General features: G+C 43.7%; 1 protein-coding gene across 1 annotated transcript; it reads left to right on the top strand.

The window, feature by feature from the left end:
• Positions 1 to 66,616: 66,616 nt before the first annotated feature.
• On the top strand, positions 66,617 to 284,212 carry SLC6A19 (solute carrier family 6 member 19). The gene is made up of 12 exons (XM_075828515.1): positions 66,617 to 66,818; positions 113,609 to 113,749; positions 129,947 to 130,084; positions 136,178 to 136,359; positions 137,320 to 137,430; positions 169,159 to 169,271; positions 219,735 to 219,863; positions 233,273 to 233,429; positions 240,781 to 240,985; positions 250,136 to 250,295; positions 281,943 to 282,105; positions 283,806 to 284,212. Exons 1-12 carry the CDS (start codon positions 66,617 to 66,619, stop codon positions 284,013 to 284,015), a joined length of 1,911 nt encoding a protein of 636 aa, XP_075684630.1. The 3' UTR covers positions 284,016 to 284,212.
• Positions 284,213 to 288,358: the final 4,146 nt, after the last annotated feature.

The raw sequence follows: 288,358 nt of genomic DNA, 5'->3' as shown, positions 1-288,358 counted from the left end.
TAAAAAATGTTTCATAGAGCAGTGTTTTGTTTTTCAAATGATTATTCTGTTAATCATGAATCATAGATAACAAAAGGCCCAAAATCTGCTATAGGCTTTTAGGGTGTGTTCACACCACATGTGTGAAGCAGAAAAATACGAAGCTGATTTTAAGAGAAAACATCCTCTGAATCCATGCGCTTTTGGAGCTGATTTTCAAAGCGTTTATGTTTGCAAGCGCATTTTGAAGCGTTATTTGTGCGCATTTTGAAGCGTTATTTGTAAGATCAATGAAAAATCATCTTTCAAGAAGTGACATGTCATTTCTTTTTTACGAAGCATATTTTCTCAACTCACCCTCCATGACAGCACCACAGGAGGTTAAATCTCATCCCCTAATAGGGACAGGAACATAAGCAAGAGGTTAAAAGCCCCTGTCCACCTCCCCTACTCAGTGTTTTTCCTGTCCCTAGTTGGGAGACGTGCAAGAGAAGCCTGCTGTGGGCTGGTGACAGGGTATGGCTTAAGGAGTACTCACCAGGCAACCGGGTTAAATACTTGGTTTTGTCCCTCATGGTGGATCCTGCTTTCCCAGGGCCAAATACCGCCCCTCCTGCGCCTTTGGTAATGCTGGGGTGGTTGTGGCAGGCTCCGGTCCTCTTTGAAGCTTTCCGGCCTTGCCGCTTCGCCTTCAGGAGGAGTTGCGATCTACCGGCTTCAGCGCACGTTCCACGCTGGGGTGTTTAGCGCCTGCGTCACTTCTGGTGTATGAGAGTGCACTTCCGGTCGCGTGATGAACTTCAAGGAGGAGGTGACGTGGGGGCGCTTCTGGTCCCTGTTGGAATGGGAGTAAGGGCGCGCACTGAGGATCCCAGCTGAGGTGGGCGGATCTCGCCTCCTCCATCCCGTTGCCCGGCAGTCGGAAGTCCCTTGTTGCTAGGGTCGGGTTATTAATTTCCCCTCCCTATGTTATATCTTTCCGACGGACAAGGATACTCCTAAACCTAAAAAAGATCCCTCTGTCCATAAATGTGCTATTTGCAATAAAAAATTACCCTCTTCTGAGAAAAAAACCTCTGTCAGTTACGTACTGAAGAAGTGGTCAGAAAAGCTCAACCTTCTCTCATGGAAGATATCATCGGGATGGTGAGACAGGAGATTCAATCATCCGTGGCATCATTTGCTCAAAATCTTAAAGAATGTAATTGAGGGGAAATGGAAATATTCAGAGAAACATCTGTCTCTCCCATCAGAATTTAACCATTTTGTCACTGGGCTAAAGTGGGGAAGAAAACAACTCTACCATTTGAGGATTCATCCCAGTTGAAGGAGCCACTGGACAGAAAGGCTGACAGTCTCCTGAAGAAACTATGGGAAACGTCTTCCACATCAATGCAAGTGAACATTGGAGCTACTAGTCCTTCTCAATGAATTATATCATCAAAAAGTGAATTTATTTCAGTAATTCAATTAAAAAAATGAAACTCATATATTATACAGATTCATTACACACAGAGTGATCTATTTCCAACATTTTTTCTTTTAATGTTGACGATTATGGTGAACAGTTAATGAAAAAAGGTTTCCATACGTCATAGCCAAGTAGGGGATGTATGGAACGGGCTCACGGAGTGAACCCGCTCCATACGATGCGGGTATCGGCTGTATGTTGCAGCCGACACTTCACAATAATGAGCGGGATCACGCTCGAGCGCGATCCCGCTCGTTTAACCCGTTAAATGCCGCAGGCAATAGCGACCGCATCATTTAAATCATTGGAAAGAGGGGGACGACCCCCTCTAGCAGCTCATCGCGCCCCCCGCAATGAAATCGAGAGGTGGCGATGGTTCCTATGGCAGTCTGGGGGCCTAATGAAGGCTAGCATGTCCGCCATCTTTGTGCACCTATTAAGCCTGTCAGAAAGACGATATACTGCAAAAAAAATAAAATATTAAAAGTTCCAAAAAAAAACCTTTTCCCATTTTTCCCTTAGAACATTGTAAAAAAATAAAATACATAAAGATAATTGGTATTGCCGCATCCGTAAAAGTCTGATCTATTACAATATATCATTATTTAACCCGCATGGTGTACGCTGTAAAAAAAAATGTAAACGCCAGAATCGCTATATTTTGGTCACCTCATCTCCCACAAAATATTTAATAAAAAGTGATCAAAACCTCGCATGTACCCCAAAATGGTATAATTAAAAACGACAGCTTATCCTGCAAAAAATAAGCCCTCATACCACTTAATCGATGGAAAAATATAAAAGTTATGGCTCTCAGAATTGGGCGACAGAAAAATAAATACAATTTTTTACACTTCGTTTTTTCCTTGTAAAAGTAGTAAAATATAGAAAAAACAATATATATTTGGTATTGCCGTAATCATACTGACCCGCAGAATAAAGTTAACATATTGTTTTAATTGTGCAGTGAATTATGTAAAATCGAAGCGCAAAAAACAAGGAAGGAATCGCTGTTTTTTTCATTTTCTACACCACAAATAATTTTTTTCCCGTTTCCTAGTACATTATATGGCACAATAAATGGAGCTTCGAAAAACTACAACTCGTCCCGCAAAAATCAAGCCCTCATAGGACTATATAGACAGAAAAATGTAAAAGTTATGAGGTGGGGAGGAAAAATGAAAATGGTCCAACAGTCTGGTTCAGTAGGCTACACAATCTTGGGGAAGACTGCTGACTTGACAGTTGTCCAGAAGACAGTCATTGACACCCTCCACAATGAGGGTAAGCCACAAAAGGACTAAAGAAGCTGGCTGTTCACAGAGTGCTGTATCCAAGCACATTAATGGAGAATTGAGAGGAAGGCAAAAGTGCGGTAGAAAAATTTGCACAAGCAACAGGGATAGCCGCAGCCTTGAAAGGATTATCAAGAGAATGCCATTCAAGGGTTCTGAGGGAAATTCACAGGAAGTGGACTGTGGCTGGATTCAGTGCTTCAAGAGCCACCACAAACAGACGTATCCGGGACATGGGCTACAATTGTCACATTCCTTGAGACAACGTCAGAAGCTCTGGGCTAAAGCGAAAAAGGACTGGTCTGGTGCTCAGTGGTCCAAAGTCCTGTTTTCAGATGAAAGTAAATTTTGCATTTCATTTGGAAATCAAGGTCCCAGAGTCTGGAGGAGGATTGAAGAGGCACTTAATCCAAGTTGCTTGCGGTCCAATGTAAAGTTTCCACAGTCAATGATGGTTTGGAGAGCCATGACATCTGCTGGTGTTGGTCCACTGTATTATATCAAGTCCAGAGTCAATGCAGCTGTCTACCAGTAAATACCAAAAATAGATATTTGGATGCACTCCTCAATCTATTAGCGTGGTGCTAGTAAGGTAGGGACGAGAATCCCACAATATTGGAAATATATAACCCCAGCACACACAGAGGTACACAAGAGATCCAGATGCAAACAAATGTAAGTTTTATTGCAACAAAAGTTGGTAAAGTTGAGGTAGTAAGCGACTTGGTAAGACGTTTCGGCCGACCCTCGGCCTTTGTCACTGTCGCTGTTCGTCGATATCGCTGGTATGGGATGTCCGCCGGATCTTCCCTGTGTGACCAAGTCGCTTACTACCTCAACTTTACCAACTTTTGTTGCAATACAACTTAAATTTGTTTGCATCTGGATCTCTTGTGCACCTCTGTGTGTGCTGGGGTTATATATTACCAGTAAATACCAATACCTGGCTTAATAACTACCGTATCACTGTGCTTGATTGGCCAGCATCGTCTGACCTAAACCCCATAGAGAATCTATAGGGTATTGTCAAGAGGAAGATGAGAGACACCAGACCCAACAATGCAGACGAGATGAATGCCGCTATCAAAGCAACCTGGGCTTCCATAACACCTCAGCAGTGCCCCAGGCTGATCGCCTCCATGCCACGCCGCATTGATGCAGTAATTCATGCAAAAGGAACCTCGATCAAGTATTGAGTGCATATACAGTACATACTTTTCAGTAGGCCAACATTTCGGTTTTAAAAATCATTTTTGAAATTGGGCTTATATAATATTCTAATTTTCTGAAAGACTAAATTTTGGGTTTTCATTAACTGTTAGCCATAATCATCATCATTAAAAGAAAAAAATGCTGGAAATAGATCACTCTGTGTGTAATGAATCTATATGATATGAGTTTCACATTTTGAATTGAATTACTGAAATAAATTAACTTTTTGATGATATTCCTATTCATTGAGAAGGACTAGTACATTTGTAGCAAGGTCCATGTATCGATGCCTGGGACAGCTGGAGTTCCATATTAAAGAAGGTAGGAAGGATATACTAACGTCCATACCTTTACTACAGAAGGCAACAGGGTTCTTGGCTGATGCATCAGCCGAATCAGTGAGAATTGCCTCTGGGGCGGCAGTAATCTCTAATACTACCAGAAAAGCCCTCCGATTAAAGATGTGGACTGGTGACTCCATCTCCAAGGCCAGACTATGTAACCTTCCCTTCCAGGTAGAATACTTTTTTGACCCTGACCTTGATACTATATTAGAAAAACATAATGACAAAAAGAAGACACTTCCTGAACCCAGAGTGATTAAAAAGAAACAATCCTTTCGGCCCTTTCATCAAACCCAGAACTACAGAGGTAAAGGTAAATCTGGGAGATGGAGTTACCCGAAAGGTGGTAACAAAATAAACATTTTCTTTAATCAGAATCGGGGGTGAGACAAACAATGACGCCTGATGTGTAGGAGGAAGAATATTGAAATTCCTTCACTACTGGCAGAAGATTACAAAAAAATCAGTGAATACTGAAAACAATATCTGAAGGCTACAAGATAGAATTTACATCTTATCCCCCCTACAGGTTTTTCCCAATAAATCTTCCCTCAATAACTTTTCAAATAGCCTTGAAAGAAGTTCTTCAGAAGCTGTTAAAGATGGAAGCGATTTCATCTGTTCCCATAATGAAACAAAAACAGGGTCATTATTCTCGACTCTTCCTGGTAAGAAAGCCAAACGGAACATACAGAATAATAATAAATTTAAAGCCTCTGAACAAATATGTGAAATATCGTTATTTCAAAATGGAGTCAGTACAATAACCATTCCTCTGATAGATCACAATTTTCTTATAGCAACCATAGTGTAACGTCTATGGCCACGGCTCATCGTTCTGACTTAAACCTCGACGGCCGTGGCCATGGACATCTTTTCTCTGCGCAGCGTCGTCCTCCTGTGAGGCGCCGGCACTCACTTTCGGACTTCGGGACTGTCTCCAGAGGGCGCGTGCGCGTGCCCAGTCCTAAAGAGCCAGTGAACGCATTTTGCAGTAAGTCTGCAATCTAGCCCAGGATGCCCTGGGCTATAAAAGGGGCTCTGCCCCCTTGCTCTTTGCCAGAGCGTTGTTTGTTACCCATAGTTTCTCGTGCTAATGGTCTCCCAGTGTCTTCCAGTTTCCCAGTGTACCTTGTTCCTGTAGCCCGTATCCTTTTTCCGTGCTATCCTGTTCTAGAGCCGTGCTAAGCTGTTGCCGTGCCGTGCTGTGCTACATTCTACGCTTGCTTTGCTACGCCTCACCTGATGTCTTCCTGCCGCCTGGTCCTGGACGTGCCTGCCTCACTACTGTCTACATTGCATCAGGTATGCTCACTGAACTATTGTTCTGCCATCCCGCTACGCGGTACGGCCCAGTGGGTCTACACCCCGCTCCGTGACACATAGACCTTCAGGACACGTATTATCACGTCTCAATCCATCCCATGTACAAAAATTTTCTGAGGTTTGCATTAATCCAAGTGGACAGCATCCTCCATAATAAGTTCAACGCACCGCATTTGGGATATCATCTGCTCCAAGAATTTTCCAAGAAGTGATAGCATACCTCAGAACACAGGACATTTACATCATTCCATATCTAGACGACCTGTTGATAGTATATCAAACTGTTCAGACTTGCCAATTCCTGGAGAACCTAGGGTGGATAGTCAACAAACAAAAGTCCAACCTTTCCCCCTCTTGCAGAAGTATTTTCCTGGGAACTACTCTGGACTCTCGAGTCCAAAAGTATTTTCTTCCAATAGACAAAAAGAAAAATTTAATGGCAAAAAATTGTTTCCTTCTAGAGAAAGACAACAGTATCCTTAAGAGAAGCCATTTCCATTCTAGGATCCATGATATCATGCATACAGTCAGTAATGTGGGTACAGGCTCACTGCAGATGTCTTCAATCCGAGGTTCTCAGCAGATGGGACAGGTCCCCTCGATCTTTGGAGAAAATAATAATTTTACCCCAAAAAGTAAAGATGTCTCTCTCCTGGTGGCGGAATCACAAAAATCTGGAAAAAGGAATTCCCTGGCACCCTGCTCCAGTAATTTGGGTAACCTTGGATGCCAGCAAAAGAGGCTGGGGAGCTATGGTACTCCAAGTTGTTCCATGGCCCGAAAACTTGAAACATCTACGTTCAAATTTTCTAGAGTTAAGGGCGGTGTGGGAGACACTAAAAGCTACTCATCATCTGATCAAAAACTCCCACATAAAAGTCTGCTCGAACAACATGACCACTGTAGCATTTCTCCACCATCAGGGAGGTGCAAGGGGAAAAAACCTTCAGACATTATCTGACCAAATTTTTTTTGGGCCAGAGAAACATCTCCTATCCCTCACAGCTCTTCATCTAAAAGGATTCACCAATGTTCAGGAGGACTTCCTGAGCAGAAGAGACTTAGATCCAGGGAAACTGTGCCTACAAGACAAAATCTTTATATTGATCACTCAAAAATGTGGATTACTAGTGGTGGATTTATTTGCCACTCAGGGAAACGCAAAAGTTCCCCTCTTCTATTCTCTCAATCCAAAAGAACCAAGCTTAGGAATAGCATTAGCACACAGATGGAACTTTCCCCTAGCATATGCATTTCCTCCTATTCCTCTTCTCCCCATAATTCGCCAGAAAGTCTGCCAAGAACCAGTCAGACTGATCTTAATAGCTCCGTTTTGGCCAAAAAGGGGTTGGTTCGGTCTTCTAAACAGACTAAAAATAGCAGATCCTCTGCCTCTACCGGTTTCTCAGGATCTTCTATATCAGAGGCCGATCATACATCCAGTACTCCAGAAGTTCCAGTTAGCTTCCTAGATTCTGAAAGCTTCATCCTAAAGTCTCAGACGCTGTTATTGAGACTCTAAGGAACAGCAGGAAAGAAAATACTAATGGAATTCATAACAAGTTATGTAAAAAAAAATTTTTGGGGTCAGAATCAGATATCCCATATATTCATCATCCTAACATTGTAATAATATTGGAGTTTCTACAAGCAGGGTTAGAGAAAGTCTTAAAACCCAGCACTTTAAAAGTTCAAAATTAATCCCTAAGTTCCTTCTTTGATGCTGATTTAGCCAATCATAGTTGCATAAGAAGGTTCTTTAAAGCAGCTTATAGGCTTTCTCCTGCAGTATCCAATGTATCCCTGGTATGGGATCTTAATGTAGTTCTACAAGGGTTTACTGCCCCCATTTGTACCTCTTACTCTGATCGACATAAAAAATCTTTACTGGAAAGCGGTTATTCTAGTTGCAATAACCTCTGCCGGTAGGGTTAGTCAAATACAGGCCATCTCCATCAGAGAACAATAGCTAAGAATTTTAAAGAATAGAGTTATTCTTCGTCCTGATCCTGCTTTTCTTGTTGTATCAGATTTCCGTCTAACTCAGGATATAATATTGCCGTGTTTTTATCAATAGCCTTCTAGTGGAACAGAGAAACAATTTCATACCTTAGACGTCCGTATAATCATTCTACAATATCTAAAAATTACACAAAGTTGGAGACAAGACCCAAATATCTTTATACAATTTTGGGGGCCGAATAAAGGCAAAAAGCTTTTAAAAAATACAATTGCCAACTGGATCAAGAGAACCATATGTAAAACTTACTAAATCCAAGATTTTACAGCTCCAGAGAAATGTAGAGCTTATTCCACTAGAGCCATGGCTGCATCATCGGCCGAAAAAGGGAATGCGTCTGTGCAGCAGATCTGCAAGGCCGCAACATGGTTCCCTATCCACACATTTACTAAACATTATAGACTGAACTTATTCTTCAGTGGTAACCTTTGTTTTGGTAGAAACGGCCTCCATACTGTAATCCCTCCCTAATAAGTTGTTATTTGGCATTCCTCCTGTGGTGCTGTCATGGAGGGAGAGTTGAGAAAGTAAAATAAATACTTACCGTTAATTGGGTTTCTACGAAACCCCCATGACAGCACCCTTATTATCTTCACTAAAAAAGTTTTTCGTTATATGTATGTTAGAATTATGTATATTTATATATGTCAAGTAAATAAAATGTAAGCATTTAATCCTTGTGGTTAATTGCAATACATTTGTAATACACTGAGCAGGGGAGGTGGGCAGGGGCTTTTACACCTCTTGCGTGTGTTCCTGTCCCTATTAGAGGAGGAGATTCAACCTCCTGTGTTGCTGTCATGGAGGGTTTCGTAGAAACCGAATTAATGACAAGTATTTAAAATTCAGCAGTGTAAAAATACGCCTCATATAAACTACTTTTGTATTGAAATCAATGTGAAGCTGTTTACAGGTGTATTTAAGAGTATAATACGAGCATTTTACGCTTTGAAATATGCCTGAAAATAAGCCATGTGAACTAAAGCTGATTTTGCCCTAATTTGCCCTAAAGCTGATTTTGCATTGATACTACAAAAAAGGCTTAAAAAATTCACCGCAAAATATGCTTAAAAAATGCAACGCTTTGAAAATCAGCGCCAAAAATGCCTGGATTCAGAGGCTGTTTTCTGTTGAAAATAGCCCGTATTTTTCCATCTCAAACATTCACTATATCGATAAAAGTATTGGACACACTTCTTAATCATTGAATACTGTTATTTCATTTGAACACATTGCCAGAGGTGTATAAAATCCAGTACCTAGTCATGCAGTTGCCTTTATAAACATTTGTGAATGAATAAGTCATTCTAAAGAACTCACTGAATTGGAATGTGGTATTATAATAGAGTGCCACCATTGCAACAAGTCAGTTCATGACATTTCTTACCTCCTAGATAATCCAAGATCAATTGTGAGTGGTATATTTGCAAAGTGGAAGGCTTTAGGATCCGCAGAAACTCAGCCACAAAGTGGCAGACCACATACAGTTAAAGACAGGCCTGTATTTTGCCACTAGGCACTGGGGGTGCAGTGCATAGGGCGTCCAGTAGAGGGGGTGGATACGGGAGCGTTTTATTTATTTTTTCCCTAAAACATAATATAATTAACTCTGACCTAACTGGCAGTCAGGGCACTATTGGGAGAGGAAGGAATGGAGTCCTGGGGGAGAGCATCTAGTAGCGCTGACCTATGCAAGGATCCCGTTTCGGCACTTCATAGGCAGCAGGACTGAGGAGGCTGTGGTGCTGCGTTCATTGCGGGAACAGGTCTAGGCAAGTTTTTTTGTAATTGTTTAGGGGGCACCCGGGTACTATCTACAGGGGTGCTGTGTGTCACTATCTCCAAGGATCGCTGTGTGGCCCTATCTACAAGGAGGCTGTGTGGCACTATCTACAGGGGCAGTGTTGGGCACCATCTAAAATGGCCACTGAGTGTGGCACTATCTACGCTGGTTTTTACGCTCCCAATAATTGTCATCATTGTGGTTGTCTATGTTGGTTGTGCAATCCTATTCAACGCTTTTTAAGGGGTTTTACACTTTCCAATTATCGTGCAGACAAGTGTTCGTATAACGCTCTTTGCCGATAATTGCCTTGTGTAAACAGGGTAGCGATCAGCAGATGAACGAGCAAGCGCTCGATCATCTTCTGATCGTATTGTTTTAAAAATAGAAATATTATCGTAGTCGGCAGAGCATCTCCCTGTGTAAACAGGGACATGATGATAATGTATGGGGACGAGCGACTAAAGTTACGACCGCTCGTCCCCATCCGTAGCTCTGTGTGACAGGAGCAAACGAGTGTCTCGTTGTTCCGCGTTCGCTGCACCAGCCAATTGTAAATCGGTGTAAAAGGCCCTTTACACCATCTACAGATTCTGTGTTTGAAGCATCAATTGCATTGTTTGTATCTTCGTCATTGTCCTCTATGACTAACTAAAGATTGCATTATCTAATCTGGTACACATTTAATTTCCTCTAGATTTGAAGGTATAGACTTGTCAAGTGACTGTGCCGAAGACTGTTAATAGTTACAATGCTTTGTTCTTTTGAATAAATGATACATACTCTCTTAATTGTTTTGTTGGAGCAATAAACATAAAGTTGGTCAAAGTACATGTATTCGCTCCCTTTTGAAGGAGGGGAACCACTGCGTTGAGTCATTGATTATTCATTGTGAAAACGGTCGCTTATTGACCTCCAACGCTTATGGACATTAAATTCTGCCAAGAAACACATGAAGCAAAACCCGGCTGTTACTGACATGTACATTACACAAAGAATACAAAATACACAAAAAAAATACCAATCACCCCTGCGACTTCGCTCATCCCAATTGGAATACAATTTTATGCACACATTTGTCCAGGAATCAGACCCAGCACGATGCTCAGAATATCCCTCTGCAGTGCAATCCCACAACCTGGGTTCAACCTAATACATTTCATAAATATTGGAAAAAAAAATGTGTTAACCACAAATGTCAGTAGCGGGAAAGAAAATAACGAAATCCACGCAACTCACATTAAAAATAATGTACAAAGTAGGCAAAGAGCTCCCACTGTTGAACAGATACTTTTAAAAATCAGAGGTGGAGCTTTGCAAAGTAAATTCAGATTGCAAAAAAAAGGAAACAATAAATTACGACCCACCAAAAAACATTCATAATATGAGCTACACATCAGTATTACTAATGGATCATGGTGGGTGGGGACCCTGAAAAAAAAATTTAGCATTGGGGCACAGGAGCATAATAAAGCAACATATTTAGGAGCATTATAAAAAAAAAAGACATTTTACCAAAATAGAGTTGAGAAATGCTTTGCTTCATTTGAAAATGTGTAAAAACCAATAAATACAATATAAAGTAAACCCACTTGCTGAATCAACTTTGAAACATTTACAGTCATCCTTTGTTTGCTGGTCATTTATCCAAAAAATTATCCTTGTTCCCAATATAGAAAGCTATATAAGATAGCTGAACATACACTTCCTCTTCCTGTTTTAGTCACATGATTATTTATGGCTAAAATGCCATAAAAAAACGCCACAAAAAACGCATTACAAAATAACACAATGCGTTTTCAAACTCAGGATTAAAAACCTATTGAGGTCTAGGGAATGAAAACGCCTTAAAAAACGCCATACCCAGAGCATGCTGCGTTTGGAAAAAAAACGCCACTGACTTCAAAACTGCATTAAAAACATCACAAACCAAAACACAGTTCTGTGTAGTGCATTTGATATTTTACTACAGACTTTACAAACTATGTAAACCTTTGAAGACTTCTTTTTTTTTTTTTACTAAAACAATGTATTATAGTGTTTAATGCAACTTTGTAATTGGTTTTTATCAAAAAAAAATTGCAACTTTTTGAGATACAGCTTCTATGTGTCCTGGATACATAAAAGCTGTATCTTGCATTGAAGCCTGTATCCGTCAGGTCAGCTGGACTGACGGCTTCTGTGGCAGCGGGTCCTGCATGTCTCTGACATGCTGTGCTATTGTTTCCAGTGATTTCTGCCAGATCTGCGATCCCCTAATGGAACGTCCAACGCAGATGTGAACAGCCCATAACAGGTGGAATGCAACAAATGTTTTGTATGCTTTACCCTTAGGGTATGTGCACACGGTAGCAGGCTTTTACGTCTGAAATGACAGACTGTTTTCAGGAGAAAACAGCTGCCTCGTTTCAGACGTAATTGCTCCTCCTCGCATTTTGCGAGGCTTCTCTGACAGCCGTAAATTTTGAGATGTGCTTCATTGAGTTCAATGAAGAACGGCTCAAATTACGTCTGAAAGAAGTGTCCTGCACTTCTTTTGACGAGGCTGTATTTTTACGCGTCGTCGATTGACAGCTGTCAAACGACGACGCGTAAATGACCGGTTGTCTGCACAGTACGTCGGCAAACCCATTCAAATAAATGGGCAGATGTTTGCCGACGTATTGTAGCCTTATTTTCAGACGTAAAACGAGGCATAATACGCCTCGTTTACGTCTGAAAATAGGTCGTGTGAACCCAGCCTTAGGCTGCGTTTACTTAACATGTGTTGGGGAACATTCTGGTATAAAAAATGATCAGGCTTTCATGTCCAAGTGGCAGGTTTCACTCTTGCTAGTGTACATGTTCCTCCTGTAACCTCGGAAAGCCATCTATAGGCATTAATGCCACATACTATATAAAAATTCCTTTTGGGAGTTGAAATTTTCTCTTGGTGATTAATGCATCAACTAAGGAATCTAAAAGAGTAGTGTCGTAATATAGACACCAAGAGTCAGGATCATCAGTGGTTGACAGTTTATAATATGCAGTGTTTTCTTTATTTGTAGGGACATTAATTCTGCACCATGTCGCTCTATCCCAGCTTCATCACCCCCTTCTTCAATTGTATGAAAAGCATCTATGGATCTACAGTATTCCCTATTTTCAGGTGGAACTTTACCAGCATTGGGCCAACTGGAATTAGGAATTTCCTCAAAAGAAAATAAATTTAGCTTCCTCGTTTTCTGCTCTTCCACGTGCTTGATCTCAGTGGCCTTAAGACACCTCCTGGTGCCTTTCCTGTCTTTTCATAATTTGTTTGCAAATTCGAATTTGCAACGCACCATGAATTTTGATCTTTGAAGAGACCCATTTTCATTATGAGCTCATTAACATTTGCACCCGTTATCGGTGAGAAAATGGAGCCCATCCCTAAACTGTTTGATAAAGAGTACTGAGATTCTCCCCCTGTTCTCAGCTGTTTATAGTGCGGATAAAGGGATTCAGTGGGTTCGTTACAAAACCCACAAATGGCACATTCCCATCTAAACTGAGGGGTTGGGGAACTGAAATTATCTGAGATAGTAGTCCTTGGCCCGGAAGGGTACATTGCTGGGGTTAGACTAGTGTAGTCCGGAGGAGAACTACAACCAAAGGGATTGGTAAGTGGAGGCGTAGTGGGTTACATAATTGTCGTGCTAATTTACGTATTATTGGCGTAAGATTATCAAACGTGGCGTTTGTGTAGATCTTATGTGATATTTCTGTCAGACTGTTCACTGGGGGTAGTAGGGGAGGACTGGCCACTGGGGTAATCAAGGGAGACACAAGAGGGGAGCCATAGTCTGGGGAGGACAAGGAGTGCGTGCTTGGGGTCTAGTGCTTGAGGGTGAGGACACAGTTAAAGGCTGATCAGTAAATGAGACCTGCAGTTGCTGCCTCTATCTCCCTCTCCTCCTTGTTCTTTTTAGTTCAATATCTTCCTCCTCCTGGTCGGCACAATTATTAAGGGGATCATGTCTCTCTGAAGCTTTTATCCAGGCTGCCACCTGTGCTTCATATTCATGCTATTCTATCCATTTATCATTTTTCCGACTGAACTGTCTCCACCTCTCAGCCTCTAGGCAACAAGTTGTCATGCCCATGGCCGTCAGGTTCACTCACCTCCTGACGCCCGCAGTCATGGAACTGTGAGAGCTGGTCCCTATCTCCTCCTCAGGAGACACCAGCGCTCACGTCCGCTTCTCCCGGCCAGGTCCCGTAGGGTGCGTGCGCACGCTCGTGCCCCCTCTTACAGGGCCAGAGCGCACACCTGAAGTTAATGTCAAAATTAGCCCATGACAACCCTGGACTATAAGAAGAGCTCAGCCCCTTCCTCCCATGCCTGAGCGTTGTTGTCGTATCCAAAGTTTGTCTAAGCAAATGGTCTCCTAGTGTTTCCCAGTTCCCAGTGTCCCCCGTTCCTGTACCTGTTCTTGTATCCTGTGCTATCCTGATTTAGTGCCGTGCTGAGCTGAAGTCATGCTGTGCTGTATACCATGCCTGTCCTGCTACACCACGCCTGACGTCTGCTTGTTGCCTAGTCCCAGTCGAGCCTGTCTCACTACTGTCCAAGCTGCCACAGGTACACTATACGAACTATAGACTGTGACCTGCGTTCTGTTGGCTAGCTGCATTACGGTCAAGGCGGTACGGCCCAGTGGGTCCACGTACCCAACGTGACACCAGTCTTTGGCATGCATGCCTTTTTGAGAATTGTCGTTGCAATTTTAATTGCCCGGTCTAAATGTTTTAGTTTCAATAAATCCTTCACGGTTATCTTAGGGTTCCAACCTGGCCTTGGTTCTGATATAGCTCCCATAGCAACTGTCAAGGGTAGCAATCCCTGTCTTCAGTTCCTGCTATGTATAATCTTTTGAATCTTAAGCTGTGTGTGATTTACTCATCCACAGCAGTTTCTTCCTGGGCAATGAGTTGCAACTCTATTCTCTGTTGATTTCTTACTTTTTGGTACTCTTGATAAACGAGATAGAATTATACAAACAATGCCAAGAATACGCCAAATGTTATAGCTATATATTCTTCATACATTTACTCTGCTTTTGTTAAAACCTCCACAGAGAGATTATCAATTATAGGATCAGGAGAGTATTTTAATATTCCCTACTCACTGTGGCAAAGGGAGATGTGATGATTGGAACAACTCACTATACAATATAAGCCCTTATTTTGTCTTAATCCACAGTACCCAGATAGAGGTAGGTATGAATGATTGTTAATCAGTGTTAGTATTTTACTGGACAAACAACAGACTGACTCCTGGCCCATTGCCTCCTTTCGGGTTGCAGACCGGGAACTGCAAGAATCCTAATTCCACTGACTTGGATAATTGAATGCCACTTCGGTAGACCCACAGTGTTCGTTGCTACTGCAATTCCCTCCATCACCCTTTTCAGTGTTCAGGTCTTCACATGAGCAGAACGAGAACAGAGTCTCTACCTAGCCAGGTTGGACATAACCCACACTCACATTCATACGTCTTGTTTAATAATAGCAAGCAATTAGTAATATCGTTGCATGAAAACAGAAACAAAACATTAATTGCTATAACAAGATAAAACAAAAAAAATCTTGAACTGATCTACCTGAGACCCTTGTTTCTTCCGTCGGACTGACAACCAAGGCTTCTCCCCCAGGAAAAAGGGAAAAGAGCTTACTTACCCAGGTTTGATGTTTCCCTCCTCGCTGGAGGTGTGATGCCTCTCCCCGTTCAGTCTGGGTGAAGTACTTTACACATGATCTAGCTGTGGGCCTCCAAATGATAACGTAATTCCCAAAACAGGTAGATTGACACCAATGTGGCCGGAGACAACAGAACAGACATGGATCTGTTATCTGTAGAGGTCTGAGCTAAACCCTGCCCCTATGGCTTATTTTATACTTGTTCTGTATCCATGCAAAATAATAAGACAACAAATAATATAAAACAGTACTTTGGCATATATGTAGTAAGATTACATACACTTGGCAGCAATCAATCTTTCACATTTAGTCCAATTCTTGAAACAAAACATGTTGCTCTCCCTTCCTACTACTCCTCCATGTTCTTAAAGAATCTCTGTCACCACATTATAAGTGCCCTATATAAGGAGATCTGCGCTATAATGTAGGTGACAGTAATGCTTTTTATTTAGAAAAACTATCTATTTTAAACCACTTTATTAGCGATTTTTAGCTTTATGCTAATGAGTTTCTTAATGCCCAAGTGGGCGTGTTTTTACTTTCGACCAAGTGGGCGTTGTACAGAGTGTATGACGCTGACCAATCAGTGACCAGTCAGCGTCATACACTCCTCTCCATTCATTTACACAGCATCATCGCGTTCTTCCTAGAACGCGATGTGCAGCCACATACACAGACATTACCGTTAATCAAGTGTCCTGATAATGAATATACATGACCTGCAGCCTGGACGTCATGTGTATTCAGAATCCTGACACTTCTGAATCTTTTCTGTGAGATTCCAGCAAGCCACGCGTAATCTCGCGAGATTACGAGGTAAACGAGATTTCGTTTCCCTTGCTGGAAATCTCACAGAAAAGATTCAGAAGTGTCAGGATTCTGAATACACATGACGTCCTGGCTGGAGGTCATGTATATTCATTATCAGGACAATTGATTAACGTTAATGTCTGTGTATGTGGCTGCACATCGCGTTCTAGTAAGAACGTGATGCTGCTGTGTAAATGAATGGAGAGGAGTGCATGACGCTGATTGGTCAGCGTCATACACTCCTCTGAACAATGCCCACTTGGTCGAAAGTAAAAACACGCCCACTTGGGCATTAAGAAACTCATTAGCATACACCAAAATCGCTAATAAAGTGGTAAAAATAGATCGTTTTTTGAAAATAAAAAGCATTACTGTCACCTACACTATAGCGCCGATCTCCTTATGTAGGAGATAGGGCACTTGTAATGTGGTGACAGAGCCTCTTTAACCTTTGTAGGTAAAAAATGCTTGCAAAATCATAACCAACTCCCCATCCCTTCAAGTATATACAAAAAAACTGATGTTTACTGATTTAACTCTTACACTAAAAATTACTTTAACAGTATGTTTACACAGCATACACGTTAAGGACAAAAGAATTAGAACAAGTACACATTACAGCTACAGGAGCTTTTATGACATCCCATTTTACATCCATAGACATTAATATGCAGTTGGTCCCCCCTTTACAGCTAAAACTGTTTCCACCATTCTGGGAAGGCTTACTACAAGATTTTGTAGTGTGTCTGTGGACATTTTTGCCCATTCATACAGAAGAGCATTTATGAGGTCAGACACTGATGTTGGAGGAGAGGGCCTGCCTCACAATCTCAACTCTAGTTCATTCCAAAGGTGTTAGATTTCGGGTTGAAGTTAGGGCTCTGTGTGGGCCAGTCAAGATCTTCTACACCAAGCTCACCCAACCATATTATTATGGACCTTGCTTTGTGCACTGGAGCAAGGTATGCTGTAACAAAACGGCTCCTTCCCCAAACTGTTACCACAAAGTTGGTAGTATACAATAGTCCAAAATGTCTTGGTAAGCTGAAACCCTAAGATTTCCCTTCACTGGAACTGGGGGGGCTTAGGCCAACCCCGTAAAAACAACACCATAATATTATCCTTCCACCACCAAACTTTACAGTTGGCACAATGCAGTCAGACAGGTAACATTCTCCTGGCATTCGCCAAACTCAGACTGCCAGATAGAGAACAGTGGTATGTCACTCAACAAAACACGTTTCCACTGCTCCAGAGTCCAGTAGTGACATGCTTTACACCACTCCATCCGATGCTTGGCATTGTGCTTGGTGATGTAAGGCTTGCATGCAGCTACTCGGCCATAAAAACCAATGCCACAAAGCTCCTGCCGCACAGTTTTTGTGTGGATTTTAATGCCAGAGGAGGTTTGAAACGCTGCAGTCATTGAGTGAGCAGAGCGTTGATTTTGCGTTGATTTTGCGTGAGCAGAGCGTTGATATTATGCACTATGCGCTTCAGCATTTGAAGACCTCGCTCTTTAACCAGGGCCATATTTAATGTTGATACTGCCATAGGCACTTTTAGCGCTGATGCCCTCTATAAATCCCGAAGTTACGGAAACAGTGTAGCTCACTGACATTGTGGCTCCATCGCTAGACCCGGGAAAGGTAAGTTTAATATTTGCTTTGCTTTTATATGTGTTACACATTTTTTTTCTGTGTTTGTGTTTTTCTACGGGTCTGGTTGTTGGGCAACTTTGGACTCGAGGACTACTTCGATGGCGGCATTTTTTTTATTCTCAATAAAACGGTTAACAAGGGTTGTGTGGAGTTTTATATTTTAATAAAATATTATTTCTTTGACGCTGTGTTTTTTTTAAACTTTATTACTACTGCCTTAGTAATGGCCGCTGTCTTATTGACAGCATCCTTTACTAAGACGCGGCCTAGTGTTAGCCGGTGAAAAGGCTAACAGAATGCTGCGCTATTGTTTTTGATATTTTTGGTGAAGCTTCCAACGCAGGTGGGAATTAGGCCTAACACGGGAGCCTATGGGTGACGGATGCCACTCGTCACAGGTATACATTAAACATATACCTCCGGGAGCTCCCAACATCGCTGTCCATATATGAACAGTGTAGTCAAGAGCCGTGCTGGAGTCCCCGGGCAGAGCACTAGTAGAGGCTCTGCCCCGGGACTCCAGTCCAGGGAAAGCTTCTGACGTCACTGTCCATATATGGACAGTGATGTTAGCAGAGGCTTCCCCAGAGTCAGAATCTCCATGCAGAACGCTAATAGAGGCTCTGCCCTGGGTTTCAAGCCCTGGGAAGGCTCTTGACGTGACTGTCCATTTATGGACAGTAACATTAGGAGAATTGCTGGAGTCCTCGGGCAGAGCGCTAGCTGATGCGCTGCTAAGGGACTGCAGCGATAGTAGACTCCTGATGTCACTGTCCATATATGGACAGTAACGTCAGAAGCAGTACTGCATATCTGAAGGCTCATGGGCCCCGGTGCAAAGTCCTTCTTGGGCCCCACTAACTTCTCTTTATTGCCAGCGGACATGTGTGATACTGTCTGCTGGGCCCTATATCTAAGAAAACCACATGGCAGGCTTAGATACAGGGCGCCAGCACACAGTATTCTTATACTTACCCTCTTTGCTCCTGAGCCGGGTTCTTTTCGGCTCCGGGCGCAGTACGGGTCCTGACGCCATTCAGTGTCACAACGTCACACATCACATTGTGATGCCGTGATGCTGAAAGGTGTCAGGATCTGTGCTGTGCCAGAACCTAACTCATGAGCAAGGTCGGTAAGCACAGTATACTGTCAGGGGCAAATTGCAGGATTTTTAAAAGGGGGTTTGCAAACACATACTTTTCGAACCAAGTTATTATCATAACTATCCTCTGTAACTGCTACCCTCTGTTTATTACGCTACGCATGTTGGCCTGCACGTATCCACCAGCCCAGCCCTTTATTTTACAAGTTCTAATGAAAATCGGGCTTGGCGATATGTGCTGACCACTACTGGTAGCGTAAAAACCAGCGTAGTGCCATACTCAGTGCCCATTGTAAATAGTGCCCAACACTGCCCATGTAGATAGTGCCACACACAGCCTAAGTAGATCCTGCCACAGTGCCCCCAGTGGATAGTGCAACACACTGCCCCATGTAGATAGTGCCACACAGCCCCTGTAGATAGGGCCATAAAAACCCCTGTAGATGGGGCCACACACATCCCCTTTTATGTAGTGCCACACAGCCCCCTGTAGATAGTGCCACACAAGCCCCCCTTGTAGATAGTGCCAAACTCCCCCTTTGTAGATAGTGTCACACAGCCCCCTGTAGATGGTGCCACACACAGTCCCCCTTGTACATAGTGCCACACAGCCCCCTTTATATACAGTGCCATACTCGCCCCTTTGCAGATAGTGCCCCACACCCCTGTAAATTGTTTGGGGGGCACCCAGGCACTATTAAAAAATAACGTATACTCGCCTAGACCGTCCCGGGAAAGAACGGAGCTCTCCAGTCTCCTCAATCCTATTATGCGCTGAAATGGGATCCTTGCGTAGGCCGGTGCAATTCAGTTCCAGGTTCTTATAGGCTGCAATCCTAGTGAATTCCATAGCAGGGAGCAGGCTCCCTGCTCTTCCATAGTATTTGATTGAATGTGGCAGTCGCCCAGGGCACCTGGGTGGAGTGCTAGTAGATGCTCTACACCTGGACTCTATTTCCCCCCTCCCCCGCTAGTGATATGCCTATCAGGTCACAGTTCATTTTTTTTTTTCGGAAAAAAAAAACGCTCCTGCAGCCGCCCCCATCTACTGGATGCCCTAGCACTGCACTCCCAGTGCCTAGTGGCAAATACAGGCCTGATTATTAATCAGAGCAGACAATCTTCATCACTGCCATCTGCCAGTCAAATAGTGTGTATTCCTTTAGTACAGTACGAAAATAATAACCCTTCTACTAGGGCAGAAACAACTACACATCCTATAATGGGTTCTCAGGCACTTCTACAATCCACTGTCAGATCATCAAAGATGGTTTAATGCGACACAGGGCACAATTAGAGTAAGATGTCAACAATGAGCTTTTTGCCCTGGTTCATCAACAAAGAGTTGCAGATGACAATCATTTCTTTGGAATCACTGTTGCTTACGTGGTATGTCTGAGCTAGAGTGTACTAGACGTATAACTTTTATTTTTGGACAGTATGATATTTTTTCAAAAAGCTTTTCAAAACCCATCCATTTCATTGTTAACCAGTATGATTGATGATGCATTCTCATCATTAAACTCATCTGGTGAATCCAATAAACAAAGGCCTCCAAGCATACAAACCTTGCTTATGGGAAGACCATCTAACCAATTATATTATTATTCACCTATGGCAGAGAATAAATATTAACAAAATCCAGGACCAAACTATTCCAGGCAAACAGGTTACCCACACTTCAACTATGGTCCCCAAGTGGGACATTACTATTCTCCTCCACATAGATCTTCTTCACATTCTTCTCCTTATTCATATTCTGCTTGTCACGTAGGGTTCGTGGACCCACTGGGCCGTAGCGCCTTGGTGGTATGGCAGCTGGCCAACAAGTCACAGTCTGTAGTTCATATAGGGTACCTGTGGCAGCTCGGACAGTAGCAAGGCAGGCTCGGCTGGGACTAGGCAGCGGGTAGACATCAGGCATGGAGTAACAGGACAGGTGTAGATACAGCACAGAATGACTATAGCACAGCACGGCACTTGACCAGGATAGCACGGGATACAGGATACAGGAACAGGGAACACTGGAACTGGAAAACACTAGGAGACCATTTGCTTAGACAAGCTAGGATATGACAAACAACGCTCAAGCACTGCAGGAAGAGGCTGGGCCCCTCTTATAGTCCAGGGTGCTCATGGGCTAATTTAACATTAAAGTCTGGTGTACGTGCTGCCCCTTTAAGAACGCGCGCACCCTACGGGAAACGGCCAAGGGGAGTGGAAGTGAGTGCTGGCATCTCCTGAGGAGGAGACTGGGGCCAGCGCTCGCCGACCCATGGCTGTGGTCGTCAGGAGGTAAGTGAACCTGATGGCCTGCAGCCATGGACATGACAGTATCCCCCCCTATTACGCCCCCTCTTCTTGGGGCTAGAGTGAGAGAGAAACTTCTTCAGAAGGATAGGAGCATTGAGGTTCTCCTCTGGCTCCCAGGACCTCTCTTCAGGACCAAACCCCTTCCAATCCACCAAATATAAAGTCTTTCCTCTCACTCTCTTGGTGTCTAAGATCTCCTTAACCTCGAAGGTGTCTGAAGGGCCGCTGGAGGCAACCGCAGGGCTAGGAGTCTTGGTAAAGCGGTTCAGAACCACCAGTTTTAGGAGAGAGACATGGAAGGAGTTGGGGATCCTGAAGGTAGGAGGCAGCCGAAGCTTGTAGGTGACAGGGTTGATCTGCTGCAGGATCTTGAAGGATCGGGCACAGGCAATGACTGTAAGCAGGCCAGCAGGTCTGGAGTGAGCGACCTTGTTAGCTGCACACACTGAGCAAGAAGAAACAAAGTCCATAATGTCCTTGGGCAGCGTGGGCCACCAGAAAGGACGGTCAATCAGATCCCGGGTCTTACAGGTCCCCGCGTGACCTGCCAGTCTAGAGGAGTGTCCCCAGCGGAGGATTCTCCCTCTATCAGTCAGGTGCACAAAAGTCCTCCCTGAAGGAATGTCCCCAACTTGCAGGAGATTGACAGAGACAATGGAAGATGGATCAATAATGTTCTGTGGAATTCCCATGGTGTCTTCTGTCTCGAAAGACCTGGACAAGGCATCGGTCCTCACATTCTTGTTGGCCAGACGATAATGGAGCTCATACTGGAAACTGGTAAAGAACAGTGACCACCTGGCCTGACTAGGGTTCAGCCGTTGGGCCGTCTGAAGATAGGTGAGGTTCTTGTGGTCTGTAAAAATCAGGATGGGATGAGCTGCGCCCTCTAGTAGATGTCTCCACTCTTCCAGAGCCAATTTGATGACCAGTAACTCCCGAATCCCAGAAAGCGCTGTATGGCCCTCATGCCTTGAGGGCGTGGCCATTCCAGGACAGACTTTACCTTTTCAGGATCCATCTTGAGACCTCCATTCGAGACAATGTAGTCCAGGAAGGGTAGGGCATCTTTTTCAAACACGCACTTCTCCAACTTAGCGTACAGATGATTTTCCCTTAACCGCAGCAAAACTTGACAGACATGTCTCTGATGCGTCATAGGATCTGGAGAAAAAAATCAAGATGTCATGAAGATAGACCACAACACAAACATGAAGGAGGTTACGGAAAATGTCATTAACGAATTCCTGGAAGACCGCGGGAGCATTACACATTCCATTTGTTACCCTGGCGAATCCAGATTAGGTTGTAAGCCCCACACAGGTCTAGTTTGGAAAAATCTTGGCACCGTGTATACGATCAAACAGTTATGAGATCCGTGGCAACGGGTACTTATTTTTCACCGTGATCTGGTTGAGACCCCGGTAGTCAATACAAGGACACTGGGAGTCATCCTTCTTTTTGACAAAGAAGAACATGACTCCTCTTGGGGAGGAAGACATCCATATGAAGCCCCTCTCCAAGTTCTTTTTAACATAGGTGTACATGGACAGAGTCTCCGGCAAGCATAGAGGATATACCCTACCAAGGGGAAGGCATGGAATCAGCTGGATAGGGCAGTCATACGCCCGGTGCCGGGGCAGCGTCTCCGCCTCCATCTTGCTGAAGACATCCATATGCAGCATAATAACCAGACAATCCTGTCAATGACCGAGGCAGAGGAGGCTGAGCCAAACGAATCTGCACCAGGCAACAGCTGTGACACTCGGGGCCCCACTGGAGAACCTCTACAGAGTTCTAGTCCAGGACTGGGGCATGTAGTCGGAGCCAAGGCAGGTCCAGCAGCACGGGGTTAATGCCTTGGACAGGACATAGAATGATAGAAGCTCGGAGTGGAGAGCCCCTACTTGGAGCCTCAGCGGCTTGGTCAAAGCTATAACTGGGTCTGGCAGAGGTAGTCCATTTACCGATGCTACCATCTACGGTCCCTCCAGAGGGGTAGTGGGTAATTGAAGAATATCCACCAGGTCTCTACAAATGAAATTAGCAGCGGATCCAGAGTCCAGATATGCAGAGACCTGATGCGTTTCCTCACCGGACACTATTGTCACCAGTATGGACAATTTAGATGGGAGTCCTTCTTTGGCCAAGGTTGTCTCTCCTACCAAACATATTCTTTGGGGTTTTTGGGTACACAGACGCACAGGATGGCCTCCGAGGCCGCAATATAGACAGTCCCGAAGTGCATCTGCATTGTCTCTCCTGGGTAGATAGCTTACATTGGTCCATCCTCACAGACTCTTTAGGAGGATCGGCACCTGAGGACAGCAGAGGTTGCTGCAAGGTAGAGACCGGACTAGGGAGGCCTCCCTTCCGACGAGTCTCTTGGAGCCGTTCTCGGAGCCTTCTATCTAGCCACCATGTCCTCATTGTTCCACAATAGTTCTCCCGCCAGGGTGCGGAAGTGGATGGCGTAATTGCCCAGAGAGATGTCATTTTGGCGTAGGTTCAGCAAGGAAGCCGCTGCAGAGGAGACTCTTCCAGGCTCCTCAAACGCCGTGCAAAATTTCCGGAGGTACCCCTGGAAGTCACGGGTCTCTGGTCCTTGTCTCTCCCAGATAGGGTTCTTGCCAGTGAGGAGAGAAATTATGAAAGCGACCCTTGCGCCATCAGACGAATATGCCCTTGAATACAGGTTTAAGTGGATCTGGCACTGGTTCAAAAATCCACGGCAGGTACCTGCGTCTCCATTATAGCGGTCAGGAAGTGGCAAAGAAAAACGAGGATCAACACTGCCAGGAGGTGTAGTCTGAGGAAGAGTACTGCCAGGAGGTGTAGTAGGAGGAACGGCAGCTTGTGCCTCCTGCCGACGTGAGAGAATGTTCAAGGCCTGGAGGAGTTGGTCCTGTCGAGACCGGAGATCTAGCATATCCGCCTGCATCTCTTGTGACGTCGTCATGGTCTTGGATCGACCAGCAGGGTCCATGGCCTGAGCGTACTGTCACGTAGGGTTCGTGGACCCACTGGGCCATACCGCCTTTGCGGTATGGTAGCTGGCCAACAGGGCGCAGGTCACAGTCCATAGTTGCACGGACAAGGCATGAGGGGCAATGTCTTTTGCTCACCCTTCTCCTGCTCCTGCCTCCCTCACCAGACACCAACAGCCCTCTTGTTCCTGACTGACCAACCTAGGACCACATGCACTGATAAGTATCCTCCCCCTCTCTGTTTTCTCTCCCTCTCTCTCTCCCCCTATCCTACCCTTCTCCCCATCAGCCCCTACCTGAATAGAAGCTGGATTAAACCAAAGCAGGCCTGCTGAACTCCCCTTATTGTGTAGTTACAGGGATAGTTAGAGCCAGGTGGGGGAGGGTCTCATATATAGTGAGTGAGTGCATTGTATTGTATATGTAAGTTTAGTTAAGTGGGAGGGTGCTAGTTTGGTATTGTAATATATTGTACTGGTACTGTGGCACGTGTAGTATTAGTGTACTTAGTACATATTAAGTTATTAGATGTACTGGGATACACTGATACTATACTGTGAATATTTATTGTGTTTGGTGTATTTTATATCTAAGTGTGATTACTGTGTGGATTAATAAAGATTACCTTTATTTACTTGCAATTGCATTCCCTTAGTAGCAAAGTAATTAGATTGATGTTAATATAAGAAAGGTAGGGGAAACTAGGCATAACACTAGTTACCCTAATATAAAGGAGGTAGTAATAGGGGGCGACACTAGCCGGTGAACCTTGCTATTACTACGCTCCCTTTTACAGTGGCACTGCCTACAAGGGGACCATGTGGCAATACCTACAATGGGGCTGTGTGGCACTACCTTCAAGGGTCTGCGTGTGGCACTATCTACAGGGGGCTGTGTGGCACAATTTACAGGGGGCATCTGTGAGTGGCGGGCGGATGGTCATTTTAATGAGAGTGGTGGGCTGATTGTCATTTAACTGTGAGTGGGGGGGCTGAGGGTCTTCAAGTGGTTTCCCCCTCTGACCTCCAATTGAAATGAATAGGAGGCAGTACATACCTGCGGCGCTCATTTGGAGTGTTATTTTTGCCTGCGTCTTTGGAATGAGCTTTTAACGGCTTAAAAATAAATCGCAAAAAAAAACCCCATTAAATGATGCTGTCAATTCAAAACCCTGAAGGAAGTTTGGGGGCACTGTCTACAAGGGTGAGATGGAGCTGTATGGCACTGTCTTCAAGGAGGAGGTGGGGGATTATGGCACTGTCTAAAGGGGGCACTTTCTACAGGGGGGGCTGTGTGTGGCAGCCAGGGGAGGGAGGCATTATACTGTGTGGATGCCACTAAGTGGACATTATACTGTGTAGGGGCACTACAGAGGGCAATATACTGTGTGTGCCACATAGGCGGCATAATACTGTGTGGGCACAATTAGAGGACAAAATACTGTGTCCTTGAAAGGGTTATAATAAATTATATTATTAAATATTATTATTATTGCACTGTATGGGGTGCACTAAAGGGGCATTATACTGTGTGGGGGCACTATATAGGGCATTATACTGTGGGGGGCATTATACTTTTTATGGGGCATTTTTTTTATGATGGGGTGGGGCGCCAGAAGATAATTTCGCATGGGACGGCATCTGTCCTAAGGCCGACCCTGCACGCACACACACACACACACACACGCCTTACCTGCTGCTTTGGTACCGGTCTTCAACAAAATGGCGCCGGCTTTCCCCCTACAAACCAGCTTTTATGCAGGCCGCTGTGAACTGCGCATGCACTCTTCAGTCAGAACGGCAAAGCTTCCGACCCTACGCTCCCATGCTCTGTAGCTACCAGATTGTATCTGTGTATGTGTCGTGATGAGATACACAGATCAGGATATGACCAAACTCATGGGCAATGGTGATGAACCCTCACCCTTGGTGCCAGTTGGAGTTATTCCCTCCTGGCACGCAAATCATTTAGTGGAGACCTTAGCACTTTGGTCTAAGCTCCTCAATTTTCCTCTGAAGGAACTGTACGCCGAGAGGAGAGAGAGGGGAGAGAGACAGACATCTCTAAATTGCTAACAGGAGAAAAGTTTAAATAACTGACGTTCTTTCATAAGTTATCATTTAGACAGTTGTTCAGGAGATTTCAGAGATGTGTGGCTTCACCTCTTAGGGAATTGAATTGGATGGAATGACTCCTCACTACCTCTACGCCTAAAGCGAAAACAATTTCACATATTTACACATTACTGCAATCTTCTGTCGCTAAAGCACATTATGTGAGTGGGAAACTGAACTCGATAAACAGTTTACTGAGTTAGAAGTTAAGCCTGTCATAGCTAGCTCCCAGGGTGTCAAAATACAGGAGAATTTGTTTAAATTACTCACCCGCTGGTATAAAACACCGGTATTTTTTTTAACAAAATTGGGCTATGTGACTCAGATCTCTGCTGGAGATGTTTTACTGCACCAGGCATGCTCTCACATATTTGGGTGGGATGTCCGCTGATATAACCATTTTGGGATAAGGTCAAGAAGGAGATTTATAAAATTTGTGGAGTGAAATTATCCCTTAATTTTTTCAACAAGTTCTCCTCTGGGTGCCATCTCATGATTTTAATCCATCCAAACATTGTTTAATCACCTGGTTAATTCAGGCAGCTAAACTACTTATCCCCGTGTATTGGAGGGATCCTGAACCCCCTCCCCCCGATCCAACACTGGAGAGAAAAGGTACACCATTTATATCGCTTTGAGGAACTCATGGGATGGGAGCTAGATCGTAGAGAAAGATTTCTTCGTACTTGGGATAAGTGAATTGTTTATAAGAATAAGCGTAGAGACACTCCGCATGACACATGATTTGTTGCTTTGATTACCTGATGCTAGAGGGCTATCGGGACCTCCTTCCATAATTTTGAAACATAACGCCTACACCTTGACTAGGGTTCGATAAACGCTTTTTGGTTCTTTCTAAGCTGCTACGCATTAATTCAAAGATAGAAAAAAATAGAAAAAAGGGGGACCACAATAGCGCTGCTAGTATTAAGAACAAAAGTTCATGTTTAATAAGAGCTAGAATTGATATATAAGCGCTACGCATTTCAACGCCGGACTGGCGTCTACATCAGGCGAAGAAAATGCAAACACTAGGCAGGGTTATATATATATGTGCAAAGCACATTACAATTAACCTAATTTAGAAAACACCAAAAAGAACCGCCAAAGAAGACGGGTCAAAGATCAAAAATCAGTTGTTACGTCAACAAAACCCGCAACGGCCGTACAACATCAAAGTTAACAAAGATCGAGGAAATATAAATACAAATGTTATCATAGATTAACATAAGTGAATAAAATATAACATGATAATAGTAATTGTACAAATTCCGGCAATGCTGAGAATAAAAATGAACAAAGTAATAAAAGGGACGGTAATTAAAACACACATTAAATTGTAGCAAATATATCCAATTGATTACTAATAAGGTTAAAATTGAAAAAAACTCACCAATAGAAGAAAGGTAATAGGCATTAAAGAAAGCAAAATCCTAATGAAAGGGTAGTGTCACTGGTGTCAAGGATACCGCTGACACTACGGTGGCCGAGGGAGACCAGAAAGAAAACATGGAACGCAAAATGACATGCAAAGGAGAAAACTCACGTGCATAGGGAGAATGTAAAGGAGAGCAGAACCGATGAAGGAACAGATGAAAGAAACAACAAAAGAGTAAGTAATTATGGTAGAATAATGAATTGAGAATAGTATAATCAGAACTATTGGTGAGTTTTTTTCAAAAACCGATCTTTGATCTTTGACCCGTCTTCTTTGGCGGTTCTTTTTGGTGTTTTCTAAATTGGGTTAATTGTAATGTGCTGTGCACATATATTCATAACCCTGCCTAGTGTTTGTATTTTTTTCACCTGTTGAAGACGCCCATGTCCGGCGTTGAAACGCGTAGCATTATATATATATGTTCTATCTCTTATTAAACATGAACTTTTGTTCTTAATACTAGCAGCGCCATTGTGGTCCCCCTTTTTTCTATTTTTTTTTTTTCTATCTATTTATCACTGGCAAACCCTCTGGGTTGTTGCGTATGGGACCAGGCAGCAGCTGTTCTTGTTCCACATTGTACCTCCACAGCAATAGTGTTGTACCTGCTAGTACAGACACTTATAAGGTGAGCACGAATTTGGTTTTCTTGCTCCCTTATATTATTATGTTAATCTGCACTATGTGGCGCCGAAACATGAGAAAACTCATAATTGGCTACCCTTCACTCTAATACCATGAAACTTCATTACTCTCATACTACTTGATTTTCTATCTATCTATTTTTGGTCTGGTCTTGACTCTAATTTGTTATATGTCATATGTATGTCTTGATAGTTCTTATTGCTTTAGAACAACTATAATTTGTGTTATTGTTTTTATTAATTAATTTCATTTACATCTTTTTCTTATTTCTCTTTCTGCATCCAATATTGACTCCACTATAAGAATGTATTTTACTGCAGGCATTGTGATATCTCTATTGCATCAGAGACCTTGTTATCCTGCCTTTGTATATGACTTTTGATTTTAAGTTTTCTTTGTTGTACTAAATGTATGTTTTTTGAAAAACATAGTAAAAACAGAATTGAAAAAAAGAGACACATACACAGATGCAATAAAAAATGGCAGCCCCTATAAAAATGAAAAAGTGTCAACAACATTTTTTTTTTACGTGAAAAAATGTATTATTAAATATAATATTTAAAGAAATAAAAACACATAAAAAAAAACCTTTCCTTTAAGTTTATGTTCTGGCCTGTCCCTCAAACGTCAGAAAAGACCTTTGGGGGACTTTATTGTCTTTTTCTTTCTTTTACACCTTATTTATTGCACAGCAGCCCCAGTTACAGGAGAAATCAGCCCTTTAAGGCCTTTCTTTATATATATATATATATATATATATATATATATATACATATTTCTTCTGTTTAGGTACTGTTCCTGGTTTTGGCTTAAAAAACGCATGCACTGTGGGAACCCAACCTTATAGTGACTATTGTCTAGTTAGATCCAGCAGCAGTCTCATACTACTGGCATCCCAGCGATCATGTGAGCAGTCACATGATCACCGGGACTAATAGAGGCTGCCGCTGCCTCTATTCTATACACAGCGCTCATTGAGCTATAAGAGGATCTTTTCCTCAGTGTCCCCGTCAGTCACTGACTGCCGGAGACCCGACATTTAGATGCCTGATTGCTCGGGCAGCCAGCTAAAACCCACTCCGTAAATACATTATGGCGCGGGCTCGCTGGACGTGCATATACAACCGGCGGTTTGGAACCGTTTAATTGTTATGGCTTTGAAATTTCATCACACTCATTAGTTAGTCCTTTAGACCAGGGCTAACCTAGAGTTTTTATAGTACTACTGATTGATTTTAACTCTTGAGTGACTGCTGCAGTCCAAGATTGGATGCAACTCAATGTACTCATTTGAACTTCAGCTGTAGTTAAAATAAATCATAAGCAGTACAAAAATTCTAGGTGTAATCCTGTCCTAAACATTTATGCCAGCCATTAAAGGGAATGTGTTGCCAGAAAAACATGTTTTTTTTTTTTTAATTAAACATTTAGTGTGTAGGTGATTAAACATTGTTCAATTTTTTTTAATTTTTTTCACGAGTCAGGAAATATTATAAATTAGATTCTAATTTATAATATTTCCCATTGCTGGTCACTAGATGGAGCTATTCCCAAAATTGCAGCATTGCAAAATTGGGTAAAAAGCCCTCGCTCTAGTGAGCTCTCAGCATCCCCCCCTCCTTTATCCTGGCTAGTGCCGGGATAAACGAGGGGTTTGAACGGTCTATCCTCCTACACTGTGTGTCGCCATTTTTTGAGCTAACACACAGTGCAGTAGGTTTACATACAGTAGTAAACGTACACAAACACGAACATACATTGAAATCTCTTACCTGCTCCTGCCGCCGCGGCTCCCTCCGGACCGTCCGCTCCGTCTGCTGCCGCTGGTCCAAGTGCACAAGTCCGGAAGCCGCGACCGGAAGTAGTAATCTTACTGTCCGGCCGCGACTTCCGGTCCACAGGAAAATGGCGCCGGACGGCGCCAATTTCAAATTGGACTGTGTGGGAGCGGTGCATGCGCAGTTCCCACACAGACGGCGTACACAGAAGTGGATGGGACGGGAGCCGTTCGCAGTCCCTATGGGACTGTGGCTGCCGTATTCCATGTCTGTATGTGTCGTTAATTGACACATACAGAAATGGAACAAAAAATGGCAGCCCCCATAGGGAAGAAAAAGTGTAAAAATAAGAAAAAGTAAAACACAAACACACAAATAAATATAAACGTTTTTAATAAAGCACTAACATCTTTAACATATGAAAAAAAAATTTGTGATGACACTGTTCCTTTAAATATCTATTTACAGTTGAAGTCCACAAGATTGCACATCACTGAATGGCTTACTCTGCCCTGCAGGTATAGTTTGAAACTTACAAACAATCTGGATTGATATAAAACAGTGTCTGTGTAGACCATGACCTTAAACTTATGACATAATTTGAAATCTGAAAGACAATAATGAAAGTAAAAAACAAAGCAAAAGTATCATTACTCATTAGTAGTTAACGTGTTATTTAAACTCCTAAGGTTTAATGTTGCAATGGTTTGGCGTAATGTATTTGAAAAAACTAAAAAACAATTACATATTTATAATTCTGATTTTTTTACTCACATTGAACAAATTACCTTCGCAGATCATGGTAAAGAAGTGCAAAATTCTCTTGGCTCTCCCTCTGCTAGAGAATGGGATGAAACCAATATCTTCTTCTTTTTATACCTGTGTTCTTTAAGAAAGAGTTTTTACACACTAGCTTTGAAATTATGCAATTTAAATGAAAAATAATTTTCTTCTTACCAAAAGCAATAATATGCAGTCAACCCCATAATAAGGGGGCAATCTGCCTTCTCTGGCTGCCACATTAGGATTCACAACTGACCGGAAAGAGTAGTCATAGAAAAATGAGTTTGCAGGGGTGAATTTTAAATACACATCTACAAAGGAAGTGACATCACCTAATTTCCCTTTGGAAAACGCAGCCAAAAAAGGCCTTAGTCCTCTTTCACACACAGAATTGTTCTGGCAATTTAAACTGTTTCAAAATGCCTCTAAAATTGCTAGTGTTATTAAAATGTAACATGCGTTTTTTTTTTTTTTGCATTTTTAATGGCGTTTTTTGCTGGCGTTTTCATTTACTGTCATTTTGTACATGCTTTTCTCTGCCATTTTTGAAGTCCTATAGGGAAGCCTATGGGAAAAACACCATACCAGAGCCACTGACCACAAAATTGCCTCAAAAAGGTCACAAACCCAAACGCAGTTGTGTGTTGTGCATTTGATATTTTACTATAGACTTTAATGTAACATCTGGCCGCACTAAAAAACACATTATAAACCACTGCAAAAAATGCTATTAAAAATGCCACAAATATGCAGCAAAACTTTGAGTGTGAATACAGCCTTAGGCCAGAATCACACACACAGTTTTGATGCAATTTATGGTTTCGTTTTTGGCTCATTTTTTTTTAGCCAAAGCCAGGAGGATCCAAAAGGAAGAAATGGTATAAAGAAAAGACTGATGCATCTCCCGGGTATGACAAAAAAAAAACTGCACCAAAACCTGAATCAAAACTGTGTGTGTTATGCAGTCATATGCAGCAGATTTTGTTCCAGAAATTCTCTGCACTGAAAATCCGTTCTGAATGGGGTTCTAAAGATTGGTGCGGGTCCCAGAGGTGGGACCCGCATCTATCTGACATTTATTATATATCCCGTGGGGGGGATTATATTGCAAGGGGAGGTCAGATTTTCTGACTGACTGCTGGGGGCTCTATAGGGGAGTCTGAGTGTTTGACTCTGACGTCTCTCCACCTCGAAAAGAGACTATAGCAGTTAGTCGCTTAGACCCCCCTATAGTGCCCCCAGAAGTCAATCAGACAATCTGACATCCCCTTGCAATATATTAGTAACTACTAAGGGCTCTATTGGAGGGGGGGATTATACTGAAAGGGGGAGGGGGCCTTTCGATATAAGAGACTGCAGAGGACTATATAAAGGGGGGAATAATCCCCCATAGAGCCCTCAGTATTTATTATACAGCACGGGGAGAGTTGAGCGTCTGACTGTTGAGTGCTCTATGGGGGGAAATTATTATCCCACATAGAGCCCTCTGCAGTGAGTTAGATGGGCCTCCCTTGCTGTATAATTAATCCCTCCCTAGCGTTGGCTTATCAGTTTAAAGCTGGCTGGGGCAGGAGGCGATTACCACACTAACCTCACCGCATGACCACCGCATTGCTTTCCTGTTCCTCTCTGGCGGTGCATGCATCGTCAGAGAGGCGTGTACTAACTTCTACTAAAAGCAGACATGCCTATCGTTACACACGTCTGCTAGCCCTATCCTGCCCCTGGAAATGATGTCCGTCCTCCAGGGCCGATTCTAGATTTTCAGCTGCCTGATGCGAAAATTGAAATGGCGCCCCCCAGATTTTGATTGACATTCCTCTGACTGTTCTACATCACTATCAGCGTCCTTCAACTATTCCAGATGCGCCTTTGTCTTGTACAGGCATGCACTGCATATGCCAGTACAAGTACTCAGATGGGCAAAGTACACCTCACTACATGATGCATGCCCGAGTAGTACAAGGCAATGGCGCATCCGAGTAAGTTGGAGGAGACTGGCAGTGATGTATAACAGCCAGGGGGATGTCAGTCAAACATGGAAGGGTGGGTTTGGAGGCAGGACTATGTAACTCTTCAAGATAGCGGCACTGCCTCATTACCCTTTAATGAGTAATTAGCATATAGAGTGCGCCGTTTTAAAAGTTGATTTTATAGATTTTTCTGCTTCTGAAAAAAACATGATGTTTGGAAATATTGTCAGGTCATGTATTACTGCATGGTGGCGGTTCAAGGGGTTAAAACTACCAGACAGGTTCCCATTAAATTTACAGTGAATTGAAAACAATTCCATCTGCCCTGAAATTCTGTTATTATAAATATAGCCTATATAACTACAGCATTAGAACCAAGCTCTGACATATACGGCTCCAGAACCAAGCTCAGTACCTATATCCAGCACCAGACCCGAACCTCAGTACATATATACAGCCCCAGAACCAAGCTCAGTACATATATACAGCAACAGAACAAAGCTCTGACATATACGGCTCCAAAACCAAGCTCATACATATATACAGCCCCAGAACTAAGCTCAGTACATATATACAGTACCAGAACAAAGATCATACATATATACAACATCAGAACAAAGCTCAGTACATATATACACAACACTAGACCCAATCTCAGTACAAATATACAGCACCAGAACAAAGCTTATACATATATACAGCACTAGAACAAAGCTCAGTACATAAATACAGCACCAGAACCAAGCTCAGTACATATATACACAGCACCAGAACCAAACTCATACATATGTCCAACACCAGTACCAAACTCAGTACGTATATACAGCTCTAGAACCAAGCTCAGTACATATATACAGCACCAGAACCAAGATCATTACATAAATACAGCACACAAACCAAGCTCAGTACATATATACAGCTCCAGAACCAAGCTCTGTACATATATACAGCATCAGAACAAAGCTCAGCAAATAAATACAACACCAGCACAAATACAGCTCAATTTATTGCAACTCCTGCCGCATAGGTTTGTACAGCATAAAACTACAGCTCCCAGCATGACCTGAACAATGGTAAGGATATGCTGGGAATTGCTGTTTCACGAAAAAATTATACCTCCCATCATCTCGCTGCAGATCATACAGTAACTACAGTACTGATTAGAGGCAGAATAAACATTTACATTAAGTGACTCACCGGTGAAGTCTTTTCAGATTCTAGTTATTTTTCTCTTTTCTTCTCCATCCGGTCCAGACCCCATGACGACTTCTGGCCACAGCCCATTTCTGCAGTTTGCCACTCAGATGTCTTCAGCTTCTCACTTTTCAAAAATTTCTGCACCTATAAACGAAGATAAAATTCTCATGGTGAAATACACTGCACCTCTAATTATTATAGAGCCATACACTGTGTCCCTGATTATAATAGCACAATACACTGTGTCCCTGATTATAATAGCACAATACACTGTGTCCCTGATTATAATAGCACAGTACACTGTGTCCCTGATTATAATAGTATCATACACTGTGTCCCCACCCCACACACAGTACTCCCTGTAGATAGTGCCCCCATAGAGCCCGCTGTAGATAGTGCCCCCCATAGAGCTCCCTGTAGATAGTGCTCCCCATAGATCCCTCTGTAGATAGTGCCCTACATACAGCCGCCTGTAGATAGTACCCCACATATAGCCCCCCTGTAGATAGTGCCCCACATAAAGCCCCCTGTAGATAGTGCCCCACATATTGCCCCCCTGTAGATAGTGTCCCACATATAGCATCCTCTATATAGTGTCCCACATATAGCCCCCCTGTAGATTGTGCCCCACATAAAGCCCCCTGTAGATAATGGCCCACATATGGCCCCCTGTATATAGTGCCCCACAAATAGCCCCCTTGTAAATAGTGCCATACATATAGCTCCCCCTGGATATACTGTCCCACAAATAGACCCCATGCATATAGTGTCCCACATATAGCCTCCCCTGTAGATTGTGCGCCACATATAACTCCCCCCTGTAGATAATGCCACTCCCACTTTTAAATAAAAACAACAACTTTGCATACTCACCTTGATCCTGTCCTTGCGCAGTCCTGTGTCAATGCAGGCCTGCTCTCTTCTGAGCAGGTCTGCTGGGGCTCAATGACGCAAGTGGTGCAATGATGTCATCGCGCCGCTAGTGTCGTTGAAAGATGGTGATTGGCAGGGCAGGATGACTTGCCACGTCAATCAGCGCCCTTCAACAACGTAAGCGGCGCGATGAATTCATCGCACCGCTAGCGTTGTTGAAAGGCGCTGATTGGGAGGGCAAGTCATTCTGCCCTGCCAATCATCATCTTTCAACGACGCTAGTGGCGCAATGACGTCATCACGCCGCTTGCATCGTTCAGCCCCAGCAGAACTGCTCAGAAGAATGCAGGCCTGCATTTACACAGGATGGCGCGAGGACATGATGGGCAGGGCAGAATGACTTGCCCTGCCAATCAGCGCCTTTCAACAGTAGAAGCGACGCTAGCCTAGTTGAAAGACGCTGAATAGCGGGGCAAGTCATTCTGACCTGCCAATCAGCATCATTGTAAGGTACAGAATGGTTCAATAGATGCTCATACAATTACTGCAGGAGGGGATGGCAGCAGCGGCTGGTTTCAGTTGCGCTAGTGCCCCCCCCCCCCCTCAGAGAGGCAGCAGGCCGGACGGTGTGGTCCATGCCCTCTGCATCAGCAGTGGCCCTATTCCGTCCCAGCCTGCCCCAGCTATTGTTCTCCCTACCCCTCCTCCCCATCAGCAACGGCTTGCGGCGCTGGCGCGCTGCAATAGTGATCTTTAAAATGACGTGAGGTTCGGGCGGCCATCGACGCCCTGGGAGCCTCGGGCCCAGGCGACTGCCCAAAACGCCCATATGATGATCCGCCACTGGTCCTCACTGGGAACCACTGTACACTTGAACAGCTTTGAGATGGCAACATCTACTTTGGGAGGTTCTCCTCATTCCTTGCTTAGTTCTTCATCAATGATGAACATTGTTTTGAACCTTTTATTTAAAATAGGTCCTGTGTCTGGTGACTTCCATTCACTAATCATTCGGTTTTTAGTGATGGTGTCAACCTTAAATGTCCTAACCCTCTTGGGCAAGCCATGTTCTCCAATGCCATCATACTGCAGACGTTCATTTGAACGTGTTTGCCTTAAGCAGTCTGGACATCTTCTCTATAGGAAAGAGATTGATTTACTGGTCATCATCGCTTTCAGATGGAGAAGTATTAACTTCATCAATTACTCTAAACCCATCAACCACGTCTGATTCCCTTGGGGATGACATCGATTCTCTCATTGGCCTGGACCTGCGGACCTGGGCTTGAGAAGATTCTCCAGATTTCTCTTTCTCACAAGAAAAAGTTTCTTTAAGTTTGGAAATGGATTCACGAACGAAGTCCTTCATCCATAACAACATTTCCTTCTTGGACATAGTTTGATCTTCTATGGGGAAATGATTAGATCTGCAGTCAGAGCAAAAATAATATTCTCTACCATCTGGCAGCGGAATATCGCATGCTCTACATGACAGATGTTTGCCTGCAGACTTTCTTCCGGATTCCCTATCCCTAGAGCCTTGACTAGACATCTGTGGATAGAGAATATAGAAGTCAGACTTTTTGTGTATAATGACTTTTATAACTTCGCTAGTTTATTAAATGAAGAGGATACATGTACCTTGCCTGTGAGGAGGAATATCCAGATCAGCCAGAACGAGCAGGACTAATCAACAGTTTCTGACTGATTTAAAAAAAATCCCTTCTCAACTTATTACTATGCACTGATTGGAAAGTGCATTGGTGTTTACACTATCAGTGGCCGCTAATTCGCGCATGCACGATGGACGCTAGTTTACGTGTGCTTGGCCCCCCTAACACGGCCAGAGAAACTACAATAAAATGGCCATGGGCACGTGACAACGTCATGCGCCTATACAGCGCGCATGCTCAGTTGCTCTCAATTTTGTGCCAGCCGGAGGATGCCACCTATGTAAGTACACAGTGTACCAAAAAAAAAAAAACAACGTAATATCCAGCATAATCTTCTAGAAAGTAGAGATATAAAGAACAAGAGGTAGAATCGGACTCTGTTAGCCCGTAACTGCAAAAATGGAAACAATCATCACAAGACTGTACACATAGGCTGTACACAAGGCTGCATACATACATACATCAGTCTAGGGCTGCGCAATTATGACCTAAATCAAAATCATGTTTAACAGACAAAACAGATAAAAACAAGGACATTTATTCAAAAACACCGAAAAAGGCCATACTTACAAATGGACACAGCCAGGTCTGAAACGCTGATGAAGGCGAGTGAGCAGGTGCTTTAAATAATAATAGCCACTCCCACTAGTCTTGAGGGGAGTGGTATGTGGTGCATGGGATGTGTAGTAAGAAATAATAAATGAATAGTGTATGTGCAAGTGTAATAATGTGAGTGAAATATAGGGGGCAGTAATGAGTGAAGTGCCTAAAAAATAAATAAATGAATAATGGGATGCAAGTGTGTGAAACATGGAGGAATAGTGTGTAAGTCATGAGGCGCAACGTGACTAGCCAGGTAGAAGCCTATTTGTGACGCCTTGATAATTCATAGAGCGGGCTACCCTGCTTGCTAGGCCAAACAACAACACACCATGCTCTCCCAGCATCAAAGACCTGGCTGTGTCCAAAAGAAGCGAATATAAGTAATAATGAAAAATACCTGGGGTATTAGTGATCATTTTGGCCAAAAGGACGCAAGCTCGCAATCCACGACAAGGATCCCCAGACTTGCGAGTCCCTAACTGGAGCGAAAAGCTCCTGATGTACAGACAAAACAGATAAAAACAAGGACATTTATTCAAAAACACCGAAAAAGGCCATACTTACAAATGGACACAGCCAGGTCTGAAACGCTGATGAAGGCGAGTGAGCAGGTGCTTTAAATAATAATAGCCACTCCCACTAGTCTTGAGGGGAGTGGTATGTGGTGCATGGGATGTGTAGTAAGAAATAATAAATGAATAGTGTATGTGCAAGTGTAATAATGTGAGTGAAATATAGGGGGCAGTAATGAGTGAAGTGCCTAAAAAATAAATAAATGAATAATGGGATGCAAGTGTGTGAAACATGGAGGAATAGTGTGTAAGTCATGAGGCGCAACGTGACTAGCCAGGTAGAAGCCTATTTGTGACGCCTTGATAATTCATAGAGCGGGCTACCCTGCTTGCTAGGCCAAACAACAACACACCATGCTCTCCCAGCATCAAAGACCTGGCTGTGTCCAAAAGAAGCGAATATAAGTAATAATGAAAAATACCTGGGGTATTAGTGATCATTTTGGCCAAAAGGACGCAAGCTCGCAATCCACGACAAGGATCCCCAGACTTGCGAGTCCCTAACTGGAGCGAAAAGCTCCTGATGTACAGACAAAACAGATAAAAACAAGGACATTTATTCAAAAACACCGAAAAAGGCCATACTTACAAATGGACACAGCCAGGTCTGAAACGCTGATGAAGGCGAGTGAGCAGGTGCTTTAAATAATAATAGCCACTCCCACTAGTCTTGAGGGGAGTGGTATGTGGTGCATGGGATGTGTAGTAAGAAATAATAAATGAATAGTGTATGTGCAAGTGTAATAATGTGAGTGAAATATAGGGGGCAGTAATGAGTGAAGTGCCTAAAAAATAAATAAATGAATAATGGGATGCAAGTGTGTGAAACATGGAGGAATAGTGTGTAAGTCATGAGGCGCAACGTGACTAGCCAGGTAGAAGCCTATTTGTGACGCCTTGATAATTCATAGAGCGGGCTACCCTGCTTGCTAGGCCAAACAACAACACACCATGCTCTCCCAGCATCAAAGACCTGGCTGTGTCCAAAAGAAGCGAATATAAGTAATAATGAAAAATACCTGGGGTATTAGTGATCATTTTGGCCAAAAGGACGCAAGCTCGCAATCCACGACAAGGATCCCCAGACTTGCGAGTCCCTAACTGGAGCGAAAAGCTCCTGATGTACAGACAAAACAGATAAAAACAAGGACATTTATTCAAAAACACCGAAAAAGGCCATACTTACAAATGGACACAGCCAGGTCTGAAACGCTGATGAAGGCGAGTGAGCAGGTGCTTTAAATAATAATAGCCACTCCCACTAGTCTTGAGGGGAGTGGTATGTGGTGCATGGGATGTGTAGTAAGAAATAATAAATGAATAGTGTATGTGCAAGTGTAATAATGTGAGTGAAATATAGGGGGCAGTAATGAGTGAAGTGCCTAAAAAATAAATAAATGAATAATGGGATGCAAGTGTGTGAAACATGGAGGAATAGTGTGTAAGTCATGAGGCGCAACGTGACTAGCCAGGTAGAAGCCTATTTGTGACGCCTTGATAATTCATAGAGCGGGCTACCCTGCTTGCTAGGCCAAACAACAACACACCATGCTCTCCCAGCATCAAAGACCTGGCTGTGTCCAAAAGAAGCGAATATAAGTAATAATGAAAAATACCTGGGGTATTAGTGATCATTTTGGCCAAAAGGACGCAAGCTCGCAATCCACGACAAGGATCCCCAGACTTGCGAGTCCCTAACTGGAGCGAAAAGCTCCTGATGTACAGACAAAACAGATAAAAACAAGGACATTTATTCAAAAACACCGAAAAAGGCCATACTTACAAATGGACACAGCCAGGTCTGAAACGCTGATGAAGGCGAGTGAGCAGGTGCTTTAAATAATAATAGCCACTCCCACTAGTCTTGAGGGGAGTGGTATGTGGTGCATGGGATGTGTAGTAAGAAATAATAAATGAATAGTGTATGTGCAAGTGTAATAATGTGAGTGAAATATAGGGGGCAGTAATGAGTGAAGTGCCTAAAAAATAAATAAATGAATAATGGGATGCAAGTGTGTGAAACATGGAGGAATAGTGTGTAAGTCATGAGGCGCAACGTGACTAGCCAGGTAGAAGCCTATTTGTGACGCCTTGATAATTCATAGAGCGGGCTACCCTGCTTGCTAGGCCAAACAACAACACACCATGCTCTCCCAGCATCAAAGACCTGGCTGTGTCCAAAAGAAGCGAATATAAGTAATAATGAAAAATACCTGGGGTATTAGTGATCATTTTGGCCAAAAGGACGCAAGCTCGCAATCCACGACAAGGATCCCCAGACTTGCGAGTCCCTAACTGGAGCGAAAAGCTCCTGATGTACAGACAAAACAGATAAAAACAAGGACATTTATTCAAAAACACCGAAAAAGGCCATACTTACAAATGGACACAGCCAGGTCTGAAACGCTGATGAAGGCGAGTGAGCAGGTGCTTTAAATAATAATAGCCACTCCCACTAGTCTTGAGGGGAGTGGTATGTGGTGCATGGGATGTGTAGTAAGAAATAATAAATGAATAGTGTATGTGCAAGTGTAATAATGTGAGTGAAATATAGGGGGCAGTAATGAGTGAAGTGCCTAAAAAATAAATAAATGAATAATGGGATGCAAGTGTGTGAAACATGGAGGAATAGTGTGTAAGTCATGAGGCGCAACGTGACTAGCCAGGTAGAAGCCTATTTGTGACGCCTTGATAATTCATAGAGCGGGCTACCCTGCTTGCTAGGCCAAACAACAACACACCATGCTCTCCCAGCATCAAAGACCTGGCTGTGTCCAAAAGAAGCGAATATAAGTAATAATGAAAAATACCTGGGGTATTAGTGATCATTTTGGCCAAAAGGACGCAAGCTCGCAATCCACGACAAGGATCCCCAGACTTGCGAGTCCCTAACTGGAGCGAAAAGCTCCTGATGTACAGACAAAACAGATAAAAACAAGGACATTTATTCAAAAACACCGAAAAAGGCCATACTTACAAATGGACACAGCCAGGTCTGAAACGCTGATGAAGGCGAGTGAGCAGGTGCTTTAAATAATAATAGCCACTCCCACTAGTCTTGAGGGGAGTGGTATGTGGTGCATGGGATGTGTAGTAAGAAATAATAAATGAATAGTGTATGTGCAAGTGTAATAATGTGAGTGAAATATAGGGGGCAGTAATGAGTGAAGTGCCTAAAAAATAAATAAATGAATAATGGGATGCAAGTGTGTGAAACATGTTGATTGAACATTAATTGAACCTCGATTACGATTATTGAATGGTTATATAGGCCACATCCCTTTTTGCATACCATACCCCCTATTTGCATGGTACGCCATTGAATTAATATTTACCCACTGAGCCTGCTGTATATAATATACCCCCTGACACTGCCCCCACACAGTATAATGCCCCTATAGTTGCCCCCACACTGTATAATGCCCCTATATTGGCCTCCACACAGTATAATGCCCCTTATAGCTGCCACCACACAGTATAATGACCCTATAACTGACTTCCACACAGTATAATGCCCCTATAGCTGCCCTCACAGAGAATAATGAGCCCATAACTGCCCCCATATATGCTATATATGCACCCCACACAGTATAAAGTCCACCACAGCTGCCCCCAAGAGTGCCCGATAAAAATAGTAATATACATGCTCACCTAGCCCCGTTCCAATGACGAGTGGAGGAGATCCGATTTTTTCAATTTTTGCTAATCTGTCAGATTTCAATGATCATGCAACTAATTTTAACTGATTCAGGACCGGGCTATTTTGAGCATTCAGGACAAGACACTGTTTAGCCATTTTTAGAACGTGTTAGTTAAAAGGCTATCATTTTTATATTTGTATACGTTTTTTTCGTAGACAATGCAGGTTTCTTTTTTTTTTATAATTTTTAAATGCATCCTTTTTGCTATTTTATAATTTTCAGGTTTATAGTTTGAAAATAATAGTGAAATATGCTTTTTTACATTTTATCTAATTATTTCTGGTCATAATATAGTTTTACCCTAAAATAGACCTTTTATTTCTGATCGTCATTGTCTAAAGTAAATTTTGACATATTACATGTCTATTTTAGGATAATTGGGTTAGGGCTAGCGTTACTACAATGATTGGTGTGGGGAAAATTAATTTTTTTGGGTGGGTATTTTTATGTGTATTTATTATTTTGTTTATTTGCACTTTATTTTACTTTTATGTTTTTATTATTAGGGTATGTGCACACGTAGTGACCAAAAACGTCTGAAAATCCAGAGCTGTTTTGAAGGGAAAACAGACCCTGCTTTTCAGACGTTTTTTGACCAACTCGCATTTTTCGCTGCGTTTTTCGCACCGTTTTCGCTGCGTTTTTTACGTCCGTTTTTGGAGCTGTTTTTATTGGAGTCTATGAGAAAACAGCTCCAAAAACGTCCAAAGAAGTGTCCTGCACTTCTTTTGACGAGGCTGTATTTTTACGCGTCGTCGTTTGACAGCTGTCAAACGACGACGCGTAAATAACAGGTCGTCTGCACAGTACGTCGGCAAACCCATTCAAATGAATGGGCAGATGTTTGCCGACGTATTGTAGCCCTATTTTCAGACGTAAAACGAGGCATAATACGCCTCGTTTACGTCTGAAAATAGGTCGTGTGAACCCAGCCAAAGGGTATGTTCACACGTAGTCAACAAAAACGTCTGAAAATCCAGAGCTGTTTTCAAGGGAAAACAGACCCTGCTTTTCAGACGTTTTTTTACCAACTCGCATTTTTCGCGGCGTTTTCACGCCGTTTTCGCGGCGTTTTTTACGTCCGTTTTTGGAGCTGTTTTCATTGGAGTCTATGAGAAAACAGCTCCAAAAACGTCCAAAGAAGTGTCCTGCACTTCTTTTGACGAGGCTGTATTTTTACGCGTTGTCGTTTGACAGCTGTCAAACGACGACGCGTAAATAACAGGTCGTCTGCACAGTACGTCGGCAAACCCAAAAACCCAAATAGGGCTACAATACGTCGGCAAACATCTACCCATTCATTTGAATGGGCAGATGTTTGCCGACGTATTGTAGCCCTATTTTCAGACGTAAAACGAGGCATAATACGCCTCGTTTACGTCTGAAAATAGGCCGTGTGAACATACCCTTATGGTCTGTTCCTCAAAGGTCAGAAAAGACACCTTGTTTTTCCACTGTAACTGGAGCTGCACAGCAGCCCGTGTTACAGGGGAAATCAGTCCTCTTATAGTGACTATTTTCACTACTAGGGCTGTGCTGGGTCTAGTTAGACCCAGCAGCAACCTCTCACTAATGGCATCCTGGTGATCATGTGACCAGTCACATGATCACCAGGACCAATAGAGGCAGCGGTGCCGCCGCTACCTCTAGTCTATACACAGCACTCATTGAGTGCTGTGTACAAGCGATCTGAGAAGTCAGAAGCAGTGAAAACTGCTTCTATCTTCTCTTCAGGGTCAGTGACTGCCGGGCACCCGTCATTCAGCTGCACCAGCTAAAACCCGTGCCGTAAATACAATATGACACAGATTTTAAGGACCTCGACCACCAGCCATTTATATACAGGCAGTCGTGAACCAGTTAATACTCAGCCCCTCCAAAACCGTAATTTTGTTTCTTTTGAGCACTTAAGGGTATGTGCACACACACTAATTACGTCCGTAATGGACGGACGTATTTCGGCCGCAAGTCCCGGACCGAACACAGTGCAGGGAGCCGGGCTCCTAGCATCATACTTATGTACGATGCTAGGAGTCCCTGCCTCGCTGCAGGACAACTGTCCCGTACTGTAATCATGTTTTCAGTACGGGACAGTAATTCCACGGAGAGGCAGGGACTCCTAGCATCGTACATAAGTATGATGCTAGGAGCCCGGCTCCCTGCACTGTGTTCGGTCCACTACTTGCGGCCGAAATACGTCCGTCAATTACGGACGTAATTAGTGTGTGTGCACATACCCTAACAGTGCTTGTATGCTTCAAATTATTGTCCTGCTGCATAAACACACTGCAGTGTTAGCATTATGCCAGATGTAACAAAAACCATGTCTTCCAAAAAGTTCCACCTTTGACTCATGAGTGCATAAATTATTATCCCAAAAGTCTTGGGGGTCATCTAGATGTTCTTTGGAAAATGCGAAACGAGCCTTTGTGTTCTTTTTGGTCAACAGTGGTTTGCGCCTTGCAACTCTTTTATGGATGCCATTATTGCGCAGCTCTGGCCTGTTGAGGCATGGACTCTACAAGACTTCTGTGTATCCTGTGTTATCTGGCACCAAGAGGTTAGCAGCAGATCCTTTAGGTTCTGTAAGTTGCCATATGGGCTTTCATTGATAGGACTAGTTTTTACATCACATCCCACAGTTGTCCGATCCGATTGAGATCTGCGGAATTTGAAGGCCTAACTTGGGCTCTTTGTCATGTTCTTTAAAGGACGAGTGTCGCGAATTTTATTTTTTTAAAATCAATTTGCTTTTAGTGTTTTATTAAAAACATTTTTATATATTTGTGTGTTTGTGTTTTACTTCTTTTTATTTTTTCACTTTTTCTTGTCCATGGGGGCTGCCATTTTTTTTCCATCTCTGTATGTGTCGATTAACGACACATACAGACATGGAATACGGCACATACAGTCCCATAGTGAATGCGAACGGGGCCCGTTCCATCCACTATGCTGTACGCCGTCTGTGTGGGAACGGCGCATGCGCCACTCCCACACAGTCCAAATTGAAGGTCTTCGGCCGAGCGACGTCCGGCACCATTTTCTTGTGGACCGGAAGCCGCGGCCGGACAGTAAGATTACTACTTCCGGTCGCGGCTTCTCGACTTGTGCACTTGGAGCGGAGGTAGCAGACGGAGCGGACGGACCGGAGGGAGCGGCGGCGGCAGGAGCAGGTAAGTTAGGTCTGTGTATGTATGTGTTTTACTGTGTGTTTACTACTGTATGTAACCCTACTACACTGTGTGTTAGCTCAAAAAATGGCGACACACAGTGTAGGAGGTTTGACCGTTCAATCCCCTCCTTTCTCCTGGCACTAACCAGGATAAAGGAGAGGGGATTCTGTGAGCTCACTAGAATCGAGTGAGTATTCTCAAATTTTGCAGCATAAAGCAATGTGGTTGCTTTACCACATGCCAATGCTGCAATTTGGGAATTGCTCCCTCTAGTGACCATCACTGGGAAATGTTATAAATTAGAATCTAATTTATAATATTTCATGACTCGTGAAAAAATTAAAAAAATTAGAACAATGTTTAATCACTTATACCCTGAGGCTGGGTTCACACGAGCACATTAACGTCCGTAATGGACGGACGTATTTCGGCCGGAAGTCCCGGACCGAACTCAGTGCAGGGAGCCGGGGTCCTAGCATCGTAGTTATGTACAACACTAAGGAGTCCCTGCCTCTCCGTGGAACTACTGTCCCGTACTGAAAACATGATTACAGTACAGGACAGTTGTCCTGCAGAGAGGCAGGGACTCCTAGCATCGTACATAACTATGATGCTAGGAGCCGGCTCCCTGCACTGAGTTCGGTCCGGGACTTCCGGCCGAAATACGTCCGTCCATTACGGACGTTAATGTGCTCGTGTGAACCCAGCCTTACTGTTTAACTAAAAAAAAAAACTATTTCTACAGTGTGGCAGGGCGTTTTATCCTGCTGAAAGAGGACACTGTCATTAGAGAATACCATTTCCATGAAGGGGTGTACTTGGTCTGCAACAATATTTAGGTGGGAGGTATGTGTCAAAGTAACATCCACATTAATGCCAGGACTCAAGGTTTCCCAGCAGAACATTGTGCAGAGCACCTTCTTCATTGCTCCATGGTCCAGTTCTGATGTTCATGTGTAGGCGCTTACAGTTGTGGACAGGGATCAGCATGGACACTCTGATCGGTCAGCGACTACGCCAATCCCAATTGCATCAAGCTGCATTGAGCTGTGTGTTCTGATACCTTGATTAACTTGTATAAATATATGAATGACCCATACAAGAAATGTAGTGAAAACCTGTTCCATGTAAAACCCCCTCAAAAGACAAGGGGGCACTCCCTCCATCTTTTTTTAAAAAAAAGTTTCAATCTGCGGAGGCGACAAGCCTTCTTTACTGTGAGAACTGCGAATCTATGGAATAATCACCGCAGGAGCTGGTCACAGCAGGGACAGTAGATGGCTTTTCAAAAGGCTTAGATAATTTCCTAGAACTAAAAAATGTTAGCTCCTATGTGGATGTGTAGAATTCTTGTTTCATCCCTCCCCTTACATATGTCTTTTTTCAACCGTATTAACTATGTAACTATGTAACCTTTCTCTCATATGCAGCATTAAAGTTTTGAGCCATTTGTGCTACAGCAGTTTTTCTGTAGGAATACACCAGACAGCTAGCCTTTGCTCCTCTCGTGCAACAATGAACCTTCATTGTCCTTCTTTGGGCCACTTTTAATAGATATTAACCATTGCATATCGTAAACGTTCCATAATATCTGCCACTTTGGATGTACTCTGACCCAGTTAGCTAGCCATCATTATTTGTCCCTTGTCAAAGTTGCTCAAGATCTTTACAATTAACTATTTTTCCTGCCTGCAACACGCCAACTTCAAGAACCCACTGTTCACTTGCTGCCTAGTATATGCCACCCCTTGAAGTGTGGGAGCACATTCATACGTTTGATCGCACATTCAGGAAGCTTCCCTAGTAACAACAGGGATTGGAGAATTACATTTCACTGTTTAACCCATTGAACACCACATTCAAAACTGATAATTGTGTTATTAAAAGAAAGGGAAACCCTTACATGTAAATAATTGGAACACTGGTGACATGAACACCTGGGTTTCTGTATTCATACAGCCAGACTGGGTCTTTCGAAAATATATTTATTATTTTAAACAAAAAGTACATTTATATAATATTTTATCCATTGTAGACAAGGAATGGGTAATAAAATATTGTGAAATATTGGAGATACCAAGGTACAACTTAGCAACAAACGTTAATAATTCTGCTGTGACCAATTAGTAAGACAGTAATGTCGAAAAAAAAAACATCTGGTTCAATGTATTGTTCTACAGCGATAAAAAAACGATTGGAAAATCAAAATGATAATGATAAAGATAATAATAAATATCTATAGCTGAGTATGCAACTAAAATAATCATATCTACAGTCATAATAATGAGCACAATTACTTCCAGCTTTAAAACAATCATGGAGGCATCTATTTAATATTACGGACAATGGGCAAAACTCCCTTATTTTCACGGATTGGCTGTGAAAAGCGACAACCTCGCTTTAATTCAGCAATTTCTGTTTGATGCGTGACTAATCAGGGTAAAGTTTAGGCTAGCTTCACACTACTATTAAAATTCTGTTCCGTTGGATGGTTGGAAATGGCACTATATGTATTCCCCAGATAAATGCAACTTTTTGCCTATATAATTAACATAAGTCTCACAGGACAGGTTACTGGCTAGGTGATATTAACATAGTATTAACCACCTCCACAAATTAAAAAAAGAGTACAAGAATAGAGACTCCAAGATATCATATATTAAACACTGAGAAAAAGGAGTCAGACACTATAAAAATTGAAAATAGAAAAATATCAATTTTATTATACTCATAAGACAATGAAGAATTGTAAAAACTACAGAGGATCTAAAAACAGAATCTGTATATGGACCACATTCATGGTAGCATTAGCACCACACTAGTTACAAAATAATGAGTACATATATGCATAGTGCAAAATACATGATATTATGGGGCAGGCATTGCCAGAGCTAAAGGTACATACATGTTTGCCACAAGGAACATATTGCATACCTAATTTACTAAATGAATAACCACCCTATGAATTCATAGGAGTAGATCATCGACATGTGGCAAAGGTATAGTCACAGTCAAAAAGGCTGTAACCCAAGAAAAGTTATTGGAAAGTACCTAACCTAATGGACTAATATGTACCAAATGTCCGATGAGAAGTTGAAAAGTTAAGATAAATTGTCAGAAAAAATGCCTTACCCATAACCCATCACACGGTTCCTGCATCATTCCCCTAGTGACGTGTCCTGGGAGCTGCGCATGCGCAGTAGAGTCGTGACAACTGGTGGCGGTGTTCTCGCGCTCTCAGCAAAATCGAGCGCATGCGGCGTTGAACAGTCTCCTTACTTGTCGTAATCACAACATCTGATCACTTCTGTCCACTATTTAAACCGGGCACGAACATACTATCTGCACCCCTTGAGAAAGCTGTATTGGTGAAACGCACGTCGGGGCACTACCTCCCTATTTGGGCCACTTGACTACACTTCATATTTATGGATGAGGCATTTTTTTCTGACAATTTATCTTAAGGGGGTTATCCAGGCACTATAAAACGTACAAAAAAACCACAAATATGTGTAATCAACATTACACATTGCTAAATTATCTCTGCCTGCAAGCAATAATTTTTTTATATATATATGTCACCGCACTCCAGTGTAGCGATGTTGCCGCTCTGAACCTTCCTTGTTTTGGGCGGGACTTGCAGTTTTCCTTCAGCTCCTGAAGGCACGCCCACCCGCTGCTCTGCACATGTCCCGCTTTGCTGTTGTCATTGCTCCTGGCACTATATGAACAATCCGCATGCACAGGGAATCAAGACGGCGCTGTGAGAGAAGGGGGCTGGCTAACTTTCTCAACATCCTCGCAGTGCCAGTCCCCTTACGGTCACATGCATCAATGATGCGCCGACACAGGGGAGGAGAGAGAGCTATCTCGATCACGTGGGCTGGTGTCGGTGCATCATCAATACGGCAAGAAGTACTGAACTTCCGGGACCATGTCACTAATCTTTATACTTGAAATTGGTGCACAACAAGAACATGAAGTACATTAGTAAGTCACCTTATTTTAGGTTTGTTTATTATTGTAATAACATTTTATGGCACTGGATAACCCCTTTAACTTTTCAACTTTTCATCAGCGATTTGGTACATATTAGTCCATTAGGTTAGGTGCTTTCCAATAACGTTTCTTGGGTTACACCCTCTGCCACATGTCAATGATCTACTCCTATGAATCCATAGGGTGGTTATTCACTTAGTAAATTAGGTATGCAACACGTTCCTTGTGGCAAATATGTATGTACCTTTAGCTCTGGAAACGCCTACCCCATAATATAATGTATTTTGCACTATGCATGTATGTACTCATTATTTTGTAACTAGTGTTGTGCTAATGCTACCATGAATGTGGTCCATATACAGATTCTGTTTTTAGATCCCCTGTAGTTTTTAAATGTCTTCATTGTCTTATGAGTATAATAAAATTTATATTTTTCTATTTTCAATATTTATAGTGTCTGACTCCTTTTTATCAGCCTTTAATATGTTTGCCTATATAGATGCATAATTTGCCAATGCCCTACATTTAAAAAAAAGTATACTTTGATTTATAGCTTTTTTGGGGGGATACAGTTAAAAACTTATATTTAACTCCTCTTTTCAATATAGTTGAAGTAAAAGAATACAGATATATTCACCCAACATATGCCAAAGGAACTTATAATTGAAGTCAAGAGCAAAAGTATCAAAACATCAAAGCATCCCCTTTTTTTTTTTTTTGCAGTATACAGTTCAAAACTAATAGCCACTTAAAACTTAAAAGCATGCTTTGCTTGGCACTACTGTACATATGATCGTCTACACAACCCTCAGATAGCACGTTCTTATTAGCTTTGTGTCAATGTTTTTCCTTTTTTTCTTACATGAATATATATCCAGTATATCATCAAAATCTGGGCCCTATTCATTAGTCATGTGCTTACTCTTGCTTAATGTTATATTCATTTGATTTCCTTAATAAGCAATAAAGCAATAAAAGTTAGTAATCTATAACAGAATTACCTTATAATGATTTTTTGATCAGCAATGAATACAAACTGGCACATGGCCTTAAGAAATAAATCAAATGATAAGACTGAATTAAATCTTATTTCCTCCGGTTGATATGACTTCTAGTTAGCCATGACATAATGCAGGTCTATAATGTGCGTGATCAATATAATTCACGTCATATACATAATAAACTAAATTTTTTAGTAGATAAATCAATATTTGTGTCAAGAGATTTCCATTATAATAATGTTTAAGATACAGCTATATTATAATAGGGCTTCTATAGAGGTGCATAAAGCTTCTAATGTACCTCTGTATGCCACCATCGTAAACCATTTATATGGAAGTATTCTTCCCTAGTAGCATTGCTTCTAGTGGAGAATATCTTCATACACAGTGAGTCTGACGCACTGCCTGGAGGCTGTATGGCTCCATACTAAGGACCGTACAGGCTCCATGCATTGCCATACAGGCTTCATGCCAGTGTGCATGAGCCGTTAATAACTGGCCTCTACATTTCCACATATTCTGATTTCTGTCTTCTAGTTATACCCAGCATCGGACTGGCCCACAGGAGGACCTGAGGATTCTCTGGTGGGCCCAGGCAGCGAGCTGCCTTTATCCAGCAGCGGAGCAGAGAGACATTGTCTCCCTGCCCCGCTGCTTACTCTTGTAGGCAGGGCCGGCGGGAAAACATAACATTTATGGGCTGGGTGGCACAGGCCCCCTCATGCCCGGTGGCATCGAGAAGGCGTCAGGGAAATATGGGCCGGATGAAGAAGAAAAGAAAAAGTGATTGACTCCAATCTGAGAAGATGTCACCGGTGAGTCACTGGATATCAATATATTATATTAAAGGAGTTTTTCCATCTTAGACATTTATGGCATATCCATAGGAAATGCCAAAAATGTTTGATAGATGAGGGTCCCAGCTCGCAACCTATATCAAGAACTGACCACAGAATCCAGGCAGAGACTAGTGGAGAGTGGGTCGTGCAGCTCTCTCTATTCTGTTGTATGTTTGTTATGGAAACAGCCGAGCAGCTATTGCTCGGCTGTATCCGTAACTCCCATTGAACAGAATGAAGAGAGCTGCACGCACACATGACCGTCTCTCCACTAGTCTCCGCCTGGATTCTGCGGCCATACACATGTTATATATACAAAACAATGAGTGACGTCCGTGATGTTTGTATCAGCAGGAATCAGCATAATTAAAGTTTACATTAAAATCTATTTATTTAAAAAAAAAATTGTCACTTGGACACAGACTTAAATCTGTGTCCTAAATGCTTGACGCAGAACAATACGCCAATTTTGCCAATACGCCAATATGTCTGTCATCCACTGCGTCATCAGTGACTCACACTTATACCTCTCATGATTAGCTGTATTAGTGGGAGGACTGCCTGCAAGGCATTATGGAAAAACATACTAGGCCACCGCTGAGGTCATGTGATCCTTCTTCTCTGTCTTCTTGTCTTCTTCCAATCTCTAAAATAGCAGCCACTGTTTTGAGCGATTTGTGTGTGCCGAAAAAGCCAAAGTTTTAAGGAAATGTGTAATTTTTTTTTATTTGAGTACAATTGATTCGCTCAGCTCTAGTAGAATCCTTTACAGGAGACATAATTGCTCTATTGAGTAGGTGTGGCTAAAGCCTTCAATGCACAGTGTACCTCTGTGTACCACAGTATTCTCATATAGAAACAATGCTTCTAGGGGAGAACAGTGTCTGAGATATGGATTTTTTTTGCGCCAAAAAATAAGTGAGAAAATATTTTCCATATACTTCTAATGTGAAAATCGGTGACACAAAGAGGTTCAGCAACAGCCCACAGAATAATTATGGGCATCGTATTCAGTATCAGTGCAACACAGAGGGTTATTGGCCAGTCGCTGTATTTGGTGAAACACCAGTCAGCTGGTCGGGCCATGACCATGATCATAAGGGGGCCCGGCAGGGGTGGGATGTGGCCAGTTCTTCCCGTTCTCCGAAATCGGTTGTTAAAATAACAGCCGATTCGCAGAAGCAGGTAGATGAGGGCTCCTGATTCTGTGTTGCCTGAACTCAGTTATATCCGCATACGTAGTAAGCGGCACTGTCTACGAGGGGGACAGTGTTTGGCATTATCTACAGTGGGCACTATGTGTGGCACTTTCTACAGGGGGACAGAGTGTGTGTATACATATATACAGGTGGCACTATGTGTACAGTGTGTATAAATGTCTACAGGGATGATAGAGTGTGCCACTATCTACAAGGGCATAGTGTGTGGCACTATCTACAGAGGGCACAGTGTGTGGCACTCGTAACAGGGGACACTGTGTGTTGCACTATTTACAAGGGGCAGAGTGTTTTTTGCTTTATTTTCAGTGGGTACGGCATGTGGCACTGTTTCTAGGGGGCAATGTGTCTCTGTGGCACTTTATTTTCTAGGGGCACAATGTGTGACACAATTGTATTCATGGGTGCAGTGTTTGGAGTTTGTATTAGTTTATAGGTGCAAACATGCTGAAAAAGTGAGGAGCAACAGACATCTGGGTGGAAAACACTTCAATGGCAAGGTGTAGCTGGATGAAGCCATCATGGTGGCCTATGCCAGAGAAGACGTCACCTGTGAGTCACTGAATGTTCATGTTTATTCTTCTTCTAACTGCATTGTATCCGTACTGTAGTAACTGTATGATCTGCAGCGAGATGATGAGTGCTACCCATACCTCCCAACTTTAAGAATCACAAAGAGGGGCAATTTTTTTTTCCCTTTTAAACTACAACTCTAATCCCGCCCAATCCTTCCCTGTACACACCCGGTTCAATTTACACAGTATCATGCTCCCATAGTGCCTCCCACAAAGTATAATGCCAAATAGCTACCCCCACACAGTATAATGCCCTCTAGCTGCCATTAAACAGTATAATGCCCCCATAGCTGCCACCATACCGTATAATGCCCCATAGATGCACCCTTACAGTATAAAACCAACACAGATGCCCCATACAGTTTTATACCCACATAGATGCACCCATACAGTACAATGTCCACACAGATGCTCCCATGTAGTATGATGCCCATACAGAGGCCATCAAGCAGCATAATGCCCCAAAAAATCCCCCATACAGCATAATGGCCCATAGCTGCCTCATACATTATAATGCCCCCCATAGCTGCCTCAATAAGGCATAATGCCCCCATAACTGCCCTTATACCGTATACACATAGATGCCCCATACAGTATAATGCCTCCAAACAGTATAATGCCCACACAGATTCCCCCATACAGTATAATGCTCATACAGATGCTCCCATACAGTATAATGCCCCCCATACAGCATAATGTCACCATAGCTGTCCCCATAAAGCATAATGCTCCCTTAGCTGCCCTTATACAGTATAATGCCCCATAGCTGCCGCCATACAGTATAATACTTCCACAGCTGCCCCATACAGTATAATGCCCCTATAACTTCCACCATACAGTACAATGCCCCCATAGCTGCACCCTTACAGTATAATGCCCCCTTATCTGCCCCCATTCAGTTAAATGCCCCCTTATCTGCCACCATACAGTATAATGCCCCCACAGCTGCTCCATAAAGTATAATGTAGTATAATGCCCCCATAGCTGCCCCCATACAGTATAGTGTCCCCCATTAGCTGCCCCTAGTGCAAGTGCCCAGATATAAAGTGCCAGTGTTCACGTAGAAAGTGCCACAGTGCCCATGTAGATAGTACCACACCCCCCTTGAAGATTGCGCCATCCCATGAAGATACTGCTACACTTCCCCCCTGTAGATAGCGCCATTGGGACTCGCTCTAGGAGCGAAATCCCAAGACAGAGCACAGGCCTGGGATTCCACTCCTACAAGGAATCCCTGAAGTCACTGTCCATATAGGGACAGTGACATCAGGGACTGCTCATGGAGCGGAATCCCCTGCTCAGAGCATTGCCGACAGAGATGTCAGGGATTTCCTACAGGAGCAGAGTCCCCGGCCAGAGCTGCGGCAATGTGGACTCCGCCCCAGGAGGAGCCCCTGACATCACTGTCTATATATGGACAGTGACGACAAGGACTTCCTTGAGCACAGTGCTTAAAGTATCGCTGTGCCTGGGAGTCCACGGTGTGCGGAGGAGCTCCCTCTGATCCTCCGTTCTGAACTAATGCTGGTGCTAAATTAATGCAGTAATTATGGTTCTGGTATATATGTAATGAGCTTGGTTCTGGTGCTGTATTTATGTACAGAGTTTGGTTTTGCTGCTGTGTATATGTAGTGTGCTTTGTTCTCGTGTTGTATATAAGTACTTATCTCTGTTCTGGTGCTGTATTTATGTACTGAGCATGGTTCTTGTCTTGTATTTATGTTATGAGCTTGATTCTGGTACTGTATTTATGTACTGAGCTTGGTTTTGGTTCTCTATATATGGTACAAAATTATATAGGACTGAATTTGAAAATTAACTCCGTACTGAGCTTGTTTCTGGTACTGTATATATGTACTGTGCTTAGTTCTGGTGCTATATACAGTGAAGGAAATAAGTATTTGATCCCTTGCTGATTTTGTAAGTTTGCCCACTGTCAAAGACATGAACAGTCTAGAATTTTTAGGCTAGGTTAATTTTACCAGTGAGAGATAGATTATATTAAAAAAAAAATAGAAAATCACATTGTCACAATTATATATATTTATTTGCATTGTGCACAGAGAAATAAGTATTTGATCCCTTTGGCAAACAAGACTTAATACTTGGTGGCAAAACCCTTGTTGGCAAGCACAGCAGTCAGACGTTTTTTGTAGTTGATGATGAGGTTTGCACACATGTTAGATGGAATTTTGGCCCACTCCTCTTTGCAGATCATCTGTAAATGTTAGGGATCTGCCAGGTACTACGTCTAGGTATACTTCTGGGATTAATCAATCCACACCTGAGGCCAGACCTGTTCGACTGACACCATCTCCCACCAACCAGGGTGGCAGGCTCAGGAGTGGGAGAGCCTATCGCGGACTGGTCAGTCGGAGTTAGCTCCGCCCCCTGTCCTTTATTACCTGCTGTGTTCTCCTCCTCAGTGCTTGTAATTCTTCTGGATTCCTGGCCCCACTGCTGCTTGCTCCAGCCTGCTTCTGCCGTGCTTCTGCCTTGCTGCTGTTCTGCTTAACCTGCTTTGCTTTGCCTCCGGCTTGCTTCCTCCTCCGTGCTCACTTGGGTATACTCCACCTTATCCTGGTCTGACTACTCATTCACCGCTCCGTTTCCTCGCGGCGTTCCGTGGGCTACTGCCCCTTCCCTTGCGTGTTCCCTGTTTGTTCTCCCGTGCACTTAGACAGCGTAGGGACCGCCGCCCAGTTGTACCCCGTCGCCTAGGGCGGGTCGTTGCAAGTAGGCAGGGACAGGGCGGTGGGTAGATTAGGGCTCACTTTCCCTTCACCTCCTTCCTGCCGTTACATAATAACAAGCCCATACCTAGTCTACCATTTCTCCTACGCTGACGCTATCATGGACCCCCTTGAGACCCTGACCCAGCAGATGCAGGGCCTCTCCCTACAGGTCCAGGCCCTGGCCCAGAGGGTCAACCAGGGTGACGCTGCCTTAGTAGTTCCCCTCACCTCACCTCTAGAACCCGACCTCAAGTTACCTGACCGGTTCTCAGGGGACCGTAAGACGTTTCTCTCCTTCCGGGAGAGTTGCAGACTGTATTTCCGCCTAAAACCCCACTCCTCAGGTTCCGAGAACCAGCGGGTGGGTATCATCATATCCCGACTCCAGGAAGGGCCCCAAGAGTGGGCCTTCTCCTTGGCTCCTGACGCCCCTGAACTTTCCTCTGTTGATCGTTTTTTCTCTGCCCTCGGACTCATTTACGACGAGACTGACAGGACTGCCTTAGCCGAGAGTCAGCTGGTGACCTTACGTCAGGGTAGGAGACCGGTTGAGGAATACTGCTCTGATTTTAGAAAGTGGTGCGTAGCTTCTCGGTGGAACGATCCGGCCCTAAGGTGCCAGTTTAGGTTAGGATTATCTGACGCCCTGAAGGATCTGCTGGTTAGCTACCCCTCTTCTGACTCCCTTGACCAGGTTATGGCCCTAGCAGTACGACTTGACCGACGTCTCAGGGAACGTCAGGTTGAACGCTTCCATGTGCTCCCCTCTGACTTTTCTGCGATCCCCCCCGAGGTCCCGTCTCCTCGCCCCTCCACGGAGGACTCAGAGGTACCTATGCAACTCGGGGCCTCCATGTCCCCTCGACAACGTAGGGAGTTTCGCAGAATGAATGGTCTCTGCTTCTACTGTGGGGACGACAAGCATCTTCTGAACACCTGTCCCAGGCGCAAGAATAAAAAGCCGGAAAACTTCCGCGCCTAAGTGATCATCGGGGAGGTCACTTGGGCGCACAGGTATTTCCCGCTAATGTGAAACGCAATAAAATTTTGCTTCCCTTTCAGGTCTCGTTTGCTGGCCGGTCTGCCACGAGCAGTGCTTTCGTGGATTCTGGCTCATCTGCTAATATCATGTCTGTAGAATTTGCTATGTCTCTTAAGATGCCATTTATTGATTTACCTTATCCTATCCCTGTAGTAGGTATCGACTCCACTCCTCTTGCTAATGGTTATTTTACTCAGCATACTCCTGTTTTTGAACTCCTGGTTGGCTCCATGCATTTGGAGCAGTGCTCTGTACTGGTGATGCAGGGATTATCGTCTGATCTGGTATTAGGTCTTCCCTGGTTGCAGTTGCATAATCCCACGTTTGATTGGAATACTGGGGATCTCACCAAATGGGGTAGTGAATGTCTTATGTCATGTCTTTCTGTTAACTCTATTTCTCCCCGGGAGGAGGAAAACACGCTTCCTGAGTTTGTTCAGGACTTCGCCGATGTGTTTTCTAAGGAGGCCTCCGAGGTGTTGCCCCCCCCATAGAGATTACGATTGCACCATCGATTTGGTGCCTGGTGCCAAGCTTCCTAAGGGTAGGATATTTAATCTTTCATGTCCTGAACATGAAGCTATGAGGGTGTATATCCAAGAATGCCTGGCCAAGGGTTTCATTCGTCCCTCGACTTCTCCTGTAGGTGCTGGCTTCTTCTTCGTGGGGAAGAAGGATGGTGGTCTTAGGCCGTGCATTGATTATCGTAACCTGAATAAGGTCACTGTAAGGAACCAGTATCCCCTTCCTTTGATTCCGGATCTTTTTAATCAGGTTCAGGGAGCCCAATGGTTTTCTAAGTTCGATCTACGGGGGGCATATAACGTTATCCGCATCAAAGAGGGGGATGAGTGGAAAACTGCGTTCAACACACCCGAGGGTCATTTCGAATACCTGGTCATACCCTTTGGGTTGTGTAATGCCCCTGCTGTCTTCCAGAATTTTATTAATGAAATCCTGAGAGATTACCTGGGTAATTTTCTTGTTGTGTACCTTGATGACATACTGGTGTTTTCCAAGGACTGGTCCTCCCACGTGGAGCATGTCAGGAAGGTGCTCCAGGTCCTTCGGGAGAATAATCTGTTTGCTAAGACTGAAAAATGTGTCTTTGGGGTACAGGAGATACCATTTTTAGGGCAAATCCTCACTCCTCATGAATTCCGCATGGACCCTGCCAAGGTTCAGGCTGTGGCGGAATGGGTCCAACCTGCCTCCCTTAAGGCGTTACAGTGTTTTTTAGGGTTCGTTAACTATTACAGGAGATTTATTGCCAACTTCTCGGTCGTCGCTAAGCCTCTTACAAACCTTACTCGCAAGGGTGCTGATGTCCTCCATTGGCCCCCTGAGGCCGTCCAGTCCTTTGAGACCCTCAAGAAGTGCTTTATCTCGGCCCCCGTGCTGATTCAGCCCAACCAAGAGGAGCCATTTATTGTGGAGGTTGACGCATCCGAGGTGGGAGTGGGGGCCGTCTTGTCCCAGAGTACCAGCTCCGTCACCCATCTCCGCCCCTGTGCTTACTTCTCTAGGAAGTTTTCGCCCACGGAGAGTAATTATGATATTGGCAACCGCGAACTTCTAGCCATTAAATGGGCTTTTGAAGAGTGGCGGCACTTCCTGGAGGGGGCCAGACACCAGGTAACGGTCCTTACGGATCACAAGAATCTGGTTTTCCTAGAATCGGCCCGGAGGCTTAATCCTAGACAAGCTCGGTGGGCACTATTCTTTACCAGATTTAATTTCTTGGTTACCTATAGGGCTGGGTCCAAGAATATTAAGGCTGATGCCCTGTCACGTAGTTTCATGGCCAATCCTCCTTCCGAGAAGGATCCTGCTGGTATTTTACCCCCTGGTATAATCGTTTCTGCCACGGATTCTGATTTAGCTTCTGATATCGCGGCTGATCAGGGTGCAGCTCCCGGGAACGTCCCTGGGGACAAACTGTTTGTTCCCCTGCAATACCGGCTAAGGGTACTCAGGGAAAACCATGACTCCGCTCTATCTGGTCATCCTGGCATCTTGGGCACCAAACACCTCATTACCAGATGTTAGAGCTTACGTCGCCGCTTGTGAGGTTTGCGCTAGGTCCAAAACCCCTAGGTCCCGACCTGCGGGCCTACTACGTTCCTTGCCCATTCCCCAGAGACCTTGGACCAATATCTCCATGGATTTTATCACCGATTTGCCTCCATCTCAGGGCAAGTCGGTGGTGTGGGTGGTAGTAGACCGCTTCAGCAAGATGTGCCACTTTGTGCCCCTTAAGAAGCTACCTAACGCCAAGACGTTAGCTTCTTTGTTTGTGAAACACATCATGCGTCTCCATGGGGCCCCAGTCAATATTGTTTCTGACAGAGGGGTACAATTTGTTTCTTTATTTTGGAGAGCCTTTTGTAAAAAGTTGGAGATTGATCTGTCCTTCTCCTCCGCCTTCCATCCCGAAACTAATGGCCAAACGGAAAGGACTAACCAATCCCTGGAACAATATTTAAGGTGTTTCATCTCTGATTGTCAATTCGATTGGGTCTCATTCCTTCCCCTTGCTGAATTTTCCCTGAATAACCGGGTCAGTAACTCGTCAGGGGTCTCCCCGTTTTTCTGTAATTTCGGGTTTAACCCAAGGTTCTCCTCCGCTTCCCCTGGTTGTTCCAATAATCCTGAGGTAGAGGATGTTCATCGGGAACTGTGCACTGTCTGCGCCCAGGTTCAGAAGAACCTAGAGGCGTCCCAGAGCGCACAAAAGATTCAGGCGGATAGTAGACGTTCTGCTAACCCCCGGTTTGTCGTCGGGGATTTGGTCTGGTTGTCGTCCAGGAACTTGCGCCTTAAGGTCCCGTCCAGGAAGTTTGCTCCCCGATTTATTTGACCTAATAAGATCATTGAAGTCCTCAACCCTGTATCCTTCCGTCTGGAGCTGCCCCCATCCTTTCGCATACATGACGTCTTCCATGCCTCCCTCCTTAAACGCTGCTCCCCGTCCTGGTCCCCCTCGAGGAAACCTCCTGTTCCCGTTCTCACCCCTGAGGGGGTGGAATTCGAGGTGGCCAAGATTATGGACAGTAGGATGGTCCAGGGCTCCCTCCAGTACCTGGTCCATTGGAGAGGATACGGGCCGGAGGAGAGGACTTGGGTACCTGCCCGTGATGTTCACACTGGGGTATTGATCAGGAGGTTCCACCTTCTCTTCCCTACTAAACCGGGTCCTCTTAGTAAGGGTCCGGTGGCCCCTCATAAAAGGGGGAGTACTGTTAGGGATCTGCCAGGTACTACGTCTAAGTATACTCCTGGGATTAATCAATCCACACCTGAGGCCAGACCTGTTCGACTGACACCATCTCCCACCAACCAGGGTGGCAGGCTCAGGAGTGGGAGAGCCTATTGCGGCCTGGTCAGTCGGAGTTAGCTCCGCCCCCTGTCCTTTATTACCTGCTGTGTTCTCCTCCTCAGTGCTTGTAATTCTTCTGGATTCCTGGCCCCACTGCTGCTTGCTCTAGCCTGCTTCTGCCGTGCTTCTGCCTTGCTGCTGTTCTTCTTAACCTGCTTTGCTTTGCCTCCGGCTTGCTTCCTCCTCCGTGCTCACTTGGGTATACTCCACCTTATCCTGGTCTGACTACTCATTCACCGCTCCGTTTCCTCGTGGCGTTCCGTGGGCTACTGCCCCTTCCCTTGCGTGTTCCCTGTTTGTTCTCCCGTGCACTTAGACAGCGTAGGGACCGCCGCCCAGTTGTACCCCGTCGCCTAGGGCGGGTCGTTGCAAGTAGGCAGGGACAGGGCGGTGGGTAGATTAGGGCTCACTTTCCATTCACCTCCTTCCTGCCGTTACAGTAAATCTTTAAGATTTCGAGGCTGTCGCTTGGCAACTCGGATCTTCAGCTCCCTCAATAAGTTTTCGATGGGATTAAGGACTGGAGACTGGCTAGGCCACTCCATGACCTTAATGTGCTTCTTTTTGAGCCACTCCTTTGTTGCCTTGGCTGTATGTTTCGGGTCATTGTCGTGCTGGAAGACCCAGCCACGAGCCATTTTTAATGTTCTGGTGGAGGGAAGGAGGTTGTCACTCAGGATTTGACGGTACATGGCTCCATCCATTCTCCCATTGATGCGGTGAAGTAGTCCTGTGCCCTTAGCAGAGAAACACCCCCAAAACATAATGTTTCCACCTCCATGCTTGACAGTGGGGACGGTGTTCTTTGGGTCATAGGCAGCATTTCTCTTCCTCCAAACACGGCGAGCGGAGTTAATGCCAAAGAGCTCAATTTTAGTCTCATCTGACCACAGCACCTTCTCCCAATCACTCTCAGAATCATCCAGAAGTTAATTTGCAAACTTCAGACGGGCCTGTACATGTGCTTTCTTGAGCAGGGGGACCTTGCAGGCACTGCAGGATTTTAATCCATTACGGCGTAATGTGTTACCAATGGTTTTCTTGGTGACTGTGGTCCCAGCTGCCTTGAGATCATTAACAAGTTCCCCCCGTGTAGTTTTCGGCTGAGCTCTCACCTTCCTCAGGATCAAGGATACCCCACGAGGTGAGATTTTGCATGGAGCCCCAGATCGATGTCGATTGACAGTCATTTTGTATGTCTCCTATTACTATTACTATTGTAATAGTAATAGTACTATTGTTACTATTGCACCAACAGTTGTCTCCTTCTCACCCAGCGTCTTACTTATGGTTTTGTAGCCCATTCCAGCCTTGTGCAGGTCTATGATCTTGTCCCGGACATCCTTAGAAAGCTCTTTGGTCTTGCCAATGTTGTAGAGGTTAGAGTCAGACTGATTAATAGAGTCTGTGGACAGGAGTCTTTTATACAGATGACTATTTAAGACAGCTGTCTTTAATGCAGGCACCAAGTTGATTTGGAGCGTGTAACTGGTCTGGAGGAGGCTGAACTCTTAATGGTTGGTAGGGGATCAAATACTTATTTCTCTGTGCACAATGCAAATAAATATATATAATTTTGACTATGTGATTTTCTTTTTTTTTTTAAATATAATCTATCTCTCACTGGTAAAATTAACCTAGCCTAAAAATTCTAGACTGTTCATGTCTTTGACAGTGGGCAAACTTACAAAATCAGCAAGGGATCAAATACTTTATTCCTTCACTGTATATACATACACTACCGTTCAAAAGTTTAGGGTCACTTAGAAATGTCCTTATTTTTGCAAGAAAAGCACAGTTTTTTTCAAAGAAGATAACATTAAATTAATCAGAAATACACTCTATACATTGTTAATGTGCTAAATGACTATTCTAGCTGCAAACGTCTGGTTTTTAATTCAATATCTACATAGGTGTATAGAGTCGCATTTCCAGCAACCATCACTCCAGTGTTCTAATGGTACATTATGTTTGCTAACTGTGTTAGAAGGCTAATGGATGATTAGAAAACAGTTGAAAACCCTTGTGCAATTATATTAGCACCGCTGTAAACTGTTTTGCTGTTTAGAGGAGCTATAAAACTGACCTTCCTTTTGAGCTAGTTGAGAATCTGGAGCATTACATTTGTGGGTTCGATTAAACTCTCAAAATGGCTAGAAAAAGAGAGCTTTCATGTGAAACTCGACAGTCTATTCTTGTTCTTAGAAATGAAGGCTATTCCATGCGAGAAATTGCCAAGAAACTGAAGATTTCCTACAACTGTGTGTACTACTCCCTTCAGAGGACAGCACACACAGGCTCTAACCAGAATAGAAAGGGAAGTGGGAGGCCCCACTGCACAGCTGAGCAACAAGACAAGTACATTAGAGTCTCTAGTTTGAGAAATAGATGCCTCACAGGTCCTCAACTGGCAGCTTCATTAAATAGTACCCGCAAAACGCCAGTGTCAACGTCTACAGTGAAGTGGCGACTCCGGTATGCTGGCCCTCAGTGCAGAATGGCAAAGAAAAAGCCATATCTAAGACTGGCTAATAAAAGGAAAAGATTAATATTGGCAAAAGCACACAGACATTGGACAGAGGAAGATTAGAAAAAAAGTGTTATGGACAGACGAATCGAAGTTTGAGGTGTTTGGATCACACAGAAGAACATTTGTGAGATGCAGAACAACTGAAAAGATGCTGGAAGAGTGCCTGACGCCATCTATCAAGTATGGTGGAGGTAATGTGATGGTCTGGGGTTGCTTTGGTGCTGGTAAAGTGGGAGATTTGTACAAGGTAATAGGAATTTTGAATAAGGAAGGCTATCACTCCATTTTGCAATGCCATGCCATACCCTGTGGACAGCGCTTGATTGGAGCCAATTTCATCCTACAAAAGGACAATGACCCAAAACACACCTCCAAATTATTAACCTTGTCAATGTCTTGACTATATCTTCTAGTCATTTTGCAACTCATGTGATAAATATAAGGGTGACCCCAAACTTTTGAACGGTAGTATATATATATATATATATATATATATATATATATATATATATATATATATATATATATATATATACTGTATATGTACTGACCTTGGTTCTGGTGATATATGAATGCACTAAGTTTTGTTCTGATGCTGTATTTATATCCTGAGCTTGGTTCTGGTGCTGTTTATATGCACTGATATTTGTCCTGGTGCTGTATTTATATGCTGAGCTTGGTTCTGGTACTATATATACATACTAATCTTAGTTATGGTGTTGTATGAATGCACTAAGTTTAGTTCTGATGCTGTATTTCAATCCTTACCTTGGTTCTGGTGCTGTTTATATGTAAGGAGCTTTGTTCTGGTGCTGTATTTATGTGCAGAGTTTGGTTTCGGTGCAGTATATATGTAGTGTGCTTGGTACTGGTGTTGTATATATGTACTGAGCTTGTTACTGGTTCTGTATTTATTTACTGAGCTTTGTCCTGATAATATATTTATGTACTGAATTTATGATATCTACAGTAGAAGGATAACCTATCTTGTCAGCTGCATTGTTACTAGCACTCACCATACCTGTCCTGGGTGTCTAACTGGCTTCTACTGCATCCGTGTCTGGCTTTGCTATCGACTGGGAGAACACAGCAGTTACAGCGGAAGCATGACCACTTTGACGATCGCTCATTGTCTCCAGCGTTCACCACATCTGTCCCTTGGCGTTGACAATTCTTCTGGCTGTTGCTCCGACTGCAGAGGGGACGGCACATCTGAAGCCAGTGGCAGACCCTCCTCTTGAAGGAACTGCTCGCTGGTCTTTGCTTACTGCCCTATGGATAAGTATATGACTGCATTGACTAGATGACCTTATTGACTGTCTGATACTTAAAATTGTAGTCCATATTGACGTTAAGCCAGGCTTTGTAAATTTTACATTTATGCTTTATTTACATTAATTACCCTGTGATCATTGTCATGTCTACGGCTGTTACTTTATAAATTATTCCATGGTATTATATCATCAGGCATAGGAGCCGATTTCCAGTGGCTTTCCAGGATTTATATACGTTCCTATTTCGTGTATGATTCCCACATATACTGATTCACACTATACTCTATTTTCTTCATGTTTGTGTGATTTGTACTTACTGTTCAGTATATGGTCTTTATGAGCTACACTACCGTTCAAAAGTTTGGGGTCACCCAGACAATTTTGTGTTTTCCATGAAAACTCATACTTATATTTATCAAATGAGTTGCAAAATGACTAGAAAATATAGTCAAGACATTGACAAGGTTAGAAATAATGATTTTTATTTGAAATAATAATTTTCTCCTTCAAACTGCTTTTGTCAAAGAATGCTCAATATGCAGCAATTACAGCATTGCAGACCTTTGGCATTCTAGCTGTTAATTTGCTGAGGTAATCAGGAGAAATTTCACCCCATCCTTCCAGGAGCCCCTCCCACAAGTTGGATTGGCTTGATGGGCACTTCTTGCGTACCATACGGTCAAGCTGCTCCCACAACAGCTCTATGGGGTTGAGATCTGGTGACTGCACTGGCCACTCAGTTACAGATAGAATACCAGCTTCCTGCTTCTTCCCTAAATAGTTCTTGCATAATTTGGAGGTGTGCTTTGGGTCATTGTCCTGTTGTAGGATGAAATTGGCTCCAATCAAGCGCTGTCCACAGGGTATGGCATGGCGTTGCAAAATGGAGTGATAGCCTTCCTTATTCAAAATCCCTTTTACCTTGTACAAATCTCCCACTTTACCAGCACCAAAGCAACCCCAGACCATCACATTACCTCCACTATGCTTGACAGATGAAGTCAGGCACTCTTCCAGCATCTTTTCAGTTGTTCTGCGTCTCACAAATGTTCTTCTGTGTGATCCAAACACCTTAAACTTCGATTCGTCTGTCCATTCCAATCTTCCTCTGTCCAATGTCTGTGTGCTTTTGCCCATATTAATCTTTTCCTTTTATTAGCCAGTCTCAGATATGGCTTTTTCTTTGCCACTCTGCCCTGAAGTCCAGCATCCCGGAGTCGCCTCTTCACTGTAGACGTTGACACTGGCGTTTTGCGGGTACTATTTAATGAAGCTGCCAGTTGAGGACCTGTGAGGCGTCTATTTCTCAAACTAGAGACTCTAATGTACTTGTCTTGTTGCTCAGTTGTGCAGTGGGGCCTCCCACTTCTTTCTATTCTGGTTAGAGCCTATTTGTACTGTCCTCTGAAGGGAGTAGTACACACCGTTGTAGGAAATCTTCAGTTTCTTGGCAATTTCTCGCATGGAATAGCCTTCATTTCTAAGAACAAGAACAGTGAGTACGCTGCGTAAAACTCACGACATGTCCTATATTTCTGGGTTTTTCGCGCATCACACGGAAGCACTTTCATGGGACGCGCGTGATTCGCGCAACAGCAGTAAAACTATGAATGAAAACAGAAAAGCACCACATGCATTTCTGTTTACAAACATCCAGAGTGTCATAATGATGGCGGCTGCGCGAAAATCACGCAGCCGCGCATCATATGGTGATGACACATGGAGCTGTTAAGTGCCTTTTGGCGCGCAAAACGCAGCGTTTTTTGCGCGCGCCAAACGCACACGCTCGTGTGAATCCGGCCTTATATGTATATATGTACTGAGCTTGGTCCTTGTACTGTATATATGTACTGAGCTTGGTTCTGGTATTGTATTTGTTTACTGAGCTTGGTTCTGGGGCTGTATTTATGTACTGAGCTTAGTTCAGGTGCTAGATGTATGTAATGAGCTTTGTTCTGGGGCTGTATTTATGTACTGGGCTTTGTTATGGTGCTGTATATATGTACTGAGCGTGCGTCTGGGGCTGTATTTATGTACTAAGCTTGATTGGTGTGGGAGCCCAGCCTAGCAGTTTGTTGACCCCCACCTACTTGCCCCACCTAACACATGAGGCCACTTTTAGATTTTCTTCCAGGGTACTTTAATTTTCCAATCCGCCCTTGTTACAAAACGATTATAAACATAGCAGAACTGTATGCGTGAACCCTGCCTTAATCCTGATTTACACAGGGCTGCTTTTGAAGTGTTTTACTAGCCAAAATAAGGTGGGGAGAAAAAAGAGGCTCCATATCTGGATTCCCTCCTGGCTTTAAAGAAAAACACGCATCAAAAACTACACCAACCTGACCTGTGGGAATCTAGCCTACGTTTTTACAAACAGTAAAACTGGAGTGACTCTTTATATAACAGATGCATCACATGTGATTGGTCACAGGGCACCAGTTTAAATCACTTATCAGTAAACACTGTGGTGTTTCATACGCCAGTCTCAATATGAAGACAGCTGGAATAAAATGCGCATGCGTCTTGATAAATTAGCCGTATCTCTGGCTGACTCTGCGCCATAGAATGAAATCTACGCCAGCTAAAGGATCTAGCGTAGATAGACAATTTAAATTACGGCCCACCCCCTTGCTGCCCCACCCTTTTCCACTTTAAAAAATGGTCTGTGAGCGGTAGAAAAGTTAACAAATTCCCACCCTTTATTCAAAAACGACTGCAGCATTTAGGAAGACTGTCATATTTATGCAGGCGAATTGCATGCATCCCAGAACTCCACTGCTTAGATTTTAATGATGTCAGAGTTGTAGCTAAAAGCTCATGGGTTATGGCAAAAGTTCTTAGTTCTTAGCTCATGGCTAAGGCAAAAGTTCCATATTATGCAGCAAGTGTAGAGAAAATTATGCACTACTGCCCACCAGGCAACAAAATTTCCGTTTATGGAGGGGGCACAGATGATGTCATGACACATAAGGGGGAGGAGGATATGATACCTGTCCATGTATGTAAAATATAATATTATTAGATTAAATCTTTGTTTGTAACCCCTGCGGTAAAGTGATGCCCGTGTACCCTTTCACTATTACCATCCATGAAGCACACAGCACTGGATAACAAATGGTATGATTTACAACCTTCGCTTTGTTACATATTGGTTTACACAAGCAAGTGCAAGCGTTTTTTTCTCAGAAGAGCTATAAAAATCAGCACCCTTCAAAGTGCACAAGGATTGTATAATGGTTTCTGATCTCAGTGAAGCATTTACTGATAAGGCATTAATAATTAGAAGAACTCTCCTTGTAAAGGTTCTGCTGACAATGCTTTCTACTTTAGATGGTGCCCTCCTGAAATGAGTGCCAAAGGTTCATTATAAATACCACTTGCATAAATTGACAGTCATCACTTTAATCGTTCATCAAGCTGCCCTCTTTTCTTTTTTCATCTCCTTATGTAATAAGAAAGTGATACTCTGTGCAACATGGTAAGACTTGTGCTGCCAAACCGAGGACTTGAAAACCGGATACAAACATATGAGCAACTTGAGGCCCTAGAAAAAGAAGAAGCAGGAGACAGACCACAATGGGACAACAAAGCTCAGTATATGCTTACCTGTATAGGTTTTTGTGTGGGACTGGGAAACGTATGGAGATTTCCTTACCTTTGCCAAAGCCATGGAGGAGGTATGTACTAAATCCTATAAATTTATTACTGGCTATATAGAGATGTGTAGAGTGTGCAAGTGTGCAATATAATAGTGCTGTTTATAATAATAATAATAATAATAATAATAATAATAATAAACAACTTGTTGATAAATGCATAATCAATCATACATGGATATTGTTGCTCTATTTTAAGAATATGTCTAAAGTGCTAAATCTCTGGTATATGTAGAATCCATATGAATTCTATGTGTTAGAATGTGACATCCACAATGTAATATGAATACTGTAGTTGGTCAAGACAGATGTATTGTTATGGCATATAATTATATATTTATTTGTTTTAGTTGTGTATAAAACTGCATAATTCTACTATAATTTTTAGTTTTACATTAAAGATTTTTATATATATATATATATATATATATATATATATATATACATATATATATATATATATATATATATATATATATGTATATATATATATATATATATATATATATATATATTTATGTATACATTTTGTCTAACCATTTCTTCCTCCAGTCCTTTTTTTCTATTTAAAGAGAAATAAGACAGATAAGACTTGATTTTCACACCAATTATATACCAATATTCTTTTTAAACTCTATTTTTGTTATGAATGTTCTGTATAAAATCCTGTATAATGATTTTAACAACCAATTCTGGAAAACCAGGAAGAACCAGACGTTCTTCCCATATTAAAAAGTGATGGTATATCGGTAGGATATGTCGCCACAATATGAGGATTGTGGTTCCAACCTCTTGGATCCCACCGATCCTGACAGTGAAGGGGCTGCAGTGCTAATTTAGTTACGTTAAGTGGGTTGGCTACAGTTTTCCTGCACAGCCAGGTGACCAGGCCACCGACGTCTGCAGTTGTCCTCTGCTCGCAGCCACAATCTCCCTAGTGCCCTCACTCATCCAATTTCTGTTGCCTATTTAAGACATCTCCACAATCCACGTGGTGCCTGAGAAACATTGGAACAACTTAGTTTGTGTCCAGCAAAGGTTCCTGTGTGCACCTGATTCCAGTTCGCTATTGCTATCTGTTGCCAGCCTGTATCCGCTTATCGGCTGCCAACATATATCCTCTTCGCTATTGCTATCTGTTGTCAGCCTACATCCAGTTATCCGCTACCAGCCGGTACCCAGTCCGCTATTGCTGTCTGTTTTCAGCCTTTATCCAGTTATCCACTACCGGTCTGTGTCCAGCTGTCTGTTATCTGCCTGTGTACAGTCATCTGCTATCCACAGCGATCCGCTATCAGCTTCCATTAAGCTGCCCACTGACAGTCTGCCTCCTATTGTCGGTGTCAAGGCTGAAGCTTCGAACCATCAATGTACCATCTGCCAATGCCTGGTTCTAGTCCGCTTGGCCAGCAGCTTCTTCGGGACCACCTTCAAGAGGTAGTGACCTCAGGGCCAGCCAGCGTCAGCACCCGGCAAACCCGGACAAGTGTCAGGGTCCACTACCCTTCTGGGGCCACTCGGCCACTGGGTGCTGACGTTGCCATCATGGCTCCTCCAGGAGTGGAATCCCCGGCCAGAGTGTTGCCGACGGGATTCTGTTTCTAGAGGGAGCCCCTGTCAAGAAGGTGGCGTTACTACCACTGTAGCTGCCTGCCATCATGACCCCCCCCATTCCCAGTGGCCCCACTAGAAGCCGCTATGGCTGCTACAGCGGTAGCGACACCACATTCTATAGTATCTGCGTACTTATTGTGCAAACGCCATAAGACATAAAAAAAACTATAAACACATGGTACCGCTGTTATCATATCGCCCCTCAGAATAAAGTGAATATGCCATTTATAGAGCCCAGTGAATACTGTAATAAAAAAAAGGAATGAAAAACAATAGTAGAATTGCTGTTTTTTAGTTACCAAGCCTCATAAAAAATAGAATAAAAACTGATCAAAAAGTTGCATGCACCCCATGAAAACTACAATGAATTCCTCAAGGGGTCTAGTTTCCAAAATGGGGTAACTTTTACCGGGTTTTCCCAGTACTGGTACTTCATAAGCTCTACAAATGTGACATGGCTCCCAGAAACCAAGCCAACAAAATCTACATGACAAATATCTGTCCTGCCTTTCTGAGCCCAGCCGTTTGTCCAACCAGCAGTTTATGACCACATATGGGGTATTTCTTTAAAAATTTACAAATTTTGAGGTGATTTTTATACTTTATTTCTTGTAAAAATTAAGAATTTGCACCTTTTATCTGAAAAATTAGATTTTCAATTGCACAGCCTAATTCCACAAAATGCAGCAAAAAACCTGTGGGGTCTAAATGCCCACTATACTCCTCGATAAGTTCCTTGAGGGGTGTAGTTTGCAAAATAGGGTTTCCACTGTTTTGGCACCACAAGACCTCTTCAAACCGGACATGGTGCCTAATAAAAAGGAAGCCTCAAAATCCACTAGGTGCTTCTTTGCTTCTGAGGCCTGTGCTTCAGTCCATTAGCACACTAGGGCTAGATGCGGGATATTTCTAAAAACTGCAGAATCTGGGCAAGAATTATTGAGTTGCGTTTCTATGGTAACACCGTTTGTGTTACAGAAAAAAATGGAAGAGTGATCTTTGATTCTGCCCGTTGCAGTGAGGTGTCAGCTTTATAACACAGTCGTCACCCGCTGAGTATGGGGGGTGCTTTGTATCCTGTCAGCTGCTTTGTATCCTGTATACAGAGCAACTGTATCTACCGCTGAGACCTGAATCCTTCAGGTCAGTGGCACTGACAGGTTCATTGTCAGCGGGTCCTGTGTGTCTCCTCACTGTTATCAATCACATCCACATTTTTTTACGCTGGCTGATTTACAGCGTCCATTACTAAGCCGGTGCAGAGGCTAACACTAAACCCCATTATTACCCCGGTACCCAACGCCCCCAGGGGTACTGGGAAGAGCCGAGTGCGATCCAGGACCTGATCATCTGTAGTAGGGGGAAACCCGGGGGGCCGCAGGCTGGTATTACCAGGCTGGGAAAGGTCATAATCCGTGGCCCTTCCCACCCTGGTAATGCTAACCTGCTATGTTGTTTCTGACTGGCTACAAAAGATGGGGGGTACCCCATGTCATTTTTTTTTTAATTATTGGAAAAAACTATGTGGGGTCCCTCCCATTTTTCATAACCAGCCAGATACAACATAGCAGCAACAGACTAGCATTACCAGTGTAGGAAGGGCCATGGTTTCTGACCTTTCCCAGCCTATTAATACCAGCCTGCAGCCGCCCCAGTACCCTTCCATCACTACAGATGGTTGGGTACTGGATCGCACCCGGCTCTTTCTGGTACCCCTGGTGGTGGTGGGTACCGGGGTAATAATGGGGCTTAGTGCTAGCCTTCTCATTGGCTAACATTAAGCCCTGCCCTAGTAATGGACGCTGTCAATCAGCTAGCGGCCATTACTAAAGCAGTAGTAATAAAGTTTAAAAAAATACAAAGACATAGAAAAAATATTTTATTGAAACATTCTCGGCCATGAGAAGAAGTTGGGGGCCCAAGAAGGACTTTTGTACCGGGGCCCATGAGCCTTTAGCTAAGCTTTTGGAATGGTATAAAACTTCAGTGGACCAGAAGTCTTTGACTTTTGCCTTTTTTATTAGGCCCATATTTAGCAATGGGCCCTAAATTTTGCAGAGCTCTATTAAATTTGTGGGGATCCAATTTTGGCCTTACCCATAATATGATGCGGGGTTGCGTGCAAGGAATTGCCTTGTATAAAAATTAGTCTGCTGGACCATGAAATTAATAAGTTCAACTGTGAAAAATAGATTAAACCCTTCCTGGCGTATGACAAATACTTACGTCATAGCTGGTTTGGGGAAGTATGGAGCGGGCTCAAGGGCTGAGCCTGTTCCATATAACGTGGGTGTCGGCTGTATGATAATATCATATTTAACACGCACAGTGAACGCCGTAAAAAATAAAAGCGATTAAATGCCAGAATTGCTGTTTTTTGATCACCTCATCTCCCACAAAAAATAGAATAAAAAGTGATCAAAAACTTACATGTACCCCAACATGGTATCATTAAAAAAAAGTAGTAAAATGTAAAAAAAAAACTATATAAGTTTGGTATGGCCGTAATTGTATTGATCCACAGAATAAAGTTAACATATCATTTTCATTGCACAGTAAACGTCGTAAAAACAAAGCGCAAAAACTAATAGAGGAATCACGTTTTTTTTTGCACACCACAAAGATTTTTTTCCCGTTTCCTAGTACATTATATGGTACAATCAGCGCCGGCGGGCCCAGCCTCCAACTATCTCCTCACTGAGCTGCTAACATTTCATGCTGTACAGCTGCTCGGCAGCAGCTGATTATGTAGGCAACTTACAATGAGCGCTCTGTTTGCACTGAGTAAAGCAATCATTGGTCAGAAAGCAGCTCCTGATACACGTGAATAGACTGTGTCTGTGTGACAGGCAGCTGCTTTAACCAATCAGCGCTTTCTCTGAGTGCAGAGAGGAGCAGCTGATTGAAATGACTGGAGGTAGATTATATGGGCACTGCCCAGGGGCCCACAGCTACCCTGTTTTTAAGATGGAGATCTTCTAATACAGCCCAATATTCAGATGCTATCAGCAGCAGCAGCAGCAGCAGCACAGTGAGGAGTAAAACACTGTACAGAAGCTGCATACAAGCTTCAGCACATACTGCTAGCAAGCCCCGCCAAGGACACACATAGTCCCTTCTTAAAGAGGCTCTGTCACCAGATTTTCAAACCCCTATCTCCTATTGCAGCAGATCGGCGCTGCAATGTAGATAACAGTAAAGTTTTTTTGTTTTTTTAAAACGAGCATTTTTAGCCAAGTTATGAGCATTTTTATAGTTATGCAAATGAGCCTTTCTTAAGTACAACTGGCCGTGTTTAAAGTTATGCCCAAGTGGGCGTGTATTGTGTGTTACATCTGGGCGTTTTTACTTGTTTTACTAGCTGGGCGTTGTGAATAGAAGTGTATGATGCTGACGAATCAGCATCATCCACTTCTCTTCGTTACCACCCAGCTTCTGGCAGTGCACAGACACACAGCGTGTCCTCGCGAGATCACGCTGTGACGTCACTCACTTCCTCCCACAGGAACTTCATTGCGTCGGATGAGCGAGGACACGCTGTGTGTCTGTGCACTGCCAGAAGCTGGGTGGTAACGATTGATAATTCATAATGTAATTTAATACAGAGAATATAAGCAAATGGACCATCCTTCACAAACCCCCCTTTTTCTCATATTAAATTACAGAAATTATATATTTTGATTATAAACCTCAAACAATATATCAATAGGGCCACAACTAATAATATAATGCCATCACGGTTTGTGTATAGGGTCCCACAAGTGCATTGACAAGTCCTGTACATTTTCATCCTCTACTGTCTTCTTACGGGCCGTGACCTCATTATAAAGTATAGCAGCACGTCCCGTAAAAAAAAAAAAATAGGACATGTTCTATATTTTTCAATGGCATGGGCACCTTCCCGTAAGGTACCTGTTGCCAATAGAAGTCTATGGGCCCGTAATTACGGGCCGTAATTACGGGCATATTTACGTTCGTGTGCATGGGGACTTAGGGTAACCCACACAATTGTGGAGTCAGACTGTATGGTGGTGTCCAGTGGGGGATTTATTATTACCCTCCTCCTGGTCGCTTACTTATTAAAACACTTGGATGCTGCTGATGGGTTCACTCAGGTTTTTGGTCTTTGCTTTACTTAGACTTTGCTTTACTTTGACCTTTGCTGAGGTCATCAGGACTTAGTTTGGTCCTTCTCATCTGTCAGACACCATCTCTTTTAGTATACATCACCGGGCTGTACATAGCACCTCATGCTGTGAGCCTGGGGTGAGTTCCCACGTAGACAGAGTAGTGGAGTTTTATTGTGACTACCACAAACCCTCCGCATCTGTCCTCTTACTCCGGCAAGTTGCTTGTCTGCACGGCTGTTTAGAATTGTGACACACGTTGTATTGACTCAGGCTGCGCCTGCCGCATCTCAGTGATGGAGTTCATCATGTTAAAAGTCTTTTAGTTCATATTTACTGGTTCTTGCTGGGGACCCAAACTTTGTCAATTGTTAAAATAAATTCTAATCTGGTGATAACATTTACATAATATAAAAATTGTTCTAAGTACATACAATAACAATGTCAGGCCCTTAAACTAAATCAAACAAACACCTTTATATAAGAAAAGCTTCTCTGTCCCAATAGACAGGGCACCTAGAAAATGTGTAGTTACTGGGTACATTTTATTTGCACTTGGTGTTACACTTTTCAGCAGGATTTTTACCTTGTTCTGAGCTGATTACCTATAACAGCTCCTACCGACAGAAATATACACAGATGTCATATGTTTATGTGACAAGTGTCTTAAACCTATTTTTTTCTTACTCTGATTTGTATTGCCCCGGAAAGGCCTCTCAAGGTCTTTTCTTTTCATGGGAGGCGGGTATGATAAAGTTTACACTGGTCTGCAAGGACTGTTCTGTAGGCAAATCAAACAGCTCTAACAGAATTTAGCAGCAACAGCTGTAAAAACCTGGGACATAGCAATTAGATCTTACCAAATCGATCCTTGCAGTCTTGGGGGCATACGTGAGGTCACATACCATCAATGCAAGTGCCATCAAGAGTGCCTTGGGTACTACCAGTTTTCACGCCTACCGCTCCTAGTTGCACACTTCCTGTGGAGAATAATCTTTTTCATCGCATAATCATTAATTGATCTTAATCAGATAATTCAGTTGAAAAAACATTAACAAATAACATCTGTACATTAAACATTCACATTGAGCAGTAACTAGAAGTGATACATGCAAACTGATTTTTCTTATTTTTATATATACTGCACAGAATTTTCTGCTCTAAAATTTTTCTTTCACAACAAAAAATGTTTTCAAATGGGAATATTCCGCTGCTGTACCTTTTATCTGATGCATGCCTCCAATAGTCCAATGCTAAGGCATGCTGGTCTAGAACTTTACATAAAACTTAACCTCAGTATTTAATATTCCCACAACACTTCTTGAATACCGTTATTAAACAAACTAACTTTGGGATAACTGCTGATATCTTATCATTGTAAAAACACCAGTTCAATACATGGGATAAAAACTGTTCCCCTGTCACTACACACAACTTCTGCAGTGGGCAAAATACTGGCCAGGCTTCAGGCCACCCTGAGAACAGGTCTACACATACCAGCACATTTTCATACACAGCTACTTCGGGTAGTTGTATGTTCTGCAGTCACTGAAATGGGTAATTTGTCCGGGTGCACTTTTCATAGGTTCCTTTGCTGTTTTACCTATCTCATGCCGTGCGCACATCATGCAGGCTACTACAAACCTAATGGTGGCATTATAAAATACAGGGACAAGCCAATTTTCTGTTACCTGGCTGCACATACTCTTGTTGTCAGGTCTGTCATCTCTTGCTCTCTCAATTGTCTTACCCGATGATCCAACAAATATATTAGACTGAAATTTAGACGAGTGTTCCAACAGACACTCACGCCAGGAACTCTATCCAGCATCCTAATAAGGAGATTTCATACCGATATATTTCGGGAGAGGAGAAATAACACACAGACACTGCCGGTATGCGCAAAATACTCCTCTGAGGGTTTATTGCCAAACTCAATTACAATAATATCATTCAAAAGGGGTGTAGGCTTGAGGTTAACCAATCAGAGGCAATGGTACAATAACTCTTATTCAGCCAATAGCATACAATAAGAATATTTCAAATGCATTATTATAATTCTTCATTAAAATGCTGACATCAGGTAACACCTGGAAACAAACATACAATAGAGTAGTGTTAAATGTTCTTTCCCATGAGGGAGTTTGTTGCGATAATGACAAATAGTTGCACTTTATGCCTGGGGGTTTAGCCAACCCACTAGCCATGGACGCATGAAGACCAAACGATGAACACATAGAGATAACACATTTCTTTGAGACTCGAGCAGAACTATGTAGAGGAAAGATCATTAAAATAATGGAAAATACATATCTTCGTAATTCAGCATCCTGCTTGATAATTCATAATGTAATTTAATACAGAGAGTATAAGTAAATGGACCATCCTTCACACAGTTTTTGTACAATTTATAACCAAGTTGAGGCAACAGCAAAAACATCTGCCCAGTGTACAGCTAATAACCTAAGATTGGCCATAGGCTGATAGCAGCTCTCCTGAATTTCCACTGGCACACATTTTTCAAAAGGACGCAAAAGTAGCATACAGCACCCCTTCATTTCCGTTTAAGAGGCTGCAAATGTTCATCGAAAAAAATGTGCTCCAGGAGCAATATGTATGTTTAGGATTCCTACATTCTGTGTGACATGGACATGAAGGAAATTTGATGACCCTATGAATGTGATCGGTGGCGTAACTACCGCTGTAGCAGCAATAGCCATAGCCTGGGGGCTCCGCTAGCAGCCGCTATGGCGGCTACAGCGGTAGTGACGCAACTGAACACTACGGCAGAGCAGGGAGGTATCTTCCCACTCTGACATAAAAGGGGTTGTCCCACAAAACACATGTATCCCCTATCCACAGGATAGGGGATACATGTGTGATCGCTGGGTGTCCGACCGCTGGGAACCCCCGCGATAAGGAGAACGGGGGACCGAAAGTACCCTGAAGTGCTCCATGAGAGACCTTGGACTTCCCTGGTCTGTGTCCGGATTTTAAAAATTTGACATGTGTCACTTTATGTGGTAATAACTTGGGAATGCTTTTACTTATCCAAGCGATTCTGAGATTGTTTTCTCGTGAAATACTGTACTTTATGTTATTGGAAAAATGTGATCAATAAGTTCAGTATTTGTTTGTGAAAAACACCAAACTTTAGCGAAAATGTTGAAAAATTTTCATTTTTCTAAATTTAAATGCATCTGCTTGTAAAACACATAGCAATACCACACAAAATAGTTACTAATTAACATCTCCCATATGTCTACTTTTTGTTGGACATCCTTTTTTTTCTAGGATGTTACAAGGTTTAGAACTTTAGTAGCAATTTCTAACAGTTTCAAGAAAAGTTACAAAACCCCTTTTTATAGGTACCAGTTCACTTCTGAAGTGGCTTTGAGGGCCATATATTAGAAACCCCCAAGTTACCCAATTTTAACAACTGCACCCCTCAAAGTCTTCAAACAGCATTTAGAAAGTTTCTTAACCCTTTGGGTGTTTCACAGGAATTAAAGCAAAGTAGAGGGGGAATTTACAAATTTCTTTTTTTTGTCAGAAAATCCATTTTAATCCATTTTTTTCTGTAACACAAAAGGTTTAACAAGAGAAACGCAACTCAATATTTATTGGCCAGATTCTGCAGTTTTTAGAAATATCCCACATGTGGCCCTAGCTTGGTAATGGACTGAAACACAGGCCTCCGAGGCAAAGTAACACCTAGAGGATTTCGGGGCCTTCTTTTTATTAGAATATATTTTAGGCACCATGTTAGGTTTGAAGTGGTCTTGTGGGTCCAAAATAGTGGAAACACCCCCAAAAAGACACCATTTGGCAAACTACACCCCTCAAGGAATTTATCAATGGGTATAGAGCCTTTTAACCCAACAGGTTTTTTGCTGAATTTAGTGGAATTCGTCCGTAAAAATCGAATTTTTTCCAATAAAAATAATACATTTTTACAAGACATAAAGAAGAAAAAGCACCCCAACATTTGTAAAAGCAATTTCTCCTGATTACGGCAATACCCCACATGTGGTAATAAACTGCTGTTTGGACACACGGCGGGGCTCAAAAGTGAAGGAGCGCTATTTGGCTTTTGGAGCTCAAGTTTGCTGGATTGGTTTTCGGGTGTCATGTCGCATTTGCAAAGCTCTTGCGGGACCAAATCAGTGGACATCCCCCAGAAGTGACCCCATTTGGGAAACTACAGCCTAAAGATAATTTATCTAGGGGTATAGTAAGAATATTAAAAGCATAGGTTTTTTGCTGAATTTAGTGTAATTAGGCCGTGAAGGGAGCTAAAGTGACAAAAAATAGTGATTTTGGTATCGTTTCTTTATTATTTTTTTTATGGCGGTCACCGTGCGGGATAAATTACATTATATTTTTATAGTTCAGGCTGTTACGGACGCGGCAATACAAATTTTGCATAGTTTATTTATTTTTTCATTTTTTTCTAATAATAAAGGACTTTATAAGGGGAAAAGGGCAATTTTGAATTTTATTATTTTGAAATTTTACTTTATTATTTTTGTACATTTGTTTGGAACTTTTTGTTACTATTTTTTTTTTTAGGGACTTGAAGATCAAATTGTTGGATCATTGTTATAATACCATGCAATACTTATGTATTGCAGGGTATTATACCTGTCAGTTTCACACTGACAAGTGGCATATTAGGTCCTGCCTCTGGCAGGACCTAATCGCATTCCATAGATGGCAGACAAATGCGGCGGTCACTATTGACTGCCGCATTTAAGGGGTTAATTGGTTCGTATCACCGCTTTGATCCAACCCGATGTTTTCCCCCAGTACTAAGGCTGCTAGCAGCAGCCCGTACTGGGAGATGCCGGGCTGCGAGTAGTGCCTGTGTGCTCTGTTAGGAGCACACTTAGATTAACGGGCTGCAGGCAAAAGGACCGTTAATCTACGTGGGGTGGTCGGGAAGGGGTTAAGCTATCTACACAGGAGAGAGAACCCAGACGCACCTCGGGACTCTGTCTATATTGCAGCCTCGGAGGCCATCTTGTGCGTCTGTGCCCCCAAAAGCCCCAGAGCCTAGGGTTGGTGGGAGAGACAACACTGGGTGAAGAAAGACTTTTGTCTAAATTGTCCATTCCCGTGACCATAGTGTCCGGCAAAAAAACGCACCGGGTCTCTGATTATCTGGACTCTGGATCCATTGCTAATTTAATTTGAAGAGACCTGGTGGCTCTTCTCCAGTTGCCCACAACCCCTCTGGAGAGGCCTTTGATGGTTGCATCGGTGAATGGACTACCTCTGCCAGACCCGATTGTAGCTGTGATCAAGCTACTAAGGCTCCAATTGGGAGCCCTCCATGCCAAGCTCTTCTCGTTTTTTGTCCTGGCTAAAGCCGTCAACCCTGTGCTGCTCGGCATGCCCTGGCTCCGACTACATGCCCCAGTCCTGGAATTCTGGAGAGGTTCTCCAGTGGGGTCCCGAGTGTCTCAACCGCTGCATGGTACAGATTCATCCAGCCCAGCCTCCTCTGCCTCACTCCTTGGCAGGATTGCCTTGTCATTATTCGACGTTCTCGGATGTCTTCAGCAAGAAAGAGCTGGAGATGCTGCCCCCACACCGGGCGTATGACTGTCCTATCAAGCTGATTCCTGGTGCATCCATTCCCCTTGGTAGGGTATATCCTCTCTCCTTGCCAGAGACTCAGTCCATGTCCGACTATGTTAAGGAGAACTTGGATAGGGGCTTCATACAGAAGTCTTCCTCCCCGGCAGAAGCCAGGTTCTTCTTTGTCAAGAAAAAGGATGCTTCTCTGCATCCCTGCATCGACTACCGGGGGTCTCAACCAGATCACGGTAAAAAATAGATATCTGTTGCCATTGATTTCTGAACTGTTTGATTGTATACGAGGAGCCAAGATTTTTTCTAAGCTAGACCTGCGTGGGGCTTACAACTTAATACGAATTCGCCACCGGGGTGACGAATGGAAGACGGCATTTAACCACCGTGACGGACACTATGAATATCTAGTAATGCCCTTCGGCCTGTGTAATGCTCCCGCAGTCTTCCAAAAGTTTGTTAATGACATCTCCTGTGACCTCCTCTATGTTTGTGTTGTGGTCTATCTTGATGACATTTTGATTATTTTCTCCAATTCCTATGACTCATCAGAGACATGTCCGTCAAGTTTTGCTGGGGTTAAGGAAGAAACGCCTGTACGCTAAGTTGGAGAATTTGCGTGTTTGAGAAAAATGCTCTACCCTTCTTGTGCTACATCATCTCGGATGCAGGCCTCAAGATGGATCCTGAGAAGGTAAAGGCTGTCCTGGAATGGCCACACCCTCAATGCTTGAGGTCCATACAGCGCTTCCTAGGATTTGCTAATTTCTACAGACAGTTCATTCCAATCTTCTCCTCACTGACATCTCCTATCTCTACCCTCACCAAGAAAGGCATGAACGCCAAGGTGTGTGTAGCGTCCATGGCCGCGGGCCGTCGGTTTTACTCACCTCCCGACGCCCGCAGCCATGGATCCGTGAGCGGTCGTCCCCATCTCCTTCCTAGGAGACGCCAGCGCTCACTTCCGCTCCGTTCTGCTGTGTCCCGTAGGGTGCGCGCGCATGCTCGTGTCCGGCCTTAAAGGGCCAGTGCGCGCACATAGAAAATCGTCATCATCATCAACTGCCACGATTTCCTGGTCTATAAGAAGGCCCCAGCCCTTCTGATCCTTGCCTGAGCGTTGTTAGTTTTCCCAGTCTGTCTTGCAAATGGTCCCTTAGTGTTTCCTGTTCCAGTTGTTACCCATGCCTTCTTCCCTGTTCCTGTTTCCGTGCTGTGCCTTTAATATCAAGTCGTGCCACATCCTGTGTTATCTGCCACGTCCGGAGGAATCCGCCACGTCCTGTGTCATCTGCCACGTCCGGAGGAATCCGCCACGTTCTGTGTCATCTGCCATGTCCGGAGGAATCCGCCACGTCTGGCACAACCTGTGTCATCCGCCACGTTTGGCGTTACCTGCTGCACCCATCTCCATCAGTGCCAGAGCTGCGGCCACTGTCCGATCTATCCAGGTACCCTTGTGAGGGACATTGTATTGCTGGGGTTTCCTGTTGTTTGGCCAGCTGCCTCCCCGCTACGGCGGTACGGCCTAGTGGGTCCACTAACCCACTTCGTGACAGTACGCTCAGGCCATGGACACCGCTGGTCAACCTGAGACTTTGACGACACAAGCCATGCTGGTCGAGATGGAGGATCTCCAGTCACGACAAGACCAACTCCTCCTGTCAGTGAACGCCATTGCCCATCGGCTACTTGCTCCAACCACAGTTGTCGCCGCACCCATTCCTGCTGTTCCTCCTGCTACACTTCCTGTCTGTACCGGTACCAATCCCCTGTGTTTCTTGCCGCTACCACCACGCTATGACGGAGACCCGAGAACCTGCAGGAGATTTTTAAATCAGTGCCTGATCCACTTCAGACTACATGCCAGGTCCTTCTCTTCGGATGATGTCAGGATCGCCTTCATCATTTCTCTCCTTACTGGCAAAGCCCTGGCATGGGCTAATCCTCTGTGTGAACATCAGGGACCAGAGACTCGTGATTTGCAGTGCTTCTTAAAGACCTTCCACTCGATCTTTGAGGAACCTGGGAGAGTTTCTTCGGTTGCTGCATCCTTGCTGACCCTACATCAGGGAGACTTCTCCGTGGGCGAGTATGCCATCCAGTTCCGTATCCTGGCTGCTGAATTGACCTGGAACAACGAGGCTTTGGTGGCCACATTCTGGCAGGAACTGTCTTCAGGGATCAAGGACGAGCTGGCTGCTCGCGTTCTGCCATCTACCCTGGACGATCTTATCCTACTCGCCCCCCGGGTTGACATGAGGATCCGGGAGCGTTCCCAAGAGGTTCTCTGTGAGAGAGAACTTCCTAGGCTGGATTCTACTTTCCAGCAATCCTCCCCAGTCCTCCCACCAGAGGATCTGATGCAGTGTATCTATGTCAAATTGTCTACCCAGGAGAAACAACGCAGACGCAGTTCTGGACTTTGTTTGTATTGCCGCCATGGAGGCCATATTGTGCGTCCGTGTCCCCAGAGGCCGGAGAGACCCCATTGCCTAGGACTGATTGGAGAGACAACTCTAGATGGAACGGTACCTAATAAAGCATTCAGTTCCAAGCTGACTATTCCTGTGACCCTAGTATCTTGCAACAGGACACATCAAGTTTCTGCCTATCTTGACTCTGGTTCTGCTGCAAACTTCATCCAGAAATAGCTAGTGGATCATCTTCAGTTGCCCACAGTTCCCCTAGAGACATCTTTGGCTGTTGCCTCAGTTAATGGACTGCCTCTATCTGATCCCATCGTTTCTAAAACCAAGCCGTTGAAGCTCCAGGTTGGAGTCCTGCATTTTGAATTCATTTCTTTCCTTGTTTTGCCCAAGGCCATCAATCCTGTTCTGCTGGGCCTGCCTTGGCTTCGACTACATGCCCCAGTCCTGGACTGGAATTCTGGAGAGGTTCTCCAATGGGGCTCCAAGTGCTATGGTCGTTGTCTGTTGCAGATCCATCCTGTCAAGCCTCCTCTGCCTCAGTCATTGGCGGGACTGCCTTCCAAGTTTGCAGCAAGAGGGAGGCTGAGACGCTGCCTCCACATCGGACTTATGACTGCCCCATTGAACTGGTTCCTAATGCCTCTCTCCCCCGTGGTCGAGTATATCCTCTCTCCTTGCCTGAGTCTCTATCCATGTCGGCCTATATCAAGGAGAATCTGGAGAGGGGTTTCATACGAAAGTCTTCCTCCCCGGCCGGGGCTGGATTCTTCTTCGTTAAAAAGAGGGACGGATCCCTTCGACCCTGCATTGACTACCGTGGTCTCAACCAGATCACAGTCAAGAACAAATACCCGTTGCCACTTATATCTGAGCTGTTTGATTGCATACAAGGAGCCAACATTTTTTCTAAGCTAGACCTGCGGGGGGGGGGGCTTAAAATCTAGTCCGGATTCGCCGGGGTGATGAATGGAAGACGGCATTTAACACCCGGGACGGGCACTACGAATACCTAGTGATGCCCTTTGGATTGTGTAACGCTCCCGCAGTATTTCAGGAATTCGTCAATGATATTTTCCGAGATCTCCTCTATGTCTGTGTTGTTGTTTATCTCGATGATATTTTGATTTTCTCCCCAGATCCAACGACTCATCGGAGGCATGTCCATCAGATTCTACTACGATTAAGGGAGAATCATTTATACGCCAAGCTGGAGAAGTGCGTCTTTGAGAAGGGTTCTCTGCCCTTCCTGGGCTACATCATCTCGGATCAAGGCCTCAAGATGGATCCTGAGAAAGTGAAAGCGGTCCTGGAGTGGCCAAGTCCTCAAGGCTTAAGGGCCATACAGCGGTTCCTGGGAGTCGCCAATTTCTACCGGCAGTTTATTTCTAACTTCTCTTCTCTGACGGCTCCCATCTCTACCCTTATCAAGAAGGGTGTGAACGCCAAGGTGTGAACTCCAGAGGCAGAGTCCGCATTTATTAGCCTCAAGAAAGCCTTCACTTCAGCCTCGATCCTCCATCATCCTGACGTATCTCGGCAGTTCTCTCTGGAAGTGGACGCTTCCTCTGTTGGTGCAGGTGCACTTCTATTCCAGAGGAGCTCCAAAGGAAAGGCAGTAGTATGTGGCTACTACTCAAGACTTTTTTCTTCTGCTGAGCGCAATTACTCCATTGGAGATCGGGTGCTGCTGGCCATCAAATGGGCTCTGGAGGAGTGGAGACATCTTCTAGAGGGCGCTGCTCACCCCATCCTGATCTTTACCGACCACAAAAACCTTACCTACCTTCAGTCTGCACAACGACTGAATCCCCGTCAAGCCAGGTGCTCGCTGTTCTTCACCCATTTCCAGTTTGTGCTCCACTACCGTTCCGTCGACAAGAATGTGAGGGCCGATGCCCTGTCCAGATCGTTTGAGACGGAAGACACTGTGGAGTCCCTTCAGACTATCATAGACCCATCCTGCATTGTCACTGCTAATCCTCTGCAGGTTAGAGACATCCCTCCTGGGAGGACTTTTGTTCGGTTGGCAGACAGGAGAAGAATTCTCCGCTGGGGACACAGTTCTAAACTGGCTGAGCATGCTGGTGTCCGTAAAACCCGAGACCTGATTGCTCGTCACTTCTGGTGGCCCACGCTACCTAAGGATGTTCTGGACTTTGTCTCTTCTTGCACGGTGTGTGTCTCTAACAAAGTGACTTACTCCAAGCCTGCCGGCCTGCTTCAACCTCTGCTTGTACCCAATGCCCCCTGGCAGCACATTGCAATAGACTTTGTCACAGACCTTTCCCCCTCAGCAGGATGCAACACTGTCTGGGTGGTGGTGGACCGGTTCTCTAAGATGGCACATTTCAACCCACTGACCGGCCTACCTTCTGCTCCTCGTCTGGCGAGTCTCTTCATTCTACACATCTTTCGCTTGCATGGCTTGCCTCTTCACATCGTGTCAGATTGGGGTGCTCAATTTACATCAAAGTTCTGGAGAGCCCTCTGTAAACTCCTGGATGTGAGATTGGAATTTTCCTCAGCTTATCACCCCCAGTCCAATGGGCAAGTTGAGAGGATCAACCAGATCATGGAGAATTATCTCCGCCACTTCATCTCTTCACAGCATGATAACTGGGTACAGCTTCTTCCATGGGCCGAGTTCTAATACAACAACCACACAAGTGAGTCCTCCACTTCCACTCCATTTCACAACATCCTAGAGTCCCTCTTCCAGTGTCGACCGCATCTCAAGTACCCGCTGCTGACTCTGCTTTTGGGGACTTTTTGCAAATCTGGCAACAGACCCGGTCCTCTATTTTACTGGCAGTCGATTGCATGAAGCGAAAAGCAGATACTAGGAGAAGAGAGCCGCCTCAGTATCTTCCGGGGACTAAAGTCTGGCTGTCCTCTCGCAACATTCGCTTGAAGGTACCCTCATACAAGTTTGCTCCCAGGTTCCTTGGTCCTTTCGAGATTCTGCAACAGATAAACCCTGTCTCCTATAAGCTGCGGCTGCCTCCTACCCTCAGAATCCCCAACTCCTTTCATGTGTCCCTCCTGAAGCCAGTGGTCCTGAACCGCTACAGCAAGACTTCTAGTTCCACAGTTGCTCCCAGCGGTTCTTCTGATATATTCGAGGTGAGGGAGATCCTGGACTGCAAGAGGGTAGGAGGAAGGACTTTCTATTTGGTGGACTGGAAAGGGTTTGGTCCTGAGGAGAGGTCCTGGGAGCCAGAAGAGAACCTCAGTGCCCCTGCGCTTATTAAGAAATTCCTCTCTCGCTCTGGCCCCAAGAAGAGGGGGCTTAAGAGGGGGGATACTGTGGCGTTCATGGACGCTCCGTTCTGATGTGTCTCGTAGGGTGCGCGCGCACGCTCGTGCCCGGCCTTAAAGGCCTCGTCATCATCATCAACTGCCACGATTTCCTGGTCTATAAGAAGGCCCCAGCCCTTCTGATCCTTGCCTGAGCGTTGTTAGTTTTCCCAGTCTGTCTTGCAAATGGTCCCTTAGTGTTTCCCGTTCCAGTTGTTACCTGTGCCTTGTTCCTGTTCCTGTTTCCCGTGTTGTGCCTTTAGTATTGAGTCTGCCACGTCCTGTGTCATCTGCCACGTCCGGAGGAATACGCCACATCCAGTGTCATCTGCCACATCTGGAGGAATCCGCCACGTCCTATGTCATCTGCCACGTCTGGAGGAATCCGCCACATCTGGCGCAACCTGCGGCACCTGTGTCATCCGCCACGTTTGGCGTTACCTGCTGCACCCATCTCCATCAGTGCCAGAGCTGCGGCCACTGTCCAGACTATCCAGGTACCCTTGTGCGGGACATTGTATTGCTGGGGTTTCCTGTTGTTTGGCCAGCTGCCTCCCCGCTACAGCGGTATGGCCTAGTGGGTCCACTAACCCGCTTCGGGACAGTGTGGACTCCTGAGGCGGAATCCACATTTAATAGCCTGAATAGTGCCTTCACGTCAGCCTCTATCCTCCATCATTCTGATGTATCTCAACAGTTCTCGTTGGGGGTGGACGCCTCCTCTGTCGGTGCTGGTGCACTCCTGTTCCAGAGAGGTTCCAAGGGCAAGACTATGGTATGTGGCTATTACTCTAGAGTCTTCTCTTCCGCAGAACGCAATTACTTGATTGGGGATCTGCAGTAACTGGCCATAAAATTGGCTCTGGAGGAGTGGAGACATCTACTAGAGGGCGCAGTTCATCCCATCTTGATATTCACGGACCACAAGAACCTCACCTATCTCCAAACGGCCCAATGACTGAATCCTCGTCAAGCCAGGTGGTATCTGTTCTTTGCCCGGTTCCAGTTTGAGCTCCACTACCGTCCAGCCGACAAGAATGTGAGGGCCGATGCCTTGTCCCGGTCGTTCGAAACAGAGGACACTATGGAGTCTCCACAGAATATCATTGATCTATCCTGCATCATCCCTGACAACCCTCCGCAAGTTAGAGACATTACCCCGGGGAGGACTTTTGTGCGTCTGGCAGACAGAAGAAGAATCCTCCGCTGGGGACACAGTTCCAAACTGGCATGTCAAGCGAGTGCCCGTAAGACCCGAGACCTGATTGCTTGTCAGTTCTGGTGGCCCACGCTGCCCAAAGACATCACGGACTTTGTCTCCTCCTGCACGGTGTGCGCAGCAAATAAAGTTGCCCACTCCACACCGGCTGGCCTGCTCCTGTCGCTGCCTGTGCCCGATGCCCCCTTGCAACATATTGCTATGGACTTTGTCACGGACCTACCTCCCTCTGCTGGATGCAGCACGGTCTGGGTGGTGGTGGATCGATTCTCCAAGATGGCTCATTTTGTTCCACTGACCGGCCTACCTTTTGCTTTCCGACTGGCCAATCTCTTCGTCCAACACATCTTCCGTCTGCACGGCTTGCCTCTGCATATTATGTTGGATCGGGGGATTCAGTTCACCTTAAAGTTCTGGAGAGCCGTCTGCGGACTCCATGGTGTGAAGTTGGACTTTTCCTCAGCCTACCATCCCCAGTCCAATGGTCAAGTTGAGAGAATAAATCAGATGGAGAACTATCTATGACACTTTATCTTCAGGCAGCATGATGTCTGAGTGCAGCTGCTTCCTTGGACTGAGTCCTCCTACAACAACCACACTAGTGAGTTCACCGCCTCCAGCCCATTCTTCATTGTCTACGGCCAACACCCACGAATACCTCTCCCTGTTTCCACTACGTCCCAGGTACCTGCAGCTGACTCTACATTCAAGGACTTTCTACAAATCTGGCAGCAGACCCGAACTTCTATTCTGCTGGCGGTCGACCGCATGAAAAGAAAAGCAGAAACAAGAAGAAGAGAGCCTCCCCAGTTTCTTCCAGACACTAAGGTCTGGTGGTCCTCTAAGAATATCCGGCTGATGGTGCCATTTTACAAGTTTGCTCCCAGGTTTCTCTGACCCTTCGAGATTTTGCAACAAATCAACCTTGTCTCCTACAAGCTTCGGCTGCCTCCTACCCTCAAGATCGCCAACTCCTTCCATGTTTCCCTTCTCAAACCTGTGGTCCTGAACCGCTACTCCAAGATTCCTAGTCCTGCAGTGGCTCCCAGCGGTTCATCAGATACTTTTGAGGTTAAGGAGATCATGGATACCAAGAAAGTGGGTGGAAGAACCTTTTATTTGGTGGATTGGAGGGGGTTTGGTCCTGAAGAGTGGTCCTGGGAGCCAGAGGAGAACCTCAATTCTTCTACCCTTCTGAAGAAGTTTCTGTCTCGCTCTGGCCCTAAGAGGAGGGGGCGTAAGGAGGTGGGATACTGTCATGCCCATGGCCGCGGGCCGTCAGGCTCACTCACCTCCTGACGGCCGCAGCCATGGATCTGTGAGCGCTGGCCCCCATCTCCTCCTCAGGAGATGCCATCGCTCACTTCAGCTTCTCTCGGCCGGGTCCCATAGGGTGCGTGCGCATGCTCGTACCCGCTTTTAAAGGGCCAGCGCGTGCATCTGAGTTAAAGTATTAAATTAGCCCATGAGCACCCTGGACTATAAGATGGGCTCTGCCCCTTTCTGCCTTTCCTGAGCTTTGTTGTTATTACCCTAGTCTATCTTTGCAGAGGGTCTAGGTGTTTTCCAGTTCCCAGTGATTCCCATTCCTGCTACCTGTAACCTGTATCCCGTACTATCCTGGAGTCATATTGCGCTGAGTACCACACCTGTCCTGCTGCACCACGCCTAGTGCCTGCCTGCTGCCTAGTCCCAGCTGAGCCTGTCTTGCTACTGTCTGAGCTACCACACGTACACCTATACGAACTATAGACTGTGACATGTGTTAGGTTGGCCAGCTGCCATACCATCAATGTGATACAAGGGTTCTGTGTGGGGTTTTTATTTGCTGGTGCTTTTTTTTTAACATCATTACTACTGCCTTAGTAATGGCCGCTCTCTGATTGACAGCGTCCATTATTAAGGCGGGGCTTAGTGTTAGACGGTGAAAAGGCAAGCACTAAACCCCATTATAACCCCGGTACCCACCGCCACCAGGGGTACCAGGAAGATACGGATACAATCCAGTATCCGAACATCTGCAGTAATGGTTGGGCACTGGCGTGACCGCAGTCGGTTTTTATTAGGCTGGGAAAGCTCAAAAACCGTAAGACTTCCCACCCTGGTAATGCTAGCCTGGTGCTGCTATGCTGTGTCTGACTGGTTATGAAAAATGGAGGGGACACCACATCGTTTACCCCTGGTGACTAATGGGGGTTAGTGTTTGTCTTTTCACCGGCTAACACTAAGTCGCACCTTAGTAATTGATGCTGCCATTACTAAGGCCCCATACACATGACCGTAGTTTTCAACCGTGATTACGGATCAGGTAATTACGGATGAAATTGTGAATTTATATCTACGGATGTGTGTCTGGGCCATAGAAATGATCTGCAAAACAAAAACATGTCCTATTCTTGTCCGCAATTGCATCTAAAAGTCTAAGTGTGCTTCCGCAATTGTGGACGGCTACGTATGTGCATCCGTATTTGCGGACAGTAAAAACCCTTACGGTCTTGTGCATGAAGACGTAGGCAGTATTAATAAAAAAACACAGAAAAAATATTTTACTGAAATAAAAAACCTACACAACCCTCGTTAACCATTATATTGAAAATAAAAGATGCTATAATCAAAGTAGTCCTCGAATCCAAAGTAGTCCAAAACCCAAACCTGTAAAAAAACAAACCAACACCAAAAAAAACATTAGTAACACTATGGAGTTATTGGGGGTGTGAGCACTAAGAGGGCCTAGGGCAGCATCAACTCTAAATATTGCCCTGGGTCAGGGGTCACCTCAGACTCTCACTGGGCACTTGTGGGCAATTATGCCCTGATGGGTGTGATTGTCTGTTGGTGTGGTCAGGAGAGACCAGGGTTGCCAACCGTCTGTAAATTTACGGACAGTCCGCAAAAATGGGTGTTTTTCTCTGCCGTCCATAGCGTCCAGCAGAAAAAAGCACCATTCCAGGATTTTTCTGCATTCTCTTTGAACTGTGCACTGCGTATGCGCCAAAATGTACATGCACAGTGTGAAGGAATAGTAGGCTGCGGCCGGGCATATTTTCAAATTCAGTAGGCTACCACTACCACCCTCCACTCTGTTTGCACTTTTCAGTGTGGCACTAAGTACAGGGGGGGCTGTGTGGTGCTATTTACAAAGGGGGTTGTGTGGCACTATTTACAAGGGGGAGCTGTGTGGCGCTATCTACAAGGGGGGCTTTATGGAGTTTTCCTACAAGGGGGCTGTGTGGCGCTATCTACAAGGAGGGGCTGTGTGGCGCTATTTACAAGGGGGATGTGTGTGGCGCTATCTACAAGGGGGTGCTGTGTGTGGCAGTATGTCAGGGGGCACATAAGGGGCACGGTTACTGAGATGCACTTTTATTGTGTCGAGCACTGAGGCATCATTATTACTGTCTTGGGCACTGTGGATTACGAGTTTGTTTAGAGGATTGGGTATAGGTGTGGTGGATGCTGGAAAAGTGAGAAACCAACATGTCTGTATGCCAAATTCTGCAGAGACGAGTCGTGGCTGGAATAAGGAAAAAAAGGGAAAGATAACGACTATTTAGAGAAAACCACCTAAGTTAGCACGGGAAAGGTACAAGCGAGGCTGTGATTGGTGAGTCACTCATAGAACACTGCACAGTGCACAGGCCTATGATTTTGTAATGTGTCCGTAAAAATTTTGGTCTGTGATTTTTAGCTGAGTTGTCCAGAAATTTCGGAAGTGGGGCTTGGCAACCCTGGGGGAGACCACAGATGTTGCTGGGGCACTTTGGGGGATTAGCCCCTGATGGTAGAGACTGAGAGGTGTGGTGTCAGGGGTGAATTTAGGCACAGGGATCAGGAGGGTTTATACTTTATTATTTTTAACTGATCACAGCTTTTTGTTCACTCTCTTTTTTCTTCCCAGAGCTCTAAGCACAACTAATCGGCTCTGACAAGCTCCCTGAGAGAGATGAACTCATAATAGTCGGTAACAGCTATATCTAGGGCATTTTTGACTGTCAAATCAGAGTGATCAACGTCACAGGACCGTTCGGATTGGTATTGAGGGAGAATTTGTGGAGGTTAAAGAGGAAAAGCTAATTTATTAAACATTTGTTTCACCACTGTGTTTACAGAGGAAAATGAAATGTCATGTGAAATGCAGAGAAATAAATTAAATTCTCCATTAAATGTCACCTGTCTAACCCAGGAAGAAGTGCAGAGCCTCCTTAAAAAGATTTAAAATAGATTCAAATAGACAAATCACCAGGTCCATATGATATAAACCCCCGAGTTCTAAGGGAATTCAGTACAGTGATATACTGTTACCATATTAAGTACCATTATTTCTGATATTTGAGGATTCTATAACGACAGGGTCTGTTCTATAGGATTGGTGCATAGCAAATTTGGTGCTAATATTCAAGATTGGGTCAAAAACTGAGCCCAGAAACTATAGACCTATAAGTTTAACCTCTATTGTGGGTAAAATGTTTAAAAGTTTTCTAGGAGATGATATCCTGGAGTTTCTCAATGAGAATAAAGGAATTACTCCCTATCAGCGTGAGTTTATGAGGGATCGGTCCTGTCAAAGTAATTTGATCAGCTTCTAAGCTCTAGATTGGACCGGGGTGAGTTATGTCACATACCTTGATTTTTCCAAAGCATTTAATACTGGGCTGTAAAAAAGTTAGGTACATAAAATTTTAATTCTGGGACTGGGTGAAAATGTGTGTAAGTGGGTAAGAAACTGGCTTAGTGATAGAAAACAATGGTTATTAACGGTACATACATAGATTTGGTCAGCATTACTAGTGGGGTATTACAGGAGTCAGTTTTGGGCCCTATGATGTTTACTATATTTATTAAAGACCTTGTAGAGGGATTGTACACAGTGGTGGATCATCATATGAGCGTTTGCGCCTGAGGTTACCGGGGGGCCCATGGCCGCCCAAAGTACATTACAGTTTTGTTGCATTGCTGCAAAAGGACTTGCACACATAAGGTCAGAAGACCTGAAGTTTGCAGTTCTTGTCACTGTTGAAAGATCTGCAGGTCACATGTCCATGTAGGCAGGTCCTAGTACAGCAGCAAGACTCCGTAGGGAAGACTTTGAGCTCCTATGTAAGTATATGGGGTGTGTATTGCTTTAGGAGGTCTGAGGTCTGTATTTAAGGGTCTGTCCTGAGGTGTGTATTATTTTAGGGGGTCAAGTCTGGGGGTCTGTATTTACTGGGTCTGTTCTAGAGTCTGTATTTATTTAGGGTGCTTGTTCTAGGGTTTGTATTTGTTTTGGGGGTGTCCAGTCTGGGGACTGCAATAGTTTAGAAGGTCTGGGGTCTGTATGTAATCTAGGGTTTGGTCTGGGGTCCGAATTTATTAGTTTGAGTTAATGTGTGGGCCTGAGTTTGCTTAGGGGTCTGGAGTATGGAACAATTTAGCGGGTTTGGTGTCTGAATTTTTGTGTTTCTATAGAGGCAGGAAGTGGCTGCAGAAGCAAGGGGCAAAGAAGTCTCTGCAGGAAACTTTGCAGTCATCAGGAGAAGTTGTAATAATGGTCTGTGTCAGATGTAGAGGAAAAGAAAAGAGAGCGACTCCCATCAGTGAAGATGACACCTGCGAGTCACTGTATTTATACGGAACTTGTCACCTATCCTGAACACGTCTGTTATAGGAAATCTTTGTCTTCCACAAAAAGTCTCTCTGTAACCCAGGACAAATAGACAACTGGGTGTTACTATTCCCCTTGTCAGGAGGATGTGTCCCTACACAGTGTGATGCTGTCAGTGATGGTTGGAGACTGTCAGGGGGGGCTAAGTTTTGGGAACAGCCCAGGGCCTCTGGTCTACTTAATCCGCCACTGATTGTACAACAAAATTTACATTTTTGCATATGATACAAAACTGTGTATAATAATTAACAAAAAGGAGCACACTATTCTTTTACATATGGATCTGGAGAAGTTGGAGGCTTGGTCAGAGAAGTGGCAAATGAGGTTTAAAACTGATAAATGTAAGGTTATGCATTTGGGAAGGGAAAATACATGTCACTGTTACATACTAAGTGGGAAAGCACTGAGTAAAAGTGATGTGGAAAAGGACCTAGGAATTTAAGTTAACAGCAAACTTAAAGGGAATGTGTCGCTAGAAATTATTTTATTTTTTTCAGTTAAACAATGAGTATATAACTGATTACACATTGTTTTAATGTTTTTTATTTTTTTCACAAGTCAGAAAATATTATAAATTAGATTCTAATTTATAATATTTCCATGTGCTGGCCACTAGAGGGAGCAGTTCCCAAAATTGCAGCATGGTCACAGTGGTAAACCTCATAGATTTCTGCTGCAAATTTGGGGTGGACACACTCTCCTATAGTGTCCTCACACAATTCCCCCTCCCTTCTTCTGGCTAGTGGCAGGCGGGGAGGGGTTTGAATGTCTTCAAACCGCCTACACTGTGTGCCGCCATTATCTGAGCGTCTTACCAAGTTCTTGCCGCCTACGCTCCTCTTCCTCGCGCCTTCGCTTCGTTGAACATATGGTCGGAAGCCGTGGCCGGAAGTCGTCATCTTACTGTCCGGCAGCGGCTTCCGTACCACATGAAAATGGCGCTGGATTTCTCTCTAGGAACGAGTTCACACACAGACGGCTCCCGTTCGCATTCTCTATGGGATTGTATGTGCCGTATAGCATCTTAGTATGTGTCATTAATCGACACATACAGAGATGAAAAAAAATTGGCAGCCCTCAGAGAAGTAAAAGTATTAATACATTAAAAAGTTGAAAGTGACAACATAAATTAAAAAAAAAAATTCTTTACATTATATAAAAAGCTATTTAATTACAAAAAAAATTAAATCATGACACCTTTCCTTTAACTGTAGCAACCAGTGTCAGGCAAATACTGCCAGGACAAATAAGGTCATAATGTGCATGAAAAGGGCCATAGATGTACATGATGAGAACATAGTTCTACCACTTTATAAATCTCTAGTAATACCGCACATGGAGTATTGTGTTCAATTTTGGGCACCAGTGCAGAAGAAAGACATAGTTGAGCTTGAGCGGGTTCAAGGGCAGGCAACTGATATAATAAATGGAGTACTGTGAACTACGGTACCCAGAAATATCATCAAAATTAGGGTTATTTAGTTTAGAAAAAAGACGGCTAAGAGGTGAACCATTAACTATATATAAATTGTAACGAACAGCAGGTTGTGGACCCACTGGGCTTCTCCACTGGTTTGGCTTAGGGCCACCTCTAAGGGCATTATCTAAGTAGCCTCCCTGGTCCTCACCCCTTAAACCCTATATAGGGATTTTGTCTTCACTGCGGGGAGTCTAGAAGGTTGCTACGTCTTGAGGTGGTCCCGACAGAGTACTTGCTGTCCACGCGGACTAGAAACAGGCACTGGCAGATGGCACATTGATGGATGGAATCTTCGGGCTTGACCCCAACAGTAGGAGGCAGACTGACAGCGGGCAGACAGCTGGATGAAAGCTGATAGCGGATCACTGGACACTGGCGGATAGTAGATGACTGGACATAGGTAGATAACGGACAGCTGGACAAAGGCAGGTAGCTGGACACTGGCAGACAGTGGATAATTCAATACTGGCTGAACATTGACAGCAATATCAGACTGGATACAGGCTGGAAGCGGATAACTGGATACAGACTGACAAGAGACAGCAATAGAGAACTGGATACAGGCTGGTAGCGGATAACTGGACACAGACTGACAACAGATAGCAATAGTGAATAAGTGGATAGAGGCTGGTAGCGGATAACTGGATACAGGCTGACAAAAGATAGCACTAGCGGACTGGATACAGGTTGGTAGCGGATTTCCGGATATAGGCTGACAACAGAGAGCAATATGACTACTTTAGGATGGCATCACTTTTTGAAAGTCCTTTTAATTTTCTAGGATGTTACAAGGCTTATAACTTTAGCAGCAATTTCCAAAATTTTCAATACATTTTCCAAATCTATTTTTTAGGGACAAGTTCAGTTCTGAAGTGGCATTAAGGGGCCTATATATTATAAAACCCCATAAATCACCTTTTAAAACGGCACCCCTCAAAGTATTCAAAACAGCATTTAGAAAGTTTCTTAACCCTTTAGGCATTGTTACAAAGGATTTAAAGCAAAGTGGAAGGGAAATGTACAAATTTTATATTTTTTTGCAGAAATTCAGTTTTGATCCATTTTTTCTGAAGCACAACATCATATTTAAACACTGGCCTCAGAACAAAGGAGCACCTAGTGGATTTTAATATTAGAATATATTTTAGGCACCATGTCAGGTTCAAATAGGTCTTGTGGTGCCAAAACATAGGAAACAGCCCCAAAAAGACACAACTATAGAAACTAAACCCCCAAGGAATTCATCTAAGGGTATAGTGAGCATTTTGACCCAGTAGGTTTTTAGTTGAATTTATTGGAATTAGGCCGTGAAAATTAAAATCTACATTTTTCACATACAATGTCGTTTAACTCATATTTATTTCTTTTTACAAGGAATAAAGGAGGAAAAGCACCCCAACATTTGTAAAGCAATTTCTCATGAGTACGCCAATACCCCATATGTGGTCATAAACGTCTGTTTGGGCACATGGCAAGGCTCAAAATGGAAGGAGCACCATTTGGCTTTTGGAGCTCAAATTTAGCTGGAATGGTTTTCAAGTACCATGTCGGATGTAAAAAGCCTCTGAGGGACTAAAACCCTGGAAACCCCCCAAAAGTGACCCTACTTGGGAAATTAAACCCCTCAAGGAACCTAACTAGGGTATAGTGAGCATTCAGACCCACAGGTTTTTTGCAGAATTTTATTGGAATTAGGCCGTGAAAATATATATTTTTCCAATAAAATGTTGAATTTTCTCATTTTTAAAAGATATAAAGGAAAAAAAGCACCCGAACATTTGTAAAGCAATTTATCCCAAGGAAATACCCCATATGTGGTCATAAACTGCTGTTTGGACATACGACAGAGCTCAGAAATGCAGGACAGCTATTTGGCATGAAGATTTTGCTGGATTGAGTTTTGGGCACCATGTCGCATTTGCAGAGCCGGAAACCCCTGAGAAGTTACTGCATTTGGGAAACTACATCCCTCAGGGCATTCACCTAGGAATGTACTGAGCATTTTAACCCCAAAGGTATTTCATAGATTTTATTAGAACTAGGCAGTGAAAATGAAAAATTTTAATTTTTTCCAATAATATGTAGTTTTAGCTCCCAATTTTTCATTTTTAAAAGGGGTAATAGAAGAAAGGATACAGCACAATATGTTACTCAATATTTCCAGAGTATGGCATTCCCCAAATGTGGCCCTAAACTTCTGTTTGGGCACATGACAAGGCTCAGAATGGAAGGAGCGTCATTTGACTTTCAAAGTGAATATTTAGTTGGATTGGTGTTTGGGAGCCTTATCGCGTTTGCAAAGCTCCCTGAGGTACATACCAGAGTACAGTGTAAGCCCGCGAGAAGGCATTTATCATTTGCCTGGGGATATGACAGGGCTCAGAAGTGAAACAGCACCATGGGCATTTGAGGGCTATTTTGCTGATTTTCACAACACTGGCCCACAATTGCAGGGCTCAGAGGTCAAATAGAAAAAAAACAAAAGAAGTACCCAAGGCATTTATCAAGGGGCATAGCGAGTAATTTATCACAAAGGTGTTTTTTTACCAAAATAAATGTGCAGCGGATGGTGCACAAATTTAAATTTTCCATTAATATGCCATTATAGTGCACAATATGCTGTGCCCAGTTTGCACAGTTTGTGCCAGTAAGGACAAATACCTCATAAATTGTTAAGCAGGTTCTCCCAGGTATGGGAATGCCATATATGTGGATGTAAACTGCTGTTTGGGCACACTGTAGGACTCATAAGGGGGGGAGCGCCATTTGGGTCTTGGAGTGTGGATTTTGATTGGTAGTAGTTCTGTTATGGTTTTACTGGTATAATGTGGTAAATAAATAATAAGGCCCCATGCACACGAACGTGCTTTTGCGACTGCAATTCCCCATGAAAATCCATGGGAGAATTGCGGCCCCATTCATTTCTATGGGGCCATGCACACGACGGTAGTTTTTACGGTCTGTTCATGGCCCGGGAGCCCGCACCGCAGAAAGAACGGACATGTCTTATTACGGCCGTCTTCTGTGGTCCGGGCTCATTGAGAAATAATGGCCGCGGCCATGTGCATTGCCCGCGATTTGTGGGCGGCTTGCGGCTGACAGTCCGCTGCCGGCCGACCCGAAAATCACAAGCCGTGCACATGGCTACGGTTATGTGCATGAGGCCTTATATACAGATGTGTGGCCAGTGTCGCACTGATAAATGGTGCACAATCTTATCCCCCTTTTGGAACACACTCTGCACCTTTGTGTCGACAAATTCTGAGAGCCGTAACTTTTTATCTTTTTGTCGACAGCTGTTTAAGGGCTTATTATTTTTGGGACAATCTGTAGTGTCGATTAGTACCATTTTGGGACACATGCAACCTTTTTATCACTTATTTAATTTTTTGGGAGGCGTGGTGACTTAAAAAAACGCAATTCTAGTATTGTTATTGAGTCTTTTTTAACGGCGTTCACTGTGTTAAAAATGACAAATTAACTTTTTTCTGCATGTGGATGGGTGATTACGGCAATACCAATTTTATATAGTTTTTTATATTTGACAGCATTTGCACAATAAAATAACTTTTTTTTTTTTTAAATAAAAAAATCTTTTTTGATTCGCCATATTCGAAGAGTCATAACTTTTATTTTTCCCTCAAGAAAGCTGAATGAGGTCTTGTTAATTGTGGTATGGACTGTAGTTTTTATTGGTACGGTAAATGTGAATTTTGAATCACTTTTTAGGTGACCAAAAAACAGCGATTCTGGCATTGTTTTTTTATAAAAAAATGTATTGCGTTCACCATGCAGGATAAATAATGTAATAGCTTTATAGATCGAGCCGTTACAGATGCTGCTATAACAACTATACATAGATTTTTTTTTAATGTTTTCATTTTTTCCTATAAAAAATACTTATTATAGGAAAAAAGGATGTTTTTTTTGTTATTTGAAACATGTATTTTTTATTTTTGTAAATTTTAATTAACTTTTTTTTTTTTTAAAATTAGCCCCACTAGGGGTCTTGAAGGCCTGCACCGCTGATTTCAATTCTAATACATGCGTAATGCAATGCATTAACCCCTTCCCGCCGCAGCCCTTTTTCAGATTTTCATTTTCGTTTTTTCCTCCCCACCTTCCAAAAGCCATAACGTCTTTCTTTTTCGGTCGATATAGTACTATGAGGGCTTGGTTTTTGCCGGACGAGTTGTAACTTTTTGTAGCATCATTTATTTTACCATATAATGTACTAGGAAACGGGGAAAAAAATTATTTGTGGGGTAGAAAATGAAAAAAACAGCGATTCCTCGATGGTTTTTTGAGCGCCGTTTTTACGGAATTCACTGTGCAATTAAAACAACATGTTACCTTTATTCTCTGGGTCAATACGACTACGGCGATACCAAATATATATAGTTTTTTCTATATTTTACTACTTTTACAAGTAAAAACCTAAGTGTAAAAATGTATTTTGTGTCGCCAAATTCTGAGAGCCAGAACTTTTTTATTTTTCTGTCCATTAAGTGGTATGAGGGCTTATTTTTTGCAGGATAAGCTGTCGTTTTTAACCCCTTAAGGACGCAGCCTAGTTTTGGCCTTAAGGCTCAGAGCCCATTTTTCAAATCTGACATATTTCACTTTATGTGGTAATAACGTCGGAATGCTTAAACCTATCCAAGCGATTCTGAGATTGTTTTCTCGTGACACATTGGGCTTCATGTTCGTGGTAAAATTTGGTCGATATATTCAGTGTTTATTGGTGAAAAATGGCAAAATTTAGAGAAAAATTGGAAAAAATAGCATTTTTCAGAATTTAAATGCATCTGCTTGTAAAGCAGACGGTTATACCACCCAAAATAGTTACTAGTTCACATTTCCCATATGTCTACTTTAGATCGGCATCGTTTTTTGAACATTCTTTTATTTTTCTTGGACGTTGCAAGGCTTAGAACATAAACAGCAATTTCAAATTTTTTTAAGAAAATTTCAGAAGCCTTTTTTTTAAGGTACTTCTTCAGTTCTGAAGAGGCTTTGAGGGGCCTATGTAATAGAAACCTTGATAAAACACCCCATTTTAAAAACTAGACCCCTCAAAGTATTCAAAACAGCATTTATAAAGTTTTTTTTAACCCTTCAGGCATTTCACAAGAATTAAAGCAAAGTGGAGGTGAAATTTGCAAATTTCATTTTTCTTGCTGAATTTCAATTTTATTCAATTTTTTTCTGTAACACAGAAGGTTTTACCAGAGAAACACTACTAAATATGTATTGTCCATATTATGCAGTTTTTAGAAATGTCCCACATGTGGCTCTAGTGCGCTCATGGACTAAAACACCAGCCCTAGAAGCAAAGAAGCACCTAGTGCATTTTGAGGCCTCTTTTTTATTAGAATATATTTTAGGCAGCATGCCAGGTTTGAAGAGGTGTTGAGGTGCCAAAACAGTAGGAATCCCAGAATAGTGACCCCATTTTGGAAACTACACCCCTCAAGGAATTAATTTATGGTTGTTGTTACCATTTTGACCGCACAGTTTTTTCACAGCACCTATTTGAATTGGGCTGTGAAATTAAAAAAATGTAATTTTTTCCAATAAGATGTCATTTGTGATCAAAATTTCTTATTTTCACAGGGAACAAAATAGCCCATTTTGTTTCCCAATTTGTCCTTAGTGCGGCAATACCCCATTTGTGGTGATAAACTGCCGTTTGGGCCCATGGGAGGGCTCAGAATGAAAGGAGCGCTATGTGTTTGTTGGAGTCCAGATTTTGCTGGATTGGTTTTCGGGTGCCATGTTGCATTTGCAGAGCCCCAGAGGTATCAAAGCAATGGAAACCCACCAGAAGTGACCCCATTTTGGAAACTACACCCCTCAAGGATTTCAAATATGGTTGTTGTTACAATTTTGACCGCACAGTTTTTTCACAGCACCTATTTGAATTGGGCTGTGAAATGAAAAAAATTACATTTTCTCCAATAAGATGTCATTTTTTATCAAAATTTCTTATTTTCACAGGGAACAAAATACCCCATTTTGTTGCCCAATTTCTCCTGAGTGCAGCAATACCCCATTTGTGGCGATAAACTGCAGTTTGGGCCCATGGGAGGCCTCATAAGTGAAGTAGCGCTGTGTGTTCTTTGGAGTGCAGATTTTGCTGGTTTGGTTTTCGGGTGCCATGTCGCATTTGCAGAGCCCCAGAGGTATCAAAGCAATGGAAACCCACCAGAAGTGACCTCATTTTGGAAACTACACCCCTCAAGGAATTCATTTATGGGTAATGTGACCATTTAGACACCATAGTTTCTTCACAGAACTTATTTGAATTGGGCTGGGAATTAAAACAAAATTAATTTTTTCCAATAATATGTAGTTTTGGCTGAAAATTTCTTATTTTCACAAGAAATAAAATACCCCATTCTGTTGCGCAATTTGTCCTGAGTGCAGCAATACCCCATTTGTGGTGATAAACTGCTGTTTGGGCCCATGGGAGGGCTCAGAACGAAAGGACCACCATTTGGCCTACTGGGGATTTTCTGGTGCCAAGTCATGTGTGCAGAAGCCCCAGTACAGTTGAAACCCGCAAGAAGTGACCCCGTTTTAAAAACTACACCCTTAAGGCATTCATCTAGAGGTGTAGTGAGCATTTTGACTGGAGAGATACACCCCATAAACTGTAATGTGGGTTCTCCCGGGTATGGCAATACCCTCAATGTGGCTGTTATCAGCTGCTTGGGCACACAGCAGGGCTCAGAAGGGAAAGATAAGGGGGGATAAGCTGTGCGGAGTACATCAGGGTAAGTAGAATTGGGGTAAATTATAAATCAAGGGATGTATGATAAATGTTAAAACACTCTTTCATACAGAGCTCTGGTTATTCGGGACACGCGTTACATTGATATATTGTGTCCTCCCTTATACCCCTCTTATAGCAGACTTTGCACCTATTTTGACTTTCTCCCTTCTTGCCAGTTTGGGGAACTTCTCCTGGAAAGTTTTGCCCTTGTACGATGCGTGTGGCCTCGCTTCCAGAAGTACTGGGTGCCCCCCCCTTCCTGGTCCCTAAAGATTAGGTTCTTGATAACCACCTCTTGAAATTCCAGGAAAGTTCCCCTCTGGCCTGTACATCGACGTAGCACGTACACATTGTACAATGCCATCTGTATGATGTGCACGGCCAGCTTCTTATACCACACCGCATGGCGCTGTAGGGCTTCAGGACTTGATCTGACAAGTCCACCCCTCCCATGTACCTATTGTAGTCCAGGATGCAGTCTGGTTTAGGGGTCTCTGTACTGGTACCTCGTACAGGTACATGGGTACTGGTGTGACATCTCTCTTGTCCTTGTACTTGACACACAATATGTTGCTGCTAGAATGTGCCCTGCGCTCACCCCTTCTTGTTTGCCCTGCAGTGTCTTAGGGAGGCCTCTCAGATTTCTTCTAGCAGTGCCGCATGCTGCATGACTGGAAGCGAGGCAGTTGAAGAGTGGGACGCCGGTGTAAAAATTATCCAGGTAGAGGTGGTAACCCTGGTCCAGCAGTGGGTGCACCAAATCCCACACAATTTTTGCATTAACTCCCAGTAAGGGGGGGCATTCTGGGGGCTGAATACTGGTGTCCTTCCCTTCATATATCCTAAACCTGTAGGTATACCCGGATGCACTCTCGCACAGCTTATACATCTTCACACCATACCTTGCCCTCTTACCCGGCAGGTACTCGCGGAATTGAACCCTCCCTTTAAAATGTACCAGGGACTCATCAATAGAAATACACTTCTCGGGGGTGTATGCTTGGGAAAACCGGGCACTGAAACGGTCTAATAGGGGTCTCCGTTTATACAAACGGTCAAAACTGGGTCATCTCGGGGTGTGCACGGCTCATTATCAGTATAATGTAAGAAGCAAAGTATTGCCTCATTTATTTATTTTTTTAGGTTCTAGTTCAGTTCTGAAGTTGCTTTGATGGACCTATATATTAGAAACCCCTATCAAACACCCCATTTTAGAAACTAGACCCCTCAAATTATTCACAACAGCATTTAGAAAGTTTATGAACCCTTTAGGTGTTTCAGAGGAATTTAGAGCAAAGTAGAGGTGAAATTTACAAATTTATTTTTGTCAGAAAATCCTCTTTATACCATTTTTTTTATAACACAAAAGGTTTTACCAGAGAAACGCAACTCAATACGTATTGCCCAGATTCTGCAGTTTTGAGAAATATCCCACATGTGGCCCTCGGGCGGTAATGGACTGAAGCAGCGGCCTCCGAAGCAAAGGAGCACCTAGTGGATTTTGAGGCCTCCTTTTTATTAGGCACCATGTCCGGTTTGAAGAGGTCTTGTGGTGCCAAAACATTGGAAAACCCCCAAAAGTGACCCCATTTTGGAAACTAGACCCCTTGAGGGATTCATTGCAGTTTTCATGGGGTGCATGGGACTTTTTGATCAGTTTTTATTCTATTTTTAGTTGGCGTGGTGACTAAAAAACAGAAATTCTACTATTGTTTTTTTAATCTATTTTTTTTACAGCGTTCACCGTGCGCTATAAATGACACATTCACTTTATTCTGCGGGGCGATACGATTACGGCGATACCAGATGTTTATAGTTTTTTTATGTCTTATGGCATTTGCACAATAGAATACTTTTTGTAAAAAATCATTCACTTTTTGTGTTACCTTATTCTAAGCGCCATAACGTTTTTATTTTTCCATCAATAAAGCCGTGCGAGGACTTATTTTTTGCGTAACGAACTTTAGTTTCGATCAGGACCATTTTTAGGTACATGCGACTTTTTGATCTCTTTTTATTCCATTTTTTGCGAGGTGAAGTGACCAAACAATTGTGATTCTGGTACGGTTTATTATTATTTTCTTTTACGCCATTCACCGCGCGGGATAAATAACGAAATAATTTTGTAGTTCAGGCCGTTACGGACGCGGCGATACCAATTATGTATAGTTTATTTGTTTGTTTATATATTTTTATTAATAATAAAGACTGATAAGGGAAAAGGGGGGATTTTTATTACTTTTAAATCTTTTATTTTCTTATTTTTACACATCTTTTTTTAACTTTTTTTTTAACTTTATTACTTTGTCCCACTAGGGGACTTGAGGGCAGGAGGCCCTGATCACAATTCTAATACACTGCACTACATGCGTAGTGCAGTGTATTAGAGCTGTCAGCTACTCACTGACAGCAAGCATAGTGGGTCCTGACTTCGTCAGGACCCACTAGGCTTCCGTCGATGGCAGAGCCGGACGCCATTGTTTGGTGTCCGGTTGCCATAGCCACCATCGCCAGCCGCTATCGCGTAGCAGGCTGGCGATTGTAGCTTAACCCCTAAAAAGCCGTGATCACTATTGAACACGGCTTTTAAGGGGTTAATCAGCGAGGACCCAGCGATCGGTCCCCGCTGTAGGAGCTGTGACAGCTGCTGTACGAGACAGCAGCTGTCACAGCTCCTGCATGTGTCGGGAGGACGGCCGAAATGGCCGTTACTCCCGCAACGTAATAGTCCGTCGCTGAGCGCTAACGATATAGTTAGCGCGACGGATTATTACGCCGCTGAGCGCAAAGGGGTTAATAATACCATTTTGGTGTACATGCGACGGTTTGATCACTGTTTATTTCATTTTTTTGTGGGAGATTAGGTGACCAAAAAATAGAGATTCTGGCGTTTACAATTTTTTTTTACGCCGTTCACCGTGCGGGTTAAATAATGATATATTGTAATAGTTCAAACTTTTACGGATGCGGTATCTATGCTCTAGGGGGAAAATGGGAAAAGGGGAAAAGGTTTTTTTTTTAACTTTTAACTTTTACACAAAAACAAAACTTTATTTAACTAATTTTGACTTTTTTTATTAGTCCCCCTAGGGGACTCCAACCATCGATCGTTAGATCGCTTGCATGATATACTACATGACTTGCCTAAGTAGAGTCGTGCGTTAATGAGCATTTACTTATCCCTTCTTTTTCCTCCTCCCCCACCTTGAGAAAAAGACACGCGACACCGAGGTTGGATGTGAAATGGCCACAGCAGCCGTTTATTAATTTCACAAATTTGTAAAATGCAATTTAAAATCCGAAACATTCGGATAACTAATTAGGAATCCAACCAGAGAATTCCTCCTAATAATTCACATGACCCAACATGGGTCATAATCATAAATAACATTTAACGTTAACATTAATCCGAGCAGGGGAAGTCCTTGAAGCCATTTTTAGATATTCCTTTTATACCTCGAGTTAGCCATCTGCACCACCACCAAGACATTACCTGCAGCCGTAAACCAGCTCGGAAGCACCGCTCACCTCTGCAGATGGCCCTAACCACCAGAAGTCCACCTCAAAGGGATAACACCCTATGAAGCCTTCCACCATGTACCTTTTTTGGGGGACGCATACCCCCGATGCGACCCCCCCACCATTTCGTACTGACCGACCTCAAGGACTCCCCCCGCCAGCTGCTATGACACCTGGACCTACTCCGAAAGAAAATAAAACAACATGTTAGATAAGAAAATACAGTAAACGATGATTATAGACAAACTCACATGAACCACAAGGGATAACCAAACAAAGGGCGGGAGGGTGGGAGTTCTAAATTTCACTTGCTCCTTCTCCCACTGCTTCCGGCTCACTGCCGAAAACAGCGGGAAACCTAGTAACGTCCCCTAACTCCTCCCTACCTCTCATCTACCTCCCCCTACCTCACTTATCTAGTTAACCCTTTCCCTCCTATGTCCAGTCATGTCGGCTTCCCCTGAAGCCCTGCGGGCTGCGTCCAGCCTCTTCTTGACTTGCCTAAGTAGAGTCGTGCGTTAATGAGCCTTTACTTATCCCTTCTTTTTCCTCCTCCCCCACCTTGAGAAAAAGACACGCGACACCGAGGTTGGATGTGAAATGGCCACAGCAGCCGTTTATTAATTTCACAAATTTGTAAAATGCAATTTAAAATCCGAAACATTCGGATAACTAATTAGGAATCCAACCAGAGAATTCCTCCTAATAATTCACATGACCCAACATGGGTCATAATCATAAATAACATTTAACGTTAACATTAATCCGAGCAGGGGAAGTCCTTGAAGCCATTTTTAGATATTCCTTTTATACCTCGAGTTAGCCATCTGCACCACCACCAAGACATTACCTCCAGCCGTAAACCAGCTCGGAAGCACCGCTCACCTCTGCAGATGGCCCCAACCACCAGAAGTCCACCTCAAAGGGATAACACCCTATGAAGCCTTCCACCATGTACCTTTTTTGGGGGACGCATACCCCCGATGCGACCCCCCCACCATTTCGTACTGACCGACCTCAAGGACTCCCCCCGCCACAGCGAAACAGGCCTTGACCACCTTAAGCCTGTGAGTTCCGCCACACCACCACCGCCCTTTCAATTCCTTCTGCTATAGCCAGACTCCACAGATCAATCCCAACCTCGGTCAAATGAACCCCATCACTCCTCCAGTAGTTCCCCACTCCTGACTCCAAATCCCTGTGCCGCACACAAACGCCCCCACGCTTGGCCACAAAACGGGACACTGCCCGATTAACTTTAATACGAGCCTTATTGACCCTCTCCACTGACCTAGCCAGCCGCCAATGCTTCCTAGGAACAATGTCCGACCAAACTATCACTAAACCGGGATAGGAAACCCACAAACACAACATATCGTGTTTAATATCCCGCACCAACTCCCGAAAGGGGCGGACCCCCAAATCATTCCCACCCACGTGCAACACCAAGACTTCTGGAACCCTATCCAGCCGAGAGTATGTCTGGAATTCCGTTAACACCCTGCTCCACGACATACCTCTAAATCCCAGCCAATGCAAAACCGCGTCCTGCCGCGGAATGCGCAACTGGCGACCATCAGGGCGGACATCCGCCCTCAAAGCCAACAACCATACAAGACAAGGAAGCTGACCTGAAAAGGAAAAGAAAATTAAATACCAGCACATAAACGTTGTTACCAGCAACATGACTCATAACAAATGGGGGCGCACGTAGGACTTAAACCTGTTGGACTCCCAACGGCCAATGCGCCGCACCCCATCGTCATCCAACCCCCAGCGCCCCGCCTCAGTTGCTGCGCCAATCCTGAAGGAATGAGATGAGTAAAGACCCGCCGCGACGCCGACCGCCGCCAGGCATTTTTTAAACACCGCGCCAAACTGAAATCTGGATAAGAATGACCCATCCTCGTGACAAAGCAACGGCAACTCGGGAGACCCCGCCTGTGGTTTAAAAACACGCATGCAAGCGACCGGACACATCGCTGACCCCGGGAGGGAAAACGAAACTATCCGCTTGCCTTTACCCAATTGATCAGTTTTTGACCGCCGCAACCATACCTCAAGCCGGTCCCCATATAGGCTCACCTCCCCCCGTCTCAACCCCCCTGCCCGCTTGGTACTAGGTGACACCAGCTCGCCAATTCTAAGAGCCCCAAAGAACGCTAAGGAAAATGCTAACCGAAACAGCTCCACCTCGGATGAAGAACGACAGACAGATACTAGCGATACGCCCAAAGACATGAGAAGAGAAAACGACACGGGCCTTCTACAATCCGCTTCGACCCTACCTCGGCGCAGACCCTTTAAAGCCTGTACCACTAAGAATTCTTTGGATACATCCCGAAAGCCCTGTAACTTAAAACCAAAAGCCAACGCAGAAATAAAACGATTCACCTTCGCCAACGAAAACCCCGCCTCCCAGGCGTCCCCCCAACCAGTACAAAAGTGCCACCAACCTGTCTCGATCCGTGCTGACGTTACCCAACACTCTTACCCACTCCTCCCACTGCTTCCAACAGGCAGAATAAGCACTCCACGTTGTGCGCGCCAACGACATTTCCACCAAGTGCCCTACGGGACCGAGACCAGATGCCAGAGATGTTCCGGACAAGCCAAACCGAGACGGTCCGCTCCCGGTGCCAATTCCCGAAATCAGTCCCACTGCGAGCGAGAAAGAGCATCAGCAATACAATTCTGTACCCCCGGCACATGCACCGCCACCACCCACGCGTTCAAAGACAAGCACACCAAGACTAAATGTCGCAACAACTGAACTACCGGAGGAGAGGATGCAGTAATGTTATTAATGGCCAGCACCACCCCCATGTTGTCGCAGTAAAAACGAACCTTTTTATCCCTGAGCCTGTCCCCCCAAATGGTCGCCGCAACCACGATAGGGAACAGCTCGAGCAGGGCCAGATTCCGCGTGAGTCCACTGGACACCCAGCTAGCCGGCCAGTTTCCTGCACACCAAGGACCACCCCCATAGGCTCCAAACCCACCTGCACCAGCCGCATCCGTAAAAATCTGTAAACCACTCGTATCCTGCGCTGGAGCCATCCATAGCGAGCGGCCGTTATACCGGCCCAAAAACTCATCCCAAACTTGCCAATCAGCCCGATGCTCCTCCTTGAGCCGCACAAAGTGATGTGGCGCACGAACCCCCGCTGTCGCCGCAGCCAACCGCCTACTAAAGACCCTCCCCATCGGCATAATCCGGCAAGCAAAATTCAACTTCCCCAGCAACGACTGAAGATCACGCAACGTAATTTTCTTTAACCTACAAACCCGACGTACCTCCTGCCTCAAAGACCCTAGCTTATCCGCCGGAAGACGACACTCCATTGCCACCGAATCAATTTCGATCCCTAAAAAACAAATGGTCGATACCGGGCCCTCCGTTTTTTCAGGCGCCAAAGGGATTCCAAAATCCCTCGCCACCTTCTGCAATGAATGAAGCAAGTTACCGCAAACCGGCGAACCCCCCGGGCCGACGCACAAGAAATCATCCAAGTAATGTATCAACGAGTCGACCCCGGCTACTCCGTTTGTCACCCATTCCACGAAGCTACTAAACGCCTCGAAATACGCGCAAGAAAGGGAACACCCCATCGGAAGACACCTATCCACGTAAAAAGCCCCATTCCAAAAACAACCCAGCAACCGTTGGCTGTCTGGATGGACCGGCAACAACCGGAACGCCGCCTCAATGTCGGTTTTTGCTAACAGCGCGCCGGGACCCGCAGCACGAACTAGCCCCACCGCCTTGTCGAATGATGTATAGACTACGGAGCATAACTCATGATCAATCCCATCATTTACCGACGCGCCCTTGGGAAACGATAAATGCTGTATTAAACGAAATTTCCGGGGCTCGCGCTTTGGAACGATGCCCAACGGGGACACCACTAAACCTTCTATGGGCGGATCAACAAAAGGCCCTGCCATGCGACCCAACGAAACCTCTTTAAACAGTTTTTCCGACACGACCTCGGCGTGCAAGTAAGCCGACTTAAGATTCCGCCGCGTAACCGGGACCTCATAGGGAGGCGGAGGAATAATAAAACCGACACAAAACCCTTCGTAAAGGAGCTTGGCCCCCGCCCTATCCGGATACTCATTTAAATACGGGGCCATCCTTTCCACCCTCACCGGCGACACCCCCTTGACTAGCCGAGGAGGACTGGTTCCCTGAACGCTTCTTCCGCATACATTTTGCAGCCCCGTGGGATGCACCATTACATTCTGAACACACATGCTTGAACTTACACGTAGCCCCAAACTTACACTGGCCATCGTTAAATTGCCAGCAGAATCCCACTTTTGCCCCTGAAACTTGACCGGCCTGGCTGTACTGACCTCCTTGGCCGGCGCTCCCGGGAAAGGACAGCTTAACCGGCGCCGTAACCCTCAACCAGAGCGCAATATCCTTCTGGTCCCACCGAATCGCCGGCCGCACCGCTTTTCGCTGACGGAATTGCTCATCGTATCTTAACCACGCCTGCCCCCCGTATGCCCTATGAGCCTCCCCAATAGCATCAAAATAGCAAAACAGCGCCGAACAATTTTCCGGCGCCTTCTCTCCGATCATGCTGGCTAAAATGGCAAACGCCTGCGACCAATTGACGAACGTCTGCGGGATAAGCCTATACCGCCGACGTTCCTCCTCCTGCTTCTTACTCTCGTTCCGCTTGCTTTTATCCAAGTTGAACTTAGCAAGCGGCAGGAGAGAAAAAATCTCAACATATTCGTCCTTCCAGATCCGCTCACGCACCTCCTGCTTTAAATGCGCCCCCAACGGACCTTCGAAGCAAACATACACCTCCCCGATAGCACGATCATCAATCCGCACCCTATCGCCATCCTTCTGGGCCTCGGTCTGTACTGATACCGCGACCGCCTCCGTAGCCACCACCACCAACCCGGGACTCGACTGTAACGATACCACCTCCCGGGGGCCTTCCCAAACTACCGCCGGGGAAACGGCCGTAACTACCGGCGCCGCCGCCTTATCAAGACGCCCGACCAGCTCCTGCAAACAACCCACCAAATCTGCTAGACCCGCGCGGTCGCGCCCGACCACGCCGCTCCCGGCAGCCGATGCTACGCTTGCCGCCCCCCACCGCCACCCGACATAAAAATCGCTGGATATGGCAAAGACGGAGTTATGCACTCACCGAGCTGCACAGGCGCTGTATTCCCGTCGGCCGGACCATCCTGAACTCGCCGAAAATCGTCCAGTTCGCCTTCCTCCAGTTCCTCTCTCGCAGACGACTGGCCATCCCACCGACATCTCCGACACGGGGACAACGACGCGCTGACAGATGGGCCGGCAACCTGCCGTCCGACCGCGGGGACCCAGACTTCCGACCGGACCTGTTGTCTCGTCGCCGCTGCAGCTCTAGGCGTCCTCCTCGACGGTCTCGATGAAGCCTGCCCCCTGGCCGGAACATCACCATGCGGGGCGGCTGTAGCTTGTTCCCCAATTCTTGCATCCGATGGGGGAGGGGTGACAGGGAGCCCGGCCTGCGACTCCCTGGTTACCACCGGACCTCGTCGCGGCTGGGGATTCCTGCCAGGACGCAGGGCCTGAGAAGAGGCGGCCCTCCCAGCTGCCTGGCCTGCAGCGTCCTTTGTAGGGCTCCCCCTGTGACGCCGTGTCCGCGGGACCACCTCCGGGCTGAGGCGTTCTGGAGGGCGGGACCGCCGGGAGCGACGGGGAGACCTGGCCCGAGCCACCGTCGCCCCCAACGCCGCTCTCTGCCTCATCCGAGCAGGAGCGGGTGTTACCAAGTCCCCCCCCGCCGCCACAGGACTATCACTAGGGAGGGGGCCGGGGGAGGGGACCCTGTCCCCCTGCGCAACTGACCTCGGGCGCCGGGCCTGACGTGGCGATGAGTCGGCCCCCGGGAGTCTAGTCAGTGCAGCCACGGTCTCCTCTAACCAGCTGGGACCGTGGAATGCAGCTGCCGCACGCAGCTGTGCAAGAATGCCGACCTCCGACATGGCAGGTCAGCACAGAGCGGGACAACAGCAGGAGCTCTAAATTTCACTTGCTCCTTCTCCCACTGCTTCCGGCTCACTGCCGAAAACAGCGGGAAACCTAGTAACGTCCCCTAACTCCTCCCTACCTCTCATCTACCTCCCCCTACCTCACTTATCTAGTTAACCCTTTCCCTCCTATGTCCAGTCATGTCGGCTTCCCCTGAAGCCCTGCGGGCTGCGTCCAGCCTCTTCTATACTAATGTATTGCAGTATATCGTGATTCTGACATGCAACTATTAAGCCATGCTGGAGGCAGTGCTTAATAGGTGCACAAAGATGGCAGACCTGGGGGCCTTCATTAGGCCCCCAGGCAGCCATAGCAACCATCGCCCCCCCCCCCCACGATTGCATTGCGGGGGCGCTATGAGCTGTTAGAGAGGGTCGCCCCCTCTTTCTAACGATTTAAATGCTGCGGTCGCTATTGACCGCAGCATTTAACGAGCAAAACGAGCGGGATTGTAACAAACAGCCGACAACGGCATCGTAAGTAAAAACCTAAGTGTAAAAAAGAAAATTAATTTTGTGTCGCCAAATTCCGTGAGCCACAACTTTGTTATTTTTCCGTCGATTAAGTGGTATGAGGGCTTATTTTTTGCGGGATAAGCTGTAGTTTATAATAATACCATTTTTGTGTAAATACGATGGTTTAATCACATTTTATTTCATTTTTTGTGGGAGATGAGGTGACCAAAAAATAGAGATTCTGGCGTTTACATTTATTTTCTTTTACGGCGTTCACCGTGTGGGTTAAATAATGATATATTGTAATAGTTCAGACTTTTACGGACGCGGCGATACCAATTATGTTTATTTCGTTTTTTTACTATGCTCTAGGGGGAAAATGGGAAAAGGGTTGTTTTTTTTACTTTTAATTTGAAAAAACATTTTTACACAAAAAAAAACAACTTTATTTAACTCATTTTTTCTTTTTTTATTAGTCCCCCTAGGAGACTTCAACCAGCGATTGTTAGATCGCTTGCACGATATACTGCAATACTAATGTATTGCAGTATATCGTGATTCTGACAGGGCTTAATAGGTGTACAAAGATGGCGGACCTGGGGGCCGTAGCAACCATCTCCCCCTCTGCGATTACCTTGCGGGGGGCGCGATGAGCTGTTAGAGCGGGTCGCCCCCCTCTTTCTAACGATTTAAATGCTGCGGTCTCTGACCGCGGCATTTAACGAGTTAAACTAGCGGGATCGCGCTCGAGTGCGATGCCGCTAGTTACTCTGAGGTGTCATATGAAGCGGGTTCACTCCGTAAGCCCGCTCCATACTTCCCCTACCCGACTTTGTCGCATGGATACGTCAAATGTCGGGAAGGGGTTAAAGCTGTCAGTGTCAACCTGACAGCAAGCCTATTAGGTCCTGCCACTGGCAGGGCCTAATAGGCTTCCATAGTTAGCAGACCAGGAAGCCATTGTTAGGCCTATGGTTGCCATAGCAACCATTACGCCGGGTTCCAATCAGCTACAAACCACTTAGATGCCATGGTCGCTTTGTAACTAACTGATTAATCCATACCTCCCAACTTTCAAGTATTACAAAGACGGACAACCGAAGCAGTGCATTTTTTTTCGTTTAAACCATGCCTCTAATCCCAATCCCTGGCCATAGACACTCGGTTCAGCCCACACAGTATCATGCTCCCATAGTGCCTCCCACACAGTATAATACCAAATAGCTGTCCCCACAGAATAATGCCCCATATATGCCACTATAGAGTATAATGCCCCCATAGCTGCCCCCATACAGTATAATGCCCCCATAGCTGCCACCATACAGTATGCTGTTCAATAGATGCACCCATACAATATAAAGGCAACACAGATGCCCCCATACAGTATAATGCCCACGAAGATGTCCCCATACAGTATAATGCCCACACAGATTCTCCCATGCAGTATAATGCCTATACAGATGCCCCCATGCAGTATAATGCCCAAATAAATTCCCCCATACAGCATAATGCCCCCATAGCTGCCCCATACAGTATAATGCCCCTCATACAGTTGAATGCCCCATACACTATAAAGCCCACACAGATGCTCCCATACAGTATAATGCCCCCATAGCTGCCCCATACAGTATAATGAACCATAGCTGCCCCTATATATCTTAATGCCCCTAAAGCTGCCTCCATAGAGCATAATGTTGCCATAGCTGCCCACAATACTGTATAATGCCCCCTAGATGCCCTTAGACAGTATAATGCTGCCCCTAGTGCTAGTGCCCTTGTAGATAGTGACACAGTGCCCATGTAGATAGGACCACAGTGTACCCTGTAGATAGTGCCCCTATATTATGGGTCTCAAACACATGGCCCATGGGCCACATGTGGCCCTTGAGGCTGTCATGTGCGGCCCACGGTGCACCGTAGCTCCCTGAGGAGAGAGCAGGCTGAAGGAGGAGGGCGCCGGTAGATGACTAAGTACCTGACGTCACTGTCCATATATGGACCGTGATGTCAGGAGCAGAGCTGGATTGAACTGGACTGGGACTCCGACTCTGGGGTTGCCCCTGACATCATATTCCAGCAACACTCTGGTGGTGTGTGTGTCACAATCTATAGGGTGTGTATGTGTGTGTGTGTGTGTGTGTGTGTGTGTGTGTCAGTGTGTGTGTCACTACATCTACAGAGAGCACTGTTGCATTATCTACAGAGGGCACTGTGGCATTATTCACAGAGGGCAGTGTGGCATTATCTAGAGAGGGCACTGTGGCATTATTCTCAGAGGGCTCTGTGGCATTATCTAAAGAGGGCACTGACATTATTTACAGAGGGCACTGTGGCATTATCTAGGGGGTGGCATTATATACAGAGGGCACTGTGGCATTATCTACAGATGGCACAGTGGCACTATCTAAAAAGAGGTTCCCCAATCTTCATATTCTTGTGTCTGCCAAACACTACCAACTGAACAGCCAGACTGCATTTAGCGGCTCTTATACTGGAAAACTGGTTTGTTAAAATGTGGAGTAAACTCGCAAATTTCCGTTATGTTTAAACATAGCGCTATTATTATAGTAATGTAGTATTATTATAGTAATGTAGTATTGTTATAGTAGTTCAAATAACTAATTGATTAACAATAATTTTGTATTGTATCAAATTTTAAAGTACTGCGGCCCATTAAGTTACATTCTTTTCTATGTGCGGCCTATTTACCCGGCCGAGTTTGAGATCCCTGCCCTATATAGTACTCCCTCTAGGAGCGCAATCCCCAGCCAGAGCATAGGCCAGGGATTTTGCTCCTAGAGGGAAGCCCTGATGTCACTGTTCATATATCCCCCTGTAGATAAAGCCCCCCTTGTAGATAGAGCCTCTCAGACTTTTAACTGAAGAAAAGAAAACTTTACATGCTCATCTGATCCCGTTCCCATGCCGTCCCCTAGCCATGCAAGCCTGCTCTCTCCTGAGCAGGTCTTCAGGGGCTAAATGACGCAAACGGCATGATTACATCATCGTGCCGCTTGCATCATTGAAAGGTGCTGAATGGCAGGTCAAGGCAATTTCTTGCCCTGCCATTCAGCGCCTTTCATCATGCCGCTTTTGTCATTGAAAAGTGCTGAATGGCAGGGCACAGAAATAGGGTTAGGGTTAGTAGGCTTAGGGTTAGGAGGGTTAGGATTAGTAGAGTTAGGGTTAGTAGGGTTAGGGTTTGTAGGGTTAGGGGTTAGGAATAGAATTAGTGGGTTAAAGTTAGGATTAGTGGGTTAATTAGTGGATTAGAGGGCATTAAGGGGTTATAAAGGTTAGTAGGATTAGGGTTATTAGAGTTAGGGTGTTGGGTATAGGGTTAGAGGCTTAGCGTTAGAGTTACTGAAGTGAAGGTCTGCACTGAGAAGTTAATATTAGCTTTTTATATGGCACTGTTTTTTTAACTATTTACTTATCTTCATGCTGTCGATTTATAAGGGATTAAAAAAAAATATATAAATTAATAATTGTCTATTTCGTGTAGTAAATAGTGTCCTCTCTTCGGTGCTGTTTTGGTTAAATTTTTAGCTAGCGTCACAAGGAAGAAGTATATAGTATTGTATCCATCCCAGTACTAGCTAAAAAATAACTGCATGTGAAACTATATCAAAATGCAAAGTATGAACTAGGTCATGTACTTTTTAGACTTATTTATTTTCCACTTTTCAATTGGAGATTTTGAATTGAACTTACAAAATAAAATTCAAACAATACCTAATATATGTGCATGTTGCCAAACACCTGCATTTCTGTAAAATGTAAATGTTAATGTTTTGAAACACATACTACGGATTTGAGTGTTAGGCTGGGTTCACACAACCTATTTTCAGGCGTAAACGAGGCGTATTATGCCTCGTTTTACGCCTGAAAATAGGGCTACAATACGTCGGCAAACATCTGCCCATTCATTTGAATGGGTTTGCCGACGTATGGTGCAGACGACCTGTAATTTACGCGTCGTCGTTTGACAGCTGTCAAACGACGACGCGTAAATGGACTGCCTCGGCAAAGAAGTGCAGGGCACTTCTTTGCCACGTAATTTGAGCTGTTCTTCATTGAACTCAATGAAGCACAGCTCAAGATTCACGAGCGTCTCAGACGGCTCACAAAATGCGAGGAGGAGCATTTACGTGTGAAACGAGGCAGCTGTTAACAGTCTGTCTTTTCACACGTAAATGCCTCTCATCGTGTGAACATACCCTAAGACAAGAACTAAATTCACAGATTCAAGTATAGATCAGCAGCACTGGACAGAAAGATATAGGTTGGGTGCAAGCCTCTTAGGTCACAGTCCAATGACCCTTCAATATGTGTAAAAGGAAAGTGAGGCAGCACTACCAAATTTGTGAAAAAAATGATCCGTTTGTTCCTTTCTCAAGCATACTGTGCTGAAACGTCGCACACGAGTGGAATAAACGGATAATTTTTTTCACAAATTTGGTAGTGCTGCCTCACTTTCCTTTTACTCAAATTCACCTATTCGGTACCACATAATTCATGAAATCTGTCATTCGTTTGCATGTCAATCTAGAATTAAACACTGAAACGTGTGCAATATTTTCTTTTCTTTTCATGTAGGAGCATTTATGATTCCCTTCCTTATATTGTTGGTGCTTGAAGGAATACCACTGCTACACCTTGAATTTGCCATAGGGCAGCGTCTGAGAAAGGGAAGTGTGGGAGTATGGAGTTCAATTCACCCATCACTAAAAGGAGTTGGTAAGTTTTATTCCTGCAACAGCAAAAAATATTTTAATCGTCAGTATTTGTAAAATATTATCTAGAATATTTTATTATGCTTTGGAATAATGGTATCTGATAATCTGTATTATTCTTTACCTCTGATGGCGACCTACAAGGTCTATAAAAAAAAATTCACTGTATTAATATTTCAAATACACTGTCCACTTTTTTTGCTGCACCTTCTGCCTTCACTGTTAGGGTATGTGCACACACACTAATTACGTCCGTAATTGACGGACGTATTTCGGCCGCAAGTCCCGGACCGAACACAGTGCAGGGAGCCGGGCTCCTAGCATCATACTTATGTACGATGCTAGGAGTCCCTGCCTAGCTGCAGGACAACTGTCCCGTACTGTAATCATGTTTTCAGTACGAGACAGTTGTCTTGCAGCGAGGCAGGGACTCCTAGCATCGTACATAAGTATGATGCTAGGAGCCCGGCTCCCTGCACTGTGTTCGGTCCGGGACTTGCGGCCGAAATACGTCCGTCAATTACGGACGTAATTAGTGTGTGTGCACATACCCTTAGACTTCTAGTGGAAGACGCGGAGCTACACTTTATATGTGGCTACAGAATTAAATAAATCATTTGACATACAGTATTAAATCTATTATTTTAATTTTGCAAACCGAGAAGTCAATAAGAATTAAATTAGAATTATTCATTAAGAAATTAAAATGTTCTTAGTACTGTACACCATCTGCATCAGTATATAGAAGGATAGAATTCTTATGGGTATGGTATTGTATTGACAAATGTTTATGTTTTAACTATGTAAACAGGAGTAATAAAAAGGTCTCTTTATTGTAATATAGGTAAATCATTACACCTTGGAGACACACACAGTTTTAGCCTTTTGTAAATAGATCTTTTTTTTAAATCTGAATGTGTCACTTTATGTAGTAATTAATTTGGAACGCTTTAACTTATCCAAGTGATTTAGCAGCAATTTCTCACATTTTCACAAAAATTTCAAAATCTTATTTTTTTACAGACTAAGTCAATACTTAAAGAGGCTCTGTGACCACATTATAAGTTCCCTATCTTCTACATAATGTGATCGGTGCTGTAATGTAGATTACAGCAGTGTTTTTTATTTAGAAAAAAGATAAATTTTGATGGAGTTATGACCTATTTTAGATTTATGCTAATGAATTTCTTAAATGCTGTAAATGACAACTTACAGCGTTATCTCGTGAGATCATGCTTGCTGTCATTAAGTCCCACACAAACGTTACCGAAGTCTCGGGATTGTGAATAGACATCGCGTCCTGTCTGGAAGCGATGTCTATTCACTGTCAGGACACTTCAGTAACGTTAATGTCTGAGTATGTGACTGCACATCAAGATCTAGCAAGATCACTATGTGCAGAGTAAATGAATGGGGAGAAGTGTATGATGCTGATTGGTCAGCGTCATACATTTCTCTCTACAACGCCCACTTGGTCAAAAAGTAAAAACACGCCCAGTTGGGCATTAAGAAAGTAATTAGGATAAATCTAAAATAGGTCATAACTCCGTCAAAATTGATAGTTTTTCTAAATAAAAAACACTGCTGTAATCTACATTACAGCACCGATCACATTATGTAGAAGATAGGCCACTTATAATGTGGTGACAGAGCCACTTTAAGTGGCTTTGAGGGCCTTATCAGAAACCCTCCATAAATCACCCCATTTAGAAACTGCACCCCTCAATGTATTTAAAGCAGCATTAAGAACGTTTCTTAATACTTTAGGCGTTTCACAGGGTTTAAAGCAAAGTGGAGATGAAATTTACAAATTTCATTTTTTGTGTACAAATATTACATTTGAATCCATTTATTTTAATTACACAGCAGGTTTTAACAGAGAAACACAACTGAATATTTATTACCTTGATTCTGCCTTTTTTTATTTTTTATATTAATCATATTTGGACCAAGTGTGCTACTTGACTGGAACACAGGTCTCAGAATTGAATGCACTCCTAGTGAATTTTGGAGCCTCCTTTTGATTAGATTATATTTTATGCACCCTGTCAGGTTTAAAGAGGTCTTGTGGTGCAAAAACATAAGTAACAACTCCTAAACATACCCAATTTTAGAAACTACACCTTCAAGGCAATTATCTAGGGGTGTCGTAAGCATTTTGACCACACAGGTGTTACATAGATTTTATTAGAATTAGGCAGTGAAAATAATATTGTTTTCCAATAATATGTAGTTTTAGTTCCCAATTTTTCATTTTCACAAGGAGTAATAGGAGAAAAACCCCACACAGTTTGCTGCACAATTTCTTCTGAGTACAACAATACCCCATATGTGAACCTAAACTGCTGTTTGGGCACATGGCAGTAATTAGATAGGAAGGAGCACCATTTGTCTTTTGGAGCACAGATTTTGCTGGATTGGTGTTCGGACGCCATGTTGCATTTACAGAGTTCCTGAGGCACCAGTACAGTGGAAACTCCCAAGAAGTGACCCCAATGGAAACTACACCCCACAGGTGTTTGTTGTTGTTTTTTTACCACAAATGAATGTGCAACGTATTGTGCAATGTGAAAATTGAAATTTCTTTCACTTATATGTCATCTTAGAGAGCAATATGTTGTGCTCAGCTTGTGCCCCTGGAAAAAAATACCTCATAAAATGTTAAGCGGGTGAACGTTTACTGCTGTTTGAGCACACTATAGGACTTAAAAGGCTTATTGTAATGATTGGGATAAGGAAACAGAAGGGTGAGCCCTAATCTACCCGCCACTCAGTCCCTGCCTACTTGCAACGACCCGCCCTAGGCGACGGGGTACAACTGGGTGACGGTCCCTACGCTCAATAAGTGCACGACAGACAAACAGACAAGGGTACACAGAAGCAAGGGAAAAGGGGCAGTTGCCCACGGCAACACCGTGAGCAACAAGAGTGGTGAACGAGCCGAGTCAAACCAGGAGTGTACGAGGTACCAAACGCAGAGCAGGAAAGAAGTGAACAAATCGAGTCAAACAAGGAGTGTACGAGGTATCAAACGCAGAGCAGGAGAGTAGTCAGTAAGCCAGGGTCAATATGAAGCAGGGTCAAATGGTTCAAGAAGCTGCAGCAGGGCCAGGAAACAAAACGAGAAGAATCACAAGCAAGGAGGAACAGGAAAGGCAGGTATAAATAGACAGAAGGCGGGAGCTAGCTCCGTCTGGCCAGGCTGTGATAGGCTCTCCCACTCCTAAGCCTGCCATTCTGAGTGGTGGAAGATGGAGTCAGTCTCACAGACATAGAAGCAGGTGCAGACTGATTACCTATGGGCGTGGATACAGAAGCTGTGCCTGGCAGATCCTTAACAGTACCCCCCCTTTTATGAGGGGCCACCGGACCTTTTCTAGATGGACCTGGTTTATTGGGGAAACGAAGGTGGAACCTCCTGACCAATACCCCAGCGTGAACATCCCGGGCGGGTACCCAAGTCCTCTCCTCAGGCCCGTATCCTCTCCAATGGACCAGGTACTGGAGGGAGCCTTGGACCATCTTGCTGTCCACAATCTTGGCCACCTCGAATTCTACCCCCTCAGGGGTGAGAACGGGGACAGGAGGTTTCCTCGAGGGAGCCAAGGACGGGAAGCAGCGTTTAAGGAGGGAGGCATGAAACACGTCGTGTACTCGAAAAGATGAGGGCGACTCCAGTCGGAAGGAGACAGGATTGAGGACTTCAATGACATTGTACGGCCCTATAAACAGGGGAGCAAACTTCTTGGATGGGACTTTAAGGCGCAAGTTCTTTAACAAGGGGTTAGCAGAACGTCTTCTATCTGCCTGAGTTTTTTATATGCTCTGGGACGCCTCTAGGTTCTTCTGAACCTGGGCCCAGACTGTGCACAGTTCCCAATGAACGACCTCTACCTCGGGATTGTTGGAACTACCAGGTGAAATGGAGGAGAACCGTGGATTAAACCCAAAATTACAGAAAAAGGGGGAGACCCCTGACGAGTTACTGACCCGGTTATTAAGGGAAAATTCGGCGAGGGGAATGAACGAGACCCAATCATATTGACAGTCAGAGATAAAGCACCTTAAATATTGTTCTAGAGACTGATTAGTCCTCTCAGTTTGGCCATTAGTTTCAGGATGGAAGGCAGAGGAGAAGGACAGATCAATCTCCAACTTTTTACAGAAGGCTCTCCAAAACAAAGAAACAAATTGTACCCCTCTGTCAGAAACAATATTGACAGGGACCCCATGGAGACGCAGGATGTGTTTGACAAACAAGGTAGCTAACGTCTTAGCATTGGGTAGTTTTTTGAGGGGCACAAAGTGGCACATCTTACTGAAGCGGTCTACTACAACCCACACCACCGACTTGCCTTGAGATGGAGGCAAATCGGTGATAAAATCCATGGAGATATGGGTCCAAGGTCTCTGGGGAATGGGCAAAGAACGTAGTAAGCCCGCTGGTCGGTACCTGGGAGTCTTGGACCTAGCACAAACCTCACAAGCGGCGACGTAGGCCTTAACGTCTTTAGGCAACCCAGGCCACCAATAGTTTCTGGCAATGAGGTGCTTGGTACCCAGGATGCCTGGATGACCAGATAGTGCGGAGTCATGATTTTCCCTAAGTACCCTTAGCCGGAATTGCAGGGGAACAAACAGCTTGTTCTCAGGTAGGTTCCCGGGAGCTGAACCTTGATCAGCAGCAATTTCAGAGACTAAATCAGAATCAATAGAGGAAATGATTATACCTGGAGGCAAAATACAAGCAGGATCTTCCTCCGAAGGAGGGCTGGCCATGAAGCTACGCGACAGTGCATCAGCCTTAATATTTTTAGACCCAGCCCTATAGGTAACCAAAAAATTGAATCTGGTAAAAAATAACGCCCATCGAGCTTGTCTCGGGTTTAGCCTCCCGGCAGATTCTAGGAAAACCAGATTCTTGTGGTCGGTAAGGACCGTTACCTGGTGCCTAGCCTCCTCCAGGAAGTGGCGCCACTCTTCAAATGCCCATTTAATGGCTAAGAGTTCGCGGTTGCCAATATCATAGTTACTCTCAGTGGGCGAAAACTTCCTGGAGAAGTAGGCACAGGGACGGAGATGGGTGAGGGACCTGGTACCCTGGGACAAGACAGCCCCCACTCCCACCTTGGATGCGTCAACCTCCACGATAAATGGCTCTATTTGGTTGGGCTGAACCAACACCGGGGCCGAGATAAAGCACTTCTTAAGGACCTCAAAAGCCTGGACAGCCTCAGGAGGCCAGCGGAGGAGATCAGCACCCTTGCGAGTGAGGTCCGTAAGAGGCTTAGCGATGACCAAGAAGTTAGCAACAAATCTCCTGTAATAATTAGCGAACCCCAAGAAGCACTGTAACGCCTTCAGGGAGGCAGGTGGGACCCATTCCGCCACAGCCTGGACCTTGGCGGGGTCCATGCGGAATTCATGAGGAGTGAGGATTTGACCCAAAAATGGTATCTCCTGCACCCCAAACACGCATTTTTCGGTCTTCGCAAAGAGTTTGTTTTCCCGAAGGACCTGGAGCACCTTCCTGACATGTTCAATGTGGGAGGACCAGTCCTTGGAAAACACAAGTATGTCATCAAAGTACACTACAAGAAATACCCCCAGGTAATCTCTTAAAATCTCATTTATGAAATTCTGGAAGACCACGGGAGTATTACATAACCCAAAGGGCATGACGAGGTATTCGAAATGACCTTCGGGAGTGTTAAACGCAGTCTTCCATTCATCCCCCTCTTTGATGCGGATAAGGTTATACGCCCCCCGTAGATCAAACTTAGAGAACCATTGGGCCCCCTGAACCTGATTAAAGAGATCAGGAATCAAAGGAAGGGGATACTGGTTCCTTACAGTGACCTTATTCAAGTTACGGTAGTCAATGCATGGCCTAAGACCACCATCCTTCTTCCCTACGAAGAAGAAGCCAGCACCTACCGGAGAAGTAGAGGGGCGAATGTAACCCTTGGCCAGGCATTCCTGGATATACTCTCTCATGGCTTCACGTTCGGGACAAGAGAGATTAAATATCCTACCCTTAGGGAGCTTAGCTCCTGGTACCAAATCGTATTCTCTATGAGGAGGTAACACTTCGGAGGCCTCCTTATAGAAAACATCAGCGAAGTCCTGAACAAACTCAGGTAGCGTGTTCACCTCCTCAGGGGGAGAAATAGAATTAACAGAAAAACATGACGTCAAGCATTCATTACCCCATTTGGTAAGATCCCCAGTATTCCAGTCAAACGTGGGATTATGCAACTGCAACCAGGGAAGGCCTAAAACCAAATCGGACGATAATCCCTGCATCAACAGTACAGAGCACTGCTCCAAATGCATGGAGCCAACAAGGAGTTCAAAAACAGGGGTATGCTGTGTAAAATAACCATTAGCGAGAGGAGTGGAGTCGATACCCACTACCGGGACAGGTTTAGGCAAATCAATCAAAGGCATAGCTAGAGACATAGCAAATTCCACAGACATGATATTAGCAGACGACCCTGAATCCATGAAGGCACTGCCGATAGCAGACCTACCACCAAAAGAGACCTGAAAGGGAAGCAAGATTTTATTACGTTTCATATTTACGGGAAATACCTGTGCGCCCAAGTGACCTCCCCGATGATCACTTAGGCGCAGAAGTTTTCCGGCTGCTCATTCTTACGCCTAGGACAGGTGTTAACTTGATGCTTGTCATCACCACAATAGAAGCAGAGACCATTCTTCCTGCGGAACTCTCTGCGTTGTTGGGGGGACACAGAGGCCCCGAGTTGCATAGGTACCTCCGAGTCTTCCGTGGAAGAACGAAGCAACGGAACCTCGGGAGGCATCATGGGGGAGTCAGAGGAGAAAACACAAAAACGATCACGTTGTCGTTCCCTGAGACGTCGGTCAAGTCGTACCGCTAAAGCCATAACCTGGTCTAGGGAGTCAGAAGAGGGATAGCTAACAAGCAGGTCTTTCAGGGCGTTCGACAGACCCAACCTAAACTGGCACCTTAAGGCAGGGTCATTCCACCGAGAAGCTACGCACCACTTCCTAAAGTCAGAACAATACTCCTCAACAGGTCTCTTACCCTGACGTAAGGTCACCAGCTGACTCTCGTCAAAGGCAGTCCTGTCAGTCTCGTCATAAATGAGTCCGAGAGCAGAAAAGAAAAGATCAATGGAGGAAAGTTCAGGGGCGTCAGGAGCCAAGGAGAAGGCCCATTCTTGGGGCCCTTCCAGGAGCCGGGGCATAATTATACCCACCCGCTGGCTCTCAGAACCTGAGGAGTCGGGCTTTAAACGAAAATAAAGCCTACAACTCTCCCGAAAGGAGAGAAAAGTCTTCCGGTCCCCTGAGAACCGGTCAGGCAACTTGAGGTGGGGTTCAAGAGGTGTGGTGAGGGGCACTACCATGGTAGCATCAGGCTGGTTGACCCTCTGAGCCAGGGCCTGGACCTGTAGGGAGAGACCCTGCATTTGCTGAACCAGGGTCTCAAGGGGGTCCATAGTAGTGTGAGGGACCAGGGTAGAGTAGGTATATGGGCTTGTGATTATGTAATGATGGGGATAAGGAAACAGACAAGTGAGCCCTAATCTACCCGCCACTCAGTCCCTGCCTACTTGCAACGACCCGCCCTAGGCGACGGGGTACAACTGGGTGACGGTCCCTACGCTCAATAAGTGCACAACAGACAAACAGACAAGGGTACACAGAAGCAAGGGAAAAGGGGCAGTTGCCCACGGCAACACCGTGAGCAACAAGAGTGGTGAACGAGCCGAGTCAAACCAGGAGTGTACGAGGTACCAAACGCAGAGCAGGAGAGAAGTGAACAAGCCGAGTCAAACCAGGAGTCTACGAGGTACCAAACGCAGAGCAGGAGAGTAGTCAGTAAGCCAGGGTCAATATGAAGCAGGGTCAAATGGTTCAAGAAGCTGCAGCAGGGCCAGGAAACAAAACGAGAAGAATCACAAGCAAGGAGGAACAGGAAAGGCAGGTATAAATAGACAGAGGGCGGGAGATAGCTCTGTCTGGCCAGGCTGTGATAGGCTCTCCCACTCCTAAGCCTGCCATCCTGAGTGGTGGAAGATGGAGTCAGTCTCACAGACATAGAAGCAGGTGCAGACTGATTACCTATGGGCGTGGATACAGAAGCTGTGCCTGGCAGATCCTTAACACTTATAGCCATTATAGGAAGCAGATTTTGCTTGGTCGTTATTTTGTTTGAGGTTTAGCAGATATTTAAGTTTATAATGTGGGGCCATATGTAAGCTCTGCTGAGTACATCAGGGCATAATAATGGGATATAATAATGGGGTAAATAAATAATAATTCATTGAAGTGTGGTATGCTTTGAAGCAAACCTTTATGCACAGGCCAGTGTCGTACTGATAAATGGTGCCTGATCTTATCCCCCTTTTAGAAAACACTCTGCACCTTTTTTGTTGCAATATTTTGAGAACCAGAACTTTTTTTTTAAAAATTATCTACTGAGCTGTGTGAGGGCATTTCTTTGCAGGACAATCTCTAGTTTTTATTGGTATCGTTGGGTAAAAGCGAATTTTAGATTCTTTTTTATTCCATTTTTTGGGAGGCCAGGTGACAAAAAAAACATTGATTCTGTTATTTTTTTTATAATTTCCTATTTTTTTTAAGGCATTCACTACGCGCTCTAAATGACATGTTAACTTTATTCTGCGGGTCTCAACAATTACGGCACTACCAAATTTATATAGCTTTTTTATGTTTTACAAATCAATTTTTGTTTCTTTTTTGTGTTTCACCATAACTTCTTTTTTAGTTGAGAAAGCTGTGTGAGGGTTTGTTTTTTGTGGGACAGCCTGTAGTTTTTATTGGTATCATTTTGGGGTACGTATGACTTTTTGATAACTTTTTATTTCATTTTTTGGGAGGCAAAGAGACCAAAAACAGTGATTCTGACTTTGTTTTTTATCTTAGAACTGCGTTCACCTTGCAGGATAAATAACATGATCGTTTCATAGATCGCATTGTTACGGACATGGCAAAATCTAATATGTATAGTTTTTTTATGTTTTCATTTCCTTCCTATAATAAAATACTTTTTGGGAAAAAGAACAATACTTTTGTTTTAACTTAAAGAGGCTCTGTTACCAGACTTTACCAGCGATCAGACAGTTGGGTCTTGAAATCCCCTAGTGAGAATAAAAAAAAAATAGTTAAAAAGTAAAAATAAAGTGTAGAAACAGAAAAAACTAAATAATTTAAAGAGGCTCTGTCACCACATTATAGGTGCCCTATCTTGTACATAATGCGATCGGCGCTGTAATGTAGATTACAGCAGTGTTTTTTAATTTAGAAAAACTATCATTTTTGACGGAGTTATGACCTATATCAGCTTTATCCTAATGATTTTCTTAATGGACAACTGGGCGTGTTTTTACTTTTTGACCAAGTGGGTGTTGTGGAGAGAAGTGTATGACACTGACCAATCAGCGTCACACACTTCTCTCCATTCATTTACACAGCACATAGTGATCTTACTAGATCACTATGTGCAGCCACATACACACACACTAACGCTACTAAAGTGTCCTGACAGTAAATAGACATCACTACCAGCCAGGACTGGATATCTATTCAGTATCCTGACACTTCGGTAACGTTTGTGGGAGATTTACAGCAAGGCAAACGTAGTCTCGCGAGATTACACTGTAAACTGTCATTTGAAATGAGATTATTCTTACTGTGCTGTAAATCACACACAAACATTACCGAAGTGTCAGGATTTTGAATAGACATCACGTCCTGGCTGGAAGCGATGTCTATTAACTCTCAAGACACTTCAGTAATGTTAATGTGTGTGTATGTGGCTGCACATAGTGATCTAGCTAGATCACTATGTGCTGTGTAAATGAATAGAGAGAAGTGTATGACGCTGATTGGTCACTGATTGATCAGCGTCATACACTTCTCTCCACAACACCCACTTGGTCAAAAAGTAAAACATGCCCAGTTGTCCATTAAGAAAGTCATTAGCATAAAGCTAAAATAGGTCATAACTGTCAAAAATGATCTTTTTTCTAAATAAAAATTACTGCTGTAATCTACATTACAGCGCCGATCACATTATGTACAAGATAGGGCACTTATAATGTGGTGACAGAGCCTCTTTAAATTATTTAGTTTTTTCTTTTTCTACACTTTATTTTTACTTTTTAACTTTTTTTTTTATTCTCACTAGGGGACTTCAAGACTCAACTGTCTGATCTCTGGTATAATACACTGCGATACTTATGTATTGCAGTGTATTATACCTATCAGTTTTACAACGACAGGCAGCGTATTAAGCCCTGTCTCCGGCAGAGCCTAGTAGACGTCCATAGGGAGCAGACCTGGAGGCCATTGTTAGGCCTTCGGATGCATAGCAAATATTGGCACCTCGCAATCGCGGCACGGGGGTTTTCGTTCTAACCCTTAGATGTCGTGGTCGCTATTGACCGTGGCATCTAAGGGTTTAAAGATCGATGTTAGCTCTGATCCAGACCATTACAGTAGAGTGTGAAGTGTAGTATACAGCTGACACCCGCTAGCTATCACCCCAAATTATAGTTATATTGAAATGTCTTGGTGTCAGCGACGTAACTGTAAGTTGGATGTCAACAAAGGGTTACATAGTTAGTACAGTTGAAAAAGACACATGTCCATCAAGTTCAACCAAGGGATGGGTAAAGGGAAGGGAAAAACCATAGCTCGTCTCACAAAAAACAAGGCCTCATACAGCTCCGTCGACAATTTTTTTTAAAAGTTATGGTTCTCACAACATGGCAATAGAAAAAATACATTATTTTTACAAAAGTAATTTTATTATGCAAAAAATTGTAAAACATAAAAAAGTACTATTAAGTGCTATTAACAAAATACAAAACTATGCCAGAATTTATGTGTTTTGGTTACCTGGCCTCCAAAACAATAGGATAAAAAGTGGTTAAAAAGTCGCATGTACCCCAAAATGGTATCAATAATAACTACAGCTCGTCCAGCAAAAAAAACCACCTCATACCACTATGTCTATGGAAAAATAAAATTAGTTAAGGCTCCAATAAGTCAGGATATAAAACATATGCACTTGTGGAGGCCAGAGGGGAACATTTCTTCGATTCATCAAGGCCCTAAAATTAGGGAACCAGGAATGGGAGAACTCAAACATATCTGCTGGAAGTGAGGGTGCCCGTATTATACCAGGACAACACTTTCCCAGCGAAATTACGCAAACTGCAAAGTTGCAGAGTGTGTACCAAAAGGGGCATAAGAAAAGACACCATTTATCAGTGCGACACTGGCTTGTGCATATAGAATTGCTTCACAGCGTAACACACATATGGATTATTTTAGTTTTTTCACTCCATTATTATACCACCTTATTATGCTCTGATGTACTTTTCCCAGATTACATGTACCCCCACATTATAAATGAAAACACCAGCAATATTCAAACAAAACTACTACCAAGCAAAATCCACGCTTCAAAAGCCAAATGTCGCTCCCTTCTGAGCCCTACAGTGTGCCCGAACAGCTGTTTACTTCTTCATATATGGCATTGCCATACCCTGGAGAACCCCTTCAACAATTTTTGGGGTGTGTGTCTCCAGTGGCACAAGCTGGGCATGACATATTTGCCACTGAAATGGCATATCTCGAGAAAATTAGTAGTTTTTACTTTGCACCATCAGCAGGGCATTCATTTATGGAAAAGACCTGTGCGGTGAAGATGCTCACTATACCCCTTAATAAATGCCTTGACGGGTGTAGTTTCTAAAATGGGGTCACTTCTCAGTGGTTTCTTTTATTATTTCGCATCAGAGCCCTGTAATTATGAACCAATGTCGCCAAATTTGGGTTCAATTTCACATGGTACTATTTCATTCCTCAGCCCTGTCGAATGACCAGGCAAAAGATTAGAGCCATATGTAGTGTGTTTCTGAAACCAAGAAACACAACATAATAATTAGAGAGCTGTCTTTTCATGGTGGCACAAGTTGGGCACCGTATATTGGCATATCTATGGAAAAATTGCCCTTTTTACTCTGCAACATTGAGTGCACACTAATTTCTGGAAAACACCTGCGGGGTTAACATACTCACTACACCCCTAGGTGAATACCTTGAGGGGTGTAGTTTTCAAAATGGGGTCACTTCTTAGGGTTTCCACTGTTTTGATCCCACAGGGGCTTTGCAAATGCGACATAGCGACCAGAAACCAATCCAGCAAAATCTACACTCCAAAAGCCAAATGGCGCTCCTTCCCCTCTGAGCCCTACTGTGTGCCCAAACAGCAGTTTATGACCACATATGGGGTATTGCCAAACTCGGGAGAAATTGCTTTACAAATGTTCAGTCTTATTGGAAAAAAAAATTTTTTAATTTTCACTGCCCAATTCTAATAAAATCTATGAAACACCTGTGGGATCAAAATGCTCTAGATGAATTCCTCAAGTGGTGTAGTTTCGTAAATGGAGTCACTCTTGGGTAGTTTCCACTGTACTGGTACCTTAGGGGCTTTACAAAAGCGACATGGTGCCAAGAAACCAATCCAGCAAAATCTGTACTCCAAAAGCCAAATGGTGGTCCTTCTCTTCTGAGCCCTGCCGTGTGCCCAAACAGCAGTTTATCAGCAAAACAAAATGGGACATAGATAACTTCAAAACCACAAAAAAGGCCATACTTACTAAATGGGTGGGTGAAAACCCGTTCCCAGCAGGACGCAGACAGGTAAAAAAATGCTGTAGAAGGAGGGTGCATTAAATAGTGATAGCCACTCCCACTAGTCTTGAGGGGAGTGGCGAACTAAGTGCTCACAAGTGTGCGATAAATGAGTGTCAGTGTGTCAAATGTGTATGTATGGAAATGTCAGAAATGGTGTGATAATGTAACAAGAAATAAATGTGTGATGAATAGGGATCAGTGCTGTGAATAGTACATGGGGTGTCAGTACTATGTGTAATACATGGAGGGATAATGTGCTGGTCGTCAGGCATAGCATATCTTGCCGGATCACAGCCTATTTGTAACGCCGCTACTGTTAGCTAAGGTCAGGTCTTATATGCTGGGATGGCATGATGTGCTGGTGTTTGGTTTGGCATGCAGAGCAGCCCGCCTTTTGACCTGTCTGCGTCCTGCTGGGAACAGGTTTTCACCCACACATTTAGGCCTTTTTTGTATTTTCAAACAGCAGTTTATGACCACATATGACGTATTTCCGTACTCCAGAGAAGTTGCTTTATAAATGTTGTGGGGCTATTTCTTCCTAATTCCTTGTGGGCATTTCTTTTTTTTTTTTAGCTAAATCTATTATCTCCTATCTTATTGGAAAAAATATAAATGTTTCATTTTCACGTCCAAATTTTAATAAAATCTATGAAACATCTGTGGGGCCAAGATGCTCACTACACCCCTGGTTTAATTCCATGTGGGCTGTAGTTTCCAAAATGGGGTATTTTTGGGGTGTTTTCTTTGTTTTGGCATCACAAAATCCACTAGGTGCTCCTTTACTTCTGAGGCCGGTGGTTCAGTTCATTAACATACTAGGGCCACATGTGGGATATTTCTAAAAACTGCAGAATCTTGGCAATAAATATTAAGTTGCATTTCTCTGGTAAAACCTTATATGTTACAGAAAAAAAAATGGAATAAATATGAATTTCTGCAAAAAAAATATCACCTCTACATTTCTTTAATTCTTGTGAAATGCCTAAAGGATTAAGAAACTTTCTAAATGCTGTTTTGAATACTTTGAAGGGTGCAGTTTTTAAAATGGTGTGATTTAGGGGAGTTTGTATTGTATGGGCCCATCAAAGCCACTTCAGAACTGAACTGGTCCCTGTAAAATAGCCTTTTGAAAATTACTTGAAAATGTGGGAAATTTTTGCTAAAGTTCGAAGCCTTGTAACGTCCTAGAAAAAGAAGGATGTTGAAACAACTATGCCAGCCTAAAGTAGACATGTAGAAAATGTTTCTTAGCAACTATTTTGTATTTAACTTTTTTACAAGCAGATACATTTAAATTTAGAAAACTGCAAATTTTCTACATTTTTCGTTACATTTTTGGCATTTTTCACAATTAAATAAATACTGAATGTATCGACCAAATTTTACCACTAACTTAAAGAGGCTCTGTCACCACATTATAAGTGCCCTATCTCCTATATAAGGAGATGGGCGCTATAATGTAGGTGACAGTAATGCTTTTTATTTAGAAAAACTATCTATTTTAAACCACTTTATGAGCGATTTTTTTCTTTATGCTAATGAGTTTCTTAATGCTCAAGTGGGCGTGTTTTACTTTAGACAAAGTGGGCGTTGTACAGAGGAGTGTATGACGCTGACCAATCAGCGTCATTCACTTCTCTCCATTCATTTACACTGCACTAGCGATATAGTTATATCGCTAGTGCAGTCACTTACACAAACACTAACATTACTGCAGTGTCCTGATAATGAATATACATCACTACCAGCCTGGACGTGATGTTTATTCAGAATCCTGACACTTCTGAATCTTTTCTGTGAGATTCCAGCAATGGAGAGAAGTGCATAATGTTGATTGGTCAGCGTCATACACTCCTATTAACAACGCCCACTTGGTCTAAAGTAAAACACGCCCACTTGGGCATTAAGGAACTCATTAGCATAAAGCAAAAAATCGCTCATAAAGTGGTTTAAAATAGATCGTTTTTCAAAATAAAAAGCACTACTGTCATCTACATTATAGCGCCCATCTCCTTATATAGGAGATAGGGCACTTATAATGTGGTGACAGAGCCTCTTTAAAGTACAATCTGTCACGAGAAAAAAAAATATCAGAATCGCTTGGATAGGTAAAAGCGTTCCAAAGTTATTAACCAATAAAGTGACACATGTCAGATTTGAAAAAAAAAAGGCCCTGTCAGGAAGGCCAAAAGTGGCTGCAGTGGGAAGGGGTTAAAAGTCTGTGACAATATAAATCACAGTCATTCACTTTTCCCACTGGCTCAAATGACAGCACTTTTTCTATGCCAAGGTCTGTTTGGAGCAGAAATTCTACTTTTTCTCATATTCAAATTCTTTTGAGACTTACAGATTTCACATTGAATGTATTGGAATACATTCATGCTGCAGAATTAAAATATTTCATAATACATGCAAGCTGCAGAATGAAAATTATTCCGAATTTTTCATAAAAACCTATTACAAAAAATGTATTTTAGCCCAAAATACATGCAGTAAAATAACATAAGGGTGTCCATAGCATTTAAGCTCAGTTCACATCAGCTTTGTCAAATCCACTTTCAAACAGATACTGATGAATCTTGACAGTCTGCATTGACTGCTCTATATTTGCCTTGAAAAATACTGGAAATCTATAACACTAGTGAGAACAGAGCCTAAGCCATAATGTGAACGCTTTTTATTCATTGTGGCTAATGAATGTTAGCTTTGTTATAAAACCACAGAAGACCCCAAGAAGAAGCAGGGTGAAACACGTGCGGGGTCTGTTACCCCTTGGTCTGTATGTTCCACCTGTATCTAGGTATTAGATTGGGTTATTGTATGCATGTTGCACTTTTTTACTTAAAGGGGTATTCCGGTTACAACAAGTTGCCCCATATACGTAGGGTAAGGGGTAACTTGCTGATCGGTGGGTGTCTGAAAGCTGGGAGCTCCACCATTTACAAGAAAGGGGTCCCGAGCCCCTTGTTTGAACCGAGCGGCAGGTTGCTCATGCGCACTGCCGCTCCATCCATTCTCTATGGGAGTGCCGGAGCTAGCGGAGTGCAGCGTTCGGCTATTTCCGGCATTGCAATAGGGAATGAATTGAGCGGCAGTGTGCATGAGCGGTTCAAACGAGGGGTTCGGGACCCCCATTCTCATAAACAGTGGGGGTCTCAGCTGTCAGACACCCACCAATCACACCTACGGATAGGGGGTAACTTGTTGTAACTTGAATACCCCTTTAACTGCAGTCCTAGTATACTTAAGGACTTACATCGATTGTAGCATTTGCACTTTGCATATTTTATATTTACTTTATCTAATTGACTATAGACCTTGGGCTTACACCTTCATCGTGGGTATGTTTACATTTTCATGTATTTTTATTAATTTATATGAACAATAAAGTATTCATTGAATTTATAATTATTTTGTGACTGTTGCTGTAGGAGGTATTTGTTATAAAACATGTAACAATCATTTTTTGCAGGTGTGGCATCAATGTTGGTTTCTTTCCTTGTTGGCTTATATTATAACACCATTATTGCATGGGTCATGTGGTATTTTTTCAACTCCTTCCAAGAACCTTTGCCATGGAGTGAATGTCCATTAAATGACAACCAGACAGGTAAAGCACTTTTTTTTTTTTGCAGTTTGAAAAAACGATGTGTATATATATATATATATATATATATATATATATACATACATATATATATATATATATATATATATATATATATATATATATATATATATATATATAAAATATTATTATTGGTTAAAATGTTAGAAATCCGTTTACCTGTAGCTGTCAAGGAATTTATTAGATGTGCCATATATTTTGTTTTTATTCTATATATTTTATTTATTTTATATTACATGATACATTCAGCTCCTACAGCTCTTTAATTTCATTGTGTACCTGAAAAATATGAATAGGGTTGAACAAAGAGTTTTGGGACTCCTTGGTAAAAAAAAAACAAAGCAAAACCAATCCTTTTGCAGTTAGGCTATGTTCCTCTAGTGCCCGACGAAGGTCTAATCGACCAAACCGTCGACGTCGCACATATAGCCTCTGGCATCCATCGTGAGAATCCTAATAAATTAATTTTGAAATACAAGCAAGGTGTGCCGACTACAATTCTTAACCTATATCCGGGTTGGGACCCTACCTCGAGCACCCAAGGAAACCGGTGCTATCTGAACACAACCATAGGCTATGTTCACACGCTTATCAAAAAACATCTGAAAATACGGAGCTGTTTTCAAGGGAAAACAGCTCCTGATTTTCAGCCTTTTTCTAATCAAACTCGTGTTTTTCGCTGCATTTTTTATGGCCATTTTTGGAGCTGTTTTTCTATAGAGTCAATGAAAAATGACAAAGTGACATGCACTTCTTTTTCGCAGGCATTTTTTTGCTCAGCCATTTTTCAAAATGGCCGCGTAATAAAACATCCAGTTTTTTCCCATTTAAATCAATGGGCAGATGTTTGGAGGCGTTCTGCTTCCGATTTTTCAGCCGTTTACGGCCTAAAAAACGGACGAAAATAAGCCGTGTGAACATACCCTTAGAGGACACGCCTGGAAGCTTGGTCCAGGAGCCACCCAATTAAAAGACCTTTATCACCTATAAAACAAATGGGTTTAGGTGATAAGCAAGGTTAGCTTGGTGGTTATACTCAATGTTCCCAGTTGTACAGGTTAGGCTTCGTTCATATATCCGTTAGGGCTCTATTCTGACGTTCCGAGGTTTCCGTCAGAATAGAGCCCTCACTGACACAAACGGAAACCATAGGTTTCCGTTTCAATCACCATTGATTTCAATGGTGACAGATCCGGTCCCAACGGTTTCCGTTTTTCTCAGTTGTGCAAGTGTTCCATTGTTTTCGCGGAATCAATAGTCAACTACGCTATTTATTCCGCCAAAACAACAGAACCCTTGCACAACTGAGACAAATGGAAACCATTGGGACCGGACCCGTCACCATTGAAATCAATAGTGATGGAAACGGAAACCTATGGTTTCTGTTTGTGTCAGTGAGGGCTCTATTCTGACGGAAATCTCAGATGGAACGTCAGAACAGAGCCCTAGTAGGTATGTGAATGAAGCCTTAGTTTAGGGGTAAGTTATTATTCCTAGTTATCCATGATGGCTTAGGAGTTAAGGATAACATTTGACCTCCCAACACCATATAGATGGCAGTGCCTATGAAACAGAAATACTTTGTAATGAAACTTTCTGGGGGGAATATATCAAAAGTTTGACGGCAGGTTTCCGGGCTTAAATTTTTTTTTCGCTCACACCAGTTAGGCTAAAATGCGCAACTTTTTACAAGACTCGCTGCAATCTGAAAAAGTGGGCCAGGGGACGGGGCCTCTGCGGAAACAACAAATTTATTATAATTTATTCTAGAAAACTGGCGTAAATGATAGCAGATTTTAGTCTGTGGGGCATAGCAAGGTAGAGGTCCATGCCGGGCCTCATATCTTGCCCCCCCCCCTCACTGAGTTCCCTCCGACTATCTCTTCATGCCATGGTTTATTCAAGCTACTGATGCGTCAGTACTATTTTTCGATGCAGCACTGAATGAAATACACTTTTTTTCTGGAAATAACGTAAAAATCTTTAATTGTTACAAGGAATAAAGGAGAAAAAAAACTCCCCAATATTTGTAAAGCAATTTCTCCCGATTACAGCAATACCCCATTTGTGGTAAAAAAAAAACTGCTGTTTGGACCCATGGCAGGGCTCAGAAGGGAAGGAGCGCCATTTGGATTTGGAGCGCAGATTTAGCTGGAATTGTTTTCAGTGCCATATCTATATGGAGGGACCAAAACAGTGCAAAGCCCCCAAAAGTGACCCCATTTTGAAAACGACCCACCTCAAGGAAACTTTCTAGGGGTATAGTTAGCATTTTTATCACACTAATTTTTGGCAGAATTTAGTGAAATTAGGCCATGAAAATCCACCTTTTTTCTGAAAAATAATAATAGGAATAAAGGAGAAAAAGAAGCCCAACATTTGTTCTTCAATTTCTCCCGATTACAACAATACCCCCAATCTGGTAATAAACTGCTGTTTGGACCCACGGCAGGGCTTAGAAGGGAAGGAGCGCTATTTGGCTTTTGGAGTTCAAATTTAGCTGGAATGGTTTTCGGGTGTCATGTCGCATTTGCAAAGCCCCTGACGGACTAAATCAGTGGAGACATCCCAAAAGTGACTCCATTTCTATCTAGGGGTATAGTGAGCATTTAGACCCCACAGGTCTTTTGCAGAATTTATTCGAATTCGGCCATGAAAATGAATATCCATATTTTTCCACTAAAATGTTGCATTTTTTCATTTTGTTGTAATATACAGCAGACACCACAGCGTATGGAGCGGGCTCAGCACATGAGCACACTCCATACATCACTACATGCACCACGACGTGCTATTACATATTTATAGGTTTATTTTTTGTTGGACAATCTGTAGTTTTCATTGGTACCATTTTGGAGTACATGCAATTTTTTTTATCACTTTTTGTTCCATTCTTTGGCAAGCAAGGTGACCAAAAACAAGCAATTTTGACAATGTTTTTTATTCTTTTTTATTTACAGTGTTCGCTGTGTGCTATAAATGACAATTTTACTTTATTCTGCGGGTTGATACGATTACGGTGATACCATATCACCATATCATATTTTTGCAGCGTTTTAACAATAAAATCCCTTTTTTTTTTTTTTATAATAAATTTTTTGTATCACCATATTCTGAGAGCCATAACTTTTTTATTTTTCAGTTAAAAAAGCTGTGTAAGGGCTTGTTTTTTGCAGGACGGTTGTTATTTTTATTGGTACTATTTTGGGGTACAGACTTTTTGATCACTTTGTATTCTATATTTTGGGAGGGTTGGTGACCAAAAAATAGCGATTCTGACATTGTGTTTATTGTATTTTTTTTGGCTGTGTTCACCGTGCGGGAAAAATAACATTATAGTTTTAGAATTTGGGTCGTTACGAAAGCGTTACTACCGTTTTCATATTTTTCCTATAATAAAAGACTTATTATAGGAAAACAAGCAGTTTTTGTTTTTTAACTTCTAACTTTTATTTTTACACTTTTATTTTATAACTTTTATTTTTACACTTTTTTACATTTTTATAAACATTTGTAACTTTTTTTTTTCGTCTTGAAGACCTGCAGCACCGATCGCTGCTATAATACATTACACTACCAACGTAGTGTAATGTATTATAACTGTCAGTGTGACGCTAACAGTGACATGATAGGAAGCCTATCAGGACCAGACGGAGGCTGGTCCTGATAGGCTTCTGCACATGGCAGACCCGGAGGCTATTGTCTGACCTTCACTTTCCATACCAACCATCGGGTCCCAATCTGCTACAAACCCCTTAAATGTGGCGATCACAATCGATCACCGCATTTAAGAGTTTTGTTGCCAAAATTAGCGGCGATGGACAGCTGGCCGGCAACAGCTTTGTGTCAGCTGTCAGAGACAGCTGACATCCCAGTTCCTGGTGCACACTGTCACTGACAGTGTGCAGCGAGAATGACTCAGTAACTGTACGTCGTGGTGCGGGAAGAAACTTTCCACGATGACATAGAGTGGTGTCGTCGTGCAGGCAGGGGCTAAGCTATAATTGTGGTGCACGGCCAGCGGAAAGATCCGACACATTTAAAGAGGCATTAATAAATGTGTTGCATATTACTCCAGCGAATTGGTTATTTAGAGTGACGTATGAAATGCCAGTCTTAGTAAATCTTCCCCTCTTTGTGTATTTGCACATCTTACATGGCAGACTACCAGTGGCATACTTTACAACTTTTATTAAAGGGAACCTGTTACTAGATTTTAGTACTCTAAAGTACCAGCATGTTGTTACACTGCTAGGGTTTAGCGTCCTAAACATGCCTCCCTCAAAAATGTCATTTTAACATTTTGTCTAAATAGACGATATAATACAGCATGCGCTTTATGTAAATTACCTAGGGTGAGTCTAGGTGTACAGTACTTGACTCAGCTTCATCTGAGCACTGAGCATGCCCCAGAGGCTGTTGGAATTATCTCAGTACTCTTCTCTGGTATAGATATATATACAGCGCGCGGTGCATTATAACTTCTTTTTAGCTAAAAATGCTACAACTCACAGTTTTCAGAGGGTCATGTATAGGACACAATTCCCCAGCATCATAACTACATGCTGGTGGTCTACTGCCCTAAAATCTAGTGAGAGGTTACTTAAGTTCAATGGTAGCTGTATAAACTTGTATTATGGTGTTCAGAGCGGGCACCATACTATATTTATGAAGCACCTGTTCCCCTCTTTTCAAAATACGAGTAAAGTTTGCACGGCTTTAGAGAAGTGTGGAATGCAATTTTTTTTTTTATTATGAAACTATTTTCCCACTTTTTTACTTAGAAAAATGTTACAAAGGGTCCGACCTGGCATTTTTTACTTAAAGAGGCTCTGTCACCAGATGTTGCAACCCCTATCTGCTATTGCAGCAGATAGGCGCTGCAATGTAGATTACAGTAACGTTTTTATTTTTTAAAAACGAGCATTTTTGGCCAAGTTATGACCATTTTTGTAGTTATGCAAATGAGGCTTGCAAAAGTCCAAGTGGGTGTGTTTAAAAGTAAAAGTCCAACTGGGCGTGTATTATGTGCGTACATCGGGGCGTTTTTACTTCTTTTACTAGCTGGGCTTTCTGATGAGAAGTATCATCCACTTCTCTTCAGAATGCCCAGCTTCTGGCAGTGCAGACACAGAGCGTGTTCTCGAGAGATCACGCTGTGACGTCACTCACAGGAACCTGCATCGTGTCGGACGAGCGAGGACACATCGGCACCAGAGGCTACAGTTGATTCTGCAGCAGCATCGGCGTTAGCAGGTAAGTAGCTACATCGATACTTCTCATCAGAACGCCCAGCTAGTAAAAGAAGTAAAAACGCCCCGATGTACGCACATAATACACGCCCACTTGGACTTTTACTTTTAAACACACCCACTTGGACTTTTGCAAGCCTCATTTGCATAACTACAAAAATGGTCATAACTTGGCCAAAAATGCTCGTTTTTTAAAAATAAAAACGTTACTGTAATCTACATTGCAGCGCCGATCTGCTGCAATAGCAGATAGGGGTTGCAAAATCTGGTGACAGAGCCTCTTTAAGCCAGATTTGCTTAAACGCTGTAGATGTATGTGTTGCACGCTGCACAGGGGAGAAATACAGCTCACATGGTGAATCAATAATAACAGAGCTTCACTTATATAAAATTACAGTGAACATTAACAATAAATAATGTGCATATTTGTCAAAGCTCTCAGTAGGGGATGGGGCCCACACTAAGTTTTTGGGGTCCTATGATTTCTATGTACGCACCTGTAGACTACGATTCCCTACAAGCAGAGTTGTGTAGAAACAAACAGAAAATATTTTAAAAAATGTATCAAACATACATTAAAAGCAAATTCTTTTAAATTTTCTAATTATATAGCCAATATTGATTAAAGGTGGAGCCTGATTTTAGCATCTATACAACTACAAGAGGGATTTGGGTACTGGTTTTTAATTAATATTGTAGCACAAATTTGTATATGGGTTGTAGTCCACACAATTGTATGCTGTAGTGTTATAAATGCTAAAAGCAATCTATATTTGAATTTTAGAATATCTTTTGCAAATTCTAAAGCATTTTATAATTTTAGGTGTGGTGTATGAGTGTGCAAAAAGCTCTCCAGTGGATTATTTTTGGTACAGAGAAACACTGAATGCCTCAACAGCTATTGACGATTCGGGCACCCTTCAATGGTGGCTTGTGCTCAGCTTGGCTTGTGCATGGGGTGTACTATATGTGTGCACCATCAGAGGAATTGAAACAACAGGAAAGGTATTTTGTTCACTCTAAAATAAAATAAATCCAAATAAACTACTTTATGCCTATAGAGAGCAGTTCTATGGTAATAGCTTTTCTGTTATTATTTTTTTTTCTAGTTGTCCAACCATGAACTTTACTTCTAGTAAATTTAAAATAAAAACTTGATTTTATTTCTCCAGGTGTCTAGTAACTGTGTGCAGACTTTTTTTTTCTGTAAACTCAGATTATTTGTGCTCCAGCCTTTACCGGTCTTCAGTTTCTGAGTCAGACATATCGGGCGAGGGGCGACCCCTACCATCTCCATGTCCCTAGTGGGGCAATGTTATGGCCCTTCATCCCCATTTATATGATAGACATTGCCACCAAGCGTGAGGACCAAACCTGGCGCTGCTATGGTGCAGTAATGCAGACAAAATGGCAATGTAAGGAGGTATGATGGCACACAAAGCACTTACTGGTCCATAATGCCACAGTATGTTACATCAATAAAGCATGATATTCTTGCCAAGAAGCAATATTTCTAGTGGATTACATGTGCTGGAGCATGCCACTATTTTTTTATTTGCAAGAATTTGCAAGACTAAAAACAGGTTGCCTCCATATAAAATCAGAGGTGATGCACGCAAAGGGAATAGTATTGTAAAAAATACAATGGGCTTTGTATTCAAGATCCATGTAATACAAATCCTAAGTCTAGCCTTGTGCACGAGGCCTTACTATTTCTTCAAAATGTCCTGTTCTGTTTAGTTTTCTTTATTAGATATTAATTAACAGGTTAGAAAGAGGTTTATTAATTTAGCTTCACCAGAGGATCACGAGCCACATTTAGACAAGATCCTGTTTAATGAAAAAAAAATAATTCTGCAAAGTGTGTATACATTTCCAATGCTTAATATTGTATCTATAGACATTACTAAAATGAATGCAATAGTAATACTGCCCTTTTCTAACCAGATTTATCTTCTTTTTCAGGCTGTTTATGTAACATCAACACTTCCATATTTGGTCCTCACTATTTTCCTAATTCGAGGCCTAACATTAAAGGGTTCAGTAAGCGGAATAGTATACTTGTTCACTCCAGATGTAAGTTCAGTCATTATGTCATTGTTAACTCTTTTTGATTGAATGATCTCAAAATTTAAGGGATTCTCCCATTTTGCTAATTTCTGCCAAAGTGAAATTTCTCAGAACTTCAATCCACAGAAGCTTTGTTATTTGCAAAAAGAATACTTATCTAGTGAATCATGTTCCATGATATCCTTACTAGATTTTGGACAGCATGGTACCAGACCAAGGGCAACATCTCCATGAAGTTTGTATGTTTTTACTGTACTTGCATTGGTTTCTTCTGCACACTACACTATAATCCAAAAACATACTGGTAGGTTAACTGGATTCCAGTAAACGTACCCAGTTTACATGTGTGCATCTGGGAAAGGGAAATTAGTTATATTAATCTAATGTATGGCAAAATAAATAAAAGGGACAATAACTAAAAGGAGTTCTTCAGTTTGGACAACTCCTTTTTATTGGAAGCGATCTCTAAACATAAAAGGATCAGAGGAAGTCTGTATAATAAATGGATGCATTGAGTGTGCCTGTGAGAATTATTTTTGTAGCAGTCACTCTGATTAATGCATTGAGCTCAAATTGTTTACCGCAAATAGGCATACCATTACGACCTAATAGCAGTCTTTTAACCAGCAATGGGACATAATAATACACCCGGTGGATGACATGGGCACACAAGCTTTCTCCACACCATTAGCAAGTAGGTGGCGGCTGTAATATACAGCCAATAGCAAACAAAAACCATGGCGGAATTGCTGTTTTTTTTTAATCCACTGCTAATGAAATTAATACCAGAGTGACCCCCCAATGACCACACATACGCCTTTTCATGGCGGTCATCAAGGGTACTTATGTCACAGCGCTGTAAAAGGTGGTGCTTTGACATAAGCCAGGGAGGCTAGAGCGGGAGTCTGACTATTTACAGACAGCCGGGCACCTGTTCTAATGGACAGGATTGAAGTTAGCTTAGATGCCGCGGTTAATAGCGACTGTGGATGCCACGGTCGCTATTGAGCGCGACATCTAAGGGGTTAAACCGGCAGCATAAAAGTGGTTTAAGACGGAGGGGCTCCCTCTTTTAGGCCATCAGCACCCCTTCGATGCAATTGTGGGGTGCCGATGGTTTTTATGCAGTGGCGGACACAGACTGCAAAAGGCCCCTGTGCAGATAATGTGCCAGGGCCCCCCCGCCCCCCCCCCCCAATACCGACAAAGTTACCTAAACATATATATGCATATAAAAATAAACCTTACTAATAAAAATTATGAAGGAAGATTTATATTGTACATTTTATTACCAGTTTAGAACACAAGTAACACATTTTTTTCCGGGTTAAATTCTTATCTAAACTAAGTCCCTAAATGTGGGCAAAGAAAATGAAAAACCTATACTCACCTCCTCCGGCGCCTCCGTTCCCCCTCCGCAGCCCCTATCCCTTTCTGTGTTTACAAAGCTGCTGTGGTGACGCGCGGTCGATGGCACATGACCGCTGCAGCCAATCAATGCCCTCAACAGCGATTTGCTGTGGAACTACTGTCCTCAGCAGCACACCAATGAGGAGTTATTGGCAGCAGCGGTCACGTGCCATCGGCAGCGCGTCACCAGTGCAGCCTTGTACACTTGTAACACAGACCGAGACAGGAGGATGGGGGCTGCGGCGGGTGAACGGAGGCGAGGGAGGAGGTGAGTATAGTTTTTTTATTTTCTTTGCCCACATTTAGAGACTTAGGTTAAATTGAATCATTGAATATAACACAAAGCACTCATGCAACTGAGATGCAATAATTTAGATGATCTTATCATGCTTAGCTTACTGCACTGTTACCTATCAAGCAGGACTGAATCTCAAGATATCTACAGAGGGGGCTGTATGGCGTTATCTACAGGGGGGACTGTATGGCGCTATCAACAGAGGGGGCTGTATGGCGTTATCTACAGGGGGGACTGTATGGCGCTATCTACAGAGGGGTCTGTATGGCGCTATCTACAGGGGGGACTGTATGGCGCTATCTACAGGGGGGACTGTATGGCGCTATCTACAGGGGGGACTGTATGGCGCTATCTACAGGGGGGACTGTATGGCGCTATCTACAGGGGGGACTGTATGGCGCTATCTACAGGGGGGACTGTATGGCGCTATCTACAGGGGGCTGTATGGTGTTATCTACAGGGGGGACTTTATGGCGTTATCTACAGTGGGGTCTGTATGGCGTTATCTACAGGGGTTCTGTATGGCGTTCCCTACAGGGGGGGTCTGTAGGGAAAGTCATACAGCCCCCCCCTGTAGGGAACGCCATACAGACCCCCCTTTAGGGAACGCCATACAGACCCCCCTGTAGGGAACGCTATACAGCCCCCCCTGTAGGGAACGCTATACAGCCCCCCCTGTAGGGAACGCCTTACAGCCCCCCCCTGTAGGGAACGCTATACAGCCCCCCCCCTGTAGGGAACGCCATACACCCCCAATCACTCAAAAAAATGCGACCTACAGTGTGAAAAGACAAAAGACATGTATCCCCTATCCACAGGATAGGGGATACATGTGTGATCGCTGGCATTGATAGGGAGAGCGGGGGACCGAAAGTCCCCCGAAGTTCTCCATCACTCACCTCTGACTTCCGGTGTCTGCGCAGCTCAAGTGTGACCGGCGCTCCATTCATTTCTACGGAGCTGCCGACACAGACCCCGGAAGTCCGAGGTTTGTGATGGAGAACTTCAGGGGACTTTCGGTCCCCCGTTCTCCCTATCAATGCCAGCGATCACACACGTATCCCCTATCCTGTGGATAGGAGATACATGTCTTATGTTTAATGGCAGAGCGGGGAGATACTCCCTGCTCTGCCGTAGTGTTCCGTGGCATCGCGCTGTAGCAGCCATAGCGGCAGCTAGCGGAGATTCCGGCCAAGGTGGGGGCCCGTGCCGGCAGGTGACGCGGGCCCCCTCATGCCGCGGCCCCGTAGCAGCCGCTACGGCTGCTATAGCAGTAGTTACGCCCCTGTGTTAGGGGGAGTTCACACTGAGGTTTTTTTCGCGAAAAACGTCAGAAAGTGCCTCCCATTGAAATCCATGAAATTTTTCCTGCGAGCAGTAAAAACCGCATGCGGGAAAAAGAAGCGCAATGCCCTTTCTTCGGGCGTTTCTGTCTCTGACTTCCCATTGACAACAATGGCAGGCAGAAAATGCGTTTTTTGCTGCGTTTCCCTGCCCACGGCCCGATGGCCGAAAAACGCCACAAAAAAACGCAATGAAAAACGCGGGAAGTGTTCTACCGGCAGGTCAAAATATGCCTCAAAATTCCGGAAGGAATTATGAGGCAGATTTTTCTACATAAAAACTTCTCCCTTCTGACATGAACTTTTTAACTTCATCTACCTGTCCTCTGCAGTCTGCACGTCCTCCACTCGTCCTGTGTCTGTCCTCCGCTCATCCTATGAGTTCTCCGGCAGTCCTGACTGTACTGTCCAGCCGCCCGAAGTCTTACGTCGCACCGCCCCCTGTCCTCTCCCCTGCCTGAGCGCTCCTCCTACCACCAGCATCGCCGTCCTGTCCTATTCATCTGTGCCAGATTGGCAGTGCAGTGTAGCGGCTATCACCGGGCCCGGGCACCCGCCCCCTCCCTCCCGATTGGTAGTGCAGTGTGGCGGCTATCACCGGGCCCCCGCCCCCTCCCTCCCCTCATGCCTAGTGTTGTGATGCTACTAGGCATGAGGGGGCCCGTGCCGCCAGGCCTGGTACATAAAATGTAATGTGCCTGTCAGGGCGACACGGGCCCCCCCATGCCGCGGGCCCCGTAGCAGCTGCTACGGCTGCTACTGTGGTAGTTACGCCACTGAACGGGCCCCCTTCCCACGCGGGGCCCTTGTGCAGCTGCACCGGCTGCACATGCGGTATGTCCGCCCCTGTTTTTATGGCAGCCTTATTAGGCCCTGCCAAAGACTCATGGTGGTTTAACCTCCATGGTGAAAGCCTTTTAAAAATGAAAAATAAAAACTATGCCAGAATTGCTGTTTTCTGATCATCATGCCTTCCAAAAAATGTGATAATAAGCGACAAAAATTAGAATGCACCCCAATAAGAACTACAAGTTGTCTTGCAAAAAACAATCCCTCATACAGCTACAGATGTAGCCAAGTTTGTCTTGACTCTGATAACTTGCTGCAGTGTGATGTCACACAACAAAAGCCATTGAAAAATCATTTCAAAAGTTAAAGTTTCTTGCGTCTGTGTATTTAATGCGTTAAAGAGACTCTGTCACCACATTATAAGTGCCCTGTCTCCTATATAAGGAGATGGGCGCTGTAATGTAGGTGACAGTAATGCTTTTTATTTAAAAAAACGATCTTTTTTCATAACATTAGGAGCGATTTTGGTTTATGCTAATGAGCTTTCTTAATGCCAAAGTGGGCGTACTTTTACTTTCGACCAAGTGGGCATTGTACAGAGGAGTGCATGACGCTGACCAATCGGCATCATGCACTCCTCTCCATTCATTTACACTGCACTAGCGATATAGATATATCGCTATGTGAAGCCTCATACACAAGCGCTAACATTACTACAGTGTCCTGATAATGAATACACATGAAATCCAGCCTGGACGTCATTTGTATTCAGAATCCTGACACTTCTGACTCTTTTTTTGTGAGATTCCGGCAAGTGAAACCAAATCTCGCGAGATCACGGAGCTAAACGAGATTTGGTTTCACTTGCCGGAATCTCACAAAAAAAGAGTCAGAAGTGTCAGGATTCTGAGTACACATGACGTCCAGGCTGGATGGTCATGTGTATTCATTATCAGGACACTGTAGTAATGTTAGGGTTTGTTTATGAGGCTGCACATAGCGATATATCTATATCGCTAGTGCAGTGTAAATGAATGGAGAGGAGTGCATGATGCCGATTGGTCAGCGTCATGCACTCCTCTGTACAACGCCCACTTGGTCGAAAGTAAAAATACGCCCACTTGGGCATTAAGAAAGCTCATTAGCATAAACTAAAATCGCTCCTAACGTTGTGAAAAAGATCGTTTTTTTAAATAAAAAGCATTACTGTCACCTACATTATAGCGCCCATCTTCTTATATAGGAGATAGGACACTTATAATGTGGTGACAGAGCCTCTTTAAGAGTCAAGATAAAGATGGCTACATCTGTACAACGACTGGAAGAAGAAAAAAAGTTTGAATATGACTACCCAAAAACAACTACTGTTAAAAAGAAAAGTATTTTTCTAGTGCAAGAATAGTGAAACATAAAAAAACTATATAAATTTAGTATGGCCGGAATCATAATGATGCGCAGAATCAAATTAATATGTTGCTTATAACACATGGTAAATGGTGTATATTTAATCCCTTCCCGCTCAAATCACGTACATAAAATATATTCTAATCGAAAGGAGGCCCATGCTTCAGCCCTTTAGCACACTAACGAGTTGTTTCCCTGACAAAATCCTTCAGTGTAAGGCCGGATTCACACGAGCGTTGCGTTTTTGCGCGCGCAAACAACGCAGCGTTTTGCGCGCGCAAACACCATTTGACAGCTGCGTGTGTCATCCGTGTCTGATGCGCGGCTGCGTGATTTTCGCGCAGCCGCCATCATAGAGATGAGTCTAGTCGACGCCCGTCACTGTCCAAGGTGCTGAAAGAGCTAACTCTTTCAGCACCCTCGACAGTGAATGCCGTGAGAAAAAGAAAAAGTTCGTACTTACCGAGAACTTCCCGGCCGTTGCCTTGGTGACGCGTCCTTGGTGACGCGCCTCTCGACATCGGGCCCCACCTCCCTGGATGACGCGCCAGTCCATGTGACCGCTGCAGGCTGTGCTTGGCCTGTGATTGGCTGGAGCTGTCACTTGGCCTGAATTGTCATCCCGGGAGGTCAGACTGGAGGAAGACGCCGGGAGTTATCGGTAAGTCAGAACTTCTTTTTTTTTTTTACAGGTTCATGTTTATTGGGATCGGTAGTCACTGTCCATGGTGCTGAAACAGTTTAACTCTTTCTGCACCATGGACAGTGACTATCTCCTGACGTCGCGTACCGATAATTTTTTTGCCGGGTTCGGCCAAATCGAGTTCGGCCGAACCCGGTGAAGTTCGGTTCGCTTGTCCGGCTTCGCTAATCGCAAAGACACTCCGTTTGGATGTTCGGAAACAGAAAAGCACGTGGTGCTTTTCTGTTTACATTCATCCTTTTGACAGCTGTTGCGCAAACACGCAGTTCGCACGGAAGTGCTTCCATGCGACATGCATGGTTTTCACGCACCCATTGACTTCAATGGGTGCGTGATGCGTTGAAAACGCTGAATCAACAGACATGTCGTGAGTTTTTTGCAACGGAGCAACGTTGTAATTTACGCGTCGTCGTTTGACAGCTGTCAAACGACGACGCGTAAATTTACTGCCTCAGGAAAGAAGTGCAGGACACTTCTTTGCCACGTAATTTGAGCTGTTCTTCATTGAACTCAATGAAGAGCAGCTCAAGATTTACGAGCGTCTCAGACGCCTCGCATAATGCGAGGAGGAGCTTTTACGTGTGAAACGACGCAGCTGTTTTCTCCTGAAAACAGTCTGTCTTTTCACACGTAAATGACAGCTAGCGTGTGCACATACCCTTACAGAGAAAAATGGATTAATATAAATTTTCTTTAAAAAAAAAGACATTTGGAAATTTCACCTCCACTTTCCTTTAATTCCTGTAAAAAAATCGAAAGGGTTAAGAAACTTTCTAAATTTAGGGCCCTTAAAGCCGCTTCAGAACTGAACTGGTCCCAAAAAAAACAGGTTTTTCTCTTGAAAATGTGAAGAATTGCTGCTAAAGTTATAAGCCTTGTATCCTCCTAGAAAAACAAAAGCACGTTATACAAACATAAAGTAGCCATCTTTATCTTGACTTTTAATGCATTAAATACACAGTGACCAGAAACTTCAACTTGACTTTTTCAATGACATTTCAAGGGCTTCATTGTGTGATAGCACGCTGCAGCAAGTTATCAGAGTCAAGATAAACTTGGCTACATCTGTATGGTAAATGTTAACTAGTATTTATTTTGTGTGGTATTACTATCTGTCTTACAAGCAGATACATTTAAATTTAGAAAAATGCTAGTTTTTTTTACTAATAAACACTAAATTTATCGACCACATTTTTCCAATAACATAAAGTCCAATGTGTGACGAGAAAACAGATCTCAGAAACGCTTGGATAAATAAAAGCATTCCAAAGTTATTACCATATAAAGTGACACATGTCAGATTTGAAAAAATCGGCCTGGTCCATAAGGCCAAAACAGCCTTAGTCACTAAGAGGTTAAGACAGAAAAAAGCATGTCAACATTTCTGTGTTTTTTTCATTACCCAAAAAAAGTTAATGAAAGTTAATCAATAAATTATATGTACCCCAGAATGGTGCCATTAAAAAAATACAACTTCTACCACAAAAACCAAGCTCTCACGTGGCTATGTTTACAGAAAAATAAAAGTTATGGTGTTTGAAATGTGCCAATGTAAAAACTGGAAAAACTAAAAATCGATCCGTCATTAAAGAGGCTCTGTCACCAGATTTTGCAGCCCCTATCTGCTATTGCAGCAGATCGGCGCTGCAATGTAGATTACAGTAACGTTTTTATTTTTAAAAAACGAGCATTTTTGGCCAAGTTATGACCATTTTTGTAGTTATGCAAATGAGGCTTGCAAAAGTCCAAGTGGGTGTGTTTAAAAGTAAAAGTCCAAGTGGGCGTGTATTATGTGCGTACATCGGGGCGTTTTTAATACTTTTACTAGCTGGGCGTTCTGATGAGAAGTATCATCCACTTCTCTTCAGAACGCCCAGCTTCTGCCAGATCACGCTGTGACGTCACTCACAGGTCCTGCATCGTGTCAGACGAGCGAGGACACATCGGCACCAGAGGCTACAGTTGATTCTGCAGCAGCATCGGCGTTTGCAGGTAAGTCGATGTCATAACTTAAAAAATAAAAACGTTACTGTAATCTACATTGCAGCGCCTATCTGCTGCAATAGCAGATAGGGGTTGCAAAATCTGGTGGCAGAGCCTCTTTAAGGTCCAAAATAGGTTGGTCACTAATTTAACATGTTTGTCACCCACAAGCGGCACGAAGACCGGATTGTGGGCTGCCGATAGGTTGCCATGGCAGCCGGGGGCCTTAAAGAAACACCTATGGATGTAGCCATCTTTATCTTCACTGTGATAACTTGCTGCAGCGTGATATCACACAACAAAAGACATTGAAATGTTATTGAAAAAGTCAAGATAAGAGACCTAGCGATTGTTTATTTAATGCGTAAAAAGTCAAGATAAAGATGGCTACGTCTGTAGGCCTGCCAGGGCCTTATGCCTACTAGGCTATACCAGAGACATGGCCTAATATATTGCCCGTCAGTTCTACACTGACAGGCAATAATGCTTTGGTATACAAAGTATACCAAAGCATTATAAAATCAATCATACGATCGCTTTGTGAATTCTGATAGTGGTACTAAAAAATCATGTGAAACAGAAATGTAAAAAAAAGTATGCCTCCAATGGATGCCACCCGTCACCCATCTGTCGCCTATAGATATATTTTAATAAATTATATTCGTTTCATATTAAAATAAATGTATACGTCACAGCCATTTAGTAAAACGTTAAACAAATAGTTTTTTTTTAACATGGGAGTCTAAGGGTATATTCACACGGCAACGCCAATTACGTCTGAAATTACGGAGCTGTTTTCAGGCGAAAACAGCTCCTGAATTTCAGACGTTTTGACAAGTGCACGCGAGTCAATGAAAAACGGCTCCAATTACGTCCCAAGAAGTGACATGCACTTCTTTGAGGCGGGCGTCTTTTTACGCGACGTCTTTTGACAGCGGCGCGTAAAAAAAAAATCCCTTCTGCACAGAACACTGTAAGACCCATTGAATTCAATGGGCAGATGTTTGCAGACGGTTTGGAGCCGTTTTTTCGGCCGTAATTCAAGGCGTAAAAAGCCTGAATTACGTCCGTAAATAGGGCGTGTGAACATACCCTAAGGGTGAGGGATGGCCGACGAATGTCATTCATCAAAGGCATCTATCTGCCATACATCACCAATAGACTCCCATGTTAAAAAAAGTCTACGTTTAACGTATATGTTTTTTTTTCTGGAAGGCTGTTACGGGTGCTTCTGAGCAACGCAGTTCAAGAAAAAGTAAGAGTGGACACATCCGTAAACGAAAGTTTATTAAAAAAATAAAAAGTTTTCAAGTAAATAAGAAATGAAACTATTTTGGCCATGTTTTTATTTTGTAAAAGTGAAATACTATATATGAGTGGTATCGCCGCAATCGTAACAACACAAACAATAAATTTGACGTATTATCTAAGCTGCATGGTGAGGGCCATACAAAAAAAAAAGCAAAAACAATTTCAGAATTGTTTATTCTATCATTTTAAAAATAAAAATGAAACAATAAGTCCCATGCATTCCAAAGTAATAAAAACTGCATCTCATCCTGCAAAAAACAGGCTCTTAGATTATTTTCTTTTAAAAGGAATGTGTCGCGAATTAAACCTTTTTTTTAAAGTAAGTTACTTATTTCTGTTATATTTTTTACGTTTTTTGCTGTATTTTTTTTTTCTTCCACATGGTGGAAAGTATTAAAAATGAAGTAATAATTTGACATGTTTTCCTATGTTGGCCACCAGAGGGAGCACTTCCCAGAATTACAGCAAGGTGAATAAGGCAAAGTAACCTAACTCAAAGCTGCCGTGTCATGCCCATGGCCGCGGGATGTTAGGCTCACTCACCTCCTGACGCCCGCAGCCAGTGGCGGATCCCCATATGGGCGTTTCGGGCGGTCGCCCGGGGCCCAAGGCTTGCAGGGGGGCCCATAGCTTCCCACACCGCACACAAGTGAAACAAAACTCTCCAGGGCTGCTGCTGCCGGCCGCATTCTAGAGGCGGGGGGAATGTGCAGGGGGAGTCAATTGCGGCCAGGGAACAGGGGCACAGCACATCAGCTGTAGAGAGCAGACTGTCAGAGATTGTGATGGGCAGGTGCTGGAGTCTCCCTGGCAGTCTGCTCCTCTGTGCTGCTGTGCACTGTCCCTCCTGTCTAAACCTCCAGCAGCTGCCTGATAACGGCAAAACTGAAACTAGAGGGTGAAGGACCTGTGGTGACGTCACAGTCACATGATTAAGGTCCTGGAGGCTGCCAGAGACCAGCACCGCAGAGGAAGAGGCTGGTAAGTAAATAAGTGTGTGTTTGTGTGTGTGTGTTAGTTAGTTAGTTAATGTAAGTCTATATAGTGTGTGCTGTGTATATAGTGTCTATAATGTAAGTCTATGTAGTGTGTGCTGTGTATATAGTGTCTATAATGTAAGTCTATGTAGTGTGTGTGTGTTTATGTGTGTGTGTGTGTCATAATGTAAGTCTATATAGTGTGTGCTGTGTATATAGTGTGTGCTGTGTATATAGTGTGTGCTGTGTTTATAGTGTCTATAATGTAAGTCTATATAGTGTGTGTGTGTGTGTGTGTTTATGTGTGTGTGTCATAATGTAAGTCTATGTAGTGTGTGCTGTGTTTATAGTGTCTATAATGTAAGACTATATAGTGTGTGTGGTTTGAATATATAGTGCGTGGTGTTAGTGTGAATTGTATATAGCGTGTTTAATCTCACATTTTTTGTGTGCAAAATAATTTCCCACCCATAGAGCCCTCTGCAGTAAGTCAGATGCTCAGAACCCCCCCCCCTGCAGTATAATCTCCCCCATGGAGCCCTCAGTAGTTATTATTATGCAGGGGGGGGGGGGGGGGGTCAGAGCGTTTGATTGACTGTTCAGGGTTCTATAGGGGAATAACTCCTTCCCCCCCCAAGAGCCATAAGGGCGGATTTACACGAACGTGTAATACGTCCGTGCAACGCGCGTGCTTTTCACGCGCGTCGCACGGACCTATGCAAGTATATGGGGCAGTGCAGACTGTCAGTGATTTTTGCGCAGCGTGTGTCCGCTGCGTAAAACTGACGACATGTCCTATATTTCTGCGTTTTTTGCGCATCACGCACCCATTGAAGTCAATGGGTGCGTGAAAATCACGCATGCCACACGGAGGCACCTCCGTGGGATGTGCGTGATTTGCTCAACAGCAGTATAACTATGATTGCAAACAGAAAAGCACCAGGTGCTACAAACATACAAACAGAGTGTCATAATGATGGCGGGTGCACGAAAGGCACGCAGCCGCGCATCATATGGTGATGACACACGGAGCTGTTAAGTGCCTTTTGCGCGCGCAAAACGCCGCATTTTTTGTGTGCGCAAAACGCACACGCTCGTGTAAATCCGCCCTAAGTTTCAGACACTTAGACCCTCCCATAGGGCACTCAGCAGTCAGTCAAATGCACTGGGGAGGGGTGTCTGACTGCTTAAAGGGTAACTAACGAAACTTTTTAAAAAAAATTACATGTCATAGTGACATGTCAAATGTTCTAATCGGTGGGGGTCCGGGCACTGAGACCCCACCAATCGCTGAAACAAAGTGGCAGAAGCGCTCAGGTGAGTGAGGAGCCACTTTGTTTCTGATCGTCTTTCCTCTGATAGCCGAGCATGCGGTCTATGGGCACAACAGAAAGTCTATGAGTTCGTACACCACGCTGAGGAAAGACAGTCAGAAATTAAGTGGAACCGCGCTCACCCGAGCACTCCTGCTGCTTTGTTTTAGTGATCGGTAGTGGTCTCAATGCTGGGACCCCCATCAATCAAAACTTCTGACATATCACTCTCACTATGACACGCCAAATGTTTTTTAAAAGTTTGGTTACCTCTTGGGGACTGAATTTATTGGTTTGAGTTAATGTATGGGCCTGGGTCTTAATTTGCTTAGGGGTCTGGGGTATAAGACAATTTATGGTGTTTATGTCTGAATTTTTATGTTGCTATAGACGCTGAAAATGGCTACAGAATCAAGGGGAAAAGATTTCTCATCAGGAAACCCTGCAGTCATCAGGAGAAGTCGTCATAGCGGTCTGTGTCAGATGGAGAAGAAAAGAGAACGACCCATCAGTGAAGACATCTCCTGTGAGTCATTGCATTTATCTGTCACCTCTCCTGACATGTCTGTTATCGGAAATCCTTGTATTCCACGTAAAGTCTTTGTGTACCCAGGACTAATAGACAAATGTGTGTTACCATTCCCCTTGTCAGGAGGAAGTGTCCCTACACAGTGTGATACTGTCAGCGATGGTTGAAGACTGTCAGTGTGTAGGGACACAGCCCTTTGACAAGGGGAATCGTAGCACCCATTTGTCAATGCTCACACAGAAAGGTGGTGTTTAATATAGACATGACGTGGCAGGGCGGTGGTGGAGAAGGGGGCCCAAGCTTGTGGAACAGCCCAGGGCCCATGGTTTACTTAATCCGCCACTGCCCGCAGCCATGGATCTGCGAGCGCTGGCCCCAGTCTCCTCCTCAGGAGATGCCAGCGCTCACTTCCGCTCACCTCGGCCGGGTCGCATAGGGCTCTTAAAGTGACAGTGCGCGCACCAGACTTTTATGTTTAATCAGCCCATAGCACCCTGGACTATAAGAAGGGACCAGCCCCTTCCTCCCACGCCTGAGCGTTGTTGTCGTACCCTAAGTTTGTCTATGCAAATGGTCTCCTAGTGTTTCCCAGTGTTCCCTGTTCCTGTATCCTGTTACCTGTATCCCGTGCTATCCTAGTCACGTGCCGTACTGAGCTTAAGTCGTGCTGTTCTGTATACCACACCTGTCCTGCTTCACCACACCTGACGTCTACCTGCTGCCTAGTCCCAGTTGAGCCTGCCTTGCTACTGTCCGAGCTGCCACAGGTACCCTATACGAACTATAGACTGTAAGGGTATGTGCACACGATGAGAGGCTTTTACATCTGAAAAGACAGACTGTTTTCAGGAGAAAACAGCTGCATCGTTTCAGACGTAAATGAGGCTCCTCGTATTATGCGAGGCGTCTTTGACGCCTGTAATCTTCAGCTGCTCTTCATTGACTTCAATGAAGAACGTCTCAAATTACGTTGCAAAGAAGTGCCCTGCACTTCTTTGCCGAGGCAGTCAATTTACGCGCCGTGGTTTGACAGCTGTCAAACGATGACGCGTAAATTACAGGTCGTCTGCACAGTACGTCGGCAAACCCATTCAAATGAATGGGCAGATGTTTGCCGACATATTGTAGCCCTATTTTCAGACGTAAAACGAGGCATAATACGCCTCGTTTACATCTGAAAATAGGTCGTGTGAACCCAGCCTTACCTGTGCCCTGTTGGCCAGCTGCCATACCGCCAAGGCGGTACGGCCCAGTAGGTTCACAAACCCAACGTGACATGCCGTAAATGTGGGAGGGAATGTCACCCCCCCTCCCTATTTTTGGCTACGAGCCAGGAAAAGGTGTCTTCAAATTGCTAAGCATTGTCCAGCTGCCATTTGGGAGTGATTGTACAAATGGCAGCTGGCAAAAGCTATAGGACACACCGAAAGGCCAAGGGTATGTTCACACACTTACTAAAAAAAGAATGAAAATACTAACCTGTTTTCAAGGGAAAACAGCTCCTGATTTTCAGCCATTTTTAAATAAAACTCGCGTTTTTCACGTCCGTTTTTGGAGCTGTTTTTTTTTATATAGTGAATAAAAAACGGCTCCAAAAACGTCCCAAGAAGTGACATGCACTTCTTTTTCGCGGGCGTCTTTTTACGTGCCATTTTTTTAAAATGAGGTGTAAAAAAAACGCCCCGTCGGAACAGAACAACGTATTTCCCATTGAAATCAATGGGCAGATGATTGGAGGCGCTCTGCTTCTGATTTTTCAGCCATTTTTCGGGACGTTCACACGGCTTATTTTTGGACGTTTTTCAGGCAGAATGCCTCCAAACATCTGCCCATTGATTTCAATGGGAAATACAGCGTTCTGTTCCGACGCGGAGTTGCTAAAAAAAAGTCTGAAAATCAGGAGCAGTTTTCACTTGAAAACAGCTCCGTATTTTCAGACGTTTTTGATTTTGTGTGTGCACATACCCTAAGGGCTTATTCAGACGAACGTTATATACGTCCGTGCAACGCGCGTGATTTTCACGCGCCTCACACGGACCTATATTAGTCTATGGGGCCGTGCAGACAGTCCGTGATTTTTACGCAGCATGAGTCCACTGCGTAAAACTCACGACATGTCCGTTCTTTGTGCGTATTTCGCGCATCACGCACCCATTGAAGTCAATGGGTGCGTGAAAATCACGCGCACCACATGGAAGCACTTCCGTGGGACGCGCGTAATTCGCGCAACAGCGGTGAAAAGTATGAATAAAAACAGAAAAGCACCATGTGCTTTTCTGTTTACAAACATACAAACAGAGTGTCATAATGATGGCGGCTGCGCGAAAAGCACGCAGCCACGTATTATATGATCATGGCACACAGAGCTGTTAAGTGCCTTTTGCGCACGCAAAACACCGTGTTTTTTGCGTGCAAAAAACGCACACACTCTTGTGAAGCCAGCCTTAGAATGATGAAAGTGAAGTGAATAACTTTTCAGTTGACAGGTTCACACGACGTGTATTCGACACGTTTTTTTTTGCGAATTTTACGTGCCAAAAACCGCATCAAAAAACGCTTGATTACGCTTTTCATTTACAGAATTGGTAAAGTGCACTGTTAGTCCATACAACGCTCTTTTTTACACATGCGTTTTTAATAAACGCGTTGTGTAAATAAAGAAGTGTCGAAATTGGGAGTCGTAATTATGTGCCAAAAAGCGCACACAAAATGCGTAAAAAAAAGTGTCAAATGCTTGATTAAGTTACCCATTTACATCAATGGGAAAGCAAGCGTTTTTAAAAACATGTTGCGTAAAAACGAACAGTGGGGTGGGCTTGTGTGTGGCACAGTTGCATGTTTGGGGAGATTTGTGTGTGTGTAGGGGGGGTGCTGGCTGATGATTCTTCAAAACAACCGATAAGCGGCTATGAAGGATCAGCGGCGCCCGTGCATACTCCGCTGCAGAAAAATAGAACACAGCTCTGCACTACACACGCACAGCTCCACGCGCACACATACACAGCTCCGCTGCTCAAGCACACACAGCTCCGCTGCACGAACACACACACAGCTCGGCTGCGCGAGCACACACACAGCTCGGCTGCGCGAGCACACACACAGCTCGGCTGCGCGAGCACACACACAGCTCGGCTGCGCGAGCACACACACAGCTCGGCTGCGCGAGCACACACACAGCTCGGCTGCGCGAGCACACACACAGCTCGGCTGCGCGAGCACACACACAGCTCGGCTGCGCGAACACACACACAGCTCGGCTGCGCGAACACACACACAGCTCAGCTGCGCGAACACACACACAGCTCAGCTGCGCGAGCACACACACAGCTCGGATGCGCGAGCACACACACAGCTCGGCTGCGCGAGCACACACAGCTCGGCTGCGCGAGCACACACAGCTCGGCTGCGCGAGCACACACAGCTCGGCTGCGCGAGCACACACAGCTCGGCTGCGCGAGCACACACAGCTCGGCTGCGCGAGCACACACAGCTCGTCTGCGCCCGCACACACAGCTCGACTGCGCCCGCACACACAGCTCGACTGCGCGAGCACACACAGCTCGTCTGCGCGAGCACACACAGCTCGTCTGCGCCCGCACACACAGCTCGGCTGCGTTGCACACACAGTGCTGCTACACGCGCACACACAGCGCTGCTACACGAGCACACACAGCGCTGCTACATGCTCACACACAGCTCTACTACACGCGCACCCACACTTCTGCTACATGCGCACACACAGCTCTGCTACACACAGACACACACACAGTTACAGCAGTTGTGGGGGGGGTCGCGAAGTCGGGGCCGCGGGGGGGTCGTGAGGGGGGTCACGAGCGGAGGCGTCGCGAGGAGAGGGAGTTTGCGAGGGTGGGGTCGTGAGAGGGGGGCTGTGAGAGAAAGAGAGGGACAGACAGAGACACACACACCTTACCTGCAGTGTGGCCGGTCTTCATAATGGCGCCTGCTATCTCCCTACAAACCAGCTTCTCTGCTGGGTCACTCTGGACTGGGCTTGCACAGTACAGAGCCAGATGGCAGATACAGTGAATGGGAGATGTTCATTGTATCCTATGCCCTGTGCTGCCGTATTCCATCTGTGTATGTGTCGTTAAGAGACACACACAGATTAAATAAAACATGGCCACCCCCAGTACAGTAAGAAAGTGTTAATAAAGAAAACATTGTGTGTGAAAAAATAAATAAAGTCAATATAATATTTTATTAAATAAAAACACATAAATTAATTTAAAACAAAAATCATGACACTGTCCCTTTAAAGGATTTTTGTGGAAAAAGTAGTAAAATCGAAAAAACCTATACATATTTGGTATCAACATAATCATACCAACCCAAAGTTAGAAAAAGTTAGAATGTTATTTACGCTGCACTGGGAAAAGCACGCATTTAAAACGCCAACTGCCGACACAGCAGTAGAGGCGGTTCACAGTATTACAACTTTCTCCCATTCACTTCTATGGGAGAAGGTTGTAATACTGTGAATCGCCGCTGCTTCTGTGTCAGCGATTCACAATGCAAGCAGTGACTGGAATGAAGGGGAAGCAGTACTTGTACGAGCGCTGTGGACCCTTCAAAAGAGCTAATCGGCGGGGGTTCCGGCAGTCCTGAGGATAGGCCATCAATTTTTAGGGACTGGAAAACCACTTTAATAATAATTTTGTTATTTCCAGATAAAATAAAATCTTTCTTGAATACAATTTTATCATCTAGTTAAAACATCTCCAATTGTACACTGTTTTGACTACAATGAACTAGTGAACCCTGAAATTGTTTTTCTCTATTCCTATGGACTTTGTTCTTTTGGAAAACAAAACATGTAACTTATTACAAATATGTTACCCATTTCTCAAAGCACTATGCAGAGTTCAGCACTATAGTATTGCAAACAGTAAATAAAAGTGTTTAACCCCTTCCCGCTATAGCCACTTTTGAGATTCCTGACAGAACCTAATTTTCTCATTTTATGTGATAAAAGCTTTGGAATTCTTTTATATATCCATACGATTCTAAGACTGTTTTCTCGTGACACATTGTACTTTATGTCAGTGGTAACATTTGGTTGATACATTAAGTATTTGTGAAAAAAAAAACAAATTTAGGAAAAAAATTGCAAAAAATTGTATTTTTATAAATTCAAATGTATCTGCTTGCAAGACAAATAGTTATACCACACAAAATAGTCGCTAATTAACATTTCTCATATGTCTATTTTAGATTGCAATTGTTTTTTGAACATGCTTTTATTTTTCTAGGACGTTACAAGGTTTTAACAGAAATGTCTTACATTTTCAATTAAATTTCAAAGCCTATTTTTTTAGGGACCAGTTCAGTTGGAAAAGTGACTTTGATGGGCACATACATTACAAAGCCCCACGAATCACCCCATTCTAAAAACTGCACCCCTCAAAGTAGCATTTAGGACTTTTCTTAAGGAATTTCACCAGCGAAACACAACTCGATATTTATTACCCAGTTTCTGCAGTTGTTAAAAATTTACTACATGTGGCCCTAGTGTGCTAATGGACTGTGCACAGGCCTCAGATCAAGGGAGCACGTAGTGGATTTTGGGGCCGTCTTTTTATTACATTAGATTTTTGGCACCATATCAGGATTGAAGAGGTCTGGTGGTACCAAAGCAAAGGGGACACCCCATAAAATACCCCATTTTGCAAACTACAGCACACAAGTAATTCATCTAGGTGTGTAGTGGGCATTTTGACCGCACAGGTGTTTCATGGATTTTATTAGGCTCTGAAAATAAAAAATGAAATTTTTTAAATAAAACATATAATATTTTCATTTCCACCTTGAGTAAGGGAGTAAAAGCAACCCAACATTTGTGTTCAAGTGACATTTCTCCTGTTTAAAGAGGCTCTGTCACCAGATTTTGCAGCCCCTATCTGCTAATGCAGCAGATCGGCGCTGCAATGTAGATTACAGTAACGTTTTTATTTTTAAAAAACGAGCATTTTTGGCCAAGTTATGACCATTTTCGTATTTATGCAAATGAGGCTTGCAAAAGTACAACTGGGCGTGTTGAAAAGTAAAAGTACAACTGGGCGTGTATTATGTGCGTACATCGGGGTGTGTTTACTACTTTTACTAGCTGGGCGTTGTGTATAGAAGTGTCATCCACTTCTCTTCAGAACGCCCAGCTTCTGGCAGTGCAGCACTGTGACGTCACTCACAGGTCCTGCATCGTGTCGGCACCAGAGGCTACACTTGATTCTGCAGCAGCATCAGCATTTGCAGGTAAGTAGCTACATCGACTTACCTGCAAACGCCGATGCTGCTGCAGAATCATCTGTAGCCTCTGGTGCCGGCTCGTCTGATACGATGCAGGACCTGTGAGTGACGACACAGCGTGATCTCTGGAGAACACGGCTGTGGCTGCACTGCCAGAAGCTGGGCGTTGTGAAGAGAAGTGGATGACACTTCTATACACAACGCCCAGCTAGTAAAAGTAGTAAACACACCCCGATGTACGCACATAATACACGCCCAGTTGTACTTTTACTTTTCAACACGCCCAGTTGTACTTTTGCAAGCCTCATTTGCATAAATACGAAAATGGTCATAACTTGGCCAAAAATGCTCGTTTTTAAAAAATAAAAACGTTACTGTAATCTACATTGCAGCGCCTATCTGCTGCAATAGCAGATAGGGGTTGCAAAATCTGGTGACAGAGCCTCTTTAAGTTCTTATAGGGCAAAAGTGGGGGTCCCTTTGGCATTTCTTCAGATTTTAATTGTTTTTAGGGTTTGTTTTTTCCCGTTTTGAGTGCTGCTGTGCTCATTGTTTGTACTTTTTCATGTATATTGTAATAAAGCAATTTCAATTGTTTTGGATGTGCGACTCTAATAGCATTTGTCTTTCCACTTCTTTTTTTGTGTAATTGTTACACATTTGTTAAGACAGCACTCCAAGCATTTTTTTACATATAGCGTTGTGCCCACCCTTTTTATTTGTTTCACGCTCAGAGAGATGGCAAGGGGGAGAAGAGGGTTGAGGTCAGCTCCCTCTGTATAATCCAGTAGCAATCAAGTGGCAGAGAGGAAGCAGTGCCTCCTCTCCCTGGAAGGAAAGAGCCCACACACCAGCCCAGCATTGGTTAGTTGACTGTTTGGTCTGTGGTGCTGAAGCATCGTCGGCAGATTTCACAGACCTCAGTAGATGAGATAATGGCACTACTGAGCAGCTGCTATATTCTGGGCCAATAAGCAGTCACTGGAACTGACATACAGCTGTTGCTCAGCAGTGACACTCTCTCTATTACTGCCTGCATTAAACCAACACCCCACAGTAGCTGCAGAGAAGTTAAGTTCAGTTAACATATGCATCGAAGCCTCTGCCGCAGTTTCTGTTGGATTTAATTGGAAAAATAGTGCTACATGGTGCATTATTTTTCCCATCAATACAATGGACACCATGCCCTAGACTAATAAACAATATTGTAAGTCAATGTCCTAAGTTTTAGTGGCACGTGTGTAAAATGTGTCCCATGTTATTCTTATGCATAGTATATAGTGGCGTTATTCTTGTGTACAATGTATATGGTGGCACTATTTATGTGTATTGTATATATTTCAGCAATAGTTTTGAGTACAGTATATATTGGTTTTATTTATGTGTACCGTACATATGACAGTATTTATGCATATAGTATATACAATTCCATTATTCATGTGTACACTATATATGGCTGCATTGTTAGTGCGTACAGTATATAGCACCATTATAAAGAATATGATGAATTTAAGCAGGAAGGATCATTAAAATAATAATTTTATCCACCTGATAATTAAACTAATATATTATTTATCATTACTTCCCAAAATTAATTTAATTGAATAAATTACGGGCTCATGTTATATATCCTGGAGGTGTATCATGTATTATATTTATTGCACACATATATTTCTAAAATTTCCGCAATATTTGCATGGACAGCAGGTAGGACTGTTTGCTTCAAAATGCCAGGGCTGATTTTATGTCCCAGTCCTGGACTATCTTCTATCCCCTCCCCTTTTGTAACAAACTTTGGGTCCCTACCTTTTTACCAGTGGAAGGGATTTCCCTGGTAAAGTTTTGCCCTGGTGCAATATGTGGACCATTACTTCTAGAAGTACTGGGCCCTCCCCTTTCTGTTCCCACATACAAGGGCCTTGATTACCACCTCTTAAAACCGAAGGAATGTCCCTGCATAGCCTGTAAATTGCAATAGCACATAAGCATTATACAATGCCATTTGTACCATGTGCAAGGCCAGCTTTTTGTACCACACCTTTGTTTTCCGCATGGAAATCTGTAAAAGAAAAAGCAGAAATGCACGGCGCCACATAGTGCAGATCACCTAAGGAGTGATGTATGGTAATAGGTAATAGGTATTGTGCTCACCTATGGGAGTTGTGCTATATCTGGTACAACTTTGATGTAAACAAGATCAATAAATCCAAATGGTAAGCTGCAGCCAGGTCCGTAGCGGCAATGGTGAATGTTGCCACAGCAGGAAAGGGAGTTTTCGTAGTTCACAAAAAAGATGAACCAATTGATGGTGCTGCAAATAACTTATAAAATCCAGGTAGGGTAATAGTAATAATAAATAAATAAACTTCATTTATTAAGGCTATTCGTTTCAATGGTGGACTAGCATCTTCATCATTTGGTATAAAGTACTGTTAGTAGAAAATTGTACAGATCATTAATAAGAAAATCGAGAATTATAATAAAATAAATAGTAAATAATAATTGGTAATAGTAGAAACAGGGAAGAGAGAGAATCCTATGGCATTGATACATATTGCAACATTCTAAGTGTAACCAGGGCAGGTCGCACACAGAAGAAATATATTCCGGCATCATCATTAGCATTAGCAAAGAGTCATCATAGGGAGAACAAGGTCCACTGGAAACTATGGGGGATTCACAGGCAGATGATCAGAGAGCGTCCCTGGCGTCATAGCAACCTAATTGGCAGACCGAGGGTGACGGAAACCGAGCGCGGACAGCTCAAAGTACATAGACAGCTGAATGCTCATGCATCGGAGTACAAAGATTCAGGGTAAAGAGTAACCATGTATAGAAATGTTACATTTTGGGCGATGTGGCATATATTTAGAAAATAGAATAAGGGAGTGTAGCAATTGGGTTAACTAAATGCAATAATGTCACAGTATGCACAAAAATGGATATCTTTTAACAGATAAGACATATATGAATGATAAAAAATATAATATAAATAAAAAAATATATATAAATATTTTAAAAAATGCAAACAATTACAGGTATATTTTAAAAAAATCGATAGAAAATATAAAAATATAAAATATAAAAATATAAAAGAAATATAAAGAAAAACAGCACAGACTAAGGGAAATACATATATAAAACCATATCTGGTGGTATGAGGATAAATAAGTGAGATACATATATGAATTAATAAATGAATTAATATGAATTAATAACTACATTAAATACTGTATAAATGCAAATGCAAAATATATATGGAAAAAAGCATAGGACCACGGTTGGACACAGTATATGTTGGTGGGAAACTTTAATCTAGGGTCGTTTCGGTAATGTCGTTCAATCCACCAGGATATAAGCAAGATCATTTAAATATCCAGAAATTCTCGTGTTGGTTTAGTTTAGAAAATCTATTAGCGGTGTCTACTGAGATTTGTTATATAAGGGTGATAGTTATATTATCACATTTACAATCGTGTACATGTGCAAAATGACGTGAAACACTAAGTTTCAGAAAGCCATTGGTTACATTTGAGCGATGTTTATTAATCCTACAACGGCGAGACTGTGTAGTTCTGCCAATGTATTGGAGATTACATGGGCATTTTAATAAGTAAATAACGTATTCACTTCCACAATTTAAAAAGGTTTTAATATTGTAGATCTCCATAGTAACTGACGAGGTGAATATTTTAGTTCTATGTGTAATATTCACACAACAAAGACATCTAGATCGTCCACAGCGGATGGATCCATGTATGCAAGGGAACATTGGAAGGGATGGACGGTTTAGGATTTTGGCGTTTACTAGGGGCAAGAATATTCCTCAAGGTCTGTGATCTTCTAAAAGTGATCTTTGGTATATCATGTAAAATATGTTTTAAAAAGGGATCATTTATGAGGCTATGCCAGTGTTTGCATAAAATAGATAGAATGGGTTTATTCCCAGTGTTAAAAGAGGCTATAAAATGATGTTTAAATTAATAGGCTCATCTTCCTTTATAGGTAATATTTTTATACAATCCTCTTGGGTCAGACTCATTGCTTTTATATGCACCCCTTCTATTAAACTTTTGGGGAGATGTTTCTCCTTAAATCTTTTTTAAAAAATTTTGCACTCTGACTAAAAATGTTTAGAGTCAGAACAACTTTTTCTTACTCTTCTAAATTGTCCAAGCGGTATATTTTTGAGCCAGGGTGGGTAATGGGAACTTTTAAAATTGAGGTAACTATTGATATCAACAGTTTTAAAATGTGTACTAGTACTAAAATTACCAATATCGTCAATGTTAATAGTGAGGTCTAAAAAAAGTCAATAGATTTTGCAGAATTATTATGTGTAAATGATAAACCAAATTTATTGTTGTTCAGAAACCCCATAAAAGCGATGGCCTCCGTCTGGTCCCCTTTCCATATAAAGAATAAGTAGTCTATATAACTACGATAAAGTAAAATATTATTTATATAAGGGTGATTACCTAAAATATATGAGTCCTTAAACATACCCATGTACAAATTTGCATAAGAGGGTGCAAAACGTGACCCTGTGGCACAGCCCCTAATCTGTTTATAAAATGTATTACCAAAACTAAAAACATTGTGCTGTAAGATAAAATCAATGAAATTAATAAAAAAAAAGAGCTTGGGTGTTAGGTATATTAGGTTTCAGAGAGCAAGTAAAACTCAATAGCTTTTATACCTTTGTCATGGGGGATATTTGCATAAAGGGCGGACACATCTGTTTTTGTTTTCCGAATGGCACTGTACGGCTTCAGTACTTGATCAGAGAGATCACCCCCTGCAATCCGGCTTGGGGGTCATTGTAGTGTTACTTCGGGCAGGGGTGCTGCTGTTGCCATCTATTGTGGTCAACATAAGGACATCCCCCAATATGTTCTTGCTGTTTAGTGCCCTGCTTTCTCCCTTTCTTAGTGGTTGCCAAATCAGAGTTTTAGGCAGGCCTCTCAGATTTTTGCGCATGGTGCCACATGCTGCAGTACTTCTGGTGGAGAGGTACTTAAATAGTGTGATGCTGGTATAGAAGTTATCCATATGAAGGTGATAACCCTGGTCTAGTAGTGGGTGCACCAAATCCCACACTATTTTAGCACTCATCCCCAGGCCAGGGGGCATTCTGATGGTTCTATCCTGGTGTTCTTCTCTTAATAAACACTAAACCTGTGGGTGTACCCTGAGCTGCTCTCGCACAGCTTGTACATTTTAATTCCATATCTTGCCCTCTTGCTGGGCAGGTATTGGCAGAGTTTTAGTCTCCCCTTAAAATGTACAAGGGACTCGTCTATTGCAATGTTCTTTTCAAGTGTGTATGATTGTTCAAATGTGGTGCAAAAATTATCAATGACTGGCCCGATTTTGAATAGGCAGTCATATGTGGGGTCCTGACGGGGCGGGCACTGTGCATTATCATTATAATGCAAACATTTCTGAATTATTTCAAAACGTGTCCGGGCATTGTCGTGCGGTAAAATAGGTGCTGTATAAAAGAACCGTACTCCAGTATTTCCTAATCTCTGGCTTTTTTACTAGGCCCATATTTAGCACCAGGCCCCAAAATGTCATCATCTCCGCTGCATCTGCACCTAGCAAATGATGACTTGGGGTTTTGTGCTAAAAATTGCTGGGCATATAAATTTGTCTGGGCCACCATTTAGTTTACAAAATATTCAGAGAAAAATACATAAAAAGGCAATTTCTGTGAGGTCTGCAATCTCAAACCGAATTCCTGTGCTGCCTATGAAATCTGGAATGTCAGACTCATAATTCTCAGGGGATGGGTTCCACATGGTATCACTCATTTGGGGGGTTGCCTCAGCTGATGTTCTGTGGCACATTTGCAGGGTTTCCTCACCACTGGATAAGGATGATGAGGAGGAGGAGGACAAGAGGAATGTGGAATATTCCTCTTCTACCTCGCTGGCCGCATTAGTGTCAGAGGACAGGATGGCGTATGCCTCCTCGGCTGAATAGACCCTTTGGGATGATTGGGGCATTTTTATTAGTGGGTTGTGTAGTGCATGAACACATGTAATACTCAATTTATTTTTACAGAGGTGGTTGTGTGAGTTGTGTTTTTACATGTGTATACCAAATATCAAAGAAAAAAAAACAGCCTCTGATTTTCAGACATTTTTGAAGCTGAAAATGAATCTTCTTTAATTAATTTGGAGCTTCTTTCGAGGCTTCTTTTGAGGCGTTTTTTGAGGCATTTTTAGGCTATGTTCACACAGAGTATTTTGACGAGTTATTTTACGCGGAAACCGCACCAAAAAGCTCGTCAAAAATTTCCCGAATATTCCTCCCTTCGATTTCAGTGGGAGGCGGGGGCGGTTTTCTCCCGCGAGCGGTAAAACCGGCTCGCGGGGGAAAGAAGCGACATGCCCTATTATCGGGCGTTTCCGCCTCTGACCTCCCATTGACTTCAATGGGAGGCAGAGAAAGCGTATTTCACTGCGTTTTATGCCCGCAGCGCCCAATGGGCGCGGGCGAAAAACGCAGTGAAAATCGGCGTGCAGGCAGAGGAAAATCTGCCTCAAACTTCCAAACGGAAATATGAGGCAGAAATTCTGCCTGCAAAATACTCTGTGTGAACATAGCCTTAAGACGTTTTTCATAGTGTTCAATGGAAAATCAGCTCCAAAAAACGCCTCAAGAAGTGACATGCTATTTCTTTTTACGGAGCGTCTTTTTATGCTCCGTTTCTTAAAACAGAGGAGTAAAAAGACGCCCTGTATGAACTAAATGCTGTTTTTCCCATTGATTACAATGGGCAGATGTTTGTAGGCGTTCAGCTTCCGTTTTTTCAGGTGTTATTCGAGGCTTAAACGCCCCGAAATACTCCTGAAACCACTGCGTGTGAACATACCCTAACACTGGAAAAAAACTGTAGTATTAAAAAATTTACTACACTAAATTTAAACTACAGCTTTGTCGCTACATTTAGTGAACAAACTTCAGTTGAAAAGAAAACTGAACGTCCACCACTAACTGACGCTAACTATAATGCTGTAAATTTAGATTAAAACTGTCACTACGCTATGAAAAATTTAGTGAACAAACTTTAGTTTTAAAAAAATCTGATTGTTCGTCACTATCTGATGGTAACTGTAAGGCTGGGTTCACACAACCTATTTTCAGGCGTAAACGAGGCGTTTTATGCCTCGAATTACGCCTTAAAACTTGGCTCAAATACATCGGCAAACATCTGCCCATTCATTTCAATGGTTTTGCCGACGTACAGTGCCGACGACCTGTAATTTTACGCGTCGCTGTCAAAAGACGACGCGTAAAATAACAGCGTCGTCAAAGAAGTGCAGGACACTTCTTGGGACGTAATTTAAGCCGTTTTTCATTGATTTCAATGAGAACAGCTCCAAATTACGGCCGTAATTGACGCCTCGCAAAACGCGAGTACGAGCAATTACGTCTGAAATGCAGGAGCTGTTTTCTCCTGAAAACAGCTCCGTAATTTCATCCGTAATTGTCGATATCGTGTGCACATACCCTAACGCTGTAAATTCACACTAAAACTGTCGCTATGCTATCAAAAAGTTAGTGAGCAAACTTCAGTTAAAAAAAACTGAACGTCCGTCACTGACGCTAACTGTAAGGCCTCATTCACATGACAGGGTCCGAGTGTCGGCCGGGAAAATCGGCCGTTTTTGGCCGATTTTCCCGGCCGGTTTGCATCCGATTTGCATCCGTTCCGATTCCGTTCCGGGCCGAGTTTCCGTTTTTACCGGCCGATTTGGACCCGATTTGCATCCGTTTTTTTCCCTGTCCGTTTTAAAATCGGATGAATTTCATTTAAATTTGTTGCCACACACAGCCCTTTGTAGGTAATGCCACAGCCCCCCTGGTAGGTAATGCCACCCAGCCCCCTGTTGGTGATGCCACACAGCCCCCTGTAGGTAATGCCACCCAGCCCCCTGTAGGTAATGCCACCCAGCCCCCTGTAGGTAATGCCACCCAGCCCCCTGTAGGTGATGCCACACAGCCCCCTGTAGGTAATGCCACCTAGCCCCCTGTAGGTAATTCAACCCACTCGCCTGTAGGTGATGCCACCCAGCCCCCTGTAGGCGATGCCACCCACCAGTCCCCTGTAGGTGATGCCACCCACCCTGACCCCTGTAGGTGATGCCACCCACCCTGCCCCCTGTAGGTGATGCCACCCACCCTGCCCCCTGTAGGTGATGCCACCCACCCTGCCCCCTGTAGGTGATTCCACACTGCCCCCTGTAGGTGATTCCACCCTGCCCCCTGTAGGTGATGCCACACAGCCCACTGTAGGTGATGCCACACAGCCCACTGTAGGTGATGCCACCCACCCTGCCCCCTGTAGGTGATGCCACCCACCCTGCCCCCTGTAGGTGATGCCACCCACCCTGCCCCCTGTAGGTGATGCCACCCACCCTGCCCCCTGTAGGTGATGCCACCCACCCTGCCCCCTGTAGGTGATGCCACCCACCCTGCCCCCTGTAGGTGATTCCACCCTGCCCCCTGTAGGTGATTCCACCCTGCCGCCTGTAGGTGATTCCACCCTGCCCTCTGTAGGTGATTCCACCCTGCCCCCTGTAGGTGATGCCACCCAGCCCCCTGTAGGTGATGCCACCAAGTCCCCTGTAGGTGATCCCACACAGCCCCCTGTAGGTTGCACCCATCCCCCCCCTTCCAGGAGAAGTCACTGACTTCAATGTCCATATATGGACAGTGTAGTCACTGACTTCTCCTGAAGAGGAATTCCCTGCCACAGGTCGGGAATTCCGCTTCAGAAGTGAGTGACGTCACTGTGTCCATATATGGACAGTGTAGTCACTCACTTCTCCTGTAGCGGAATCCCCGGCCATAGAGTCGGGGATTCCGCTGCAGAAGTACGTGACTTTGCTGTGTCCATATATGGACAGTGTAGTCATGCACTTCTCCTGTAGCGGCATCCCCGGCCATAGAGTCGGGGATTCCGCTGCAGAAGTGCGTGACTTCGCTGTGTCCATATATGGACAGTGTAGTCAGTCACTTCTCCTGTAGCGGCATCCCCGGCCATAGAGTCGGGGATTCCGCTGCAGAAGTGCGTGACTTCGCTGTGTCCATATATGGACAGTGTAGTCATGCACTTCTCCTGTATGCCTCGAATTACGCCTTAAAACTTGGCTCAAATACATCGGCAAACATCTGCCCATTCATTTCAATGGTTTTGCCGACGTACTGTGCCGACGACCTGTAATTTTACGCGTCGCTGTCAAAAGACGACGCGTAAAATAACAGCGTCGTCAAAGAAGTGCAGGACACTTCTTGGGACGTAATTTAAGCCGTTTTTCATTGATTTCAATGAGAACAGCTCCAAATTACGGCCGTAATTGACGCCTCGCAAAACGCGAGTACGAGCAATTACGTCTGAAATGCAGGAGCTGTTTTCTCCTGAAAACAGCTCCGTAATTTCATCCGTAATTGTCGATATCGTGTGCACATACCCTAACGCTGTAAATTCACACTAAAACTGTCGCTATGCTATCAAAAAGTTAGTGAGCAAACTTCAGTTAAAAAAAACTGAACGTCCGTCACTGACGCTAACTGTAAGGCCTCATTCACATGACAGGGTCCGAGTGTCGGCCGGGAAAATCGGCCGTTTTTGGCCGATTTTCCCGGCCGGTTTGCATCCGATTTGCATCCGTTCCGATTCCGTTCCGGGCCGAGTTTCCGTTTTTACCGGCCGATTTGGACCCGATTTGCATCCGTTTTTTTCCCTGTCCGTTTTAAAATCGGATGAATTTCATTTAAATTTGTTGCCACACACAGCCCTTTGTAGGTAATGCCACAGCCCCCCTGGTAGGTAATGCCACCCAGCCCCCTGTTGGTGATGCCACACAGCCCCCTGTAGGTAATGCCACCCAGCCCCCTGTAGGTAATGCCACCCAGCCCCCTGTAGGTAATGCCACCCAGCCCCCTGTAGGTGATGCCACACAGCCCCCTGTAGGTAATGCCACCTAGCCCCCTGTAGGTAATTCAACCCAGCCGCCTGTAGGTGATGCCACCCAGCCCCCTGTAGGCGATGCCACCCACCAGTCCCCTGTAGGTGATGCCACCCACCCTGACCCCTGTAGGTGATGCCACCCACCCTGCCCCCTGTAGGTGATGCCACCCACCCTGCCCCCTGTAGGTGATGCCACCCACCCTGCCCCCTGTAGGTGATTCCACACTGCCCCCTGTAGGTGATTCCACCCTGCCCCCTGTAGGTGATGCCACACAGCCCACTGTAGGTGATGCCACACAGCCCACTGTAGGTGATGCCACCCACCAGCCCCCTGTAGGTGATGCCACCCACCCTGCCCCCTGTAGGTGATGCCACCCACCCTGCCCCCTGTAGGTGATGCCACCCACCCTGCCCCCTGTAGGTGATGCCACCCACCCTGCCCCCTGTAGGTGATGCCACCCACCCTGCCCCCTGTAGGTGATTCCACCCTGCCCCCTGTAGGTGATTCCACCCTGCCGCCTGTAGGTGATTCCACCCTGCCCTCTGTAGGTGATTCCACCCTGCCCCCTGTAGGTGATGCCACCCAGCCCCCTGTAGGTGATGCCACCAAGTCCCCTGTAGGTGATGCCACCAAGTCCCCTGTAGGTGATCCCACACAGCCCCCTGTAGGTTGCACCCATCCCCCCCCCTTCCAGGAGAAGTCACTGACTTCAATGTCCATATATGGACAGTGTAGTCACTGACTTCTCCTGAAGAGGAATTCCCTGCCACAGGTCGGGAATTCCGCTTCAGAAGTGAGTGACGTCACTGTGTCCATATATGGACAGTGTAGTCACTCACTTCTCCTGTAGCGGAATCCCCGGCCATAGAGTCGGGGATTCCGCTGCAGAAGTACGTGACTTTGCTGTGTCCATATATGGACAGTGTAGTCATGCACTTCTCCTGTAGCGGCATCCCCGGCCATAGAGTCGGGGATTCCGCTGCAGAAGTGCGTGACTTCGCTGTGTCCATATATGGACAGTGTAGTCAGTCACTTCTCCTGTAGCGGCATCCCCGGCCATAGAGTCGGGGATTCCGCTGCAGAAGTGCGTGACTTCGCTGTGTCCATATATGGACAGTGTAGTCATGCACTTCTCCTGTAGCGGCATCCCCGGCCATAGAGTCGGGGATTCCGCTGCAGAAGTGCGTGACTTCGCTGTGTCCATATATGGACAGTGTAGTCACTCACTTCTCCTGTAGCGGCATCCCCGGCCATAGAGTCGGGGATTCCGCTGCAGAAGTGCGTGACTTCGCTGTGTCCATATATGGACAGTGTAGTCATGCACTTCTCCTGTAGCGGCATCCCCGGCCATAGAGTTGGGGATTCCGCTGCAGAAGTGAGTGACTTCGCTGTGTCCATATCTGGACAGTGTAGTCACGCACTTCTCCTGTAGCGGAATCCCCAATCCCCGGCCGGGGATTGGGGATTCCGACTCCTACAGCGAGCAATAAAAGACCCTCCTCCTCCTCCTCACATGCACTCTGCACTGTGAGGAGGAGGAGAGAGAGTGCGCGAGCGACGGTAGACCCGGCCATCACTCGGGACACATTCCGGTGATGGCCGGGTATTACCCGGCCCCATAGACTTCTATGGGAGCCGGGCGGCCGGGCACCCGGCTGAAAATAAAGCATGTCCTATTTTTTGACGGACGGTTTTCCCGGCCGTCAAAAAATCGGTCGTGTGAATAGCCCCATTAGGGGTCTATTATTCCTAATGCAGCCGGGTGCCGGCCGATTTATGAACGGCCGGCACCCGGCCGGGAATCCCTGTCGTGTGAATCCCGCCTAAGGGTATGTTCACACGGGCTATTTTCAGCCGTTTATCAAGCCGTAAAACGTTCAGAAAAACGGCTGAAAAATCAGAAGCAGAACGCCTACAAACATCTGCCCATTGATTTCAATAGGAAATACAACGTTCTGTTCCAACGGGGCGTTATTTTACGCCTCATTTTCAAATAACGGCGCACAAAAAGACGCCCCGTAAAAAGAAGTGCATGTCACTTCTTGAGTCATTTTTGGAGCCGTTTTTCATAGACTCAATAGAAAAACAGCTCCAAAAATGGGCGTCAAAAACGGCGCAAAAAATGCTAGTTCAATTAAAAAACGGCTGAAAATCAGGAGATGTTTTCTATTTAAAACAGCTCCGTATTTTCAGCCGTATTTTCTTAAGGCCCCATGCACACGACAGCAAAAAAACTCAGTTTTTGCGGACCGCAATTGCGGTCCGCAAAAACTGAGCCATTCACTTTCATTGAACACTGACACCTTTCCGTAGCACTACGGAAGGGTGTCAGTGCCGTGGAAATGTTCCGGGAATTATGGAACATGTCCGTTCTTTCGCATTTTGCGGGCCGTGCTCCCATACTTTGTATGGGAGCACGGCCCGAAAATGCGGCTGTCAGTCAGCGGCCGGCCGTGCCCGCAATCGCGGGCCGTGATTGCGGGCACGGTCGTGTGCATGGGGCCTAAGCGTGTGAACATAGCCTAAGGCCCCTTGCACACGACCGTATCTGCGAATACTTTATAGTCATCAGAAAATCATCAGCAATGTACCCATTTCTGCTGAGTGGTATCCACAAATACGGTCCGTAGTGCATCCGTATTACATCCGTATATACGGATCAGCAAAAAAAAGAGGACTGGTTGATGGGAAATCCCCTCTGTGTCGCTTAGCAACACTTCTGTATTTGCGGATGGCTATCCGTATTTGCAGACGCACCTCAGTAGCCATCCGCAATTTTGGCTTCCCCCATAGACTTCTATGGAGGAGTCCGTGGCACAATTGCGGACCAAGAACGGACATGCTCCATAATTCCCGGCACAGTTCTGCGGAACAGACACTTATCTGTAGCGATACAGAAAGGTGTCCGCGTTCAATTAAAGTGAATGGGTCTGTTTTAGCTGTGATTAGTCGGTCTATGCCCCATGAATATATGATAGGGATTGGCGCTGTCCTAGACAGCACCAATCACCACATCATCCCTGTGCCCTGTGGCACAGTGATTTGGTAAAACCGCAAAAAAACAAACGTAATTGGCCGGTCTCAGTTGACCTGCCAATCGCAGCGATTGCCAATGCGCATGGGGGTAATAGCCCCCTGTGCTGGGCGTTGTGAAAAGATGGCGTGCTGTGAGGGACAAAAGCCATCTTTACTTTGTAATTGTGTATTTTAACACAGTAACCACTTCCCTGTTTGTCGTAAGTATACAACATTTTGCAGGAAGCATTGGCTCTCCATGATGTATACCTATGACGAATGTTGGGAAGGGGTTAAATGTACAGCGTACATGTAATATTTCAGTCTGTTTCTGTGTTTGTGTGCCTATAGCTAAAGATTGCTGATGTATGTAATTTACTATACAGTAACTGCATATTTTGTTGTCATTTAGGTGTCTGAATTGGCAAATCCAGTAACTTGGCTGGATGCTGGTGCCCAAGTTTTCTACTCATTTTCACTTGCTTTTGGAGGACTAATTTCATTTTCCAGTTATAATTCAGTACAGTAAGTAAAATCTAAATCTATGTTTGACATTACAAATAAAAAACAATTGAAAATTGTTTTTCAGTGGAATTCGATTTTAAAGAGAATTTGTCATAAAAAATGCTTGTTTTAATGCTTTTGTACATTTTATAGGGAAGAGAAAAAGAGGAGAGATCCTACACTCCTCTAAAGTGACATCGTACAGGACAATGGAATTTAGAGTACGAGCGAATACTGTAAAAATACTCACCTATTGAGGTTGTGCTGGTAAAGGCACAACACTATAGATCAGCATATATCAGATAGCTCCTGCTGACAACCTCCCTCCACTAGCCATGTGGAGAGATTTGCCCTCGAGGGGAAAAGCAACACTGTGTAAAGGTTGCAAAAAGCAGTCCAGGGATCACTTGACAGGCACGACTTCTTAGTCGTTTTTAAAAATTTGATTGAGACTAGTCATTTCAAGACCATACCTGTCGCTTCATGAGATCATGCATCACAATGATAAAGATTGTTATCTCATGACACATTCACATTGTACTTTATGTTAGTGGTAAAATATGGTCAATACATTCAGTGTTTATTTGTGAAAAAGAAACTAAATGTAACAAATTTTTGGAAAAATTAGCATTTTTCTTAATTTAAATGTATCTGCTTGTAAGACAGATAGTAATACCACACAAAATCATTACTAGTTAACATTTACCATACGTCTAATTTATGTTGGCATCATTTTTAGAACGTCCTTTTATTTTTCAAGGATGTTGCAAGGCGTATAACTTTAGCTGCAATTTTTGACATATTCAATAAAATTTCCAAAACCTATTTTTACGTACCAGTTAAGTTCTAAATTTGCTTGGAGGGGCCTGTATATTAAGAACTGCCTTAAATCACCCCATTTTGAAAACCTCCTTTTTATTTGAATATATGTTAGGCACCATGTCAGGTATGAGAAAGGTCTTATGCCAAAACAAAGGAAACACCCCCAAAAGACACCATTTTGGAAGCTACACCCTCAAGGAATTTATCTAACTGTATAGTGAGCACGTTGACCCAACAGGTTATTTGCTGAAATCATTGGAATTAGGCTGTGAGAATGAAAATCTACATCTTCCTCATAAAATTTTATTTTTAGTTCATATTTTTCCATTTTCCAAAAGAAGAAAAAGTACCCTAACATTTGTAAAACAATTTCTCCTGATTACGGCAATACTCCATATGGGGTCATAAACTGCTCTTTGGACACACGGCAGGGCTCAGAAGGGCAGGAGTGCCATTTGGCTTTAAAGCTCAAATTTTGCTGGAATGGTTTTTGCATGCCATGTCACATTTGCAAAGCTCCTTATGGAGAAAAACAGTGGAAACCTCCCCAAAGCGACTCCAATTCGAAAACTACACCCCTTGATGCATCTATATAGGGGTATAGTGAGCATTTAGACCCCACAGGTCCTTTGCAGAATTTATTGGAATTAGGCCGTGAAACTGAAAACCAAATTTTTTTCCACAAACATGTTAAATAATTTTCATTTTCACAAGGAAAAAAGGAGAAAAAGCACCCCAACATTTGTAAAGGACGTTCTCCTGAGTATTGCAATAACCCATATGTGGTCATAAACTGCTGTTTGGACACACACAAGGAACGCCCTTTGAAGCTAAAATTTTTCTGGAGTGGTTTGCGGACGCAATGTTTGCAAAATCCTTGAGGAAGCAAAACAGTAGAACCCCCCAAAAGTGACACCATTTTTTAAACTACACCCCTTAAGGAATTTATCTATGGGTGTGTTAAGCATTTTTACTCCACAGTTTTTCTGCAGAAATTATTAGACTTAGGCCATGAAAATCTAAATTTTTCCAATAAAATTTAGCTTTAGCTAATTTTTTTAATTTCCACAAGGACTAAAAGAGTAAAAGCACCCCAAAATTTGTAAAGCAATTTCTCCCAAGTACAGCAATACCCCATATGTGGCCATGAACGGCTGTTTTGGCACACGCCATAGCTCAGAGCAAAGGAGCGCCATTTGCCTTTCGGAGCAAGGATTTTGCTGGATTAGTTTGTGGGCACCATGACGCTTTAAAATAACAATGCTGTAAATGAATTATACAACTAATAATCCATGGATGTGTGATATACTTTGAAGCAATACTTTATGCACAGGCCAGGTTCTTCATCGCAGGTGTGACACTGATAAGTGGTGTTTCTTCTTTTCCTCCTTTTGCAACACGCTTTGCAAATTTTTTGTGTCCTTCCCCTCTTACTAGTGGAGTGGATTTCACTGGAACAGTGTTTCCCTGGTGCAATACGTACACCATCGCTTCCAGAAGTACTGGTGCCCTCTCTTTCCTGGTTCCCAAATACATGGGCCCGGATAACCACTTCTAGAAACAGAAAGGAACGTCCCTATCTGGCCAGCACATCGTGATAGCACGTAAGCATTATCCCCTTCCCGACATTTGACGTATCCATACGCCAAAGTCGGGTAGGGGAAGTATGTAACGGACTCACGGAGTAAACCTGCTCCATACGATGCCGTTGTTTGTTACGATCCCGCTCATTTTGCTCGTTAAATGCTGCGGTCAATAGCGACCGCAGCATTTAAATCGTTAGAAAGAGGGGGCGACCCTCTCTAACAGCTCATAGCGCCCCCGCAATGCAATCGTGGGGGGGGGGGGCGATGGTTGCTATGGCTGCCCCCAGTTCCGCCATCTTTGTGCACCTATTAAGCACTGCCTCCAGCATGGCTTTATAGTTGCATGTCAGAATCACGATATACTGCAATACATTAGCAAGCCCCCTAGGGGGACTAATAAAAAAAGTCAAAATTAGTTAAATAAAGTTTTGTTTTTGTGTAAAAGTTAAAAGTTAAAAAAAAAAACTTTTCCCATTTTCCCCCTAGAGCATAGACACCGCATCCGTAAAAGTTTGAACTATTACAATATATCATTATTTAACCTGCACAGTGATCAAACCGTAGCATGTACACCAAAATGGTATTATTAAAAACGACAGCTTATCCCGCAAAAAATAAGCCCTCATACCACTTAATGGACAGAAAAATAAAAAAGTTATGGCTCTCAGAATTTGGCGGCACAAAATACATTTTTACACTTAGGTTTTTACTTGTAAAAGTAGTAAAATATAGAAAAAACTATATATATTTGGTATCGCCGTAATAATATTGACCCACAGAATAAAGTTAACATGTTGTTTTAATTGCACAGTGAATTTCGTAAAAACGGCGCACAAAAAACCATGGAGGAATCGCTGTTTTTTTCATTTTGTACCCCATAAATAATTTTTTTCCCGTTTCCTAGTACATTATATGGCAAAATAAATGGTGCTACGAAAAACGACAACTCGTCCCGCAAAAAATCAAGCCCTCATATTACTATATCGATGGAAAAATAAAGACGTTATGGCTTTTGGAAGGTGGGGAGGAAAAAACGAAAAGGAAAATCTGAAAAAGGGCTGTGGCAGGAAGGGGTTAAACAATGCCATTTGTACCATGTGCAAGGCCAGGTTTTTGTACCACACCTTTGTTTTCCGCATGGCATTGTACTGCTTCAGTGCTTGATAAGGGAGATCAACACCTCCCATGTACTTATTATTGCCCAGGATGCAATCCGGCTTGGGGGTCATTGTAGTGGTATCTCGGACACGATGAGGGGTGCTTCCGTTACCATGTTTTGTGGTTAACATAAGGACATCCCTCTTGCCCTTATAGTTTTTTTTTGTTCTGGTTTTTTTAAACAATTTTATTGGATTTCAAACTTATAAAACATTGTACAAAAAGAAGCAACTTGTACATTAAAACAGAGTATATGAAGCATATGAAGTAATGCAATAACAGGTCAGTGTTTACTGGAAGTACAAGATAAATCAGTAATGTGATAATGACAAATCTATTCTAATACATCATGTAACAGTTTAAAGCAGTTAGAGCCAATGTGCCATAAGAAAGGGAGAGATGATCAGTAATGACATTAACTCTTATCTATTATCATAATGGATACATCTCTGTAATCCCTAACATAGGGTATCGTAGATCCATTTTACCTATTATGAATTATGAAGCTGAACATGCCGATATTCCAATATAACTAAGTAGCAATACAAAGAAAGTATATATAAATAATGGGAGCAATATTATGACATATTAAATGTTATTCAGTGACAAGAAATCTGAACGCCAAGGTTGCAAAAATGTTTCCACCTTCCCAAAGGAAAGGATAATGTATAAACAGAATATTTTATCTCCATATTGTATGCCGTGTTAACAGAAGCCCATACTTCCGAAAGGGACTGTGATTTTGGATCTTTCCAGGATCTAGCAACTGCACTCCTTTCAGCTAGAATTATGTGTGATCCCATTACTAGAGAATGGACTGGTAATTTATTAGCGTCTAGAAAACATAACATAATCTGGAAACATAGGTACATTAGTTGATAGAAGGCTATTGAGGGCCTTAAAAACAGAGGACAAACATTATTTTAAATCAGGGCATGTCCAGCGAGCATGTAGGTATGTGCCACGAAGACCACAACCTCTCCAGCATAAGTAAGGGTAATCAGATTTGACTTTGGAGATTCATGCTGGTGTTAAATGCCATCTAAGGCTACATTCACATGACAGTGAAAAACGGCCGTGTGATGGCCTTTTTTTAATGGCCGCCACACGGCCATTTTCAGAACAGTGAGGTTCTATGGGTGTATTCACACGGCCATTTTTTTAATGGCCTGTGAATACTGACGGCTCCCATAGAACTCATTGGATCTGTTTTTAACGGCTGTTTTTCAACAATCAATCCCTGTAACAGCCGGTAAAGACAGATCCTGGCCGAGGACTCCTCTCACACAGTGCTATTTTGAATGCTGAGCCCGGGGAAGCCCATATATGGACAGTGAAGTCAAGGCTTTCAACTATGGAGTCCCCTGGTGATATCTACATGGAGTGGTGCTATCTACAGGGTGGTTTGGCAGTATCTACATGGGCACTGTTGCACTATTTACAGGGGGCTATGTGGCGCTAACTACATGGGCATCGTTACACTATCTATGTGGGATCTGGCACTTTGTATGCGGGCACTAAGTCACTTTATATGTGGGCACTGTGGTACTATGTGTGCACTGGCACTTTATATGTGGGCACTATGTCACTTTATATGTGCGCCCTTTGGCACTATCTACAGTGTTCACTGTGGCACTATGTGGGCACTGTGGTGCTATGTGAGCACTGGAACTATGCGGGCACTATCTACAGAGTGCACAGTGGCAGTATCTACAGGGACATTGCGGCATTATCTACATGGGCACTGTGGTGTTTTCAGGGGTTGGGTAAAAAAAAACATGAGAAATTAAATCCATCCGTTTTTTTTAATGGCCATGAAATACGGATGGCAAACAGATGACAAACGGCCATTAAAAACGGACAAAGGTGATATGTGAGAGAGAGATTCAAATGAGCGTAGATGAGGCTCGTTATATAATTCTCCTATTGTTGCAATACCTAAAGTTACCCAATTTGAAAGATCAATGCAAAATACAAAGGAGTGAAGGTATGTTAGTGGTAGATGGTGGAAAGCCAACAATTCTGAATTGGGGTTATTAGAAATATATTTGTACCAAGCCAGATAGTATTTCTTTAGGTCTGGAACTCCTATTCCACCTAGGTTCCACCTCCTTGTCATAATGGAAAATTGTGTTCTAGGACAGTATCCTGACCAAATAAAGGATGAGACTTCACGTTAGAGCATTTAAAAATATATTGCAGGAATCAGTATGGCTATTGTGTGGAAGAAATATAGAATCAACGGTAATACTATCATTTTGAATACTGCAATTTTTCCAGCCCATGAGAGTTGCACGTTAGAATAAGAGCTCAGCTGTTTAGGTACAGATTATAACAATGGCTTAAAATTTTCTCGGTAAAGGGTCGAGCTAGGAGAAAATCCTAGGTAATTAAATGACTTAGCGTTCCACAGATAAGGAAACTTATTTCAAGTGCTTGTCGAGGCCGGGATGGCATCCCCAAATTCAAAATTTGGGATTTCATCTAATTTATGTTATAATATGACAGGGTTCCATATCTATGTAGGAGAGTTTGCGCTGAGGAGAGGGAAACATGTGGGTTAGTATAACATCATCAGCATATAGGCCAATTTTGTGTTCTGTATTACCAACTGTCAATCCATGAATATCTTTATTTGCTCTTATGAATTCTGCAAGTTGTTTGCATAACCAAGGCAAATATAAGTAGCAATAAAGGGCAACACTGATGATTGGTAATGTAGAATGGTTGTGATAAATAACTAGAGGAAAACACTCTCCCTGAAGGGTTAGACTATAAGGCCATAATAGCTGATTTAATAGTGCAAGTTAGTCCAAATTTTGGAAGAACTGCCTTCAGATACCCCATTGAACGCTGTCAAACACCTTCTCCACATCCAAAGTGAGAAGAAGAGAAGGCGTTCGAGAGACCTCAGCATGTTGGATCAGATGCAAAATTCTGCGTGTACTATCAGGAGCTTGTCTATTTGCTACAAATCCTACTTGATTGGAATGGATAATGCGTGGCAAAATATTGTTGAAGCAATAATGGCCCAAAATATATTAGACTGAAATTTTAGAGGAGTGTTTCAACCAACACTCACTCAGGGAACTTATCCAGATACAAATAAATCATAAGTTACATAGGTACATAGTTACATAGTTAGTACGGTTGAAAAAATACACATGTCCATCAAGTTCAACCAAGGGATGGGAAAAGGGAAGTAAAACATTTCTACACATAGGAGCTAATATTTTTTTGTTGTAGGAAAATATCTAAGCCTTTTTTAAAGCCATCTACTGTCCCTGCTGTGACCAGCTCCTGCGGTAGGCTATTCCATAGATTCACAGTTCTCACAGTAAAGAAAGCTTGTCGCCTCTGCAGGTTGAAGCTTTTTTTTCTCCAGCTATATGGAGTACCCCCTTGTTTTTTGAGGGGGTTTTACTTGGAACAGGATTTCACCATATTTTTTGTATGTGCCATTCATATATTTATATAAGTTAATCATGTCCCCCCTTAGTCGTCTTTTTTCAAGGCTAAATAAGTTTAATTATTTCAATCTTTCCTCATAACTTAGATTCTCCATGCCCCTTATTAGCTTCGTTGCTCTTCTTTGTATTTTTTCCAACTCCAGGGCATCCTTTCTATGAACTGGAGCCCAGAACTGAACTGCATATTCTAGATGAGGCCTCACTAATGCTTTGTAAAGTGGTAATATTACATCCCTGTCCCGCGAGTTCATGCCTCTTTTAACCCCTTCCCGTCGTAAATAACTTTCAGATTTTCATTTTCGTTTTTTCCTCCTCACGTTCCAGAAGCCATAACATCTTTATTTTTCCATCGATATAGTACTATGAGGGCTTGATTTTTGCGGGACAAGTTGTAGTTTTTTGTAGCACCATTTATTTTGCCGTATAATGTACTAGGAAATGGGAAAAAAAATATTTGTGGGGTAGAAAATGAAAAAAAAACAGCGATTCCTCCATGGTTTTTTGCGCGCCGTTTTTACAGAATTCACTGTGCAATTAAAACAACATGTTAACTTTATTCTGCGGGTCAATATAATTACGACGATACCAAATATGTATAGTTTTTTCTATATTTTACTACTTTTACAAGTAAAAACCTAAGTGTAAAAAAGAAAATTTATTTTGTGTCGCCATATTCCGAGAGCCATACGTTTTTTATTTTGCCGTCGATTAAGTGGTATGAGGGCTTATTTTTTGCGGGATAAGCTGTAGTTTTTAATAATACCATTTTGGTGTACATGCGACAGTTTGATCACTTTTTATTTCATTTTTTGTGGGAGATTAGGTGACCAAAAAAATAGTTTTTTTACGGCGTTCACTGTGCGGGTTAAATCATGATATATTGTAATAGTTCAGACTTTTACGGACGCGGCAATACCAATTATGTTTATTTATTTAATGTTTTACTATGCTTTAGGGAGGAAATGGGAAAAGTTTTTTTTTTTTACTTTTAATATCTTTTTTTTGGGGGGGGGGCGCGATGAGCTGTTGGAGAGGGCCGCCCCCCTCTATCTAACGATTTAAATGCTGTGGTCGGTATTGACTGCGGCATTCAACGAGTCAAATTAGCGGGATCGCGCTCGAGCGTGATGCCGCTAGTTACTATGAAGTGTCGGCTCCATACTTCCCCAACCCGACTATGACTGTTATGGCAGGAAGAAGGGGAAGGGGATAAGTGAGCCCTAATCTACCCACTGCCCTGTCCCTGCCTACTTGCAACGACCCGCCCTAGGCGACGGGGTACAACTTGGCGGCGGTCCCTACGCTGACTAAGTGCAAGGGAATACAAACAGGGAACAAGCAAGGGAAGGGGCAGTAGCCCACGGAACACCGTGAGGAAACCAGAGTGGTCAACGAGCAGTCATAATCAGGATGTCACGAAGTATACGAACGCAGAGCAAGGAGCAGGAAGTAAGCCGGGGTCAGAGCGAAGCAGGATAAGCGGCAGCTGTAGCAAGGCTGAAGCAAGGCTGTAGCAGGCTGGAGCAAGGCTGTAGCAGAGCCAGGAAACCAGGAAGAATCACAAGCAATGAGGAAGAGAAAACGGCAGGTATAAATGAACAGGGGGCAGAGCTAACTCCGACTGACCAGGCCGCGATAGGCTCTCCCACTCCTGAGACTGCCACCCTGATTGGTGGGAGCCGGAGTCAGTCTAAGAGGTCCGGCCTCAGGTGTCGATTGATTAATCCTGGGAGTATCCACAGACGTAGTGCCTGGCAGATCCTTTATAATGACGTAATTGTATGTCATATGTCGGGAAGTGGTTAATACACGACAATATTTTGCGGGCCTTTGAAGCAACTGATTGACATTGAATGCTGTTATTTAGTTTATGATCTACAAGTACACACAGATCCTTCTCAACAAGTGACTCCCCCAGTATAGCTCCCCCTATGACATATGATGCATGCAGGTTGTTGGTACCCAGGGGCATAACTTTACATTTATCTGCATTAAACTTCATTTGCCAAGTGGATGCCAAAATTAGGCCGGATTCACACGAGCATGTGCGCCATCATTATGACACTCCGTTTGGATGTTTGTAAACAGAAAAGCACGTGGTGCTTTTCTGTTTACATTCATAGTTTTACTGCTGTTGTGCGAATCACGCGCATCCCACAGAAGTGCTTCCGCGTGGTGCGCGTGATTTTCACGCACCCATTGACTTCAATGGGTGCGTGATGCGCGAAATACGCACAAAGGATGGACATGTCGTGAGTTTTACGCAGCGGACTCACGCTGCGCAAAAATCACTGACAGTCCGCACTGCCCCATAGACTAATATAGGTCCGTGCGAGGCGCGTTAAAATCACGCGCGTTGCACGGACGTATATCACGTTGGTCTGAATAAGCCCTTAGTTTGTTTCAATCCGCTTGCAATTCACGAGCATCTTCCATAGACTGAACATTACTACATAGCTTGGTGCCATCTGCAAAAATAGAAATAGTGCTATTAATCCCATCCTCTATATCATTAATAAATAAGTTGAATAATAGTGGTCCCAGCACTGAACCCTGGGGTACACCACTTATAACCGGGGACCATTCAGAGTAGGAATCATTGACCACAACTTTCTGGACACGGTCCTTGAGCAAATTTTCAATCCAATTATAAACTATACTTACTAAACCTATAGTCCTTAATTTACCCATTGGACGTCTATGAGGGACAGTGTCAAATGCGTTTGCAAAGTCCAAAAACACTATATCCACAGCGGCATCTCTGTCTAGGCTTCTGGACACCTCTTCATAAAAGGAAATCAGGTTGGTTTGACAGCTTCTGTCCCTAGTAAAACCGTGCTGGCTGTCACTTATAATACTATTTTTTGTCACATAATACTGTATGTAGTCCCTCAATAGCCCCTCAAACATTTTCCCCACGATGGATGTTAAGCTTACTGGTCTATAATTACCCGGGGAAGACCTAGAGCCCTTTTTGAAAATAGGCACCACATTTGCCCTGCGCCAGTCCCTTGGCACTATACCAGTCACTAGAGAATCTCTAAATATTATGAAGAGGGGGACAGAAATAACTGAACTAAGCTCTTTAAGAACTCTAGGGTGCAACCCATCTGGTCCCGGGCCTTGTGTACATTTATTTTATTTAGCCTGGACCATATCTACATTCAGCCAAGTCAGTATATCAACTGATATATTAACAGCACTAGCACCGGCTATATCAGCTGCTCTGTTTTCTGTTTTATATATATATATATATATATACATATATATATATATATATATATATATATATATATATATATATATATATATATATATATAAACAGAGCAGCTGATGTATATATATGTATATATATATATATATATATATATATATATATATATAATCCAAAAATCAGGCAGCACTCAAAGGTATAAGCAAGGTAGAAAAAGGTGCTTTATTGGTCCATATACACATATATATGGACCAATAAAGCACCTTTTTCTACCTTGCTTATACCTTGGAGTGCTGCCTGATTTTTGGATTCTACTACAGCAGGTCTGTTAGCCCTGACCTGGGCAGGTCGGCACCCACCTACGATTTACAAGGCTGTGCGACTGACATTGTATTTGGACTCTTTTATATATATATATATATATATATATATATATATATATATATATATATATATATATATACATACATGTTGTACAGAGCTAAAGAACCAATTTAGTAACTCTGCCTTCTCTTGATCCCCTGTGACCAACTCCCCATTACAGCTATTTAGGGGTCCTACATGTTCAGACATTGGCTTTTTAGCATTTATATACTAGAAGAATTTTTGGGGGTTTAATTTTAGTAGTTTATACTTGTTACCTATAGGAATAGGTGTGAAGAGTCTAGCCATGTTTCAGCTACACCAACTATATCTTTATGTTCCTCCAGTACCAAGGCCTCCAGCTCCCCCATTTTAGTTGCTAGACTTCTGGCGTTTGTGAACATACACTTTAACTTACCTTTTAATTTTTTACTTTCAGTATCAGAAATGTGATTATATTTGACATTATTTGGGCATTTTTATTTTCATTGCTGTTTTGTAACAAAAGGATCTCCTTATTCTGTTGTCTAGTCCTCTCCCCACAGGTTATATCGATATATCGGAGAGAAGAGACACAGATACTGCTTGTATGCTCAAAAATACTCCTCTGACATTTATTAATCAAACAATTAAAAAATATCTTTCAAAAAGGGTGTGGGCTTGAGGTTCACCAATCAAAGGCAATGTGACAATAACTGTCATTCAGCCAATAGCATACAATGAGAATATTTCATATTGAACCAGTCACAGACATACAATACATTTCAAATGTAATATTATAATTTTAAATTAGATGGTTACGTCAGACTTAAAGAGGCTCTGTCACCACATTATAAGTGCCCTATCTCCTACATAAGGAGATGGGCGCTATAATGTAGGTGACAGCAGTGCTTTTTATTTAGAAAAACTATCTATTTTCACCACGAAAGGAGCGATTTTAGCTTCATGCTAATTACTTTCTTAATGCCCAACTGGGCGTGTTTTTACTTCAGACCAAGTGGGCGTTGTCAGGGCCGCCATCAGGCGGGTACTACTGGTACTCCCGTCAGGGGTCCGGCCACATGGATGAAGAAAAGGGGCCCGCCGGGCTGCCGTCGCCCCCCCTCGGACTGTCGCCCCCCTTGCAACAGTCGCGGGCCCCTCTCGCAATGCTCACGGCCCCCCTTGCAACGCTCGCGCCCCGCCCCTACTAACGCCCGCGGCACCCCCTAGCAACGCTCGTGGCACCCCCCTAGCAACGCTCGCGGCACCCCTGCATACCTGTTGTAGCTTCACGTACTGGACGGGGAAGATGCAGCATGTGCTGAAGCTCCGTGTGGAGATCCCGCCCCCCAGCCAGCTCCTCTATACTGCCGACCGGGCCTGCAGGCTGGTGAGTGTTTTCCCCTATCCATCCTGCTTCCCATTCCCCCTGACCCCATTTGTAGAATGTATAAAGTATGTTAAAAAGTTTTTGGGTATTTTTTGTTTTCCTAGCGTTTTTTTGCCACGATTTTCGTAATCGCGGTAAAAATGGCGCAGTTTTGGCGCGATTATATAAAAATCGCGGCAAAACCGTGTGATTTGTGCCGCAATTATGAAAATTGCATAAAAAAAGGATACAAAACATGAAAAGTGCTGTTAGGCTATATTCTCACAGTGCGGTCAAATCACGTTTTTGCCTCGATTTTGCAAAAATTGTGTCAAAAAATGGGATTTCACCGCACTGTGTAACTAGACTAAGGCCTTATTCAGATGGGCGCGTTCGGTCCGTGACATGCGGAGCGTGTATTGGCCGTATTTCCCAGGCTGACCACAATTCATGGAGCCGGACTCCTAGCATCGTAGTTATCAGTGTAACTGGGAGTCCCTGCCTCTCCGCGGGAATAGTGTCCCATACTGTAATGATGCTTTCAGTACGGGACCGGGGACAGTATTCCCACGAGAAGGGAGGGACTATGATCATAGTTAACTGTGATGCTAGAAACCCGGCTCCCTGAACTGTGGTCGGTCCGGGAAATATGGCCGATACATGCTCTGTATATCACAGACCGAACATGGACGTCTGAATAAGGCCATTTACTTGCCTCCTATTTTTAGTGCGGATTGCGCACTGAAAATTCACTACAAATTACAATATAAGGCCTTATTCACACGAACATGTTATACGTCCGTGATACGCGCGTGATTTTCACGCGCATCGCACTACTTATGTTAGTGAATGGGGCCGTTCAGACTGTCAGTGAATTTCACGCAGCGTATGTGCGCTGTGTAAAACTTCCGACATTTCCTATACTTGCCCGTGTTTCGCGCAGCACGCACCCATTGAAGTCATTGGGTGCATGCAAATTGCGCACGGCACAGAGAAGCACTTCCGGGTGACACGCGTGATTCGCGCTACAGTAGGTAAAGAAGTGAAGGGAAACATAAAAGCCCCTCCTTCTTTACTGTGTTGTAACATCAAAACAGAGTGTCATAATGATGCCGGCTGCGCGAAAATCATGCAGCCACGCACGATATACAGATGCCACACTGAACTTTTGCGCGCGCAAAACGCAGAATTTTTTGAGCGTGCAAAACTGACACGTTCGTGTGACTAAGGCCTAAGGCGATGTTCAGACCAACGTGTGTGAAATCAGACGTGAAGAATGGCCGTTTTTCGTGGCCGATTTGCAGCCGAGCGGGACCCGTTTTCACACATCCCTCATAGACTTGAGTCTATTGAGGGATCCGTGAAAACGCACAAAAATAGGACATGTCCTATTTTTTTACTGGCCCTTCACACGGTCCGTTAGAACAACGACCATAAAAAAACATGCAGCCATGTGACGGCCATTAAAAAAAACGACCTTCACACGGACGATTAACACGTTAGTCTGAATAAGCCCTAACTCATGTGAATGGGGTTTGTCAAAACCTCATGCACGTGCAGCATTTCACCCCACAAATAATTTTTTTTCAGCTTCCCAGTACATTATACAATAAATGGTGCCATGAAAAACTACAAATTGTACCGCAAAAAACAAGCCCTCAAGTAAATAAAATTATAGCTTTTTAAGCAAACTCGTGTTTTTCGCAGTGTTTTTTACGGCCGTTTTTGGAGCTGTTTTTCTATAGAGTCAATGAAAAACGGCTCCAGAAACGTCTGAAGAAGTGACCTGCACTTCTTTTTCGCGGCTGTTTTTTTAGGTGGCCGTTGTAAAAAAAATGCCTCGTCGGAACACAACGCCGTTTCTTTCTCATTGAAATCAATGGGCAGATGTGTGGAGGCGTTCTGCTTCTGATATTTCGGACGTTTACGGCCAGAAAAACGGCCGAAAATAAGCTGTGTGAACATACCCTAATGTTGCAGATTGTAACGTATTTCATCCTTTACAATGTAAAGGGTTAATGTGCTGTAAATCCCCAGCAAATTCTGTAACGCACACATTGAGGAATTTGGTGCACAAAATCCGCATCAAAACCACAGGTAATTCCGCAGGTAAAATCTGTACCTGAGGGCTTATTCAGACGAACGTAAAATACGTCCGTGCAACGCGTGTGATTTTCACGCGCCTCGCACGGACCTATGTTAGTCTATGGGGCCGTGCAGACAGTCAGTGACTTTTGCGCAGCGTGAGTCCGTTGCGTAAAACTCACGACATGTCCAATATTTCGGCGTTTTTCGCACATCGCGCACCCATTGAAGTCAACGGGTGCGTTAAAATCACGCGCACCACACGGAAGCACTTCCGTGGGACGCACATGATTCGCACAACAGCAGTAAAAAGTATGAATGAAAACAGAAAAGCACCACGTGCTTTTCTGTTTACAAACATCCAAACAGAGTGTCATAATGATGGCGGCTGCGCGAAAATCACGCAGCCGTGCATCATACCCTGCTGACACACGGAGCTGTTAAGTGCCTTTTGCGCACGCAAAACGCCACGTTTTTGCATGCGCAAAAACGCATACGCTCGTGTGAATCCGGCCTAATAGTGCGGTTTTTACATTTTGATGTGGAAATAGGTGCAGGTTTTATGCTGCAGATTTTTTATTATTTTTTAAACGAGTCAGAAACAATTCTCAAGCGGAAATGCAAGATAAAGTGACATGTAGCATATTTTCAAATTTTTGTGCAGAAAATGCGACATGTAGATGAGATTTCTTGATCTCATTTACTTTGCTGGTACTTTATTAAACTGTGGATTTGCCACACGATAATACCAGCGACAAATTTGCACGTAATAAGTATCGTGTGCATTTGGCCGAACAGAGTTTTTTTTAACTCCCCCTAAGGCCCCGTTCACACATGTTGGATTTGATATGGATTCAGATGACATACCGATGATTCTGCATCCCATGCATATGAGGTTTCCGCAACCCAGTTCACATGCTGTGAAAAATTTTCTACGTGTATTTTTGTCCGCACCATGAAAAGAAATCCGCCACAGCAATAAGCAGCGTGCAACTTATATCACATGGAAAACCCGAGGATGAGCAACTTTGAATGATAATGGGACTTAGACCTTGTTCACACAGTATTTTGCAGGCAGAAAAATCTGCCTTGAAATTCCTTCTGGCTTTCTCTGCCTCCCATTGATGTCACTGGGAGGTCAGAGACAGAAATGCCTGAAGAAAGGGCATGTCGCTTCTTTCTCTCGCGAAAGTTTTCTCCGCTCGCGGGAAAAAAACGCCTTCGCCTCCCATTGAAATCAATAGGAGGCGATTTCGGACGTTTTTCGCCGCGGTTTCCGCTGAAAAAAATGTGCCAAAAAACTCTGTGTGAACAGGGCCTTATTCTTCTGCGGATCTGCTACCTGCTTGTAGCATCTGCGCCAGGAATCAAAGGGAAAGCCTCCGATTTTTGTTGTGGAAAAACACATTGAACTTTAATGGCAACGTAAGAGCATAGCATTAGTGGTCCTTACATCCTCACAAGCGCTTCCCCCTCCCTTCCCCCTTCACATCGTGTTGTTGCCCTAAGTTTATCGTGTACGTCAGGAAATCTTCTACCTTACTGTTAAGGATCTGCCAGGCACAGCTTCTGTGTCTACGCCCATAGGTAATCAGTCTGCACCTGCTTCTATGTCTGTGAGACTGACTCCATCTTCCACCACTCAGGATGGCAGGCTTAGGAGTGGGAGAGCCTATCACAGCCTGGCCAGACGGAGCTAGCTCCCGCCCTCTGTCTATTTATACCTGCCTTTCCTGTTCCTCCTTGCTTGTGATTCTTCTCGTTTGGTTTCCTCGCCCTGCTGCAGCTTCTTGAACTATTTGACCCTGCTTCATATTGACCCTGGCTTACTGACTACTCTCCTGCTCTGCGTTTGGTTCCTCGTACACTCCTGGTTTGACTCGGCTTGTTCACTACTCTCCTGCTCTGCGTTTGGTACCTCGCAAACTCCTGGTTTGACTCGACTCGTTCACCACTCTTGTTGCTCACGGTGTTGCCGTGGGCAACTGCCCCTTTTCCCTTGCTTCTGTGTACCTTTGTCTGTTTATCTGTCGTGCACTTATTGAGCGTAGGGACCGTCGCCCAGTTGTACCCCGTCGCCTAGGGCGGGTCGTTGCAAGTAGGCAGGGACTGAGTGGCGGGTAGATTAGGGTTCACTTGTCTGTTTCCTTACCCCCATCATTACATAATCACAAGCCCATATACCTAGTCTACACTGGTCCCTCACACTACTATGGACCCCCTTGAGACCCTGGCTCAGCAAATGCAGGGTCTCTCCCTACAGGTCCAGGCCCTGGCTCAGACGGTCAACCAGCCTGATGCTACCATGGTAGTGCCCCTCACCTCACCTCTTGAACCCCACCTCAAGTTGCCTGACCGGTTCTCAGGGGACCGGAAGACTTTTCTCTCCTTTCGGGAGAGTTGTAGGCTCTATTTTAGCTTAAATACTAGGGTGACCCTAGCAGTTGGCAGATATGTATTAAATATAGAAAAAACCAAATGTGCCTGAGGCACACTGAAAATCGATTTCCCAACTGCTAATCAGTGTAATTAAAATATAACTTTTAATATTTTTGCCATTAAAGATGTCCAAGGGGACATAACATTCAGCACGAACAGTTAAAATTAGTAGCCAGTATTGCTCTAGCACACGCTTGTTTCCACTCGATCTGCATGTATTGCCAGACGGAGTGTAAGGTACTCAGATTGCAGAGTATCAGGTCGGCAGCTGCAGACTGCCGAGCTTTAGTGGATAGGATATGGTATGGTATGCGTGCTTAGGATTACCACGCAAGCTAGGCTCTTTAAAATTGTAAATTTAGCCCCCCCGACATGTTTCGCTGTCAACACAGCGTCCTCAGGGGATCAAAACGGGGCTAGTGAGCGCGCGTATGAATTGTCAAACCCTTTAAACATTTCGATTTGCATCACACAAGATTCACCTGTGTGAGAACCAATAGGAGCTCTGTACAGAGGACGAGCCTCCATAGTGTAAGATTGGCGTTTACGCCAGCCAATGTGAAAGCCATATATATGACCAGTTACGATGCGCCGAGTGCGCATGGGCACTAGAATCACAACTGGACTTAGAAATTTTTCTGAGTTAACCATTGTAAACGGCGCCTGCGCACAGGAGTCCTGCAGGGTCTTAGCCGATATCAACATTATCAGTGATAGATGCGCATGTCTAGGCTCTTAGAAAAAGAGCAAGCTCTCAGAATAGTAGCACTAGATGAGTCCCCGTAGTAGAGACTTGACAGAAGTCATAACAGAAAACGTATAGATGGCCAATTTAACGCATTGGCACTATGGTCACGGTCAGACTTAGTCAGCTCTCCACATATATGTACATATTAGAGATCTGACTGGCTCGACAGCGCATGCGTGTATCGGACCTGGACTTAGCCGATTTTGCCATCTATTAAGATTTACAAGTGCATGTCTAGTCTCTAGTTAGATTCGGGAGAAATCAATAGGGCGCGCGTGCGCACCAGGGTCCAGAAGGGACTTAGACGATGTTTTGGATAGTGGTCTGAGTATGTTCGGGACGCAGAGGTCCCACAATTCACAGTTAGACTCAAGTTAAAGGTTAGGACGTAAGAATTTAGTGCGCATGTCTGGGCACTCAGAGGATACAGCAGCAGGGATCGTTCCCATCAAAAGGTGAGTATTACAGTATATATATATGTTGTCCACACTGCAAGTTTAGCCTATAGGTTAGGTCATTATCCACAAAGGGCATGGCTCAACTACAATCTCTTGGTTCGAGTAGAGGGAGAATAGAGGGGGGAAGACAATTCGTCCAAATGGACATACATGACACTTGAATTATCAGTATAAGGATATATTGTCTCTTTTTCAATAGAGGTACGATTGGTCATAGTGACCAGATGACAGCTGTCAGTGTGTATATATACATCAGGTGTGGCATTCTAAGTTGGGGCAATTATAGAAAGGCTACGAAGGTGAATCCCTCATTTAGCCCATTTGGGCTTAAGGATCTAAGCCTATGAATCCATTTGGCTTCTTCTTGCAGTAACTTTTTATCAAGATTGCCTGCTCTGGGGCCCAACTTGACTTGGGTGATGCCCCAAAATTTAAGAGCATTGATGTCTCCTTGATGGTAATATCTAATGTGTTTAGAAAGAGGTGTGTCTTCTTTCATATTAATCGTACTTTTATGCTTCGAAATCCTTCTACGGAGTTGTTGAATGGTCTTGCCCACGTATAGTTTTGGGCAAGAACACTGTGCAGCATAGACAATACCACTACTTTGACAATTGATGAATTGTTTAATGGTAAAAATCTTACCATCGACTGGGTTGGAGAAGGTTTTGGTCAAGTATTCACGGAGGTTCTTACCTCTCCGATATGTGACATTGGGAATGTTGGAGATTGTGTCACAGAGGTCAGTGTCTGTTAGTAGAATAGACCAGTGTCTCTTTAAGATGTTTTTAATTTGATATGAGCAATTGTCAAAATTCCCTATACATCTGATAAGGGGAGATTGTTTGCTACCATCAAGAGCATGTTTTTCATTCTCCTTTTTACCATGCAGTAGATCATCCCTAGATGTTGCCCTCGCCCTTGCATAGGCTCTATGCAGAGTTTTCTTTGGGTATCCACGTGCAAGGAATTTATTATATAGAGTATCACATTCCATTTGAAAGGTGGTTTCTTCAGAGCAATTTCTTTTTGCTCTTAAGTACTGTCCAATTGGGATACCTTTTTTGAGAGCCGGCGGATGATAACTTCCCCAATGCAGGAAACTATTTGTTGCAGTCTCCTTTCTATAGATATTAGTTTGGACAGCCCCACCAGGGTCCAGGGAAATTTTTAGATCCAAAAAATTAATTTCATTTGCGTGTATAGTGTAGGTGAATTTCATCCCAATATGATTATTATTGATGACATCCATGAAATCAGAGAAGAGAACAGTGTCTCCCTCCCAGAAGACAAGTATGTCATCTATGTATCTACCCCAGAAAGAGATGTGACAAGTGAAGGGGAGTAAATCCTCGTTAAAAATTAAAGTGTCCTCCCACCATCCTAAAAATAAGTTGGCATAAGTGGGTGCACAAACAGTGCCCATGGCCGTGCCTTTGAGTTGGTGATAGAATTTGTTATCGAAAAGAAAATAATTGTGTGTGAGTAGGAATTGTAATAGGGATATAGTGAAATTATTGTGTGCCTGAAACTGAGTCCCCTTAGTGCTCAAAAAGTGGCGTACAGCACCAAGGCCCAGATCATGGTTGATGTTAGTGTACAGTGACTCGACATCAATAGTAGCTACCGTATTAACGTGGTGGAAGATACATTAATCCCCTGGATCCTGGTGAGGGTGTCCTTGGTATCTCGTAGAAAAGAGGGTAGGGCTGCAACAAAGGGTGACAGGATTTCGTTTACATATGTACTTATGCCTTGCGTTAAGTTGTCATTACCGGAGACAATTGGTCTACCAGGTATTGGTGTAACGTTTTTGTGTATTTTGGGCAGGGCGTAGAAAGTCGCCAGAGTAGGTGTGGAGTTATATACAGATTTAAATTCTTCAGATGATATTAGTCCATTGGACCTAGCATTAATCAGTAAGGTATGTAATTCAGATAGATATCGTTCCGTCGGATTTCCATCTAGTACCTTATATGTAGATGTATCATTGAGGAGTCTCTGGACCATCAAGACATAGTCTTTAGGATTAAGAATAACAATATTGCCCCCTTTGTCAGAGGGTTTAAATATAATTTCTTCATTTTTGCTGAGTTCATCTAATGCTGTTTTCTCTGATTTACTAAGGTTACTTCGAGATTTTTGTTTATGCAATTGAAGTTTCTTTAGATCCGCACTGACCATTTTAACAAATATATCGATATGTGGATATTGCGATATTGGAGGTGTTAATCGTGACTTCGGTCGTAATGAGGAGAAAGGGCCAATAGCCATATCAGCTGGGTATTCATTTTCATTTGCTAGCTCTTCTAGTGCATGTAAAGTAGTCAGTTCAGTGTGATTAAATGCAGTATTATCATCAGATTTATTCTTGAAATATTTATGTAAGGCAAGCTTTCTTGCAAATAGATTGACATCTTTAGTCCAAGTGAATTCATCAAAATTCGGAGTGGGAGTATATGATAGGCCTTTACATAAAAGCAATTTTTGCTGTGGGCTAAGTTCAAATTGTGAAAGATTTACTACTTGCATATCATCTGACAGGCGATTTACACTATGTGTCATTTGGTCTGGCTCCATGGTGTGTTGTGCAGACCTAAAAAAGGAATCGCAGAGAAAGTGTTTGTGGGTGCTGAGGCTGAGGGGCCCACATTTCCCAAGTTCATAGCATTCCTCATAGGGCCATCCGCATATTTCCCCACGGAGAATGGGGTACTGGGTGTCACCGTTGTGGGTATATGGGGCGCTGAGGAGATTGAGGAGGTAGCATGTGTAGAGATAGCTGAGATAGCCGAAGTGGCGGTACGTTGCCCGTTGTGAGCTGTCCATATTGATGGTATGCCCTTAGGGCCAGTAGGTGTTCTTTTTGACGGGTTATATTTTCTATTTTTTATTTTTCGTTTGGCTCCTAATCTATTGTCGTCAGACAGAAATCTAGAATCTTCTGTACCAGATACGTCTGACTCAGAGATGTCTACAGATCTGTTGTCACGATTTTGAAAGGGGGTGGAGGGGGCACGGCTACGATATGTGTATATCTGACCTGTATCGAAATCTCTGCGGTCTCTGATATATTTCCTATGTTTTCTCTCCTTTATTTCTCTCTGTAGATATTCAATGTTTTTTTGTAGTTTTATTTCACATTCACTATATTCTGGTGTTGAACTGAAAGTCTGGATGTCTTGAATTTCTTTTTCTAGTTGTGAGCCAACCTTGAGAAGATCTTTTTTCTCAAAATCTAACAAGTATTGCATTAAACGCAGGGAACTTTCAGTTAGTATTTGTTCCCATCCCTTAATGAAGTTTGTGTCACTGCGATATAGGTTAGGGATTAAATTAATACGTAGACCTCTGTATATTATTTTTTGCTGTATGTAGGTTTCCAAACTGGTAATTTCCCAGCAGGATCTTACATACTGCTTATAGGTTTTCTGAAGGTCTCTAAAAGCAGTATGCACATCAAATTGATGCAGTGGTACGTTTTCCGTGGAAAAAACAAACAATGCCTCAGAAGCCAAGTCATCTGGATTCAATTTTCTCGATAGAAAATTTGCCATCACCTAATGATTGATGTGTATATGAATAAGGTATCTCAATAGAAGACAAAAAAAGGGGTCAGAAATATATAGGGTGATTAACCCAATTGGAGTACAAATACTAGGGTGACCCTAGCAGTTGGCAGATATGTATTAAATATAGAAAAAACCAAATGTGCCTGAGGCACACTGAAAATCGATTTCCCAACTGCTAATCAGTGTAATTAAAATATAACTTTTAATATTTTTGCCATTAAAGATGTCCAAGGGGACATAACATTCAGCACGAACAGTTAAAATTAGTAGCCAGTATTGCTCTAGCACACGCTTGTTTCCACTCGATCTGCATGTATTGCCAGACGGAGTGTAAGGTACTCAGATTGCAGAGTATCAGGTCGGCAGCTGCAGACTGCCGAGCTTTAGTGGATAGGATATGGTATGGTATGCGTGCTTAGGATTACCACGCAAGCTAGGCTCTTTAAAATTGTAAATTTAGCCCCCCCGACATGTTTCGCTGTCAACACAGCGTCCTCAGGGGATCAAAACGGGGCTAGTGAGCGCGCGTATGAATTGTCAAACCCTTTAAACATTTCGATTTGCATCACACAAGATTCACCTGTGTGAGAACCAATAGGAGCTCTGTACAGAGGACGAGCCTCCATAGTGTAAGATTGGCGTTTACGCCAGCCAATGTGAAAGCCATATATATGACCAGTTACGATGCGCCGAGTGCGCATGGGCACTAGAATCACAACTGGACTTAGAAATTTTTCTGAGTTAACCATTGTAAACGGCGCCTGCGCACAGGAGTCCTGCAGGGTCTTAGCCGATATCAACATTATCAGTGATAGATGCGCATGTCTAGGCTCTTAGAAAAAGAGCAAGCTCTCAGAATAGTAGCACTAGATGAGTCCCCGTAGTAGAGACTTGACAGAAGTCATAACAGAAAACGTATAGATGGCCAATTTAACGCATTGGCACTATGGTCACGGTCAGACTTAGTCAGCTCTCCACATATATGTACATATTAGAGATCTGACTGGCTCGACAGCGCATGCGTGTATCGGACCTGGACTTAGCCGATTTTGCCATCTATGAAGATTTACAAGTGCATGTCTAGTCTCTAGTTAGATTCGGGAGAAATCAATAGGGCGCGCGTGCGCACCAGGGTCCAGAAGGGACTTAGACGATGTTTTGGATAGTGGTCTGAGTATGTTCGGGACGCAGAGGTCCCACAATTCACAGTTAGACTCAAGTTAAAGGTTAGGACGTAAGAATTTAGTGCGCATGTCTGGGCACTCAGAGGATACAGCAGCAGGGATCGTTCCCATCAAAAGGTGAGTATTACAGTATATATATATGTTGTCCACACTGCAAGTTTAGCCTATAGGTTAGGTCATTATCCACAAAGGGCATGGCTCAACTACAATCTCTTGGTTCGAGTAGAGGGAGAATAGAGGGGGGAAGACAATTCGTCCAAATGGACATACATGACACTTGAATTATCAGTATAAGGATATATTGTCTCTTTTTCAATAGAGGTACGATTGGTCATAGTGACCAGATGACAGCTGTCAGTGTGTATATATACATCAGGTGTGGCATTCTAAGTTGGGGCAATTATAGAAAGGCTACGAAGGTGAATCCCTCATTTAGCCCATTTGGGCTTAAGGATCTAAGCCTATGAATCCATTTGGCTTCTTCTTGCAGTAACTTTTTATCAAGATTGCCTGCTCTGGGGCCCAACTTGACTTGGGTGATGCCCCAAAATTTAAGAGCATTGATGTCTCCTTGATGGTAAGATCTAATGTGTTTAGAAAGAGGTGTGTCTTCTTTCATATTAATCGTACTTTTATGCTTCGAAATCCTTCTACGGAGTTGTTGAATGGTCTTGCCCACGTATAGTTTTGGGCAAGAACACTGTGCAGCATAGACAATACCACTACTTTGACAATTGATGAATTGTTTAATGGTAAAAATCTTACCATCGACTGGGTTGGAGAAGGTTTTGGTCGTCGGCATCAAGGGGCAAAAGGAGCATCTGCCACAGGGAAATGATCCCTGTATTGGGGGCGGAAGCCAAGTTTTTTGTAAAGTTAGTGGTCTCGAATAGTGGCTATGTGTCAAGTATTCACGGAGGTTCTTACCTCTCCGATATGTGACATTGGGAATGTTGGAGATTGTGTCACAGAGGTCAGTGTCTGTTAGTAGAATAGACCAGTGTCTCTTTAAGATGTTTTTAATTTGATATGAGCAATTGTCAAAATTCCCTATACATCTGATAAGGGGAGATTGTTTGCTACCATCAAGAGCATGTTTTTCATTCTCCTTTTTACCGTGCAGTAGATCATCCCTAGATGTTGCCCTCGCCCTTGCATAGGCTCTATGCAGAGTTTTCTTTGGGTATCCACGTGCAAGGAATTTATTATATAGAGTATCACATTCCATTTGAAAGGTGGTTTCTTCAGAGCAATTTCTTTTTGCTCTTAAGTACTGTCCAATTGGGATACCTTTTTTGAGAGCCGGCGGATGATAACTTCCCCAATGCAGGAAACTATTTGTTGCAGTCTCCTTTCTATAGATATTAGTTTGGACAGCCCCACCAGGGTCCAGGGAAATTTTTAGATCCAAAAAATTAATTTCATTTGCGTGTATAGTGTAGGTGAATTTCATCCCAATATGATTATTATTGATGACATCCATGAAATCAGAGAAGAGAACAGTGTCTCCCTCCCAGAAGACAAGTATGTCATCTATGTATCTACCCCAGAAAGAGATGTGACAAGTGAAGGGGAGTAAATCCTCGTTAAAAATTAAAGTGTCCTCCCACCATCCTAAAAATAAGTTGGCATAAGTGGGTGCACAAACAGTGCCCATGGCCGTGCCTTTGAGTTGGTGATAGAATTTGTTATCGAAAAGAAAATAATTGTGTGTGAGTAGGAATTGTAATAGGGATATAGTGAAATTATTGTGTGCCTGAAACTGAGTCCCCTTAGTGCTCAAAAAGTGGCGTACAGCACCAAGGCCCAGATCATGGTTGATGTTAGTGTACAGTGACTCGACATCAATAGTAGCTATTAACGTGGTGGAAGATACATTAATCCCCTGGATCCTGGTGAGGGTGTCCTTGGTATCTCGTAGAAAAGAGGGTAGGGCTGCAACAAAGGGTGACAGGATTTCGTTTACATATGTACTTATGCCTTGCGTTAAGTTGTCATTACCGGAGACAATTGGTCTACCAGGTATTGGTGTAACGTTTTTGTGTATTTTGGGCAGGGCGTAGAAAGTCGCCAGAGTAGGTGTGGAGTTATATACAGATTTAAATTCTTCAGATGATATTAGTCCATTGGACCTAGCATTAATCAGTAAGGTATGTAATTCAGATAGATATCGTTCCGTCGGATTTCCATCTGGTACATTATATGTAGATGTATCATTGAGGAGTCTCTGGACCATCAAGACATAGTCTTTAGGATTAAGAATAACAATATTGCCCCCTTTGTCAGAGGGTTTAAATATAATTTCTTCATTTTTGCTGAGTTCATCTAATGCTGTTTTCTCTGATTTACTAAGGTTACTTCGAGATTTTTGTTTATGCAATTGAAGTTTCTTTAGATCCGCACTGACCATTTTAACAAATATATCGATATGTGGATATTGCGATATTGGAGGTGTTAATCGTGACTTCGGTCGTAATGAGGAGAAAGGGCCAATAGCCATATCAGCTGGGTATTCATTTTCATTTGCTAGCTCTTCTAGTGCATGTAAAGTAGTCAGTTCAGTGTGATTAAATGCAGTATTATCATCAGATTTATTCTTGAAATATTTATGTAAGGCAAGCTTTCTTGCAAATAGATTGACATCTTTAGTCCAAGTGAATTCATCAAAATTCGGAGTGGGAGTATATGATAGGCCTTTACATAAAAGCAATTTTTGCTGTGGGCTAAGTTCAAATTGTGAAAGATTTACTACTTGCATATCATCTGACAGGCGATTTACACTATGTGTCATTTGGTCTGGCTCCATGGTGTGTTGTGCAGACCTAAAAAAGGAATCGCAGAGAAAGTGTTTGTGGGTGCTGAGGCTGAGGGGCCCACATTTCCCAAGTTCATAGCATTCCTCATAGGGCCATCCGCATATTTCCCCACGGAGAATGGGGTACTGGGTGTCACCGTTGTGGGTATATGGGGCGCTGAGGAGATTGAGGAGGTAGCATGTGTAGAGATAGCTGAGATAGCCGAAGTGGCGGTACGTTGCCCGTTGTGAGCTGTCCATATTGATGGTATGCCCTTAGGGCCAGTAGGTGTTCTTTTTGACGGGTTATATTTTCTATTTTTTATTTTTCGTTTGGCTCCTAATCTATTGTCGTCAGACAGAAATCTAGAATCTTCTGTACCAGATACGTCTGACTCAGAGATGTCTACAGATCTGTTGTCACGATTTTGAAAGGGGGTGGAGGGGGCACGGCTACGATATGTGTATATCTGACCTGTATCGAAATCTCTGCGGTCTCTGATATATTTCCTATGTTTTCTCTCCTTTATTTCTCTCTGTAGATATTCAATGTTTTTTTGTAGTTTTATTTCACATTCACTATATTCTGGTGTTGAACTGAAAGTCTGGATGTCTTGAATTTCTTTTTCTAGTTGTGAGCCAACCTTGAGAAGATCTTTTTTCTCAAAATCTAACAAGTATTGCATTAAACGCAGGGAACTTTCAGTTAGTATTTGTTCCCATCCCTTAATGAAGTTTGTGTCACTGCGATATAGGTTAGGGATTAAATTAATACGTAGACCTCTGTATATTATTTTTTGCTGTATGTAGGTTTCCAAACTGGTAATTTCCCAGCAGGAACTTACATACTGCTTATAGGTTTTCTGAAGGTCTCTAAAAGCAGTATGCACATCAAATTGATGCAGTGGTACGTTTTCCGTGGAAAAAACAAACAATGCCTCAGAAGCCAAGTCATCTGGATTCAATTTTCTCGATAGAAAATTTGCCATCACCTAATGATTGATGTGTATATGAATAAGGTATCTCAATAGAAGACAAAAAAAGGGGTCAGAAATATATAGGGTGATTAACCCAATTGGAGTACAAATACTAGGGTGACCCTAGCAGTTGGCAGATATGTATTAAATATAGAAAAAACCAAATGTGCCTGAGGCACACTGAAAATCGATTTCCCAACTGCTAATCAGTGTAATTAAAATATAACTTTTAATATTTTTGCCATTAAAGATGTCCAAGGGGAAATAACATTCAGCACGAACAGTTAAAATTAGTAGCCAGTATTGCTCTAGCACACGCTTGTTTCCACTCGATCTGCATGTATTGCCAGACGGAGTGTAAGGTACTCAGATTGCAGAGTATCAGGTCGGCAGCTGCAGACTGCCGAGCTTTAGTGGATAGGATATGGTATGGTATGCGTGCTTAGGATTACCACGCAAGTTAGGCTCTTTAAAATTGTAAATTTAGCCCCCCCGACATGTTTCGCTGTCAACACAGCGTCCTCAGGGGATCAAAACGGGGCTAGTGAGCGCGCGTATGAATTGTCAAACCCTTTAAACATTTCGATTTGCATCACACAAGATTCACCTGTGTGAGAACCAATAGGAGCTCTGTACAGAGGACGAGCCTCCATAGTGTAAGATTGGCGTTTACGCCAGCCAATGTGAAAGCCATATATATGACCAGTTACGATGCGCCGAGTGCGCATGGGCACTAGAATCACAACTGGACTTAGAAATTTTTCTGAGTTAACCATTGTAAACGGCGCCTGCGCACAGGAGTCCTGCAGGGTCTTAGCCGATATCAACATTATCAGTGATAGATGCGCATGTCTAGGCTCTTAGAAAAAGAGCAAGCTCTCAGAATAGTAGCACTAGATGAGTCCCCGTAGTAGAGACTTGACAGAAGTCATAACAGAAAACGTATAGATGGCCAATTTAACGCATTGGCACTATGGTCACGGTCAGACTTAGTCAGCTCTCCACATATATGTACATATTAGAGATCTGACTGGCTCGACAGCGCATGCGTGTATCGGACCTGGACTTAGCCGATTTTGCCATCTATGAAGATTTACAAGTGCATGTCTAGTCTCTAGTTAGATTCGGGAGAAATCAATAGGGCGCGCGTGCGCACCAGGGTCCAGAAGGGACTTAGACGATGTTTTGGATAGTGGTCTGAGTATGTTCGGGACGCAGAGGTCCCACAATTCACAGTTAGACTCAAGTTAAAGGTTAGGACGTAAGAATTTAGTGCGCATGTCTGGGCACTCAGAGGATACAGCAGCAGGGATCGTTCCCATCAAAAGGTGAGTATTACAGTATATATATATGTTGTCCACACTGCAAGTTTAGCCTATAGGTTAGGTCATTATCCACAAAGGGCATGGCTCAACTACAATCTCTTGGTTCGAGTAGAGGGAGAATAGAGGGGGGAAGACAATTCGTCCAAATGGACATACATGACACTTGAATTATCAGTATAAGGATATATTGTCTCTTTTTCAATAGAGGTACGATTGGTCATAGTGACCAGATGACAGCTGTCAGTGTGTATATATACATCAGGTGTGGCATTCTAAGTTGGGGCAATTATAGAAAGGCTACGAAGGTGAATCCCTCATTTAGCCCATTTGGGCTTAAGGATCTAAGCCTATGAATCCATTTGGCTTCTTCTTGCAGTAACTTTTTATCAAGATTGCCTGCTCTGGGGCCCAACTTGACTTGGGTGATGCCCCAAAATTTAAGAGCATTGATGTCTCCTTGATGGTAAGATCTAATGTGTTTAGAAAGAGGTGTGTCTTCTTTCATATTAATCGTACTTTTATGCTTCGAAATCCTTCTACGGAGTTGTTGAATGGTCTTGCCCACGTATAGTTTTGGGCAAGAACACTGTGCAGCATAGACAATACCACTACTTTGACAATTGATGAATTGTTTAATGGTAAAAATCTTACCATCGACTGGGTTGGAGAAGGTTTTGGTCGTCGGCATCAAGGGGCAAAAGGAGCATCTGCCACAGGGAAATGATCCCTGTATTGGGGGCGGAAGCCAAGTTTTTTGTAAAGTTAGTGGTCTCGAATAGTGGCTATGTGTCAAGTATTCACGGAGGTTCTTACCTCTCCGATATGTGACATTGGGAATGTTGGAGATTGTGTCACAGAGGTCAGTGTCTGTTAGTAGAATAGACCAGTGTCTCTTTAAGATGTTTTTAATTTGATATGAGCAATTGTCAAAATTCCCTATACATCTGATAAGGGGAGATTGTTTGCTACCATCAAGAGCATGTTTTTCATTCTCCTTTTTACCGTGCAGTAGATCATCCCTAGATGTTGCCCTCGCCCTTGCATAGGCTCTATGCAGAGTTTTCTTTGGGTATCCACGTGCAAGGAATTTATTATATAGAGTATCACATTCCATTTGAAAGGTGGTTTCTTCAGAGCAATTTCTTTTTGCTCTTAAGTACTGTCCAATTGGGATACCTTTTTTGAGAGCCGGCGGATGATAACTTCCCCAATGCAGGAAACTATTTGTTGCAGTCTCCTTTCTATAGATATTAGTTTGGACAGCCCCACCAGGGTCCAGGGAAATTTTTAGATCCAAAAAATTAATTTCATTTGCGTGTATAGTGTAGGTGAATTTCATCCCAATATGATTATTATTGATGACATCCATGAAATCAGAGAAGAGAACAGTGTCTCCCTCCCAGAAGACAAGTATGTCATCTATGTATCTACCCCAGAAAGAGATGTGACAAGTGAAGGGGAGTAAATCCTCGTTAAAAATTAAAGTGTCCTCCCACCATCCTAAAAATAAGTTGGCATAAGTGGGTGCACAAACAGTGCCCATGGCCGTGCCTTTGAGTTGGTGATAGAATTTGTTATCGAAAAGAAAATAATTGTGTGTGAGTAGGAATTGTAATAGGGATATAGTGAAATTATTGTGTGCCTGAAACTGAGTCCCCTTAGTGCTCAAAAAGTGTCGTACAGCACCAAGGCCCAGATCATGGTTGATGTTAGTGTACAGTGACTCGACATCAATAGTAGCTATTAACGTGGTGGAAGATACATTAATCCCCTGGATCCTGGTGAGGGTGTCCTTGGTATCTCGTAGAAAAGAGGGTAGGGCTGCAACAAAGGGTGACAGGATTTCGTTTACATATGTACTTATGCCTTGCGTTAAGTTGTCATTACCGGAGACAATTGGTCTACCAGGTATTGGTGTAACGTTTTTGTGTATTTTGGGCAGGGCGTAGAAAGTCGCCAGAGTAGGTGTGGAGTTATATACAGATTTAAATTCTTCAGATGATATTAGTCCATTGGACCTAGCATTAATCAGTAAGGTATGTAATTCAGATAGATATCGTTCCGTCGGATTTCCATCTAGTACCTTATATGTAGATGTATCATTGAGGAGTCTCTGGACCATCAAGACATAGTCTTTAGGATTAAGAATAACAATATTGCCCCCTTTGTCAGAGGGTTTAAATATAATTTCTTCATTTTTGCTGAGTTCATCTAATGCTGTTTTCTCTGATTTACTAAGGTTACTTCGAGATTTTTGTTTATGCAATTGAAGTTTCTTTAGATCCGCACTGACCATTTTAACAAATATATCGATATGTGGATATTGCGATATTGGAGGTGTTAATCGTGACTTCGGTCGTAATGAGGAGAAAGGGCCAATAGCCATATCAGCTGGGTATTCATTTTCATTTGCTAGCTCTTCTAGTGCATGTAAAGTAGTCAGTTCAGTGTGATTAAATGCAGTATTATCATCAGATTTATTCTTGAAATATTTATGTAAGGCAAGCTTTCTTGCAAATAGATTGACATCTTTAGTCCAAGTGAATTCATCAAAATTCGGAGTGGGAGTATATGATAGGCCTTTACATAAAAGCAATTTTTGCTGTGGGCTAAGTTCAAATTGTGAAAGATTTACTACTTGCATATCATCTGACAGGCGATTTACACTATGTGTCATTTGGTCTGGCTCCATGGTGTGTTGTGCAGACCTAAAAAAGGAATCGCAGAGAAAGTGTTTGTGGGTGCTGAGGCTGAGGGGCCCACATTTCCCAAGTTCATAGCATTCCTCATAGGGCCATCCGCATATTTCCCCACGGAGAATGGGGTACTGGGTGTCACCGTTGTGGGTATATGGGGCGCTGAGGAGATTGAGGAGGTAGCATGTGTAGAGATAGCTGAGATAGCCGAAGTGGCGGTACGTTGCCCGTTGTGAGCTGTCCATATTGATGGTATGCCCTTAGGGCCAGTAGGTGTTCTTTTTGACGGGTTATATTTTCTATTTTTTATTTTTCGTTTGGCTCCTAATCTATTGTCGTCAGACAGAAATCTAGAATCTTCTGTACCAGATACGTCTGACTCAGAGATGTCTACAGATCTGTTGTCACGATTTTGAAAGGGGGTGGAGGGGGCACGGCTACGATATGTGTATATCTGACCTGTATCGAAATCTCTGCGGTCTCTGATATATTTCCTATGTTTTCTCTCCTTTATTTCTCTCTGTAGATATTCAATGTTTTTTTGTAGTTTTATTTCACATTCACTATATTCTGGTGTTGAACTGAAAGTCTGGATGTCTTGAATTTCTTTTTCTAGTTGTGAGCCAACCTTGAGAAGATCTTTTTTCTCAAAATCTAACAAGTATTGCATTAAACGCAGGGAACTTTCAGTTAGTATTTGTTCCCATCCCTTAATGAAGTTTGTGTCACTGCGATATAGGTTAGGGATTAAATTAATACGTAGACCTCTGTATATTATTTTTTGCTGTATGTAGGTTTCCAAACTGGTAATTTCCCAGCAGGATCTTACATACTGCTTATAGGTTTTCTGAAGGTCTCTAAAAGCAGTATGCACATCAAATTGATGCAGTGGTACGTTTTCCGTGGAAAAAACAAACAATGCCTCAGAAGCCAAGTCATCTGGATTCAATTTTCTCGATAGAAAATTTGCCATCACCTAATGATTGATGTGTATATGAATAAGGTATCTCAATAGAAGACAAAAAAAGGGGTCAGAAATATATAGGGTGATTAACCCAATTGGAGTACAAATACTAGGGTGACCCTAGCAGTTGGCAGATATGTATTAAATATAGAAAAAACCAAATGTGCCTGAGGCACACTGAAAATCGATTTCCCAACTGCTAATCAGTGTAATTAAAATATAACTTTTAATATTTTTGCCATTAAAGATGTCCAAGGGGACATAACATTCAGCACGAACAGTTAAAATTAGTAGCCAGTATTGCTCTAGCACACGCTTGTTTCCACTCGATCTGCATGTATTGCCAGACGGAGTGTAAGGTACTCAGATTGCAGAGTATCAGGTCGGCAGCTGCAGACTGCCGAGCTTTAGTGGATAGGATATGGTATGGTATGCGTGCTTAGGATTACCACGCAAGCTAGGCTCTTTAAAATTGTAAATTTAGCCCCCCCGACATGTTTCGCTGTCAACACAGCGTCCTCAGGGGATCAAAACGGGGCTAGTGAGCGCGCGTATGAATTGTCAAACCCTTTAAACATTTCGATTTGCATCACACAAGATTCACCTGTGTGAGAACCAAAAGGAGCTCTGTACAGAGGACGAGCCTCCATAGTGTAAGATTGGCGTTTACGCCAGCCAATGTGAAAGCCATATATATGACCAGTTACGATGCGCCGAGTGCGCATGGGCACTAGAATCACAACTGGACTTAGAAATTTTTCTGAGTTAACCATTGTAAACGGCGCCTGCGCACAGGAGTCCTGCAGGGTCTTAGCCGATATCAACATTATCAGTGATAGATGCGCATGTCTAGGCTCTTAGAAAAAGAGCAAGCTCTCAGAATAGTAGCACTAGTTGCCCTTTTGCCCCTTGATGCCGACGACCAAAACCTTCTCCAACCCAGTCGATGGTAAGATTTTTACCATTAAACAATTCATCAATTGTCAAAGTAGTGGTATTGTCTATGCTGCACAGTGTTCTTGCCCAAAACTATACGTGGGCAAGACCATTCAACAACTCCGTAGAAGGATTTCGAAGCATAAAAGTACGATTAATATGAAAGAAGACACACCTCTTTCTAAACACATTAGATCTTACCATCAAGGAGACATCAATGCTCTTAAATTTTGGGGCATCACCCAAGTCAAGTTGGGCCCCAGAGCAGGCAATCTTGATAAAAAGTTACTGCAAGAAGAAGCCAAATGGATTCATAGGCTTAGATCCTTAAGCCCAAATGGGCTAAATGAGGGATTCACCTTCGTAGCCTTTCTATAATTGCCCCAACTTAGAATGCCACACCTGATGTATATATACACACTGACAGCTGTCATCTGGTCACTATGACCAATCGTACCTCTATTGAAAAAGAGAAAATATATCCTTATACTGATAATTCAAGTGTCATGTATGTCCATTTGGACGAATTGTCTTCCCCCCTCTATTCTCCCTCTACTCGAACCAAGAGATTGTAGTTGAGCCATGCCCTTTGTGGATAATGACCTAACCTATAGGCTAAACTTGCAGTGTGGACAACATATATATATACTGTAATACTCACCTTTTGATGGGAACGATCCCTGCTGCTGTATCCTCTGAGTGCCCAGACATGCGCACTAAATTCTTACGTCCTAACCTTTAACTTGAGTCTAACTGTGAATTGTGGGACCTCTGCGTCCCGAACATACTCAGACCACTATCCAAAACATCGTCTAAGTCCCTTCTGGACCCTGGTGCGCACGCGCGCCCTATTGATTTCTCCCGAATCTAACTAGAGACTAGACATGCACTTGTAAATCTTCATAGATGGCAAAATCGGCTAAGTCCAGGTCCGATACACGCATGCGCTGTCGAGCCAGTCAGATCTCTAATATGTACATATATGTGGAGAGCTGACTAAGTCTGACCGTGACCATAGTGCCAATGCGTTAAATTGGCCATCTATACGTTTTCTGTTATGACTTCTGTCAAGTCTCTACTACGGGGACTCATCTAGTGCTACTATTCTGAGAGCTTGCTCTTTTTCTAAGAGCCTAGACATGCGCATCTATCACTGATAATGTTGATATCGGCTAAGACCCTGCAGGACTCCTGTGCGCAGGCGCCGTTTACAATGGTTAACTCAGAAAAATTTCTAAGTCCAGTTGTGATTCTAGTGCCCATGCGCACTCGGCGCATCGTAACTGGTCATATATATGGCTTTCACATTGGCTGGCGTAAACGCCAATCTTACACTATGGAGGCTCGTCCTCTGTACAGAGCTCCTATTGGTTCTCACACAGGTGAATCTTGTGTGATGCAAATCGAAATGTTTAAAGGGTTTGACAATTCATACGCGCGCTCACTAGCCCCGTTTTGATCCCCTGAGGACGCTGTGTTGACAGCGAAACATGTCGGGGGGGCTAAATTTACAATTTTAAAGAGCCTAGCTTGCGTGGTAATCCTAAGCACGCATACCATACCATATCCTATCCACTAAAGCTCGGCAGTCTGCAGCTGCCGACCTGATACTCTGCAATCTGAGTACCTTACACTCCGTCTGGCAATACATGCAGATCGAGTGGAAACAAGCGTGTGCTAGAGCAATACTGGCTACTAATTTTAACTGTTCGTGCTGAATGTTATGTCCCCTTGGACATCTTTAATGGCAAAAATATTAAAAGTTATATTTTAATTACACTGATTAGCAGTTGGGAAATCGATTTTCAGTGTGCCTCAGGCACATTTGGTTTTTTCTATATTTAATACATATCTGCCAACTGCTAGGGTCACCCTAGTATTTGTACTCCAATTGGGTTAATCACCCTATATATTTCTGACCCCTTTTTTTGTCTTCTATTGAGATACCTTATTCATATACACATCAATCATTAGGTGATGGCAAATTTTCTATCGAGAAAATTGAATCCAGATGACTTGGCTTCTGAGGCATTGTTTGTTTTTTCCACGGAAAACGTACCACTGCATCAATTTGATGTGCATACTGCTTTTAGAGACCTTCAGAAAACCTATAAGCAGTATGTAAGATCCTGCTGGGAAATTACCAGTTTGGAAACCTACATACAGCAAAAAATAATATACAGAGGTCTACGTATTAATTTAATCCCTAACCTATATCGCAGTGACACAAACTTCATTAAGGGATGGGAACAAATACTAACTGAAAGTTCCCTGCGTTTAATGCAATACTTGTTAGATTTTGAGAAAAAAGATCTTCTCAAGGTTGGCTCACAACTAGAAAAAGAAATTCAAGACATCCAGACTTTCAGTTCAACACCAGAATATAGTGAATGTGAAATAAAACTACAAAAAAACATTGAATATCTACAGAGAGAAATAAAGGAGAGAAAACATAGGAAATATATCAGAGACCGCAGAGATTTCGATACAGGTCAGATATACACATATCGTAGCCGTGCCCCCTCCACCCCCTTTCAAAATCGTGACAACAGATCTGTAGACATCTCTGAGTCAGACGTATCTGGTACAGAAGATTCTAGATTTCTGTCTGACGACAATAGATTAGGAGCCAAACGAAAAATAAAAAATAGAAAATATAACCCGTCAAAAAGAACACCTACTGGCCCTAAGGGCATACCATCAATATGGACAGCTCACAACGGGCAACGTACCGCCACTTCGGCTATCTCAGCTATCTCTACACATGCTACCTCCTCAATCTCCTCAGCGCCCCATATACCCACAACGGTGACACCCAGTACCCCATTCTCCGTGGGGAAATATGCGGATGGCCCTATGAGGAATGCTATGAACTTGGGAAATGTGGGCCCCTCAGCCTCAGCACCCACAAACACTTTCTCTGCGATTCCTTTTTTAGGTCTGCACAACACACCATGGAGCCAGACCAAATGACACATAGTGTAAATCGCCTGTCAGATGATATGCAAGTAGTAAATCTTTCACAATTTGAACTTAGCCCACAGCAAAAATTGCTTTTATGTAAAGGCCTATCATATACTCCCACTCCGAATTTTGATGAATTCACTTGGACTAAAGATGTCAATCTATTTGCAAGAAAGCTTGCCTTACATAAATATTTCAAGAATAAATCTGATGATAATACTGCATTTAATCACACTGAACTGACTACTTTACATGCACTAGAAGAGCTAGCAAATGAAAATGAATACCCAGCTGATATGGCTATTGGCCCTTTCTCCTCATTACGACCGAAGTCACGATTAACACCTCCAATATCGCAATATCCACATATCGATATATTTGTTAAAATGGTCAGTGCGGATCTAAAGAAACTTCAATTGCATAAACAAAAATCTCGAAGTAACCTTAGTAAATCAGAGAAAACAGCATTAGATGAACTCAGCAAAAATGAAGAAATTATATTTAAACCCTCTGACAAAGGGGGCAATATTGTTATTCTTAATCCTAAAGACTATGTCTTGATGGTCCAGAGACTCCTCAATGATACATCTACATATAAGGTACTAGATGGAAATCCGACGGAACGATATCTATCTGAATTACATACCTTACTGATTAATGCTAGGTCCAATGGACTAATATCATCTGAAGAATTTAAATCTGTATATAACTCCACACCTACTCTGGCGACTTTCTACGCCCTGCCCAAAATACACAAAAACGTTACACCAATACCTGGTAGACCAATTGTCTCCGGTAATGACAACTTAACGCAAGGCATAAGTACATATGTAAACGAAATCCTGTCACCCTTTGTTGCAGCCCTACCCTCTTTTCTACGAGATACCAAGGACACCCTCACCAGGATCCAGGGGATTAATGTATCTTCCACCACGTTAATAGCTACTATTGATGTCGAGTCACTGTACACTAACATCAACCATGATCTGGGCCTTGGTGCTGTACGACACTTTTTGAGCACTAAGGGGACTCAGTTTCAGGCACACAATAATTTCACTATATCCCTATTACAATTCCTACTCACACACAATTATTTTCTTTTCGATAACAAATTCTATCACCAACTCAAAGGCACGGCCATGGGCACTGTTTGTGCACCCACTTATGCCAACTTATTTTTAGGATGGTGGGAGGACACTTTAATTTTTAACGAGGATTTACTCCCCTTCACTTGTCACATCTCTTTCTGGGGTAGATACATAGATGACATACTTGTCTTCTGGGAGGGAGACACTGTTCTCTTCTCTGATTTCATGGATGTCATCAATAATAATCATATTGGGATGAAATTCACCTACACTATACACGCAAATGAAATTAATTTTTTGGATCTAAAAATTTCCCTGGACCCTGGTGGGGCTGTCCAAACTAATATCTATAGAAAGGAGACTGCAACAAATAGTTTCCTGCATTGGGGAAGTTATCATCCGCCGGCTCTCAAAAAAGGTATCCCAATTGGACAGTACTTAAGAGCAAAAAGAAATTGCTCTGAAGAAACCACCTTTCAAATGGAATGTGATACTCTATATAATAAATTCCTTGCACGTGGATACCCAAAGAAAACTCTGCATAGAGCCTATGCAAGGGCGAGGGCAACATCTAGGGATGATCTACTGCACGGTAAAAAGGAGAATGAAAAACATGCTCTTGATGGTAGCAAACAATCTCCCCTTATCAGATGTATAGGGAATTTTGACAATTGCTCATATCAAATTAAAAACATCTTAAAGAGACACTGGTCTATTCTACTAACAGACACTGACCTCTGTGACACAATCTCCAACATTCCCAATGTCACATATCGGAGAGGTAAGAACCTCCGTGAATACTTGACACATAGCCACTATTCGAGACCACTAACTTTACAAAAAACTTGGCTTCCGCCCCCAATACAGGGATCATTTCCCTGTGGCAGATGCTCCTTTTGCCCCTTGATGCCGACGACCAAAACCTTCTCCAACCCAGTCGATGGTAAGATTTTTACCATTAAACAATTCATCAATTGTCAAAGTAGTGGTATTGTCTATGCTGCACAGTGTTCTTGCCCAAAACTATACGTGGGCAAGACCATTCAACAACTCCGTAGAAGGATTTCGAAGCATAAAAGTACGATTAATATGAAAGAAGACACACCTCTTTCTAAACACATTAGATATTACCATCAAGGAGACATCAATGCTCTTAAATTTTGGGGCATCACCCAAGTCAAGTTGGGCCCCAGAGCAGGCAATCTTGATAAAAAGTTACTGCAAGAAGAAGCCAAATGGATTCATAGGCTTAGATCCTTAAGCCCAAATGGGCTAAATGAGGGATTCACCTTCGTAGCCTTTCTATAATTGCCCCAACTTAGAATGCCACACCTGATGTATATATACACACTGACAGCTGTCATCTGGTCACTATGACCAATCGTACCTCTATTGAAAAAGAGACAATATATCCTTATACTGATAATTCAAGTGTCATGTATGTCCATTTGGACGAATTGTCTTCCCCCCTCTATTCTCCCTCTACTCGAACCAAGAGATTGTAGTTGAGCCATGCCCTTTGTGGATAATGACCTAACCTATAGGCTAAACTTGCAGTGTGGACAACATATATATATACTGTAATACTCACCTTTTGATGGGAACGATCCCTGCTGCTGTATCCTCTGAGTGCCCAGACATGCGCACTAAATTCTTACGTCCTAACCTTTAACTTGAGTCTAACTGTGAATTGTGGGACCTCTGCGTCCCGAACATACTCAGACCACTATCCAAAACATCGTCTAAGTCCCTTCTGGACCCTGGTGCGCACGCGCGCCCTATTGATTTCTCCCGAATCTAACTAGAGACTAGACATGCACTTGTAAATCTTCATAGATGGCAAAATCGGCTAAGTCCAGGTCCGATACACGCATGCGCTGTCGAGCCAGTCAGATCTCTAATATGTACATATATGTGGAGAGCTGACTAAGTCTGACCGTGACCATAGTGCCAATGCGTTAAATTGGCCATCTATACGTTTTCTGTTATGACTTCTGTCAAGTCTCTACTACGGGGACTCATCTAGTGCTACTATTCTGAGAGCTTGCTCTTTTTCTAAGAGCCTAGACATGCGCATCTATCACTGATAATGTTGATATCGGCTAAGACCCTGCAGGACTCCTGTGCGCAGGCGCCGTTTACAATGGTTAACTCAGAAAAATTTCTAAGTCCAGTTGTGATTCTAGTGCCCATGCGCACTCGGCGCATCGTAACTGGTCATATATATGGCTTTCACATTGGCTGGCGTAAACGCCAATCTTACACTATGGAGGCTCGTCCTCTGTACAGAGCTCCTATTGGTTCTCACACAGGTGAATCTTGTGTGATGCAAATCGAAATGTTTAAAGGGTTTGACAATTCATACGCGCGCTCACTAGCCCCGTTTTGATCCCCTGAGGACGCTGTGTTGACAGCGAAACATGTCGGGGGGGCTAAATTTACAATTTTAAAGAGCCTAGCTTGCGTGGTAATCCTAAGCACGCATACCATACCATATCCTATCCACTAAAGCTCGGCAGTCTGCAGCTGCCGACCTGATACTCTGCAATCTGAGTACCTTACACTCCGTCTGGCAATACATGCAGATCGAGTGGAAACAAGCGTGTGCTAGAGCAATACTGGCTACTAATTTTAACTGTTCGTGCTGAATGTTATGTCCCCTTGGACATCTTTAATGGCAAAAATATTAAAAGTTATATTTTAATTACACTGATTAGCAGTTGGGAAATCGATTTTCAGTGTGCCTCAGGCACATTTGGTTTTTTCTATTTTAGCTTAAAGCCCCACTCCTCAGGTTCTGAGAGCCAGCGGGTGGGTATAATTATGTCCCGGCTCCAGGATGGGCCCCAAGAATGGGCCTTCTCCTTGGCTCCTGACGCCCCTGAACTTTCCTCCGTTGATCTTTTCTGCTCTCGGACTCATTTATGACGAGACTGACAGGACTGCCTTTGCCGAGAGTCAGCTGGTGACCTTACGTCAGGGTAAGAGACCTGTTGAGGAGCATTGCTCTGACTTTAGGAGGTGGTGCGTAGCTTCTCGGTGGAATGACCCTGCCTTAAGGTGCCAGTTTAGGTTGGGTCTGTCGAACGCCCTGAAAGACCTGCTATCACTTTTCTGACTCCCTAGACCAGGTTATGGCTTTAGCGGTACGACTTGACCGACGTCTCAGGGAACGACAACTTGAAAGTTTTTGTGTTTTCTCCTCTGACTCCCCCATGATACCTCCCGAGGTTCCGGTGCTTCGTTCTTCCAAGGAAGACTCGGAGGTACCTATGCAACTCGGGGCCTCCGTGTCCCCCCCAACAACGTAGAGAGTTCCGCAGGAAGAATGGTCTCTGCTTCTATTGTGGGGATGACAAGCATCAAGTGAACACCTGTCCTAGGCGTAAGAATAAGCAGCCGGAAAACTTCCGCGCCTAAGTGATCATCGGGGAGGTCACTTGGGCGCACAGGTATTTCCCGTAAATATTAAACGTAATAAAATCATGCTTCCCTTTCAGGTCTCTTTGGTGGTAGGTCTGCTACCGGCACTGCCTTCGTGGATTCAGGGTCTTCTGCTAATATCATGTCTGTGGAATTTTCTATGTCTCTAGCTATGCCTTTGATTGATTTGCCTAAACCTGTCCCGGTAGTGGGTATCGACTCCACTCCTCTTGCTAATGGTTATTTTACACAGCATACCCCTGTTTTTGAACTCCTTGTTGGCTCCATGCATTTGGAGCAGTGCTCTGTACTGTTGATGCAGCGATTATCGTCTGATTTGGTTTTAGGCCTTCCCTGGTTGCAGTTGCATAATCCCACGTTTGACTGGAATACTGGGGATCTTACCAAATGGGGTAATGAATGCTTGACGTCATGTTTTTCTGTTAATTCTATTTCTCCCCCTGAGGAGGTGAACACGCTACCTGAGTTTGTTCAGGACTTCGCTGATGTTTTCTCTAAGGAGGCCTCCGAAGTGTTACCACCTCATAGAGAATACGATTGCGCTATCGAATTGGTACCAGGAGCTAAGCTCCCTAAGGGTAGGATATTTAATCTCTCTTGTCCCGAATGTGAAGTCATGAGAGAGTATATCCAGGAATGCCTGGCCAAGGGTTACATTCGCCCCTCTACTTCTCCGGTAGGTGCTGGCTTCTTCTTCGTAGGGAAGAAGGATAGTGGTCTTAGGCCATGCATTGACTACCGTAACTTGAATAAGGTCACTGTAAGGAACCAGTATCCCCTTCCTTTGATTCCTGATCTCTTTAATCAGGTTCAGGGGGCCCAATGGTTCTCTAAGTTTGATCTACGGGGGGCGTATAACCTTATCCGCATCAAAGAGGGGGATGAGTGGAAGGCTGCGTTTAACACGCCCGAAGGTCACTTCGAATACCTTGTCATGCCCTTTGGGTTGTGTAATGCTCCCGCGGTCTTCCAGAATTTCATAAATGAGATTTTAAGAGATTACCTGGGGGTATTTCTTGTAGTGTACCTTGATGACATACTTGTGTTTTCCAAGGACCGGTCCTCCCACATTGAGCATGTCAGGAAGGTGCTCCAGGTCCTTCGGGAAAACAAACTGTTTGCGAAGACCGAAAAATGTGTGTTTGGGGTGCAGGCGATACCATTTTTGGGTCAAATCCTTACTCCTCATGAATTCCGCATGGACCCCGCCAAGGTCCAGGCTGTGGCGGAATGGGTCCAACCTGCCTCCCTGAAGGCGTTACAGTGCTTCTTGGGGTTCGCTAATTATTACAGGAGATTTATTGCTAACTTCTCTGTCATCGCTAAGCCTCTTACGGATCTCACTCGCAAGGGTGCTGATCTCCTCCGCTGGCCTCCTGAGGCTGTCCAGGCTTTTGAGGTCTTTAAGAATTGCTTTATCTCGGCCCCGGTGTTGGTTCAGCCCAACCAAATGGAGCCATTTATCGTGGAGGTTGACGCGTCCGAGGTGGGAGTGGGGGCTGTCTTGTCCCAGGGTACCAGGTCCCTCACCCATCTCCGTCCCTGTGCCTACTTCTCCAGGAAGTTTTCGCCCACTGAGAGTAACTATGATATTAGCAACCGCGAACTCTTAGCCATTAAATGGGCATTTGAAGAGTGGCGCCACTTCCTGGAGGGGGCTAGGCACCAGGTAACGGTCCTTACCGACCACAAGAATCTGGTTTTCCTAGAATCTGCCCGGAGGCTAAACCAGAGACAAGCTCGATGGGCGTTTTTTTTTACCAAATTCAACTTTTGGGTTACCTATAGGGCTGGGTCTAAAAATATTAAGGCCGATGCACTGTCGCGTAGCTTCATGGCCAGCCCTCCTTCGAAGGAAGATCCTGCTTGTATTTTGCCTCCAGGTATAATAATTTCCTCTATTGATTCTGATTTAGTTTCTGAAATTGCTGCTGATCAAGGTTCAGCTCCCGGGAACCTTCCTGAGAAAAAGCTGTTTGTTCCCCTGCAATTCCGGCTAAGGGTACTTAGGGAAAATCATGATTCCGCACTATCTGGTCATCCAGGCATCCTGGGTACCAAGCACCTCATTGCCAGAAACTATTGGTGGCCTGGGTTGCCTAAAGACGTTAAGGCCTACGTCACCACTTGTGAGGTTTGTGCTAGGTCCAAGACTCCTAGGTCCCGACCAGCGGGCTTACTACATTCTTTGCCCATTCCTCAGAGACCTTGGAACCATATCTCCATGGATTTTACCACCGATTTGCCTCCATCTCAAGGCAAGTCGGTGGTGTGGGTTGTAGTAGACCGCTTTGTAAGATGTGCCACTTTGTGCCCCTCAAAAAACTACCCAATGCTAAGACGTTAGCTACCTTGTTTGTCAAACACAGCCTGCGTCTCCATGGGGTCCCTGTCAATATTGTTTCTGACAGAGGGGTACAATTTGTTTCTTTGTTTTGGAGAGCCTTCTGTAAAAAGTTGGAGATTGATCTGTCCTTCTCCTCTGCCTTCCATCCTGAAACTAATGGCCAAACCGAGAGGACTAATCAGTCTCTAGAACAATATTTAAGGTGTTTTATCTCTGACTATCAATATGATTGGGTCTCATTCATTCCCCTCGCCGAATTTTCCGTTAATAACCGGGTCAGTAACTCGTCAGGGGTCTCCCCCTTTTTCTGTAATTTTGGGTTTAATCCACGGTTCTCCTCCGTTTCACATGGTAGTTCCAACAATGCCGAGGTAGAGGTCGTTCATCGGGAACTGTGCACAGTCTGGGCCCAGGTTCAAAAGAACATAGAGGCGTCCCAGAGCATACAAAAAACTCAGGCAGATAGAAGACGTTCTGCTAACCCCTTGTTTATGGTCGGGGATCTGGCGTGGCTATCGTCAAAGAACTTGCGCCTTAAAGTCCCGTCCAAGAAGTTTGCTCCCCGGTTTATAGGGCCATACAAGGTCATTGAAGTCCTCAATCCTGTCTCCTTCCGACTGGAGTTGCCCCCATCTTTTCGAGTACATGACGTGTTTCATGCCTCCCTCCTTAAACGCTGCTCCCCGTCCTTGGCTCCCTCGAGGAAACCTCCTGTCCCCGTTCTCACCCCTGAGGGGGTAGAATTCGAGGTGGCCAAGATTGTGGACAGCAAGATGGTCCAAGGCTCCCTCCAGTACCTGGTCCATTGGAGAGGATACGGGCCTGAGGAGAGGACTTGGGTACCCGCCCGGGATGTTCACGCTGGGGTATTGGTCAGGAGGTTCCACCTTAGTTTCCCCAATAAACCAGGTCCATCTAGAAAGGGTCCGGTGGCCCCTCATAAAAGGGGGGGTACTGTTAAGGATCTGCCAGGCACAGCTTCTGTATCTACGCCCATAGGTAATCAGTCTGCACCTGCTTCTATGTCTGTGAGACTGACTCCATCTTCCACCACTCAGGATGGCAGGCTTAGGAGTGGGAGAGCCTATCACAGCCTGGCCAGACGGAGCTAGCTCCCACCCTCTGTCTATTTATACCTGCCTTTCCTGTTCCTCCTTGCTTGTGATTCTTCTCGTTTGGTTTCCTGGCCCTGCTGCAGCTTCTTGAACTATTTGACCCTGCTTCATATTGACCCTGGCTTACTGACTACTCTCCTGCTCTGCGTTTGGTACCTCATACACTCCTGGTTTGACTCGGCTTGTTCACTACTCTCCTGCTCTGCGTTTGGTACCTCGTACACTCCTGGTTTGACTTGGCTCGTTCACCACTCTTGTTGCTCACGGTGTTGCCGTGGGCAACTGCCCCTTTTCCCTTGCTTCGGTGTACCCTTGTCTGTTTGTCTGTCGTGGACTTATTGAGCGTAGGGACCTTCGCCCAGTTGTACCCCGTCGCCTAGGGTGGGTCGTTGCAAGTAGGCAGGGACTGAGTGGCGGATAGATTAGGGCTCACTTGTCTGTTTCCTTACCCCCATCATTATAACTACAAATAATTTTTTGTTTTTAGTTTCCCATTACATTACATTTAACTTTAAATGGTGCCATTAAAAACGGCAACTCATCCTGCAAAAAACAAGCCCTTATACGGCTATGTTAACATAAAAACATAAAAAAGTTACATCTCTTGGAATGCGGGGAGGAAAAAAAGAAAAATGGCAGTAGCGGCAAGAGGTTAAACAGGTTTTATATGAACCAATCACGTTGCTCTGCATCACTATCATCCCTTGTTTCCCGTTCTTTCTGTATTTAAACACTATCTGTAACATTGTAATGCATGATCTGATGAAGGGACTTGTACGGTCTTGAAACGCGAAATCGGAATAAAATCCCTTAAACTACTAAGAAGTAGAGAAATGATAGGTGAATGCAGCGGGAAGGCTACTGATGCATAGGCTGAACGTATAAATAGGGCTCCATTTGACCTGACGAACGCCAAAAGAGTGTCCATTTGGCATCCATCGGACTGAAATGTGTCAGCATGCCTTTCCTATTTGCTGTATAGGAAAGCCTAGTCTGCTGCACTTTCTTATACAGAGGCATACAGTTAAAGAAAAAACTGGATACAATGCGGTATACACTTTTTTACGATTGGACCCTGTTGACGTTATATAACACTGTATACCTACAAATCGCACCACATGAATATTCGGTATGAATTCTGCTCTATCCTCACAGAATACAGAGTTTAAAGTCTACATGCTGATAGCTGATTGGCATATCAGGATGGCGTCTCATTCATTGTTGACCAATAGTAAACATGATAGAGAACATGAACACTGAAAAAGTCTTCAAGATCCAGTCTGTAGAAAAATTAACATTTTCTGAAAGACAGTGCAGCATAACACATTTAATTTACATTTAATTAAAATTGTTACAACCCAAGAACTGGTGACATACTGAGGGCCATTTATCAAAACTGGTATATAGGAAAAGTTGTCCATTTCATTTAGGAAAGATCCTTTGAAAAGGCTATGGGAAATTGCTACACATTTCCTTTGCAGGAGTTTTGATAAATCTATTTCTTCCACTATATTCGGATGTCAGCAAATGTTTTGGCTAATCAGAAGTCAGCTCAACAGAATTCAGTAGAAAAATGTGCTCATCCCTACTCATGATCAATGCCTTTATCGCAATAGTCACATTTTACTTACAAAACAGATACAGTACAGATACAGCTCTGCACAATTAAAATTTTCTCACATGGTCCATACAGTTCCACACTACAGACCTAATCGAACATGGCATAATTTTTATTCTTTCGGATTCCCACAGAATGTGACAAATCAAAAAGCCTCCGTATACCTCCGTATGAAAACATACGGAGGTACACTATGGCCCATAGACTTCTATGCATGATTTTTTACGGGTCCATAGAACTCAGAGTAGGTACGCTGACTTAATACAGCCATGTGCACGAGCCCTTAATCTGTAAAAATATTGGATAACAACAGTTTTAATTAGGCCTTCACAGGTTTCATGCACATGACTTTATAACAGCTCAGTTTTGTACAATGGGGCCTTCCATTTTTTTTTTACCAAGGCATGCTCGTGACATGTTCCACCATATGCTACATGTACAGAGCATTTTTCCCCAAGGGACTACGCATGCCGCCATACAGTCTGTATGCTATGTGTATTATCGTAAATCAACATGTCACGGGGCAGGGGCAGCAAATGTGGCTTTTGACTCCATCAGTAGTGGCACATTTGGCAGCACTTCCAGTCTGGAGTCTTCGTTTTCACATGAAAATGTATTTTTTTTGCTGAGAGGCGAAAAAAAAAGAATGATGAAAGCCACTGTGATTTAATGTTGGTTTCATGATAAAAAAAATTAAAAAAAAAGTCTGGGAGGTGGGGATACTTTATAGGCACTTTATGGTTGCCATCATATGGTGCCATCAGAAAAAATTAGTTGTTACTAGAAAAACTTATATTTTTAATAAGTATAATTTGTGATCAGCATTCTGACAATAATTGTGTTGCGCAGTAGAATGATTTCAAAGTTCGCTAATAAATAGGATGGATCCAAGGCACAAACAGATTTAATATGCAAACAAATATACACCAGTCAGCCATAACATTAAAACCAGTGAGAGGTAAAGTGAATAATTGCAGTTGTCAATGGGTGGGATATACAGTATAAAGCAGCGAGCGAATGGAGCAGGAAAAAGCCAAATTGTGATGGCTAGATGACAGGGTCAGAGCATCTCCAAAACGGAAGGTCTTGTGTGGTGTTCACAGTATGCAGTGGTTATACCTTAACTAAAGTGGTCCAAGGGAGGTGAATTGGTGTCAGGGTCACGGGTGACCATGCTTCATTGATGTGCGTGGGGAGTAAAGGCTCGCCCACCTGATCCGATTCCCACAGAAGATCTACTGTAGCACATATTGCCGAAACAAAATTAATGCTGGCTATGTTAGAAAGGTGTCAGAACACATAGTGCATCGCAGTGCTGCTTTTGGGAACAATAGAACTGGACAGTGGGGCAATGAAAGATGGTGGACTTGTTTTCAGGAATTCCATTTTCTTTTACAACATCTGGACAGCTGGGTGCGTGTGCGTTGCTTGCCAGGGTAAGAAATGGCATCAAGATGCCATTTGGGAAGGCAGCCAGCAAGCCAGCCGTAGCTGTGTGAGGCTCTCGGCAATGTTCTGCAGGAAAAGCTTGGGTTCTAACATTCATGTGGATGTTACTTTAAAGCAGAGGCGTAGCTAGGTTGTCCAGCACCCGGGTCAAAGATTCAGTTTGGCGCCCCCCCCCAACCTCTTTCCTGACATCTCCTTCCCCCTCGCCATGTTTGTTTTCTCTAAAAATTGACGTGTCATTTCTTTTTATGTAACACGAGCATAAAAACATTTGTACATTTTACAATCAATATGGTTCTATACACCAGAACCAAGCTCAGTACATAAATACAGCACCAGCACAAATACAGCTCAATTTAATGCAACCCCTGCTGTACAGTTTTGTACGGCGTAAAACTACAGCTCCCAGCATGGCCCGAACAATGATAAGGATATGCTGGGAGTTGCTGTTTCACAAAAAATAAATCCTATCATAATTATCTCGCTGCAGATCATACAGTGACTACAATGCTGATTAGAGGCAGAATAAACATTTACATTAAGTGACTCACCGGTGACGTCTCAGATTCTAGTTCTTTTTCTCCATCCGGTCCAGACCTCTATGATAACTTCTCCCGGTCACAGCCCATTTCTGCAGTTTGCCGCTCACATGTCTTCAGCTTCTCACTTTTCCAACATTTCTGCACCTATAAATAAAGATAAAGTTCTCATTATACCACACACTATGCCCCTAAATATAATAGCGCCATACACTGCACCTCTAATTATAATAGCACCATACACCGTGCCCCACACACACCGTGACCCCTGTAGATAGTGTCTGCCATAGAGCCCCCTGTAGATAGTGCCCCCATATAGCCCACCCCTGTATATAGTGTCCCACAAATAACTCCCCCTATAGTGCTCTACAGATAGCCCACCCCTGTATATAGCCCCCTGTAGATATAGCCCAGCCCTGTATATAGTGCTCCGCGTATAGCCCAACCCTGTATATAGCCCCTTGTAGATATAGTCCACCCCTGTATATAGTGCTCCACATATAGTCCAACCCTGTATATAGTGCTCCACATATAGTCCACCCATGCATATAGTGTTTCACAGATAGCCCACCCCTGTATATAGCCCCCCTGTACATATAGTCCACTCCTGTATATAGCGCTCCACTAGATAGTCCACCCCTGTATATAGTGCTCCACAGATAGCCCACCCCTGTATATACTATATACAGGGGTGGGCTATCTGTGGAGCACTATATACAGGGGTGGACTATATGTACAGGGGGGCTATATATAGGGGTGGGCTTTCTGTGGAGCACTATAGGGGAGCTATTTGTGGGATACTATATACAGGGGTGGGCTATATCTACAGGAAGACTATATACAGGGGTGGGCTCTATCTACAGGGGTGGGCTCTATCTACAGGGGTGGGCTATATCTACAGGGGGCTATATACAGGGGTGGGCGATCTATGGAGAACTATATACAGGGGTGGGCTATATCTACAGGGAGGCTATATACTATATAGCCCCCCCTGTAGCTATAGCCCACCCCTGTATATCGTGCTCCATAGATAGCCCACCCCAGTATATAGCCCCCCTGTAGATAGGCACCCCCCGTAGATAAAGCCCCCCGTGTAGACAAAGTCCCCCCGTAGATAAAGTACTCCCCCGTAGATAAAGTACTCCCCCATAGATAAAGTCCCCCCCCCGTGTAGATAAAGTGCCCCCCGTAGATAAAGTCCCCCCCGCTAGACAAAGTCCCCCCTCCGTAGATAAAGTCCCCTCGTAGATAAAGCCCCCCCCCCCGTAGATAAAGCCCCCCTGTAGATAATGCCACACACTTATTACAATTTAAAAAAAACAAAAAAAAAACTATTCAAACTCACCCTAATCCCGCTCCCACGCCGTCCGGCAGCCATGGAGACCTGCTCTCTTCTGCGCAGGTCTCCTGGGGGTTGAACGCAGCGTCTATGAAAGGCGCTGATTGGCTGGGCAGGATGACTTTCCCTGTCACTCAGCGCCTTTCATCGACGGAAGCTTCACTGGTACAAAAGGTACCAGTCGCTTCACTGATGCAAAAGCGCTGAATAGCCGGGCACGGAACGTGCCCGGTCATTCATTGCTTCTAATTGTACCTGTGTCCTATAGACACAGGTACAATTATAGTGCAGCAGGAGGTGGCGCTGGCGCCCCCCTCTAAGTTGCGCCCGGGGCCCCGCCTGCCCCCCAATAGCTACGCCCCTGCTTTAAAGCATACCACCTACCTTAAAATTGTTGCAGACCAAGTACATCCATTCATGGTAACGGTATTCCCTAATGGTAGTGGCCTCTTTTAGCAGGATAATGCAACCTGCCACACTGCAAAACTTGTTCAGGAATGGTTTAAGGTCCATACCTCAATGGTTTGAAGCTGTTTGGGAGGCACGACGGGGCACTACACAATATTAGGGAGGTGGTTTTAATGAAATGGCTTTTATGGCAGTTTATATAAGTGGGCCAAACATTATGCTTAAAGATACCTGTGCCAGTTGAGGGGAGTCTCTTGTCTGGGTCAGATATAAATAGGATAATTTTTGGTTCACTTTACTTGCCTTTTCTGATATACCATGTAGTATTGTTATTCGCTTTAGATATATTAATAATGTCTTTATACTTTGATTTAATTAAACTGAGAATGTATTATGTTGAATTATCCCTTTTATGTCTTAGAGTGGGTTCATTAAAACAAAGGCAGACATGCCATATGTGCGACCTGTGCAGCTGCACAGAGGCCTAATAGGTAAAACTATTTCATAGGTCACATTAATTGGTGGATTGTTAGATATGGTGGATATGGGCAGAGGCGTAGCTAGGTTCTCCTGCACCCGGGGCAAAGATTCAGCTTGGCGCCCCCCCCCCCGAACTCTTTCCCGACATATTCCCTCCCACTCACCATGTTTGCTTTCTCAACCAATCAATGAGGTGTAACTTTTTTTTTCACCATTTGTACGTTTTACAAGCAGTATAGTTCTATGTGCGGTCCTTGTTTCGCGGATCCGTGATATGCAGCCGTATAAATGGTAACGGACATGTGCTTGAGTCCTTAGGCCTCATGCCCACTTCAGTTTTTTTCATCAGGGGGCTATCCGTTGTTTGAACTGATAGCACCCTGACACATTTATTTCAATGGGTTCATGCACACTTCCGTTGTGCCTCCGTTCCCTCAAAAGTAGGGCAGGTCCTACTCCTACCCGTTTTTGACGGAACAGTCTCGGCCTTTGCATTGATTTAGTCAGTGAAACAACGGACTGCACATGGAAGCCATCCGTGTGGGGTCCGTGATTCACGAAACCGCCATTAGCGGCAGTACAACGGCCAACGGAAGTGTGCATGAGGCCATACAGTCAAATCCTTCCTCCCCACTAAAACTATTTATACAGAATCCCCTCACCTCACACATATTTACAGTCAAATCCCCCCTCCCACACAAAAACGATTTATAAACACACACACACACACACACACACATGCACACACACACACACTGTATATACACACACCATCCTCCCTGCCTGTCTGCTAGCTGGGGCTGAACACTTCAATGTTGTTCTCCTCACAGGCAGAGTATATGGCCGGCTGATTTATATGACGTCACATGTGATGTATAATGCAGCCGCCCGGAGCACACACGCTCTGCCTGTGCAGGAGAACATAGTGCATTACATTTACACAGCTCCCACTCCTGTCCCATGCGCTGCCCATGTCACTAAATGTCTATGGGGGTACCGGCCCGGAGGGCACATGCCTCCACTCCCCAGGTCGGCGCCCCCCTTCCTTCCCTTGTAGTTGCGCCCGGGGCACATGCCCCACCTGCCCCCCTAGCTACACCCCTGGATATGGGGGTGCTCTATAATCGGAGAACAAGGGGCCGCAATACTGTTTCTGCATGGGGGTTTTCTGCTATCTGTTCTGCCCATGCTTTAGAAGTTATTGTTCACATGATTTTCAGACTTCTATTGCATATATGACCTTTGTATATGCATATGTATTTTTATTCTGTATATACCAACTGTATTTGATACCATATTTAATTTTCAGTTATACTCCTGATAAAGGTCTGAAGAGAGCAAAATTAGTATTTGATCCTTCATTAATTGCTTGCCTATAACATTTTTGGTCATGGTGGGCTTATTACTACAATAAAAATATGTATCCTTTCATATCAAACTTGTGTGTTCCGTGGATAAAACCTACAGTATTATATTTCTAAGCGTGTGACAAACAAATAATAAAGATAGTGACAATAATTACAATCCAATAATAATTTTCTTCTTTATAGTAACAACTGTGAAAGGGATGCAGTCATCATCTCTGTCATTAATGGCTTCACATCCATATACGCTGCCACCGTTATCTATTCTATTATTGGATTCCGTGCTACAGCCCGATTTGATGATTGCTTTGCTAGGTAAGTTTTGGACAAAACAGATATTTACCAAATGTATAAGTAAATATAACATACAGTATATATACACTACCGTTCAAAAGTTTAGGGTCACTTAGAAATTGTCATGGACACTGGGTTTGTGGACCCACTAGGCCGCTCCGCCGTAGCGGGGAGGCAGCTGACCAGGTCACAGTCTATGTGAAAGTAAGATAGCAGACAGTAATGCTTAGGTACCTGAAATAGTCCGGACGGTGACTGTGGCTTCAGCACGGATGGAGGCAGGTGCGGAAAGTGGCGCCAGACGTGGCGGGCAGTATCCGATGAGCAGATGGCACTTGACGTGGCAGATGGCCCTTGACGTGGCAGATGGCCCTTGACGTGGCAGATGGCACTTGACGTGGCAGATGGCACTTGACGTGGCAGATGGCACTTGAACACGGGTAGGCACAGGAACAATGCGGAATACAGGAACGGTAACAGGGCACGGGTAACAGCTGGAACGGGAGACACTAAGGGACCATTTGCGAGACAGACAGGGAAAGACTAACAACGCTCAGGCAAGGATCAGAAGGGCTGGGTCATTCTTATAGAGCAGGGAATCACGTGGGTTAATGATCATTGTTTTCATGTGCGCGCGCTGGCCCTTTAAGAGCGGGCGCGAGCGTGCGCGCGCACCCTACGGGACCCGGCCGGACGGAGCGGAAGTGAGCGCTGGCATCTCCTAGGAGGGAGACGGAGGCCAGCGCTCACAGATCCATGGCTGCGGGCGTCGGGAGGTGAGTGAACCCGACGGCCCGCGGCCATGGGCGCTACAGTATCCCCCCTCTTACACCCCCTCTTCTTGGGGCCAGAGTGAGAGAGGAACTTTTTAATAAGAGCAGGAGCACTGAGGTTCTCTTCTGGCTCCCAGGACCTCTCCTCAGGACCAAACCCTCTCCAGTCCACCAGATAGAAAGTCCTTCCTCCTACCCTCTTGCGGTCCAGGATCTCCTTTACCTCGAATACATCAGAAGGACCGCTGGAAGCAACTGTGGAACTAGAGGTCTTGCTGTAGCGGTTCAGGACCACTGGTTTCAGGAGGGACACATGGAAGGAGTTAGGGATTCTGAGGGTAGGGGGCAGCCGCAGCTTATAGGAAACAGGGTTAATTTGTTGCAGGATCTCGAAGGGACCAAGGAACCTGGGAGCAAACTTGTATGAAGGCACCCTCAAGCGAATGTTTCGAGAGGACAGCCAGACTTTAGTCCCAGGAAGATACTGAGGCAGCTCTCTTCTTTTGGTATCTGCCTTACGCTTCATGCGATCTGCAAAATAGAGGACCGGGTCTGTTGCCAGATTTGCAGGAAGTCCCCATATGCAGAGTCAGCAGCGGGTACCTGAGATGAAGTCGACACTGGAAGAGGAACTCTGGGATGTTGACTGTACACGATGTGAAACGGAGTGGAGGTGGTGGACTCACTTGTGTGGTTATTATATGAAAACTCCACCCATGGTAGAAGCTGTACCCAGTTATCGTGCTGTGAAGAGATGAAGTGGCGGAGGTAATTTTCCATGATCTGGTTGATCCTCTCAACTTGCCCATTGGACTGGGAGTGATAGGCAGAGGAAAAGTCCAAACTCACATCCAGGAGTTTACAGAGGGCTCTCCAGAACTTGGAGGTAAACTGAAGCCCCCGGTCGGACACAATGTGAAGAGGCAAGCCATGCAAGCGGAAGATGTGCTGAATGAAGAAGCTTGCCAGTCGAGGAGCAGAGGGTAGGCCGGTTAGCGGGATAAAATGTGCCATCTTAGAGAACCGGTCCACCACCACCCAGATGGTGTTGCATCCTGCTGAGAGAGGAAGGTCTGTGACGAAGTCCATAGCGATGTGCTGCCAGGGGGCACTGGGTACAGGCAGGGGTTGAAGCAGGCTGGCAGGCTTGCTGTGAGCCACCTTGTTAGAGGCACACACCGTGCAAGCAGAGACAAAGTCCAGAACATCTTTAGGTAGCGTGGGCCACCAGAAGTGACGAGCGACCAGGTCTTGGGTTTTACGGACACCAGCGTGCCCAGCCAGTTTAGAACTGTGACCCCAGCGGAGAATTCTTTTTCTGTCAGCCAACCGAACAAAAGTTATTATTTCTAAGCTGCAGAGGATTGGCGGTGACAATGCAGGATGGGTCTATGATCGTCTGAAGGGACTCCACTGTGTCTTCCGTTTCGAATGATCTGGACAGGGCATCGGCCCTCACGTTCTTGTCCGCGGGACGGTAGTGGAGCAGAAATTGGAAACGGGTGAAGAACAGTGACCACCTGGCTTGACGAGGATTCAGTCTTTGAGCGGACTGAAGGTAAGTGAGATTCTTTTGGTCGGTGAAGATCAGGATGGGGTGAGCAGCGCCCTCCAGAAGATGTCTCCACTCCTCCAGGGACAATTTGATAGCCAGTAGCTCCCGATCTCCAATGGAATAATTGCGCTCAGCAGAGGAAAACAGTCTTGAGTAGTAGCCACACACTACTGCCTTTCCTTTGGAGCTCCTCTGGAACAGAAGTGCGCCTGCACCAACAGAGGAAGCGTCCACTTCCAGTGAGAACTGCCGAGATATGTCAGGGTGATGGAGGATCGAAGCTGAAGTGAAGGCTTTCTTGAGGCTAATGAATGCGGACTCTGCCTCCGGAGTCCACACCTTGGCGTTCACACCCTTCTTGGTAAGGGTAGAGATGGGGGCCGTCAGAGAAGAAAAGTTCGGAATAAACTGCAGGTAGAAATTGGCGAAACCCAGGAACCGCTCTATGGCCCTTAGGCCTTGAGGACGTGGCCATTCCAGGACAGACTTTAACTTCTCATGGTCCATCTTAAGGCCTTGATCCGAGATGACATAGCCCAGGAAGGGCAGAGACCTCTTTTCAAAAGTGCATTTCTCTAACTTGGCATACAAGCGATTCTCTGTTAGTCGCAGAAGAACTTGACGAACGTGCCTCCGATGGGTCATCAGATCTGGGGAGAAGATTAGAATATCATCGAGATAAACTACAACACACGTATAGAGGAGATCTCGGAAGATGTCATTAACGAACTCCTGAAATACTGCGGGAGCGTTACACAGTCCGAAGGGCATCACTCGGTATTCGTAGTGCCCATCGCGGGTGTTAAATGCCGTCTTCCATTCGTCACCCCGGTGAATCCGGATTAGATTATAGGCCCACCGCAGATCTAGCTTGGAAAAAATTTTGGCTCCTCATATGCGATCAAACAGCTCGGAAATGAGTGGCAACGGGTATTTGTTCTTGACCGTGATCTGATTGAGACCACGGTAGTCAATGCAGGGTCGGAGAGATCCATCTTTCTTTTTAACGAAGAAGAATCCTGCCCCGGCCGGGGAGGAAGATTTTCGAATAAAACCCCTCTCCAAGTTCTCCTTGATATAGGCAGACATCGATAAAGTCTCTGGCAAGGAGAGAGGATATACTTGCCCACGGGGAAGAGAAGCATTGGGAACCAGTTCAATGGGACAGTCATAACTCCGATGTGGAGGCAACGTCTCAGCCTCTCGTTTGCTGAAGACATCCGCAAAACTGGCATACTGAGAAGGTAGATCGGAGAGTGACTGAGGCAGAGGGGGCACAACAGGACGGACTTGTGACAGGCAATGGCTATGGCATCTGCAACCCCATTGAAGAACTTCTCCAGAACTCCAGTCGAGTGTCGGGGCGTGTAGACGGAGCCATGGCAGACCCAGCAGGATAGGATTGATAGCCTTGGGTAGTACCAGGAAGGAGATCTGTTCCGAGTGAAGAGCTCCGCCCGTAATGTCACCGGCTCAGTGATGAGCATGATTGGATCAGGCAGCGGTAGACCATTTACAGAGGCAACTGCCAGGGGTCTCTCCAGACGGACTGTGGGTAGTTGAAACCGATCCACTAGATCTTGGTGGATAAAATTAGCAGCCGCTCCAGAGTCAAGATAGGCGGAGGAAGGATGTGATGCCTGTTCAGTGACGATAGCCACAGGTATCGATAATTTGGAAGAGGTTTTAACGTTTGGAGACGTTCCACCTAGAGGTGCCTCTCCAACCAACCCTAGGTACTGGAGTTTCCCGGTTTCTGTCGGCATTGACGCACAAAATGACCCTTGAGGCCGCAATACATACAAAGTCCAGAGGAGCGTCTGCGCTGCTTCTCCTGTTCAGATAACCGGACTCTGTCTACCTGCATGGGTTCCTCAGGTAGCGCACTAGGAGTGGACAATTGTGGTCTCTGGGCAGGGGGTGCTGGTCTGTGGGCCCGGCTCTCCTGACGAACCTCTTGAGAGCGCTCCCGGATTCTCATATCAACACGGGTGGCTAACAGGATGAGGGAATCCAAGGTAGAAGGAAGGTCGAGGGCTGCCAGTTCGTCCTTGATGTGAGAGGACAGTCCCTGCCAGAAGGTCGCCACCAGTGCCTCATTGTTCCATGCCAGCTCGGCTGCTAGGGTACGGAAGGAGATCGCATACTCCCCTACTGTGGAGCCTTCTTGCTTGAGGGTCAACAGAGTGGCTGCGGCAGAGGATGTTCGACCCGGCTCCTCGAACACGGCACGAAAGGACTGCAGGAACAAGGCTAGGTCCGCGGATACAGGCCCTTGTTGCTCCAAGATTGGGTTTTCCCATGCGAGGGCCTTGCCAGCGAGGAGGGAGATAATGAACGCTACTTTAGCCTCCTCGGAGGGGAAGAGATGAGGCCGTAGCCTAAAATGCACCGTGCATTGATTAAGAAATCCTCTGCATGCTCTGGGATCACCGTCATAGCGAGGAGGAAGAGGCAGAGGAACTGAGGATCCGGAACAAACAGGGGGAGCAACAGGCAGTGGCACGGCAACAGCTTCTGGAGAAAGAACCAGGGGTGGAACAGCGAGTAGATCCAGGTGGACCAGAATAGAATTCACCGCCTCAAGGATTTGATCCTGACGAGTGCGTAGGTCATGCATCTCTGTCTGAATCTTCTGTACTGGGGTCTTGGGCTGGTCAGCGGGTTCCATGGCCTGAGCGTACTGTCACGGACACTGGGTTTGTGGACCCACTAGGCCGCTCCGCCGTAGCGGGGAGGCAGCTGACCAGGTCACAGTCTATGTGAAAGTAAGATAGCAGACAGTAATGCTTAGGTACCTGAAATAGTCCGGACGGTGACTGTGGCTTCAGCACGGATGGAGGCAGGTGTGGAAAGTGGCGCCAGACGTGGCGGGCAGTATCCGATGAGCAGATGTCACTTGACGTGGCACATGACACTTGACGTGGCAGATGGCCCTTGACGTGGCAGATGGCACTTGACGTGGCAGATGGCACTTGACGTGGCAGATGGCACTTGACGTGGCAGATGACACTTGAACACGGGTAGGCACAGGAACAATGCGGAATACAGGAACGGTAACAGGGCACGGGTAACAGCTGGAACGGGAGATACTAAGGGACCATTTGCGAGACAGACAGGGAAAGACTAACAACGCTCAGGCAAGGATCAGAAGGGCTGGGACATTCTTATAGAGCAGGGAATCACGTGGGTTAATGATCATTGTTTTCATGTGCGCGCGCTGGCCCTTTAAGAGCGGGCGCGAGCGTGCGCGCGCACCCTATGGGACCCGGCCGGACGGAGCGGAAGTGAGCGCTGGCATCTCCTAGGAGGGAGACGGAGGCCAGCGCTCACAGATCCATGGCTGCGGGCGTCGGGAGGTGAGTGAACCCGACGGCCCGCGGCCATGGGCGCTACAGAAATTTCCTTATTTTTTAAAGAAAAGCAGTTTTTTTCAATGAAGATAACATTAAATTAATCAGAAATACACTCTATACATTGTTAATATGCTAAATGACTATATTAGCTGCAAACGTCTGGTTTTTAATGCAATATCTACATAGGTGTATAGAGGCCCATTTCCAGCAACCATCACTCCAGTGTTCTAATGGTACATTGTGTTTGCTAACTGTGTTAGAAGGCTAATGGATGATTAGAAAACACTTGAAAACCCTTGTGCAATTATGTTAGCACCGCTGTAAACAGTTTTGCTGTTTAGAGGAGCTATAAAACTGACCTTCCTTTGAGCTAGTTGAGAATTTGGAGCATTACATTTGTGGTTTCGATTAAACTCTCAAAATGGCTAGAAAAAGAGAGCTTTCATGTGAAACTCGACAGTCTATTCTTGTTCTTAGAAATGAAGGCTATTCCATGCGAGAAATTGCAAAGAAACTGAAGATTTCCTACACCGGTGTGTACTACTCCCTTCAGAGGACAGCACAAACAGGCTCTAACCAGAGTAGAAAGAGAAGTGGGAGGCCCCGCTGCACAACTGAGCAACAAGACAAGTACATTAGAGTCTCTAGTTTGAGAAATAGATGCCTCACAGGTCCTCAACTGGCAGCTTCATTAAATAGTACCCGCAAAACGCCAGTGTCAACGTCTAAAGTGAAGAGGCGACTCCGGGATGCTGGCCTTCAGTGCAGAGTGGCAAAGAAAAAGCCATATCTGAGACTGGCCAATAAAAGGAAAAGATTAATATGGGCAAAAGCACACAGACATTGGACAGAGGAAGTTTGGAAAAAAGTGTTATGGACAGACGAATCGAAGTTTGAGGTGTTTGTATCACACAGAAGAACATTTGTGAGACGCAGGACAACTGAAAAGATGCTGGAAGAGTGCCTGACGTCATCTGTCAAGCATGGTGGAGGTAATGTGATGGTCTGGGGTTGCTTTGGTGCTGGTAAAGTGGGAGATTTGTACAAGGTAAAAGGGATTTTGAATAAGGAAGGCTATCACTCCATTTTGCAACGCCATGCCATACCCTGTGGACAGCGCTTGATTGGAGCCAATTTCATCCTACAACAGGACAATGACCCAAAGCTCACCTCCAAATTATGCAAGAACTATTTAGGGAAGAAGCAGGCAGCTGGTATTCTATCTGTAATGGAGTGGCCAGCGCAGTCACCAGATCTCAACCCCATAGAGCTGTTGTGGGAGCAGCTTGACCGTATGGTACGCAAGAAGTGCCCATCAAGCCAATCCAACTTGTGGGAGGGGCTTCTGGAAGCATGGGGTGAAATTTCTCCCGATTACCTCAGCAAATTAACAGCTAGAATGCCAAAGGTCTGCAATGCTGTAATTGCTGCAAATTGAGCATTCTTTGACGAAAGCAAAGTTTGAAGGAGAAAATTATTACTTGAAATAAAAATCATTATTTCTAACCTTGGCAATGTCTTGACTATATTTTCTAGTCATTTTGCAACTCATTTGATAAATATAAGTGGGAGTTTTCATGGAAAACACAAAATTGTCTGGGTGACCCCAAACTTTTAAACGGTAGTGTATATATATATATATATATATATATATATATATATATATATATATATATATATATATATATATTATATAATTTTTTTTCTCCCCAAAAATTTAATTGTTGAAGCATTAAAATTCAATTAACTAGTAACATTTCTGCCTTAAAATAATAAAAAAGAAATAAAGTCTCCATTAACATAATCATATGTCAGATTTGATTCTTTGGGTTACATAATCCAACAATTATTTGAGTAAATAACATTTTACAGTTTCTATAGAAATATAATCTGCGTAAATTGAAATTCTTACCTTGCACTTATAAAGCCTATATTATATTCCAGAGGTGCATTTTCAGCTGTTAACGCGCTTGTCATCAGACCTTTAAGATATAAATAATGTAGTGGAAGATTAACTTTTTCTTAAATTAAATACTACAAAGTGTGACCAAATTATTCAAACTAGAACACCTACAGAAAGGTTTACACTAAACATAGTTTTATGTCAAGAAATCGGTACTTTAATTAATTTATGCATGTTAAAAACATAAACACAACATTGCACACTATAAATTTGGTAGCAGCAAGCAGAGTACGCATCAGTACAGCTGGTACTCCCATTAGGGGCCCATCCACTACCTGCTGAATCTCTAATGTCCGTAAGCCCATATAATGTTACTTTGGTGAAAGAAACAGACTCTATTACATTGCAGGGCCTGTTCCTTTTTCCAGAGTTAACTGTAAGGCTGGGTTCACTCGACCTATTTTCATGCGTAAACGAGGCGTATTATGCCTGAAAATACGGCTACAATACGTCGGCAAACATCTACCCATTCATTTGAATGGGTTTGCCGACGTACTGTGCCGACGACCAGTAATTTACCCGTCGTCGTTTGACAGCTGACCGTACTGCATCCAGCAGAGGGAGGCAGATCCGTGACGAAGTCCATTGCAATATGCTGCCAGGGAGCATTGGGCACAGGCAGCGGCTGGAGCCGGCCAGCCGGTTTGAAGTGAGCAACTTGGTTTGCTGCGCACACCGTGCAGGAAGAGACAAAGTCCATGATGTCTTTGGGCAGTGTGGGCCACCAGAACTGATGGGCAATCAGGTCTCGGGTTTTATGGACACCCGCGTGACCTGCCAGTTTAGAGCTATGTCCCCAGCGGAGGATTCTTCTTCTGTCTGCCAGACGCACAAAAGTCCTCCCCAGAGGGATGTCTCTAAGAAGCAGATGGCTGACAGAGATGATGCAGAATTGGTCAATGATATTTTGTTGACGCTCTGTCTCGTATGACCTGGACAAGGCATCGGCCCTCACATTCTTGTCGGCAGTGAAGTTCAAACTGGAACCGGGCAAAAAACAGCGACCACTCGGCCTGACGGGGATTCAGCCATTGGTGAGGTTCTTGTGGTCAGTGAAAATCAGGATGGGATGAGCTGCGCCCTCTAGTAGGTGTCTCCACTCCTCCAGACCCAGTTTGATGGCCAGTAACTCCCAATCCCCAATCGAGTAATTGCGCTCTGTGGAAGAGAAAAGCTTGGATTAATAGCCACATACCATTGTCTTGCCTTTGGGACCTCCCTGAAGCAGAAGTGCGCCAGCACCAATAGAGGAGGTGTCCACCTCCAACAAAAACTGTAGAGATACATCAGGGTGATGGGAGGGTTGAGGCTGACGTGAAGGCACTCTTCAAGCTATTGAATGTGGCCCCTGCCTCTGGAGTCCACACCTTGCCTTTTTTGGTGAGGGTGGAGATGGGAGCGGTTAGAGAGAAGTTTGGGATGAACTGTCGATAAAAGTTGGCAAATCCTAAGAAACGCTGTATGGCCCTTAAGCCTTGCGGGTGTGGATATCTATTTTTTACCGTGATCTGGTTGATACCCCGGTAGTTGATGCAGGATCTAAAAGATCCGTCCTTCTTTTTGACGAAGAAAAACCCGGCCCCCGGCCGGGGAGGAGGATTTCCATATGAAACCCCTCTCCAAATTCTCTTTAATATAGGCGGACATAGACTGAGTCTCTGGCAAAGAGAGAGGGTATACCCTTCCATGGGGAAGGGACACGTCAGGAACCAGTTCAATAGGACAGTCATATGCCCGGTGTGGGGGCGGCATCTCCACCTTCCTCTTGCTAAGACATCCGCAAACTGTGAGTAGTGAGAAGGCAATCCTGCCCGTGACTGGGGAGACTGGGCCGGATGGATCTGACCCAGGCACTCGGAACCCCACTTGAGAACCTCTCCAGAATTCCAGTCCAGAACTGGGGCATGTAGTCGGAGCCAGGGCAGACCCTGCAGCACAGGGTTGACAGCCCTGGGCAGGAAAAAAAATGAGATGAGCTCGAAATGAAGGGCTCCCACTTGGAGCTTCAGTGGTTTGGTCACAGCTACAATCGGGTCTGGCTGAGGCAGTAGATTCACTTAGGCAATGATCAAAGGCCTCTCCAGAGGGCTTGTTGGCAACTGGAGAAAACCCACCAGGTCTCTCCGAATTAAGTTAGCTGCGGATCCAGAGTCCAGATTGGCAGAGATCCGGTGCGTTCTCTCGCCGAACACTATGGTCATGGTCGCAAAGTGCGTCTGTGTTGTCTCTCCTGGATAGAGAGTTTGAGATGGTCCATCTTCAAAGACTTATGTGGAACAGCAGATGAGAACAGCAGGGGTTGCTGAAATGTGAGAGCCGGACTAGGGAGTCCTACCTCCCGACGAGCCTCTTGGTACCATTCCCAGATCCTTATGTCAATCCAGGAGGCCAGATGAATGAGATCGTCCAGGGTAGATGGCAGATCTCGAGCAGCAAGCTCGTCCTTAATCACGGGGGACAGTCCCTGCCAAAATGTTGCCACCAAGGCCTCGTTGTTCCATTACAACTATCACGCTAGGGTGCAGAAGTGAATGGCGTACTCAACCACAGAAGTGTCTCTCTGGCGAAGGCTCAGCAAGGAGGCGGCTGCCGACGAGACTCGTCCAGGTTCCTCAAACACCATACGAAATGTCCTTAGTAACACCTGGAGATCACGGGTCTCTGGTCCCTGTCGTTCCCAGATGCTGTTCTCCAAAATTAGGGCCCTGCCAGTAAGGAGAGAGACGATGAAAGCGACCCTTGCGCCGTCAGTGGAAAATGCTCCAGCATACAGGCTGAAGTGGATCTGGCACCGGTTGAGAAATCCCCTGCAGGTCCTCGCGTCACCATCATAGTGATGAGGTAGTGGCAGAGAAAATCGGGGTGGGGGGGCAGCACTGCCAGGAGGTGTAGTTGGAAGATCCATACTGCAAGGAGGTGTAGTAGGAGGAACAGCAGAGGCAATAGGAGCAGGTCCTGGGGGAACTGCAGCTTGCGCATCCAGTCGCTGTGTAATGGAGTTCACCGCCTGGAGGAGTTGGTGCTGTCATAATTGGCAGACTAGCATATCCGACTGCATGGCTTGTGATGTCGTCACGGTCTTGAGTTGACCAGCGGAGTCCATGGCCTGAGCGTACTGTTATGATGGGTGTGTGGACCCACTGGGCCGTACCGCTGTAGCAGTATAGCAACTGGCCAAATAGGGTACAAAGTCAATGTCTATAGTTCGGATAAGGTACCTGTGGTGATTCAGACAGTAGTGAGGGTTTAGGCTCGGATGGAACTCTGGCAGCAGGCAGACAACAGGTGCGATGAAACACAGCGGGTGTAGTAGGCGACACAACACGACTCCAACACTGTACAGCACAGGAACACAGTAGCATGGAATACAGGATGGAGATAGCAGGAACGGGAACTCTGGAACTGGAACTGTGAAACACTCAAGGGACCATTTGCAAAGACAGACATGGGTAGGTACAAACAATGCTCAGGAAATGCAGGAAGGGATAAGGCCCTTCTTATAGTCCAGGATGATCTGGGAGCAATCAGAACAATCTTACACATGTGTGTGCTCTGGCTCTTTAAGGCTGGACTGAGCTCTCGCTCGTACCCTATTGGCCACTGCGGAACAGGACGGCCGCATGTGCTGGCATTTCTGGAGAGAAATGCGTCGGCAGGATGGGAGGAGTTCGTGGTCAGCGACCACGGACGTTATACCATCGTTAACCGACTACCTTCAACCGACTAGTCAGATAGACAGGTATGAGATACATAGATAGATTTTTTTTTGTGTTATACAAATAAAGATTATTATTATTTTTATCTATTTATTTTTCATAAAATATATATTGATGTATTGTACAGTTTTAGGCTGGGGCTACATGGCGACTTTGGCCGCAACACTGGTTGCATGCTCAAAGATCGCTTTGGAAAATCTGCTCTCCAAAAGCCAGTTTTTGCACCATTCATTGGCATCGTTGAAGTTAGCAGAAGTTGCCACATATGTATTCAGGTGTGTTTGCCCAGTGGCATGCACCAGATGTCAGAAAAGGTCACCTAAATTTACATATTATTTGGAAAAAAAATGCCAGTTTTAATTTTTTCCATCAAAGTCAATGAATTGTCTTGTAAACAATAGACGGCTAAAATATTTTTTATAACACTAAACCAATACCTTGGGGGTCTAATTTCCAAAAAAAGAGTCATTTTGGGGGTGTTGACAGTGTCTTGGCACTTCACAACATCTGCACTGTTCGTATGGTGTCAGCAAACCAGCTTTGGAAAATTTGCTCTCAAAGTCAGTTTTCGCACCATTCATTGTAAGCTCTGCCTTGTGCCCAACAGGTATGAAATGCACACATATTTGGTATTATTACAGTCACAGAAGTTTCCAAATATGTATTTAGGTGTGTTTACCCAGTGGCATGCACCAGATGTAAAAGAAACTAAACTAAAGTTACATATTGACATTTTTAAATATTTCCCTCTTTCCTTTTACATTTTTTAAAAACTAAAATATATCTATTTTACTTTTTATCGAGTAAAAAGTAATATATCAAGCCCAACATGTTCTGAGAAAAAAAAGACCAAATACATGTAGGTTGGAAGAGTAATAGAAGAACAATTTGCTTTTAAATCAGCACATGGCTAAAACTTGAAAATGGTCCTGGACAGGAAGGGGGGTAAAGCCTCTGGTCAGGAAGTGGTTAATCAATTAACCAAATACAAAGTGAATAAACAAAAAAGAAGTATAAAAATCAATATTTGGTGTGACCACCCTTTGCCTTCTTTGCCTTCAAGTCAGCATCAATTCTTCTAGGTACAATTGCACATAGTCATGGATTTTGTAGGATTGTAGTCAGGTATATGATTAACCAATTATACCAAACAGGTGATAATGATTATCATTTTCATGTGTAGGCTGAAAACGGTCATTAACTGTAACAGAAACAGGTGTAGGGAGCTTAAAACTAGGTGAGGAACAGCCAAGCTACAAAGGTGAGGTTGTGGAAGAAAGTTTCATGTCATAGGTCCACCATGGCAAGACTGAGCAAAGCAACAAGACACAAGGTAGTTATACTGCATCAGCAAGCTCTCTCCCAGGCATTGATTTCAAAGCAGACTGTGCAAAACGTTTTCACAGTTAGGGTATGTGCACACACACTAATTACGTCCGTATTTGACGGACGTATTTCGGCCGCAAGTCCCGGACCGAACACAGTGCAGGGAGCCGGGCTCCTAGCATCATACTTATGTACGACTCTAGGAGTCCCTGCCTCCCCGTGGAACTACTGTCCCGTACTGAAAACATGATTACAGTACGGGACAGTTGTCCTGCAGCGAGGCAGGGACTCCTAGCATCGTACATAAGTATGATGCTAGGAGCCCGGCTCCCTGCACTGTGTTCGGTCCGGTACTTGCGGCCGAAATACGTCCGTCAATTACGGACGTAATTAGTGTGTGTGCACATACCCTTACACATATAAGTGGCAGAGAACTCTGCTGAGCGCTTCGGCCCCTTCGTTTCAGCAATCGATCAAAACTTCTGACATGTCTGACATTTTCGGAAAGCGCTGTTACTCTTCAGATACGTCAAATGCATTGCTTTAGTTTATATTTTAGTTCCCTTTACACAACCATGCACAGTTGAAAAGCACACAGACCACCTACATCCAATAAATTTACCAATTTAGAGTAACATACTGCACAGCATTAAATAAATTTAGCTAGTACAAAAAGTATTATTATTTTATTAACATACTTTATTGACTTAACTTTTTTAAGAGCCTTTTATTGTGTTTCAGCAACATCCTGACACTTACCAATACTTTTGATTGGCCAGAGGGAAATATAACTCAGGATAATTATGATCACATGCTGAATTATTTTAATCAGACTAAACCAGAGATGGTTGCACCTCTTCAGCTTCCTAAATGTGATCTAAATACCATTCTATCTGAGGTAGGATATTTATATCATATTTATATCTTAAATGCATTCAAAACCTACAAAATTCTTAATTGTTAATGTTATCCCTAATGGCTCACTGCCCCATGTCTTATTTACTGGGAAGTCCAAAACGCTTATATTCAGAGAGTTGTTTGGCAGGGGCCTCATAGTGTAGAGTTGGTGGTCATAAGTTATTTTCTTTGCCTGACTATCAAAAATAGTAAATGCTCTTTAGGGAAAGCAGCAAAAAAAAAATCTGTGCTGTTGGACGGAGCACCATTTTAAAGGAAAGTGTAAGACAAAATGTATTGTTAGGTTATTATTTGGAGGTGCTTTAGGGTTATTTCAAATTGTCAGAAAACCCTTGAAAGAATTCTGATTACTTTTCTATTATTTACTGGATGGCGTCAGGACCTCCGCTGCGCCCGGAGCCAGGAGGAGGATAAGTATAATGTTACTGTCTGCTGGGCCCTTTATCTAAGTCTGCCATGGGGTAGGTTCAGCAGACAGGATCACACATGGGCCCTGTATCGAAGCCTACCGCATGGTAGGCTTTGACATGTGGCCCATGTGTGATCTGTCGGATGGGCCCTGTATCTAAGCCTACAACATAATAGGCTTAGATACAGGGCCTCAGCATACAGTAAGCTTATACTGCATAAGATTACTGTCTGCTGTGGCCCTGTATCTAAGCCTACCACATGTTTTACTAATGGTTTTTTTTGTGTTTGTGCTTTTTTTTACAAGTTCAGTTATTGGAGTACTATGGATTTAAGGACTACTTCAATGACGGCTTTTTTTATTTTCAATAAAATGGTTAACGAGGGTTGTGTGTTTTTTTTATTATTATGTTCTTGTATTTTTTTTAAAACTTTATTACTACTGCCATAGTAATGGCCGCTGGCTGATTAACAGCGTCCATTACTAAGGCGGGGCTTAGTGTTAGCTTAGTGTTAGCTGGTGTAGAGGCTAACACTGACCCCCATTATTACCCCGGTACCCACCACCACCAGGGGTACTGTGAAGAGCTGGTACTGGGGTGGCCGCAGGCTGGTATTATTAGGCTGGGATAGCCCAAAAATAGGGGCCGTTCCCACCCTGATAATGCTAGCCTGCATCACTACAGATGGTCGGGTACTGGATCATACCTGGCTCTTCCCGGTACCACAAGTGGCGGTGGGTACTGGGGTAAAAATGGGGGTTAGTGCTAGCCTTTTCAACCGCTAACATTAAGCCCCACCTTAGTAACGGATTCAAGCAATCAGCCAGTGGCCATTACTAAGGTGGCAGTAATAAAGTTTAAAAAAATACAAGTACATGGAAAAAATATTTTATGGAAATAAAAATTCCCCACACAATCCTCGTTAGGGGGTCTGAGCAACTAACTGCTGAGGTCTATATAGGAGGGATATCCCCCCCCCCACCGAGTGTCAGTCAGACGATCTGACCACCCCTTGCAATATAAATCCCCCCATACAACCCTCAGAAGTTATTTTAATACAAGGGGAGGGGTGTCTGACTACTTAAGGGGGTTTCCCCATGAGGGACATTTATGACATATCCACAGAATATGTCATAAACGTCAGATAGATGTGGGTCCCACCTTTGGGACCCACACCTATCTTTAGAACGGGGCCCCCTAAACCCCATTCCACCTCTTTCTGCTCTCCCTGCCTCCCGGCCACTTCCTAACTTCATGGTCAGGAGTTACGAAAACAGCATAGCTCGCTGAGCTACGCTGTTTCCGTAAGTCCCATAGAACTGAATGGTCGTTACGGAAACAGCGTAGCTCGCATGCTACACTGCTTCCGTAACTGCCATTCACTACTATGAGAGTTACGGAAACAGCGTAGCCCAGCGAGCTACGCTGTTTCCGTAACACCCGACCATGAAGTCAGAAAGAGCAGAAAGCGGTAGAACGGTGTTTAGGGGACCCCCGTTCTAGAGATAGGTGCGGGTCCCAGAGGTGGGACCCACATCTATCTGACATTTATGACATATCCTGTGGATATGTCATAAATGTCCCTCAAGGGAAAATCCATTTAAACTTCTAAAAAACTTTTGACATGTTATAGTGAAATGTAAGAAGTTTTGATCGGTGGGGGTCCAGGCACTGAGGCCCCCACCAATCGCTAAAACAAAGTGGCAGAAGCACTCAGGTGACCGCTGTGCCTCTTAGTTTCTGATCTACTTTTCTCGGAAAGCTGAGCGGGCGGTGTACGGACGTACACGACTCTGAGGAATGCTGATCAGAAATGAAGCGGCGCAGCATTCAACCGAACGCTTCTGCCGCTTAATTTTAGCGATCGGTGGGAGTCTCAGTGCTCGGTGCCCCCACCGAAACATTTTTTAAAAGTTTAGTTTCACTTTAAAGAGAGGTGTAAGAATTTTTAATTTTTATTATTTATCTTTTCTTTAATAAAACCGTGTATCAGTGTGTTTGGTGCAACTTTCTAATTACTTTTTATTAAAAATAATTTTTACTTTTTGAGATACAGCTGCTTTGTATCCTGTAAACAGAACAGCTGTATCTAGTGCTAAAACCTGTATCCGTCAGGTCAGTGGCACTGACGGGTACAGTGTCAGCGGGTTGGGGGGGTTGAATTGCGTGAGGGGAAAGGAGGGGGCCCAAGTTGTGTCAACAGCCCAGGGCCCATAGTACACTTAATCCGCCACTGCGTTAACCATTTTATTTAAAATAAGAAAAGCCGTCATTTAAGTAGTTCTCGAATTCGAAGTAGTCCAACAACCGAACCTGTAAAAAACACACCAAAAATTTGTAACACAAAAATGAAAAGCAATTATTATACTTACCTTTCCTGGGTCCAGCGCTTGAGCCGCAATGTCAGCGAGCTGGGTCCTATATCTGAGCCTATCATATGTGATAAAGTCTCCTGAGCCAATGTATCCTTCCATATGCTGTCTCCCCTGATGTTTTAAGTCCTTAGCGACACCCCTGGCTGATAGTGCTGCATCGTTGGGTCACTTAGGAGAACCAGCGATGCAGCTAAAAGCTGCGGAGTGTTGGCCAGGAGAAGAACCTGGGGGGGCAAGAAAAACTTTCGACCCGGGGCCCATGAGCCATTAGCTACGCCCCTGCACCCAGGCCCACCCAGGCTCCATTGTGACCTGGCGATGTAATGTGATGCCAATGTTGCATCACTACATAATAGAAGTTTATTTTAAAAAAATTATGTGGGAGACTTCAGGGCCCACCACACTTTTAAAATATGTATATATATATGTGTGTGTGTGTGTGTGTGTGTATATATATATATATATATATATATATATATATATATATATACACACACACACACACACACACATATATATACATATATATGTACTTATATGTATGTATGTGAATATATATATATATATATATATATATATATATATATATATTTATTTATTTTCACACACTGTATATGAGAAGGGGTAGGTGAGAAATGGTTGATGTTGTTTATGATTAAAGGGAATCTGTCACCAGATTTATGCTGCCCGATCTTAGGGCACCACAAAGTATTGGCAGACAACCTGATTTCAGGGGTCTGTCACTTGTAAATATGGTGTAGTTTTCAAAAAAATTACTGTTTTACCAGTTGCAGCGCAAGCGGAGCACAGCGTGCTTCCCCTGCTTCTGATTGACAGCTTTCTCCCTATTTGGGTATGTGCACACGATAACTGCATTTACGTCTGAAATTACGGAGCTGGTTTCAGGAGAAAACAGCTCCGTAATTTCAGACGTAAATGCATGTACTCGCGTTTTGTGAGGCGTCAATTACGGCCGTAATTTGGAGCTGTTCTTCATTGGAATCAATGAAAAACGGCTCAAATTACGTCTCAAGAAGTGTCCTGCACTTCTTTTGACGAGCCGTCTTTTTTACGCGTCGTCGTTTGACAGCGACGCGTAAATGACAGGTCGTCGGCACAGTACGTCGGCAAACCCATTCAAATGAATGTGCAGATGTTTGCCGACGTATTGGAGCCGTATTTTCAGACGTAAATCGAGGCTTAAAACGCCTCGTTTACGTCTGAAAATAGGTCGTGTGAACCCAGCCTTACTGTGCATAGAAAAGACAGCTGTCAATCAGCAGTTGTGGGATGGATTAGCCTGCATATAATGAATATGGAGGACCCCAGAATTAGCACGTGCACATCATTAGGAGGACTCCTGACTCGGCTCGCTGAACCTGATAAACTGTGATTTTATGAAAACTACACCATATTGACAAGTGACACTTCAATTAAATCAGGATTTCCGGCACTACTTTAAGCTGCCCTAAGATAGAGCAGCATAAACCCGGTGACAGATTCCATTTAAATTAGTTTCAATAGGGCTAGAACTTTAAAAATAAAGGTAATTGTATTTGTAAACAGGAAAAGAGATTAAAAACATCTCCCAGAGCAAAACAGAGTACATTACAAATAGTATGGTGCCACCAGAATACTACATATGGAAAAAAGACCAGAACCAATCTGGTATATAAAGGCACTCGACTCGTTGCTTATAAAAATAGAAAAATTATTTATTGATACAATTATATTAATTAAAAAATTGAACAACTGCATCAAGGGTAATCCCATATAGTAGAAAAACAACAACACACACCTGGCCAGGTAGCTAATTAATGTCAGTACAATAGTATTACAATCAAATAATTTACCATTAAGGGGAATAAGTTACATATGGAAGTACACATATATTAATATAGGATGATATACCTAGGCATATAAACAAGATATAAATATTAAGACTACAAAAATGATGTCTAATAGTACAATAACCTGAGACCAAAGTCTCAGGTGTGTGACGTATAGACATGTGGACAATGTGCGCTGACGCGTTTCGTCACCCCGTGACTTCCTCAGAGTGTTACGTTGCGGTCCCATTAAGGGGTAGGTATGTGAAGTACCTTATAAACTTCAAATACCTACCCCTTACCGGGACCGCTACGCAACGCTCTGAGGCAGTCACATGGTGACGAAATGCATCAGTGCACATAGCCCACATGTCTATATGTCACACGCCTGCGACTTTAGTCTCGGCCATGTTTTGACTACATGCCGCACCACACGCGGCCTTACCAGTGTCCTGCTGGTGCTTATTCGCCTGGTTCCTATGTGTCTCTATACACCTGCTATTACCTAATGAGGAGTTTACTGCTCAGCTTGAGGGCTTGGTTTTTGGCAAGTATTGGACTTTGGATGCTTTATTACGGACACTTTGCACCCGGTTAGAAGACTGCTTGATCCCATATGGTCTGGAATCCAGACAAAACCCATACCATCTATTGTGGGACTGCTGTGGATGTGATTAGCCCACAAATACCATTGAATTGAATGGATGACAAGCGTCTCTGATGAAAGGCGGCATATATGGCCATATACGTCTCAGGTTGAAATATCCAACTGATGGATGAGTATACAATCTGCTCGTTAAATGCTCTCTTTGTCCTTTTGTATATTCTACCCCAGACCCAAATACTGTGCAAATGGGACATTCATTGAGAACATAGATTGTCCTGTCTAAACTAGGACAAGAACATAGTAGCTGATTTCCTGTCATTTGATTATGTACTGAATTTGATTTAGCACGCAGTATTCTGCTTTATTATTATTACCTTTCGGTCCTCAGGTTATTGTACTATTAGGCCTGATTTACACGAGCGTGTGCGTTTTGCGCACGCAAAAAACGCGGCGTTTTGCGTGCGCAAAATGCACTTAACAACTGCGTATGTCATCAGTGTATGATGCGCGGCTGCGTGATTTTCGCGCAGCCGCCATCATTATGACACTCCATTTGGATGTTTGTAAACAGAAAAGCACGTGGTGCTTTTCTGTTTACATTTAGAGTTTGACAGCTGTTGCGCGAATCACGCAGTTCGCACGTAAGTGCTTCCGTGCGACCTGCGTGATTTTCACGCACCCATTGACTTCAATGGGTGCGTGATGTGCGAAAAACGGCGAAATATAGAACATGTCGTGAGTTTTACGCAGCGGACTCATGCTGTGCAAAACGCATGGACTGTCTGCACTGCCCCATAGCCTAATATAGGTGCGTACGACACGCGTGAAAAGCACGCGCGTCGCACGCGCGTATATTGCGCTTGTGTAAATGATGCCTTAGAGATATTTTTTGTAGTCTTAATATTTATATCTTGTTTATATGCCTAGGTATATCATCCTATATTAATATATCTATAATTCCATATGTGACTTATTCCCCTTAATGGCATATAATTTGATTGGAATACTATTTTACTGACATTAGTTCGCTACCTGGCCAGGTGTGTTTTGTTGTTTTTCTACAATATGGGATTACCCTTGATGCAGTTGTTCAATTTTTAAATTAATATAATTGTATCAATAAAGAATTTTTCTATTTTTATAAGCAACGAGTCGAGTGCCTTTATATACCAGATTGGTTCTTGTCTTTTTTCCCTAATTGTATATGTGTTTACTGTAAATACTGTGCCGTTCCCATACCTCTAGTACCCTTACATAGTACGGCGGTGACTGGCTGCCACAATCACGTGACATCAACAAATCACGTCATTGTGTAAGCAAGGTAAGCAGAGATGACTGGAGACAGGCGGGTACCTGTGGTGCATGAATGGAACAGAATTACTAAAATAAGTGCATTACAATTTTATCTATTTTCAACCTAGAGCCCTATTAAACTAATTTTAATATCTCAGAAAACCCCTTTGACAAACTTCCCAGTGGTCTCTGCTTACTATGCTTCCTGCTGACCATTCTGCTCACTTCCCTCCCTTTAAAGGCTCAAATGGTAAACCCCCAAGGGCCCTGACCAATCTCATTGTATGGGGCCCTGAATTTTCTGATGGCGGCCCTGTGCACATATGACTCTCTCCATTTATTCCTATGCGTGTTACGGAAACAGCCAAGTTTCAGTAATTCCACTAGGATGAATGGAGGGAAGTCGCACACATGCGAAGCCACCTCACCAGACAGGACAGTTTTCAGGCAACCCCCGTTCTAGAGATAGATGCTGGTCCCAGTAGTAGGACCTGCATCTATCAGACATGTATGGCATTTCCCGTGGATATGCTATAAATGTTTAAGTTGCTAATACCCCTTTAAAAGGGAATATTTTTTCATATTAAAGTTATTAATGGGTAATGGAAAATGCTTATTTTGAATGAGATTTTGATTAAGTGTACACCCAATATAATGAAATACTTATTTTTAAACCTTGCACATGGTGTGCCACTAGCTTTTTCATCGCGGACAATCGGACTGGTCCTTTTTTTTGTATTATACAAGTAACAATATCTACTGTATATTTAAAAGTACATTAACTAATTAACTAATTATACTGTGTTTCACTCCATAGGGTGTTGAAGGAACAGGATTAGCTTTTATTGTATTCACAGAGGCTATTACAAAAATGCCAGTGTCCCCTCTCTGGTCTGTTTTGTTCTTTATAATGCTCTTTTGCTTGGGGCTCTCTTCCATGTTTGGTAATATGGAAGGGGTATTAGTACCATTAATGGATCTAAAAATAATACCAAAATCATGGCCAAAAGAAGCTGTCACAGGTATGTTCCTATTTTCAATTATCGGATATACTGTAGACATATTTAAAAGTATATATGCAGCACAACATACACATCAAGATGCACTAAAACATTCAGGCATGAGCTAAAAAAAAGGTTAGGGTAGATTTTCACATTTTGCCCTGACCAGTTATAAAAGCATGTTTAACCCCTTAATGACCGCCCACCGTCTTTTGATGGCAGGCGGTGCATGTCCTTAGTTTCCAGCGACGTCTTTTGGCGTCGCTGTAGAAGAGGCTGATGAGCGTTCCTGTGAGAGCTCATCCTTTAATCATGATCTTAGAGCAGCCTGCTGAGTACAGATGGGGTCGGAAAACATTCGGAACCCAGCTGTTTAACCCTTTGATCGCCGCGGTGCGTGACCGCGGCAAGATCAAAGGGAATTCCCCGCTTTGATCTTGTCATCGGAAACCCGGTGACGTGATCAAACACCGGGGAATCCCTCTGCAGTTAGCCCTCGGGACCTACAAAGGACCCCAGGGCTGCCTGTTCAGCAAGCCTGCTGTTGGTGCACACATGGTATAATGACATAGTATAATGCATTAGCATACAGGAGTATGCTAATACATTACAAGTAAAAAATAAAATTAATAAATAAAGTTATCCCTTAATGGGATTTAAAAAAAAGTAACAAAAAAATTAATAAATTTAAAAAAAGTCCAAAAAAAACCAGTCCTTATTTTGCATAAAATATATCTTATTGCCTCTACGCTAAATAATAACAAAACACCTACACATATTAGGTATCTAAATGACCGCAATAAGCTTAAGAAAAATCTTATGGGTTATTTAGCGTGAAACGTGAATAGGAAAAAAATAAACAAGAAAAACTATGCAGAGAATCGCTTTTTCTTATATTCACGCCGTAAAAATAATGTTTTTCTACCTCTACTATGAAAAATATAATACAATTTCTCCCACAGAAAAGAAGGCCTCATACGGCCACCTCAATGAAAAAATAAAAAAAAGTTATGGCTGCTGAAATGCAGAGAGGTAAAAACTGAAAAATGTAGCTGGTCATTAAGACCTTTTCAGGACCGGTCATTATGGGGTTAAAAAAGTAAATCCTGGTTGTCCTGCACAGCAGCACATAAATATGGGGATATATCCCCCTGCTGCATGCTTGCATGCTGGGATCAATGACAAAGTAAAACTATAAGGGCCAGTTCACACGCTGTGTAAATACTGCAGATTTTCTGCAGCAAATGCAGTAGCAGCAAAGGGGATGAGATAAAACAAATCCACACGCTGCGTAAATACGGAGTTGAAAAACCTCTCAGAAATTGACCTACGGTGCAGAGCTTTATTCCTCAGCATTTCAATTGTATTTACATAAACGCTGCTTATTTGTTGCGGGATTCCGCCACAAATGGCGGAGGTAAATTCCGCCACAAATGGCAATTTTTTTAGTTTTTTTGCAGCGGGTTCATAGCGTTCCCGTTGCAAATAACGCAACTCCGAAAACAAAAAATATATTATACTTACCTAGGAGTCTGTGTTTCCTCCCCCATGGATGGCGTCGGAGGGCCAGCCTCCTGGATGATGCTTTATCCCATGTGACTGCCACTTTTGCCAATCACAGCCATCCCGGGTGGACGGCATGCTAGGTGGCCGGCCAGACTGCTAGGTCCTGCAGTTTTTTGCAGCGGATATTCCGGGCGAAAAACTGCACCACAGGGCGGATATGCTGCATGCTATTATGCAGCGTATTCACCACGTGTGAACTCAGCCTAAAATTTAAAGTTAGTCTGTAAAGGCCCCCTAGCCCCGCCACTATGCTGTTTTTTTTAATTTAGTCCTACATGTGGGTGTTGGGACTGGTGACCGCTCACACCAAGTCGTTGTATATTTCTCCTGCATTGGTGTCAGTTTCTGGCTTTTGACGTTGGCAAGCTTTTGCCAGCTGACAGCAGGTATCTTTAGGCTGGAAACTGGCGCTTCTGTTCACTGCTCCATGTATTTGTTTGTATTAGAGCCGTTGGTATAGTGCAGGCGCAGCTCCCATTAACTGTATAACCCAGATATTGTGGGGGTCAAATTGTCGTGGCAGTGCATGCACACTAGCACTTTTAACCTGCGGCAGCCATCTTTGTTTGGGCCATAGAGACAGGTATGATGCTGTACCCTGTCTTCATATCTTCTTTTTTGCTCAGAGAAATGTTAAAATTGTTTGTTATCCCTTTGCTAACGTTTAGCTTGGCAGGATGGGGTTGGTTAAGCCTTTTTTGAAGGAGTTTGAGGAGCTTTTCAAGTCATGGCAGTTTGGTGCCCTCCATCTTGCTCTCCCCCCACCCTTAATAACGGGCTGTATTTAAGGAGGTAGGGGGGGCTACTCAGTGTTTTGCTGTTTAACAGACTGGTAAGTGGAGTGTGCACTGGGGGTGTTCTATTTTTTTTATTGTCGCTGATCCATTGTGTGTATTAACACGATTAACATCAGGATTCAGGTCATGGATAAAGATTTTCAAAACATTGTAACCTTGTTTGTAGAGTTTGTGACATTACCTTGCCAGGTGACTCTGTGGATCGCCTCTGTAGTAAGTGTGATTTCCTTACGGATGCACCTTTTGAAAGGCAGTGTCTTTTCCTGTCTCTAGGAGATTGTCTAAGATGTGAGTCTAATGTTGCACCATCCTCACGTGAACTTAGGTTGTAGGTAAAGGTCTTTGTCTGGTTCTCCATGGTGGAGCTCTGTGAGGACTTACGGGACCAATGCTCATCACAAACTAGGAGATGGGGAGCAAGCACCTCATCCTGATTCAGGATGTTAGAGTCCTTGATGTGGTGGGATTATCGTTGGAAGAAGAAGATGCTTCCAAAAATGTATTCCTTGTGGAGCATATTGGGAAATTGATTAGAGCTGTTTGCTACGAGGGTCCAGAAGACTCAGATCATGACCCAGCTAAAGTAACTAAAGTTTTCAGGAGAAACAGGGGAGTTGGATCCAGCGCTGAGAGTGCAAATTCTGTTAAAACGGGAATCTATTTCCAAGTTTTATTTTGTCTTGGTTAAAATCGCAGCAGAGAAGCTACGAACAAAAGTTAGTGACGGGTAGGTATAGTCCAAAGTACAGAGAGAAAAAGAGGATAGGCGGTAGCCTACACGTTTCAGACCTTCGCTAGGTCCTTAGTCATGGCTTATGATAAGTCTGACTGTGCAGTCTAGACCTTTTGTAGCCAGTCTCTTTATCCGAGTATACCTCATAATGTAGCTCACGCTGCCATAAAACATCACTTGAACAAACACAGCAACTATAGTGACTCATTACAAAAATACATCCTGGAAATTCTCACCTTTTTATTAACACACAACTATTTCTATTTTGATACCAAATACTACCTCCAACTAAAGGGGGTCTCAATGGGGGCAAAATTTTCTCCATCTTTGGCGAACTTAGTTATGGCGTGGTGGGAGGAAAAAACTATCTTTTCCACAAAAAATCCATTTGGAGACAATATCAATTGGTATGGCAGATACATCGATGACCTCCTGTTCATCTGGGAGGGAGATGTATCTGCCATAAAAGATTTTGTGGATTTCCTCAATTCCAACGATTACAATCTTAGGTTTACATATATATTTGCCAAAACCAACATCATATTTTTAGATCTGGAACTGAAAGGAGAAGATGGTATCCAGATACACACAAAAACCTATAGAAAACCAACAGCTGGCAATACCATCTTGCATGCAGGTAGTAATCACTCTAAACAGACCATTGTCTCTATTCCAGTGGGTGAACTGTGCAGAGCAAAACGCAACTGCAGCTCAGATGCACAATTCAAAACTGAAACACAACTTATACACAGTAGACTATCCAACAGGGGGTACCCACGTTGGTCGCTGGATAGAGCAGACAAAGTAACAGCTAAGAAAAATAGAGACATCCTTCTGTCCCAAAATAAAAATCCAAAATTAACATCCAACATACCCACACTAGTCTTGCAACAAAGTAGTCAATTTAAAAGTATAAAAAGAATTGTGAATAAACACTTACCCATGCTCAAAGAAGACCCAGTCCTGGAAGACATCCTCAAAAACGGGTGTAGAATAGTCCCACGTAGAGCTCCATCATTGGCCACGACACTTTCTCCATCATTTTTCAGCCCCATCAAAACAAAAGGTTCATGGCTGGAACAAAAAGGATTTTTTAAGTGTGGAAACAACCCATGTAAAGTGTGCTCATATGCAATACCGAAAAAGGTTTTTTCAAATTCAGCTAATACTGATACACATACTATCAAAAATTATATGAATTGTAACTCCGACTCGGTCATATATATAATTGAATGCACAATATGTGACTTGAAATACATAGGATGTACAAATAGAAAGTTTAAGACAAGAATTCTTGAACACCTTGGCTACATCCGTAATCCAAACATCCTTAATACATCGAATGTAGCCAAACATTTCATAACTTAACATAATAGAACAATCAACAGTTTTTCTTGCTATGCCATTGAAAAAATATACAACCCTAAAAGAGGTGGGGATATTAAACATATAACACAAACAAGAGAAGCCTTCTGGATCTTCAGCCTTCAAACAAGGGTCCCAAAAGGCTTAAATTTAAGAAAAGACCTTATGTTCCATTTTTAAAGCCAACAACATGGCATTTGGTCTTCTCTGACTTCATCCTATAATACGCAATTTACTAGTTTAAAAACATAGCTGACATCTATGCCAATCCAGTATTTTCAATTAGATCCCAGGGATTTATTGATAGGACAAAATCGACTCTATTGATAGATCCGATCTAAATAACTAACGAGTAGCAAACAATATGATTTAAATAGATTCATAGTATTTTCTCATAAATAAAAAACAGAAAACAAAACACCAAAAGAAAATAAAAACGAAAAGGGAACGTCCAGACCACTCCGGTTTGATCCCGACTAAACCCGACTGTCACTATGTTCCAGACAGTCGATCGAACCCATTTCTTTCAAAGATATAAAACCCGTTTTTATTTTAATTGACAGATACTCGTTTAAATTACACAAAACAATAAAGTTTACAAATTTAAATGCCAAGGAAATAATATGGATCGGGAGCTACGTAACAGACTACATTAATAGTACTAAATAAAACATCCAATTTTTCGTATCTGAACTACACACATATATATATTTTTCAAACAGTACCGCAAAATACAAATAAAAATACATCTGGATATATATAATTATCAAGAAGTTCTCCAGTCCCATCATAAAAATACCGACAAAATCTTAATATATCCAGAAAACTAGTTGTTCTACCAAATTAATTCATTAATAAATAATCCAAAAATCTTATGAACGGAAACCCGAAAATAGGAAATAAAAACTAATATATATTAAGAAGTATAATACCAGTGTTCTGTTATTTTAAATGTACGTCTTTTTTTGAACTTTTCTATATTTACACACAATCCATCGTTCTTTATCTAAGTCAATGGTAGGCGCTATCTCACTTTTCAAGCCAGTCTTCCGACGCATCGCGTTTTTTAGGCTACTATATAAGGATATTTTTCTGCTAAAACAACAATATTTCAGACAAATAATTTTTAATTAAATATAGTTACCTAATAGGAGCCACGATGTTATAAAATCTTCCGAATTTCTCTTTTTCTATTCTGTTGCTTCTGCAAAAAAGAAACATCATATAAATACAATTTATTTAAATCGAAAAACAATAACGGAGTTCCCCGTCTCTCCTGATTTAGGTTCACAATACAAAAATGTAATATCATATCTACAAATAAATACGGACATCTCTCCTAGGATCTAAATTCACGCATGTATTTATAATTAATTTTCTTGTATACAATACAGAAAAACTTCCCATACCTTACAACCACTTCTTCTATGCTAAGGAAATAGATAAAAGATTGCGTTTCACGGGGCTCCTCCTTTTCCCTCCGGCTCTGAACCGCAATTAACTAATTATCCACAAGACTGACTGGCTACAAAAGGTCTAGACTGCACAGTCAGACTTATCATAAGCCATGACTAAGGACCTAGCGAAGGTCTGAAACGCGTAGGCTACCGCCTATCCTCTTTTTCTCTCTGTACTTTGGACTATACCTACCCGTCACTAACTTTTGTTCGTAGCTTCTCTGCTGCGATTTTAACCAAGACAAAATAAAACTTGGAAATAGATTCCCGTTTTAACAGAATTTGCACTCTCAGCGCTGGATCCAACTCCCCTGTTTCTGCTGTATCTTTCGCGTGCGCCGACACGAGGATCCGTGTGCTGATTCTTATACCCTTCTTGTGACAAGGTGAGCTGGAGGATTTTTTTCATATTTTTTCTGTACTAAAGTTTTCAGGGTTAAGGATACCTTAAAGGAATCTATGGTCAACAAATATAGGAATCCAAAAAAGGAACCCACGATTACGCGGTGTTTCAAGACCTTATATCCGGTGGAAGAAGAACAGCTAGAAGAGTGGGGGAAATTGTAGGTTCTTAGTAAACATTTTGATCAAACTGTATAAGCCCACTTGCCACTTCACGGCGGCCTCTTTCATGTGAGTCCCTACTCTACCAAGTGTAGTATTCCATGGCAGCCATTACCGCTGCAATACCGCACCTGCAGAGGGAGCAACCCAGGAGACCAACAGCACCTATGCTGCCAGTCTAAGCCACCTTGGCTCTGGACCACATCCCCCCACAGATACAGCACCACAACAACAAATGATCACCACACAATACCACAAAAAAACTTAACAGATGGAAAAAGCTCACCTTTCCTTGTATTCTCAGGGGCCAACTGAGAACAATTATGTAGGAACACTTTTTATGCAGTTTCCTGCAAATAAAACCACCTGGGCAAAATGGGGGTGGAGTGCTGGTACAAGAAATAAAAGACAGACTTTGTATATATCCAAGGGGAGAAAAGAAAACCTGGACCGCACATCCACTTGCTATACTTGATCTATTGCGGCTCAGCAAAATAAAATGTACGAACATGTGGTTCTTAGTAAACATTTTGATCAAACTGTATAAGCCCACTTGCCACTTCACGGCGACCTCTTTCAAGTGAGCCCCTACTCTACCAAGTGTAGTATCCCATGGCAAGCAATGCTGCTGCAACACAGTAATTAAATTATATACAGTATATAATTTCTTTAATTAATGACTCGGGGACTCCTAGATTGCCTCCAAGATGTCACAGCTGTGGGGTATGTGGACCCACTATGCCAAACCGCCATAGCGGAGTAGCAGTTGGCCAAACAATAGTCTATAACAGTCTTCAGGACAAGAGTACATGGATAGATGATTTGGCATAGACTCGACATGGCAGACACTTGGCGTAGCAGATATGTGGCATAGCAGACACATGGCGTAGCACACACGTGACACTGATGACACTTGGCACAGATGACACTTGGCACAGATGCACTTGACTTCGCACTGGAACAAACACAATTACTATATATGGGATACAGGGTACGGGAACACAGGATGCAGGATACCATAAAATAAGCATTTGCAATAACATTTGCAATAACGAACATGGGCAGACACAACAACGCTCAAGCAAGGAGGAAGTGGGCAGAGTCCTTTTTATAATTCAGGGGGCATAGGGATTGGTTAGGGAACTTTAAGTAGGTGCGCGCTGGCCCTTTAGGGCTGGGAACGAGCGCACGTGGGCACCCTACATGGGGCAGTGCTTCCAATGCGGCCGAGAGTGCTGGCGTCTCCGAGAATGGAGATGCCAGCTGGAACACATCGGTCTGTGATCGCAGCCACAAGGCGGGTAAGTGATGACGGCAGTCTGCGATCGCGGTCATTACACAAGATAAAAGGGGTTTTCCCAAAATCATAAATTATCACCTAGCCATAGGATAGGTGATCATTTTCTGATCACTGGGGGCCCCACTACTAGGCCCCCCACCGATCATGGGAACCCCCAGTTCCTTCTCACTGTTCAACCGCACATAAGAGAAGCTTGCATTAAGTATGAGTATGATGGAAACAGCCAAACTCTGTACTCGGTTGTCTTTTGCTCGAATGCCACTCCTTTCAATGTCCTCCTTACTGCGTTCGAGCAGTGAGCAGGACCTGTGGGTTTGGGATCCCCGTTCTTATGATTTTTAGGGTCCCAGCAGTGTGGCCCCATCGATCAGTAAATTATCACCTATCCTGTGGATAGGTGATAATTTATGATTTGGGAAAATCCATCCAAAGTTGATCTTTTGACATGTCGTAGTTATGTGTCAGAAGATAACATCTATGATCTTGGGCCACCACCAATTCTCAGAATGAAAGGACTCTGGTGCTCCTTAGGCTATGTTCACATGCTTAACAAAAAACGGCTGAAAATACGGAGCTGTTTTCAAGTGAAAACCGCCTCTGATTTTCAGCCGTTTTTTAAGCAACTTGTGTTTTTTAAGGCCGTTATTGGAGCTGTTTTTCGATTGAATCAACGAAAAACGGCTACAAAAACGGCTCAAGAAGTGATATGCACTTTTTATGAGGCTTTTTTACGCGGTCGTTTTTAAAAATGGCCGCATAAAAAACGACCCGTGGGAACGGGACGCCATTTTTCACATTGAAATCAATGGGCAGATTTTTGGAGGCGTTCATCTCCGGCTGAAAATAGCCCGTGTGAACATACCCTAAGAGTCCTCAAGCCTTTCAAGCCCCATTTAGACATTTTAATTACAGAACATCTTCGACACAAAATGTCTAAATAAAGAACCATACAAATCAAGGGGAGAATGTTTTGTCATTTCTGCTATAATTTCATTATCGAGGAGGTCCGAATACTGAGACTTCTACTGATCCCCAAAAAAAAGTGGTGAGAACTTTGTTATAGGACCTGCTTCTCACTGAGTCAAAGCGGTACTGTTCTGGGGAAAAAAATCGGATATGAAGTGAAGCGCAGCAGTCAGAAAGTTGTAGCACATCCTAGGGAAATGCTATTAAAGACCATTATTCACTCTCGTCTCACGGCATAACAGTACATACAATAAGCTGGTCATTCCAGAAAACCACTGTACTGTTACTGTGCAATGATGACATAAGCAAAGGATAAAAGTGGATACAAGAATGAATGGAAGGGAGATAAATCATTAAATGAATAAATAAATAAATGAATAAATAAATATTGAGCAGATGTTTTTTCTTCCTTATTTTTTTTAGGGCTGATATGTGTGGTTTCATTCTTGATTGCACTTATATTTGTGCTGAATTCTGGAAATTATTGGCTCGCTCTCTTTGATAGTTTTGCTGGATCTATCCCCTTGCTGATAATTGCTTTTTTTGAGATGTTTTCAGTGGTTTACATATATGGAGTAGACAGGTAAGTTTATAAAATAATTTTCACCTCTTCTTAGAAGTAGTCCGCTTGAATGGGGTCCCCCATTCTTTTGCATGCTTCTCCTAGCTCCTCGTATGTTTCTGTAATACCGATAGAATTTGAAACAAGATCACACATGCTGTGGAATGTGGGTGAAAATGATTCTAGTGATTGTGGGGGTCCCAGCAATCAAACATTTATCAACTATCCTGTGGATAGTTGATAAATGTGTTTGGTGGGAAAACCTGAAAAATTAGGGACCACCAACCACACAAGATTATACAATATATAAATGCCATGAATGTATGTAAACATCAGTATTATAAATGTTGATGGATTTTTGCTACTTATTAATATTCCCAGAATTTCCATTTTTCACCTATCCACAGGATAGGTTATGTTAGGGACACCAATTTAGGCAGGTCATCAACTAGATCTCATTGTAGTCTCTATCTGGTTTCAAATGGTGGGAGAGCATTCAAGAATGATGATGCATCGGAGGAATTGGCAAATTTGACACATTATGTAAGTGCAATCTGATGCTCTAGTTTATTAACCCCTTCAGGACTGAGCCTGTTTTGGCCTTGTGGACGCAGCCAATTTTTTCAAATCTGATATGTGTCAATAATAACTTGTGAATGCTTTTACCTATCCAAGCGATTCTGAGATTGTTTTCTCGTGACATATTGTACTGTATGTTAGTGGAAAAATTTGATCAATAAATTCAGTATTTGTTTGTGAAAATCAACAAACTTTAGAGAAAATTTACAAAAATTTGCATTTTTCTAAATTTAAATGTATCTGCTTGTAAGACAGATAGTAATACCACACACAAGAGTTACTAATTAACATTTCTCATATGATGAATACCTATATAGTAACAGACCAAACGATAAACGTTCACGATAAACGTCCACACATCAAAAGAAAAACAAAGAATGAATGAATTCCCATAACTGTATGTGCAGACATATCACACATCCCAAAAAGGGACAAAATCAAACACCAAGTACACAAGTATGACTTGTAATAATGGCAATACTTTATTAAATATACATAAAAACATGTTGGCCATCAGGACCTAAAAAAAGACATACAATTAAAATGCATGGATGTGGAGAACACAAGAGCTGTAACAAGTAAAGAATACTCAAGAGGCAAAGAAAAGCATAATAAACAATTCAAAGAACAACTTGCAAATAAAGAAGTTCAAAAACCACAATGTGGTACATGCACAGTGCCTGTATAATAGAAAAAGTAATGAGCCAAACAGAGTATATAGCGAGCAGAGCCCGCCCACACTGGTATATGTGTGAGTGTAAAGATATAGTGACCAGGGGGTAACCGCAAATCAAATCCGGTCCCAGGACCTATACCAACCGGTATACTGCATAATCAGCCTAAAAGTGGACACCACACCACGAGCCCCAACGCACGTTTCGCGGTAGCTTTCTCAAGGGGTACTGACAGGAGAGGTATCTGGCACTGTATTTGTACTGGATGGTGGGAGGAGTTAATTCAGCCAAAGGCCAATAGTGGCCAACTACTACAGGTGAATAGTATTAAGGATTGAAGTGATGCAGCAGGTGTATGCACCACTGAATACCAAGGATATAATTAACTGAGTGGTGTTATTTCAGAGGCAATACGGCCAGTGTCAAACCCTAAATCTGCGCACTCAAGACGGGAGTGCGCATGCGCATGACATAAAGAAGGGGACGCCATGACAGGAGAATATGGTAACGCTAATATGACGCACTTTACGACGGTGGCCATTTTGGAAACTGGAAAGAATAAAAAATAAAAAAAGTGCCAGCAAAGAGCATAGGGCGATTGTAGAGTACAAGACTTAACAAGCTACGTATAGTGATAACATCTAGAATGTACATATGTAAATAGTAGTGAACGCTAATTTTAAACGCCAATCCATGCCCATACATGTGCGTCAAAGGACGCACATCTAGGTATATACAAGCGTCAACATAAGCATTCCGTAGCAGGGTAGTATGCTTATAAATATATGTAATGCCATCATACATTAACCCTTTTGTAGGCAAGCACAAAATTATTAATAAATAATGCCCACTTATAGAACAGAGAACAAAATTAAATGTAGCATTATATGAATGAGGGTCCATGGTGATGAACACAGAATATGCATACAATATAAATATGTGCACAAACAAGTAATGAAGTTTATATAATACCATAATGTAATTACATACATATCCCAATATAAACAATTTAATTACATATACATATATATATATATATATATATATATATATACAATGTAATCAACATAAAACAAACATATATATCCAAAAGATAGATAGACCAGAGGATCAATATATAAATATATAAATAAATGAAAATATTATATAACACATGTGCAAAGTGATGGGTGAAAAAATAAATATTTTTATTATAAAAAATAATAAAATGTGATGCACACGTGAAGAAGACACACCTGAAAAAAATATATAAAATTTATTATTGATCATATCAAATAACACAACAAGTAAAGGGTGTAATGTTATACCGAACATATATAAGAGACGTGTCAAGATATGTATAAAATAACAAATCAGAAGTGTGTGATAATAATCTATATGTGTATATGGAGCGTGAAAAATAAAATAAATAGTGATGTGTGTAGGGAATAAATATGTGAGGAGGTAGAGTGTATACTGCTAACAGTAACAACCTAATGTGTAAATAAACCTACAACCCAAACGTATATAGGGATATGATGAATACCCCCTGAGAAAGCTACACGGAGTGTAAAACAACAAAAAGTGGTAAACATGCTGATGGATGGCCACTGACAAAGAATGTTCGCCCTTCGGAGTCCAGATATTATAGTACGCCCAATAATAGTGAAACCACAGCTCCTATGGACATACAAAAAACTATTGAGAAATAGCTCCAGATAAAATATGACAACTAGTATACAAAGTTTACGAAAAACCAAAGAAAAGCCAGCATAATCTAGGAAATATCTCTAGAAGTCAACCAAACCAATCAAAACTGGAAATGCACATAAATATACAACATTAAAAACTGGTGATGCTATGGGACCATGAGACCAATTACAAGAAGGAGGCGAAGGCCATTTTTTCGTTCAGCCCAAAAGTCGAGCTAGTCTTCAATTTGGTAATCCATTTGTATTCTTTACGTTCTAATTTACGAAAAGTATCACCTCCACGCGATCCGATAATAATTTTGTCAATACCATGAACCTTCAGATCTTGCCATCTGTTATTATGAAGGTCACGAAAATGTCTGGGAATGGACTTCAGTTTGTCTATTTCATCACGGTTGTTACTCTCAATTGTCCCAGCCTTTTTAATATCCTTGACATGTTCCTGAATTCTCATTTTTAGTTCTCTTGTGGTCATGCCCACATAGGAGAGGCCACACGGACAAGAAGCCATGTAGACCACCCCAGTTGTACTGCAGTTGATAAAGTGTACGATTTTAAAACATTTTTATTTTCAGAATCAGAGAATGTATCAGTCCTTACAATCAACTTGCAAATGGAACAATGACCACAAGAAAAAGATCCCCAAGTTGGTCCTTTAGAGCCAAAAAGATAAGTCTTAGGATTAGGAGTACTGTAATGACTTCGGACCAAATGATCACCAAGAGTTTTACTTTTTTTGGCTGTAAGTTGTGGACTAGAGGGTAGGTATTTCTTTAGATCAGGATCGGTGAGCAATATAGGCCAAAACCGAGTCACAATTTTCCTCATCTCCACCCATTGTGTGTTGTAAGGAGTGATGAGTTTCACCGTTTCATCCTTACTTTTGCGTTTGTATTGGGTAAGTAAACTATTTTGGTTGGTATGGCGTGCTCTCTGGTATCCCTTTCCAATGTCAGTGTTGGGATACCCGCGTTGTGAAAAGCGGGTCCTCAAACATTGAGACTCTATTTCAAAATTAGAGTGAGAGTCACACACACGTCTTGCCCTTAAGAATTGCCCCGTTGGGATAGCCCGTATTACATGTGTGGGGTGAAAAGACAATGCATGTAGGAGAGAGTTTACAGCTGTTAGCTTCCGGAAAATAGTAGTACTGAGCTTACCTGTATCTTGCACTATCATTTTGATATCCAGAAAATCCATGCTTGCTTGACTAATCACACTTGTTAGTTTGATGTTCTGTGTGTTGGTATTCAAAATAGATAAGAACCGATCCAGTTCTATACGCGTGCCCTGCCAGATAAAAAGGATGTCATCGATAAAACGCATCCAGCCCACAACACATCCAGATACCATGTCCATAGCTTCCCGTACAGTTTCCTGTTCCCAGAAGCCTAGAAATGAATTTGCATAAGAGGGTGCACAGGTCACTTTTAGGCTGATTATGCAGTATACCGGTTGGCATAGGTCTTGGGACCGGATTTGATTTGCCGTTACCCCCTGGTCACTATATCTTTACACTCACACATATACCAGTGTGGGTGGGCTCTGCTCGCTATATACTCTGTTTGGCTCATTACTTTTTCTATTATACAGGCACTGTGCATGTACCACATTGTGGTTTTTGAACTTCTTTATTTGCAAGTTGTTCTTTGAATTGTTTATTATGCTTTTCTTTGCCTCTTGAGTATTCTTTACTTGTTACAGCTCTTGTGTTCTCCACATCCATGCATTTTAATTGTATGTCTTATTTTAGGTCCTGATGGCCAACATGTTTTTATGTATATTTAATAAAGTATTGCCATCATTACAAGTCATACTTGTGTACTTGGTGTTTGATTTTGTCCCTTTTTGGGGATGTGTGATATGTCCACACATACAGTTATGGGTATTCAACATTTCTCATATGTCTACTTTATGTTGGCATCGTTTTTTGAACATCCTTTTATTTTTTAGGACGATACAAGAACATTTCCAAAACCTACTTTTATAGGTACCAGTTCAGTTGTGAAGTGGCTTTGAAGGCCTTATATTTTAGAAACCCCCATAAATCACCCAATTTTAAAAACTGCACCAATCAAAGTATTCAATACAGCGTTTAGAAATTTCGTACCCCTTTAGGTGTTTCACGGGAATTAAAAGTAGAGGTGAAATTTGCAAATTTCTTTTTTTTGTCGGAAAATCAATTTGAATCCATTTTTTTCTGTAACACAAGAGGTTTTACCAGAGAAACGCAACTCAATATTTATTGCCCAGATACTGCAGTTTTTAGAAATATTTGGCCCTAGTGTGGCATGTGGCCCTAGTGTGCTAATGGACTGAAGCACCGGCCTCAGAAGCAAAGTTGCACCTAGAGGATTTTCGAGCCTCCTTTTTATTAGAATATATTTTAGGCACCATGTCAGGTTTGAAGAGGTCTTGTAGTGCCAAAACAGTGGAAACACCCCAAAAAAGACACCATTTGGCAAACTACACCCTCAATGAATTCATCAAGGGGTATAGTGAGCATTTTAACCCCACAGGTTTTTTGATGAATTTAGTGGAATTAGTCCATAAAAATGAAAATCAAATTTTTTTCCAATAAAACTTAGAAATTATCAATTTTTACAAGGAATAAAGAAGAAAAAGCGCCCAAAGATTTGTAAAACAATTTCTCCTGATTACGGCAATACCCCATATGTGAAAATAAACGTCTGTTTGGACACACGGCAGGGCTCAGAAGGGAAGGAGCACTTTTTGGCTTTTGGAGCTCAAGTTTACTCAATTGGTTTTCGGGTGTCATGTCGCATTTGCAAAGCCCCTGAGGGACAAAAACAGTGGACACCCCCCAGAAGTGACCCCATTTGCGAAACTACAGCCCTAAAAAGAATTTGTCTAGTTGTATAGTGGGCATTTTGATCCCATAGGTTTTTTTGCTGAATTTAGTGTAATTCTTTTGTTTTTAGTAAAATTTATTTTGTTTTTTTTATTTTTTTTTTACAGCGTTCACCGTTCGCTATAAATTACATATTTAATTTATTCTGCGGCTCAATGCGATTACGGCGATACCATATGTATATAGGTTATTTATGTTTTACGGTGTTTGCACGATAAAATCACGGTTTTAAAAAAATAATTTCGTTTTTGTGTCGACATATTCTAAGAGCCACAACTTTTTTATTTTTCTATCAGGAAGTGTGAGGGCTTGTTTTTTGCATAACAATCTGTAGTTTTTATTTGTACCATTTTTGGGCACATGCGACTTTCAGATCCCTATTTATGCAATTTTTTGGGAGCTGAAGTGACTTTTTTATGGCGGTCACCTTTACGGACGCGGCGATACTAATTATGCATAGTTTATTTATTTATTTTTTTCATTTGTTTCTAATAATAAAGGACTTTATAAGGGAAAAAGGGCGATTTTTAAATGTTATTATTTTGACATTTTACTTTTGTAAATTTTTTTGTAACTTTTTGTAACTTTTTTTTCTTTTAGTCCCTCTAGGGACTTGAAGATCCAATTGTTGGATCGTTGTTATAATACCCTGCAATACTTATGTATTTCAGGGTATTATACATGTCAGTTTCAGACTGACAGGAGGAATATTAGGTCCTGCCTCAGGCAGGATCTAATCGCCTTCCATAGATGGCAGACCGGAAGCCTTAGCCATAGCTATCACCACCCCCGCAACAATCGGCCCACGCATTTGCGTAGCGGGGTGCCGATGTTGCTATAACAACTTAAATGCGGCGGTCGCTATTGACTGCCGCATTTAAGGGGTTAATCGGTTCGGATCACCGCTATAATCCGACCTGATGTTTTCCCCCAGTACTAAGGCTGCTAGTAGCAGCCCGTACTGGGAGATGCCGGGCTGCGGGGAGCACCTGTGCGCTCTGTTAGGAGCACACATAGATTAACGGGCTGCAGGCACAAGGACCAGTGCTGAAGCCCGTTAATCTACGTGGGGTGGTCGGGAAGGGGTTAAGGAACAATACATAGGTTACATACTCATTCTGTCCATGCCTCCCCTCCCTCAGTCCCAAGGGACTGTGTCCTTGAGTCGTCATAAAAAGAACACGTATACATTTTATCACACGATTTATCATAATTGTAATTATCATATTTTTTAGCTATGTGCTCAGACTCATCATATTTTTATCTATGCAATGATACGCGCGTGAAAATCACGCACGTCGCATGGACCTATGCAAGTCAATAGGGCCATTCAGACATTTCGTGTTTTTCACGCAGCGTGTGTCCGCTGCGTGAAACTCACTGCATCTCCTATACTTGAGTGTTTTTAGCGCATCACGCACCCATTGAAGTCAATAGGTGCGTGAAAATCACGGACAGCACACGGACGCACATCCGTGTGCTGTGCATTATTCGCGCAACCGTTGCTCAGGAAATGATGGGGAAAAGAAAACCACCTCCTTCATTTCATTTTGTAAACGTCAAAACCGCGTGACATAAGGATGGCATATGCGCGAAAATAACACAGACACGCACCAAACACTGATGACACACGGAACTGCAATGGGCGCAAAACACTGCGTTTATTACACGCGCAAAACGGACACATTCGTGTGAATTAGGCCTAAGAAAGAGGAAGAATCTTTACAGATTGCTGAGAGACATTTCTAAAGAAGAACAAAAGTTAGACAGATTATTTACTTTACCTTCATAGATTTTTAGATGAGAATAAAATTAATTCTTTTTCATAAGAACAAGACTATACAAAGCTCAGGCTTCCATCTCAGACCCTCCTTTTTCTCATTCTTAAAACGTATTCACAGATCCCCAAGCTACTTTACTCACCCGCTAAACCAGGTGAGGGGGACTTCCTTACTGCTTCTGCCCATCCACCTAGGGTTCAGTGACAGGCTGCGTTCTCATAGGATATTGTTCATGGAAGGGTCTGGGTTTCGGCCCATGATGTATCACCTTATTTGCTGTCTTACATAAAAATGTAATTAGCCATATTAACAAACGAAAACCTATATAGCCAAGAATATAAAATATAATAATTTGGAACACAGTTTGAAGTATACCCATCAACCATCATATTACCTTCTAATACGGAGAAGGAATCTGTGATGTCGGTGTTATTTCTGAAATATAATCGCAAGGCCCCCCCCCCAAGTAATCATACAGTGGTATTTACGCAGGGGGGCATCTGTCCTAAAGTAGCATCAATTCCTGCACACTGAGTATCGATGGAACTGGTTCCGTTGCACTCTGTGTAATTCATTGATGAGAAAGGTACTCATTTAGATTTAATCTGAATGCAGCTGCTGGATGAGAAGCTTGGATAACAGGCAAGGTCCACTCGAGCAGAAGCCCAAAGCGTCTGTGCAATTTGAGGGGTGTGTCGCTCCTATTAAATAACATCTAGGCTCTTCCATCCATGCAGCTACGGGCAATGGTACATTTTTATTCTTGTCTTTTTTTCCTGTTAGTGTGGTAATTTCAGTATTATTGTACAGTTCCCTTATTTCATTTAGGGTGACAGGGATAGCAAGAAAGGGCCTGCTTTTGGCATTGACAGGCTGTGAGTACAAATTCAACAATCAGTTCAGGTTGTTTTGCTCTCTCGGAGCATGATACAAAACCTGGTGATGTTTGATAAACTTATTGTCCCAATTGTCCTTGAGTACATCATTGAGTGTGCCCGCCAGTGGCAACATCATCAAGAGCGGGAGAAGTAGCAACATCTTTGACTTCCTAGTTTACAATCTTTTTGCAGTGGCTGGCGTGGATCCAGGTGTCCTTGCCTTCGAGCTTGACTGATGTTGCAGTGACCAGTTGCACTTGGTACGGTTCGGTATATCTCAGTTCCAAAGCCTTCCTTGTGTGTCTTTTCAGGACTACACAATCACCGGGCAGCAGTTGATGGGCACCTTCTACTGTTGTGGACAGTACAAACCTGTCTTTGGGACTGACCCAAACAGTACTTCATAGGGGCTAAGTTTCAATGGCCCCCTAGGAGTGGTTCTGTAATGAATCGGGGTAGGGAGACGACAGGTGAGCCCTAATCTACCCGCAACTCAGTCCCTGCCTACTTGCACGGCCGGTCCTAAGTGACGGCGTACAACTGGGCGACGGTCCCTACGCTCAGTAAGTGCAAGACAGACAACACAAGACAAGGGCACACAGAAGCAAAGGGGAAATAGGGGCAGTTGCCCACGGAAAACCGTGAGCAACAGGCAGTGGCGAACAAGTCGAATCAAACCAGGAGCGTACGTAGTAGCAAAACAGAGCAGGAGAATAGTCAGGCAAGCCAAGGTCAAAAAGTAACAGCGGTCAATAAGGTAAATAGCAGGAATAGCAGAGCCAGGAAAGCAGAGAATCACAGGCAAGGAAAATGCTGCAAGTGAGGGTATAAATAGACCAAGGGCGGGAGCTAGAACCGTCAGGCCAGGCTGTGATAGGTTCTCCCTCTCCTCAGCCTGCAAGCCTGAGTGGTAACAGATCGCGTCACTCTAGCAGACCTTGGAGCTGATGAAGGCTGATTAACCCCGGGCGTCGACACAGAACCTGTGTCAGGCAAACCCTTAACAGGTTCTTACAGAATACAATGTCAAGGGTAGGCATTCTGTCACAGCCGGGGTGTGGACCCACTGGGCCGTACCGCATAGTGGGGTAGCAGCTGGCCAACAAGGTACAAAACAATGTCTATAGTTCAGAACGGGTACCTGAGGCAATGTAGACAGTAGCGGAAGCAGGACTTGACTTTCACAGCAGGTGACACCACGGATGCAGCGGGAAGGCACGACTTGACTTTCACTTGTAGATACGATAGCACAGGATACAGGGTACAGGCAGCAGGAACGGGTAACACTGGGAACTGGAAAACACTGGGAGACCATTTGCAAGACAAACTAGGGTATACAAAAACGCTCAGGCAAGGAACCAGTGGGCAGAGCCCCTTAAATAGTCCAGCAGACATTTGGGCTGATAATTGATGTTTGACAGCTGGACGCGTACTGGCCCTTTAAGGCCGTGCACGCGCGGGCACTCACGTCCTACAGGAAACAGTCCGAGGACCCGGAATAGAGTGCCGGCATCTCCCTGGAGGGAGGTGACGCCAAGAAGAGAGATGTCTATGGCCGGGATCGTCAGGGGGTAAGTCTGAACTACGACCCCTGGCCAGAGACGTAACACATTCAGTCCATGGCAAACCTGAGAAATCCATGGCTTTCTGTATTTTTAACTTTAGGGTTCCATTTAGTCTTTTTACCTTACCACTACTTTGGGGGTGATATGGTGTATGGAATGCCTGTGTGATGCCTAGGCTAGCAAGTATATGCCCTAGTACTTCTCCTGTGAAGTGGGTTCCTCTATCACTCTCAATTACTTCAGGGACCCCATATCGGCATACTACTTCACTGAGTATTTTCTTAGCAGTGTTTTTAGCTGTAACTTTGGTTACTGACCATGCCTCAGGCCAGTTTGAAAACAAGTCAGTACATACGAGGACATATTCATATACACCTACCTTGGGTAGCTGTATGTAGTCCACCTGCAGTCACTGGAAGGGGTAATCAGGGCGAGGCATGTGCTTACTGGGTGTTTTTGTCAATTTACCAGGGTTATGTCTGGCGCATGTCAGGCAACCCTCTACATGTCGAGCAGCTCCGTTCTGGAATCCAGGGGCAAGCCAGTGTTGTAACACTGTGCTACTCATGGCTCCTTTTGAGTTGTGAACTGGGGAATACGCTGGGCGCACATCATTGGAAAAAGACTCTGTGGTAAGCACGTTTTTCCCTTTACACGCCATGGCTCTCCTTCGCTTCTGACAGCTCCTGCCTCCTACCACAATTTTTTTTCAGGGGCCGGTGCTTGGGTCTGGAAAGCACACAACAATAGCTCCGTGACTGGGCCCACTTCTTGGACTACCAACACGAGGAGGGTTGCAGCTGCATTTGCTGCTTGGTCAGCCCGTGCATTCCCCTTTGCTTCAGGGGTGTTTAGAATTATGGCTACCTCTGTAGGTAATGCTAGAGCCTCAAGTAGTTGCTGTACTGCATCTGCATTTTTTGATTGGTTTGCCTGCTGAAGTCAGAAAGGCTCTTGCTCGCCATATTGTGCCATAATCATGTGTGACTCCAAAGGTGTACCTTGAGTCTGTATAGACATTCACCCTTTTACCTGTGCCAAACTTACATGCTTCAGCGAGTGCCATGAGTTCTGCCTCTTGGGCGGAGCTGCTGGAGGGCAGTGACTTTTGCAGCACTGTCTTACCGTCCTGGACTACTGATACCTGGTGGTGAAATGTCCTGTCTGTTCATTCCAGTATCTAGATCCGTCTACAAAATACTGAACATCATAGTTAGTCAAAGGTACATCAGTGACACCTGGTAACCCTTGGGCTTCAAGTTGCATTAAACTTTGATAATGATTCTCATGTTCCATTTAAAACAAGTCGTTGTCATTTGCAAGTTCGTACATTAAGGGTCTGCCATCCCCCCATTCCGCTCCTTTCACTACAACCATAGGCATCAGAGTAGCAGGGTTGAGCGTAGTACATCTTTTCAGAGTGATGCAGGGATTTAATAAGGCAAGTTCAAGTTTGGTGATACGAGAAGTGGTGATGTGCTTAGTGTTAATATTGTGCATGACCTCGGGAACTGCGTGTGGGACATGAAGCACTAAATCATGTTGTAAAATAATGTCTGCAGTTTTGTCAAGGAGGACATGGCTGCTACAATAGCCCTGAGGAAAGAGGGAGCACCTTGTGCAATGGGATAGAGGCTAGTAGAGTAATTACTGATGGGGCGCATACTACCACCATTTTCCTGTGTGAGCACACCTGAAGCGTGACCACCTTATTTGTGACAATAGAGGTGCAAAGGCTTAATGTAGCTAGGGATGCCCAGAGCTGGGGCTGAGATCAAAGACAGCTTGAGGGTGTAAAATGCATCTAGAGCGTCAACCAAGAGTTGGAAGCGGTCAGTTTGCAGGCAATCATACAGGGGCTGCATTGATATGAACACATTATTAATCCATTGTCTACAATAACCCACTAATCCCAGGAAGGCTCTGAGAGAGCAATGGTTGTGTGGCACTGGGTGGTCTTCGATGGCAGTAAGCCTGGAGGGTGAGATGCAATACACCAGCAGACAGGCAATGACCAACAAAGTTGTAATTTGTTCTTGGATACTTTGCAACTTATATAGGACAGATACAACAATAATGAGTTTGTTTCCTGAGCACATATGTCAACAGAGATACGACACAAAAGCAAATCCTCAACATATTGCAATAGACAGGTAGTGGTGTGTTTGGGAGACCACTTATCCAACAGCTCTTTCATTGTATGGGGGAAAATATCTGGGGAATTTGCTGCACCCTGGGGAAGCACCATCCAGGCATACTGTTTGCCTCGGTGTGTGAAGGCAAAATATTGGTAACAATCTGGAGACAGAGGGATGGAGAAAAATACCTAATCATCATTTTCTTTTATAATAACTTAGTGAAGTCATTTATGCAAACCGTACTTTTTGTTATATTTCACTTGAGGAGTAACGACCGCTCATTCCCATCTATAGCTCCGTGTGACAGGAGCAAGCAAGTGCCGATCATCGATGTCCCGTTGATCGGCACTCGCTGCAACGGCCGCTTATCGGCCAGTGTATAAGAGCCTTTACTATATCAACTGCAGATACCCATGATTCCACTCACCCACTGTCTGATTCAAGCTCTCCGAACCCCATGTGGGGAGTTTATAAGGAGTTTCCCAGGTCAGCTGTATCAGACCTTGAAGACTACTATCCTTTTTAGTCTGACTGTGTCAAACCTTTCTATATCCAAATAATCAGGATATACTGATTGTCACGAAGGGTCTGTGGACCCACTGAGCCGTACCACCTTGGCGGTATGGCAGCTGACCAACAGGGTGCAGGACAATGTCTATAGTTCGTATAGGTACCTGTGGCAGCTCGGACAGCAGTAAGGCAGGCTTGGCTGGGACTAGACAGCAGGTAAACGTCAGGTGAGGCGAGGCAGGTCAGACGTGGGATACAGCACGACACGACTTTGGCACAGCACAGTGCTCGACCAGGATGGTATGAAATGCAAGGAACAGGAACAAGAAACACACTAGGAGGCTATCACATAGACAAACTTACGAAACATCAACAACGCTCAGGCATAGAAGCAGGGGGCTGGACCCCTCTTATAGTCCAGAATACTCACGGTTAAAGTCATCAGAAGTCCGGTGCGCACGCTGCCCCTTTAAGAGCGGGTATGAGCGTGCGCTTGCACCCTACGGGATCCGGCTGAGGTGAGTGGACGCGAGCGCTGGCGCCTCCTGAGGTGGAGGTTGGGGCCAGCGCTTGCCGACTCGTGGCTGCGGCTGTCAGGAGGAGGTTGGAGCTGACGGCCCTCTTCTTGGGACCAGAGTGAGGGAGAAACTTTTTCAGAAGAGTAGGGGCATTGAGATTCTCCTCTGGCTCCCAGGACCTCTCTTCAGGACCAAACCCCCTCCAATCCACCAAATAAAAAGTTTTTCCTCTCACTTTCTTGGTGTCCAAGATCTCCTTGACCTCAAAGGTGTCCAAAGGGCCGCTGGAGGCAACCGCAGGGCTGGGAGTCTTGGAATAGCGGTTCAGAATCACCGGTTTCAGGACTGAGACATGGAAGGGGTTGGAGATCCTGAGGGTAGGAGGTATCCGAAGCTGGTAGGCGACAGGGTTGATCTGCTGCAGGATCTCGAATGGTCCGAGGAACCTGGGAGCAAATTTGCACGGCGGCACCCTCAGTCGGATAATCCTAGAAGACAGCCAGACCCTTGTGCCAGGACGAAACTGAGGAGGTTCTCTTCTCCTTGTGTCAGCCTTCCGTTTCATGCAGTCGACTGCCATTAGGATGGAGGATCGAGTCTGCTGCCAGATCTGCAGGAAGTCTGTAAAAGTGGAGTCTGCCGCTGGTACCTCAGAAGTATCGGGCACCGGGAGAGGAATTTGTGGGTGCTGGCCGTAGACAATGAAGAACGGTGTATTCCTTGTAGACTCGCTGGTGTGATTATTGTAGGAGAACTCAGCCCATGGGACCAAATGCACCCAGTCATCATGCTGCTTGGAGATTAAGTGGCGTAGGTAGTTCTCTAAGATCTGATCGATCCTCTCGACCTGACCATTGGACTGAGGATGGTAGGCTGAGGAAAAGCCCAACTTCACACCGAGGAGTCCGCAGAGGACTCTCCAGAACTTCGAGGTAAACTGAACCTCCCGATCATAGAACAATATGCTGCAGCAAGCCGTGCAGGCGGAAGATGTGTTGGATGAATAACTTGGCCAACTGAGGAGCAGAAGGAAGACCGGTCAGAGGAACGAAGTGGGCCATCTTCGAAAATCGAAGCAGATAGAGGCAGGTCAGTGATAAAGTACATAGCTATATGTTGCCAGGGAGCATTGGTCACAGGCAATGGCTGGAGCAGACCAGCAGGTCTGGAGTGAGCGGTCTTGTTGGCTGCACATACAGAACAGGAAGAAACAAAATCCATAATGTCCTTGGGCAGCGTGAGCCACCAGAAATGACGAGCAATCAGATCCCGGGTCTTACGTACCCCCAGTCTAGAGGAGTGTCCTCTAGACCTGCCAGTCCCCAGCGGGAGATTCTTCCCCGATCAGCCAAGCGCACAAAAGTCGTCCCTTGAGAAATGTCCCCAAATTGCAGGGGATTGACAATGCAAGATGGATCAATAATGTTCTGTGGACTCTCTATGGTGTCTTCCATCTCGAAAAACCTGGACAAGGCATCGGCCCTCACAGTCTTGTCAGCCGGGCGATAATGGAGCTCAAACTGGAACCTGGTAAAGAACAGTGACCACCTGGCCTGACAAGGGTTCAGCCGTTGGGCCATCTGGAGGTAGGTCAGATTCTTGTGGTCAGTAAAAGTTAGGATCGGATGAGCTGCGCCCTCTAGTAGATGTCTCCACTCTTCCAGAGCCAATTTGATGGCTAGTAACTCCCGATTCCCAATCGAGTAGTTGCGTTCTGTGGAAGATAAGAGCTTAGAAAAATATCCACATACCCTTGACTTGCCCTTGGGACCTTTCTGGAACAGGAGTGCACCAGTACTGACAGAGGATGCATCCACCTCAACGAGAACTGCAGAGAGACATCCGGATGATGGAGGATAGAGGCTGACGTGAAGGCACTCTTCAAGCTATTGATTGCGGACTCTGCCTTGGGAGTCCCCACCTTGGCGTTCATACCCTTAACCTTGGCCTTCATGCCCTTCTTAGTGAGGTTAGAGATGGGAGAAGTCAGTGAGGAGAAGTTTGGAATAAATTGCCTGTAAAAATTGTCGAATCCCAAAAAGCGCTGTATGGCCCTCAAGCCTTGAGGGCGTGGCCATTCCAGGACAGACTTTACCTTCTAAGGATCCATCTCGAGACCTCTATTCGAGACGATGTAGCACAGGAAGGGTAGAGCATCTCTGTTAAACACGCACTTCTCCAACTTGGCGTACCGACGATTCTCCCTTAACCGTAGCACAACTTGACTGACATGTCTCTGTTGCGTCATAGGATCTGGAGAAAAAATCAAGATTTCATCAAGGTAGACTACAACACAAACATAGAGGAGTTCACGGAAAATGTATTTAACAAACTCCTGGAAGACTGCAGGAGCATTACACAGGCCGAAGGGCATTACTAGATACTCATAGTGACCATCACGGGTGTTAAATGCAATCTTCCATTCATGACCCTGGTGAATTGTGACTTGATTGTAAGCCCCATGCAGATCTAGTTTAGAAAAAATTTGGGCTCCACGTATAAGATCAAACAGTTCAGAGATCAGTGGCAACTGATATTTATTCTTCACCGTGATCGTGTTGAGACCTCGGTAGTCGATGCAAGGACGAAGAGAGCCATCTTTCTTTTTGACAAAGAAGAACCCGGCTCCTGCCGGGGAGGAAGACTTTCGTATGAAGCCCCTCTCCAAGTTCTCTACATAGGCGGACATGGACAGAGTCTCTGGCAAGGAGAGAGGATATACCACGGGGAAGGGATGCACCAGCAATCAGTTCGATAGGGCAGTCATATGCCCGATGTGGAGGCAATGTCTCCGCCTCCCTCTTGCTGAAGACGTCCGAAAATACAGCATAATGACTCGGCAATCCTGCCAATGACCGAGGCAGAGAAGGCTGAACCGAACGAATCTGCACCAGGCAACGGCTTTGACACTCAGGGCCCCACTGGAGAACCTCTCCGGAATTCCAGTACAGGATTGGGGCATGCAGACGGAGCTAAGGCAGGCGCAGCAACACAGGGTTAACGGCTTTGGGTAGGACATAGAACGACAGAAGTTCGGAGTGAAGGCCCCCTACTTGGAGCCTCAGCGGCTTGGTGTCAGCTATAACTGGGTCTGGCAGAGGTAGTCCATTTACTGAGGCAACTGTCAATGGGCTCTCCAGAGGGGTGGAGGGTAATTGCAGAAGGTCCACCAGGTCTCTACGGCTGAAATTAGCAGCGAAACCAGCGTCCAGATACACAGAGACCTGATGTGTTCTCACACCGGACACTATGGTCACAGGTATGGACAATTTAGACGGAAGTCCATTCTAACCCAAGGTTGTCACTCCTAGCAACCCTAGGCTTTGGGATCTTTGGGGATACAGGCGCACAAGATTGCCACCGAGGCCGCAATAAAGACAGAGTCCAGAAGTGCGTCTGCGTTGTCTCTCCTGGGTGGATAACTTACACTGGTCCATTATCACAGACTCCTTAGGAGGATCGACATCTGAGGACAGCAGGGGTTGCTGCAAAGTAGGAGCCAGACTGGGAAGGACTCCCTCCCGTTGAACCTCTTGGAGACGTTCTCGGATCCGTATATCAATCTGGTCGGACTGAAGGATGAGGTCATCCAGGGTAGACGGCAGATCCTGAGCGGCAAGTTCGTCCTTAATTTTAGGAGCCAGTCCATGCCAGAATGCAGCCACCAGGGCCTCATTGTTCCATAACAGCTCTCCCGCCAGGGTGCGGAAGTGGATGGCGTACTAACTCACGGAGGTTTCTTCTTGGCGTAGGTTAATCAAAGAAGCCGCTGCAGAAAAGACCCGACCAGACACCTCAAACACCGTATGAAGTCCGGAGGAAGGCTTGGAAGTCACGGGTCTCTGGTCCTTGTCTCTCCCAGATAGGGTTCACCCATGCAAGAGCCTTGCCAGTAAGGAGAGAGATGATGAAAGCGACCCTGGCGCCATCAGACAAAAATATCCTATTATACAGGCTGAAGTGGATCTGGCACGGATTCAGAAATCCACGACAGGTACTTGCTTCTCCATCATAGTCGTCAGGAAGTGGCAAAGAAACACGCTGGTCAACACTGCCAAGAGGTGTAGTCTGAGGATCAATACTGCCAGGAGGTGTAATAGGAGGAACAGCAGCTTGTGCCTCCTACCGACGTGCAAGAATGTTCAACGCCTGGAGCAGTTGGTCCTGTCTTGACCGGAGGTCTAGCATATCCGCTCGCATTTCTTGAGACGTCAGCATAGTCTTGAATCTTCCAGCGGGGTCCATGGTCTGAGCGTATTGTCACGAAGAGTCTGTGGACCCACTGGGCCGTACCGCCTTAGCGGTATGGCAGCTGGCCAACAGGGCGCAGGACAATGTCTATAGTTCGTATAGGTACCTGTGGCAGCTCGGACAGCAGTAAGGCAGGCTCGGCTGGGACAAGGCAGCAGGTAAACGTCAGGCAAGGTGAAGCAGGTCAGACGTGGGATACAGCATGACACGACTTTGTCACAGCACAGTGCTCGACCAGGATGGTATGGAATGCAAGGAACAGGAACAGGAACAGGAAACACACTAGGAGGCCATCACATAGAGAAACTTAGGAAACATCAACAACGCTCAGGCACAGAAGCAGGGGGCTGGACCCCTCTTATAGTCCAGGGTACTCACGGGTTCAAGTCATCAGAAGTCCGGTGCGCGCGCTGCCCCTTTAAGAGCGGGCTCGAGCGTGCACGCACACCCTACGGGATCCGGCTGAGGTGAGTGTATGCGAGCGCTGGCGTCTCCTGAGGAGGAGGCTGGGGCCAGCACTTGCCGACTCGTGGCTGCAGCTGTCAGGAGGAGATTGGAGCTGACGGCCCGCAGCCACGGACATTACAGTGATATACTGTCCCCAGGTCTACAGCACTCGAAAGTAATTGGTATATCTTCACCCTCTGTTGAAATCTGACTATATCAGATTCAATTATATCCTTACAATGAGGACACAATTATATATTTTCCCCAGGCCTATAGCACTCGAAAGGTATATATCTTTTACACTATACTAGCTGTGTGGGGGGTATCCTTTACAGCGATCCTTTACTATCTTAACCATTAACCATATAATGAAGATTACATACAGTAAAATACAGACAATAGTAGCTGGTATTTCAATCAATATCTGTTACTTTCATTTCAATTTATATCTGTCTATAGAGTCTGAGTTCTATTGTAGACCTTACATTCAAACATTCATACAAACACAGAGAGAGACATTTGTTCGGGATAGAAAGGTAAGAGAAACTGACCCACATGAGACAGAATCGGGAGTGGAGTGGCTGAGGCAATTTTTAAGTAACTAACAGTGTTACTCACCACGGTTTTATGTCAGCGACGCCTCCCGAATGCGTCCGCTGTTTTCAGTCCGTTACTCATTGTGTTCCATCCCGGGTTTCGGCACCAATATTGTTAGGGACATCAATTTCGGCAGGTCATCAACTGGACCTCGTTGTAGTCTCTATCTGGTTTCAAATGGTGGGAGAGCATTCAAGAATTACAATGCATCAGAGGAATTAGCACATTTGACAGATTATGTAAATGCAAGCTGATTCTCTAGTTTATTAAGGAACAATACATAAAGAAGAACACATATACATTATACGAAATGTTTTGTCATAATTGTAATTATCATATTTTTTAGCTATGTGCTCAGACTCTTCGTACTTTTAGCTATGCAAGCAGATTCATCATATAGTCTGTCTAAGAAAGAGGAAGAATCTTTACAGCTTGCGGTGAGACATTTCTAAAGAAAAACAAAAGTTAGGCAGATTATTTACTCAACTTAGTTATGTAAAATCCTTTACCTTTGTAGCGAATAGATTTTTAGATGAGAATAAAATTCATTATTTTTCATAAGAACAAGACTATACAAAGCTCAGTCTTCCATCTCACAAGAATGTGGGTCTCAAGGTTCCTGTTACTCCTCACAGCACAACACCAATAAGAAGAACTTTCAAAGGTGCGTCCGACAAGCGTTTATGCTCCCTCAATTCAAAGACTATAGGACTGATGGCGGGGGCGGATTAAGGGTACCATGGGCCCCGGGCACTTTTTCAGCTCTGCCCCCCCAAACTCTGAAGACGCTGTACCGTATATATTTGCAGATTTCTGTTTAGGCGACCACCGATCTGGCACGGTTTTAATTTAGCTGTAATAGCAGAATAAGCCATATAGAAGAAAGAAAGCAGAATACTTTGAGACACTGAAGTGGTCAGGAGCTTTATAACTTTTTTATTTTTACGTCAATGGAGAGGTGTGTGTTTTTTTGCGGGAGGAGTTATAGTTTTTATTGGTACCATGTAAAGTACCATATAATGGGTGAATTGGAAAATACTGAGATTCCTCCTTGGTTTTTTGGGTTTAGTTTTTACTGTATATATTTACCTTCTCTTAAGGTAAAAGTAGATTTAACATATACTTTTACCTTAAGAAAAGGTAAATATATACAGCCCCAGAACCAAACTCAGTACATATATACAACACCAGAACCAAGCTCAGTACATATATACAGCACTAGAACCAAGATCAGTACATAAATATAGCCCCAGATCCAAGCTCAGTACATAAATACTGCACCAGAAGAAAGCTCAGTACATATATACAGCACTAGAACCAAGTTCAGTACATATACACATCCCCAGAACCAAGCTCAGTACATATATACAAAGCCAGAACCAAGCTCAGTTCATATATATAACTCCAGAACCAAGCTCAGTATATATATACAGCACCAGAACAAAGCTCAGTACATATAATACATCCCCAGAACCAAGCTCAGTACATATATATAACTCCAGAACCAAGCTCAGTATATATATATATATATATATATATATATATATATATATACAGCACCAGAACCAAGCTCAGTACATATATACAGCACCAGAACAAATACAGTTCAGTACAGAGATCATTTGCAAATTCAGTTTAACCTCTGCTGTATAAGTTTGTGCGACATAAAACGACAACTCCCAGTATATGGTTAGGATATGCTGGGAGTTGCTGTTTAACAAAAAAAGAATGCTACCATTCTTCGTCTCGCTGCAGATCATACAGTGGCTGCAGTACTGATCAGTCACAGGGAGAATAAACATTTACATTGAGTGACTCACAGGTGATGTCTCAGATTATTTTTCTCTTTTCTTCTCCATCCGGTCCAGACCTCTATGATGACTTCTCTCGGGCACGTACCATTTATGCAGTTCACAGCTCAGATGTCTTCGGCTCCTCACTTTTCCAACATTTCCGCACCTGTAAACGAAGATAAAATTCTCAGGATGCCACACTCTATGCTTCTAAATATAATAGTATCATACAATGAATATAATAGTACTATGCACTGTACTCCTGAACATAATAGTATTATACACTGCGCCCTTGAATATAATAGTACTATACACTGTACTCCTGAATATAATAATACTATACACTGTACTCCTGAATATAATGGTACTATAAACTGCGCCCCTGAATATAATAGTACTATACACTGTGCCCCTGAATATAATAGTACTATACACTGCGCCCCTGAATATAATAAGTACTATACACTGTGCCCCTGAATATAATAGTACTATACACTGCGCCCCTGAATATATATGTGTGTGTGTGTGTGTGTGTCTGTGTATATGTGTGTATAGGAGACAGCATATCTATAGCACTACGACCCTATAAACTATGGATAGGATTAGATACAGTGGCTCAGCACAGTATCACACATGATAGGATTAGATACAGTAGCTCAACAGACAGTATCCCACATGATAGGATTAGATACAGTGGCTCAGCAGACAGTATCACACATGATAGGATTAGATATAGGGACCAGCTCGCTGACATTGCGGTTCCAGCGCTGTGCCCAGTAAAGGTAAGTATAAGAATTGTTTGTCTTTTTTATGTGTTACTAATAATTTTTTTGTGTTTGTGTTATTTTACAGGTTCGGTTGTTGGACTACGTCAGATTCGAGGACTACTTCAATGACAGCATTTTTTTTATTCTCAATAAAATGGTTAATGAGGGTTGCGTTTGTTTTTTATTTCAATAAAATATTTTTTCTATGTCCTTGTATTTTTTTAAACTTTATTATTACCGCCTTATTAATAGCTGCTGGCTGATTGACAACATCCATTACTAAGGCGAGGCTTAATGTTAGCAGGCGCAGAGGCTAACACTAACCCCCATTACCCCGGTACTGGGAAGAGCCGGGTACGACCTAGTACTCGACCATCTGTAGTGATCTGTAGGTTTGGTCGGGTACTGCGTCAGCCACAGGCTGGTAATGTCAGCCTGGGAAAGGCCAAAAACAGTGACCCTCCCCCCCCCCTGGTAATGCTAGGCTGCTGCTGTTGTATCTGGCGGGGTCCCCCCCATTTTTCATAACCAGCCGGATACAAGAAAGAGGCAGCAGGTTAACATTACCGGGGGGGAAAGGGCCACAGTTTTTGGCCTTTCCCAGCCTAATAATACCAGCCTGCGGCCGCCCCATTACCCGACCATCACTACAGATGGTCAGGTACTAGATCGTACCCGGCTTTTCCCGACACCCCTGGTGGCGGTGGGTACCGGGGTAATGGGGTTAGTGATAGCCTCTGCACTGGCTAATACTAAGCCTCGCCTTAGTAATGGTCGCTGTCAATCAGCCGGCGGCCATTACTAAGGCGGTAGTAATAAAGTTGAAAAAACAAACAAAGACATAGAAAAAATATTTTATTGAAATAAAAACCACCCAGACAACCCTCATTAACCAATTTATTGATAATAAAAACGCCGTCATCGAAGTAGTCCTCAAATCTGACGTAGTCCAACGACCGAACCTGTAAAAAAATACAAACACAACAAAAACGATTAGTAACACATGTGATAGGCTTAGGTACAGTGCCCATGTGTGATACTGTCTATCAAGGCAGGCTGAGATACAGGGTCCAGCAGACAGTAATTTTATACAGTACATGTGGTAGGCTTATATACAGGGCCCATCAGACAGGATCACACATGGGCCATGTATCTAATCCTACCATGTGCTTATGTAAGATGCTTAGATACAGGGCCCAGCAGACAGTATCACACAATCTGTGATCCTGTCTCATGGGCCCTCTAAGCCTGCAACATCGTAGGCTTAAAGGGATTGTCCAGTACCTAAACATTGATGGCCTATCCTCAGGATAGGCCATCAATAGCTGATGGGTCGGGGTCCGTCTCCCGGGACCGCCAATCACCTGTTTTGAAGGGGCCGCAGCGCTGGTACGACAGCTGCTTCCCTTTCATTTCCCTTACTGGCTCACACTGTGAATCACCGACACGGATTCACAATGTGAGCAAGTGACCGGAATGAAGGGGAAGCACCAGCTCTCGTACGAGTGCTGCGGCCCCTTCAAAACAGGTGATTGGCGGGGATCAGGATGCTGTGCGCGGCACATAGCGTTGTGACGTCATACGCTGCGCACCGTAAACAGGAAGGTAGGTACTGTAGTTACTATAGTAACGGGCTCGCGGCTCCAGTTACTATAGTAACTTTTTATTGATGTAGTGCAGCCCCTATAGCTACTCCACTGGTTGGGTGAGAGGTCCCGCTTCACTCCGGTTCTCCGAACCAACTGTAATTTTAACAGCCGGTAAGGGAGAACCGGGGCGAACTAGGTCCCCTTCTAGCCTCGGTCCCCGGGCACTTGCCCAGATTGCCCTCATTATAATCCTCCCCTGACAGATGGAGAAATCCAAGAACAGTGCTAGGCTGTGTCAGTCAGTCCCATTGGCTTTAAATGGAGCAGTAGTGCACTTGCTCGTCCTCCACTTCATTCAAGCTCTTCGTCACTGTAGGGGTGCAGTGAGGAGGTTCAGGGCCCCCGTTTTAGTGATCGGTGGGGGTCCCGGAGGTGGGGTCCCCAGCAATCAGGCACTTAGCACATGATAAATGTGGATTCTGGGAATACCCTTTTAAATGAACCCACTATAACAACTTTAAAATTCACTGTACCATTCAGTAAATTATTATCAATAATTTCAAATAGAAAGAAAAATAGAGAACAATTATTATTTTTTTAGACCATTATGGTTAAATCCTATTTTATCATTAAGGGTTCCTGCAAAGCATCTTCACTTCAGTTAATCAATACCGGAAGACTCAATTTCTTTATTGCTCCTCTAGTTGGATTATATTACGTGTTATCAAATAAGAACATTGACAAATCCTTTCCATACAGATCACACTTGGGAAAATCAAGCATTATGGATGCAAACATTTAAAAAGACTAAGCATGGGCAATTGCACAGTTACAATTATTTACAGTATTACAAAACAAGGGTGAAAGAGAATAAATGTAGTTCTTCGACATAAAGAAAGAGCTATTAAAGGGGGTTTCAAGGATTTTATTTAGCCCTGTTATTTATTGTCACAATCCAGGGGTATGTGGACCCAGAGGTGTAGCTAGGTTCTCCAGCACCCGGGGGAAATATTCAGATTGGCGCCCACCCCCAACTAGTTTCCGCACATCTCCTCCCCCTCGACATGTTTGCTTTCTCTACCAATCAATGAGGTGTAATTTTTTTTTCCACAATTTCTTTAAAGTAACTCGAGCATAAAACCATTTGTTCATTTTACAAGCAATATAGTTCTATAAGGTAGTTACCATAACAATAAATTAAAAGAAAAAAAATTAAGGAGGCCACACACAGACCCCCTGGAGATAGCACCACACACAGACCCCCTGTAAATAGTGGCACACACAAACCCCCTGGAGATAGCACCACACACAGACCCCCTGTAAATAGTGGCACACATAGACCCCCTGTAGAGAGCACCACAAACAGCCCCATTGTAGATAGCGCCACACCCACTTGCAGATAATGCCACACACAGCCCCTCTCCTGTATATAACGCCACACAGCCCCCTGTAGATAGCTCCACACACAGACCCCCTGTAGATAGTGCCACACACAGCCCCCTGTAGATAGTGCCACACACAGCCCCCTCATGTAGATAGTGCTACACACAGCCCCCTGTAGATAGTGCCACACACAGCCCCCTCATGTAGATAGTGCTACACACAGCCCCCTGTAGATAGTGCCACACACAGCCCCCTATAGATAGTGCCACACACAGCTCCCTCTTGTAGATAATGCCACACACAGCCCCCTGTAGATAGTGCCACACACAGCCCCCTCTTGTAGTTAGTGCCACACACAGCCCCCTGTAGATACTGCCACACACAGCCCCCTGTAGATAGCGCCACACACAGCTCCCTCATGTAGATAGTGTTACACACAGCCCTCCTGTAGATAGTGCCACACAAAGCCCCCTGTAGATAGTGCCACACACAGCCCTCTCTTGTAGATAGTGGCACACACAGCCCCCTGTAGATAGTGCCACACACATCCCCCTCTGTAGATAGTGCCACACACAGCCCCCATGTAGATACTGCCACACACAGCCCCTCTCTTGTATATAACGCCACACACAGCCCATCTCTTGTAGTTAACTCCACATAGCCCCCATGTTGTAGATAGCGCCACACACAACCCACCCTTGTAGATATTGTGCACAGCCCTCCCTTGTACTTAGTGCCACACTTAGTGCCACACAGCCCCCCTTGTACTTAGTGCTACACAACCCTCTTTTGTACTTCGTGCCACACAACCCCCCTCCCCGTTGTACTAGTGCCACAAACCCCCCCCCCCTTGTACTTAGTGCCACTCAACCCCCCCCTTGTACTTAGTGCCACACAACCCACCTACCCCTTGTACTTATTGTCGCACAACCCCACTCCCCCTTGTACCTAGTGCCACACAACCCCCCTCCCCCTCCTTGTACTTAGTGCCAATGAACCCTCCTCCCCCTTGTACTTAGTGCTACACTGCCACCAGGGTGGAGACGTAACTCACTGTTAAGAGGATGCAGGAGGTCTTGCAGTGGCATTCTGACTGGGGTGGGTGTCTGCCTGGGAGTAGACCAGTCCAGTCACCTGACCTGAGTTACCTGACCTCATGTCACTGACGTGAGGTTAGGTGACAGGTCAGGTGACTGGACTGGTCCACCCCCAGGCCGGCACTGACCCCAGTCAGAACGGCGCTGCAAAAACTCCTGCCTCCTCCTAATGCTGATCGCTGCTGCAGCCATCCGGCACACAGGGCGCCTGTCAGCAGCGATCAGCTGTTTTGATACAGCTGCTCTGCTGCGCCCCCCTTTCCCTACCTCCGAGTTGCACCCAGGGGAAACATGCCCCGCCTGCCCCACCCTACGCCCCTGTGTGGACCCACTAGGCCGCACCGCCATGGCGGAGTGGCAGCTGGCCAAACAACAGTCTATATCAAAGTCTATGCAAAGTCCTAGCCCAAGAGAACCTGTAAGAGTCCAGGCAGTAGCAGAGGCTTTAACACAGATGGTACTTGACGTGGTAGATGACGCCAGACGTGGCGGATGTTACCAGACGTGATATATAACAGCAAGCTTGGCAGAGGACAAAAGACGTGACAGTTGACAGCAGACGAGGCAGGTGACACCAGGCGTAGCAGATGACAGCAGACGTGGCAGATGATACACACGACTCCAATTAAAGGCTTAGGTGCAGGAGACAACAGCAACAACAGGATACAGGAAGCTGGATACGGGAACACTGGGAGCAGGATACAAATAAGGAACGGTTTGCAATACAAACATGGGTAGACAACAACAACGCTCAGGCAAGAAATGGAAGGACAGAGCCCTTTTTATAGTCCATGGTTATCTGGGGATTGGATAGGGAACTTTTAGTATGCGCGCGCTGGCCCTTTAAGGCTGGGGACGAGCACGCGCACCTTAGAATTCAGTCCAGGGCAGGCTGGCCGTGTGAGCTGGCGTCTCCAAGGAGGGAGACGCTGGCAGGAGGCCAGAAGTCTGTGGTCGTGGCCATCCGACAGGGGAAACGGCGGCAGTCCGTGGCCGCAGCCGTTACAGTTATGAGGCATTAGTACATTTTTTTTCAATTGCTTTTGTTTAATAAAATTCCATCTCTACCTCCATCCCTACAGCACCCACAGAGCTGAGAACAGCTACAAGTAAACATGGCCCCTTAGCCCATACCTCCCAGTTTGTGCAATGTACAGAATTATCCACCCTTACCTTTGCTAACATTTCATTAAAGAGGCTCTGTCACCAGATTATAAGTGCCCTATCTCCTACATAATGTGATTGGCGCTGTAATGTAGATAACAACAGTGGTTTTTATTTTGAAAAACGATCATTGTTGACCAACTGGACATTGTACAGAGGAGTGTATGACGCTGACCAATCAGACCAATCAGCGTCATACACTTCTCATTGTTCCAGCCCAGCTTCTTTCACTGCACAATCACACTGTAACAATGGGCTGGAACAATGAGAAGTGTGTGACGTTGATTGGTCACTGATTGGTCAGTGTCATACACTCCCCTGTACAACGCCCAGTTGGTAAAATTAGCATAAATCTAAAATTGCTCATAACTTGCTCAAAAATGATTGTTTTTCAAAATATAAGCCACTGTTGTTATCTACATTACAGCGCCGATCAGATTATGTAGGAGATAATCTGGTGATAGAGCCTCTTTAACCCCTTCGCGCCATTTCACGTACAGTTACGTCATGGGAGATGGCCTTTTCGCGCATCTCCACGTAACTGTACGTGAAGGAGATGGAGCTGGCTCAGGAGCTGAGCCAGCGACATCACCGCCGGGTGACAGCTGTATGTTACAGCTGGCACCCTGAGGTATCGGCCAGGACCGGAGCTAGCCTCCGATCCGACCGATTAACCCCTCACATGCTGCGTTCAATAGAGATCGCAGCATGTGAGGAGTTTATAGCCACCGGCACCCCAGCAACGTGATCGCTGGGTTGCCGGTGGCTGCAAAGGCGATCGGAGGGCTAATACTTACCTCCCGGTCCACCAGTAATGGAATCCTCCTATGCCCCGTCATCGGCGGGGCCCAGGAGGCTTCCGGTACCATCAGCAAGATGGCGCCGGCTCAGCTTCCGGCTCAGAAGCTGAGCAGTCATCATCAGCAGTGGGCGTCTGCTGTATGTTACAGCGGACACCCCGATCTATCGGCAGGAACCGGAGCTAGCTCCGATTCCTGGCATTAACCCCTTCAATGCAGCGATTCAATGCAATCGCTGCATCAAAGTGGTTTGTATGCAATCGGCAGCCTTGCCATGCGATGGCAAGGCTGGCGACTGCTTTTTTGGCAACAGGATGCCTAACAATGGCTTCCTATCTGCCATTACGTTAGCCGATTAGGCCCCGCTCGGAGGCGGAGCCTGATCGGCTTGCTGTCAGTGAACAACTGACAGTTCTAATACATTGCACTACATAGGTAGTGCAATGTATTAGAACATCAAACAAACAGTTGGACCTTCAAGTCCCCTAGTGGGACTAAAGAAAAGTGTAAAAAAAAAGTGTAAAAAAGTAAAAATAAAAGTTGTAAAAAATACAATAAAAGTTTCAAATAATAACACAAAACACAATCGCCCTTTTCCCTTATCAAGTCATTTATTATTGAAAAAAATAATAAAGCCATACATATTTGGTATTGCTGCGACCGTAACGACCTTAACTATAAAAATATTATGTTATTTATTCCGCACGGTGAACGCCGTAAAAAAAAAACCTAAAAAATACTGACATAATTGCTATTTTTTGGTCACTTTGTCTTCCAAAAATTGAAATAAAAAGTGATCAAAAAGTCACATGTACCTAAAAATGGTACCTATAAAAACTATAACTCATCTCGCTAAAAACAAGCCCTCATACAGCTCCGTCGACGAAAAATTTAAAACCGTTATAGCTCTCACAACTTGGCGACAGAAAAAATCCATTCTCTTTACAAAAGTAATTTTATTGTGCAAAAAGTTGTAAAACATAAAAAGTGCTATAAATGAGGTATTACCGGAATCGGACTGACCCGCAGAATAAAGCTAACATGTAATTTATAATGCGTGGTGAACGCTGTATAAAAAAAACTAAAAAGATATGCCAGAATTGCTGTTTTTTGGTCACCTTGCCTCCCAAAAAAATAAGGATGAGGGTATGTTCACACGCTAGCTGGCTTTTACGCCTGAAATGACAGCCTGTTTTCAGAAGAAAACAGCTGCGTCGTTTCAGCCGTAAATGCTCCTCCTCGTAATATACGAGGCGTCTGTGACGCTCGTATATCTTGAGCTGCTCTTCATTGAGTTCAATGAAGAACGGCTCAAATTACGTGGCAAAGAAGTGCCCTGCACTTCTTTGCCGAGGCAGTCAATTTATGCGTCGTCGTTTGACAGCTGTCAAACGACGACGCGTAAATTACAGGTCGTCTGCACAATACGTCGGCAAACCCATTCAAATGAATGGGCAGATGTTTGTCGACATATTGTAGCCTTATTTTCAGACGTAAAACGAGGCATAATACGCCTCGTTTACGTCTGAAAATAGGTCGTGTGAACCCAGCCTTACAAGTGATCAAAAAGTCGCATGTACCACAAAATGGTACCAATAAAAACTACAGCTCGTCCCACAACAAACCAGCCCTCATACCACTATGTCTATGAAAAAATAAAATTTGTCAAGGCACCAATAAGCCAGGAAATAAAAATATGCAGTTGTGCCGGCCCGAGGGGAACGTTTCTTCTGTTTCAAGTGGCGAATTATCAAGGCCCCTAAAATTAGGGAACAAGGAAGGGGAGGGCCCAAACATATCTGCTGGAAGCGAGGGTGCCGGTATTATACCAGGACAACACTTCCCAGCAAAATTCCCCAAACTTCAAAGGTGCCGAGTGTGGACCAAAAGGGGAATAAGTAAAGACCATTTATTAGTGCGACACCGGCCTATGCAGAAAGGATTGCTTCACAGCATAACACACATCTATGGATTATTTTATTGTTTTTTTTTACCCCACCATACCACCTGACTATGCCCCTTATATACTCCGCCCGCCTTACATGTACCCCCACATTATAAACGGAAACACCAGCAAGACTCAAAACAAAACTACTACAAGCAAAGTCCACGCTCCAAAAGCCAAATGGCGCTACCTCCCTTCTGAACCCTACAGTGTGCCCAAACAGCAGTTTACTTCCACATATATGGCATCGCCATACCCGGAAGAACCCTTTTAACAATTTTTGGGGTGTGTGTCTCCAGTGGCACCAGCTGGGCGCCACATATTGGCATATCTATTGAAAAACCATTTTCACTCTGCAACGTCGAGTGCACACCAATTTCTGCCAATCACCTGTGGGGTTAATATGCTCACTACACCACTAGGTGAATACCTTGAGGGGTGTAGTTTCCAAAATGAGGTCACTTCTGGGGGGTTTCCACTGTTTTGGTCCCACAGGGACTTTGCAAATGCGACATAGCGACCAGAAACCAATCCAGCAAAATCTGTACTCCAAAAGCCAAATGGCGCTCCTTCCCTTCTGAGCCCTACTCTGTGCCCAAACAGCAGTTTATGACCACATATGTGGTATTGCCGTACACAGGAGAAGTTGCTTTACAAGTGTTGGGGTGCTTTTTTTCATTTATTTGTTGAGAATATGAAACATTTTCAGCTAAAACTACGTCTTATTGAAGAAAAATGTTTTTTTTTATTTTCACTGCCCAATTCTAATAAAATCTATGAAACACCTGTGGGGTCAAAATACTCACTACACCCCTAGATGAATTCCTCAAGGGGTGTAGTTTCGTGAATCAAGTCACTTTTGGGGAGTTTCCACTGTACTGGTACCTTAGGAGCTTTGCAAAAGTGACATGGTGTCAAGAAACCAATCCAGCAAAATCTGTGCTCCAAAAGCCAAATGGCACTCCTTCTCTTCTGATCCTTGCCGTATGCCCAAACAGCAGTTTATGACCACAAATGGGGTATTGCCGTGCTCCAGAGAAGTTTCTTTACAAATGTTGGGGTTCTTTTATTCCTTTATTTGTTGAGAAAATGAAAAATTTTGAGCTAAAGCTACGTCTTATTGGAAAAAAATGATTTTTTTTTATCTTCACTGCCCAATTCTAATAAAATCTATGAAACCTCTGTGGGTTCAAAATGCTCACTACACCCCTAGATGGATTCTTCAAGGGGTGTAGTTTCCTAAATGGAGTCACTTTTTTGGTGTTTTCACTGTTTTGGTCCCTTAGGGGCTTTGCAAATGCGACGTGGTCTCCGCAAACCATTCCTGCTAAATTTGAGCTCCAAAAGCCAAATGGCACTCTTTCCCTTCTAAGCTCCGCCGTGTGTCCAAACAGCCGTTTATGACCACATGCGGGGTATTGTTTTACTCGGGAGAAATTGCTTTACAAAAGTAGTGGTGCATTTTCTCCTTTTAGTCCTTGTGGAAATTAGAAAAAATTAGCTAAACCTACATTTTCTTTGAAAGAATGTAGATTTTCATTTTCACGGCCTACTTTCAGTAATCCAAAATGCTCACTATACCCCTAGATAATTTCCTCAAGGGGTATAGTTTCCAAAATGGGGTAATTTTTGCGGGATTTTCACTGTTTTGGCGCCGCAAGAGCCTTTCAGACCCGACATGGAGCCTAAAATATTTTCTAATAAAAAGGAGGCCCCAAAATCCTCTAGGTGCTCCTTTGCTTCTGAGGCCGGTGCTTCAGTCAATAAGTGCACTAAGGCCACATGTGGGGTATTTCTAAAAGCTGCAGAATCTGGGCAATAGATATTGAGTTGCGTTTCTCTGGTAAAACTTTCTGTGTTACAAAAAAAATAGATGAAAAATGAATTTCTGCAAAAAAAAAAAAAAATGTGAACATTTCACATCTACTTTGCCTTAATTCCTGTGAAACATCTAAAGGGTTAAGAAACTTTCTAAATGCTGTTTTGAATACTTTGAGGGGTGACGTTTTTAAAATGGGGTGACTTATCGAGGGTTTCTAATATATAAGGCCCTAAAATCCACTTCACAACTGAACTGGCCCCTGTAAAAATAGCCTTTTGAAATTTTCTTGAAAATGTGAGAAATTGCTGCTAAAGTTCTAAGCCTTGTGATGTCATAGAAAAAGAAAAGGATGTTCAAAAAACGATGCCAATCTAAAGTAGACATATGGGTGATGTTAATTAGCAACAATTTTGTGTGGTATTACTATCTGTCTTACAAGCAGATACATATAAATTTGGAAAAATGCAAATTTTTACAATTTTTCGCTAAATTTAGGTGTTTTTCACAATTAAATACTTAATGTATCGAGCAAATTTTGCCAGTAACATAAAGTCCAATGTGTCACGAGAAAACATTCTCAGAATCGCTTGGATAGGTAAAAGCATAAAGCATATTACCACATAAAGTGACACATGTCAGATTTGAAAAAATAGGCTGTGTCCTTAAGGCCAAAACAGGCTCAGTCCTTAAGGGGTTAAGGACTCCAATTTCTCAGGATATTTAACATGGGAGCCTATCTCAAAAATGTTTGACAATTCTTGTAACATAATACATCCTGATATTTATTATGCTTCTTTTCATTTTTAGGTTTAACAGAGACATCGAATTCATGATTGGTCATAAACCAAACATCTTTTGGCAAGCCACATGGAGAGTTATCAGTCCTCTGATAATGATTGTAATATTCTTTTTCTATTTTGTGGTTAAAGTTTCTCAGGAACTTTCATACATTTCTTGGGATCCCGAATATGTAAGTATGTTATAAGGAAGTCTTTCATATGAAACAGTAAGCATTACTTTTTTTCTGATATATGATGGACCATAAATTCCGGCAGCCCAGAATCATTAAAAATAGTCCCAAATTTGTTATTTTGTGGATGTCCCTGAATTTTGAAGCTGTAGAAGTGATAAAGACAACTGGGCGATAGTGTCACGTAAGAAAGAAAATGTTTATTTATTAGCAGTGACCCATTACCATACTTCCAGATGGTATATTTAAACTACAGGAGATTTAAAAGTGTATTCTGAGTCTCCCCCAAAAAATTGGCTAGGCAGGTAATTTAATAAAGTAACAAAAGAAACATTATTCACCTAGTGGTCCCACTCGCGTTTGGTAGATGTCCTGCAGTGATGACGTGCCGACTACCTGCACTTGACCGCTGTAGCCAATCACAGGCCTCTGCTGTCACAAGTAATTCATGAATAAACATACCCAGAAAGGACCCATATATATGCAAAAAAAATAGAGCTTCCAAAAAATAGCGCTGCTAACATCCAATAGAGGAGAATCCAGTAGTTCAAAACAAGACTACATTTATTTAGAACAAACATAAAACGGACTACGCGTTTCTACGCCGAACCGGCGTCTTCATCAGGTCAAACACAAATGAAAGAAATAATAAACTGCTTAAATAATAATTAGCAGTCAATCAGGTAGCACACTGTGACGAAAAAAAACGCCAAAAACAGTTTGAAAAAGACAGCCTGCTGTGATGTAATGAATGTAAGCAACATTCCTGTAAGTCATTTAACATATAGTAGTTGGGGTAGAATTCTATTACAAAAACCAATACATTTGTAAACAAGTTTACAACAATGATTAGCAGCAATAAAACGTATAGGCTGAATAAAAAAATATACATATATAAGAGCGAAGTTGCATTTTAACAGCAAGGGGAGCACTGTCGGGGACTGGAGATATGTCAATGGTTTAACAAATATTATGAATTATTTTTTTTTTAAAACAGGCACACTCAACCCTACCATACTAACATCTTTCTCCCTTACTTCTACATGTCCCTTTCTTCAAACTCTATACTTGATTTACAAGAAAATTTAGTCCTGCCCACATTTTTCTTAATATTGAATATTTTTTTATTATTATCCTGTCAGTCTCCATTCCTCTTAATTCCTGATGCCAACATATACAGAAAGTCATGTTTTCTTTATGTGCATTAATTTATATATTTCCCTAGGTCAGCCCAGTTTAAAGAACTGTATATACAAAATATGCAGTTAGTTTAATATTCTGATCTATTAAGTCCTCTCGATCATGGCCATATTACGGATTTGTGTTGTTTGGAAACATAACACAGTGGCCATAGACTTTACGTGCGTCCGGTTTTATGAAGAGGTTTTTTTCTCATGGATCTCTTGAGAAAAAATGTGTTATTCTCTACCACATGCTCTCTTGCAGATGTATTCCCCATACAAACAATCCCTCGCATTAATTTGACCATTTATACCTGTGCTACCCTTTGTTTTTTATATAAATAATGGAGGAGTTTTTTATTTTATTTCCTTCACCGAATAAGTCGCAGTGCCTACGTGTAAATATAGGACTACTTACAGCATGCTGTTTCAAAAATACATTACAAAAAAATAATTAGAATTGCATAATAAATGATCAAATAAAATAATAAATACATTTTTCATATACTTCATTTACAGAAAGAATTTCCGAAATCCAAACAGCAAGGTTATCCTGGTTGGGTGTATGCAATAATTGTAATTCTTGCTGGAGTTCCAAGTTTAGTGATACCAGGGTTTGCCATTTACACATTTATTAGAAGATGCATAAAGAAGGATGATGACCAACAAGACATTATGAACGCTGCATCTATGGTGTCTATTAATGGTGATACAAAAAACAAGATGTAAAGTTTACAACAGGAAGAACACGAGTTTATATTGACAGTATGTTATTACCAAGATCTTCTCATTTTACAATTGAAGAATATCATAGCAGTAGAAAACAGAATAGAACTGAAGCATCTGTGAGGGAACAGAAAAGAACAGCCTCAGTATATGCACATCAATCGATAAATCAGTGTTTGCTTTCAACAAAAGAGAAACTAGAGCAATTTTATTTTCAGTAATTACATTATTGTCTCTGCTTGGTAAGTGAATCTGGTTTTATTTAATTTGCTAGAAAGTGATTGGAATGTCTTAGGGTATGTTCACACGCCCTATTTATGGCCGTAATTTAGGCATTTTACGCCTCGAATTACACCCGAAAAAACGGCTCCAAACTGTCTGTAAACATCTGCCCTTTGAATTCATTGGGTCTTACGGTGTTCTGTGCCGACGGGCTTTTTTTTTCCGCGCCGCTGTCAAAAGACGGCACGTAAAAAGACGCCCGCCTCAATGAAGTGCATGTCACTTCTTGGGATGTAATTGGAGCAGTTTTTCATTGACTCCAATGAAAACCAGCTCCAATTATGTCCGTAAAAAACATCACGAAAAACGCGTGCACTTGTCAAAACGTCTGAAATTCAGGAGCTGTTTTCGCCTGAAAACAGCTCCGTAATTTCAGACGTAATTGGCGTTGCCGTGTGAACATACCCTTAGGGTGTTTAACAGGATTATGCTAGCCATTGTTTCATTGTTAGCATTAACAACCCTTTATAGAACATGCATAGCATTATCTTCAAAGAGAACCTGTCACCTCTCCTGACATGTCTATTTTAGTAAATACTTGTATTCCCCATGCAATCACAATTTTGGAACATACTTTCTTACAACTCTGCATTGTGCTGTTCCTTTGCTATTCCTCCTAGAAATGTATGAATGAATTGCACCTGGGTGCTACTATAGGTGGCTTCCTCTCTTTATCAGTCCCCATGGTGACCCCTCCCTACCCAGTTCAAGATGGCTGCATCATTTTTGTTTTTTAGCATGCCACCCCTCTAAATATTGGTCCCCAGAATGACACCCCTCTAAATCTTGCTGCCCAGCATGTTCCCCTATTGGCTCCCAGCATGACTCCCTTCTCATTCCTCATCCCCAGCATGCTTTTTCATCTTATTTCTGGTCCCCAGCATGACTCCCTTTCATTCCTAGTCCTCAGCATGGCTCCCCTCTCATTCTTGGTCCCCAGCAAGGCTCCCCTCTCATTATTGGTTCCCAGTATGGTTCTCATCTCATTCCTGGTCCCTAGCATTACTCCCATCTCACTCCTGGTCGCCAGCATGACTCCCATCTCACTCCTGGTCCCCAGAATGGCTCCCCTCTTATTCTGCATCTCCAACATGGCTACACTATCATTCCCCTCTCATTCTTGGTCCCCAGCATGGTTATACTCTCATTCCTTGTCCCCAGCATGGCACCTCTCATTTCTACTGGGTGTTACTATAAGTGGCCTCCTCACATTCTCAGCCTCCATGGTGACCCCTCCCGACCCAGTTCAAGATGGCTGTATAATTTTTGGTCCCCAGCATGGCACCTCTCTATATATTGGTCCCCAGCATGGCACTCCTCTAAATCTTATTGCCCAGTATGTTCCCCTCTTGGTTCCCAGCATGGCTCCCTTCTCATTCCTAGTACCCAGCATAGTTCCCCTCCCATTCCTGGCCCCCAGCAGAAATCCCCTCCCATTCTTGGTCCCCAGCATGGTTCCCCTCTATTTCCCAGTACCCAGCATGGTTCCCTTCTTATTCCTGGTCCCCAGCAGGGTTCCCCTATCATTCCTGGTTCCCAACATAATTCCCTACTCATTCCTGGTCCCCAGCATGACTCCTATCTCACTCCTGGTTCCCAGAATGGTTACACTCTTATTCTGTGTCCCCAAAATTGGCTACACTATCTACGTCTCCTCCTACTGCTTTCACTGGTTCGTGATGCAGCGTGGAATAGACTCGTGTCCAGATGATTTACAGCATATGTAAGTCTAATTTGTGGTCTATTTATTGGTGTTTTCAGTGAAAATTTTGGTCTTTGGTCAGTTTAGGGGGTGGTCTGCTTACAGAATGGCAGTTTCCATACACTAAAATGGTGGTCGTTTGGGGAGGTTTTACTGTATATGTAGACTTTAAGATCAAGGGAATCATTTTTATATTTAATGTGAAACAACTTTCTACTATTTCTGTGATATTACCTAATACTTGCTGATTTAAGAAAAAGATCTTTCATTTGGTTAATGTTATCAATGTAAATTAATTTCAATAAAAAATGTGTTGACTACAATTTATTTTACATGTTTATAGAGATAAACCTGCCATGGACCCGTAATGTATTTGTGTGTACCTTCTTACAGATTTTCTCGTTGTTTATTCAGTAAATAGATTCATCAAGTTGTGGACATATGACCAGGTTCACATAGTGCAGTTTTTCATGTATATTTTTTGCTCTTTACAGTATGTGTATCAGAACTGTGTCTTCTAACAAATCCCAGCTATACCATATGTTTAGTTTCTTAGAGACTACCGCACTGTTATAAAAAAGGACCCTTTTCTATTAGCCAGGATCATAAGTTGTATAAAAGGGTGGTATATTCAGTGGATAATATAAATTATCACTTTCTGCTTTTGTACTAGGGTCACTAGGGTTTACCTAGTTTTCTATTCTTTTCCCCCTGTATTATCTTTCTATTACCTTTATTAACTCTGTATGTGTATGCGTTGATTCACGACACAATGGTATAGTAAATTTTCCACGTTTATTTACTAACACTAATTACACTAAATATCAAACACAGTACATTGCAGATAAATAGTATAAAAATAGTATATTATTAGTACAATTCAATACATATAATAACCATAAATATGTAATAAGTATACTAATGCTATATATGATACAACACATCAACAATATATATCAACAATTTCAGTACAATACCGCTAAACTATACCATTACCCACCCATGTTCCGAGATACACATATACATACACTCACTCACTTGTGACCCTCCACCACCTGGCTCTAACCATCCCTTTAACTTAGGGGTTACAAGGGTACAATAAGGTATGGGCTTGTGAGAGGGGAGCTGCAAGGGGATAAGGGCTTGTGAGGTGGATCAAGGGAATATAGGTTAAGGTCTGTGGCTTACACACACCATATAAAATTATACCTAACATTCAGTTAAAAATAGGGTTACATGATACACATGTGTTGGGGCAATATAGAGGACATGGGCTAAGTGAATAGGACTAATGGTGTAAAGATGAAAAACAACTGATTCACTGTGTGTCACGGTCTGTGGGTATGCGGACCGTGCGTGGGTATGCGGAGGGTATGCTGCCTCCGCCGCCGTAGCGGGGAGGCTGCTGGCCAAACAACAGAGCACCCAAGCAATACAAAATCCAGCACAAGGGTACCTGAATAATCCAGACAGTGTCAAAGGCTTTAGCACGGATGACAGCAGGTGCAGCATGTTGCGCCACACGTGGCGGATGACAGCAGGTGCAGTAGGATCTGCCAGACGACAGCAGGTGCAGTAGGTTGCACCAGACGTGGCGGATGACAGCAAGAGCAGCAGGACACGACTCCAATCACTAACAGGCACAGGAAAAATAACACAGCACGGGATACAGGAAACAGGCATCAGGGCACGGGAATAGGGCAAACACTAAGGGACCATTTGCAAAGACTAACATGGGAATACTAACAACGCTCAGGCAATGAGCTAAGGGGCAGGGCCCTTCTTATAGTCCAGGGTGTTCATGGGCTAATTAATGATGATTCCCATGTGTGCGCGCTGGACCTTTAAGGCACCCTACTGGACACAGCATACCTAAGCGGAAGTGAGCGCTTGCGTCTCTTGGGGAGGAGATGCGGGCCAGTGCTCACAGATCCATGGCTGCGGTCGCTGGGGGGTAAGTAATCCCGATGGTCCGCTGCCATCGACGCTACAGTATCCCCCCTCTTATGCCCCCTCTTCTTGGGGCCAGAGCGAGAGAGGAACTTCTTAATAAGGGCAGGGGCATTGAGGTTCTCTTCTGGCTCCCAGGACCTCTCCTCTGGACCAACCCCCTTCCAATCCACCAAATAAAAAGTTCTTCCTCCTACTTTTTTGAAGTCCAGGATCTCCTTAACCTCAAATACATCAGAAGAACCGCTGGGAGCAACTGCAGAGCTAGGCGTTTTTGTGTAGCGGTTGAGGACCACAGGCTTCAGGAGGGACACGTGAAAGGAGTTGGGGATTCTGAGGGTAGGAGGCAGCCGAAGCTTGTTGGAGACAGGGTTGATTTGCTGTAGGATCTCAAAGGGTCCAAGGAACCTGG

The sequence above is a fragment of the Rhinoderma darwinii genome, chromosome 5 (assembly GCF_050947455.1).
Source record: "Rhinoderma darwinii isolate aRhiDar2 chromosome 5, aRhiDar2.hap1, whole genome shotgun sequence".
NCBI lineage: Eukaryota > Metazoa > Chordata > Amphibia > Anura > Rhinodermatidae > Rhinoderma > Rhinoderma darwinii.
The sequence above is the reverse complement of the archived record's forward strand: the minus strand, read 5'-3'. Positions and strand labels throughout refer to the sequence as shown.

Bases quoted from the DNA above. Each gene is read 5' to 3' on its own strand.
- SLC6A19 (XM_075828515.1), top strand. From the start codon at position 66,617: ATGGTAAGACTTGTGCTGCCAAACCGAGGACTTGAAAACCGGATACAA. The intron at 113,750-129,946 runs GTAAGTTTTATT...CATTTTTTGCAG, and splicing joins CCCATCACTAAAAGGAGTTG to GTGTGGCATCAATGTTGGTT. The intron at 130,085-136,177 runs GTAAAGCACTTT...TTATAATTTTAG, and splicing joins ATTAAATGACAACCAGACAG to GTGTGGTGTATGAGTGTGCA.